The following is a 288358-nucleotide window of genomic DNA, read 5'->3' on the forward strand; positions in this document are numbered from 1 at the left end:
ACATTCATGTATATCATCGTATCATAGAATCACAGAATAACTTGGGGTGGAAGGAACCTCAAGGATCACCAAGTTCCAGCACTTCCAGGGACAGGGCATCCACAGCCTCTCTGGGCAGCCTGTTCCACATCCTGACAACTCTGTAAAATGCTATTCCCTGACATCTAATCTAAATCTCCCTTCCTTTAGTTTATATTTTGAGCTCAGCAAGTATGCTCCAAAAGTAATGTCTCCTATTTTCGATGTCCTAAAGCTTTTTACAGAACGCAGTACCTTAATTTTGACATTCATGAACTGAAGAGGATACTAAACAATCTTCAGTCATGTGCTGTGGGACAGTCAGAGTGGATGGGCCTTAGAGAGACCATCCAAGGAGAGAACACAAACCTGTTGTACACTCTAGCTCAGTCTTGACAGGTCTATGGCTAGAATGGAGGCAAGATCAAGGACAGGTAAAGCTTATAGGGGTGCTACAGACCCAGCTTCTTTGCCTGAGTATAACCCATGCCCTGGGTGCAGGTTTGTATCTGCTAAATGTGGGGCCCAAGGATTGACTCCCATCGTAAGGCAATCCCAGATATTAGCTTGGCTCCTGGCTCTGATTTGAACTGTCCTGACTAACAGTCCCTCAGGAGCAGATTTGTAACTGCTTGCCCAGCCAAAATCAACAGTCAAATAAAAGAGATCATTTGCTTCAAATTTTGAAGGGTTATTAACACACATCTTCATTTCTGACCCACTTCTGCACTCACTTTCATAGAGTGCTCACACTTGTGACAGGCTGAGAAGACTCCTCATGAGTGTTTCCTGCTCTCACTTTCTGAAATTAGATCTGTTTGCTACCAGTTGATAAAGGAAAAGGAAGAAAACTTATCAATTCCTGAAAATATTATTCTGGAACATCAGCTTCATGTGCTCTCTGGAGATCATACTGCAAATATAGCCCCAGGTGTTTACAGACATTGATGAGATCACAAGCTGAACAGGCCCAGCTCCCTCAGCTTCTGCTCACAGGAGAGGTGCTTCAGTCCCTGAAATGATCTGAAGATCCTTCTCTGCATGCTAAATGATGCCTGAGTTACATACTCTGAGTCTTTCAAGTGAGTTAGGTACTAATTTAGCACATTTCCAAGATGTTTGCCCATGGCTGGTAGATAGGACCCACAGGAGATTTGTGGCCTTCTGAGAGGCAGATGGAGTGAGTGGACAACTTGATGGATAGGAAACTGGTTGAAAGGCCACAGACAGAGGGTGGTTATCAATGGCTCTATGTCCAGGTGGAGCCAGTAACGAATGGCATCCCCCAGGGGTCTGTCTTGGGACCAGTGCTCTTTAACATCTTTATCAATGACATCAATGACGGAATCGAGTGCACTCTCAGCAAGTTTGCTGACAACACCAAGCTGAGTGGTGCAGTTGACACGGTAGAAGGAAGGGATGCCATTCAGAGGGACCTCAGGAGGCTAGAAAGGAGGGCCTGGGTGAACCTGATGAGGTTCAACATGGCAAAGTGCAGAGTTTTGCACTTGGGCTGGAGGAATCCCAGGCATCCATACGGACTGGAAGGAGCAGCTCTTGAGAGCAGCCCTGGGGAGAAGGACCTGGGGGTCTTGATGGATAAAAAGCTTAACATGAGCCAGCAGTGTGCTCTTGCAGCTCGGAAAGCAAATGGTATCCTGGGCTCCATCAGAAGAGGGGTGGCCAGCAGGGACAGGGAGGTGATTGTCCCCCTCTACTCTGCTCTTGTGAGGCCCCATCTGGAGTATTGTGTCCAAGTCTGGAGCCCCCAGTACAAGAAGGACAGGGAGCTGTTGGAGAGGATCCAGAGGAGAGCCAGGAAGATGATCAGATGAAGACAGGCTGAGGGAGCTGGGCTTGTTCAGCCTGGAGAAAAGAAGGCTGCAGAGTGACCTCATCGCAGCCTTTCAATACCTAAAGGGAGCCTATAAACAGGAGGGGAATCAACTCTTTGAATGGGTTGATAACTGCAGGACAAGGGGAAATGGTTTTAAGTTGAGGAAGGGGAGATTTAGGTTGGATGTCAGGGGGAAGTACATTACTGAGTGTGGTGAGAGTACTGGAACAGGCTGCCCAGAAAGGCTGTGGATGCCCCATCCCTGGAAGTATTCAAGGCCAGACTGGATGGGGCCCTGGGCAACCTGGTCTAGTATTAAATGTGGAGGTTGGTGGCCCTGCATGTGGCAGGGAGGTTGGAGATTCATGATCCTTGAGGTCCCTTCCAACACTGGCCATTCTGTGATTCTGTGATTCTGTGAGGTCAGATCACAGTGTCCAAAGTGATCAGATTTCTATGCTTCGCCTTTATGCTATGCTGACATCATGTTAGGCCATCCTTGCACCCAAGAAACAGCTGGGTGCTGTAGAACCCCTCTACAGCTTTCTCAGCACCACAGAATAACCTGAAGTCAGCAGAAGGTGCCAGCTTTGAATGTGCCTATGGGCACTAGTGAGTGATAGGAAATCCATGTAAACTACTCCCAGAATGTTCTGGTTCATTACTAGGCTTAAAGGATTAAGAGAGCACAAAAGCACTGCTGAAAAGCTGTGCAGGTGATTACAAAGAAGATGAGGAAGAAACTGCAGTTGCACAGAGATGTGACTTTGTGGTTTAAAAATATGAATACTTTGTAAGAGAAAGGCAAGTTCACTGATCATGTTTAGTAGATTATTTGCAATGAAAGCTTAATTAAAACTCTCAATTAGGCTATGCATGAAAGGAAAGAATCAACAACTTCTTTAGAAAGAGAAAAAAAAAAAAAGTAGAGAAAGATTTGTCCTCAAACTTTCAGCTCCAAAACAACGAGTGCTTACACAAAGATTTTACTACGATCATATGCTGACATTACAAAAATCAGTGAAATCAAGTATCATGGGATTTCAGAAAGTATTGAATCAGCCACTTATGTAATTTTCCTGCTGAATCCTAGACAAAACTTTCATTGCCATCTCAACTATCTTTCCCCATAATAGTTGGAGATCACATGGTGCAGTTTTTAACAGTGATTAGTATTGTTGAACAACCTTCTCAAATCAACTATCTGGACTCAGAGAAACTTCTAAGCTGCATGATAACAGAAGCCACCAAACTTCTGATGAAATAAATCATAGTTGAGTGTGTTGGCAAACTCTAGGTCTAGTTTTTGGAGTAGAGCAGTATTATCTGTACTGCTTAGGTTAGCATTTTTAAATGGCTTATGTGAGCCAAGAGATTGTGTTTTCCTTCAATTACCTTAGAAAATCTATGGGAAAGGTTCAAAAGACAGTAATGTAAAATCTGGAAATGAGCACAGATACATGCAAATAGTAAGAAGGCTCTATCACTATTTTAATTTGCCAGCTTTTAACTAACATTTAGTAATATTAATTTTAAATCTGAAGAAAATCACCTTTAGAGAGTGACTGTTAAGCCACCAAAGGATTGGTCTTGGCTTGTTGGTTAAAAGTAATGCCATTTAAATGCATTTCAAGAAAGCTTAAAGACATTCATTCTTGCATACAAAACTCTGTGGCTGAGGAAAAAGTGCTGTCAAGTAGGTCACCCATCAGATAAATGTTCAGAATCTGGAGATGTGGGTAGAAACTCAAATCTCAGAGCTCCACTATCACATTATAAAAGTGATTGGTATTCCACAAGTTGCACTGTGAACATCATATGCAAAGATAGCTTCAAGAACTCAAAGCTTAGACAAGAGTTTTCTTGTGTTGATTGATGGCCCTGTGTCACTCAGGTTTATGGGTTACAACCACTGGAGACTTCAAAATGAACTAAGCCAAACATAGCATCATCCTTTGCTCAGTGAAGCAAGAATGCAGGTCTGAGAAACCTAACTGGACTGTCAAAAACAAAATACTTAACTCAGAAAAATGTCAGAATTTCCACACATTTGACAGCTTCCACATTCAATGCATGCAAAAATGAGTCTGATGAATGCAGGCAATGCATTCAAAATATTTCTTTGACATTAAAAATTTCTAATCTAGTATATTATCCCTAAATAATTCACACATCTGTTCAGGTAGGTCTTGCTATCTTTTGGGTGTTTGGAGGAAACATCTTCATTAAAGCAAACAAAAATAGACCTCAACATTAGAAGCTGTCTTCACACATGGTGCAAGAATACAGTAATAATTTAATGATACCACTGAATAGCACATATGAATTGAAGTACTACAAATAGGAGGTGTGTTCATCTGTATCAGGGCTGCTGTTTATCACGAGAGGAGAAATTTTCTCTTTGTGTAAAAGGAAATGTGTTCTACTGATGGTCATAATTACACAATCCTTAAAATTCAGCCAGTTCTTATAAGGAAGTCACTTTTTAAAATGTTTGATTCCAATCTCTTTACAATTTCTCATCAAGAGGACTCTCCTCTAGCAAACATGCTGTTAAGCACTGCCCAACAGTATCTATTCAGTGTAGAGTTTTCAGATATTTATAAGATCTTTTAAAGCCTAGCACATGACAATGCTTTGGAAAACTCTACCAATACAGCCTAGCTCTTCTCCCATTAAATTAATGGATACATTGCTCTATATGACCATAGAAGCAGTTCTAGCCACACTCTTCAGAAATGAGACTATTTAAGCAGTTTTTCTTTTTTATCTGCTACTCAACATTCAGTTAGACTACAAATATCAGAATACTATTTCTACATATTCTTTGTACATATATCATATACAGAATTGTGAGAGAGAGCATTTAAAATACACAGTTCTGAATCTATTTTATTGGAAGACCTATTGCAGTCTGGACCTAGTTTGCCTAACTCCAGAAACTTGAAAGGGTGCCTGCATTAGGAATCTATTTGTTTTAGCTGCCCCAGTTGTCAATGAAGAGAGGCAGAAGTCCACCAAGGCTGTCCAGCTGCATGTAAGACTGCTGATGTCATGCGCATGTAGTTTTACAAGCACAAAGAGAGAAATCATCTGGCAAACAGTTGCTACTAAAATCTGGAGGAAGTCCTGCCCAACATGTCTGAATCATTTAATAAAATCTATATGATACTCTGTCACAGTAGGCCCTAGGAGATGTCTCACTGCAATATCTAACATCACATAAGTTGTATCTTATTTTCCTAGGTGTGTCAGTTCTTTTAATGTGAATATTCACACAAATTAGAATCTGAAGGAGGAGAATGATTTGTTAGATGAAATTTTATCACTTATCTTAAAGCACTTTTCAGCCAGTGTAAAGAATAACTGCATATTTAGCACTTCACTGCAGTATTTCAATGTAAGAAGACAACCTGTCAATCTTGACAGGTACAAACCAGATGTTTAGAAAAGGTTCTTTTAACAGCCTTTCCACTACCCAGGAGTAACACTAGAACAGAAGAAATGCACCCACACGCTGGTGATGTGAGCACTCTGAAGGCCCTTCTGGCTGCCAGCTTATAAATAGAGCCTTCAACACCTCAAGATTTTGTTATTCCTGCTTTTATACTCAAAGTGAAAAACTAATACACGTTCTAAGCCTCAAAGTTTCATCTTAAAGCATAAGTCTGCTGTGTAAGACTGAAGTATCACTCATTTCAGAATGGTGTCAATTGTTCACAGAATGTGAACACTGCTGTCTGTTTTTTTTTTAATCAGCTGCCTGATGGAAACTGGTTAACTGATCTGTCAGCTTATGGGAAGAAACGTATATGGTAATATCAATGGATTCTGTGAATCCTAGACCAGCTCCTGTCCTCCTAGTTATATGTTATATTCATGTTATATGTTATACCAGTTATACCAGTGTAATTCTGTTGATGTGAACATCGTGGTCTCTAAAGGAGTGCGCAAATGAGAGGAGGAACACATCCATTACACTGAGTAGATTTCATCAATAAGATAAGATAGCCTAAAGAAATATTTTAATAGGGAGGATACATATTTTCTTACTTAAATATTCTCACCTCCATCAGTCTCACCAACGTCACAACAGACAAGCTGTGGAGGATGTGAAGGTGCTTGGACAAAGACTTCCCACATCAGAAAACACTGGCAAGTAAAATTAATGCTTCTTTGCTTATGGGGAGTATACGATTTTTACTGTTAATGAATGTTTCTGATAAAGTATTGGTGGCAATAATTTAATTTTTATATTCATAAGAAAACCTGCTAAAATTTTTTACAGCTTTGCTTTCCAACACTGCACTGTGTTTATCTAAGTAAGATCTCTTCACAACCGTACATAAAAACAGCCACTGCCAAGAGAGTAGTTTTTAGTACACTATTAGAAACATTTCCTTATTGTTCAGGTATTCCACACAATATTCTTTCTGCTGCCTAACAAGATTTGTAACACATAGACCTATTGTACTGAAGAAATAACACTAAGTGTGTTCGAATTTTTCTTTTTTGTAGTAACCTGATTCCTTTCTTCCATTTATGAAATAGTCATATAGGGATTTCTCAGAAACAAGTAACACTAGAGTAAGTAATGTCATTGGGCTTGCAGAATTTCAGATAAAAAATTGTCTACTGCATGAAAATGTCTGAAGCAGCTTTCTGATGCCTCACATCCAGGGAGACTTCACTGTCTCCAAACAGATGTTTGTAAAAAGGAAACTGGAGTTATAACTTGGTTGGATAAGCAAATGTCTTCTGAACTGGGAATGGCAGTCCTCATGCAACCAAGTCCCAGCTTGATTAGCAGATGTGCCTCTTATGCAGAACTCCATTTAATTGTTCCAGATGGAAGGTCAAGAGGTTTTAGCGCCTAAAGTAGCACAGGGTAGCACTCAAGCATCCTGCTAGACCACAAGCAGAGCCAACAATTATATTTTCAATCTCCAGTCTTCAGCTGCAATGAAGAAGTTCTTCTCAGGAAATAATTGCAAAAATGACCACCTTGCATGAGTGTGGTTTTGTTTTTCTCTGACCAAGTTTCACGCAGCCTCAGGGGAAGCTGTAATTGCCATTAGCACCAAGGGACTAATGTAGTCTATGTAGTGAACCCAAAGTAGTGAACCTATATTGTCTCAATCACATCCTGTGTAAGAGAGCACAGAAGATACAGGGGTATTTCAAGAGATTTAAGAGTGACTCCACTTCTCTTGGTTCACAGGCTCTTTGTTCTGATGCTCTGGTACAAACACTCAAGCAAACAAATTGAGACCTTAGAAAGAAATGCCAGTTGAAAGTCCTCCTAAAAAAAGTTTTCTTGAATCCGAAAAGATGGCTTAAGTATTCACTCAAATAATCTTTTCAAAAACTTCATGTAATGCAAGTAGAGATGTTTGCAAGTAGCTATGCCACAAAGCAAGTATTTGACTTGAATGCAAACGTTTTCCCATCAGTTCTTCAAGACATTTGCTAAAAGAATCCCCAGCTACTAGCGTGGCATGAAGCTTACATTTAGATTCATAGATGCAGCATGTGACACCTTATTTTGTTTGGAAGGATTAGAATCCCAGAACCAGCTTTAAAACTGAGATTCATCTGTTGATAAAAATGAATCAACAGGGTGGACAATTTACATTTTTGAGAGTGAATACTTTAAAAGGTATTTCTCCTACTGTAATTTGGCAGTTGCAGGACAGATTGACAGGAAAGGCTGGAGAAAATAAATGACTTTTCCTCTTAGCACTGCTCTGAGGAAAATAACATAACTACTCAGTTAGCACTAGCTCATCAAGCCACGTATGCCTGCAGCCTGGAAACTTGGACACACACCCTTCACTTGAGATCTGTAAGCTCTTTGTATAAATTTGTTCTTGGGCTCCATCTGTCTTCACTTCTGGTTGCTCATCACAGCAGAAGTGGGAGTCTTGGCACACTAGACTTCCACAACATCTGGCACAAATTCTGGGGTTTCCTCTGGGAAGAAACAAAGGTACAGCTGTGTCAGGCACCTAAAGCTGAGCAGTGCACCCATGTTCTATAATGTGGATTTTTGCTTGAAGAAACAACAGCGTTGATGTTCCAGCCTGAGACATGCGAATACGTTTCTATCCATTTCTATCAAGCAATGCTGCCTGCATTAATATTGTTCATACTGAGCTTGTTAGCAGAGTGGAGCCTGCAGACAACTGGGAATCAGATATTAACATGCTATGTTTGAAAGTAAGCAAGTTCCATCATTTCATACATAAAAAGGGCACCAAAGCCTGGAACTATTTATTACAAGTTTATGTTTTCTCCCTGTGGCTCTAGAGCAAATCTCATTTACAACTGGGAATGTGTTATCTTGCATGGTGAATACCTGACCTTCTATTTCTACAAAGTAATTTCCAGAAACAATGCCGAAAGCAAGTACTGCCTCTGACAAGGTGACAGTGCAGCATCTCATATGCATATTTTCTTGGTAAAAGTATTTGAAAAAGCCAGAGGAGTCCAATTCAAATTTATCATCCAGTTATGCATGCTCATGACAATAAGGTTGTTTATTAATTGGACTGTGACCCAATACAGTGAAGGTCTTGGCCAGAGTTATATAAACCATGGGCTTCAACACCTTCTCTAACAGGAAACTGCTGAAAGGAGGATACTTAAAGAAATTTCTTCAGAGTGATGGTAATGGTGCATAAGTGCCTTATTGATGCAGACTGCACTTATGCACTCAGATTAAATGCTTTGCTCAATCAAAAACCTTCCATTTCATGTTTACAATTAAGATTTCCCTTAGTATTTGTTTAGCTATTACATAAACACGATGATTATCTCACACACAAACAGCTTATTTCCATTAAATAACCATCACAAGATGGGTGGTACTGTTTCAAGTTTTACAAATATCTACGATATTGTTCTTGTTAACGTATGGATCTAATGTATGTCTATGGCAGGACACAGAGCATAAAACCACAGGATGGCTAAGGAAGAAAGGTACCTCTGGGTCCCCCCTGGCCCACCTCTTTTTCAGCAAGGCCACACAGAGCAGGGGGCCCAGGGCAATGGCCAGGCAGCAGCTGGAGATCCCCAATGAGGAGACTCCACAGCCTCTGTGCAGCCTGTGCCAGTGCTCCATCACCCACATAGTGCAGAAGTGCTCCTGGTGTTTAGAGAGAGCCTCCTGTGTGCCAGTTTATGCCCAAGGTCACTTGTACTGGCACTGGGCACCACTGAAAAGAGCCTGGCTGTGTCTTCCGTGCACCCTTCATCCACATATTTGTACTTGACTGAGAACCCCCTGAACCTCCTCTTCTCCAGGCTAAACTGAGCATTCTCAGCCTCTCTTCACAGGAGTAGTGCTCTAGTCCCAAACCATCTTAGTGACACTTCATTGGATTCTCTCCAGTATGTCCAGGTCTGTATTGGTGGGCCCAGAACTAGACCTAGCACTTCAGGTGTGGCTTCACCAGTGCTGAGCAGAGAGGATCACCCTCTGGCAGACTTTGCCTAATGCAGCCAAGAATACCATTGATCTTCTTTGTGGCAACAGCACAAAACTGGCTCATGTCCCAGTTAGTGTCCATCAGGAACCCTCAGGTCCTTCCCTATAGAGCTGCTTTCCAGCTGGGTGGCCCCCAGTGTGTGATAGTGCTTGGAGTTTTTCATGCCCATGTGCAAGATCCTGCACTTCTTGTTTAACTTCATCATAGGATTATATGGCCCACCTCTCCAGCCTGCCAAAGTCCTTATGCACAGCAGCACAGTTCACTCTAGAGAATCAGCCACTCCCCCCTCAGTTTCATTTAATCTCTTCATATTTGTTTTTATCTCTATCTGAGTTCCACAACATCAAAGCTTTAATTGCCTGAAGTTGCTCACCAATTTCAGTCGGGTCTATTTTATTCAGTCAATGAGATGTGAGTAGGAGCAATCAGCTTTAAAATTCCAGAAGACTGAAACTGAAAATTGGCTTGTGCAGCATGTTCTTTTGGTTTGTTTTTTTTTCAGAGAATGAATGTTTCTGGGTGACTAAGAGAGCTGCACATCTAAAGATTTCAGTATGTAACACTGTTAAAATGATTTTAACATCTTTTGGAATGAAATCTGTGTTTTGTCCAGCAGAGGGAGACCAGGGTTTTATGTAAATATATTATTTTCCTTTTGTGTTTTTAACTCAAATGTATCAAATATAGACTTGTAAATGATTTTATTTTTTAAGACATATTTTTCTAGATCATATAGGCAGATAGATTTAGGGGAAAAAAACCTGATGAACATCATATTTAAAACCTCCTTATAGCGCTGGATACTAATGCAGAATTTGCAGACTTCATTCCACTTCAAGTGTAGCACTCTATAAATAACAGAAAACAACTTTTTTCTTTTTTTCTAACATGATTTCAAAGTCCTATTGTGATCCTCGGTTACATTTAAAATGCAAAGGATTCAAATCCTACATTAAAAAATAGAACAAAAGCAGCCCTCTTTGTCATTAAAATGCTTGAGAATTATTCATGCCCATAGCCTGAAATGGATCTTATCCAAGACACATTTTTCTGTCAGATGTTTCTAAAATCTGACGTAGTGCACTCAATGAGTTGTTGAGTTACCTGCACTCCTTCGTATGCTCTTTCTTTACATTCATTGCAAGGACAGAAAAGAGCTACTACAGAAATAATAGGATGTTCATTTAATGAAAGAAATGAAGTCACTGAGCTGTCTACAATAAGATCTGCTTGTTCTACTTCAATAAGATCATTAGTTCTACGAATTATTATTAAAATAGAAGCTTCAGATAGAAACTGAAAACATATTTCACTTTATAGATGACCCCTTTTCCATTTTTTTTTTTCTGTCTACAAAACCATAACTGCTATTTTTAATTGGAGAAAAAGAAGAGATTTTAATGGAGATTTCACTGGAAAAACAGCAAAAAATATCATGGACTCAACCTCTGGAGAGTTAACAAAAAACTAATGATATTTTTTAATCATCTACTTTCACTTCTTTCAGATGTTCTAGTCATTAACATATGAATGTCTCTGCTCATATTAAGTGATGCTAATGTCAAGAGCAGCACAGTGCAGGTGTGGAATGCCATGAAGCATAGCAGCAGCATGTACCAGTGGGGTCACAAGTCAGTCAAATAGATACTAGCCTCCAGGCAACGCGTTTCTGCTTTTCAGTTCACATTCAGGTAAAATTAGAAGAAATGGTGTTAATTCTATGCTACTGGATATAAGAATGTAAGAAAACAGTGTAAATGTCCCATTATCCCTGAAACAACTCCAGTGGCAGTGTGCCAAAAGGAAGGTGAATCCTCAGACCAAGGAAAAGTGGAGGCAGTCCAGCTCTGTGAGCAACCATTGAAGGAAGTTGGCTGTGCTGTGCAATTGTATTCCTGAATCTGTCTGTGGCTGTTCCACATGCTGAAAAGAGAATTTTACCTAGAACCAAGTGAAAGATTGATATACATTTAACCCATGATAATAAATGAGAACTTGTTGACTTACCATATGTAGATAAAATAAGGGAAATGAAGACAAAACTAAGATAAATGTGTCTCTCTTCTTCTTCTGTGCTCCCTTTAAAGGCTATTAGGTACAGATTTCTGGGCTTTCTGAAAGCCCAGTGACTACAAAAACTAAGGTGAACTGCCCCAACCTCATTCACAATGCCACTATGGCAAGAATCGTTCCAAAGACAGCCTAACATATCCCTCATTCACGGTTACTTGTGAGCCACCCTGCTGCCTCCTCCCATTACCATTTCTGATGAACAGCCTGCAGCTTTCCATTCCTAGGTAAAGATCTAAGCACTTTTAGCCAGGCTAAAATAAAATAAAATAAATCCAGTGTGTTTAACAGGGGTAACATCTGCCAGCCGTTTGCATTCTGGATGAGGCCAATGAAAACCTGGAAGAAGCTCTTCACAGACAGAGCCTGGTATCTTTTTGGAATGGCCCAGTAAAGCCATGATCCTAATATAAAACACTATCCCTGGTCTCTCTTCTCTTCCCTCCCAGCTCCCTACTCCACCGCAGGATTAATCTATCACCCATTGCTTACTTTGAAAACAGTTTTAAAGCTGCAGGTAAAGATTTTTGACCTAATTTGAGCTTATCTGGCACAGTGCGCTGTTCATAGGCTTCAGATTCACAGCTGCAACAAAGGAGAACCACATGATAAGGAGCTCTTGGGCTTTTCTTTGTTCAGGCAGCAAATTCAGCAGATTTACTTTGGAGATTACTTCATGATCGAGATAGCTGCATAACTAAAAAAGGTACAAACGCCATTTCAAACTAACAAATGAGTGCTCAGATACAGGTGTGAGAAAGGCAAGCAAAATTGGCCTGGGCTTCCACAGAGAGAAAAAAAGCAGGATTACAAAACTTGAGAATGATAGCCATAAAAGAATAGTGTGAGAAACAGAAAAAGAAGCATTAGACCTTAACTGTATATTCTGTGTTTGTTCTGTCTTGCTTGTTAGTTCTGGTTCAGTCAACCTTCAGAATGAAACCATTGTGTCAGAGACAGAAAATAATAAAGTAGTTGTCTGAAAGCCAATCAGGAAGTTTTTTTTGTTTCTTTGTTTTTTTCCTGATACTTTGGAAATATTTCCTGAAATTCTACAGAGAATGCTGCCAATTCATTACCTCCTCCAGATCTTCAGTGGGAACTCACTAACTTTCTACTATGATTTGCACTGGAAAACTCATCACCTTCTTCCCCTCTTTCCCTTACTCTCTCACATTTGCACATCTGCCCTACTTGCCTCATTCTGTTTGCACAGCCCTGCACTCATCTTTCCCCCCCACCCTTTTATTTTTAAATCTTCACCCGCATGGCTTTGCCACATACTCTCCTGTACTGGGAGCCTATGTAAAACCTTACATAGGTTCACCAGCAAACAGCTAAGCACCACACAGCCTTTCACCTCACTCCCCACTGCCAGAAGGTTGGGGAGAAAACTGGCTGAGATAAAAACTATTTACTAAGAGAGAAATAATGGCAACAATAATTACATATACATATATTTGCAAAACAATGATACACAAAGCAATTCCTCACCACCTGCCACACGGTGTGTTCTCAGTATTGTTTCTCTCTAAGCAAAAACACAGCATCATACAAGACACTATGAAGAAAATCAACTCTGTCCCAGCTGAAACCAGGACAGTTTTTATGATAAATTCTTTCTCCAAGTGATTAAGAAGCCAAGAATGAGATGTGTTTTGCTGGTCCTTATTCTCACGAACAAGAGGCTGTTAAGGAACATGAAGCTCAAGAGCAGCTTTTGCTGCAGTGACTATGAAACAGTGGAATTCAAGATCCTTAGGGTTGTGAGGAGGCCACACAGCAAATCTTCTATCTTGGACCTCAGGAGAGTAGATTTTCGCCTCTTCTGGGTTGTGCTTTCTAGAGTACAATAGGATAAAGCCCTGGAAGAGAAAAGGGGCCCCATTTTTTAAATGGGAAAATAGGAAGACCTGGGAAACTACAGACCAGTCAGTCTCATCTCTGTGACTGGGAAGATCATGGGGCAGTCTCCTGGAAACTACACTAAGGCATATGGAAAACAAAGAAGTGATAGGTGACAACCAACATGGCATCACTAATGGCAAATCATACTTGACAAATGTGATGGTCTTCTGCAATGCAGTTACAGCACTGGTAGATAAGGAAAGAGCAATTGACATCATCTACCTGGCTAGAAGACTGTAGAGGAAATAGATCTGAGGGTATTGGTTGACACTTGGATGAACATGAACCTGCAGTGTGCCCAGATGGTCAAGAAGGCCAAAGGCATCCTGGTTTGTATCAGAAATAGTGTTGCCAGCAGGAGCAGGGAAGTGATCATCCCTCTATACTACGCCCTGATGAGGCACTCAGGTACTGTGTTCAGTTTTGGGCCCCTCACTACAAGAAAGACAGTGAGGCCCTGGAGCGTGTCCAGAGAAGGGCAATGAAAGTGGTGAGGGGTCTGGAGCACAAATCTTATGAGGAGTGGCTGAGGAATCTGAGTTTGTTTAGTCTGGAGAAAAGGAGGCTTAGAGATGACCTTATCACTCTCTACAACATCCTGAAAGGAAGTTGTAGTGAGATGGGTGTCAGGGCCTATTCTTCCATGTAACCAGAAATAGGACTAGAGTGAATGGCCTCAAGTTGCATGAGAAGAGATTCAGGTAGGACATTAGGAAATACTTGTTCTCCAAGAGAGTGGTCTGGAACTGGCACAGGCTACTCAGAGAGGTGGTGGAGTCATCATCCCTGGAGGTGTTCGAGAAATGTTTAGATGCTGTATTGAGAGACATGGCTTAGTGGGAAATATTGGTGATATGTAGATGGTTGGACTGGATTATCTTAGAGGTCTTTTCCAACCTTGGTGATACTACCTGGACGTGTACAAAGCATTTTACACTATACTGCATGACATCCTCATCTCTAAACTTCAGAGATATGGATCTGGTCGGTGGACCACTCCATAGATGAGGAATTGGCTGGATTGTTGCACTAACAATCGATGGCTTGACGTCCATGTGGAAACCACTGACAAATGGTATTTGTCAGGGGGTGGCATTATGGCCGGTGCTACTTAACATATTTGTGGACAGTCAGATTGAATGTACTCTCAGCCAGTTTGCATATGACATCAAGCTGTGTGGTGCAGTCAACATATTAGAGGGAAGGGATGTCATTCAGAGACCTTGAAGGTTTGAGAGGTGGGCCCACACAAATCTCATGCAGTTCAACAGTGCCAAGCGCAGGGTCTTGCAACTGGATGAGGGCAATCCCAAACACAAACACAGTCTGAGTGGGAAATGGATGAAGAACAGTCTTATTTGGGAGTAGTAGTAGATGAAAAGCTGAACATGAGCCACCAATTTGTGCTTGCAGCCCAGAAGACAGGCTGAGGGAGCTGAGATTTTTAAGTCTGAAGAAGGATTTCGGGAGACCTCATTGCAGCCCTTAAAACCTTAAAAGGGGCCTACAAGAAAAATGGGGAGGGACTCTTTATCAGGAAGTAGAATGACAGAACAAGACATAGTGGCTTTAAAATTAAAAAGGGTAGACTTTGATTACATACAAGAAATTCTTAATGATGAGAGCAGTGAGGCATTGCCACAGACTGCCCAGAGAAGGTGTGGATGACCCATCCCTAGAAGTGTTCAAGGCCAGGTTGGATGGGCCTTTGAGCAAACTGGTCTACTAGAAGGTTTCTCTGCCCATGGAAAGGGGTTGAAACTAGATGGTCTTTAATGTCCCTTCCAACCCACACCATTCTATGACTATGAATCTATGTATCAGTGATCTTGAACAGCTCATGTCAGCTCTCTTGGGCTTTGTACAAAAGCTCACATTACTAACATAACATATAACCTGTAAAATTTCTGGGAAATGTAAACTGTATGTAGATCAAGGGGTAGAATGCTGATTAGCCCTCCATAAAAGGGTTGGATTGTGCAAGGGTGGCCACATCCTCATTTGATTTGGATGCATGAAATATCTTTTAAAATGGAAACAGAAAGAAAACTATTTCAGATACAAATCTTGCCAGGCCATCCAAAGGATAACCAAACAGGAATTTTGAGGACGCAGAGTGACTGCATACCTTCAATGGAAAACAGAAGCAGGACCTGGTTGCACTGCTGTGTATTCATAATTTTGCTTATGAATACAATCCATCCAAACTTTCTTGAGTTCAGCTGAAGTAACCTACATTTTGCCTCAGGAAAAGAATAACTTCTGATGCGTTCAAGCATCTAACTGCAATATTTGAGAATTGGATATAAAAGTGTCATTATCCCACTTTTGTCAGCCAGTGTTACTATGCTCTTTGTGACTCATGTAGGGCACATCATTATCTCTCCCAGCACCTCATACAAAGTTAGGCAGAAACTTAGATTTTAGAAAGAAACATTACCTCACGTGCAGGGATCCCAAACCCTGCAATGCCATACTAGTTGAGAAGTGAGCCTATTAGAAAGTAGTCTATAGCAGAAATGGCTAGCCCCATCAATAAAACATATCCTTGGACTTCCATTAAATGAGCATTGTGCCAAATATCATGAAAATGAAACCAATTTATTCGGTCCCATGGATCTTAAGTGTTAACAGCAAATAAACTGTTCTGGCAACTTAGATTAATATTAGAAAGAAAATGTATCATTTCACGACTATTGACAACAATACAGACAAGTTAAAATAATCTTTCTGGAGGTAGTAGCCAACATCCAAGGTTGTTTTCAGCAAAGAATCATACTTCAGATGAGAATTCAAAGTAGTTTTCCATGACAGGATTAAAAAGGAGTTAAGTAACCAATAAAACTCTTCAGCTATTGGCTGCTGCTGTATTTCCTCCCTTGCTCTCATCACACTCATAGGAGGAATAGAAACTCCACCCAAGCTTTCATTCTACATCTGTCTGAAGATCTGAGCAGTTACACTGTCACTGATATGACCTATGGCTGAAGACATTCAAGCATGAAAACTTCTCTTGTAAGTTTCTTACTTTTTTTTTTTTTTTTAATTTCTTGGCTCAGAGCTCAGTCACCAACCAACTTCTTGCTCTGTTCAACAGAATCTGTGTGAAAACAGATGTGAGTAAACATGTAAACAAAAGGAAATATTTTGACAATGTTTGCTGTTGAAATTGAAATCTGTCTTTTATCCTTTCTAACTCGTATTTGTAATTGAGGTTATTTCCGTAGCCTCCCCTAAAGCAGAAATTTCCACCCATCAGATTCTGGAACTCTGAATTTTATGGCTAAAATATTCCTCAAGAGGAATACATAAATCTGTAACTACTTTTTGCAAAGCTGTAGGATGGGCAGCGGATTCAACTGGGTTGATTTAAATAATTAATGTGTAACAGCCTTTAGTTAATCATCTATCTGTTTCAGGTTATTTATCGGCAAAAAAATCCAGTATTCAGCAAAAAACCCTAAAAGTGGAAAGCTGCACGAACGAAACACAGACCAGACAAGTTCTGCGCTTATTTATCGTGAGTATCAGGTCCAAGGGGTGTTATCAGGAGAGTCTGTTTATTTTCTTTCAGAACAAAGGGTTGGGTCCTATGTGCCGTGGGAGCTTTTAGGTTCTATTCTCTTTTGTATCACATCCCTGATTAGTTTTTCTTGCCTTTCAAAGGTTGCAATTACAGTCAGTGTTTTACATAAATATGTTTTCTAAAATATCTGAAGATGGAAATAATGTTTGGGGTTTTTATAATCTCTTCTTGTATCTGAGTAAATGAAGTGGTTTTTAAAGATGCTGAGAGTTACCAACAGCAATATGCCAAGCATTTCTTCAAATTACATTCAGGAGCATAAATATGGACTAAGATGGGTTGAAATACAGGCAACAAAATCAGAGGATATGGAAAGGGACCTTGAGGTTGGGCGAGTCAATTTGGCAAACACGTCAATTTCCAAGCCTTTCATTCCTCATGCAGGACAAAATGGCCCTGGATAAAATGAAAAATTTGAGTCTGGATGATGATATGCTCCGATCTGAAATGGGTGAAGTGCAAGGTATTCCTGTCACGAAACCAATATGCGCCATATGGGATCAAGTGTGGAACTTCAAAGCCAGACCTGATGATCTGCTCATTGCAACATATGCAAAAGCAGGTTTGTGTGCACAGGAAATAGAACAGAAAAGTTTGGGATAGTGCTCACTACTGGAATGGAGAATTCCATTTTTCTGTTGTGACTGATTTTTGTTCAATCCCAAAACTGACTTATATTTTAAAGACATGAAGCTCTGTTAGCTGTGGTGAGCAACTTTTGACTCCTTTGGCAGAAATTACAGACTATTAGTATTGAAGTTCAAATGGTCAAAGTCTAATTGCTCACACATTTCCTTCGATTTAGGCTATACACATAGATACTAATGTTCTGTAGAACTTTTCCATCAGCAGATGGTTATTTAACAAAGCCTAGTAAAAATGACAGTTTATTGAGAAATAACAGAAACTACAAGTATGAATTGTATTCATACTTGAATTCACCATATCCAAATGAGTACAGGAAACCTAACTAGAGATAGGCTACTTTTCTTAAATAAATAACCAAATTCATTGACTGGACATTCAATTAATTACTATTTCTCCTCTTGATTAGATCCTTTATACTTATTATATGGGAAAGCAACAAGTAACAGGTTTTCAATACTTACACTGGATGAACAAAAACACATATAGTTCAGGAGATTTGGGAACAGACTCAGAAGCATTTGATGATCATAAAAAACTAGCACGAATTTTTAAGTGTTGTTTCCGGCAGAAAATAAGAATGGATATTATTACCAAAAATTATTTATTTATTTTTGAAGGTAGAAAAAAGATTTTGCTGAAAGCTTTTAGCTTACTTCTAGTCAACTTTAACTAAAAGGATGTTATTTTAGTCTGCCTAGATTAAAATACCTCAACCACAGAACTGAAAATAAGTAAAATCAGGAGTACATTTGACATTATATTGTATTTGCCAGTCCACACAATTCAAGCATCCTATTAGTGGCTGAATTTCCTACCCATATAACTTTCCAGGTTATTCCTTAACTGGTTCTCTAGCCAAAGTACCTGGGAAGAGATGTGATTAACCTCATGACCACAGCTACAAAGGAGAAGAGGCACATGAAAGACACAATTCTGTATCTCTCACAAGGTGTTTCATTAGCTCCGGCAGATGAAATAAAATGTACTGAGCTTCATTAAAGCATTTCAAATGGGAACATTGAAAATACCGCAGCTTTTTATATTGTCAAACTATATACTCACTCAAAGGTTACGTATTTCATTTTTTTTTTTTCATTCAAATTCAGGATGAAATCAAAAATTGAAATTGTTGAATTGTTGTGAAAAGGTAGAAGTTGGGATATGGGAGTTTCATTCTTCTTTTCAAATAATGCAGTCTCCAAACTAGTATGTCTGTTTATCTCAGAGTGGCAGTGGAGGGTGTTTCTATTAGAAAGAAAAAACCTTTCAAAAACAGAATCCCTGAAACTGTGCTTTGGAAATCACCTTTTTATACCTAATTATGCATTTTTCCTCCATTATCCTCTCTTTCTGTTTTTTCAATCACGCTCTGTGCTATTCCTTCCTCTTTTGACACGGATTCCATCCTTCCAGCTTTCAGTCCCCCAGCAGAAGAGACTCTCAGCTCTCCCCAGGGGAAACATCTAAGCACTGACATTTTCAGGTACTACATGGACACAGGAGATAGTGGATATGATTGAACAGAATGGAGACGTTGAGAAGTGTAGACGTGCCAGTACTTACAAACGCCATCCTTTCCTTGAGTGGTATATCCCAGATTCTTCACCTCTTGGATACTCAGGTGAATATCACATAAATCGATTTGTATTTAAATGAAGTGAAATAAAACAAGCATCCAGAACTTATGCCACGGGCTTTCTTTGCCACTGCACTATGTGCCACAACAAGAATCAGGGTGCAGTTCAGTTGCTTTACCACAAGCATCAAGTGCTACACAAGCCGATACAAGGCTGGCAGATATGGCACAGGCCCTACTGAAGGTGTGCCTCTGAAAGCTGTATGTCATACTCTACAGTACCTCAGTCAGCTGCAGATGTCCTCAAAACATAAGTAAAATTACATGAGTAAAAATTCCTTCAGAAGCACAAAAGTTGTTTATGCAATGTTGTCGATGTTCTGTTTAGTTGCTTTGGAGATTAATGATCATTATAAGGTGACCTTCTAAAAAATCACCATCAAAATCTCAATAGCAAAGAAGCACTAGCAGAACTTAAAGAGCAAGTCAGTTCTCATAAAAAGTCATTCTGCAGGCCTGAAGTTAGCTGAAGCAATGCCTTCTCCACGAACAATGAAAACTCATCTCCCTGTGCAGCTGGTGCCTCCCTCCTTCTGGGAACAAAACTGCAAGGTAAGGCTGAAGAGGTAGGAACCTCTCTACTTCACATGGAAGGAAAGTAATAAAAGCAGACTGAATGTGGTTTCCAGAATCTTTGTAAAGGTCTCCCCACCTATCTCCCCTTTATTGCTCAAAGTCTGTGAAACTAAAGAAGTGATGACTGAGTTTTCTGTGTTGGAGGACAGAGAATGGCAGTTTCCAAGCAAAATCTCTTCAGCCTTTGTTACTCAGGCTCCAAGAGAAAACACGAGGAGAAGCTCAATATCCATAGAATCATGTTTAATCTTGTATTTTCTCTCTCTCTCTCTCATTTTCACATCCAACAAAGATCATCTATGTGGCAAGAAATGCAAAAGACAACCTGGTGTCATACTACCATTTCCACAGAATGAATAAAGTATTGCCTGACCCAGGAACCATTGAGAAGTTCACAGAGAAATTCATGAGTGGAGAAGGTGATGAGCTGCAATTAGTTGTTTAAGAAATTTTGTTCATTTAAAACTACCCAATAGCTAAATATCTGTTTTGAAATTCAGTGCTGACAGTCTGTGGAGGAATATCCACTAAAAGTGTTTCAATAGTAATTTCTCTTCATTCAAAGGTTTTTACCTTTGAATACCTATAAGATGAACCACATCTTTACATGCACACTTTGAGAGAAAAAAAACAATGCTACTCTTTACTCCATTATCTTTCAAAACCATATGTGATGATTTTTAGGTTTTTCTCTGTGAGGTTAAAAGAAACCTGCTTAGAAGCCATCAGGGAAGATACAGTAGCTCAATGGCTATATTCTAGCATTACACACAAGAGAGCCAAGTTTAATTATGCATAGATTGAGCAGCGTGAATTTGAGCTAGTGGAGTCCTTTTACCTAAATTCAACAGTCTAAAAATCAGGCATCTGAAAAAAGACAATTATGTAGCTAAGGACAGGCAACCCCAGAAACTGATTCTTCCTCCTCTAAAAGAAGCACTCGTATCCAAAAAATAAAACCTGTTCATTTGGATGACTGTTCAATTTTGGTCAGTAAAAGTTTCCATAGGTCCTTTTTGGAAATATGCAGGCCTAGAAACATCACTGTCTGGACCAGTGTGAAAGTCTCATGCCTAATTGAACATCACCACTTGCATGCCTTCTTTCCCAGTGCAGTTGTTTAGAATATAGCAACCTCTGTCCAAGCCAGTCACCTTGGTACTTACCAGAGAGAAACAGGCCCTTCTGATAGCATACCAAATAATTCAACCAGTTAGAATAATACAGGTTGAAAGGGACCTTTCTTGTCCGTATACTCCAACACTCTGCAGGGCAAATTGAACGTGAATCAAAACTAGCTTAAAGAACAGGGAAATAATAGACACTGATTATGGAGGATCTGTCAGAGACACAGACACTTCAAGGTAAGACTGGGTTTTTATAGTTGCTGCTGCTTTTACTCCTTTTTCAGTGCTCTGGGGTTCCTGGTACGACCATGTAAAAGGATGGTGGAAGGCAAAAGACAAGCACCGTATTCTCTACCTCTTCTATGAAGATATGAAGGAGGTAAAGCCTGAATGTGTGTTTATAGAGATCTGTTTGAAATCTGTAGTTCAGTAGATATTATCTACAATCAACAGATGCCCATTATGTCATTTGTACCTGTAAATCTTCAGACAACCCGACTTTTCACCTTGATAACAACTGCAATTTCCTTGCTTTTTTTGGCTCTGTTTCTTGCCCTACTGTCTTCTCTCTGCAGAATCCAAAGAGAGAAATTCAGAAGATTATGAAGTTTCTGGAGAAGGACTTAGATGAGGAGGTTCTCAACAAGATAATATATAATACCTCATTTGAGATAATGAAAGACAATCCCATGGCAAACTACACTAGGGATTTTGTGGGAGTAATGGATCACTCAGTTTCCCCATTCATGAGAAAAGGTACTGAGTTTTATTACTGGCATTAAGTCTCTTTCTGCTTGTCATTCTGCCTTGAAATAATCGTTCTTTTCAAGTATAGATCTTTAGTAAGTCGCTTCAAGAGATAATGGTAAATTAAAATATTTTCTTTTTCATAGGAGCTGTCGGAGACTGGAAGAATTTTTTCACTGTGGCACTGAATAAGAAATTTGATGAGCATTATAAGAAGAAAATGGCTGATACCTCTCTAGTTTTTCGCACGGAACAGTGATTATTAGCAATGGAAGTTATTCTTTACAATCTATCTGCATTTTTCTTTTTCCATATTTTGCTTTTCCTTCACAAAATGCCTTTCAAAATCTTTCACTATTGATTTTTCATTACGATGAAATTGTACAAACTATGTGGAAATGTAGATTTGCCTCCCTGAAGAAAATACTCCCTCCCTGAATATTTGCCATTCAACAGTAACTTTTAGCATTAACTAAATTATTTTAGATATTTTGGGTTTTTGTCTTTGTTAAACTGCAGTTGATATCACTGACATTTTCAAATCAGAAATTAGGAAACAGGAAAAAAAAAGGTGTTAAAAGATTGCACAAGCTGTGGGCATTATTATATGTTATTCCCACACTGTATAAATATTAATTAATAAATAACAGCAATAAAGAATTTTAAATGTTGGTCAAGAATAAACAAAGCAAGAGAAGTGTGCAAAGTAGAACCATTTTATTTTTTCCTTGTTTTAAGCTAGCCATCATAAATGCCACTGAGATTAAAGCAGCATTTTCAAAAATATCAAACACCCATTACCTGATGAAATTTGTTACAGGGCTATAGAGAAGTAGTCATCTTCAATCCAGCTGTGAAGGTTGTAGACACTACTGCATCAAGACAAGGAGCTTTTGCCATTGTTGCCTTTTTGAAATGAATAGTACCAACTTCTGCAAACATCTGCAGAAAATCCTGAAAGTTTGTATGAAGCAGGTCAAGAGTCAGTGATGACAATATTTGCCCCTTTTCCACCTTTATAAATGTGTCCATCAAACTTATCACATTATCACCTACTCCTTTTCTCTGTTCTTCCCTTGTTGACTAAATATAAAAACAGCTCAATTGGAACCTTTAGTTGCAATAAAGCTCAATATTATCAAATAATGCTTTAGCATTAGCACCAGAACTATAGCCATTTCTTCAGTTGATATTAGTTAAAATAATCCATAGCCCTTCTAATCACGGACAACTATTACCAATCAAACCGCTTCTATATTTAAAGTACCGCTATTGAATTCAACACACAAAAAGCCCCTGAAGAGTTCCTGTTTAACTGGATTTGCAGCCTGAATGTCAGAGGGAAAACAATGTACACTACAGCAGCTACAGGAAAAATACTGTCTCGGACTCTGTAGCTCAACACAAAATGTTTACTGTGGGAATTTTCTCTTTGGCCCAAGGAGGTTCCAGGGATCTAATAACAGCAGCAAAAGCCAGTGTGCACAGATCATTTCAGGCTAGCGATTTATCCAAATATCTAAATTGAACATAGCTCCTTAAAGAGCACCAATATCAAGTTTGGAAAAAACAAAAGGATTCCCATCAAATGGGGAAGTTATATTGTCAGCTCTCAACCCAACAAGTTTCCTTTAAAAATGCAGGAAATACTGGAACTAGAAGTATGCATTTGTTAAACAGATGCAAACACAGGCACTGGGAGGGCTTTAGGTCAGTGGGGATTCCTGCCCGCATATAAAGGATGTATCTGAAAACTGGCTATCTGAGAAAAAAAATCATCTGGCAGAGGTGCTGCTGCTCCTTGCAGCAAAATTAAATATGAGCCTGGGGAGGTTTCTGTGACTTCTCTAGCTTTTGTTCATGATTAACTTAGCTTGTTATTTCACTGTCACAAGTACAAGGAAAAGGTGTTGCCTGCTCTCTGACTTTTTCTATTCTCTTGGGTCACTCCAAGAAATGAAGTGAGTCAGCTCTTTGTCAATCTAATCCTCATTCACGGTCATAAGAGCTATCAGTAAATAGAAAATGTGCTTAACTCAGTAGCTAAGTAACATATTATGAGGATGCACAGGTGACCTATTTGCTCCTCTTTTGAAATCTCTCTGTTTATTAGAAGGACAAAATGCTGAAGGCATCTGCTACAGGGTGAGGGTGACAGAGGTTTGTGTCATACTGGTTTATCTTCCTTAGCTAAATCTTCACCCATCTGGAATTCAGCTGCTCTGAAAAGCAGATAAAAAATAATGCAGCTCAGAGAAAGCAATCTTGGGAGAAAAAAAAAAAAAAAAAAGAGGGTAAATAAGCACCGGATACATGGGTATGTAAAAATCGTCTTTCCTTATCTCATTTATACTACATATATGTCTATATATATAATATATTCAAAGATGGAAACACAAACCTTCATGAGAAAATATAGCTGGCAGGGGAATAGCAAAATGGGATGTTTTTTCCTTTTAAGCCATCTTAACTTAGCATAGTTGAGACAGAACAACCCATTTGTAATATGTTATGAATTGAAATTAATTCCTTGTAAAACTACAGGCAACAATTAGTTGTTTTCAGTAAGACTGCATTTGTAGTTACAGGAAAAGTTTGAGAAAAGGGTTATAAGGTATATGCACCCCCAGTGGTCCTGGAAATGATTGCATTTTGGTGCCTATTATGAGAGTATCACAACAGGTATGTGCTTGTGCTTGTGTAGATGACTGGAGAGTTCCAACATTTAGAGTGTCTTTAACTTGCATATTTTTATCAGTTGCTATGTATAGAATAGCTTTAAATGATGTGTTCTACAGAGATGGTTTACAAGAAATGATATACATTGGTAAGACGTTTAATATATTATGACATAAGACAGTATAAATCACACAGTATCAGCAGAAGGAGATTGTACATATTTAACTACATTATTTCACATCGGTCTAAACCATTGTAGAGTTCCTGCTTCTCATACAAATGAGTGATTCTCTGTTTACTGCAGTGACAGAGCTATGATCAGAGCTCAGGTCAGACATATGCTCTGAACATACACTGATGCTTTATTTTTGTCCAACTACCTAGAAGCACCATTTTACTGACTTTCTTACACGAGTGCAACTTCTTCTATGTAAGCTCAAACAGGACCTGTCTCAGTTTAGCTGATGCAACCCCACAGCAAGCTCTTCAGTGCTGCTTCTCTTCTACAAAAGCATATCTGCGGAGTTCTGATAGCTGACAAATGTTTGAAAACCAGCGTTCATTAATACATGCTAATTGTCAGGTGTGCCCACATTGTAGCTCTGTGCTAACAGCTACCAAATCAAGTCCTCCCACTGGAATGAATGAAGATTCCTGCCTTGACACCACAAGCAGTTTACTAGAAACCGCTGTATGAGTTTCAGGGTAGTCATGATCTCCCTGTAGCTTGACTGTCTTTACAAAACAGCAGAGCCATTTTATTTCCACATGTGGAAGGTGGCCATTTAAAAACCAGAATGGAAGAAGTGCCAAGATTAAAAAATAATTAAGGCAAGAGGGAGAGAAAGAGCTATTCTACCTTCTTAGCTACCTTCTTAGCTACATTCAGAGGTAGAGAAGCACTGCTTTCCTTTCTATTAATTGTACTGCAGATTATCTGCTTTGTGCTTGGATCGAAACTTACTGCTTATCTGGTTGGGAAACAGACCACTGACAGAGGGTAGCTTTTATTCTACTTGTTCTACCTATATAGGATATGGATATCTTAGCCTATCATCTATATAGTATAAATTTTTTATAAAGATTTATGTCAACATGCTCAGAAGAAGCCTTATCTTTACAACAAGGTTAATGATTAATTCTGGAATTTTCCAGAGGTGCAATAACATTGTTTTTTAAGCCTGGACTTCCACTCACATCTCTTGATTAGTCACGCGAGCCCTGGCTCAGTGTAGGCTACAGGTGAGACTAGAGGCTCTCTGAGGAAATTCATTCCACTCATAGGATGAAACCAAGCCATGCTGCCAGGCCTGAAGTCCTGGGCTTAGGCTGGATAACCAGGCTCTGCCTGCTCTCCAGACCAAGCACAGACTTAGGCACTGTGTAGGTGGACTGGGAATGCTGTAGTGCAGCAGTGTCCCATGCTTAATGTTGAAGAAGCAAATCGATCACGTATCATTTTCCAGAAGGGCTTCAGCATAACCTGCTGCAGGGGCAGCTGGTATTTTTAAGCAGTGTGAGCTCAGAGTGTGTGAAGGCTCACAGCTGAATTATAGGCATCTAATCTGATTGTGGAGATACTGGGAGAATGTCAAAAGCAAGATACCTAGGGTATCTGCTCTGATAGTGGTAATACAGCTGCAGATGTGGTCTTAGGCTGGACATCTGAAAAATAAGGTAACTGAATTATTTAAAAATTCTTACAATGAGGCCTGCTGGTTCTTAATAACCTGTTATTGTGCCAGTAACCCACATTGATCTTTATTTGCTTCTATTTCTATATGCAGTTAGAAGAGTTTTCACGATCAGTCAACAATGGAACAGTCTTCTACAGCCAGACCCAACCCTAAGTGCTCAAACACAATTTTAGCTTCCTTGTTTAACTATAATCTCTGAATAGGCTCGGTGGGCTTTGCAGACCAGTAACACAACACTGAACTCTTTACCTTTCATTTCCTGTTGCAATTTCAGAACAGAATTAAGGGTTAGATAAACAATTTCTTTTTTTTTTTTTAATTGCTAACAAAGTCCTTCACACACAAAGCAGTATAAATATAGGACAGTAATGCCCCTGCATCTCATTTACTCTTACAGACATTGAGAATAGCCTCCCCTTTCACATTAATTTGTCACTATACCTGTAGTCTGTACAATTCCACAACCTACTAACCCCAAACCTACGTAAATGTGGCTATGGTCAGCCAAAGATTTTACAGTTCAATTGCACAGTGTGGAGAGTATACTTGAAGCTTTCAAATAGGAATGAATAGTTAACATACTGTAAATTCATACCCTGCCTTTCTTTATACTTATTTTGTATGTAGAGAAGCCATAAAATCAACTTAAGGCAAGGATACTGGCTGGTACAAAGTGGTTCATAAAGGAAAGTTTGTGATCTACAGAACCGGCTGGAAAGGCAGATTCAGATTCCACAGAGCCAAATATTTAAAGCATCAGCTTTGCAAGTTAGAAACACATTCCTCAGGTGCAAAATTATAGTAATTTCCTCATTCTGTACTCTTCAGAACATTCCTGTAGGTCTAATAATTCCAGTGCTAGTAAACAAGTGTTTATACACAGCCTTTGTGCAATGGCTAAACACGGTCCTGTGGAACTTGGCCTTCCAATGAAAGCAGAATCTAAAGTTCATTATGCTCTGCCCCAACATGTCTCATAAGGCTTCCAGCAATCTTGTTTTACATAAACAATGTTATTTTAAAAGAAGAACTAATTATCTTTACAAAGATAATAAAATTATACAATACATAGGGCATATAAATTATTCTTGTTTTTCTCACTTATCTTGTCCCAAATTAGCTGCATGCATAATCCTAGTGACTTCTTTGAGATAGATAAAATACTATTCATAATCTGTTTAAGAAAATAATGTGAGACTATTACGGGTATAAATCAGCATTTCTTCCAAGAAATATGGAGCAACTTTAGCATAAGAAATATTTGGTTGTAACAAATTGAAATGGTCACCCGTCAAAATCCTCAATGTTTTTTCTTCTGTTCTTTCAAGAACGACTATTTTATTCTGTTTCTATACTCTAAACAGGATGTTTTGCAGCTCCTGTTGCAATTTAAGACCCGAAACAAGGACTGTCAAAACCTTTTTATTTGTTTAGAGAAATCTGTTTTGTACAAGTTCTCTTGCACAAAATGAAGGGGAGCAGGGTGAGATCTGGCCCATCTGTCAAACACACATCCCTGGGAGCTCTGTCAGGGCCCAGTTCAGAGCCTTCCAGGGTGGGTGAGGAAAGACAGCCCCTATGTTGGTTATTCTGTGGAATGTAAGGAGAGGGGTAGTGGAAAGGCAGCTCTTAAGGGCTTGTTACAAAGATCCACACCGGCCATCAGCCTGTGAGAGCAAGGAACCATCTGCTGCTTCAGCAAATGTTTAACTGCATCTGTTACAGTATGCGATAAACATACGTATAGTGAGTGCGCTGGGGTGCAGAGCACAAGACAAGGGAATGCTTTTTGAGGTATATATGAACAACCTTTCAGCCTTCTGTCACTATTTATAATTTGATTTTTAAAAGGAGGAGGACAACAGGAATACTCAGTGAAATGCAAGTTGCTCAACCAAGAGTAGCATCTTGACAAACGCAGCTGCCTAATTTACTAAGACAGTAGGTGTTCTCTCATGACACTCCAATTAATTCAGTGATATTCAATATTTATCTGGGGAATTGTAAAGAGAACAATATGCCTAAATTGTTTTTTGCCAAGCAACTTCTCATTAAAAATCAATTACATACCATGCAACATCAAAAATACTGCAAGCATTATCAACGTGCGTGCATGCATGCTTACAGAAGAAAAAAAAAAGAAAAAAAGTGCATACTTAAAAAATGATGGTAGGTATAATTCCTCTCAAACTCCAACCTAGAAAAAGGTCTTTTCATTCTGAAACTGAACTGTAAACCGCAACACCAGGCTTCTGCTATTTGATGTGGTACATATATATGCACGTGACTGTGTCTGTATGCCTGGATGGATTTCAGTCACACGGGGGAGGGGGGTCTCAGACTGGATGTCAAGGAAGACTTCTTCTCAGAATGAGTGGTGAGGCACTGGCACAGGCTGCCCAGGGGGGTGGTGAAGTCACTGTATCTGGAGGTGCTTGGGAGGTGTGGAGGTGTGGCACTGAGAGATGTGGTTAGTGGGCATGGTGGGGATGGGCTGATGGTTGGATTCTGGATCACAGAATCACAGAATGGCCAGGGTTGGAAGAGATCTCAAGGATCATAAATCTCCAACCCCCTGCCACATGCAGGGCCACCAACTTCCCCATTTAATACTAGACAAGGGCCCAACCAATCTGGCCTTAAACACCTCCAGGGACGGGGCATCCACAACCTCTCTGGGCAGCCTGTTCCAGCACCTCACCACTCTCTCTGTAAAGAATTTCCCCTGACATCCAACCTAAATCTTCCCTCCCTCAACTTAAAACCATTTCCCCTTGTCCTGCAGTTATCTATCCTTTCAAAGAGTTGATTCCCCTCCTGTTTGTAGGCTCCCTTCAGGTACTGAAATGAGGTCACCCTGCAGCCTTCTTTCCTCCAGGCTGAACAAGCCCAGCTCCCTCAGCCTGTCTTCATAGGGGAGGTGCTCCAGTCCCCTGATCATCTTCGTGGCTCTCCTCCGGAGCCTCTCCAACAGCTCTAGGTCTTTCCTGTACTGGGGGCCGCGCTCAGGAGGCACGGCCATACCCAGGGGCGGGGCTCCGTTGCCGGTCGCTCTGCAGCTGTCGGCCGTAGGGGGCGCGCCGCGTTAGCGGCGTGCGGGGATGACGAAGGCGGAAGTGGGGGCGCTGGGGTAGCGGTGCCGTCAGGGGCGCCGCGGTCGCTCCGCGCTAGCAGCGAGCCGGTTCCGCCATGGAGGTAACGGGCGGGCGGCCGGCCGTCGCCGGGGGGCCGTTACCTCACCCTCGCGCAGGCGCGTGACTTCGGGTCGCGTTTGCGGGCGCGCAGCCCTCAGCTCCCGCGGGGTCGGGGCGGGAGTACGGTTCCCTCGTGAGGGGGCGGGAAGGGGCTGCCGGGATGGGCGGGAGTCTGGGGGTGCCGTGCTGCGTGCGGGGCTCGGGGAAGCCGGTCGGGGCTGGCTGGCGGGAAGCGCGTTCGGCTGACGAGCGGGGGTGTTGTGGGTGAGCAAACGTCGGTCTGTAAAAGTTCCCCCGGGTGGACAGGGGTTACTGAGGTGACCCCGTGTGTTAGCTGTGCGTCAGCTGCGAGCGAGGTGTATAGAATCAGAATATCCCGATTGTACGTGTATCTCGTGTGGCTTCTGTAACCACCGAGGTGAACGCAAAGGCAGCGTCAAAAGAGTTCGGGCACCGTGCGTGAAATGAACCCTGCCAGTGGTTGCTGGGCTGTGTTCGGGCCGTGCCGCCGCTGAGGTGGTCGCTAGTCGGGATGTGTTTTGGAGTAATTTCCTGTGGCTGTGGTGCCAGATCTCGGCTCAGGGCGGTTGTCACTGCTGCAGGTTACAGCACAGCTCAGCAGAAGGCCTGGCCAGCTGTAGAAGAGTATGCTTAGTTATTGCAGAAGTAAGAATCACAGACTCATAGAATGGGCTGGGTTGAAAAGGACCACAATGATCATCTAGTTTCAACCCTCTGCTGTGTCACCAACCACCAAACCAGGCTGCCCAGAGCCACATCCAGCCTGGCCTTGAATGCCTCCAGGGATGGGGCATCCACAGCCTCCGTGGGCAACCTGTTCCAGTGTGTCACCACCCTCTGAGTGAAAAACTTCCTCCTAACATCTAACCTAAACCTTTCCTGTCTCAGTTTAAAACTATAAGGGGGTAGATAGCAATTAAAATACAGAGAGCATGCTAAACTGTGTTGGAGACACCTTAATGCAGATGAGGAAGACCTTAAATATACGTGTACATGACCAGCCAAGTGTAGAAGCATAGCCTGGTTTCAGAATGACAGAGCAGGAACTTGAGAATTCTTACAGGATTCAGTGTTGTCCTTGGAAGTGTGCTGTGTGTTGGCTCATGGCTTGGGCACACCCAATCTGTCAAAAGTAGGGTTTTTGAGTAAACATCTTCCTCATTTTTCCTACAGTTCAAACAAATGAAGCTCTGTACATGAGTTGCTTGTAGTATCTGTTCGCAGAACAGCAAAACTGTATGCTAACCACGTGATACATTGCTGCCTCTGCATGCTACCTTCAAGTAGCATAAAAGTAACATAGATCCTGACCTTACTGCAGTATAGAGAGATGTGCTACCATTTTTCTTAAGTGGTACACCCAATGTGTTATACCTAATCTTACTGTGTAAGTAAACTGCTTGTAGTGGCGGCATTGAGCTAAGGACAGTGCTGAAATGTTAAGAATGTAAATGTTTACAAAGGTTGTGTGCCAAGAAAATTTGAACTACAAACTTATTTATAGCTTTCTTTCATAAATGTTGCAGTTGTGTTGGACAGGCATGTTATTTTCTAACAAGTTTCCTTTTATCTTCTCAAAAAACACCAGCTCGCATGTTCCAGAGAGTTAACTGTAATTGCTTTTGTCCTTGGTCTGTACTTGAACTGGTATTTCTAGATAGTGTCTTTCCTGTTACCTCTCTGAGCTTGTCTCTGAAAATTGTTAGTCAGCAATTATCCATTAAAATAACATTTAAATCTTGTTTGTTTGCCTAAGTTTGTATTATGAGTTTTTTTTTCTTGGAATAAAGAGCGCAGCAAAATAGAAGTGAGGGAGTGTGTGAATATATAGACCTCTACTCACTCCCTAGAATGAGAGAAAACACTGGATAAAGCTTAAAGCCTGAAATGCTACCCTTCATGTGTTGGAAGTATCTGTTCAATTTCCCTTTTCTCTATCTTATTTATGAATGTTTTTTTACATTCCCAAGTATTGATAAGCATATCTTGTAAACCTACTCTAAAATAACTCAGAGTATCACAGATTGAATCTGTGGAAGTTTATGGTAAAAAGTGTCGTACGTGTAAATGTTAGGAATAGAGAGTCCAGAATGTTGACCCTTTTAAAATATGTTTTCAGGCCTAAACTTTTAGTGATCACCACTATGTTAAAAAAACAGTAACATAATTGTGGGATGTGTTTTGTTAGGAAGTTCCCAACGTTTGTTTTAACTGCTGATACACTACAAGCTTTATTTGTTTGTGCATTTTTAAATGGTTTTTAAGTAACAGTGATGAGACACACTATTGTAACTGTTTGTAAATAAAATGACTTTTCAGTAATGCAACAGAATCATAACACTGATTTACAAATCAGGAGTGTTCAATTCTGCTGTTTTATTGGATTAATCACAATTGACCTCTGTCTGACTTTTCTCCATTTTTCTGTCTGACTGATCCACAAATACTGTAGTTTTCTTGAATTCCCACTATATTAGTTGTTTTCCATGTTTGCAGACTTCAGTTAGTTCCTTTAGTAGTCTGTGTAAAAAAAAAAAAAAAAAGTTCAGTTCTCACATAATATCTATTTTGTTGTAGGTACAAGATGGAGGACAAGAAATGGTGGCATCCCCGGCCACACCAGGATCAGGCAAATCAAAGGTGATCAAATCTTGCAAATTTATTTGAATAGCAGTGGTAGAGAGGGTTACAGCTTATCATGCTGTACATAGCACATCAGCTAGCTGTGATTAACAGAAAGGCATAAGGGTATTTTTAAGCAATTTCCAGGCTTCTAGACTTCTTCAAAAAGTGATAGATAAACACTAGGCTAAGACATTTTGGAAAACAAATAACAGTTCTGTTACTGATATGCTTACTTGATGTCATAATAACTGACAAATTATTTAGTAGCATCTAGCTCTGATAGTAGTGTATTTCATAATGTACGCAGACTTCTTTCCATGTTCTGGATGTAAACTGTTTAATGCTGACATTAGGTCAGTGTACTATATGTAAAACACTGTTAAAATTATATTACTCCCAACACCTTAGCCTGAGTTCTGAAGTGTAGCCCTTCCCAAGTGAGTTCTTTTTTTTTCTCATTGATGCTTTCCAGTTGTGTGCTCTAGAAAGATTTCAGAAAAACACAGAATTAAGAGTAGTTCTTCTTGTTGCACTTGAAATGGTAGAACTGGATAACTGCAATACCTTGGCCTGTTGCTGTCCTAGAGCATGCTAGAACATGTTCCCATCCTAAGATTTCACTTATTGGAAGTCAGATATTAAAATGACTTGTTTTTTGTTTACCTCTAGGTTAGAGAATTTGGTTTCTGTATTATGTTGTTTTGTTGTTTTTTTTTTTTTTTACAGCTGGACACATTGCCCAAAGAAGATCTCATCAAGTTTGCAAAAAAGCAAATGATGCTAATACAGAAAGTGAAGTCAAGATGTACAGGTACCTCATTGAAATGGGAGTAATTTCCATCTTAATGCTTGGTACTATCTCACCTTTCCTTATTGTACTGCACATTTTTGCTAGGTAGATTTAAATTCTACATAAATACTCTATTTTTCTTTTCTATGATTTCTATATTTTTGTAGGAGGATAAGGTCTAAAATCCCTAGAGTGAGGTAGGGAAGAAAAAGAAACGCTGCTTTTGTCAATTATTAATTTAATTCAGTGTGACACTGTGCTGTTATGAAAAGGTGTAGATTGTGTTGAAGTGGGGCTTGCTGTTGTCTGTTCCCCTGTTGCAGGGATAACCTAGTAGATGGGAGGACAGTGCATTTCTATTAGGTTTTGTACACTCCTGTTGAGGAGCACTGTGGCCTCTTTGAAAATGCTAGCTTTTCTTGGTATCTGATCATTTGCTTCTTGGGACAAAAAATCCTAAAATGAATAAAATGAAATTTTGCGTTAATAACTAAAAGCATCCTATATGTAACGGTGCTCGCATATGCTATTCCCCACCTCTCTGCTCTCTCTTTTCATTTAGTGCACTAGAGTTGCATCCCCTTGTTTGGAGTTACAGTCATGCTGACTGCTGGTAGTTGCCCAACAAAACAATAAGGATAGGGATGGGCTATACTAGGCTTTTCTTCACTGAGGTTATTCATAAGATCTTGTTATTCTATCTGTTGCCTATTTTCAGAGAACTTGGGAAGAGATAAATGTATCTTTTCTTTGGCTTAAATTGGTCTTGAAATAGAAGATAAGACAATTGTCCAATATCTTTCTATTTGTTGTCTCTCCATCCAAACAAGGAAGCTTTGCTTCTTTCTAAAGTCAGGCTGAATATCAGCACCAGAGAAGCAGTACTGAATGCTTACTCTATCTCCTTTAGCCCTTTGCATTCCTCAACAACAAATGAGAATTGGTGAAATAAGACAACTCTAATTTGAATAGAAATCGTGTTAAGTTTTGGCTTTACTAGTATGTTGATACTATGAAGCATCAATTAATGCTTGCTGTGAAATTTCTTTACAACTTTTTTTAAAGAACTGGAGAGAGAAATTGAAGAACTCAGGTCTAAACCAGCTACTGGAGGAGCTGATGATATTATTCAGGTAAAAATACATGATGGGTTTCTAATGTATTGCTTAACATTAGCTGAAATAAACATACAAAAATAATTTGTGATATGTAATGAACAGTTGTAAAACTTATTCAAATCCAATGTAATCTGTTTGTGGGAATTCAAGACACTACTTAAAATCTCTTTTTTTCCTATACTCTCATTTTTTTCCTTTATGGCCTACATCCCTACTTCACTTTTTTGGATAAGAGTTCTTTGACAAATTGCACATAATAATACAATTTCTTCTGCATGACTTTGTTCATCTATAATAGGGTAGGCAGGTTTATGTTCCTCTCAGAATGATTGTTGTGGAAAGATTTTACAATTTAGAAAACTTTAGAGATAGTAATTTGATAAGATCAAAATCATAGAATTAAAGGTCATGTGTGTCACAAATACTTCTAGGAAAATAACTGAAAATTTGTTTAGTGGCAAGGGCAAATATATCAAAGTAGGGGTTATAGACAACACATCAAAGTGAAAATTGGCAGTGAGGAAGACTTTATCTACTAGAAAATTGTTCTTCTGATAATTTGGATGGAGATTTCTCCAGAAGGCAGTAAAACTAGATGAGCTGATCAGAACCAAGATTTTGAACAAAACATACTACTCAACATCCTTTTACTAGTATAGCTCTTCTGTATCTGTTGCATTTGGGCTGAAAGTAAGATCAGTCTAGTCTACATCGTAAAAAAAAAACAAACAGATGTGACCAGTATGCATGTTTCTATTGCTTTGCAAGAATCATCCAAGTTTCTATTGTTAAGAGAACACTTTTTTTCCAATAATATTTCTCTCTTAAAATTAGGCTCTCACAGAAAGACTGGATGTTGTACTTCTGGAAAAAGCTGAAAGTCAGCAACAGTGTGTAGCTCTGAAAAAAGAAAATCTTCAAAGAAAACAAGAAGCGGAGGTACTGAAACAAATAGAACATTACTAAAGTATTTCAGAATGTTTATTTTGTAGTTCTGTTTATATATTTCACTTTTATTTTTTCTTCACTCACATGTATTCTATTATACGTTAAAAGATCAGAAGGCTTCATATGTAAGCAGATTTTCTCTCTGGCCTCTAAGTTATTGCTTTCATTGGACTGACAGTAAATGAAAAATTTCTATATATTTTGTTTAGATCGACAACTATTCAAAAAGAATTCAGTTTGTGTATTAGTAGCCTAGATATGAGATGCCTCCAGTTAATCAACTCTGTCTTTTTGTGGAAAATCTGAGATTTTACATTCACACATGCTTTGAAAGCAGCTTGTGAGCTAAGTCATGTAAATCACATCACAGAATCACAGAATGGCAAGGGTTGGAAGGGACCTCAAGGATCATGAATCTCCAACCCCCCTGCCACATGCAGGGCCACCAACCTCCCCATTTAACACTAGACCAGGCTGCCCAGGGCCTCATCCAACCTGGCCTTGAACACCTCCAGGGATGGGGCATCCACAACCTCTCTGGGCAGCTTGTTCCAGCACCTCACCACTCTCTCTGTATAAAGAACTGAACATCAGTAAAAAAGTGAAGTTCAGTCACATAGAATTGATGACTAGCTTTATATACTAGCTACTTGAGTTTGATGTGATAAAAGTGTTTTTGTCTTTAATACATGATCACAGTCGTTGCTAAAGCTGAAATTTATCATGACTATTTCATGAGTTTTTTTTTTTTTTTATCGGCAGGCTACTGTGTACTCTCTGCAGTCTTGTGAATTGAGTTGCTGTAAAATAGCTGACTATTTAAAAACTATAGCAATTTTTAAAACTAAGGATTCCTAAATCTTCTAGTTTATTACTATAAAACAGTTTATTTGGAAGTTATATCTTCTAAGTTATCAGTATTTAATAACTTGTATGTTTGTTTAGGCTGCAGTGGCTAAGACAGAAGAATTGCAGAAGCAACTGGAGCAATCAAATACTGACTCGCTGGAAGAAATAAAAGCTCTGAAGAACGAATTAATAAATGCACAATCCAAATACAATGAGGACTTAACAAAGCTGAAAACAGAATTAGAAGAGCAAGAGAAGAAACAAATGGAACTGGTGGAACAGATTGAATGTTGTAGTGATAATCAAGAAGAAGTTAAAAGATTACAAGATTATGTCCAAAAAATTAAATCTACTTACGAGGAACAAATTTTGTGCTTGAGCAAGCAGTTGGAAGCTGTGAATGATGACAAAAACAAAGAAATTGCAACTCTGCAAGAAACTATTAAAAGCAACTCTCAGTGTTACCACAGTGAAATCAATAGTCTGAGTGAAGAGCTTAAACAATTAAAAGTTGCCCATCAGGAAGAGGTGTCAGAACTGATGCATCACATTGAAATATCTTGTAAAGAAAATGAAGAAAAGCAAAATCAGATAAATCAGTTACAGCACAGTCTGGCAGAGGCAGATTTAATGAAAGAGAAAAATGTGAAAGATGAAACAGATGGTCATACTGAGCAGCATGAGCATGACTTTGAGCAGCTAAAACGAGTCTTAAACAAAAATATAGAAAACAAGGTAGATGTTTTAGGTATGCAAGAAGAGCCTTGTGTAGAAGCAAAAATGGAAGAAAAAATTAGACACCTGGAGTGTAGCTTAGGTGATCTCCAGTCTCAACATAGTATTTTAAAGGATGAGCTAACTTATATGAGTAATGTTAAACTAAAACTGGAGGAGGAAATTCATCGCATAAAAGATGAGCATTTTCATGAAAGGGAAGACTTGGATTTTAAGATAAATGAATTGCAGCTTATTAAAGAAGACTATTGTTGTGTGATTGAAAAACTGAAATTGGAGCTTCAAGCAGCAAGACACCACTGGGAAACCATGGCAGAAGAACATAAACTAGAAACTCAGAATTTGAGGGAGCAACATGAAAGAGAAATCTCTGAGCTAAATAAAACGTTATTATCTAGTTCTGAAAAAGAAAAAATGGCATTACTGTTTGAAATGCAGGACCTTAAAGACCAACTTGAAAAGCTGACTCAGGAGAAGGAAGATGCAGTACTCAGTTATGATAGCCTGAGAGAAACTCTAGAAACAATACAGACTGAGTTAGGAGAATCTGCTGGAAAGATCAGCCAGCAGTTTGAATCAATGAAACAACAGCAAGCTTCTGATGTCAGTGAACTGCAACAGAAACTCCGGGCTGCTTTCAATGAGAAGGATGTTCTCCTTGAAACTGTGAATCGCCTCCAGGCAGAAACACAGAAATTGTCTTCTTATCAGCTAGAGATAGAAGAACTTAAACATAAAATTGTTGGTCTTCAGGAGGAAAATGACACAATAACAAGCTGCATTCACCAAAAAGAGGCTTCTATAAAGGAACTGGAAGAGAAGATAATTGCTCTTGCCAATCAAAACAAGGATATTTTAAATGAAGTGAAATGCTCAGGTGAAGAGAGAGAAGCCCTTCAGGAAAGGTGCAAGCAAGAGCAAGGAAAAGTTCGGGAACTTCAGCAAGAGGTAGATGTTGCTAACCAGTGTAATAGTGACCTGAAGAAAAAGCTGGAGGAATTAACAGGGAGACTGAATGATGCTTTAACTGGTAAGAATGAAAACACTAAAATTCTGGAGCAATTGGAAAATCAGGTTGACACTCTAGTGCGTGAAAGAGAGAACCTTTCATCTGAAGTGTCTGCTCTTCGTGAGGAAAATAAGAAAATTGTTCAGGAAAAAGAGGAATTAAGTAAAGAGCTGGAAAAAATAATGTATGAAAAAGATGGTTGGCTAGTATTGAAAGAGAAGTCTGAAAACTTAGAGAAGAAATTACAAATAATGACTGCGGAAAAAGACCGTATATCATCATTGCTTGAAAGTGAACAAGCTCACAAATCCCTTGTAAGAACTCAACTGTACCACATGCTTGAGCAAGTGGGGTACAGCATTTCCGACTCTAATGAGGAATGTGATTTTCTCAACTTACTACAGATTGCAAATGAACACTTGATAAAAATGAAAGAAAAGCAGTGCTTTGCTCTACAGAATGAGGAAAAAGTTATTCATTTGCAGAGGGAAATTGAGAGACTAGAGGAAGAAAACACAACTCAATATACAGAACATAGATCCCTGCTTCAGGATCTTGGAAGAGAAAAAGATCTTTTGAAAGAAGAGTTGGAAGAAGTGTTGTCTGAAAAAGAAGCCCTTCAACATGATATCCAGGAGCTGAAGAGTGCTGGTGAAAAAGCGACGATTGAAAATCAAGATCTGTTAGCTAAGATTGAAGGGATGTCTGAAAAACTTGCTTTTTATGAAAGCCAAATACAGGAACAGCAAAAAGGATCCAAAGCTCAAGAAGACTTAAATTTCATTCTGGAACAAAAGGAAACTGAACTTAGAAATGTGAAAGACGAACTGAGTTCTCTAAAGGTTATATTTTGTTATTGAAGTATACAGACTAAACCTCTAAAGTCTTCAGAATTAAGGTTCAAAAAATACTTTCATTCTCTCTTTGTTTATTTTTTTTTCCTTGGCCTCAAAGTGAGTTTCCTTTTTCAGAAAGCACGTTTCTGAGATGTCAGACACCTCAGATTCCCCTCCCTCCCTACAGTAGAAGTTCTAAAAAAAAACCAACCAACCAAACAAATAGACAGAAAAAAAATCTTACAATTTCTTTTAGTTACGTCTAAAGTCACTTGCACTTGAACCTTTTTCCCCTATTGGTGCCACTCAAAGTGATCATTTAACTGGATGGATTAACTGAGCTAATAATCTTTTGCCTCTAACTTCCTATGACTCCATCTCAAAACTGCTTGATCTACCTAGCTAAATATAGCTGCTCCTAATTTCAGGTCCTGGAATATTCATGGATTTGTAAAACTGACAGCTGGTCAGAATTAATGGTCTTCCATTTTTTTGTTTTTGTCCTCTGTTAGGATGGAAATCAGCTGATGAAAGATTGGAGTGTTTTCCCTTTAAAATAAGTACACTTTTCAGTGACCAAGCTTATGTGCAGTTTTGCATTATGACTTTCTTGGTAGTAGGAACGTAGACATAGTCCAGCTCGTAGCTGGAACTGCTAGTGACTTGTTGAAAACATATCACAATTTTTTTATAATATTACTTGTATCTTTTTTTATAATACAGACTGTAATGGAGACACTGACTGAGAAAAATGATGAACAATCTTCAGTAGCAGAGCTTCAGGAAAAAATTGGTATCTATCTTACTATTGTCTTCTCTGTAAACAAAAGTTATTTGGATTGTTTAGCTCAAAGATTTTTTTTTTTTTCTCTGCATAGTGATAGTATATTTCCTATAAACCCAGGAAGGTGGGGAAGTAGGATAACAATGACGTTTCATTCAGTATTCATCCTATTAGAGGTTCAAAATGATAGCAGACTTAAAATTTCTAACATTAGTATCTTATATTTTTTCATCCTGAGTACATTTAGGTATAAACAGTGTATTAGATGTCACCTTTTTAAACCAGGGAAAAAATAATTGTCAATAAAAATCCCTAAGGCAGCCAAGAGAGAGAATGCATTTTGCTAAGTATGCTGTTGTCTAATTGCAGTCATCCCAACACATGAGAAAGAAAATTATTCTAGTAGTTATCACTATGTCATGAAATCACAGAATGGCATAGGTTGGAAGGGACCTCACAGCCCACCCAGCCCCAACCTTTGCTGTGGGCAGGGCTGCCCCCCACCAGCTCAGGCTGCCCAGGGCCCCATCCAACCTGGCCTTGAGCACCTCCAGGGATGGGGCATCACAACTTCTCTGAGCAGCTGTGCCAGCGCCTCACCGCCCTCTGAGTAAATAATTTCCTTCTAACCTCTAATCCAAATTTCCCCTCTTTTAAACTAAAGCCATTCCCCTTTGTTCTATCACCACCTCTGTAAAAAGTCACTCTCCATCTTTTTTTATAAGACCCATTTAAATACTAAATGGCTGCTATAAAGTCTCTCTTGAGCCTTCTCCAGGCTGAACTCAAGCCCCTCTCCCTCAGCTTTTCTTTGTAGAAGAGGTGTTCCAGCCCTTTGACCGGCCCTCCTCTGGACCTCCTTCAGCAGCAATATGTCTTTCTTGTGCAGGGAACCCCAGGCTTTGATGTCATACTGCAGATGCAGTCTCACCAGAGTAAAGTAGAGAGGGAAAATCACTTCCTTCACCTGCTGGTCACGCCATTTTTGATGCAGGCCAGGATTTTGGGCTGCATCTGTCTGTAGAAGTACACAGAAATGTGCCTTTACTGTAAACTGTAGCTGAAGTTTTCGGAACAGGGAAAGAGTTTCCCTGAATTATCTGTGAGACTGGATGTTCTAGCTTCAAAGTGAATTGAAAGGCTTAACTTAATGGAACCTTTTAATATCTCTTTTATATTTTGTCTTATTTCAAACTTGCATTTCAAATTCAATTTCAATTGAATTTCATTTCCTCAGGAGGTGTATTTATTCACTTTCTTATTTACCTATTTTAGGAAGACTAGAAAAAGAATCTGCAGAAAAAGGAGAGAAGCTAAATAAAATGAAAGCTGTTGCTGTGAGAGCAAAGAAAGAATTAGATACCAGCCGGAAAGAGGTACCTTAACTGCTTCTTAACATGAAAAACATCCTGCATGTATGATTCTGTTCTAATGGCATGTGTTTTCCTTGTAATAAGATGCAGACTCTGAGGGAAGAATTGGAGGTGGTTCGATCAGAAAAAGATCAACTGTCTGCTTCAATGAAAGATGTCATTCAAGGAGCTGAAAGTTATAAGGTAGGAACAGTGCTAGCTATAAAAGGCAGTTAACTGTCAGAAAAAAAAAACGTTTTTGAATCCCACCCTGGATATTTATTACTGTTTACCTGCACAAGTGAGCTTGGTAAAAGAAACTGTGCCTGTGCAGTTCAAGTATCCAAATCAGGAATATAAGTTCTTGTAACAGAACCATGTGGATGCTGTCAGAAGAAAACAAGACATTTCCTTTCTCCTAGGTGATATTTTTAAACCTTCTTTTAAACTTGGCATCATATGTGTCAGACAATGTTGCTGAAGCAAATCTATTGTTACAAATTCTTAAATCTGTATAAACTGAGAATTAGTTACAAAAAAATCTTTGAGTGATAAAGAGAAAAGCGAACAATTCCATGGGAACAGGTCCTCTCAGAGTACCTCTCTGGGCACATGACTGAGAAGCAGTTAGCTGGGGACAGTCGGCAAAGATTTACCAAGAGTAAATGCAAAATGATTTCTTTCAGAACTTGTAATGGAACTATAGCTTTAGTTTCATTTTGAGATTTCTTATATTGCATTAGAATATCTCGTGTGCTTAATTATTAGAAAGATAATAAGTGTCTGGGGTTTTGAATGTGCTTAAGACAAGCAATGTGGATCATAAAAATGAAAGTTCGTCTGTATGTGCTTGTGTTAAGAATCTTCTGATGGAATATGATAAACAAGGAGAAGAGCTGGATTCTGAAAGAGGCAGAGCAAATAGTCTTGAACGTCAGATAGATGACCTCACAAGACAGCTACAGCTGTCATCCCAGCAGGTCAGTTCTGTGTGTGTGTAAGAGATACTGATAATTAAAGTAACAGTTATTTTAATGTAAGATTTTTTCATGTGATTTGTAACATATTTAGTCTCGTAACTCAAGTGCATTCTGAATAGTTACTTGAAATTCAGTTTTTCTTAACATCTGATGCCTATATGGGCTATGAGATAGTTAAAGATCTCTAGAATGACTTGTCTTTTAGATAGGGTTTAATTTAGCCCAGATCAGCTCACAGAAAAGAGCAGGTGATCAACTCTGCTGCATGTATCAGATAAACAAAAATCAGAAAGTATTGAAATTGCACTGTTTATCTGATTCCACACCCACACTTGCCATGAAGTACAGTGAACTTGGTGTTAATTTTTTCCTTCAGTTTCTTAAACAGAATATGCCTCTGTTATTTCACCAACAGAATGCTTAAAGAAACAAAAGTAACTGTGGTGATTTTGTTGTGGTTTTTTTTTTTTTGCATCTTTCACAAGAATTAGACTTGAAGATGTGTTGTGGAATACCGTAGTGGCATTCAGAAGTCTAAGATGGTAATTAAACAGCTGTGAGATGCACTCTGCAAAAACTAGCTGAAATAGACTGCGGATTTAGGGTTTAAACTCTCAGGCCCCATATGTAATTACAATGCAGATGAACCTTGGCCACCTTTTTCTTAAAAGAGAAACTAATAGTGAATAGCAGAAGAAGAAATGATAAATAGTAAAATACACTCTGCTGATTGTGCAGGGGTTGATTTTATTTATTTTTTTCAAGTTGTTATGAAATATTATATAAATTGTCAAGGTAATTGCTAGCTTCTTTCACTTTAATCTGCATAATAGATAAAAATATTGAAGATATTAGATTTGTTAAAATATTCCAACAATAGCCTGGGCACAGGAGGAGTTCTTACTATATATACTGATATGATATCCTTGAAGGCTCCATGTTGCTGTAGTTGAAGGATTTTTTTTAGGGGTTAATAGGTTGAGGCTTTCTTTGTAAATATAACTGTACTTGAAATAGGGCAACTGAGTACTTAAATACCTCGTGTTATTGTGGGAGACAAATCATTCTTGCAGAGAGCAATAAAGGGTTGGGTTTTGTTCTTTTGGTTTTCTCGTTTTTTTTTTTCCTATTTCTTATGCTTATTCTAGCCATCTTACAGTAAGCTGTGCTCATGAACTCTGAACAAAATAAACATACTCACACAGTTTGATTCTTTCAACCCGGTTCTTAATCTGATTTAAAACAAGATGAACAACAGTTTATAATGTTATCAGTAGGAGTAGTGTTTATAAGAGAATCTGATGAAAATCAGTGTTTGTTTTTTGAAATATGGATGGTATCTTATTTATCAAAGTCAAATGCAAATTCAGCTTATGTTGTTATCTTCCCACTATGATCATTTTAGCATGATCAGCTACATTCTGCTAATGAAGACCTACTGGCTCGTGTCGAAACACTGCAGTGTAATTCTAAGCTGCTAGAAGCTCAGATACTGGAGCTACAAAAGGTGAAGGCGAAGGCTGAAAAAGAACTGGAAGCTGAAAAGCTTCTAAAAGAACAGAAAATAAAGGTAATAATACTATGTAGAGCTGATAAGTTGGTTGAAGCATTACTGTCACTCAATGATGTGACTTCTGGAAGAGTTTTTATAAACTGTGTTTATTATAGATAAGTTCCATGCTTTTTCTTCTTCTTACTTCACTTGGTCTTTTTTTGAAGGCTGTCTGTTCGTTAAAAGAACTTTTCAAGGCCATCACTTACAGTAGATTGGAGATTCTGACAGAACGTGCATACCAGTTCATAATCTTGTGAGGTTTTCTTTGACTCCCGATGTCTTAGTGAAGAATTTTATCATTGTACAATCTAAGTGAGTGGGTGCCTGTGTATGTTTACACTGCTGACATCTATTTTGAAATTGCTCCACATAACTGAAAAGTATTTAAATTTCAGGAACATAATGGTACTCTCCGAGAAGTGGAAGAGCTTCAAATGCAACTTCAGAAGGAAAAGAAGTATCTGCAAAAAATTATGCAAGAGCTAGAGCTGGCCAAAAAGGTAGAGTAATTGTTGTGCGTGAGTTTAAGAGACTACCAAAAATTTTGTCCCTTCTGATTGTATCTAAGGTCTCCCTTTCTGTTCTGAGGACCTTAAGACCTAAGGTATGCAAAAGCAAAAACACGAGTTTTTACTCATTTTACTTCAGAGAGATGATGTATACTTCTTGAGGGGGTACGTGATGAGGAGGAATATGGTAGTTGGTTGTTTTGGGGTGATGGTGGTTTTGTTTTTAGCTTGGGTTATGCAGCCTGTCATGACTAGAAATAGGAATACATGCAGATGTCTGGAATATTTGTATGGTGCACTATTCAGAAGCTGCCTTTGTGAGGAGCAGATATGGTAAAAACAAATACCTGCAAGATAACCGCTGATAATTGTTAAAATTGGCAACAGAGTTCTTAAGCTTTTGATCCTCATTTGAAAATAAATTATGTGCTGAGGATTATGGAAACTCGATGGGTGGATGTTGCTTGTTGATATACATGGTTATAAACTTTTTGTTAGATTAGATATATATTTCTTTAATTCTTTATTTTGTGATGGAGGAGAAAGGAATTCTTAGCAACCAAGGCAGGTTTTAAGCTGTAACTTCTTTGTGTGTAACTTGCAGGATGCTCAAAAGAGTACACTGATGGATATGGAAATAGCAGATTACGAAAAGCTGGTAAAAGAACTTAATCAGAAGATTACTGATAAAGATAGTAGAATAGAAGATCTTGAGCAAGAGACGGGGATTCAGAAACAAAAACAAGAGACCCTACAGGAAGAAATAAGTGAGTAAACTATAACCAACAAGTATAGTATAGTTAGTAGTAATTGTAAAAAATAAATAAAAAATGTTTTTCAATTCATTTTTATTCAAGCTGATGAGTGAGAGTGAGGTTTTTTAGGGAATACTAAATAAAAGGTTCACTATATAGTCAGCAGTCATTTGATGTAATATTCAACAAATAAGAGCCAAACAGCTTGCCTGATAAACTGCTTCTTACCTTGTTAACTTAGTCATGTGTTCTGAAAGTAAGTGATTGCAAGGCATTTTCAGTCTGACGTACCACATTTACAACACATTACCAGCCAGCATGTGGTTAAGTTTCATTTCTACCTATCCTGAAGTATAAATCTCAAAACAATTTCATTTATTAGAACGTATTTATGACATGGATGTCATATACTAAAGTTAGTGTAAGCTACGTGTTTGCAGCTTCTAAGAGATCTGTCAAAACTTGTTTAAACATTTTCCATTATGTTTAAGAAAAGATAGGCAAAGGAAGCCTTCCCTCCTATAATTGCTGTTTTCTGCATTAGAGTCTCTTCAGTCAACAATGCAGCAGGACGAGGAAAGAAATGCCAAGATAAAACAACTCCTGGTGAAAACCAAAAAAGAATTGGCTGATTCAAAACAAGCTGTAAGTCCACTAACCGATGACCGTATATTTCAGTTTTTAAACTAACTTTTAAAACTGGGCTGGTATGTGAATTACTAAGTTGCAATTAACCAGATACTTCTATCATGCAGGAAAATGACCATCTGATGTTGCAGGCATCATTAAAAGGAGAACTGGAAGCCAGTCAGCAACAAGTGGAAGCCTTGAAGGCAAGAATCTTCACTTTGTTAGTATATTGAAGTTACAGAATTGTAGAATCACTCAGGTTGGAAAAGACCTTAAAGATCCTCGAGTCCAACCACAACCTAACCATACTACCCTAACAATCTTCTGCTAAATCATGTCCCTGAGCACCACATCCAAATGGTTTTTAAGCACATCCAGGGATGGTGACTCACCTACCTCCCTGGGGACCCTATTCAAGCTTAACAACCCTTTCTGTAAAGACGTGTTTCCTGATATCCAACCTAAACTTACCCTGGCGCAACTTGAGGCCATTTCCCCTTGTCCTGTCACCTGTCACCAGTGAGAAGAGTCCAACTCCGCTCTTGCTGTAAGTACCTTCCAGATATTGGAAGAGAGCAATAAGGTCTCCCCTCAGCTTCCTTTTCCCCAGACTGAACATCCCCTGTTCCTTCAGTCTCTCCTCATAGGCCATATTCTCCAAGCCCCTCACCAGCCTTGTTGCCCTTCTTTGGACCTGCTCCAGCACCTCTATGTCCTTTCTGTACTGAGGTGCCCAAAACTGAACACAGTACTTGAGGTGAGGCCTCACCAGTACCAAGTCCAGGGGCAGGATGACTTCCCTAGTCCTGCTCACTGCACCATTCCTGATACCTCTTGGCCACCTGGGCACACTGCTGGCTCATATTCAGCTGACTGTCCATCAGTACACCAAGGTCCCTTTCCATCAGGCAGCTTTCCAGCCACTCCTCCTCAAGCCTGTAGGGTTGCCTGGGGTTGTTGTGACCAAAATGCAGGACCCAACACTTGGCCCTATTGCAACTCATACAGTTAACCTTGGCCCATCGATTCAGTTAGTATTTCTTATTTAAGTATTAAGGGTTAAGTTTGTTGCAACTCTTTCTTTTGTTTTTATTAGATTTAAATTTATATTCACTTATTTTGTGCAGGAATTACTGTAATACAATCCAGTGGGGTCTGTGGCACGTTCCCCTGGCAGGGAAGGAAAAAGTTTGTCATATTAGCAACCACATTTTCATCTGATTTTTTTTCTTCAGATTCAAGTAGCTGCACTGACATCAGAAAAGCATAAAGTCCAGGAACATCTACGCACTTCTTCTGAGCAACACCAGCGTACACTGAGTGCTTACCAGCAAAAAATTGCAACTTTGCAAGAAGAATGTAGAGCAGCACAGGTATTCTGATGAAAGTGATGTCTTCAGCTTTAGAAAGCAGATTTACTACACTCTAGATTCTGTCTGCATCTCTAAAACTGTTTTGCAGATCTTTTGCTGTTGTCATCTTGTCTGTCAGGAATTGGGAATTCCGCAGTACTTAGTGTATTTGTGTGGTGGTATAGAGGACAAGCTCGTCTGCCCTGGTTGTCACGAAGCATTTGTGGTAGAATGTCTGGACTGCAGACATTATATTACTTTATATTACTAATGGTAAAAATTTTGTTAGGAGTGGAAAGCTACAGTCCACTTAAGACAATCGATATGCTGGGGAGAAAAGAGAAGTCATCGCTTCTGTCTGAAGAAAAAGGGGAAAAAAATCATTTACTCCTCATAAAAGCATAGTTACCACTTTTTTTTTTTAAGCTGAGAAACATTTGCAGTCATCTTTTAATATGCTGGTATATGAGCAGCTTCTTAATTGTCAGCTGAGCTACAGCTGGAGCTGACACTTGCTGAGGTTTTTATTATTGCTATTTTTTGGCAATGTCATGCTGTGTTAGATATGGCTGGAATCTAGTAACCTGGTATTTGCAGTAGAGACAGGTTCAGAATATAGGAGTGTTCTGTTCCAGTTGTTTCTATGTAGGTTAGTGCACCCTCTTACCTCCTGTGTGGTATGATAGGTGTCAGTCCTGCAGAAAAGTAACATGAATGTATCCTGCTAAAAAACTTCTGAATTTTAAAAAGGTGAAATGGACTGCAACAGTGGGTTTGCCTGAGTGATACTGGTAAGTGTATGTCACCATGGAGATTAGAGCATTTCAGTCATCAAGAATGACTTGTGAGCTTCTTTAAGAATCAAGAATGAAAACCTGCACCTGTATTTTCCTAGAAAAATATACAGCATGGGCATTTGAAAGGTGTTATTTCTCAGGTGGGAGTAATTCTTGCCTATGTAGTGTACACTAAAGGACTTTAAATTGTGAGGTAATCTGTCCATAGAAAACAAACTTATGTATCAGCTGAGTTCAGAAGAGAAGGCAGAGACCAAATACTCTTACAGGAAGCTATGATATACCTTGCTTTGTATCCTCACAGGGCTGACTTAAAATGATACATAATTTTCAGGTTTTCTGAGGAGGAGTGTGGGTTTATTTTGTTTTGTTTTTCCCCCTTCATTACCCTTTGAATTACTTACTTTGAATTTACCCATGGATATCTGTTGAATTTATTATGTTGTTATTGTATTAGTAAACATTCTTTTTTTCTTGAAGGCTGGGATGTTGAACGTCAGTGACTTATTGTTTTCCAGTTTCTGTATTGATAATTGATTTGATTACGGTCTAAAAAAGCATGGTCTGTCATGATGCCATTTAAATTGTTCATTCAAAAGAGGAAAATGGAAATGATAACTATTTGACTTTTTTTCAGTACAAGATGCATTTTGTCTTAGAGCAAATAGGTGAGCAACTGTCAATAGTATAACTTACTAAGAGTTTTTTTTTTCTGTGTCATAGGCTGAGCAGGCATCTGTTACATCTGAATTTGAAAGCTACAAAGTTCGTGTTCATAATGTTTTAAAACAACAAAAAAATAAATCTGCTTCTCAGACAGAAACTGAGGGAGCCAAACAAGAAAGGTAAAGCCAGAATTTTTATATCCGTACAGAAAAATACTGATGCTTGGGTTATGCTGTTAATGTTAGTGAGTTCCACTATTTAACTTTTTCTTAAGTATGGAAAATATTAGAAAGGAGGCAGTTTGCCTCTGATAATTTGATCTGAGGGGGAAAAAAATGTGTGTATAAAATTAGAGCTGTCTGATCTTTAACATTACTTTCTAACCATGGCTGGACCCATCTGAATAGAAGATCATTCATTTGTACCACATCTCAGCTGTCAGTGGTACTGTGCTAGTTTGTAATTCTTTGCTTTGTCTCTAACAGATTTATTTCTGTGCAGATTACCTGTTGGTTCAGTCAGAGGGACAAGTAAGGTATTAGGATGTCTCTCCTGTTTCTCAGGAGCAGAAATTAGCATAACTGAGTAAACCTGACATGTTCTTTGACAATAAAGCACTGAAGCAAAGCACTATTTCCAGCTAAGAGAAGTAAACAGCAGTTAGTACTTTTCAGCTGAACTCACTTGGATTTTTATCAGGAAGGAGTGGTGTCATGCGAGTAAAGCTCTGGCTGCCAATTCAGTCATCAATTCTAGCAGCCTTCTAACAGTTTTCTTATCAGCTACTTTAGAAGGAAAGTCTTGAAAAAAAGGATTACTCTGTGAAAAAATCCCTGAAAATAATTGAAGTACAATTAGAAGCCACGTAAATTCAATTTCACATCAGTGGTTGAATCTCATTTCAAAGAGATCAGTTTCTGTAAGGTGTTTTTATAAGTGGTTGGTAGCTGATCATGGTGACAAACTGGATGTTCATGCATAAGATGTCAAAAGTCATTTCTGACATAGATCTTAGTACATAAGGATGCTGCTGAAAATCCACCAGGGGGAGACTTGGGTATTAGAGGGCTTGGGGTTTTTTTCTGTTGTTTGTTTGGTTTGTTTAATACATCTCCTCTGAAGCAAGTAAATTGCAAGAGTTGCATTTCTTGTCTCCTATTTGCAGAATTTTAAGAAGCTCAGTTATTAGTTTTTTGTGAAAGAAGGCTACTGTACTTCCAAAGTGAACAAGTAAAAAATAATTTTTACAAGTAATAAATAATTTTCAAAGGAATGATTTTTATCAACTCTGTTGGTCAGAACTGTATCTTATTTGGGTTGATGCTGCTTTCTACACCTTTGCCAGTCTTATTGCCAGTCTCTTCCACCCACTTCCTGTCTACTGCTTTCAGTCTCATTGAACTGATGTGCATTTACTAAACGAACAAAACCCTCTACCACTTTCTTCCACTTAATTCTTCCGAATGGCTGCATACGAGGGTGAACAGTGACAGGACAAGGGGGAATGATTTTAAACGGAGACAGGGGAGGTTTAGGTTAGATGTTAGGAGGAAGTTTTTCACCCAGAGGGTGGTGATGCACTGGAACAGGTTGCCCAAGCAGGTTGTGGATGCCCCATCCCTGGAGGCATTCAAGGCCAGGCTGGATGTGGCTCTGGGCAGCCTGGTCTGGTGGTTGGCGACCCTGCACATAGCAGGGGAGTTGAAACTAGATGATCAGTGTGGTCCTTTTCAGCCCAGGCCATTCTACAATTCTGATTCAATTATGATTCAAACTGAATTGAAGCAGAAAGTAGGAGTGGTCACACCTACCCCAGTTGGTACATTTCCATCAGTTCACGCAGGATGTGATTAAACTCATCTGCAACGATATTGAAATGCAATCAGGTCTTTCCTAATTGTTTCTGCTGTGGTCACATTCTGAGCTTATTTTGATCACAGTGCCGTAGGTAATTTAAATACAGAAATAAATTTTAAAAAAACTCAGATTGGCTACATAAAACATTGTGGGTATAATAATAAGATAACTCTAAATGTTTTTTTTTTTTTTTTCCTTGTAGAGAACAGTTGGAAATGGTGATAGAACAACTAAAAGTTAAGCTACAAGAAACTCAGCATAATTTACAGATGAATGCAGCTGAATTCCAGGCGTTGCAGTCTGAACATGACACCCTGCTGGAAAGACACAATAAGATGCTGCAAGAGACTGTTGCAAAAGAGGCAGAACTCCGTGAAAAGTATGCTCTGCTGATGAAAGATGGTTTATTTTGTTTGAATCTAAAGTGCTGGTTGTGCAGCTGGCTTCAAATAGTGCTTTCCAAAGGAATGGTGTAATTTTAGAGAAAGTTAAAGGAACTTTGGAAAGTATTATTTGCTACTTTTTGTCAGCCTTCGGAGGTTTCAGCAGTGAAAACAAAGTAGTAGCTGATCAGGGAATATGAGATTTCTGATAGCTTTCTACTTGTTAAATATCAAATTTTTAAAGCTAATTTTTTTTAAGCTTGCTGAATTTACTGACTATTTTTATGTCTTGAACTCAGTACTACATTTGTGTTGGACTGCTCAACAATATTTTATGCACGCGTTTCATTTTAGTAAAATACTGTTTAACAACAAAATATCCACCAAGTACCTTCTTTACAGAAGGTATTTTTTTTCAAGTGTATGCTTGCCACAATCATAATTTCCTACTTCTTCCAAACCAAAAGGGATCTATTTACTCTGTGTGACTTCCTGACAAATGACATGAATAGGTATTTACTTGAGCTCTTAGAAAAGCTTTTCCATGTCTTCTTTTAGGGTACAAAAATTCATGAGAAGTTCATTAGAAATTACAGTTTAGTCTTAGAAACTGTTGATTCCTTTGTCTTAATCTGTTGTACTGTTTCCTGATATCCACATGATGATTCATTGGAATCATCTAAATCATGTCCTTTTGCATTTCTCTGGAAACCACATATACCACAGTAGGTTCCTTTCATAGCCAGAAATGCTAGCTCTTTGCTGCACTGGCTAAATTTAAATTTATACACTTATAAGGGCAAGTTCTATGCTTAGTGTTTCCATACATGCACTTGTTTAATTGCTTCTGACAATTTTGTCTTATTTCTGGAGTGCCTCCAAATTCACTACAATTGATGTGGTATACTGACATTTTTCTTGCCAAGAAAGATGAATGATATCCTACCCTCCTTTGCGCTGAGTTTTGAAGTTTAAAGTTAATCAATTAATTAAACCTATTTTCTTAGAAATTAATATTTTCAGAAGTCCTGCATGGATCTTCGGTAAATAAATGGTAAAGGAAAAGAAATACGTGCATGTAATGAGGATAAATTGTTATGTTGCAATTTTTCAGTTAAAGAATGTTCAGATCACAGCAAAAAATTCAGACCATAGCTTGTCTGTACTTTCTTTTTTTTTTTTTCCCCAAAGTCTGAATTTTATCTTCTGACATAGAAGTCAAAAGCTTATATAATGCAGTACATTCCTAGGATTGGTGATAAACATCACTTTTTTACTCTTAGATTTGCCCTGGCAAAAGATAAAGTTGGGGGAAGAAAGTGAAACAGACATTCTAAGATATGAAGACTGAAAATTAATTTAAACCGTAGGCAAATTTGTGTTGTCAAGAATAAGTTTGTTGTATGTTTCTTGTATTTTGTGTTTACACTGTTTGCAGGTTCTGCACAATACAGTCTGAGAATATGGTCATGAAAACAGAGCATGCTCAGGCTTTGAGTCAGCTGACAGCCCAGAATGAAGCTCTCCGGAACAATTTCAGAGATCAAGTCAGGAACCTGCAAGAAGAACACAGGAAGACAGTAGAGACACTTCAGCAGCAACTGTCCAGGGTGGAAGCTCAGCTTTTCCAACTCAAGAGTGAACCAAGCACTAGAGGTAACTTTTGGTCATGAAACCAGGTTTTCTTGGGTTATGTACTCTTGGGGGGTTATTAATTTGTGTACTTGACACTGTACTTTAGACTGTACTGGAAACTAGTATGTGGTTCTGTAATACAACAGAAAGTTCCTGTAGAAAATTGATTGAGTAAGTCATATCAGTCCTCTGATTCCAAGTAAAGAATGAGGTTTTATTATTACTGTACCTCCACAATCAGTATCACAGTTAAGTTTTCTGCAGTGTCTGCACTGGGAGACAGATAGAGGGAAATCACTTTTGTAAATAGTTGGTGTTCAGTTTGTCTCACATTTTGGAGAGCTTAACAGATCTCTGCCCTCCAGTATGATGAGTAAAGCTACACAAGAGTATACTGAAAGATTTTTAACAATATTTACTACTGGTATACTTGCTATTTGCCCCCATATCTAATATAAAATTTTACTCTGCTCAACTTAAGTGCTACTTTTTAAAATCTGTGTAGTTACTCGTTAGGATGCAGTCAGATAATTGCCAAGAAACAGTAACAGTTTAAGTTAAGTTGCTCCTTCCATATGTTGTTTAGCTGTATTGCAGTAACTGATAGTGTACTGAAGCAGCAGGATAGCACACAAAGCATTACAACAGACTAATTTACACCACCCACAGGACTGTTTGAAAGAAAAGCCAATTCTGTTTTGCATCAAAAACACTTGGCACTCTTATCAAAGCTACAGAATCTGCAGGGTATGATGCATTAAGGTTTCATAGTCCCTGAAATGAAGATTGCTGATTAAGATCAGATTTGGAAACTGGCTTTGACTGAAATGATAGTCTGGAGGTAAAAGGCTCTATTACTTGCTTGTATCTAGCTTTCAAGTCTGTAGATTACATACTGCTTTCCAATTTGAGATAGCTTGAGTTATTTCATAGGTGTACATCTATTTTATTTCAATGACAAACATTAGTAAGTATCTTTCAGGTCCAGCTGTTTCAAATCCTGTACCAAAGAACTTAAGAGAACGGCGAAACACGGACCTTCCCGTTCTAGATGTGCACGCTGTAGCAAGGGAGGAAGGAGAAGGTATGGAAACAACGGACACTGAGTCCGTCTCTTCAGCCAGCACCTACATACCATCCTTGGAACAGCTTCTAAACTCTCCAGAAACAAAACCAGGTAGGTAGAACACGTGGCTTTTATAAGCATTGGAGGTTGTGCCCTCAGAATATATGAGAATGTTGTGTTCTTCATGCTTTTAGTTGCAGCACAGACATTTAATTAGTGCCCTGAGTATACACTGTCTGGAATTTCTGTATGAGTCTTCTCCTTGAATACAGATTAGTGAGATCTCATATTTTTAACTTTCTAAAGGGAAGAGGATGCATGACTATGTCAGTGAATGGTTACAGAACTTTTGGTGCAAAGTGACTAGTCTCTACTTGAGACTCTTGTTAATGAAAGGGTAAATTGTTCAACTTAATGTGGTTTATTAGAACAGGAACTTACTCATACTTTTTTCAGGAAAATGAAAGAACAGCATCCCAAAAAGTAGAAAAATAAGTGGTAGCATCTAACCATATTTTTTAAACTCTACTGAATACCGTGTGGAGAAATGTTGAAAAATCTTCATCTATGAGTGGAAAGCAAGGGGTAAATTAAAACCATGTATCTTGATGTACTTGTGAGGAGACTGGCAAATCAATTCTAAAAAATGTGTGTATACAAAAATAAATCACAAAACAAGCATACAGCAGCAGAAATGATGACTGTTAGTTGGCAGTCTTAATTTGCATGGATTTCATTTCCTGTGTACATCTTAGAAACTGCATTAATTAATCAAGTCATAATGTTAACTTAGTATTAAGTAGATGTAAGTCCTTTTTCCTCCTCCTTCACTTTTCTTTTTCAATTCATTGCAGAAACATCCCAGTGGCAAACAGAGCTCACCAAGGATGAACTGATTGAGAAACTAAGCACAACAACAAAGAGTGCTGATCACCTGAATGAATTACTTCGTGAATCAGAAGCGACCAATGCAATCCTAATGGAGCAAATAAAGGTCAGCAGGCATGCAGTAAATGTGGGGACAGCTGTAATTTGTATGGTGCATTTCCTAGATGAAATGTTTAACACTGAATATGTTTCAGAAAATGGCAGTCTATAGAAATTTGGGAATGCAAAACTTTAATTTGAGGGGTTTTTTTATTCACAAGAGTAATTATTACTTCTAAAATTGACTTGAGGATTTTTTTCCCCAGTTTCTCATGTCTAGGGGAAGAGGGGAAGTAAAAGCTGCTACTACTTCTACAAAAAAAGCAGAGTTTGGAAGTTTAATATCTGCTATAAAGAGATTTTTTTGTTGTTTTTACTGTTTGCATTTAGCTAAAAACAGTAAATTCCAAGGGAAACATTGGTCTCTCTCCCTGTAATCCCTTTTACCTGTCTTAAAACAAAAGAAGATGCATGTTTAGAGGTATATGTACTAACAAAATTTGGTTATATTTGATAACAACTCCAGGATTTCTCTTGAAACATTTTTAAAGATAATGTATTCTCAAAACAGGCTAACATTTTTTTTATGATTTCTTAATGCATGATAATGTTGTTAAACCTCTGATCCAAGTTGCTTTTTTAACTTCTGAACTCTTTATCATTGAAAGTGAATTTTAGCACTGTATCTCACTATAATTACTGTACAGATTTTATCCAAATAAATTATTTTTGATCTATCTATCTATCTATATTTCTTTTTGGATATTATCAGCTGTTCAGTTTTCAGTGGGTTTTTGTCCAGAACCATAGAAGGGACCTTTAAGTTCACCTAGTTCCAACCTCTGTGCTGTAGGCAAGGTCACCTACCACTAGACCAGATTGCTCAAAGCCTCATCCAGTCTGGCTTTGAATACTTCATTACACATACACTATACTTTTTGAAGCAAGCTGCATAATTTTCCCTTTGGTTCTTCTTAATACCTTTCTTCAAGTGTTCATCTCATGATGCAAAAAAACATTGCATGGTCTTTTATAAATTTATATTTTCCTTGTCATCTGCAGCTTCTTAAAAGTGAAATAAGAAGATTGGAACGAAACCAGGAGAGAGAAAAATCTGTGGCTAATCTAGAATATTTGAAGAACGTTCTATTGCAGTTCATATTCCTCAAATCAGGAAGTGAAAGAGAGAGGCTGCTGCCAGTAATAGACACCATGTTGCAACTTAGCCCTGAAGAGAAAGGGAAGCTGGTTGCAATTGCCCAAGGTAGGTGGGGTTCTGGCACATTTTAGAAAACGATGTTTTGTGAGTTGTAATGTAATGTGTTCATATGTTTTAGTAAAGATTTCTGTCAAAGTGATCTTAAAATAGAGGTTCCCATATAAATGAATGATTTTCTTGGCAGACGTTTTAAAAAGTTAATTAAAATGGTCCTCTCAAGGCATTACTGCAGACCTAATATTAGTTTCAATAAATTAGCTTTAAAAAAGCCTCTTCAGCAAAATATGCTTTCTGATTAAGAACCTTTGGAACTAAGGAAGGAGGGGAGGAATAGTTGAGCCTTTAAAAGAAATTAACTGAAGAACTGTAATAAAATACTCTATCTTGTTTGTCCCCTTATCGTTCCTTTTTAAGATATGGTTTTTTTAAGTTATATAAATAACGAGCTAGTTTCTAGTACTTCATTAGCATACTTGATTTAAAAATTACTTAAAGAATAAAGAGTAAGTACAGTGCGTGTGTATATAAGCATTTTAAACTACTGAAGAAAAGCACATGAGTAAGTGACAATGTAATCCATTCCATGATAAGCTTTGCGTTTGGAAAAATTATATGTAAACTAAGCCTGTAGCATCTCAACGTTTTTTGGCATTCTAATGAACACTGGCTGGATTTTTCTGAAAGAAGATGATAAAATGGTTTCTTTAAAGTGTACTGGGTGATTAAAGTCCACATCTTTTGCAGAGTGTAAGTACTGAATATTACTTCTTCATCAAATTGACAAGAACAGCGTTTGAAAACTTGATAGAGGAGGGAAAAATGAAGATCAAGTTTTCAAATTGTAATGTCTAGCCTCATAAACTTACAGAATGTATTTCTCCTCCTCCAGGTGAGGAAGAGAGTTCCTCACGGCCCTCTGGGTGGGCTTCATACCTTCACAGCTGGTCAGGACTGCGATGAGACAGTGGAAGCGCTGCATCTTTAAATACATTCCACCATTACAAAAAGAGAAATCCTAAAGTAGAAGAACAATCCACTGGTGTTTCAACATTGAACTATGGGGTTTTGTTTCTGTGTATTATTTTCAGCTTTTAAGTTTCTTCTTATGGAAGAACACCTCATCAGCTCTGAAAGACTATACTGTATCGCATTCTGACAGCAGAGAACTTCTTGTCAAAACTGATGAGCAGACATGGTGAAAAGCAACAAACTAATTGTAAATTGCTTAAAACAGAATTTGACAAACTTGCGACAGGTCTTTTAATGCTGATTTGAAGAAAAAGTTGATTTAATATAGCTACTGGAATACCTAGACTTAAAATATTTTGAAGTGTTTACAGTTTCTCACAAATTTTTGTCAGCTCGCTAGCCTATATGGTTCGTGCACATTGAAGGATTTAAGAGTTATTTCCTCTCTGGTGATGCTTACAAAATGTAAGGTCAGTTGTGAGCAGAAGAGGGATTTTCTGTTTTGAATAAATTTTTAGTCTTAGTTATGTTTTTCTTTTGGAATTGCTGGACCGAAAATATGAAGGCAGCGATCCACAAAACTTAAAGGGGCCTAAAATTATATAAAATACAATGTTTGGCACATCTATGGCATGGTACTGTAGAGGTGGTTAATGGCATCTCTGGAAGTCTTGGGATAGTACCCCAAGAACCAGTGCTTATGAATGAGCTGAAGTTTTAGGAGAAAGGACTTAAGATACAGCTTTTTAATGTGAGGTTGGATGTGTGTGTTCAAGACCAGGAAGTAATGTTACACTACTGTAGTGATGCCTGTACTTGAATGAAAAGGCTCTATCTGTACTTAGTCATATAGAAGATACTAAAGAAAGAATCATGAGTTTGTACATCAGACCCTTTGTGGTAACATTTGAAAGAAAAGGACAGAACTTCCATCAGTAGGTGTACATTTTAAATGTCCTGAAGATTGAAGATGTTATATTCTTCCGTCACTTCTGTTTGCACACTACATTTGCACAAATCTTTTGTACAGATGATTTAATATCTGTTCCAGGCTCTTTGGGTTTTGTTGGTTTTTTTGTTGTTGTTGTTGTTCTCCAGAAAATAAATCTGCAACTGAGCTATTTCTTCTGTTATCAACCCAACACCTTTTTGTTTTTTTTCCCCTTTTATGCCATGCTGCCTTTCACTATCTTAATTTATTTGTAAATTGCTGAAGTGCTTACATGTCATTTCTTCACCCTGCTTATCTTTCAACTACAGAATGTTTTGGAGTTTCTTTTTCTTCTCTAGTTGCCCTCTCCCACACTTTTACAGTGAATCATTTCTTGGTGTACATATCAATTCTAAATAATATTCTTTCTTTCCTGCCCATCTTAGTTGAGGCCCTGCAGATTGATGCTCATTCCTTTAATATTACCTCGCTTGGGGCTGAGATTTATCTGGATTCAAGAACAGAAAGTCAGAATGCACAGTTAGTAAAAGCAGTTACTGAACAGTTTATTATGATTGTTTTTTGCTGTTGGTGTATATTTCCAACTGACAAACAACTGACAAATTCAACAGACTTTAGCTATTCCACAGTCTTGAGCATAATTTATTTTTCTTCCATTATATGCTCTAACTGGAATCTTCATGATTTGTGCTACCAGTGAAAATGCCCTGTGTGGACTTTCAGATCACAGAACTGGTAACCAATAGCATAGGGCATCTATAGTTTGGAGATGCAGATAGCAAGCATGAGGCTACATGTGTTTCTGAAATGATAGCTGTATCTTCAACATTTGTGATTTGCTCCAGATCTCTGCTTAATACTAATTCTTGTTTGCAGCTGGATTTTGTTAGTGTCACTCTAAAGAATGCTAGAGCAGAGCTAGGGGAGAGAGTTCAGATACACATAAAAATGTGTGTAAGTCATTCTCCTGCTGTGATTTTAACAATAGAAGCACATGAGTGTCTTTTTTTTTCTAAGCTCAGTTCAAACTTAGTTTGCAGCTGACCTGAATTAGTCCCTTCTGCACAATGTCTGCTCAACTGCCTCTGGAGATCTGTGACAAGTTCCTTTTTTAAATGCACATATTTCAGAACTATAGATTATTTAACATTGTGAACTGTGAATAAATGCATGCAAACAACATATCTTTGGCTGTACTAAGTACCACATGCTTAGTGACTTCTTTTTCCAGGTCCAAGTTGCACACTTACTGATCTTAGTAAAACTCAAGCATTGTCTTTATGAATGTAGTGGACACCTCTTGCATCACTATATATATTTTATTAATGAAAGATTAAGGTCTTAATGTTAAAAATATTTTAATAACTGCTACTAAGTCGTGTTTTGATGCAACGATTGCCAGAACTTAACCTCAGTGGCAAAAAATTGATGTGAGTAAATATATCAAGGTTTAATATGCACTTGCAGTCAATGGCATTAGAAGAGTATGGACTGGACACAGAATTATTTTGCATAGTAGTTTTTATATGTCATGTATTTGCATTTGTAACATTACAGCATTGTGGCTGTGATTTGCTTTCAAAAAGCAGTTTAAAATGGTAACTAGTACTGCTGCTTCTTGACATACTCGTGCTCTTTTTTTGGAGGAGCATTGTGCTGACTTTGCTTTCTGGTTCTATTTCTTTCCTTGTTTCCCCCTTGCTTCCCCCTTCTGCCGTATTTGCTGGAATACTTCCCAGAAATTGTAGCCCCTGCCCAAAGATTTCATGAGCTTAGGACCAAATTTTATTCTTCTATCTGCCTGCCTTCAGCCCTAGCTTCAGGATGGAAAGGAATAATATAAAAATGAGACTATATTGTCACTATGCAGAGTATATATAGGGACTTAATTAAAAAGAAAAAGGAGTAATTCTCAGTTTCTAGAACTTTATGTGCACTATAGCTGCATTTTTAACTACCTACATGGGCTTAAAAACGGGTTATGGATGTGCCTTCTGCATTCTTTTTTTGACAGAACAGAGCCCTGTCTGCAAGCCAAATGTGCTCTGTCTGGAACATAGGAAGACCAGAGGTGTAAGGTATAGGTGTGCCCATTTGGATTAAGGGTTCAGGAATGGCCAGAGGGAGCCAGTGTTAGTGTGGTACATGGGAGAACTGAGTTGTTTTTCTTTCCTGACTGGACTCCTCTTTCCCAAAGTATAACAGAAGAATACATGGTTAGAATATTTTTCTGAAGTTAGATCTTCCTTTCTCTGTTTCCCTCTGTCCTTGTGCTTTGATACTAGAAATCCTGAAGTTGTTGGGGAAGATACCTAACAGATCTTATTAGTTTCTAATAACTGGCTTGAAAGGCAGCTTAACCACCTCTCCTTCAGCTTTTGCCTTGGCTTCACCTAGAGCACCATACTTCCTTAACTGTGTGATAGATCCTCTATTACTAGTTCTGTGAAAATATCTCCCAGCAGAGCCTTGCAAATAGCAGTTAACACCCACAAGCTGAAAAACCAAATGCATGAAGAGGTAAAAGTGTGTGTTTGTAGTAATTTCAGAATTACTAGTTTGAATAGATAAGTGTTTTGGTTGGAAACATGTCTGTGCTGCCTTTTTCATATGTCCATTTGTTCAATAAATTTCATCCTTATGCAACAGTGTGCCTTTCTTTTTCTCGGAATGTCTGTTCTTACCTGAGAAAATGCTACTTGGGTGCAAGGTAGAAAAAACATGGGGATGCTTACTGTAGTATTCAAGAGAAGATCTGGTACAGTAGCTGCGTGGTCTTTACTTTGTAACTCAGTAATAGGGATGGATACTTCTGGATCGACAAAAGGGGAAAATGAAAATGGTAATTTTTATTATTTTGTATAAATAAATAAAAATCAAGGTGTGAAAAGAAGTTAACCTAAGAACAAATGGATATGAGTCAAAAAAGAAAGCCTGAAATTTAAGATCAATCTGTAATCTAAACAACTTTCAGATGCTGCATATGTGCTTAAGGGAAGGGAAAGAAAGGCTACTTTTCAAGCAGAACTGAATAGAATACTGTCTTGCATGGATGAGAAGGCACATCTTAGGGTCAAGAAATTCATAGAGTCACTGAAGGCTTGGGTTGGAAGGGACCTTTAAGATCATCTAGTTCCAACATTCCTGCTTGTGGATCAGATTCCCAATGCCCCATAGAGTTGCCCATGATGGCTCTTTTATGTATCAAACACATCTCTCTCTAACATTTACTTTAGTCATGAAAAGAACCTTATTTTGTTTCTTTCAGGGCTGGAACACACAAGGAGTACCCTTTCTATGCAGGATGCTGAAGCTGTTAGTACCATGGCCTTCACAATATCCCTGGTGTTTCTCTAACTCTGAGCTATGTATCCAGCTTTCTTACTGCATTTGCCCTGTTGCTGCCAGTGAAGTCAAAAGACACCTCTTCCATTGATTTTGTTCAAGTTCCTTCTCTGGAAGATGGAAAGATATTGTTTAATGGAACAAAATGTAGGATGCAATAATTTTCTGAAGAGGGGACGATTACTGAAGTACCTGGGCAGAACTGCTAAGTGGAAAATGAGGACAGCTTGAACCACCATTCAGTAAATGCCTTCAGTCTTGCATCAGCACAAACCAAAGGCTGAGAAACCACAAGAATCAACAACGCATCCACCATTTCATGAGAAGTGTTCCATATTCCATATTTTAAAAGCTGGAAGCAATACTGGCTGAAATACTGGTGGGGGGGAGGGGGAGGAACCTTTCTTTTGCAATCAAATAAACCTATGAATTTTTTCCCTCAATTCCTTATTTGCTGAGCGTTGGCACAGGAGAAGGGACAGATGGCGAGGCAGCACCGAGCGAGGTAGAGATCAGTATTGTACAGCTTTGAGCTCACTTGTGGCTATGGGTTTATACAGAGGCACTACCAAATTGGTAATGGTGCCTTGCTGATGCCAAAGTGGAGGAGATGAGCCTCGCAGTGGCTGGTGTCTGTGGAGCAACTCAGTGCTTTTTCCAGCAGTGAGGCTCACAGTTCTCTGCTACATGAAGAAGACAAAGTTCCCAGCACCCTGGGTCAATACCATCTGTTCTGCACACATCCCAAAGAAGGTGTGGTCATAGGCTTGCTTTCTCTTGCTTATGAAGTAAAATGGGAAACTGCCAGAAGACTTGTGCCGGACTGAAACTAGCTTACCTGGATCCCTACCTCATGCACTGTACTGGCCTTTTTGGTTTGAGGAACAGTAGTAACAACGCACTTTGCTTTTTCGTGACCACTGCTTTTGAAGACTTATATAGCTTTATAGCCCAATAACTGCTACCAAAGAGAAAGATAATCCTGTCTTTTCCAGGTACTAGCATTGCTCTGGTGCTGAGGCATGCTCTGGCTGTGCTGAGCCACACTTTGTCTCCAACTGTGAAGATGCTGCCTGCATACCTCTTTCATCTTAGGACATGACAGATGTAAAACTAGAGGCAGATCTCCCAGTTGCAGGCATAAAATATGCTCTTCTCCCTCTTTTTTACAAATCCAGAGAATACTTCTCTAAAAACTGTTTTGTTGAAAGCAGGCTATGCCTTGACGCCTACAAGATTCTTTCCTCTGCATGTTACAGAATCAAAAGAATGTTTCTGCTTTCAATTTCTGCCTTTAATCTCTGAGTCCTCACTGCAGTTTAGATTGAGTTGACCTATGCTGTAGGAGCCTTACTGTTGTTCCACAAGCCTTTCATTTCAGAAGGTGAGACTTCCGGGTGGCTAAAGTCTACCAGATTAGCAAAGGAGTGGATGTCTCAGTTGGACTATTTCTAATCTCATGTTCTCTTTGCTGCAGTGTAAATAGTCTCCATTCTACCTGTTGCTTTTGAATTGCTCAACTTCATGTTCTGTTTTAGCTTTGCTAACAAAGCCGTGGAAATGAAACTGTCTCACGACAGCAAAAGCAAACTCAGTTGTTAAACACAGTTCGGTCTTGATGTCTTGACATCTTTACACCAACTGCACTCAAAAGCTCTTCTAATTTTCCTGGCATGATAACAGCATTCCTAAGCTTTTTCATGGAAGAATGGCCACAGTACATAGTACCTCTTTTCAACAGATTTGGTTTACATGTCTCCATAGATCAAAAACTAGGTCCCCTGATGCCTTTTTCTGGGGGAAAAAAAGAACAAAAAACAAATCCATCCTTCCTAAATGAGTGAAAATGAACAAAACATGAAGTGACATGGGCTGGATTGTACAGTGAAGATAGAAAGCAGTAAAGCAAAGTGAAAAAATAGACATCAGTTAGTTACTGCTTCAACAATCAAATCCTCTTTGATATCAGCAAATCATTTATTCTTTCTGCTGTCAGTTGAATGCCTGTAGGCTTCTTAAGAATCTAAGGTAATCGGTGTAAAAACCAGCGTGCTATTTTGGGTACAGGCACAGCCCCACACTCCTCCTGTAATGGCATCTGAAAGTGTTATAAATTGATAGTTATTGGATAGCAGCTGCAGCTGAGTATAGGATTTAAGTTTTTTTTTTTTTTTACTGTCTCATCTGAAAGCTTAATTGCTTGAAAATCGAAGATTGTTCTGAGAACACTCAGACCTTTTTGTAAGTGGATGTACATATTAGTTCTTGGATCTCTTGCAATTTGTAGCTTGCAAAACATCTCCAAAATAAAATCCATGGAAAATGTTACACAACTCCAGGAAAAGGCTTTTACCTTAAGTGCTGCTTTACTCTCCTTATTTCCTCTTCAGGAGTTAAGCTGCTGACGCTCAGCATTACTTCTGGCAAAGGAGAAGGCCCATCATATCATTCTGACTTTTAGCAGCTAAATATTTTTATAGACTAGTTAATGTTTAAGAGATCCCCATGAATTACTTAAACCTGCGGCCATCGCACTCTTGCAGGGGCACGAAGGGGTGACCGTGCAGCACCTCAGAGGGCTGTGGACTCCTGCAAACTGGGGATGAAAGCAAGTGGAAGCAACCGAGACTTCAGCAGCTCCTATTGTTGGTTCTCATCAACCTTCTCCACCAGCCTTGCTCTTGGAAACTGCTCAAACCAATTATTTGCAGACAGCTGGGGAACAGTGAACTTTTCTTGCAGGAGAATTTTGAGAAAATGGAGGAAACCTATTGAGAGATATTGAGAGATTCTGTGGAGAACAGAAATTGCATGGACAAAAAGTTTAAAAAACGAAAAATGACATTCTTCACTTACATTGGGTTGTAACTTGTTTCCTCTCTAGTTATTCTGAGCCGACTTGTTTGACTTCAGTGCTTCTTGAATCTTGAGCCACGTCCTTTCTTTAAAGCACCTCAGAATAATGCCATTAGCAAAAACATCCAAGCAGCCATACAAAGCAACAGATGTTCTAAATGCACCAATAGAAAGATGTGCGACTCGTGACTCCCACTGCAAGACATTTATCATGGAGCAGATGTCAGACTGCTGATAGGTGTCTGTATTTCTAACTGGTAGCATCAAATAGATGTTATCAGCAGTTATCAGATGTTATCAGTCCTTGTTCCTGCACAACCTCTTTCCATCTTCCATATTTGGCTCCATATTTGGAAGATGGAGCCAAATATGCCAGGCACAGCTAAAATGCAAGAAGCAGTAATTTGCCTTTGCTTTCACAAGGAGCTCAGGGTGATCACTAAAACAAAGCTGTCAGTATTCCAAGCAAATTATATACTAAGTACAAAAGTAGCAAAGATTGTTATGAAGCTCCAAGAGTGGTCAAAATTTCTTTCTTTCTGTATCTGAGATGAAAAAAAAAAAAAATTAATGCTGAGTTAGAGTTTGAAACCTAAATAATTTGTAACTTGTGAATTCATTAAAGGTTTTTCTATGAATATTTACTTGGAAACTGCGTATTGAAAAATTATTCAGAAGACACTTAAGGATGTCTCTACTCTGAAAGCCTCAAAGCTTTGAAAGTATGATATATAGACTGTTGACATTGTTGATGGCTGAAATCCATTGATTAGGATAAACAAACGTGGGTCTGCTCTGGCCCTCAGGGTCAATAACAATGTGAGGAAGGATACAGCACCTGCAGTTTCACAAAGCTCTGAGAGAAAGCAAAAGTTCGGACAAATATTCACTGTTTGAAGTAGGAACGCTCAAATGGAAAGAACTCTGGGCAGCAAGCCTTCAACTAGAGCCTCTTTGTCATCTTCTGTCTCTCTAGGCAGATGCACTTATGAGGAGTATCTACAAAAAAAACTTATAACTGAAGCTATGAAGATCACAGAACCATGGAATGAGTTGGAAAGGAACACAGGGATCACAGAGTCCAACTCCTGGCCCCACACAGCACCACACAAAAGTCAAACTGCATGTCTGACAGCATTGTCCAAACGGTCCTTGAACTCTGGCAGCTGGGGGCCATGCCCACTGTCCTGGGGAGCCTGTCCAGATGGTGAAGAAGACACAGTGATTAGATAATTTTTAAGTGCCCGGGCTCATATTTACTCAAGTTTCTTCATATCATAACAAAATTGTAAAACTTTTTTGGAAATGAGAAGAAACTTGATGTAAAAATGCCATCCCAGGCAGGCAGGCAGACCCTTCAGCCTTTCTCTTGTCTGTTTCTCCACAACCTTTTCTTTCTTACTCCTTCCCCAAGCTCACAGTATTGGCCTTGTATTGTTGGTGGTACCAACACTGATAAATTGTACAGTTCTAAATGGTTGGAAGTCTTGCACTGTCATTTGTCCCCCTGCCAGCCTTACCACCACACACTAGTATTTCAGCAGTGATGGAAGGCTTAAAGCACTCTGGAAACAGAACACCAAAAACATGTGTTCAAATAAACTGATTTAGCATGGCGAGATTTTTTAAAAAAGATAATCACAGGATTATGGTGCTTGGTCTGGAGATACGGAGTCCTACATCCCTGCTCTGCCACATGCTTCCTCAGCAAGCTTCATTTCAGCATTGCTGTCTCCATTTCCTCACTTACCTCCTGGGGATGCTGGCACTCCTGACACCAGACACGCCAGCATCTACCTTAATGATGGCTCTGTGAGCAGCAATAAACAGGCAGCTCTTGTTTTTTAAAAACTGCGTAGGAGGAAAGCAGTCATAGCCTTTCATTACACAGGACTGGAGGGAATGATATTTTTCTTTTGAGTGTGTTTGTGAATCCTATTGAATTATTTACTTGAGTACTCTGGGCTGAATTTTACAAGTTAATTAGGATACCAGAATGCTTTAATGCCATGTAATGAAGGTCATTACGAATTGTTATTTCTGATGAACAGGAAGTCAAAACCAAAATTTGAGTCAGCTTCCAAAGCCAGGGCACAAACTTGCAGTAAAGTGCCTCTGAAACACAACACCTGGACTTTCTTGGTGCAGCACTTCCAAGGGCTGCCAGTACTTAGCATTTGGCATAGAGCTTGGTGAAGGCTCTTCCGTTCTTTATGAGTGTCATTGTGAGATCAGACTGCCAGCAGGCCACGCTCCGGGGCTGCTGTCTCTTGAAGGCACTGGAGAGCTGCATAGGGTGCGATTACCATGCTATTACACCTTCTAATGCTCTTGCTAAAGGAAAGACCCTACCAGCTGTGCTCACTGATGTGCCCGGGCTGTTAATTATTTCCAGGGCTCACCACTGTGCAGTTTGCTGCCCCGTGCTCAGGTATGCTGGGGCACAGGTCCCTGTTCAAGCTGCTTTCAGCTGAGCTCTGCAGCAGAAACCAGGCAACATGACAGCTCCCGGTCCCTCAAAGGCGCACTGGGGTTAATTACAGCCATTCGTGAAGCTGCCTGCAGGTAACATGGCAGACTGCCCGAACTCGATTAGGAAGAAAAACAAAGGGGTAGTGTTACTTTAGCAGGCACAGAATGAGAACTTGCCTAGTTAGATGATGTAAGGCAATCCCGCCGCCAGATGGGAGGTGAATGAGTTTAGCCGGTGGGGTTTTTCGGCGGCAGGACCCTCTGTGTCCCTCAGGCCCACCCCGTCTCCAGCAGGGCACCCAGAGCAGGGTGCCCTTGGAGATCCCCAAGGAGGAGACCTACAGCCTCTGGGCAGCCTGTGCCAGTACCTCACTGGCTTCTCAGTGAAAAAGTCCTCCAAACAGCTAATCCAAATCTCCCCTCTTTTAGATTAAAACCATCGTCCCTCGCCCTGTCGTTATCTGCGCAAGAAGTCGCTCTCCATCACTTATCCTCCGTGCGCACGCAGTGGCCCATACCTGCCTGCGCCGACGCCCGCTGCCCTCACGCGCCCCAAGCACGCTGTCCTCTGGGGGCTGCGGAGTTCGCACCCTGCTGTGAAACCACACGTAAGACATAGCAAAAATAGCTGACGTGGTTTCGACAGCAATCTTCTGTCCTGAAAAGCGGCGCCGAGGGCTCCGCGACGCCAACCGCCCTCACCGAGCGGCGGCGGGCAGAGGACCACCCCCAGCCCGGCGCGGCGCTTCCCACCGGGCAGCGGGATGAGGCGGGGCGGGCCGGGCGGCGGCGCGGGAGGAGTGCGCCCCCAGGCGGCAGCGCGGGGGGGACAGGGGGCGGGCGCGCAGCGCCATTACCGGCGCCCGGCGCGGCTCCTCCCGTTGCGGCGGAGCTCGGCGCGATGTTGGGGGTGGCGGCGGCGGGGCTGCCCGGCAGGTAGGGCAGCGGAGTTCGCGCGTTGGGCGGGAGCCTGGCTTTGCTGCCCGGCGTTCGGAACGGGGAGCGGGGCGGTGGAACGGGCGGGCGTTCCTTCGTTCCTGTGCTATCCCCGTGCTCTGCTGAGCTCCCTCCCGGGTGGAGCGTGGGTTTGGAGCCCTTCTGCCTTACAGCCTTCTCTCCCGAGGGAGGTTACCGAGTTAAACGCTGCTGGTAAATAGCCCCGGGTGAGCTCCGCGGAGTTTCTCGCGTGTTGCCTTAAGGGAAAGAGAGGTTCATGGGGACGGCTTATAGAAAGCAAAGTCTGCTCTAATTACCCGGAGCCTCACCCGCTGTAAATGCTTGTCGAGGTGAGCCGTCCCAAATTAAGGCGCTGACACGTGGACGCGCGGGGCAGAGCGCGGGCAGCGCCTCGTGCCGAGCCGGCCTGGGCTCCGGCTGCGGTGCGCTCACAGCGCGGCTGGGCGGCGCTCCCGGGGAGCTGCTCTGCACGGCCCGGGGCGAGGAGGCAGAAGAGAGAAGGGCTGACTTGATGCCTCTCTCCAGACCCGCGCGGAGGTGCAGCAGACATCTGGCCGGCAGGAACGTGCGTGCGGTTCCTTACTATTCTTTCTTTGATCTTGTTTCTTTTGACGGATGCTTTTAGCTCTCCGTGCGCTGCCTCTGCGTTTGCTTTTGCACTGTACAGGACCTGCTGCTGCAACCTGAGCGTCCTTAGAGCAGGGGTGCTGCAGCGGGTGCTCGGCATTGGGTGGCTGCGAGGGGTGTGCGGCTTTATAGCTGTCCCCGTGTTGTAGATCGAATCAAAAGCAGCCAGCGTTCGACGTCTGAACGTGAGTTGTGGCTGTGCGGTGCCTGGGCTGGAGAGTGCCTGAGTTGTGGGCTGCATTCTATGGGCAGCGTTTCCAGCTGGTTGAGCTGAATTCATCTTGGTGTGCTATTGCCGGAATATTATTGCGGGGGAATGCTTTTAAGTTGAGGGAGGGGAGATTTAGGTTGGACGTCAGGGGAAATTCTTTACAGAGAGAGTGGTGAGGTGCTGGAACAGGCTGCCCAGAGAGGTTGTGGATGCCCCGTCCCTGGAGGTGTTCAAGACCAGGTTGGATGGGGCCCTGGGCAGCCTGGTCTAGTATTAAATGGGGAGGTTGGTGGCCCTGCATGTGGGAGGGGGTTGAAGATTTATGATCCTTGAGGTCCTTTCCAACCCTGGCCATTCTGTGATTCTGTGAATACGTTCCTCATGGGATTCAGAACAAAACATTAGCTTGCAGTTTAGAGTCTTTTATTATCTTATGCGTTTTTAGTTTCCTCGTGGAAACTAAGTTTTTCTTTGTAGTAATAAATGTTCAGTATTTTACTGCCTGCTTGCCTACAAAGCAAGCTCCTCTTTATTCACAGAATAATTGTATTTGACAAACTGGTGTAGGCTCTTTGGATATCCAGCTCTTGTTCGTGTGAAGCTCACACCTGTGAGTGCTCTGTAGTGCTGCTGGCTTTGACAGGCGTTAGTAAGGGAAATGAGAAGCTGTAGGTGATACTGGAGTTGAACCTCATTTGTAACCCAGCGGCTTTGTTCTTAGAACGGGCTCCAGACAGGGGAACCGTTAATGGCCCATAATGCACGGAGCATCACTTGCATAGTTAACAAATTCTTTTTCAAGAGACAATAAAATATTTACTATCAAAGCACTTAAGGCAAGCTTTTCAGCTCTTGCAATTGTGGTTTCACGCTAAGTGTGTTAGGCTCGGCATCCGCATTCATCTGTGTTCTGTTTGCCCCAAGTCCTTGCTTAAAGGCTTCTCGCTCCGTACTTTGGTGCAGCCTTTTACTTCTTCCAGTTGTGGGGACGCAGTTGCAGTGATCTGTGCTAAAAGCAGCTTGCCAGTTGGTGGGAAAGGTACTTGCATAGAGTTTTTCTGTGACAGCAGGTGCTGATGACAAGGAAAATGAGAACGACAGTTGTGTTTTGACAGCTGAAGTCACGCATTGTCTGAGCCCTTCGTAGCATGTATGTAGGCAGTGTGTTGTCTTTGTCATTGCAGCGATGAGCTGCAGAGCTCATTGCCGATATGGCTGCTGCACAAGCTCTGGTGTTGAGGCGGAAGGGCGCTTTGAAAGAATGAAAGGAGGCTGGGAACGTCCTAATTCAACTTGACAATTGGAGAAAGCAGAGCAGGAGACTGTGCCCCCGGGGAAATACTTTTCTGCAAATTAGGACACTCCTTTGCAATTACTTCAGCGCTTCCCCTTCCTGAAGTGTCAAAATCTTTCTGGAAATACCTACTTAGTCCTTTTAAACAGATAGAAAGAAAAAAGAAAGTCAAGGTACTGTTACTTGGTTTTGTGTACCTCAACAACCCTTCACGTGGGACAGCTAAACAGATTTCTGGGCGTGAAGACCATCAGCAGGTCCCCAAACCTGGCGGTCTGTCCAGGTAGGAGCTCTCTGTGAGCCATGTGGACCTCCTTTCCACATCTGAAACTGCCTTCCTGCTGCACAGGGAAGTATGTAAGATCTGGAGCGCCTCTCCTGCGATGCATGAGTGTTGTTACCCAGGATGAGGCCTTATGCTCTGCATTTTTCATGTTAATTGCTTTTCCTTACATTGTTGTTGATTTTTAGCTCTTAGCATTTTTTTTCCATCGTTTCCTAGTTCGTTTTAAAAAAAAAAAAAAAAGCATTCTATCCAGTTCTAAAAAAATCTAATAAGGAAGTGAATCCTACATCAACCCCAGTACATTTAGAGTTGTTTCAACCCTTGCTTGTATTAAATAGTTTGTGGAAGTGAGCAGCACACACTTGTAGGTGGACTTCTGATTGACCGAAACCTAAACTGGTGGGAACAGTTTAGTTAAAGCCTTGGGATTTATTACTCATGTCATGGATGGGGAGTTGTTGTGGCTAATTGGGAAAACTAAGACCGTGTAATGACTTTATGAAGGTTTTCTGGGTGGTCTGAGCAGTCAGGGGAAGCAGTTGTGCTTAGAATTAGAAGGATTTTCTGTACTAATGCATTGTTTTACTGTGGTTAGGGGCACTGGGAAAGGCTGCAGCAAAGCAGCGGAGTAACATCAGAAAATAATTGGGAGGCAACAGCGTGGCTGAGTGGCTCCAGTCCAGGCCCCATGCAGGCATCAGCAGCTGAGGGGTTTGCGTGGGGGAAGAAGTCTGCATCCTGCACATAGCGGGGGGGTTGAAACTAGATGATCATTGTGGTCCTTTTCAACCCAGGCCATTCTATGATCCAGAGATGGCCTCAGATGTGCTCTGAGGAGCAGGGGGTGTGGAGAGGCAGGGCTGTAGGCCCTCCCATCCCTGGCATACTTGTCCACTGGCTCAGGAAGGCATGGCAAGGCCTGCATGCAGCCCAGCAGGCTCAGGACTGAATCAGCAGAGCAGGATCTGCTGCGAGAAGCAATCTAGCATGAGGAAATGCTTCCAAACAGGAGCGTATTTCTGCTCACAGATGGAAACCACCCGCTTCTGAACTTCTGTGTCGGTAGCAGAGGAGGCTTGCGTTTTGTGGCTGGGAGACAGACACATGTGCTAGATTAAGTCCCTTGTTTTTGCCAGGTCCTGCTGGTAAGTGGGGTGAGGCTCTTCTGTGGTAACTGCTTCCCAGGCCTGCCAGGATCCGAGAAGCCGGACACGTCGTCCTGAGGTTGGCCAGGGCCTTGCTCCCATGGAGGCACAGTTACAGGGGAGCTGGTGCAGCTGGAAACTGATGGCTAGACAGAGGAGTAGATAGCATGTATTCATAGAAACAAAGAATGGCTTGGATGGGACCTTAAAGATCATATAATTCCATCCCCCTGCCATAAGCAGGGCTGCCCCCCACCAGCTCAGGCTGCCCAGGGCCCCATCCAACCTGGCCTTGAGCACCTCCAGGTATGGGGTACTGCATCTTCTCTGGGCAGCTGTGCCAGCACCTCACCACCCTCTGAGTAAAGAATTTCTGCCTAACATCTAACCAAAATCTCCCATCTTTTACTTTGAAACCATTCCCTCTTGTCCTATCACTGTCTGCCAATGTAGTAAGTTGATCTCTATATGCTCCCTTTAGAAACTGGAAGGCTGCAGTGAGATTTCCCTGGAACCTTCTCTTCTCCAAGCTAAGCAAGCCCAACTCCTCCAACTTTTCTGTATATGAGAGATGTTCCGGCTCTCTGATCACCCTCCAGCTCTCCTCTGGATCCACTCCAACAAGTCCACATCTTTCTTGTATTGAGGGCTCCAGAGCTGTATGTAGTACTCCGAGTGGAGTAGATTGAAATCCAGTTGGTTTGATCTGGATTGATTCCTTGATTTTTGTGACTAATGGTGATGCTGAGGTGGATAGGAGATACTTGGAAAAGAGGAATGTGGTTGTCTCTCAAGTGGGGCATATCTGCAGCACTTTTACAAACACACAAAGAAAACAACAGTGTTTTCTTCTGTCCTTCCTTTTGTGAGTGTATGCAGTTGCAAGAGAGAGGCAATACTCTGGTTATATTAAAAAGAAATCAAAGGCTATAATTTTAAAGCTGCTGAGAAAAAGCTGATTTCCGAAATCTTAGTTCCTTCATTCACATTTTTTCTTTTTTGTTAGCCAGCCTCAGGAAATGAGAACATTCTTTTGGTTTTCCATGGCTGAGTCATATAATATATATATATCTATATATAAAAAATATGTTAAAACATCTGGAGATGTTCACTTCAGAGGTATTTGTTTTGTGTTATGTTCTCTAAGCTTTAAATGTTCATACATAGTTGGATGTTTCCAGAGTTTCCAGTATTTCTTTGGCTACAAGAATATGGATGCTGCTGTCAGAAAAGCCCAGGAAAATACGCTGATAACTTAGGGAACATACAAACAAGTGGAAGTAAAGCCTTTAAAGACTTTTTTTTTCCTCAAAAATGTAACTATCGAAGTGGATGTTTATTGTCAGCTGCATCCAAATTTGTAGCTTTTTGATGTCTGCCAAGTATATTTAAAAAAAAAAAAAAAAAAAAAAGGTGTAAGAAAGTACCAGTAGCTACTTTCCAGCTTTTAAAAATAAATCAATAAATGGTTTTAAAAGGAAGGAAGTAATTAAAAGCCCATTATACCCATCTGTGCTGTGCTGTGGTGTGAGCTGACCCTCACTTGGCCTCTGCTGCACTGCGAGTGGGCGGTGGGCTCTCAGCTCTGGCCTCTTACTGGGGTCAGGCAGGGATCGTGAGATTGGATTTCTTTTATTATTCTTTTTTGAAGCCATTTAATTTAACCCAAGGCCAAATGTTTAAATTTGGAGAGAGTGAATAAGGAGAATAAAGAACGTTTCCACCCTTAGTGGTTGAGTGTAGCTGTGAGGGAGGATGCTGCTGGTGGTCCATTCAGCAAGCACTGGTGGAGGGGTAAGAAAGCAGAAGGAGAAGCCATTGCATGCTCAAGTTTATGGTTCCAATAAGGAACCTCTTGCTGATTAAGTGTTTTGATTAAACCCTGGTTTCCTGTAGGTTTCTTTCATCTTTTATTGTCAGTGGATTATAGTGGACTTAAAAAAAAAAAAAAAAAAAGGCTTGATTGTTGAAATGGTTGCATATAAATGATCCTTGGGGTATGTGTTATTTAGAAAAGTACTTATCTTCCTGGAAAAAAAAACACAGCCCTACCTGCTTTTGCCCCTTCAACGTGCTTGTTTGCCATTACATATCAAAGAAGTGCGATTTCTATAATTATATCAAAGAATAGTGGCTTATTGTTAATTGTTTAAAATAATCTGAGGGCCTGTGGAGCTTGTTCTTTTGGCTGATTTCCTGGTCATTGGGATACTAAGGAACTCTTTCAGGTTTTTCAGGAAAAAAATAACTCCTGGAGCCAAGACAGTCCCTGTGGTAACTTACAGACTTGTAGCCCTGGAATGAATTCTCTGTTGTCATCTCTACCAGCTATGATTTTTCTTTTTCAGAGAAAAGCCTCCCATTTCCCACCTGGCATCCACATCCTCTGACATCATTCACCATTAAATTATGTTCCTTAGCCCCAACTGATGCCATGCTGTGTTAGGTATTAGGAGGAAGTTTTTTCACACAGAGGGTGGTGACACACTGGTTCCAAGTTGCCCAAGGAGGCTGTGGATGCCCCATCCCTGGAGGCATTCAAGGCCAGGCTGGATGTGGCTCTGAGCAGCCTGGTCTGCTGGTTGGTGACCCTGCACATAGCAGGAGGGTTGAAATTAGATGATCATTGTGGTCCTTTTCAACCCAGGTCATTCTATGATTCTATGAATTTGGTATTCTGAGGCAGCAGCACCAAGCTGCTGGTTTGCCAGGCTGAGATAAGGGTCTGGAGCGTAGATGTGATTGTGGGCTCTCCTTTCTGGGACAGCTTTGTGATGAGGGGAACCAACAGAGGAGCAACAGTGGCTCCTTTTTCCCATCAGGAAGCTTAGCCTGCATTAAATTTGTTGACATTCAGGAGGTTTAGTGCTGCTCATGATGCCTCGTGTATAAGTTTCAGCATGAGCAGATTCTTGATATAGGCATAACTGTGAAATGAGGGCTTTTTTTTTTTTTTTGTCATCTGATCTAAAATTATGTAGCTATTATGGATTTTTATAACATAGCTTTGCAGTGATTTGATTTGTACAGTGTGCTTCTGGACTTCACACAGACTCCACAGGTAAAAATACACATCAGTATGACTGCCACACTTGTACAAAAATGAATTCCAGACTCAGCAGAAGGAAAATAATGGGAAAGATGCTAGGTTGTAAGTGATAGTGTGCCCAGCAGAGCTTGCTGCTGCCATTGTAGTAATCATTTGGGTGATGGCAGTGTCATGATGAGAAAATACAGACTCATCTAGATTGGTGATCTTGAAGGTCTTTGCCAAATCCAACCATCAGCCTGACCTGCTGAGTCCCATCACTAAACCATGACCCTTAATGCCATGTCCACATGTCTCTTACATATCTCCAGGAATGGGGACTCTGCCACTTCCCTGGGCAGCCGTTCCAATACTTGACCACTCTCTCCATTAAGAAATCCTTTCTGATATCCAATCTAGACCTCCCCTTGTGCAATTTGAAGGCGTTTCCTCCTGTCCTATCACTTTTCATATGAGGTAAGAGACAGACACCCAAAATGTGCTCTATCCTCCAAAAAGAGAATCTGTGCCAGTGAATGCTGCTTCTGGCATCACACCTGGATAGACGTGAAGAATGATAGACTGATGGTACTCTTGTCAAGTGAATGATTTTTCTCTTGTACATTGAGTCATATACCTTGGTTGGTTCAAGTTACAGATATTTACCAGTTCTACCCACCGTGGGAAGAGAGTAAAATGAAAAATGCCTGAGTCCAAATTTTCCAACACATCTTGAATCTCTTTTAGCACAAACGTTTGCAGAATGAGCTGGATTGTAGTTCCAGATCACAAGATATTCCAGCAGACTTTGAAAAAAATATATTTTCTGCTCTGTGCATGTGGCTTAAATAATGATGCTCTTGTCCCTGGTCATGTGGGTGTGGAGGAGATGAGGTTTACCTGAACTAGAAGGGGATTCATAATTTGACACACTAAAAACACATTATTCTGCATACCATGGAAATATCCAAAGTTCATTTAAAGTTCATGCTGAATCTAAATTGGAACATGCAGAAAATACTTGTGCTATCAGTATCTAATAGTTCAGACTGTAACACTGAGTGCTTCTTTAGTGCTTGAGTGGAAATGTTGCAAAAACATTAACATAATCACATTGACTTAAAACTTTGTTTCGTTTAATTTTTTCCTTATGATATTCCTAGAGATCAGGGAGGGCAAGTAGTTCATAATATTGGCCTCAAGTGTACTTGAGACCAATATCTTAAAGCAATTTTTTAAAAAAGTTACAGAAATGACTTATTTTGGGCCTGTAATTTGTAAACAGTGGAATAAAACGAAGTAAAAAATGACTGGATCTATTTATTTAGTCTGAGCACTGTAGAGTCGTGATCACGCAGAGCACTTGAGTTAAATCCTCCAGCTCAGTCAAGTCATGAGCTTAAGTTTTCATTTCCTTGGAGCCCAGGGTTGAAGTGCCTGGAGCTGGCACACTGTGTTGCTTGAGTGACAGCGTCTAGAGCTGCTCTTGGTGTCTGTGACTTGCACAAGCATTAAGCTGCATCTACATTACTGTTTTGTCTTTGTAAGGTTTCCTACACATTATATACGTCTCAGTATAGGAAGCATTAAATCAAACAGATAAAAAGTTGCAGGAGAAAAAAATAGACTTTGAAGTGATTCTGCTGTAAGTTATTTCATAACTTTGTTTGTGTACAAGCAGCTATTGCAGTAGGATGTTGTCTCCAAAATATTTCTTGCAATTTTCTGCCTAGGTATATAAATAAAGTATCATATATAAATATGTCAGTATGTAAAGCATCACCACTGGCATTTTTCTCCTAATGTTGGAGACTTGGTGGGGTTGCTGGGACTATAGCAGAAGCCCATGGCATTGCAGCCCTGAGCTGGAGTTCCTTGGGAAGTAACAGCAGTTCCAGCCCTGATCTCCAGAACATCCCAGTAGGAATATCCCAATGGGATCAGCACTGTTTGTTCTGTATGAATGACAGAAGAGAGGTGAAGAACACTAACAGCATTTGGGGATACCTATGTGTCAGGCAGTGGTCAGGAGGTACAGATACAGGCGCTGTCCTGAGGACCTTGCTGTGTTGTGATACTATGGTTGCTGTCTTTTCTCAAAAGCTCCATTCAGTTTTTTTTCTTTTCTTATATGCCTCATTCTCTTAAATTACTTTATCATGTCAGTGCTAGGACTAGGATATTTAATTTTCTAATGTCTCAAGTATATCCTGTTGTTTTGCTTCTGTAAATACGCATCTTCAGTGCTTACAAATGCGTGCTTTTACAGGGGGCATCTTCAATGCTTCGTCAGTCTGAACCTCAGCTCTGGCTTGTTCTTCCTCTTTTGTTTACAGCCCCACTACTAACTGATCACACCAAAAGCAAGCATATAGGGAGCAGAGGAAACTGACACTAAAGGCAGAAATTTGTTAGCTTATTCATTAGCTTTAAAAAGCCAAGCTGAGGTCATCTCCAGCTAACTGGCCAACATGCTGCAGCTTGCTTCCTGAGCTCTTTCTTTACTGAGTCTCATTCTACATCACCCCCCTGGCTGCATCTTAGGAAGGTTAGACCAAGAATCCAGGGAGAGTAAAGACTAAGTGGCCCCACATTTTTCCAGGAATACCAGAGTTTTCTAAGAACACAGAAGTGATTTCTGTAAGGAAGGAAATGAGTCCACTTCTCAAAATTAAGATCAATGCAGACAGAGCAGTGCTGTTCAAAAGAGTTTGCATTTCTTTGTCAATGGAGCTAAACCACCAAAAGATGCATTTAGCATCTTTTTAAATAAAGCAGGTTTTTGTAGAGGGATTTTAAAACATGGGGGTTACTTCTTTTCTCCTGTTTCAGAACACTTGAGGAACAAGTACCTCCAAACCCCCCTTTTCCAGCCATTTTCTTGCTCTAAGGATGTCAGTTTTGTCTTCTTTTCCTCTTGTATCTGAAATATTTGGGCCATGCTTGTTGGGAATGGATCTAGATCTGTCCTGGTACAAAGCCATCTAGGAACACACCCTAAGGTTTTACTGTGTCATTCCTTTTGCTGTTGCCATGTTCGTAGCGATTAAGTAAGACAAGAGTTGGTAGCCCAGACAGGATCTGCATTTCCAACGGTGAAAATAAACCCCAGCAAAAAAGAAAGTTTTGCTGAAAATAGTTGTTTAAATTTATCTTTGTGCCAGCTTCTATTAAAAAAAAAAAAAAAAAAAAAAAAAAAAAGTTATTTCCCATCAGAAATGTGCTTTTTTTTTTTCCCCCCTTATTCAGAATCAAGTTCACCTGAAACCCTTGAAAACAAGGTGTACTGTTAATTTGTGTGTACATAGATTAGGGGGACTTTATGGCAATTCCTCAGAACTGCATGCACACAAATAGAGAAGCCTGCACCAATTTAAGATAATATTTGATTATCTTCTGAGTGTCTTAGGAACATGTGTTTGATCACTTGTTGCTTAACGTTTCTGATAAGGCACAAGTGCAGGAGGTGGTTAACTGATTCCCTGCTGGTGCATTGCAGTGAGGTGCTTCCAACTCTTACTGAAGCCAACTGAAAATTTCCTCTGTTAACTGATATTTTCCTTAGATATAAGGACATAAGGGTCCATAAATGACCAAATGAGACAAAACACTTGCTAATATGTAGAAAATAATTGTTTTGGCTTTGAAACCATGCTTCTGTGTGTTAGGTATAGTGATGAAACTACCCCTGTTTTGAGTTGGCTTTGTCAGGATGGTGCATTAAGATTGGTCTTGTAACAGTTACAGCTCAGGAAAGTAATTTCCTAATCTGTTCTTTATTGTATTTAAAGAAGAGCAGCTGCTTATAGGATAAGTGGGTGCAGCATGTTTGTCTATTGCAGTGCCCATTGATAAATGCCTTTAGTTCAAGATGTGTAGGTTAGAGTATATACCTGGTAAAGTCTATCCACTATTATTTTTGTCTCCATAACTAGTAGGGTCATTTTAGCTTTTTCATGTAAAAGATCTAAATTTCATTAAAATGTGGTTGTTATATGACCCCATAGCTTCCCTTATGCCATTTTTAAACAGATGGGCATCGCCCTGTTGCTACCATCATTGAGCTCACATAGCTTAGCAAGCTGTCATGCCGATTTACATGCGAGGAAGAAAACAAAAGTCCAGACCCGCAGGCTGTAAGGAGCGAGCCTGTGCAGGTCTGCTTGTGCTGGAGCTCAGCTCCTGGCTGGTGGGCTGGTTCAAGCCTCACCCAATGGGTATGAAGTAGCTGGGGGGAATCAAGCCAGCATAGGGCTGTCAGTATGCCCAGCCAAGGGCATCATTCTACTTACATCAACATGCATAAGAGCATAGGCTTGGCCAAGGTGATTTTAATCTCCTTGTGTCCTCATAACAGCAGGGCTTTGCAGTATCTGCAGCAGAGCAGGTAGAGAAAGAAGGAAGGTAAAGTTAATAACAGTTAAGTCTGTCACCATGGTTTCAAGGTGTCTGGTTTATTTGAACTGCTTGCTCAACATTTCTTCTGCTATTTCTCATTATAACAGTACTTCTTCGGTGAGAGTAGGAGCAGCATGTTAGGACTGATATGGTAAAAATATGATTCATTGTCTTCCCCCTGTCTCTCATGGACCTGATTTTATTCTGTAATGGTTTGTCCATTCCGTTGCTGATATCTTAGTCTGCGTGTGTTGTGTTGCATTTGTGATCCTAATTCATTTATGTAAGGTTGCTGATTTCTGCTGCATCCAGGCTACTCTGAGCCACTTGTTGCTTTCTTCTTTTTAAATACACCTGTGGCAGCCAGCTGCTGGGGATGCTTGCAAGGCAGTGTGAGGACAGAATTGGCTTGGTCCATCTTGGTCTCTGCCCTCAGCTGAGTCCTGCTGTCAGTCCATGAAACAGTAGCTGTCAAGTGGCAGGAGGAGAGGGACTTCCAAAAAGCGTCTTGAGCAGTTTCAAGTCCACACGTTGCTCCTGGTTTCACCAGCATGGCTGGTCAGAGGTTGAGTTGGTGACTCTTTTAAAGAGGGATGCAAGCTGGGTCTCACTTGGCTTCCCCCTAAGTGCTCCAGAAGATAGCAGGACAGCTGATCACAGAAGACTGGTGCCTACTAAAGAGCATTAAAAGCTTGTTTTTGATCCAGGAGTTGGATAAGAATGCCCAGAAAATGCTTAGCTTCATTTGTATTACAAGTTAGCCATTCTCTAAATTGTTTTCTGAGAGATGGTTATAATGGTAATGAACTCCAATGGATCATCCAGCGGGGGATCCATTCTACATTTCTAGAGTATGTTGGGTATAGTCTTGAGATTTCAAATGTTTCCGTAAGAGTACAGGCTAGCATTTTTAGATATGTTTTGTTGGGCATGCAAATATCAGCAGATTGCATTTGTGCTATAAGCAGCTGTAATTCTTATCCTACTCACTTTCTGAGAGAAAAAATTCTGGAAATGCTCAGGGACACACCTCATGGGTAAGGTAAGTGTAGCTTGGAGCTGGGTTTATGCCTGTGTGTGATGCTGCTCCGTGGGATGAATACAACCAGGCGCAAGGTTGGTAACATCTCTGTAGAACTGGGCAGTTTCTGGAGTTTATGCCAGCTGTGGCAAGTTCACTAATAACTAAATATTAGTAGATTCCATACCAGGACAGGTATTGGCAGGAGCCAGCATTTAAATATGCATATGATGGATGGATGGATAGATAGACAGACCTGTCTGGTTATCTATATTTATCTATCTGTATAAATCTTGGTAGGTGGGTTTATACTAGGTTGTTTCTCAGCATCACACTGGTCCAGCTGGAGAAGCTGTGAAATGTGCTGTGCATAAACTGTTCTTCTGAACCACGGTTTCAAGGACAGTAACTTGCTGAAGGTCAGAGAGCAGAGCTGGGAATGGTATACAGACTTTATTTTGTATTTATTTTTTGCCGTTTGGGAAAGAGAGCTTAAAAGCAAACAAATGCAAGCAGCAAACAAAGGAAGCCTTGCTTTGCCAAATACCTTGCTTATAAGAACATCATCAATGAGATTGTCTTGAACTGGCATCAGTCTCCTGCTTTAGGGGGAAAAGAAGAGCATTTGTTGTTCTTTAATGGTGTCTCTTTTTCAAATCCTTTGTGTTTTTGTTTTTGTTTTTTTTTTTTACAACCCTCAGTTATAATTTGCTTGGACTGATTGTTCTGTATTTGTGAAGGTGCCTTTGAGCTCACTGAGCATATATTAATGTTGGCCTGATCATAAAGCATCCTTAAGTAGAGGATGTTTCTCTGAATCAAGAAGTACAGCATGTTCCTCTGGCCTTCCGTTCGTAGAGTGAAGGCAGTCTCACGCAATCCAGGTGGTGATATTTATGCCTCCCTTTGGGTAGGTACGTGCTATTTGGCATGGCTGACCTATACACATTCCTTAGGATTTTATTAAAAATATGCATTTCTATTGTACTTTATCCAAGTACAAATAATGTACTAATGAAGGTCTCTATAGCTGAAAGGAATTCAGCTGGAAATCCTGTGGTTGATCTGACCACAAGGAAAGTTTTATTTTCATTTCTCTTTCTTCCCTTTTGTATCTTGCTTCCAGTATCTAATTGTTGCTCCATTGTTCCTGGCACTGATGGTTAAAGCTGAGGGCTCGTTTACAGTGGTGGTGGTGTTATTATTAACATCTTTTTTTCATCAATAAGCTAAAAGTTGAGACCAGAATTTAAAGAAACTTCGGGCCACTTGGAGTGTGTTCTTTATGGAAATTAGATGCAATGTCAAGTTTTAGGAACAGGCTAGTTGGAAATCTCCAAGCTTTTCTTAGTAGCAATTCCAAGGAACAGAAAGCACAGATTCCCATTTCTGAACTGCTGTGCACATGAAGCTGTTTTCCTTCATCCTAGCAGCAGTACAGATGCTTTCCCCCAACTGACATTCTGAAGGAACTACCATGAGTTTTGCTTCCATCTCTTTTTTTTCACATTATGTTAGAGTTTATCATTTTGTCTGGCTGTATCACTGTCTGGAATCCACTTACTGTTATTTCTATACTTTCTTTTCAAGCATTCACTGCAAACTACTAATAACTCTGGAACACACTACGACTTGGTGGAGTGTTGTGTTTTCCAATATGAAATTTCTCTGTTCTCCTTTATGGGCTGTGGCTGGCTATTGCTTTTTAACTTCCTTCCACTCTCAACTGCCTCAATTCTTTTCCTTCTACATGGGCTTTTTCTACCCAGACTGTGCCTGTTCATTGCCATCTTTGTCTCCCCTCAGCAAATCCTGCTTGAACCATTTTGTCTGCAATGACAGCAAGAAGTTTAAGTAACTCAAAATTGCTCAGAGGAGCAGCCATAGGCTCAACATGAAGCATTAAGATATGAAATAAATCAGAGTAGATGCCAGACAGCACATCTTTTGTTTCATTCTTTTTTTCATCATTCTATTCATTTTGAGCATTTAGGATGGAAAGTGTCGTCTTGCATTTGTCACTGCCCAATGTCTGTTGAAGCTCTTATCTAAAGTAAAACCATTTAGAAATGTCTCTGATGCCTGGTTGCAGTAAAAGCTGACATGGCTTTCATTGCTGCAGGCTAACCTTCCCTAGCACCTCAGGCTGACGGGGGACATTTTCCCTTCCCCTTTTTTTAGGTTCTTAATCAGGTGAGAGCTGTTTGAGATTACCCAGCAAAGCTGTTTGTCCCATCTCTGGAGGTGTTCAAGACCAGATTGGAGGCCTTGGGCAACCTGGTCTAGTGGGAATGTCCCTGCCCATGCCAGGGGTGTTGGAACTTGGATGTGCCATAGGTTTCCTTCCAGCCAAGCCATTTTGTGATTCCTCCACCTTCCTCTTGGTCACCACTGCCCATGCATCATGAACTGCAGCACTGGGAGCAGAGCCACCAAGCCAGGCGTTGCCAACACTGAGACATGCATGGGGCAAGACTGGGGGCTGTAACTGCTGCGTGGGGGGTCCCACAGCTAAGCTCCCTCCATCCAGCACTGTGTTGAGATTTTTGTGTTTGTGTATTTTTAATTAAAAACTTCCTCCCCTTTTTTTTTTTTTTCCCTCTAACGTTGAGGGAAGCCAAATTGTTTTTCCATGTGTGGTTTCAGATGAAAATGCTTTTCTTCCTCTTTTTCTTTCTGTCAGAAGAACTAGTGGAAAAATTGTTGAGTATTATTCAAAAAATGTTTTTTTTTTTCCCCTAGGCTTTGCTCTTTACTTTGGACTGATGCCTCCTTTTTCAGTAGCAGATCAGAGCTACCGAAAAATGGGAGGGAGCCTACAAACAGGAGGGGAATCAACTCTTTGAAAGGGTGGATAACAGCAGGACAAGGGGAAATGGTTTTAAGTTGAGGGAGGGAAGATTTAGGTTGGATGTCAGGGGAAAGTTCTTTACAGAGAGAGTGGTGAGGTGCTGGAACAGGCTGCCCAGAGAGGTTGTGGATGCCCCGTCCCTGGAGGTGTTCAAGGCCTGGGCAGCCTGGTTTAGTATTAAATGTGGAGGTTGGTGGCCCTGCATGTGGCAGGGGGTTGGAGCTTGATGATCCTTGAGGTCCCTTCCAACCCTGGTCATTCTGTGATTCTGTGAAAAAGGCATCTGCTAGACAGGCAATGTTCATTTTTAGAAATTAACGTAGTACTCTTTTCATACTTTACTGAAAGGGAAGCACCTTATGCATAAACACAGGATCAGTGGTTGCACATTCTGCCATGATCTAGAAATGGTAATAAAATAGAGGCACATTTAGCTGGCACTTATTTGCTGTCCTGAAAGAATTTTGTTATGCCATCTATTCAAAACAACTTGGCATCCTTGCAGCTCTTTATTACTTAGCCTTTCATTTGAATACCTCATACATAAAACTAACATTCACTTTTTATTGTGTGTGACATCTGTGGAGTTTGGTGTCTTCTGCAAACTCTTATGTTCAAATAAGAGTGAAAGAAGTACATCAGGGATTTTCTGGAGTCTGAATAGTTACAGTATTTTCAGATAATTTGTAAATGTTGAGTATTTATGGGAGTCTCAGTTAAAGCAGTTGTCTTCCTAGGGCTTATGTATTCTTGATTTGTTCCTATCCTTATAATAAAGTATGTAATACACTACGAGGGAATCAATTAAAGAAAAAAAAAAAAGTAATTCTAGGATGAGTTCTAGTACAGCCCTTCCACGTTTGCTCTATTTTTCACACACACATAAATTGAGCAAATGACCTCACACCTTACCTCATATTGCAGGAAAAGTTAATGTTTACGTGCTGTTCAGAGTACCTGACACGCAACTGAACTTCATGACTGGCTATTTTATGGCAATAAAAGTAAATGGAAGAAAAAGCTGTAATGTCTGTCATCAGAGGAAGTACAAATGATGTAGTTAAAAACCACTGTGGATTAGCCCTGAATTTAGATGTTAGTTTCTAACCACGTGTTAGCAGTACACCATTACAGTAATTCTTTATCTGAACAGGATCGTTTATGTGCATCAGACACGTTTAAGATCCCTGTGAATGCTCCTTTTTCATCTTCTTTCCTGAAGGGTATGTGCCTGGATAGTCATTTAAAACTGCTTTTAAAAGGAAAAAAAAAAAAAGTGAGAAATACCACACCCTGTTATTCTAAAGAAGTCTTGTGCTGTTTTTCTTTTGGTTATGTTTCTCTTTCTTTTCCTGATTCCTTTTCCTGGAATATTTTATGGTGGTACTGGCATAGAAATCTGTGTTGCGGGCTGGTCCCAGGAACAGGTGACAATTGATGTATCCACGTGCATATTTAATGAAAGGTGAGTGGTACCGAAGTGGTGGAATTGCAGGTTGGTGAAACTTGAGGTGATCCTCACTTTAGTTTCTGCCAAGAAAAGCAGGCTGCTGGGAGCAGCTGTTCTTGGGGGTGGATTTTGGGGGAAGTCTGTGAGAAATACAGCAGAATGGGGAGCATGTAGAGACATGATCTTCCATTACCCGGCTCTGTTTTTCCTCTCCTGTCTCTTTCATAATTTGTCTGTAAATCTTTTCAGCTGGCCTCAGGTGGAAGCTACTGGGTCTCAACAGTTGTCTGCTTATTGTCAGTAGGCTCTTGTCACATAGCAGCCGTTCACAGATTCATAGAATGGCTTGGGTTGGAAGTCACCTCAAGGATCATCAAGCTCCAAGCCCCACTGTCCTCGTGTTGTTGAGCACAGATGTCTCCATGTGGAGTGCAGAACAATGTGTTGAGGTGTGTGAAGAGAGTACCAGAACTTCAGTAGTACGTGTGAATTATTTATAACTAAATAGTCATGTATTGGGGGCAGGGGGTGTGCTCAGTATGTTTTGTTATAGGGGTATGTGATGAAAATAGTTTCATCATAGACCACTGCTGCAAAACTTACTTGTGCAAAAGCACAAGTAAGCTTTTTTCCTCCTTATTTGCTACCTGATGATGGCTCTGCTAAAAATCAATCCTCTGCAAACGCAGCCTTGCCCCAGCTTGTAGATGCTGGTAACGTAATTAATCCCACAGGTAATTCGGCTGAATCCCACCCCTTCTCCAGCAGAAGACGTGTCCTAAGAGCACGGGTTCTGACTAAAGGAAAAATAAGCCTTTATTAAAAATAAATGTTTCCAGCCTGTCCATTCATTGCAATTATTTTCAGTGCGTTCACGTGACTTTTTTTTTTCTTTTTCCCCTCCCTTTGAATGGAGGCTGGTGGTTTCCCAGCTTAGACAAAAGCCCGTGTCGACCTCTTTCCTTCCCTAAACAAGCGCAGCATGCGGGGTGCGGCGCCCGGCCCAGGAGCCTTGGTGGAGGAAGCGCCGTAGGCGGGAGGGGCTGCAGCCCAAAGAAAGGCGGGAAGGCGGGTAGCTGGAGCGCGGGCTCCCGGAGCTCAGGCCCGGCGGGGCTGTGCAGGGCGGGAGCAGTTGTCCCCGCCCGGCCGCGCCTCGGAGTTCGAATTCCAATGCCCGCTCCTTCGCCGTTTGAAAAACGCTTCCCCGCCCGCTCAGAGGAAAAAAATAATTAAAAAAAAAAAAAAATTCTTACGGTGGTTTAAGAAATGAATATGCCGGATGTCCCCTGCCCAGCTGTGTCCCCGCCCCAGTGCTTTGAGAGCCGCGCTGTGAATACCAGCCCTGCTGGCAGCCAGGCTGCGAACTCAGCGGAGGTCGGACCTTACCGCTAAATGAATGCTTTGCTCCCATGTCCAAGCCTTGCAGCCCATCCCCCTCGCTCGAGTTCAGCTGGTGTGAATTTTTCCTTTCTTTAACTCGTGCTGGAGTTTTGACCTAGACTTGGTGCTGCCCCTGCTGTAAGTTCCCAGGCTGCAAGCTGAGCCCCACAGCGTTTCCCAAGCTTACAGGAGTGCTTGGGGGAAATTAGTTTAAGGACCGTGAAATGCTCAAACATGAGAGTCAGGACTGCGCTTATTAGAGACAAACGGACAGTGGAAGATGTGATGCGTAGAGTCATAGAATCGTTAAGGTTAAAAAAGACTTCTAAGATCATCTAGTCCAGCCATCAGCCCACCCTCATTGTGCCCATCTACCACATCCCTCAGTGCCACACCTGTGCGTTTATGAGCACCTCCGGGGACGGTGACTGCACCACCTCCCTGGGCAGCCTGTGCCACTGCATCACCACTCTTTCTGAGAAAACATTTTTCCTAATATCCAACCTGAACATCCCCTGGCACAACTTAAGGCCTTTCCCTCTCGTTGTATTGCTAGTTACCTCAGAGAAGAGGCCAACCTCCCACCTTGCCACAGCCTCCTTTCAGGGATTTGTAGATGTAACAGGTCCAACATTTCCAGATGCTGGTTTTCAAAAAGTAAATGCCTTTTCTATCATGAGACAGTGAGCAGAAATCATTAAAGTCAAGGACAAATCTCCAACAATGCTGCCAGTGTCTAAACTGACCCTGAAACCTCACCTCTGTCAGATACAAGCAGATCCTCAAGAGGAATGTTCTTACTACCAGACACTGGCACTGAAATAGAACAGGTTCACCAGCACCTCCAGCACTGGCTGTATGGCTGGAGCACCTGGAGACAGGCACCCAGACCCTGTGGGCAGTGCCTGGAGGAAGTCAGGCAGCACAGGAGGTGACTTACAGTGCACAATAACACACATAAAGTCAGCAGTCATCTGGAGAATGTGCCTCTGCCTTGAAATCCCTCTTCTTCCTAGCTAAAATAATAAAAAACAAACAAAGAAGCTGGCAGAAGAATACAATTCTGAGGTTGCAGTGCATTTAAAATTCCACAGGTGGAAAAAAAAAAAAAAGTTTTTGTTAAAGAATGGAGTAATAGCCTAGTTTGTCCTCTCTCTTCCCTGCTTTGCTGTAATGAGTCCAAATTTTTTCAGGAGAAGAAAATCAAATGGTAGTGGCAGCTTAGAAAGTTTTCATATAGCTACTGGCACGTTAAACAGACTCAGTTGTCAGAGCTTTAAAATGTGTGGACTGTGTGGACTGTATTTTTGCAAGCTGGCACTCTTAGTGTTTCCCAATAGCAAATGAACCAAAGCTTTGCACTTGTGAAGCCCAGCACAAGACTTTAATGGTAAACAATTGCTGACAAGTTTTTTGGTTTTGTCTTCTGAGGAATATCCTTTTGCTTCCATGCAGTCATGCCTCTCTTTTGGCATGTAATCGTGCACCTTCCACCTGCACTGCTGTAAAAGCACTGGTCCGGAAAATAAGTTCCTGGATAAGCCACTCACTGAGGGAAGGAGGGTGATGGGCAAGGTCTGGAAATTTGCTTGGGCGATGGAGCTGGACAGGATGTTGGTATGATTGCTGCAGGTGTATGACTTCAGGCTGTTGGCCTGGAGGGGTTCCTGAGAGTTAATGCACTGAAATGCAAGACAGACCCACAGGTTAGATCGGGCTGGCCCGTGGAGGGAAAGTGTTCAGGCTGCCATGACCTTCAGAAAGCACGTTGCTTGTATTTCCACTTGGTTAGAAAGCCCCTCTGCTTGCAGAACACAAATCCTTATATGTCTTTGCACTCTTCATTTTCTCATCTTCCTAAATAGGGTGGGGAAAGGCCAGGAGTGGAAGGCAGCTCAGTGGGTGAGGTGGAAGAGTAAGCACAGAAAAATTCTCTGTTACACACATGGAAGCAATTTCTGTTCTTTGTATACAAATATCCCAAACCGTATGTAGCAAAAAAGTTCTAGGCAGTTTTACATTGACGCAGATTTTTATTCAAAAGTTGAGACTCAGCAAAGTACTTTACAGTCTAGGGAGAGGTTGTATGGGGGAACGCTTGAAATTCTAAAGAGTGACTCACTGTATTTCCCCTCTGAAAAAATAAGCCATTTCACTGAGCTCATCTTTGCTGTTCTGATACGCAATAACTTGTTTTTCTCACTGCTGCTGCCCAAATCTATCCCTCTAGACTTTTTGTTAAATGTAAACTTGTAAATGATTTTTTTATAATGCTGCAGTCAGAAAGTAACCCAGAAGATTTTAGCTGTAAGGATTCCCACAGACAGCTGAATTACAGCATCATCTGTACAGTTCCTTAATCTAGGCGTGGAGCCTTGAAAGGAACCCAGGCTTTGCAGTCAGCAGGTGTTCTGGCTTGTCATCTTTTCCCCACGCACGTATTCATGTCCCAGCTCTCTCTGCTGTTCTGTAGTGAGGAACAACACTGTAGATGCTTCCAAGTGCTGGGGCCAGAGAGTTCAGGAGTAAAGTGTTTATAGGTAATGTTAGGCAGGCTGTGACTCTTGGATGCTCTGTAAGAGCCATGTCTTCAGTGTTATCTCATTGCCCCTTCCAAGGCATGCTGGAGACAGGGCAGCCCGTTGACAGTGTTGTAGGATTCAGTTTTGCAGCATGAGGATCGCTCTGCAGCCTGGTTCTGTGCTTCCAGCTTCACACAGCTGGCAGTGAATGCAGCCTGCATCGGGATAAAATGTGTAAATTAGTCCTAAAAGGAGATTTATATTCTGCTCTTTCCTTGCCATTGCACAGACTTAACTTTCCATTTTGCGTTAGATTTTGTTTACTTTCCCCTGGCTGCCATTGTTACTGCTTAATCCTTAATAGCAATGCGCAACAATAATGTTGAGAAAAAATGCTTTACTCAACGTTAGCATTCAACAGGGTGATACAGTTTCTGTAGTATTTTGGCTTAACAATATGGCTATGTGCCAGCAGCAGCACAGACACCGCGATAGTGCTCATTAATGATGCTTTCTTAGAGGCTGTGTAAGAGGTCCCAGAGAGTGAGCAGAAGAGTGAATGTATGAATGTGGTATTTATATTTGAAAAAGATGGCAAAACTAGACTACCTGAGAATTAAAGTCCACTCTGCCTAACTTTGCAATCAAAGTATGGCTATAGTTAATACTTAGTGTATAACTACTAAGAGAATAGTGAAGTATTTAAAAAGAAGCGTGTATTTCTAAGAAGAGATGTTTTCAAAGCAGTCAGTATTCCAGCTCTGGCAGGTGAGCCTGGATAACAAGGAATTGGAAGGAATGAATAGGGTGTATCTACTGCTGCTGGCTTGGACAAAATTCCACAAACAAACAGGAGAGAGGTGTTCTAGAGCCACTGTGGTTAACTGTTGGACCATGAGCCCTGCGCCTTCTCCTGCCCCTTTGCATCCACCCACCCTCTCCTGCCACTGTTTTTTTGCTTCTATTTGCAGAAGCACTGCTGCAACCAACTCACCTTCCTCATCTCCTCCTTGAAAGATACATCAGTTTTGTACTCTGTGCTGGGTCTCACTGGTGCCGGCTGTATTTCACAGGAAAGCGCTTTTCAGGTTGGAAATGCTTGCTTGGATAAAACTGCTAGAGTTATGTGGCTGTTAGGGGAAAAAAAAAAAAATAAAGCATTGGGGCAGGAATTCTTGTTATGGTACAGAGTCACAGAAGAGGACCTTCCTGACATCACCTTGCAGGAATTCCTCCTTTCCCATGTGCAGACAATAATTTGATCAGTGATCTGGGTGCAGGCGATGGAAGTGAGCTTGTGAAGCTCGCAGGTGTTCTTGCCTTGGAAGGGGTAGCAGCAGCCTTAGAGTGTGCAGGAGAAGGACTGGAATGGTCTTGGCAAGCTGGAGAGGGAATCCATAATGAAGAGGCTGAAATTTCGAAAAGAGAAGTGCTGAGTGAAACACTCAAGAAGGAGAATTCAAATGGCTGCAGCATATCAAAAAGAGATCTGGAGTATGTGTTGAATGCTTAGCATTATGATGTGCTTGCACAGAAAATCAGTCTTATTTTGGAAATGTTGTATGTAAAATACAAAGGAGAGTTGACCTAGATTTTTTTTTTTTTTTTGAAAGGGCTGTGTATTCATCACTGGGACAGCCTGAGAGCAGTTCTGCCAGAGAGGGTAACAGAGCGGCCTTGTTAAAGCCCAAAGGCAATTGAAAAGGACTAGAGAAAGCGCAGCTAGCTGGTGCACACTGCTGTGCTGAAATCTAGCGACAGTGATGCTTCCACAAGTGGCTTATCTGTTATGGTTATGGTTTAATGCGTCTGCAGGCCCTGAGAGTGAATTAGGAGGAACATGATAGCCCTGCCCAGGAATCAGAATTGCACTCCTCACTGAACGGCATGTTCTCCTATGGCTCATCCCCCAGAAGTGAGATGGTGCCGTCAGCAGGGGCAAAATGGGGACCCTGATGTATCTCTGATACACGTGTCCTTAAGAAGGATCTCTTTTCCTTTCTGGCCATGAAGATGCTGGCTTTAGGGGCTGGTTGATGCAGCCCTTGGCTTTGTAAGTAAAGTTTTAACAGTAAGCAGGAGCAGGGAAGGATTAAAAGCTGGCAGCTAGGTGAGCATAAATGACTTCAGGGATTCAGAAAGTATCTGTTGTGTTGCATTTGTTGGTTCTGGGATAAAATCTGTTCTTTCACTCTCCTGCTCAACAAACAAAGTGCTGCTTCCACTTCTTCCAGGAGCACATTGGTGGAAGGGTCAAGCCCCTCTGCTGTTACTGCTGTGCTTGTTAGAGAAGAGGAAGTTTTTGACAGCTCCCCGCACCGAATACTTCCTCTGATCAGCTGTTTCTGGTGCAGCAACAGCATTTTTTCAGAAGCTGCGTTAAATATTGCAGTGCTCAGCAGGAGAGAAACGGATGTCTGTCCTCTCATCATTTGAGAGCAAGCAGTGTTTAACTGGCGCTATTTGAACAGCTGCAGTTTTGGCTTCTTGCCCACATCCAGGTGAGGCTGGTCCTGAGTCCCAGCTTTGATTTGAAGGAATTCACCTTCTTGAAGGAATTCTGGTTGCAAGCAGACTTGAGACACGAAGTTAGTCCTTGAACGGCAGCTTTGACTGCACTGACAGATCGGAGTGCGAGGGAAACCGCGGGGGGGCCCCATTTCTAGCTGTTAGTCCAGCTGTGCTTTCTGGACGTGTCACGATATAACGGAGGAGGGCAGCCCACAGCACTGCGTGGCTCTCCGGCTCCACCTGCGGGGCCGCGCCGGCATCGCCCGCAGACCCCCAGCGGCTGCTGCGCGGGGTGCAGGGCAGGGCTCGGGGAAGTGCTTGAAAGGTGCCTTAAATGGGAATCGGTTCGGACAAAGCAAAAGCAGGCCGGAAGCGGTGGGAGGGTTCGGTGAGAAGCAAGGGAGGCAGGCGTCAAGTAGTTGTCAGGTTCCGTTGTGGTTCTCGGCACCGCAGCGGGGTGTGGGAACAGCTCTGAGAGTTGTCTTGGCTCACGGGTTCTAATTACCTCGTGTTTGGCTGCAGCTCACATTCAGGTGACTGCTGAGATCTATGAAAGCTGTTCTCCACTGGCAAAGGGAAGCACATCATGTGTTCTGATTAACAGGGAAAGATGATTGCAGGCCACGAGAGTACCAGGAATCCAAAGGACCTGAAAAGGTGCACAATACTGTTTTACAAAGTTGTGCTCAATTCTGGCATGCCCACAGCTGCTGTGGCTTACAGCTGCCCTCTGCCTTCCACAGCTGCTGGAGTTACCTCCCACCACCACCTTGGCAGGAGGGAAGAAACATGCCAGGATGCTCTGGGAACCCCCCACTTCTGTTGAAATCATAGACTGGTTTGGGTCGGAAGGGACCTCACAGCCCACCCAGCCCCACCCCCTACTGTGGGCAGGGCTGCCCTCCACCAGCTCAGGCTGCCCAAGGCCCCATCCAACCTGGCTTTGAGCACCTCCAGGGATGGGGCACTGCATCTTCTCTGGGCAGCTGTGCCAGCACCTCACCGCCCTCTGAGTAAAGAATTTCCTCCTAGCATCTAACCTAAACCTGCCCTCTTTTAGTTTAAAGTCATTCTCTCTTGTCCTGTCTCCATCAGGCCTTATAAAAAGTCTGTCTCCCTTCTGTTAATAAGCTCCCCTCAAGTACTGAAAGGCTGCAATGAGGTCTTCCCAGAGATTTTTTTTCTGTAGGCTGAACGAGCCCAACTCCCTCAACATTTCTTCATAGGATAGATGCTCTAGAAATGGAGATGCTTCCTGCGCACTCCTCCTTCCCTCCCTTGTGCTGAGTGGCATGTATCCCACACTACGTCAGCTGAATTTGCTAACCCATCCACCCCAAAACCTGTCCTGTTCTGCTGAGCTGCATCAGCAGGAGGTGGTTACAGGAGGGTGCTGCTCCTTGAGGCTGGAGCTGGAGGTGAGGGGAGGAAGGAGTGCAATAATGGGGAAGGAAGAACAGGAGAACCTAAGAAGAGGAACAGTGCTCCACCAGTGGTATAGAACGGCTAGATCAGCTCAGTCATCTCATGTCTACACCCTCACCAAACTGGGACAGCTGAGACATTGAGACATGCTTCCTTCTGCTTGTTTTGCCCAGGGAGTGGTGATCTGAGGGTGACAGGGCAGGCAGCTGCAGGGTGTGACTGTCTGGCTTCTCTGCCAGCCCCAGCACTGCAGGCACCTCCAAGACATCCTCACGGGGAGATGCCCAAACTGCAGGCAGGGAGAAGGACACAGACCTGTCCCACAGCAGCTGTGGGGACCTGTCCCCATCTGTGTGCTGCTGTTAGAGTCATGTTAACCCCAGTTGTGTAGGGTCAGTCATGCAGCATTGGCTACGACTGTTCTTGTGGCCCCTTTGCTTCAGAGAGAAGAAAACTGAAAAACAGACTTTACTCAGTCCAAATTCCTTAATAAGTGATTCAAACTTGCTTTAAAAAGTGTTTATTTAAAAGTTAACACACATTTTCCTAGTTCCTTTTTAATGATGCTTTGCATCTTCCTCTTAAGTCATGCGGCTTTTGCAGTCATCATGAATCAACTCACTCTCTTCAGCTTCCTATGAAAGTGCATGTGAGCAATGTATGAAATAATATGTGTTGCAATAGTGAGGCCTCTCTTTCATTCTGTAATGCAGCCGTTTCATGGTGATTTTCTTCACCCTCGATAACAACCTTGACATTCGCCATGCTTCTTTTGAGAGACAAAGCTGTAGCTTGTCCTTTCCTCTAGATTAGCAGCTGTCTGCTGATAAATTTAATACAACTCTGCTGTTTTTGTGATTGAAGGGCCTTCATCGGAAGAGATAAGGAGTTTATATGAGGAAGCACTATGTGGTGGTATAGGAAACAGCAGCTTGGAAAGATAACTTACATTGTTAATTTGCCCAGAGAAAAGGGTTAGTGATAAAGTGAAGTGGCCTAAAGACAGAAATAGAAAGAAAAAAAGGCAGGGTGTAGGGAGACATGGTGAAGGGAAAGCAAATGTTGTGCTGGTGTGGAATAGCATTATTTGATGCATGCGTTCAAAACATTTAAGAAAAGATTAATGAGATGAACGCATTTTCTGACAAAAATCTTGCAAGAAGAAATTAAACACTGTGCAACAGACTTCACAGATGCATTGAATATTGCAGATAAATATACTAAAGTGTTCTAAGTAGATCTCTGAAGGTGATCAAGGCCAGAAACCATCAAGTGATGGGTTCTTGGGCAGTCTGATCTAGTGGTTGGCAACCCTGCCCCCGGTGAGGGAACTGGAACTACGTGGTATTTGGAGCCCTTCCAACCCATGCCATTTTGTGATTTTATGATTCTGTGATAAGTACAGTTTTAAATATCCAAATGGAAATTATTTCTGCATTACCTTCAGTGCCACTGTCAAATGCTTGCAGAAAAGCTGGGTCTCAAAGCAGCACATCACTTTCTCCATTGAATTCTGCTGTAAAAATAAGGCTGTCCTGCTCAGTTTCACTGCTTTGGAGCACCGAGGGCAAGCAGTCATGTTTTCCCATGATCTATTTTCTTTTAAGTTCAGTTTTCTAAAACAAACTAAAGAGGACAGAAATGTTTGTGGTTCTGTCCATAAGCACACAAACTGATAAATACTTTTCTGAATGATCAGGGAGAGAACAGCAATTTTCTTGAATTCCTTTATGAACTTTATCAGAATGTCTTGTAACCTCTATTGTTAATGAGTGGTTAAATAGCGTTAGGATAATTAGATATTTGTGGATAGAAAATATGAAGCCTTTAAAATAGTTCTGCTTACTCTGTCCAGTGTAAATGGAAGAAAGCTACCTTTGGGCAGGTTGTACAATATGTGAGAACTGCATCTTCATAATTTGCTCTCTGTAACCAGTTCCAGGCCACAACCCACTTAATGAAGAGCATGTGGCGAGAATACTGGCAGGTAGATCTGCTCTTGCATGTTTCCTAGAGCCGTGCTGCTGTGTGAACCGAGCTTGGAAGTTCTGCCCACTGTGACCTCTTTGGTGGCTATGGCCTCGTGAGCCTTCTCTTCACACAACTCTGTCCGTTCTGCTTCTCTGCTTTAGCAGGAGGTTGGACTGTATGATCCCAGAGGCCCCTTCAACCACTGTGATTCTGTGTGGTGTTGCTGCTTTAGCCTGTAAAGGATTGCACGGGGCCTTTGAAATGGTGTCAACAGATTCAGATTTCTTTAGGGAAACTGAATAGGGCCTATAGCCACACTCCAGCAGTGCAGCTCGGCTCCTGTTCAGCCATGCAGGTTGATCTCACTAATCTGCTCTAGGAGGTGCTGATTGTTTTCTTTTCCCAGTTAGGCTGGGAAAAGTGCCAACACTGGCAGAGAAGGGCAGTGGTCTTCCAAGAGGTGGAGAATGAAGCTGGCTCAGAAAAGAAGAAAATCAAAGGGTTTTCATTATTTCTAAGCAGATTTGAGAGTGAGGAGAGAGGGGTTTCTCCTTCTATTTGACATCAGTAGAGGTTTTGCTGTCAGGTAGGTTGATTGTGCTGCTGCTTACCTGTGAAGCCAGGGGTTGCTCTTCCTAGCTGAGACGCTCGTGTTCTTTGAGATTTCAGGGTTTATGCACAGTGTTGTTGCCTCTTCCTTTGCCTTTTGACCCCTGAACGAGGACACCCTTTGAGACAACCACACACTGGACACATAGGCCCCTTCCAAACCCCTGTGCTGGAATCATCCACAGTTCAGCTTGTAAGCATGAGGTAGTCCACCTGAGATCTGCTGGTGTCAGCATAAAATAACCAAAAGCAAAGTTATACCTCAGGAGATGACTTCAGACCTTGGGATAGTAGGATGTGTGTAAGATGAATGATCCCAAGAAATGGATCTACAGCTGCTGGCTCTTCGCTCCACAGGTTTTGGTAGTTTTGAACTTCTGTCATTTTAAAAATACAGCTGATATAATTAAAGCTATATTCCTCCTTCTGGGGAGAGGATTTGCATCTTTCTCTCTTGTGGTGGTTTTGGAATGGACAATTTGTGTGATGAATTTTGTGCAGCTGAAACCGGGAATTTTGTTTGGTGTATTTATTTTCTACTTCACTGTGTGAATTTTTTACAGGGTGAAAGAAGGAAGTGGTTGGCTAAGTCACTTTTTTTTTTTTTTTTTTTTTCCCTTTATCACAACTACCAGTAATAACCACGGGGAAAACATGCAAACACTGAGTATACAGTGTAAAGCTATATATGGGAGAAGGCTGCTTATTGTAAGCCTGCTGTCAGCGAGGCTACACCCTGTCTGTAAGTGTTCACCCGCTTGTGTTTCTGTCTGTCTCTGCTTGCTGCTTGAATGCAGGCTAAAAGTTTGGCGACGTGTTCTATGGTCTTTTAGTTGCTTGCAGGGAAGATCTTATGAGCAGGGGCCACGCACAGAACAGTGATAAATGCAGTTAGGAAGAGGATGAGTGATAATTTATCCTGCTGGGTTGTATCACTGCTAAAAGCAAACAGCACCGATACAGAGCTCTGATGGAACCCTTCATCGCTCTTGAAATGTGTGGAGGTGTCCCGGTGTTCTCGGTACTCTTTCAGCTGCTGCTCATCCAGAGGGTTTTTAGGAAAAGCATTTTGTACTCACCCAGGCTCACAGAAGAGAAGATTCAGGGTTGGTTTGCAGATGCACCCCACTGCTCACAGCTTTGGGCAACCGCATTGTTGTTGGTCATTGGGCTGGGGAAGAGGATGTGTGTTGGAAAGACCACCACAGAGTAACTGAACCTCAAAGTGTGATTTCAATGGGAAGAAGGGATTAGTCCCAGCTGGTGCAGAAGTTGTCTCCTCTGGTGCGATTTGAGACAGTTCTTTATGTTCAAATTCAGTTGTTCTGCCAGAGAAGCAAACCTCAGCTGGGGCATGGGTGCTTTTTTGGTATATTTGTCTAATATAGGAGTCCTAGGTATGTTTGTCATATGCTTTAAAATGTTCTGAAAAATCTGTATGAGGTTCTATTTTTTCTTTTCTCTGCTGAATCCAAAAATAATGTTTTCAGCATTAAAGAGTGAGTGTTTCCATTTTACATTATTCATAATTTTCAGGATGAGTTAGTTCTGTTTATTTTGTACTGTGAACTTCTTTTCCCGTATGGAGTTTTTTTGCAGGGATGCAGAGTATAGATACTAATAACTATGAAACCAGGAAGTGTCTGTGTGTGTGTGTGTATATATGTATATATACACTAAGATTTTTTGAGTGACTGAAAATTGCACCTTACCTATATTTCTTATGTCTTCATGTGCATTCAATTATGTTTTTTCTAGACACAAGCTATGTCTTATATTCCTATATTGCATAGGAATATCTTATATTCTTATATTGTAAAAGAGTATATTAGTTTCCACTTTTGAAATCATTAACCTCTGACCTCTTAAATGTGACAAGTTCGGTACATTACTGAAGTAATAACCTCTAAGAACCACTGCTTTCTAACTTTCTTGGAAATGCTGGTCAGAGCAGAAGACCTCTTTTTAAGTGTTATTTTGACAGGCTGAGGGAGCTGGGCTTGTTCAGCCTGGAGAAGAGAAGGCTGTGGGGTGACCTCATTGCAGCATGTCAGTACCTAAAGAGAGACTGTAAACAGGAGGGGAGTCAACTCTTTGAAAGGATAGATAACGGCAGGAAATTTCAAGGGGAAATGGTTTTAAGTTGAGGGAGGGAAGATTTAGGTTGGATGTCAGGGGGAAATTCTTTACAGAGAGAGTGGTGAGGTGCTGGAACAGGCTGCCCAGAGAGGTTGTGGATGCCCCATCCCTGGGGGTGCTCAAGATTGGATGGGGCCCTGGGCAGCCTGGTCTAGTATTAAATGGGGTGGTTGGTGGCCCTGCCTGCAGCAGGGGCGTTGGAGCTTGGTGATCCTTGAGGTCCCTTCCAACCCAAGCCATTCTATGATTCTATGATCATTTCTAGTACTACTCAGAGCTTTTTCCATGCTCCCTTTACCCCTCTTCCTTTGTAATGCAGAAAAAAGAAAGTTTCAGAGCTTCGTGGGAGCCTAAACTTGCAAGTTGATTCAAGGAGTTGCTCTCCAGGCTGCATTCTTCACTTTCCACCCACTTTATGGTTCTGCTTTCCTTTTTCCACTTTCCTCTTTTCTTCTTCCCTCTTCTTGAGGCTCCCCTCAGCCTTTCATAGCATGTACCTGGGTTTGGTACCTTACCTTTGGTAAGCCAGCTGCCTTCCAGGGGCTTTAACTTCATTTTCTGGGATGTTTTATCCCATTACAGTGTGTAAGATATTCTATAGTATCTATACTATAAAGTATATATCTACAGTAGTAAGATGCATATGGAAGATAACTTCCTTAAAAATAATACTCCTCAGGTTATCCTCATGCATCATGAAGAAACAAAACAGCTAAATCTAAGAAGTGTATTTCTTATTGGATTTGAAAATCTCCTTTGGGAAGAGGCTTTTAATGCCAAGAGAGTAAAATCTCTCAAGAAATGCAGATTGGAAATTGCTTGTGAGCCTTACCTGTGTTTTCCCATGTGTCCCAGGCTTTCAAAAGCAATTAAAATTCTGAACGTGCTGGCATTATACCCTCATCTCATTTGTTTGGGGTTTTTTTGAACATGTTTATCCCGTGGAGTTCAGTGACGATGTTAGTAATCCTGTCTGTCTTAACAGTTCAACTGCTTTCCACCTTGATTATTACTCTTCATAAGAGGCTCATTTACAAACAGCAAGGAGATGTGGTTCGTGCTGTGTCAGATTTTCTTCTTTGCATGCCTACTCATGCAGTGGTCACCAACTGATACAACTCTAGTAATAACACTAACCCGCATTTTCGGCTGCTGGTTTGTCAGTCCTTTCACTTCTCAGCTTGGCTGCCGACTGAAGCACATTTTGATCCCTACGCAGCTCTTTCTGAGTGCAGAGAGGAATGATGGAATCGAGCAGCAAGGCAGCATTTTCCCAGCAGAGGGAGGTGTTGTAAAGCTCAGCCTCAAGCTGGTTTCTGCTTGCTGGAGACAGATGTGTGCTTTACAGCTGAATTTTATGCATTCGTTGGGCAGAAGGTCATGGGGTGCAGAGTTCGGGGGAGGCAGCCAAAAGAACTTGGTTTGTGTCCAGATCAACAGAAGATTTTTTCCCACGCTCGCTCTTATATTTTTATATTATTATTCTTGAAATAACATTTGCTGAAAGCTCAGTGGTGAGGTGCTGTCAGTATGGCCAGAGTAGGGGCAAGGAGGGCTGCCCATCCTCACCACAGCACCTACTGGTAGCCATTTCACCAGTCCACTGTCCCCTCAAATCCCAAAGTGCTTTGTTGGATTGAGTGAGCCCCTGCCTGGGTGAGTGTTGAGTGCATCACCGTGCAGCTTTTTGCTTTACTTTTTTATGGCAGGGAGGTGCAGCCATAGAAGTAGTTTAAAAAGACAGCAGCTACTGGCAAATTGCAGCACTTGCACTTTTTGACTGAGTATGGATGTAAATCCAAGCAGGGCTTTGCAGTGAATGAAGTGCCCCACACTTAGTGCAATCCACACATTAAATATGCATACTTCAGGCTTGATTGATTGCTAAGTGGAGCAGGGTAAGAAACATCTGAGCAGATGTTGGAGTCCCATTAGACACAAGGAAGGAAGCATGTAATTAGGCAATTATTTAGCTCCTTGAATCAACAGTTTAGGCTCCCACAAAGCTTTGAAATTTTCTTTTCAAGGTTCAAGCGCTTAGATCTGTGGCTTGATTTCCCTCTGCTCGTTTCCTTTTATCTTTATCTTCTCCAGCACTGGCCCAAGGCATGGGGCAGGATTCCTTGGCACCCAGAGCCGTATGCTATATGGACAGCAAACCAGGAGCACAGCTGCTTCTTGTGTCAGTGGGAAGGCTCTCCAAGGAAAAGCATGGAAAAGAGAGTAGTTATTGTTTGTTTTTTTTTTAATTTTTTTTTTTTTAATCTTGACTTTCAAGAGTGTTTTCCTAACAGACCTTGTGAGAAACAGCCGAAAACCAACACTTTGGATTCATCCCTCTTGAGAAACTCATCCCAGTGATAAGTTGGGTCAGCAATGGGGGATGGAGAAACAATGTGGGTGGAGAAATGTGCACTCCCTTCCGCCCCCACTGCTGCCACATTTTAACTGTGTGTGCTTTGGAGGCATTTGCAATGCTCTCTTTGCAATGCTCTTTGGATTTTTTTTTTTTTTTTTGACCTTTTGTGCTGCCCTGTAAACAGCTTTTCGTATCACTTTGAAAATCTTCAGACTAAATTTGATTGAAATTGGGTGGTCTGTTCAAAGTTAAAAATACAAGGATGTGCCACTGGAGTGGAAAATAAAGATCGGTAACATTGATAAAGGCTTCCTTGTGTGGAATGAGAATGCTGAAACCTTCTCTTCCCTATTTTCTGTAGTTAATGTGCATTCTCTACACATAAGAACTCATCAAGTAATGTGCTGAATTAGAAGTACTTGGTGTTTTGGGGTTTTGTTATTATTATTACTAAATTACATCATGGGCTTTAGTGTCATGAATTATCCTTCTCAACACAGTGAAATATAACCAGTCTTAACTTGTCTTAAATGATTTTAAAATTGCAGAGTTCTTCTGAATACCCACAAAACAGTAGCATTTCCCCAGTATTTTGAGCACCTTTTTTAAACACGTGCAAGAAAAAGCAGTTGCAAAACGCTTTTCAGGTGCGAGGTATCAGTGACATTCAGATGTGATATATCAAGATAAATGCTTTGTAGGGATTAAGTGAAAACTCGAGCATGACCCTTTTACCACATAATATGGGATGGATGAAGGACTGCATCATTTCTGTTTAGGTTTTGTCTTTTGCTGCTTAGACACAGGTGAGTATTTCCCTCTAACAAAACACTGACAGTATGGTTTTTATCACGATCTCATTGTGGCCTTCCAATACTTGAAGGGAGCATATAAACAGGAGGACGAATGGCTGTTTACGAGGGTGGATAGTGATAGGACAAGGGGAAATGGTGTTAAACTGAGACAGGGGAGGTTTAGGTTAGATATTAGAAGGAAGTTTTTCACACAGAGGGTGGTGACACACTGGAACAGGTTGCCCAAGGAGGTTGTGGATGCCCCATCCCTGGAGGCATTCAAGGCCAGGCTGGATGTGGCTCTGGGCAGCCTGGTCTGGTGGTTGGTGACCCTGCACATAGCAGGGGGTTGAAACCACATGATCATTGTGGTCCTTTTCAACCCAGGCCATTCTACGATTCTATGATTATATGATGATTGCAAACCAGACTGTAAGCAGAAATTTTTCTTTGGAGGAAGAGGAGGGCTGGTTGCATGAGCGAAGAGGCATGCACTGATGTTTGAAGGATGAATCTTCAAAGTACAGAACATAAAAGGAGGCGATGTACTGTCGGTAACAAGAGGAGCGGTGGTAACTTGGCTTGTCCTCAAAAATTCCCCTGGAATGTGAAAGATCCAAGTAGCCCCATCATATGCAGGAGGAATGTAAGAATGTAATCTCTTAGAATAGAATTATAAACAGAAGGTAGAGGCTGGAAAGCTGGAGAAGGAAGGGAGGCAGTAGGCATTTGCCTGGGGAATTCTTCCTGTGGAGCCGTCTCCAGCTGTGTTGCTTTCGGGAAACGTTTCAGCAAGTTAGTGGGCAAAAGGCATTTGCATTCTCCAACACCTCACTGGAAACCATCTTTACAATGTGTGTTTGAAATGGAACTTTGCATTTGAGCAACTCCAGACTTGAAGCCTCCTTTCCCATGAGGATTGCTGCAGGATCCCACAGGGCAGAAAAGGAGTCCCACTGGGATTTCTTCCTAATAGATAGATAGCTTGTCTGTGATCTTCTCCTCTTGTCTCCAGGAAGAAAGTCTTTTCTAAAGCAGCTTACACCCCCACTGAGGTGTGCTGAAGAAGCCAGCGAAAAATGCATGCTGCAGAGTTAGTTGACAGCCAGCTCTGTTTTAAAAAACAGCCATCTTGCCTTGCTTTAGATTGGAGTGGATTGGATCCCCAGTGGCTTTGTAAAGAGCAATTCTGTTAATTTTTGGTGGGCTTATCTCATAATACAAAAGCGTACATTTTAGATTGTTATTCTTTAAAATTAATTGTTTGTTTGCTCAAAGAGGTATCGTTGCTACTCTGGTACTTAAAGCACAGTGAAACCTGTTGATAATGATTAAAGGTTGCTGTGCCGTGGGCGTCTGCCACCTCTGTCCTGAGCCCATCACAGCATTCACATTGCATCAACTCACTGACTGACTGCAGGGAGCAGTTATTTAGCTGAGCTCATCCCATTGTGCACTGAGAAATGATTTGGAGCACTTTGTTTGAATCTGGAATGCAGCGTGTTTAGGCAGATATTGCGACCGGTCTCTCTCATTTTTCTGAGGACTGGAGTATGGCTGTGGAGCTCTTGTTGACATTTCAATGTGTGTAGCCTTTAAACATCATATAAATCACTCTGAATCTCTCCAACCATCATCTGTTTGGCATGTTATGGGATTCCACAGTAATTTCTATTTTTCCATCTTGCAGTGTTTTAGATTATGTTTTGATGACACTTTGGGCTGAAGCATGTTCATAATATTATACAAAATTACTGTACTTGTGTTCTGTCTGGAAATCTTGACATAACTGATAAGGAGGGACTTACTCATTAGTACATATTTTGCACTTCCCTCTGCGACAAGGATTACAATAATGCTCTCTCCTATGTGTTCCACTACAAAGTAAACACTTGAACAATAATCTTTGAAATTCACACCAAATAGGTCGTTTCCTTTCCTAGACAAAGTGTTAGGTTTCTCTGCTTTTATTAAATATGAATTCTTTAAAACAAACAAACAAACAAACAAACAAAAAAAACCCTTTGCATCACAGAAGTGAGAACTGTGAATTCAGGGTTTGTTTGTTTGTGCCATGAGTAAAATCAGAGCAGTGTGAATGTTTTGTCAGTAGCAATGAGGTTTTTTTTTCAAAAGCTTCTTTTCAGTTCAAATGAAGACTTCCATTACTAATTGAGAGGAGACACACAGCTTGCAAATCTCTGCTGGCCACCTTCCTGTCCCACAGGAAACCTTCAGCGGTTTCATTCCTGCTTTGCAACCAACACAGGGACGCTCCATCACTGCAGAATGTGACAAAAGACAGGGGGTTGTGTTCTGGTAGCTGAGTGCAGGGGGGGAGAAAGGTCAGTTTCTGACCAGCACGGTGTTACTGTGCTTCCAGAAGAGTATTTCAGTGCTGATTTCTGAAGTTACCTTGCTGCAATTTGCTGGACGAATCTCCACGTGAGAGTTTGCTTATATGCTTGAGTAGTTCTGCATTTTTATAGGGCTTATAAGTTTCTTTGTGTCATGAATTACAGCGGGGAAGAGTTCCTAGCTCCTTGGGGCCCCGTGGATTTTCTTTTTTTGCCCCTTTTTTGCTCGATGCTGGCTGGGCTGTGCCATTGGCACCGCGCACACCGGAGCTCTCCTGTCGCAATGTGAGCAAAGCAGCGGGGCACCGGGCAGCCTGTGGCGGCCATCCCCGAGGTGTGATCGAGCGATAAAGGAAACGTGGTGCCCTGCAGGAGGGTGTGTACCTATGAGGAACAGGAAGCCAGAGGCGGCTGCCTGCCTGCAGAGGTTCGCGGCTCCGGCAGCGCAGGTGTGCAGACGCCGAGCCTCTTCTCTCCGGGCGTCTTGGCAAGCAGGCTCATCTGGAGGGGAGGAAGACAACCCAAAGCCAAAACATCCCCCCACCAACAACACAAAAGCTCTAGGTAGAGAAATATGACAGCCCTGCAGCTGAAGGAGCTGTCACAGTCAGGTCTGTACAGGAGGAGACGGGATCGCCCGGATAGCGTGGGGCTGCCTGTGTCGCAGGAGGAGAAGCTGAGGTGAGTGCGGAACCAGGGGCAGGGCCAGGGCTGCCAGCAGGCACAATGCCGGCACGACTACACTGCACGTGTGCAGTCCTGAAGCACAGGAGAACGTAGCAAGAGGGATATAGTAAGCATGCAGAGACCTTGTGGCAGTGTGACTGCCTTCTGCGTGTGGGATGGGTAGCTGCCAGCTGATGGTGGCACCTCTGCCTCCCCTTTGCCAGCCAGCGCTTACAAGCCGGCAGCTTGCCACAGCCTTGCAGCTTTGTTGATTTAGGATTGTGGGTTTTTTTTGCCATCCAAAGCAAGGGGAGCTTGGGCCCCCCAGGTCAGGGATGGCAGTACCAGGGAAAGTCAGGCTGTCCCCCAAGTCACAGAGGTGTTCTTCAGGGATGGGGCTGAAGGTGCAGAATGCAATTGAGCCGCTGGGCCCAGCCATAGGGAGGGAGGGCAAGCAGCAGTTGGTGGCTGTGGCCATCTTCTTGATGCCATGGCCTCCTGAGCCTGCATGGGGTTTTCTAAGAGCCTCTGCTCACAGCAGAAGGAGAAGGGGGTTGTGCGTAACGTGAGCAAGCGCAGATAGATGTGCGAAAGGTAAAAATGCTGAGTTTATTTTTTCTCAGTATGCTTAGCATAAAAGTAACCTGTTTCCACGTCAAGCTCCCCGGAAAAGATTCTTGTGTAAATGCTAACAGAAGCATCGTTGGAGAGGAAGCACTTCCTACGCCTCAGTGCCTTTTCTTCGGTTTTATTTTTAGAGTATTTTTCATTGTGGATATTTGTGCATCGGATTGGAGGAATGCGTAACTTACGTGGGTTTTGTTACTGCACTTTCGTTACCAATTCTAGAGGGACAGGCATTCAGATTTGGGAGATCTGTCCTTTTTCCTGATATCTGTGCTTAACATCTATTTTGAGTATTAATTCTAAATGAATTTCTTAGATGGGCTTTTAATAGCACTGATTGATAGTATACTCATATGATTATAGAATAATCACACTTAGTAGATAAAGATGCGCACAGACTCTTGGCTATATTTTGTTTAGTTTCTTCTATGCAACACTAGCTGTGAGGAAGAATATATCTTATTAGGGAAGTGAAAACTGCTTTTTACAGCTTATATATGAAAATAAGCCATGGTTTTTCTCTTGCTTACAGCAGCCTGCTCTATGCACGCAAAGGTGGGAACCGTTTGTGGGCGGGGATGTGTTGCCTGCACCAGTATGAATCTGAGTGGTTTGATCCTTTCCTGAGCCTCTTCCGGTTCAAGACAAGCAATATGAGACAAGGATTGATCTTGCAAAATAAAATGCAAGCAGAGGAAATGGCAAATCGGGGTACTGGTGAATCAGGTCAGGGCAGAGCACTTGCAGAGGACCGGACTCCTATTGTGCTTCTCTCTATCTTGAGCAGTGAGTGCTCAGTCACAGTAGACCTTGCTCCCTCCTAACCTGTTTCATTCTATTTCAGCCTGTGTTGCCAGGTAGCCTTCTGCTGCATTCTCCTCGACAGAAGGCTGTGATATTGTAACTACAAATAATGCCATAACAACAGGGCCAGAGCAATTGGAGTGAAGAGAAATAGTCCTTTGATTTTCTAATACTGAAAACCTCTGGCTTTTATCATGTGCTCCTCCCTCCCCAGTGACACTGAGATGCCTGTCCTTAGCACATGTTTTGGGAGTATCTAGAGTCCACAAGAAAGACAAGAGGTTTCTTTCATGTCTGCTAAATATAGCTTGCCATCCTCCATGGCTTTGTCATGCCCTCCTGTATTTTCTCCCTGCAGCTCTTTGTTCTGGCTCCTTTGAATACTGTGTGAACATGAATCCAGACGTGCTACATAATATCAGCCCTCAGGAGCAGAGTACTGTAAACTTCTTTCTCAGTTAAACTACTGTATTTTTCTAATCCTGGGCCAAAAGGTACTACTTGACTTGGTCATTTCCTTAGGGTTTCCCATACTTCGGGCACTGTGCTCTTGCACTGGGCTGGAAAGAAACGTGCTCAGTCTCCTAAACATGTACAGTGCTTATGTACTACATTTCCAAGAACCTAAGTTTCTTGAAACAGTTTTCTTTACAGCATAAAAATAGATTTCCATGTCGACATAACTTCATAATAGGTTGTGTGCTGTGAGATTCTGAACTCCATAACAGGAAGCTGATCCTCAGCATCTGTGTCCATTTGTATTGCTTCAGCCAAAGGTTTGACCCCATCATTGTCTCTCAGATCTGCTATTTAGTTTATGATGAGTCAGTCTCTGAGCACATTTCCCTCAGCCTTTTCCAGGAAGGACTATGGCAGTATAGCTGGGCTCTTACCATTAAGTTCTATAGTTTACATTAAAAGCTGAAAAATAATTTTTTACATTTCACAGAGTCTTTCCAACCATGTGCTGAACGTAGGTGCCAGATCATCTTGAGGGGCATTCTTGCAGTTGAATATTTGTAGGCTCTGAGGGAGTTGGGGAGCTCCAGTCAACTCAGTGGAGGAGAGCGAGGCCATTTCGAGGAAAGCCACTGACAGCCATAAATAGCAAGCTCCCAGCTCAGTGAGGTAGGGCAGGGCAGACCTCTGAGAGATGGAACAGGCGCAGCACTTATTGAACTGTGTGCAAGCTGGGAAATCAGCTGCTTTTTAAATTATTATTGATACATCTTCTGAATTGAGGGAAAGGCTTATTCTATTCCAGCTATATTAATTTGGTGGATTAAAATAAAAGACATCACTTGTCTCTTGTCTCGCTCTGTCTTAAGAAATGGTGTTCAAAACATTCCCTAGCTGTGCTGAGCTACTCTTTCTTTTCTCAGCAAACAGGATGCAAAGGAAATTGTAAGCATACGTTTATGATTAATCATTAGAAGTCACTTAACAGTAGCAGCATGCTCACTATTTTTGCATGTCCCCCTTCTATTCTCATGCTCTCCGCAAGATACATAGTGATTCCTCTGAAAAAAATGATACAGTATTCCAAAGTAGAATTCAAGGCATTGGGAAAAGCAGGGGCAGTTCTCTTTTTAATACTTACACTTAAAATAAGTTTAATCAAATTCAAATACAATTAAAAGTGTAAATGACTTTTGAAGAGCTTGGTCTCGTGTTTTTACCAGTGAATTTCAGCATTAGCTGCAAGTAATCTCTGGCAAGCTTCACTCAGTAATTGCTAGTTAACCAAGCAGTTTACTGCTCTGCTCTCCTATGCAGAAAGCTCAGAAGATATTCTCTGCATTAGCAGCTTTAAAGTTTCTGCCCCTTTGTGCTCTACTGCTGAAACTGATGGGTACATCTGTGCGAGTGAGTTACTGTTTCTAAATTGGCAACTCTGACTTCCTGCTGGGACCATTCAGCCTCCTGCCCTCCTGCGCACACTGGCTCCAGGCATGTGGATGTGCCCCAGAATTTCATGCACAGAGACTCCCTCACAGATGAAATGGGAGACATAAGCACATTCTTATACCCCACTCAGCCTTGGGGGATAGACTCTGTGCTGCAAAGCTCATAGGTGAGAATAAAAAGAAATACCCTCCCCAGCTCCCAGACAATGGCAGTGTGGTAGTGTCTCTCTTGCCTTTTGAGATTCTGGGAGTTGTGCAAGGTCAGTGGTCTTCTCAGCCTGCCATCAAGAGCCTACATGTAATAGACAGCAAATTGGTGCAGGTGTTTCAGCCACATGTCCTGCCCAATGACCTCCTGTCCCTGAAGTCAGAAAGAACAGATCTGTAACTGGAAACCTGTTTAATTTAATTTGCACTGACAACATTTCTTAGTAGCATCACAAATGTTAACATTTACTTAACCTCTTTCTGCAGGTAGATGTTGCTGGGTAAAGAACTGGCTTGGAGGGTTGAGCCCAGAGGGTGGTGATGAATGGAGTTAAATGCAGATGGTGATTGGTCACAAGTGATGTCCCTCTGGGGTTGATATTGGGGCTGGTCCAGTTATATTTTTATTGGTGATTTTATTGGACAAGGAGATTGAGTGTGATTTCAGTGAGTTTGCAGAAGTTAGATGGAAACAGTGATCTGCCTGGAGCTAGGAAGGCCCTTCAGAGGAAACTGGACAGATTGGATCCGTGGACTGAGACCAATTGGATGAAGTTCAACAAGACCCAGTGCTGCATCTTGCATTTTGGTCCCAATGACCCTAGGCATCGCTACAGGCTTGGGGCAGAGTGGCTAGAATGCTGTGCGAAGGAGAAGGGTGTGGGGTGTTAGTTGACAGCTGGCTGAACATGAGCCAGCAGTGTGCCCAGGTGACCAAGAAGACCAGTGGCATCCTGGCTTGTATCAGAATTAGTGCTGTCAGCTGGCGTAGGGAGGTGATTGTCCTCAGCTCTGGTGAAGCCGTACCTCGGGTATTGTGTTCAGTTCTCGGCCTCTCACTGCAAGAAAGACAGTGAGGCCCTGAAGCACGTCCATAGAAGGGCAGTAGTGCTGTGAAGGGTTTGGAGCACAAGTCTTACAGGGAGCAGCTGGGGGAACTGAAATTGTTTAGTCTGGAGAAGAGGAGGCTCAGGGGAGATCTCATTGGTCTCTACAGTGACCTGAAAGGAAATTGTGGCACAGTGGTGTCAGCCTCTTCTCCTGGGTAACAGTGATATATGAGAAGTGTTGGGCTCAGGTGCATTTCTTCTCAGAAGGAGTGGTGATGCAGTGGCACAGGCTGCCCAGGGAGGTGGTGCAATCACCTTCTCTGGAGGTGTTCAGGAACCGTGTGGATGTGCCACTGAGGGACGTGGTCAGAGAGCATGGTAGAGGTGGGCTGGTGGTTGGACTGGATGATCCAAGAGGTCCTTTCCAACCTTAATGATTCTATCATTCAGTTCAGCTTCCTCGTAGTGCCAGTATTAGTGAGTAAAGCAGTAATAATTCAGTATGTTGTTAAAAAAAGGAAAGGGAAGGAAAGGGAAGGGAAGGAGAGGAGAGGAGAGGAGAGGAGAGGAGAGGAGAGGAGAGGAGAGGAGAGGAGAGGAGAGGAGAGGAGAGGAGAGGAGAGGAGAGGAGAGGAGAGGAGAGGAGAGGAGAGGAGAGGAGAGGAGAGGAGAGGAGAGGAGAGGAGAGGAAAAAAAATCCAGTTTGTTAAATCATCAAAAGCTTGAAAATAAACGTTCAGTCACAAAAAAAAAAAAATGCAGTTAATCACTGTGGTAGTTAGAAACTGCCAGAGTAATACAATTGGGACCTCAAAATATCAAACTGAATCAGATGTTTTGAAACTCCTGTTTTGGAACTCCTGATTAAAAAAACGCTTTGGCTCATCTGCTAGATGCTCTAATTGAAGAGAGTACTTGTCCATGTAAATGTAGCATTGAGTTTTTATTGCTGTAAATTAAAGTAACTTCCAGCCAGCAAAAGTGTGCTTCGTGGTTCCATTTTAATACTGCCATACTTAGAGCTTGTGAGATATCCAAATGACTAGAGGCCGTGCTTTTCATTTGTGCTTTTCATTTCATTACTTCAGGGGTTAAAATAACTCACACCAAACACACCCTATTTCTCTTGCCTTCTTGCTCACCCCTTGTCTTTCAGATTGCATAATAACTCCAACGCAGTTTTACTTCACTTGCTCACCCTGACTATAACCTCCTGTGACTCCAAATGACCGGAGGTAAATGCCTGCGTGACAGAAACTACTGCTGCTCCTACATTTGCCTCATTGTAACAGTCAGCGATTTCTGCAAATTTGTTGAGCTTCAGTGATGATAGCAATTAGGATCTTCGTTGCTCTGAGAGCATTATCTGGGGAAGTATAAATTGTAGATCTTTGTATTATTATTATTTTGTCTGTTTTGATAGCATCTTATCAAACATTCTTTACAGAAAACATAATGTGATTGCTCGTTGTTCTTCATTATAATTTAGTTCTCCTTTGAATGCAGTCCGTCACACTGGACTGAATTTACGCATGGAAATATTCTGCAGAGGAGAGGCTAAATTGTGAAAGCTAATATGTGAACGTCACAACTTATTAAATTACCAGCATGCAGGCACTGGGGAGAACAGGCTTGAAAAGGGTGCAGTACTGGGTTCCTCTCCTGTTTTTCTCTTCCGGTGTCTCTCAGCTGTTTCACATGCCAGGCTGACGGGTGTCCTCGAGGGACCCATGTGCTGTTCCATGATGCTCTCCAGATGCAGGAGCAGCTCTGGCAGTGCTCAAGTGCAGGAGACAGATGAAGAGAGAGGGGCTTTTATGGGGCTTCCCTGGGTGGTAATCCCAGCTTGCAGCCAGCAGTGGCCCCAGGGCTCCCCAGGCACTCTGTGACATTCTCTGATGTTTTTCCCATCTCCTAGCTCCTCCACTCTCACCTCGCACCTGGGAATCTCAGGGTGCTTCCCAAATGGAAGCGATGCCTCTGAATTTTGGTGTGCATTATCCAGAGCCATAGTGCATGTCATTCATTTTTTCTTTGCTCATTTTGTCATAGGAGGTGCAGGCACTGGTCATTTTTTCATCTTTATCTGCTATCTTTGTAGAAGGTTCTGGGTTTAGGTAGCTCTTGACAGCGTTCTGAAGTAATGATTTCATACATATTGTCCTGTGAGCAGTGGTTTTGGATGATGCTACTCAGCTGTGCCATGAGACTGTATGTTGCTTTAGGATTCATCCTTCTATGTGAACAAGATGAGGCATCATAACATTGACAGGAGCTTTTTTCCCAACAAAAGGGACTTGTTTCATGATTTTTGTGATATTTCCTTTTCTTCTGCTTTTTCTGCGTGCTCTGGTCATGATAGAGCTAGAAGAAAATTAATTAAAAGTTTTTAGCTATTAGCCTCATAAAAATAAAAAGACAGAAACAAATTGGCAGAAAGCTAGTGATACCTGGCAGCATTTCTCAGCTGTGCCTTTCTAAATAAAAGATCCAAGAGATTCAGCTCTTCCAGCAAGGAATGTATGGATGAAAGTGAAGCTGTGAAGCTGTTGTCTTTTCTAGCCCTTAAAGTCCATGCACACTGTGCTCTTAAACTCTGTTCCTATGCAGCTACTAGAAAAATGTTGCCCACTTGTAGTACTGAGTCAAAACTGCCCTTGCTCATTCTGCTCTTCTTCCGTATGGAAAGTTTGCATTTCAAGCTTTTTGTTTCACGTGATGTTCAGCTATTGGTATGTTGTTTTGTACATTCTTCCTTGATGGCTTCAAAGACTGAAGCATGCATTATGTTTCTAATATCTTTAATAAGCTGTTCCTTACATGTCATTTTCTTCTCATAAGGTGCATGCCAGCACTGCAGCCTTGGTGTAGCTCCAGTAGCGACCTGGCTGCGAGTTAGGAATTTTGCCTGAAGTGTACAAGCAGTTGCTTACTTCTAAATAGCATTCCCTTCTTAAGCTAATCCTCACACTATCCCCACACCTTCAATGTTATGTAGCAAAGGGGAAGGAAGTTTGGTAGGGCTTGAGGCCCTCTCATTCAAAGCAAAAAGCCCTGCCTGCACTCTCCATTCCCTTTTATTCTGCTGAGCAGATTGCCTAGTGAACCCCTGCTCCACTCCCTCAGATAAGCCTGGCAAATGTGAACTTCTTCCATTTTTTCTCACAAACTTGCTTCTGGTATCACAGGTGTATGTTGGATTCATTCATTCCCGCTTCACCCACTTAGGATCTGTCAACTGTTGGGGTGAAAATATAATAATAAAAAAAAAATTAAAAATCTTGCAATACTTAACGAAGCCTTTGGATTGGAAAATGCTTGGCAAGTGTTGCTTTTCGGTAACTGTTACTGGAATTCCTTTGTGCTTACTTGAAATGTCAGAGACCCATACCAAATAGCTAATAAAGTACAAAATGAAGACCCTTGCTTTGTGTTACACAAAATTCTGTGACTGTCGTAATGGAGTATAAGGGTACTGCTATTTTGGATTAGCTTTATTTCTCAATATATGACTCATGCATGACTATTAGGAACACAAATTGCTTCTGATTATTCTCTTTCATCTGTTGAATATTAGTGCCAGTGCTTAATTTTGCTGTAAGAACTGAAGATGACTTAGCTGCCTTCCCTCCTGGTTTTAAAGCTGGGTGATACTGCAGTGAGCATATGAAGAAAAAAATGGGAAACCAAACCCCAGAATGACTCACAATTGCAATTTAATTTGTGAGTGAAGAGAATTAAAAGAGGAACAGCTGAAAAGACGTTTCCTTTACCACATGCTGCCTTCTGCCCCAAACAAATTGTTTAATTCAGGAAGTGAAAAACTTCATTGTTATAAGCCTAGAAAAGCAGACTTAGTGAAGGTGAAAAAATTCTGCTGAAGGTGCAGATTAGTGGTAGTATTGAGGATTTGGGAGACAAGCAAGTGCTGTCCCTCAGCACATAGGTTGAAGGTCAGTTCTTAGCATGTTGTCTGCAGTGCAGACATTGCTATAATAAGAGCATCATTTACAGCCAAAAAGTCTGCTGCTGGCTGTCATTTCAGCCCTATAAGGAACTTTGCGGACATCATGGAAGTCTTTCCTGGCAGGCTGGATGTTACGTTTAGTCAAGGAATTAATTATAGCTCCTGGGTGAGCTGTTCAGGTCAGAGGGCTCGGTTTGTAAAAGCATTGGTACCAGCCGGTGCAGATGGACAGTGAGGGCAGGAGCAAAGGCTGATATCTCCCTTTACTTGAAGGATTCAGGGATGTGTTTGTAGTGAATTTCAGTAGCGGGTGACATGAACCGAATATTAGTTCTAGGAAAATGTTATTTTTGAGAAATTTCCTAAGGTTTGAAATGTCAGGACATGCAAAGATCAACCTTGTACATTTTTATGTATTTGGACTTTAAATTTGTTCCTTAAGCAAGGGACGAGGAGCACACGAACACTTAATTGTAATTTGGTTGCAATTGTCTGACTGCTCTCAATTCTCTTTCACTTTGCTTTCTACTGCTTTGATTTCCAAAGGTTTAAGTGTTATTCTGCCCAAATGCTTTCAAATGTTAGAAGTAAATGAACTTGGTGTTCTGGTGTTTACATCCAAATAGAAATATTCTTTCAAGCTTAGTGGGCCTGATATTGTCTCCTTGTTGTTGAAAATTCGTTTTAGAGTGGGTGTCTTTTTTATTATTCTTTTGTTAGGCAAGAGGATAGAAATTATGTTATATGAAATGCATTGGTGTAAATGCATCTTTAAAATTTATTGAGTTGGAAGAGTACATTTAGCCCAGAGAAGTACCCGTGCAGTTAACTATCCAGGAGGCATATGGTAAGAATGACTGTGATAGGATGCCATGTCTCTTGTAGCACAGATTTTCTAGTGCACCTGTGTAACACTTGGCCTTTTTGTTTTTCATCTCTGTATAAGATGTAAAAATAGTAGCGAGGGAAGAAATGGCCCTTTCAAAGAGGATCAAATATCTGTGCTCATAAGAAATCATTTTACACAGATCATGGCTTCATTTGGTAATGTTTGCAATTAGCAGGAAGACAATACTGTAGGGAGTTTTGTTTTGTTTTTCTTTTAATATATTTCATGCAACAGAAAATTACTACAATTAAATATTGTTCTCCTTTTCTATGAACCCTGTTAGAGGCTGATTTCTCACTGTGCTTCTATGGCTGATGAAAAGAGCTGTGTGGGAAGGTGCTGCATACCTGATTACTCCAGTTGTGTTCATTTCCTTATGAAGAGATGGAATGTGAACCTTCTCCACTAGCAGAGACCAAAGCATATTTTGGACATGTTTATACTGGAATACGTTTATACCGAACTATTCGCAACAGCTAGAGTTGTCTTTTTGTTTGCCCTGCTTAAACTCCCACCACAGAAGCTTAATCATGCTTTCTGTGGCTAATGCCAAATGATGAAACTTTCAGGACCGCTTGGAATTCATCTGGTTTTTATTGCAGTGGTTTCAAGGTGGTTTTCCATCCTTTTCAACAGAAGCAGAGCAGTGCTGGGCACATAAAAAGCCTACATATTGTGTACATCTTCATTATGGAAAAGATTTACTCCTTATTTCCAATTGCTTGTAGAGATGAACAATTACAACAAGCAGAGCCCAGGAGTGTTTTCAGTTTCAGTAAAGAAGATGTAAAAGACCAATTAGCACTTAAAAGGTCAGTGCAGAAATCAGCACGTGGCACTCCAGATTCATGCTGGTTTAATGGCAAAGCTTCTCCTCTAGTAGTTCTGCACTTTAACTTTTACAGTTAAAGTGAAATCACCCCTACCTCTGTGGGAAGGGGAGGGCTGCGTTCTGTTTGCTTATCCATCCCGACGGGGTGCTCGGCTTCCTGAAAGCAGTGGTGATGCAGCAGGTTTGCTCTCAGCCGGCAGCGTTATTTCGGGGCACTGGGCAGACTGCCAAGCAGCAGCTGCCTTTGCCAAGCACCTTGTTTGGAGCAGTGACTGCTGAGCACTTCTATTTGGGGAATAGAGCGAGGCACTCGGCAGGGCTCGCAGCCTCCCAGCCTTCTCTGTAAGAGTCCCTTTTCGCTGGCACCAGCGGGCAGCCAGGAGAGTTTTCCTGAGAAAGCAGTTTTTCCTGGTGGGAGCGGAGAAACCACAAAGCGATACATTTGATTTTCCTACTGTCTTTCACAGCAGCAGTGGTATGCTTCCCCTCCTCTCTCTGCCTCTTTCTCTCATTGCCTCCTCAGCCATCAGCTTTGGCATCTGCAGAGACCCCCATGTGCCAATGGGAGCCACTCTGTCACCTTCCTCCCTACTTACCTCCTCCAATTCAACTCTGACCTCCTTGCTCTCCCTACCAAGGCAGGTAGGTCTTGATGCAACCTCGGGGAATGCCAGCAGCCCTTCCTGGCCTGGTGACTCCTCACTCCCTGGTCCATGGCACCTTGGGGTTACCCTGAGCTACTGGTGAAGATACAAAGGGTCTTAGTCAGCCTGGTGTAGATCATAGCAGCAAAGTGACAAAAAAAAAAAAAAGAGAAGGATGATCAGCTACTCTGCATTTGTGGATTACCAGACCATCCCAGTAGAAACTGTGTTTTGTTTTGGTAGCCGGAAGGCCCTTTTTAAACTCCTGGCAAGCTCCTTTCTTCCCTCACGGGGAAGGAGTCAGGAGTAACTGTTGGCAGCAGTGCCAGAGGTCTGCAGAACAAGTCTGCTTGTGCCAGCAGGCACCTCAGTGAGCACAGAAGACATGGGTGCTACAGCAAAAGGAGAAGCCTTTCTCTCCATCACTGCTTCCCTCAGCGGTGCTCCGGGAAGGTCATCATGGCCTATAGCTATGACCCAAGCACTGCTTCGTCTAGAGCTTGCCCCACAGCAGATAAATATAGGACTTGAGCTCCAGCCTCCTTGGCCTGTTAAAACCTGCAGCTCTCGGTGATTCTAAGATGGATAATCAGACCTGCGGGTACATAAACACACAGGTCATGCTTCCTTGGCCCCACCTGCTACGATGTCTTCTGACACACAGGAGCAGCTTGCTTGGAAGCCACCAAGGGGATTTAAAGGAAAACCTCTGACCAAACCCATTTCTGAAATCTGACTTGCTTGCTTTTGCTTTCCAGAAGAAAATCTGTAGCACTGCATTGGCCAGGCCATGAGAAGACAGCAATTTGTGAGCCCAGGTTTGTACTGAGAACAGCATGTCGTCTGCTGGGCACTCATTCAGTTACCCCAGCCAGTGCTGAGGCATATGGTCCAGAGCTCACTCAAGGCTCAAGAGTGAATTTCTTAGGTTTTTTAGGTGCTGGAAGCATATGAACAAGTAGTAGCCTTGACTGGGATTTCTGACACATCCTTCGATGTCCTCTATTTCTGATTTCTCTGCTTGTTCCCTCTACCCTTCTTCCTGTCCTTCTCCACTTTCTTTTGCTCCCTGAAATTTCTCTGGATACCAACATGCTGTGTGTCACGAGCACAAAATGCACGTGCCTTTGCTGCCTGATTGATTGCTAACAAAGTTGTGTCCATTTCATGCAAAAGCTAGTTACCCAGGACTGTTTTCTAGAAGCCCTTTTTGGTTTTGTTTGGTGTTACACGTTCCTGGAAGCTGCCTGTCCCAAGCAAGGTGGAGTTTGCAGGAGGGCAAACCTGCAGCTGGTGATACCATTCCCAGTAAGGAATGCACGACAGGTTTTTGAAGAGAATATAACTATAAAATAATTGCAACACTGGGAGGGCTTTCTGTGGTGAAAGAATGATTAATTTTTACTCTTGCTTCTTTCTTCCTCGTCTTGATTTCTTACTACAGCATTCAAATCTATGGAGCACCCTTGTGTTAGGTGATTGTTCTAAACACAGCACAGTGCTGAAAATCAAGCTCCATTTCATTTCCTTCATCTGCTGCCTATAATAGCATACTTGGCACTTCAGTTAACAGTCTGTGAGGCAAAACAGAAAACAAACTGTCCCTCTGTATCTACGCTTTCTGTGAAGTGCTGACAAGAAGGAAGATGTCTATAGATAAATGCAGCATATGACTTAGAAGATATAAGTGGAGCATTAAAGACCATTTTTACAGTGTAATTATATCCAAGCATGAAACAATATTTACCTAATGATAGAAACCTCCTCTTCGTGCTGTTTAGGCCATGACAAAGCACTGTTGGAATCCACCTCCATCCCCTCAGCTAACAGGAGCTGCAGACAAGTTTGCTGAGGAACATGTTGGCTCACATAGGTTGCTCACAAAACAGCTCTCCAGGCCCAAGAGGATTTCTCCATCAGCAGCCAGCAGCAAAGCCCCTTTCCAGCATCTGGGTGTGCATGACAGCCTGGTGCTGGAATGTGCTCCTCCGCAGCCCAGCTTTTAACTTGAAGCTCTGGCAGGGTGCTGGGTAGCTCTGGCTCAATGACACAGAGCTGCTGAAAGTCAGTCACTTCGTTTGGGAACAAGGAGAAGCCCGGCACATTGTTCTGCTGCCTTTGCCTCCAGCTCCCTCGCGATATAAGCACAGAATATATATACCCGTGATAGCAGCTAGAGAAACATGGACTTCCAGCACAGAGGTCACCCCTACGCGATACCAGAGGATGAAGAGATTGCTCACAGGGTCTCTCACAATGCCTACAACTCAGCGGGAAATGAAGGCGAGAAACCAGTGTCGAAACTGCAGCGTAGGCACAGTGACATTAAACTCTACAAAGAGTTTTGTGACTTCTACGCAAAATTGTAAGTCCATGCTGTTCAGCTCTGGGCTGTAACTGCAGTGACATTATTGGCATACCGTCGCCGTGTTTTTTACCATCTGGGCTCTGTAAGCCATTCTCTAAGGCAGCCTTTACCACAGTTCTGTGTTTGATACGTTGCCAGTTGTAATCATCAACTAAAATTTGAGCTGGTGCTGTGAACTTAGCCAGTAATTGCATCAGAAGTTTTTATCGGGGGTTGAAGCAGGGTTGGCATTTGCCAAGTAGTCTCTGACTTCAGATTGTTTGCTTGTTTTGGGCAAACGTGCAGACTGTTTCACTAATGCAGGACTGTTGCATGCATCACTGTTTTTACATACGTGTTTTTACTTGGATTACATTTTTTCTCTGACAGCACTTAGCATTAAATAACTTATAAGTTATACCTCAGGAACTGGTGAGGTGATGGTGAGGCTCATGGTTTATGTTGTGATTACTGCTCATTCTGATTAACTCAGAGGATGGGTGAAGTGTCTGGCTTTTTTCCCCCTACAGAAAACGTGTGTAATCCGTGTAGACCATTGGCTCACTGTATGCTTAACTACACTTCATACATATAATCACTGCCGTTTTTCAGTATGTTGATCTCTTAAGTATGAAATGGACCATTTCTCAGTCTGACCTCCTTTGTGAAATTTGGCCGCTCACTGTTTTGCTGTAAGGACAGTGAGTATTTTGATGGCAGAGTTGTCTTCTGCAGAGTGCTCCTGAGAGAGAAATAAGAGACAGCTAATAATAACTGGTCGGATGTGACCTTGTGTATGGCTCTTCTGTGGTACAGTGTAAGAAACAGATAAAGCTCATTCCTTTTGGAGCTATGTGGTAGGTGTATACTTGCTAACTCAAATGTTGTGCAAGGTCTGAATTCACTTCCTGTCGAGCCTGAAGGGAGCCAAGAGGTGTTATCCCCTCAATAGTCTCAATAGTCCCCTGCAAGTCTTGGCATCTTACACAGGACCCTGCACTCCACACTGGCGAATGCAGCAGGAGATTTCTTTACTATATCCAAATCTGTGCCCGTGTATAAAATAATGTCCCAGTAAGCATCCAGACAAATATTTGCAGCAGTGCTTTTGTCAGTTGTGGTCAGATTGTATGAAACTAGACCACTGCCCTGTATTTGCTTTCTGCTATCAAGTGATGTTAGGGCAGAGAAGTGACCCTGAAAGGCATAGCCTTGAGAACCCAAGTATTAGTAAGAAAGCACTTGCAAAGGACAAATAAGTGACTTTTTTTTGGTACTAGAGCCTTAATTAAGTGTAAGACAGCTGTACTGACATGTGAACACAATCCTAGGGAAGTTGCAATCCCCCTGATATTTTGCAGCTATCACACTCATTCTATTGTCACATGCCTTTGAGAAGCAACCAAGATTGCTATTTGAGCTTTTCTTTTTTTTGCATCACCAGTTTGTGTTGCCCTATGCCTGGGTCATGGTGGAGCACCCCAGCACTGCAGCCAGAGCATTCCTACCTTCTCCTTGCCCTTGGTCTGGTGCTGGGGTGCTGTGATCTGCTTTTATGGAGATGAACCCTAACAAACCAGCTGAAAATCCTATGACTTTAAACTGTTATTTCTACAAGTTGTATATGGCTTGAAGTGATTTTACAGATTTGATTGTTTACCTGCTGTGGTTTTTAGTAATCTGCCAGACAAAATATCTTAAGCTCTTCCACATTGCTTGTTTAGAGCTTTTGAATTAATGTTGTTATACTCTCATATTCTAGAATTCTCGTATTCTAGAATTATGAATTATTTTAGAATTAACACTTATATTTTCTAGTGTGAAGTCCTCAATTACTGCTAACATTTGCCCTTATTTTCTGTAATTCTAATGTGTTCCATGACTTTTTATATTACTTCTTCGAATTACCTGTCTTTTCTCATCATAAAGAGGCAGCAAATGCATCTGTAACAGTAATCAATAATTATTAGAGCAGATCGTGGGGTTTTTATTTCCAAAGCATTTGGAGCCAGAGGGAAACAACAGTTTTATTTCTAAGGGAGCACCACAAGTCATTGAGTTCATGGAAAAGTTTTCAGTGGGCAGCCTAGCGTTAGGCTGATGCCATTGGCTTTGGGAAAAAATAGAGAACCAGAATCAGTTGTGCTGCCTTTGAGGCTCATTTTCTTTCTGTTTCTTGTTTTTATAACAGCAACATGGCAAACGCACTCGCAAATGCCATCTGTGAGCGCTGTAGAGGGGGCTTTGCACCAGCAGAGAAAATTGTCAACAGCAATGGTGAGCTGTACCACGAGCAGTGCTTCGTGTGTGCCCAGTGCTTCCAGCAGTTTCCTGAAGGGCTCTTCTATGAGGTAAGCTGGGAGAAGTAACTACAGACTGATCGATACCTTAGCAAGTGTTGTTGAAGAAATGGAGTTCCAAAAGATTATACGTGGTAGAGGGGAGAAAAAAGAAGAAATGTTTCTGTGCTTGTTCGGAGAATATTAGTGTGTATAACCTTATTTAAGTGTGTAACTTAGTCTTGCTAGGGCTGAGAAAAGAACTATTGGAGATTTCTCTCCCTGTGCGTATTTTTTTTCCTTAAAATCTGTAGACTATATATATCATCAGAAATACAGGGAAAGCATTCTTCTTAGAAGAGAGTCATCAAAGGGAAATCCCTGCATCCTGCAGTCTTTAGGAGATTTATTGCTGAGTGAGTGAGTGAGGCCTGCACAGTTTCTGAAATATTGTTTGTAGAGATGAGCTGTAAGCCAGCATGCTGAGTTCAAGATGTGTTGACAACCAAAATCAGGTGAGGCCTGAGTCAGGTAAACCCAGAGTTTAATATACCCCACTCACCTTTCTTTAACCATGGGTGTAAGGAAGGGTAGATCATGGGATACAGGGTTTTATCATTATTATTTACCTGATTATTATCATTATTATTACCTGAAGCTAGCTGAGGCTCAAACAGATCAAAGGTAGAGTTCTCAAAATTATCAAATGTTTAGTTGCTTCTGAAAATCCTGTTCTAACCCACTTCACATGCAGTGCCATCGTTGTGTCAAGAGCACATTTCATTTTCCACAGTTGTGTTTTTAATTATACAGAGTCATGCTATATAGTTTGGAGAAGGAGACTGGGTGAGGAGTGTTCCTTGGAAAAAGAGGCTGGCAAAGGGGATTCCTGGTCTTGCTTTCTCTCACCTTGCTTGAGGATCAAAAGGTTTTTCAATGCAGTAGAGATAATGTTGCACAATTTGAGGCAAATGAGCCAGCAGTGGTCCATGACACATCAAAAGGTGGGCTGCAGAACAGTAGCAATTAAGAAAAGACAAAACAAAACACCCCTTAGATACTTACACCTTGCATTATTATTGTTAGTATTATATGAGTTGCTCCCTGCTTGCAGGCATGGTAAAGAGTCTGCCCTGACATGCTAAGATTGGAGTCAAATATGAAGTGATACACACATTTTAAAAGTAAAACATTTGTTGATAAAACTGTCTTAAAAGAATAAAATGTATTTTCTCTGAATAGTGAGCACTTTATTCATCATTTTTCTGACTCTCAAATAACAGTGGGACAATCCATGGACTTCTTTCAGAAAGTAGAATGGTCTTTTGAGACAGTCTGTATCTCCTAGAGGACAGATAGAGGAGGGCTGCAATGAAGAAAAAGTCTTATGTTTGCACCTGGTCAAGGAATGTTACAACCTTTCTGTTGCTCATCAGTGACCATAGCTGTGTGACCTATTTGGCAGGGGCAAGAGATCTAATAGTATTTAGTTACACTGTTAACGTTTGTATTCATTAAGTCAGAAGTGAATGCTCAATGATTGTTTTGGGAATAAAAGAAGGCTAGTGTACTTATTAGATATGTTTTTGTTTGAAGTTGCTAATTGTTTTTTTTCAGGATAAGTTGAGGCTTGCAGTGACTTTGTTCTTGAGAAATGTTACACAGAAAGTGGAAAGTTTCAGTTAAAAAAAAGTGATTATCAAGGATAAGAGAATATCCAAAGACTTGTGTGAGGCTTGAACTTGAGGCCGTTTTTCTTCCTCAAGTCCTTCTAATGGCTACCACAAGGTCTTGCAGTTTCTCTCTACATCAGCAAGTCTGTCTGCTGCTGTTGAAGAGAGGTACTTTCCAGTCTCTGTAAGTGCTCTGACAAGCATCAGAAGATGGTTCATAAATATCACCCAGCCTTCCACCCACATTTATATTGGCTTGTGCTTGACATCTTCTACATAGTGAATGTCCATACTGTGCTAGCCCGTGTGCCTTTTGGGCGGGTTGGAAATGTTTGACAGAGTCCTCTGCACTCTCCAGATATTCCATGCTGCCTACACAGCTTTCATTTAGCACTGAAGTGGTCACTGAGATTGCAGTGGAATCTGGCCTTGGAACCTTGGCACAGTTTCTGTGTTGCTCATGGAGAAGTGGAGGCAAGCTTGCTCTTCTTTCATGCAGTGTGGTTTAGCACCTCAGCATGTGAGTTGGGAATATAGCAGCTGAGAGCATTTAGGGGAGAGAGAAGAACAGGAACAGCCCTAAGCAGATAAAGGGTAAGCTTAGGTTGGCCAATGCTCAGGAGATGGCTGGTAATGAGTAACTGGGGTGATCTGTTATCTCTGTGAGGAAACAGTGACTGGAGAGGGCAGTTGCTCACTCTACTTAGTGCTAGTGTGGTCTCACTTTGATTACTGTGTGCAGTTTTGGGCACACAACATAAAATGGACGTAAAACTATTAGAGAGCATCCAAAAAAAGGCTAAAAAAATGGGGAAGGGTTTGTAGGGCAAGATGTGTGAGAAGCAGCTGAGACCCCTTGGTTTGTTAAGCCCAGAGCAGAGAGACTGATGGGGGTGGGCGTGGAACAGGCTGCCCAGGGCAGTGGTTACGTCCCCGAGCTGCCAGAGTTGAAGGAAACATTTGGACAGCATTCTCAAACACAGGGTCTGATTTTTGGGTGGTCCTGTGTGGAGCCAGGAGATGGACTGAGTGATCCTTGTGGGCCCCTCTCAATTCAGGACATTCAATCGTTCTTAGGCAGAAAGGATATCTTTCTTGGACTGGCTTAATGAACCCTTTAAAAAGATGCTTGTGGAGATGTGGACAGGTAGTGTGTTTTTCTGAGCAGGTTCCCCATGGGTAAACACATGCATTGTTATTAGCCCTGCATTAGATGATGTTTATTCTGTGCCCAGTTCAGGTAAGCTAGCGTTTCTTGGAAAAGACTTGGGGAGGTTAAATATTCTTCCTGTGCATATCGCAAGCACTGCAGAGTTTCCCCAGTTAGTCATTAAGCCGCTTATCACATTTGCACTCAAGTGCTGCCATAAGTTTTCATGCTCTGCTCCACCATGGTGAGGCAGAACCGGTCAGGCTACTCAGGAAGAAAAGCTGGTATCTCTGCAGAATGTGACAGAAAGCTGCTTTCCCTGCAGTTGCCTTCAGAGAGTTTGATAACAGACAGCAGTGCACAGTGCAGTACTGACAGTGGAATAACAGCCCATTTGCACGGGCAGCTTTGGTGGCTGGTTTGCCCCATTGCAATTACTCAGTGGGCTTTTTCTCAAGACCTTGTGACTCTGGACTTCAGAAATGGACCTCCCTAGAAGTCTCTCCCAATAGGAACTGTGAGCACCTCACTTTCAAACATAGGTGAATACTACTTGTAGCACAGCTGTTTGTTAAAAGAACTTTTAGGATCCTTATGAGCCTCCCAGGAGCCCTTGGGCATCTCTCTGCTCTGTTTCAGAAAAAGGCCAGCCTCCTCTGCGCTGTGCTGGGGGAGGGAAGATGGAAGGGTTTAGAGACGTGCATCCCACAGTAGAAGAAATGCAACAAAATCCTTATGAAGCTACTTTTTTTTTTTTTTTTTTTTTTTTTAAAGATGTTTCTAATAACCTGTAACAAAATAAAAGGAAAGTGCAACTGCAGTGAACTTCTCAAATTTATTTCTATTCCATTTCAACCTGGAGTGTTTTCTTTCATTGAGCTTTACCAGAAACTACCCTAAAGGAAGCATCTGTAAAGAATCGGGATTTGTGCAAGTCTTTCCAAATCATAGGTTAGTAAAGATGTGGAGATCAGCTGGAGATAATGTTGTGGTGAAATGTGCTACACAGAACCATAGAATTAACGGACCTCCACCATACAACAGTCCAGTGACCTTGCTTTTAAAATCCGTGGTGTGTCATTTGTCATAAAAACTTAAGACTTTCTCTGATGGAGGAGCTGCTGGACCATCCACAAATGCTGCACAAACAAGCCAAGAATGTTGAAAATATAAATAAAAGCAAATAGTAACCAACTTGCCTGACAGAAACCTGTTCGGTCTGCCCAGATCAATTTGTGGCTCTGAAATCCAAGCAAACATATGCATCTCCCAATGTACCAGCTGTTTACACAAGGCTGGAAGCTTTCTGGTGGTGGGTTTTTTTGTTCAGTTTAAAAAGAATTACATTTGGCAGGAAGTAAGCACATTCTCAATGAACTAATAGTTACCATTACTCTTTGAGACACTAATAGACCTCTGTCTCTTCATTAAAAAAAAACAAAAAACAACACAAACACTACTTCCAATTAAAAAGTCATCTGTTTTAGAGTATTAAAAGCCCTTGATGAATTGCTGGAATAGGCTTCTGGAAAGAGACAGTGGAGCACGCATCTTTCTGATCCTTGTGTAGGTGAGATTCAGGCTGGGCACAGAAATTAAGTTTCTGATCTCATGTTTTCAGTGATTTCTAAATGGTCGCATGAAATCCTGCCAGTGGTTCTGTATATTGCACTGTATTACTGTACTTATGTTTTATTTGATCCTTGAAATTTCAGAGTGCAAAAGGATACATACGGCTGTATTTTCAATCTGTGCATCAAAACTTAATTTGTGGGTAATATGTTACGCTATTTACTTTGTTTTGTGTTAGATTCAGTACAAAGAAAGGAGTGGGGTTTTCCTGCTGTGCTTCTTTCCAGGTTTTTAAACTTAAGACATTCAAATCCAAACATACCTAATATTATCTGTCTGGTTTTAACATGCTAGCTGGCATTTGTGTCTACCAGTGGTGTGCCTGAAGGTATCTAAACATTTCCCATGGCTTTAGGACATACTTGTCTACATGTTCTTACATATTCCTCAGTTAGACTGCTAATGTAGTGCCATACCATTTTTTTCCAGATTTTTTTTTTTTTCTGTATGAGCATGACCTACAACTGAACTTCTCTAAGCTTTGAGAAAATTCAACTCTGACTCACTTCAGATCAGCTCCTTATTCCATCTAGCCAGTTTAGAGAATTTTGTTCTTTAAAATTTCCTCAAACAAACGTTGTGAAGGAAAAGCATGATTTCTTTTCATGTTTTGCCTGCAGTGCTCCATGAATTGCGAAGGTTTCTTTTGCTGGGTGTTCTTCCTTCCCCCAGACTTACTTCCTCCAGCGTGCTGGGCCATTCTTACAGGAAACACAGAGTGAGGAAGGGATCAAATAGGTTCAGGGAAAATGCTTCCCCCCAGGAAGAGTTTTTAAAAGCTAATTTCCTGCATAGAATTCTGTCTGCATCAGATTTTCATTAGTCTCTCAAAATTCAGGCATCTGTTGTGATATAAAAGAAGATGGGTTACACTTTCAGCAGTATTAAAGGAATGATGTTGTATTAATAACAGTACCTGAATTACGGTGGGTGAATTTCTTGCCTGTTTTTCTAGCATGTGGTCTGGTTTGCTTATTATGCAGCTCCTTATCCTCTGCTACTCAGTTGCTTGTGAAAACTACCTGCTGTGTTACAGTAAATACTGTCAAGGGCATGCTCCTAACCTCTCCTGCCTTGTTTTCCATTTGCAGTTTGAAGGGAGGAAGTACTGCGAACATGATTTTCAAATGCTTTTTGCCCCTTGCTGCCATCAGTGTGGTAAGTTTTACATTCCTGTGAAATATTTCACACTGAACACAAATGGGAAGTCAACATATGTTGCTGGGGGAAGATGTGCAGCCCTGTTGTATCTCCTCTGGGAGGTGGCCCCACACAGCTGAGGAACTTTCAGAATGAACTTCAGTGAATTTAGGGAGCTGCTTTTCCTAAAGGTCATCAAACAGTAGGTTTTGAAAAAAAAGGTTTCATTATTTGCATGAGTAGTTTAACTGTTCATCCAGTGACTCAATGAACAGCCCATTCATGAACTCCTGATTTTCTGCATCCACATGCATGTACTCACATGTTCCTTCTCATGCAGCTGAAACCCTCCCACAAGTCTTAATCTGTTTTGACCATTGTAACCTGTCCATGTTGTTCTCCTCTGTAGAAGGAGTCTTTATCATCTAGTGATATCACCAGCTTTCTATTTTTGACACAAAATTTAAGGCTTCAGCATCTGTTGTCTACCCTGTGTAACACTGAGGGCTGCATTTTATTTGCTGCTATTGAGTAAATGCTTGCATGTCTGCTACACTGTAATCAACAGCGAGTTTTCTTTTACACCACGTTTTCTGTGTGTGACACATTTTGCTTGGTTGGGGTTGAGAAGTCATTGCCGTACCCTTGCTTGACCAGGTCTGGAAGCTCTTATTTTTCTGAGGCACCTGGGCAAGCTGTTACAACTTTCACTTATCTTAGTAAGGCCTTTCCCTTGTGCAGAGGGAGGGCTCGGATGCTGGAAGGAGGGGAAGCAGATTTACAGCTGCAGATTTGAACAAGCAGGGGAAGAGGAAGAGCTCACTGGTGATATCTGAGTGAACTTGAAGTGTGTGACAAACCATAAGGGAACTGCTTTGTTCCTTCTACAGTCCAGTCACTTCCCAAGTGTGAGGGACCTTTGTGTTCCTCCAGTTACTCTGCAGTCTCTCTCCTTTGTTTTCTTCCTGCTCTTGTGTGCCACAGCTTCCCCTTTTCCTTTACTGCTCTTGGCCTGGAAAGGACTTCTGTGAATCCTCCTTTCTAACCCCTTGAAACACAAAGCACAGCTCTTCCTGCATACCAGCATTGTCCATACATGGCAGAGCTCTGCTCCTCTCCTGTTGCTGATCTGCTCCTAGCTTCCCTTTGGTGAGTTTGGCAGAGGGAACTTCACCTCTGCAGCATTCAGAGACCAGAAACTGTTCTGGCCTCTAGCAGGTTAATGCAGGAGCTACACCATGTATCTTCAGGACTTTTCCTACCGAGCTGCCACAGCCCGTTAGTTTCTGCTGCTTCTACTCTGACTCCTCGTAGCACCAACTCTATTAAAATCTCATCAGTTTTATGTACTGACTTGTTCCTACAGACGACTTGAAGTGAATTTGCTGGAGGGTGTGACGGGCTGGCTGGACTGCCTCCCAGGTCACTCTGCTCACTTACCTGCAGCACTCCATGGATCCTGCCTGGAACCTTTCCAGTTTTTTAATTTAGTGAGAGTAGCCAAAATCAACAGGGCTGTTGTCAGCACTGATGCCTCAAGCTTTCCCTACACTTCTAGAGACCATGTAATTTTATTCTTGAAAAGCTATGACTTCATGGGAATGCCACAGACTTGCATGCTAGACTTCATTTCATTCATATCTGTTATCTGCCTGATCGCTTCTCTTTGACAGCTGTTTGATTTGTAGGTTCTTTAGAGCCAGGATTCAGCCTTTCACAGCACCAGGAAGCTGAGCTCTTGACATATTTTAGGCAGTGTTTGCACTGCGCAGGGGCCATGGCTGCAATGTGTATGCAGAGAACAATGTGCATGCTTGGCATGGCTGTGCAGTAGAGAACATGGAATGGTAGTTTTCTCATTTTTTCAGTGCCTCACAGGACAGGACTCTGTGGTAGATCAGAAATCAGTATGTGTTGGATTTACTATTTAGTAAGTGCATTCTCCTATTGTGTCTTTGTACTTTGACTCCAGTTTTCTTGCAGTAGGGTCAAGGCCACCCAAACTCAGTTCTGTTGTCCTTTGAATTTGGAGCCCTTTCAAGGCTTGATTATAGACCTAGCGGAGTAGAAGCCAACACTGTGTCAATGACAATTCCAAAATGTCCTTTTTTAGAAGAAAAGAGAAGCAAAAATGATGATGTAATTCTAGTGATTCGGTTGCAGGCTTCTTCTAATTTTGTGTAGCATGGTATTTTACATCCCGTTACTGTGTTTCCTACAGGTGAGTTCATTATTGGTCGTGTTATTAAAGCTATGAACAACAGTTGGCATCCAGAATGCTTCTGCTGTGATATCTGCCAACAAGTATTGGCAGATATTGGATTTGTCAAGAATGCTGGCAGGTGGGTCTTCACCCTTCCTTCTATCACTGCTCATGATGAAAGTGAAATGAAAGTTGGGGGAGATGTAGAGGTTATGGTTCCTAAAGCTTTCCTGCTGAGATGGAGTAACTGAAGTGTCTTTTATGAGAAAAGGGTCTAAGAATGCATCACAAAACTAAGAGTGGACATCTTAAATTATGCACATAAAATATTAACTACTTATCTACTTCAACACCAGATTTTTTGTCAAATGTGTATTTTATACCTGGTGATGTTTCAGGATCAGTAGGGTACTGTGATAGACACTTAGAAACGAATCAAATGCAGAAGTATTGTCATTTTTAAATAGATTTTTCAACATGGGTTCCCAATTTGAGTCCAGTTTATCACCCTATTCATTAATAAATGCTCTCACTTCAGTGGGATCCTTCATGGATTTTTTTAAGTAGACTATGTAGCCATTGATTTCATATTTTTAATGTGATATACCTAGTTATTTACAGAATTAGGGCCTGTTTTGTCATCCAGCTTCCAATCTAAATTTCTAAGAGTTTGAGGGTAAAGCATGAAATTGAAAGGAATTGAACCAACGATACTTCTGTGGTGATAGAAAATAAAATAATACGCCTTCTTCTGAACTTGGCTTGCCTACCAAAGAAATTGTTTTAAAGCCTTTATTCTCCTCCAAAAAAGAACTGATAGAAACTAGTTTCTATTAGATGCTTGATTTCTATTTTTTACCGTAGTAACAGATGCTTGTACTTACCTGTCTTCTTTTATGTTGTTTCAGACATCTTTGCCGTCCCTGCCATAACAGGGAAAAAGCCAGAGGCCTAGGAAAGTACATCTGCCAGAAGTGCCATGCCATTATTGACGAACAGCCTCTCATTTTCAAAAATGATCCTTATCACCCTGATCATTTCAACTGTGCAAATTGCGGGTAACTTGAGTTCCACAAAACAGGAGAATGCTGGTTTTATTTGCTTCATCCATTTCCATTTTAAAGTGGAAAACAGTTCTGTAAGGCAAAAGGGATGAGTTCTGAGTGCCTTGCTACTAGAGACGTGTCTGGTTATGTCTCTTGCGGTGGTAGAATTGGACCTTCCATTCAGACAACAGGTGATCTGTTGGGAAGTGAGGAAAGACTAATTTGCACCTCAGAAAATAGGAAATCTGGGCACAAGCTTGCTCATGGCAGCAAAATCATTGACATTATTTTTCTGCTATAAAGGGTAGAAAGGTGGTCTTCTTTGGCTGCTTCAGTCATTATCTTGCCTATGTTCTTTCTGTTTAGTTGAGTTGCCCAAAGTATGTTTTTCTTTTGAGCTTTCTCTGACCTCATTTTGTCAGCTTCTGCAGCTGCAGAATACGTAGCTGCATGTTTCTACATCCCCCACTGATGCATGGATCAGGGGGCATTGTAGGATATAGCATACTTTATTAGTTGTTTATTTTTTAGTACAAAGGAAGCTGTCATTTCAGGATCATAGCAGAGGCTGATTTGAAAAACAGAAGTGGTATTGTGCCACTGCTATTGTCAGCTTATATTTTTCTTTCTCTGATGTTTGATATCATGGAGAAAACACAGAGGAGTACATTTTCCTTTCAGTTACAATAATGTATATCTAAAAGATACTGGTGCTAAGAGAGCCAGAATGTAAGCCAGGCATGACTACAGCTTTCTAACCTGTGTGAAAAAAGCTCAGTAGCTATTTTCAGAGAGATTTGATGCATCCTACTTAGCAGGCTTTTCTCAGTTTTCTGTGGAATCAATCAGTCTTGTTTAAAAAATAATCATATTGAACTGTCACATTTGATGCTGCTAAATACATTATTGTAGTATAAATATAGTTACTAAAACAAGTGCTAAAAATTAAATTATCTCTAAAGAAGCTCTTGAGTTGAAATTGTTCAGTTCCTTTATTCATGCTCTCAATTAATGAATTTCTGAACAGGAAGGAACTTACTGCTGATGCTCGTGAGCTGAAGGGAGAATTATACTGTTTACCCTGCCATGACAAAATGGGTGTCCCCATCTGTGGAGCATGTAGAAGACCAATTGAAGGACGTGTGGTGAATGCCATGGGCAAACAGTGGCACGTGGAGGTAAACATCAGCTGACATATTGTCTTTCACAAATGTAAACGTTAACATACTTAACTGGAATATCGCCTATCAGTTTCCACGAAAGGATTAGAAAAGCATGCAGCAGTGGTCAGCAAATGGATCTCCTAATCTCATTTTCAACCTTCATGTGTCTTATCTCCCACTGAGAAAAGATTTCTGCTTGCGGAGCTAAAATCAGTAGTCCAAGGAAGCATTGCAAGGTCCTTGTAGAAGAAAATGCCACCAAGTGAAAAGCAGGATATATAGAAAGGCAGTGAAGTTCTGTGACAAACATAATACTAATGGGCATTGTAATATTCCTGTGGTTTCCAGTTACTTGCCATGTAAATATCTCCAAAGCAGTTTAGTTCATATTTCAAGTCCATGTGCAAGATTTAGTTCTTTATCTTCCATTTAAGTTACAAAGAGAAGCAGTCTTTGTTGTGAAATTCTCCTCCAGCAAGTGCTTTCTTCACAAACTGTAATCGTGGTGAAAATTATTTGATCTCACTTTATTCTGTCATTAATAACATATCAGAATCACTTCAGTGCATTTTTTTTTCTTTTTTGTAAGTTTTGGGTTGAAATGTTAAAGACAGTAAAAGGAACATTATTTTAGTGATCTAAAAGCATAAAACAATAGTTGTAATTCTTATTTTCAAGATGGCACAGCAAACTCAGTAGGCTTTGGTCATGTTCAATAGGGATTGTTTGTTTGCTTTTTCAAAAAAAAATCCACCATTATTTACAAGAAATCCAAAATAAATCCATAATTTTCTTCATAGCATTTTGTTTGTGCAAAATGTGAAAAGCCATTCCTGGGTCATCGTCATTATGAGAGAAAAGGCTTGGCATATTGTGAAACCCACTACAATCAGGTAAGGTTGCATGTTTTTGAAAATCGTAATTTTTAAACTCATAAACAGATTTTATTAATGGGAAATGGAAAATTAGAGAGATTCTGTTTTCTTATGATCACCTATGAGTATAAAACTAACTAGTAGGTGTTCCACTGCAGTCAGTTTATATGGGTTTCTCTAGAGGTAAGTTTTGCATTGAAAAAAGAAAACTGCAGGTAATTCATAAAGGATAGCTGGGCTAATTGGAATCTAGTTGTTCTTCTAGCTTAGTGTTGCTTATGTTGAGCTGTTTCAAGCTTTTACACATCTCTAAGATCAGAGCAGCTAATGACACTCAGGTTTTCCCAAGAACATAAAGACGATTTGCCACTCGGGAGCTGTGGTTTAACACAAAGCCTTTGGGTAGTGTGGTCTTCCTTACAGCTGCAATTCTAAGATGACTGTGTGTTAAGATACACTGCATCAAACAGCCCTTTCATCCACTTGCTGAAGACTAACAAAGACAAAATTTGTCAGAGGACACCACCTAGTGACCATTTGCATTTAAAGAAAAGGTACATGTAGTTGTACCATTTCCCTCCAGACTCCCTTGATTGTGCAGTCCAGCACCATAATGGATAGACCTTTCTTCTTTGGAAGCCAAATGCTAGGTGTCACGTACACATCTTTGCTTGGATAAACAAAAAGGAGGATTACATTTGGGAGTTGTAAGGCATCTGCTAATTACAGATAGATCCTAAGTCTGTCAGCGATTAAGGGCAGGTGATTGAAATACTGCTGGCATCCCTGCAGACAATAAATGCCATGACATTATTAGCAATAGTACATGATAGAGCAAGAACTGTGTGTTGAATGGATGTACAAATGTTCAGCTGGATGGTTACTTAAAATGTGTATGTGACTCTTCATTGCTAAATTTCAAATGTTCCAATGTTCAGAATTAGGGAAACAGCAAAACAAAACCATATTTGTAGAGGGTCAAGCAGATGTAAGGAAATGTTTTCATCTTTAATATTATAAAGACTTTTTATGATAAGATGATGCAAGATTGAATTGGAAACCCAAATCAGACTTGCCATCATTCTCCTTTATTTAAACTGAAATAAACAGGAAAGCGATGAAATGCAGTTGAGAAATTACTGTCAATAAAATCATTACATTAAAAATTCATTGCTTCTCCTTCCTCTTCAGCTGTTTGGTGATGTATGTTTCCATTGCAATCGTGTGATTGAAGGAGATGGTAAGCAGTTCTCTAGCTGTTTTCTTAATGTTATGTTCTGATGAAAGTTCTTTCTAAAAGTGGAAGGAAGGTCCTTTGTTGAATCCTTCACTGCTCCCATTAAACCACAAAGAAGCATTCTCTCTATCAGAAACTAAAATAGATGTGATTGGTCAAAGGCCAAAGGGGAAGAAGACTTTACAGCAGATGTTTTGTGATGATGGAAGGTCAAACAGGAGCTAAAGAGAACTGTGGTCAGCTGGAAACCTTTTAGTAATAACCAAAGCCCAAGGATGCTGAGATGCAGAGGAGGCTTCCTGCCCCCACCAGCTTTCAAAAGGGACACGTACAACCGTGAGAATGACCACATAGGCATCTCCTCAAATGAATTTAGGGATCATGACAGATTTGGAAAAATATTTAGATACTGAACAATTTCAGTAGGCTTTGTGAGGGATTTTTTTTTTTAAGTGCCTAGCTTCCATTGTTTCAGTTTGGTTCCTGGAGATATTCACCTATCAGTCACAGGCACCTGTCTTTTGAAAATAGAGGCTGATGATAATTTCACAAAACGGGGAAGGAATTGTACCTGAAAAGATCTGTCCTGTGAAGGCATAACTGGAAGCGTCTTAATTTTGAGGAGGAGAGATTGCTTTGTAGGCTGTTTTGGACTATCATCAGTGATAAAATGCCATAAGGCAAATCATTCCAAGTGCAGTCATGCCACATTATTTTGTTCCTAGCTACACCTACCTGCCTGAAGTAAACACTGTAACACACAATAAATCTTAGCCTCACCTAAGCTAAAGCCATTCTCAAAGTGGGAGGAAGCCTCTGGTATATAAAAGGAGCCATAAAGTAGTTCGCAGTCATGTAAATATAGGGTGAGACCTACATTCCACTTTGGGACTGGACTCTACCTGCAAAACAACAATCCAGAAGCACTGTCCTCTGCACTGAGATCCTGAATGAAGAGAACTGGGTCTTGGAGTGAATGAGTAAATGCAGCCTTGTCTGATTATCACATCTCTGTCGGTTGTGAATGTCATGCCATAAAATCTGACTCTCGATATTGTACATTTCAGTCACTGAACTGAACAGATTATAAAGTAGTAATTACTTTCATTGTGCATCCTCAATTATTCTAAATTTCTTCTTTCATTTCTACACACAAATTTGACGCTGCTATCACAAATGATGAGTATCCAATTTTGTTTTTCCTCTCTATCTGGTGAAACAAATACTTGTGGCAGCAGTTTTTTAAGAGACTGCGTTACAGAGATCTCTTGTAAGCAGACTTTCCTTTGACTAGTATTATTTTGGCAAGCAGAGGAAGAAATGTAAGCATATGTGGATGTGCTTGCCCCATATGTGGGAAAAGAAGTTTGGCTTTACAAAGTTCTGGTTTTCAGGCTCCCAGAGCCTTCTCTTCTCTAGCTGAACAAGCCCAGTTCCCTCAACCTTTCTTCATGGGAGAGGTGCTTCAGCCCTCTGATCATCTTAGTGGCCCTCCTCTGGACCAGTTCCAAGAGCTCCACGTGGAACCTTAAAACCTTAGTTAGAATCCTTGATCTGAGGCTGGAAACAGAAGCAACTTTTGGCAGGGAAAGGTGGGAAGGTATACTGAAAGAGGGGAGTAACTGAAAATTGAGGTACAGAACAAAAAGAAGACAACCAAAGCAGAGTTGCATGCCCTCTGCGAGACAGCTTTATTGTTGCTTCACAGTCCCACTGTGCAACAACCAGGTGTACCTTCCTAGTCTTGCCTCATTATTGTTGCAGACCTTAATGCTTGCTACAAGATTCAAATGATTGTTTTTCACATCTCACAAATATTTGAGCTTAACTGTTAATTTTTTTGGTAATGCTAATGATTTACTCTTTTTTTTTTCCTTGCTCTAGTTGTGTCTGCTCTGAATAAGGCATGGTGTGTGAACTGTTTTGCTTGTTCAACTTGCAACACTAAGTTAACGCTCAAGTAAGTCAATCGATAGGTGTGATGCCTTTAAAAAATATCAATGGTTATCTTTAAAATATTAGATGTTGCTATAGGTTTAACTGTTACACTATAAAAGCCATATGAACAACACTGAGAAAATATGCCTTTACCTTCTTCTTGCTCCATTTACTAATTTACATCTCTTTCAGCTGCCTGTTCCGTTCTTCCTTCAGATCAGTCTTCTTAACTCTTCTCCTTTTTCGTCCTTTATTTTTTCTGCCTTTAACTCTGAAGGGATAAGTTTGTTGAAATTGATCTAAAACCTGTCTGCAAACACTGCTATGAGAAAATGCCAGATGAATTTAAGCGACGCCTTGCCAAACGGGAACGTGAAGCGAAGGAGAAAGAGAAGCAGAAAAAGAAAAAGCCCATCTGTTTGTAAACTTTTTTTCTTCTCACCACCACCTGTGCTCCTTTCTTCTTTGGTCAGTGCTACAGATGCTTTTACATAAAGTTTTTTGCATGCGTTCATGGCTGTCACAGCCAAATATTTTTCACAAAACTGCAACTTGAAATATTGTTATTATCTTAAGCTTGGTTTGCTTAGCAATACAGCTGAGTTTGAAAGATTTTTTAAGAGACACAGTTATAAATAGGGGCATAACTCACTCAGAGTATTTCAGTCACGGTCCGCAATGTATATAAGCTTCTGAAAGTAATTTCATACATATGTATAAAGTGCAGTTGCAGTTTTTTGTCTGTGCGCATTTAATAGGACCTTTATTTTCTCCAGGATCCCTTCCACTAAAACTTTGTTTTCTTGCTTTGTCATTTTAGAAATAAATTTGTTGAGTTTGATATGAAGCCTGTCTGCAAAAAGTGCTATGAGAAGTTTCCTCTAGAGCTGAAGAAAAGACTGAAGAAATTAGCTGAAACTGTGGGAAGGAAGTGAAGACTTCTTCTGCTCTCCCCTTTCCTTATGAAAATGTTATATCTGTTACTTGGGAGGGACTGTGAGGCTGTAATCAGACGAGATTACAATGCATGCCTTTTATCTTGAAATTCTCCATTCTATGAGTACATGTACAAATACGGATCTGTTGAAAAACAGACCACGCTTCTGTCGACTCACCTGAAAGGTTTCTGACCCTGATAATGCACCGATACAAGTGGGCCATTGCGCGCAGTAATCTCTGAGGAATTTGAGATTGAGAAAATATGCTTGTAAGTACCTGCAAAAACACACTGTACAAACATGCCCAACATTATGGGTATGTAGTGTCATTTATATTAATGAAAATATCAGTGTGCAAATTAAGCATGCATACAGAATTTCCCGTGGCCTGGGCAAGAAACCAAACATACCTCATTTCCCGGAAAAAATAATGCTTAGATTTCAGGTCATATAGTCCCATTGAGGAGCCTTGTTTAAAGTGGTTTGAAAAGTACCATATTTCTAAATACAGTCACTATACAAATGACCTACTTCCAATAGTTTGTACTTACACGCTGAATCTTTGTACATCAGACTTAGCATGAAATATCTATATGAAGTCTAATTCCCACTGCAAGAAACGAGTATACTCAGACCTACTTGAATTTTGCTGTATTCCATTCAGAATAACACATTAACTTTTATATAAGCTTTTGCATTTTATTTACTTTTTGTGCCTTATTCTGCTGGACCATATGTAACAGTGTTCCATGAAATATATATATATAGTTTTATTTTTATTTCTTATTTTTGTGCAGAAACTATGTACGAGGTATTTTCAAGAGATAACAAAATTTGCCTTAATTATGCAGGATGTAAGAGGAATTTTGTTTCAGGTGTGAACGCCTGAGGTTGAAGTTTAGCTTCTAGGCTTCCCTGACTTCTGGAACAGCAATGAAAATGCGTATTTGAGTTAACTGGCAATATTACTTTTACACTGTGAGTGTAAATATGTGAGGTTTGATCCTACTAGGATCTGTTTCTTCAGCCATCTTCAAGAACTGTGCTCACAAATCGTCAGAATTCACTGTAGTATGCTTGTGATTGCTTTATACTATTGACTTCTGTCCATGAAAGTTTGCTTTTCCCTTTTCTGTCAAAAATACCATTACTTAGGAATTCTTCATGGTACTGTTATCAAGTATGCAAACCTTTTTTTTTCATATTAGAAACACAATTTTTATATAATTACATCATAGCAAGAAAAATGTCCTTTCCTGTTTATGGAAAACCAAATGCTTTAAAACATCTTTCCAGTGTCATTAATAAAGGCTAATGTTATTACAACCTGTATCACCTCTCTTATGTCAGTACTTGAGATGGGTGGAAAAGCATCTAGGCAGCCTTCCTTTGCTATGCTTCTACCTGTGACTGTGCATGTAAAACTCTTTTACTGTCCTGACTTAGAGGAGACATATGCCTGTCCAAAATACACACTTTAGTTTTTAGCTTTAAAAAAGAAATTATCATTTGTTTCATAACCAACAGCTTGATTCTTCTGGATATTTTCTGATTGGCACTGTCACCAGGTTTTCTGAAAGAAAATAAGTTCAAAAGCACATCTTCCTCCCAGAAGAGGAGGAAGCCTCACAAGGTTACATCCTCACCTCACTCATGCTGTGTAGCCATCAGTTTCCCCTGGGCTCTGTGGCAGTCCTGGAGCCCTAACACAGTGTTTTCTGCTGTTTTTTCAAGCTCTTGATGGTGAACACCATGCAATAGTGCAGTAGCAGCAAGGCAGTGGTTTCTGTGGCATTAACACAGGTGTGTGTTTCAGACCCCACAAATAGCACCGAGGGTGTCTTGGGGCTTCAAAGCCTGTTGCATCCCATAAAGATTTCAGAAGGAAAGGACTGTCAGGTCAGGTAGTCCAAACATCTGTTCCAGGCAAGTGTGACTTTCAAAGCTTCATCAATACTAGAAGTCTTACCTAGCCAAGTTTTGAGCATCTCCAAGGAAGAGGTGATTTCACAGGCCTCTGTGGGCAATAGTTCCAGTGTTTAATGACCTTCATGGTGAAGTTTTTTTTCTGTATTCTTCTTGTTTCCCCAGTGGAATGTTGCTCAAATTCACACTGCTCACTCAGCAGCCATCTTCGGAGTAAACTATCATTGAAGTAATAACCATGAATATTGTCATCAAGAGCATTAATTAAAAGAAGTGCAAAACAGAGCCAGGGAGTGAGCTAGCAATTAGGCAGCCTGGACAATTACAGGTATGGCGTTGAAGCTCACTTCCTGGCCTGTCAGTACTGTAAGTATTTCAAATAGATGTACATGCTTTGAGGCTGATTTTATTACAAGAAGGACATTGAGACCCTGGAGTGTGTCCAGAGAAAGACAACAAAGCTGTGAGGGGTTTGGAGCACAGGTTTTATGGGGAGCAGCTGAGGGAACTGGGGTTGTTCAGTCTGGATAAGAGGAGGCTCAGGGGAGACCTTATCGCTCTCCTCAATGAACCGAAAGGAAGTTGGGCGAAGTGAGGGTTGGCCTCTTCTCCCAGAGATAGGATGAGAGGGAATGGCCTCAAATTGCACCACGGGAGGTTCAGGTTGGATATTATTAAAAATTCATCCTCAGAAAGAGTGGTGAAGCGGTGGCACAGGCTGCCCAGGGAGGAGATGCAGTCACTCTTCCTGGACTGTTCAACAACTGCATTGATGTGGCACTGTCACTCCCGCCCGTAAGAGGAGGGAAGAGGTGACCAGATTCATGAATACCCCCAGTTAGATTAAGGCAGAACAACACACAGATTTCGTAACACATCCGTTTTAATGAAAATCTATGTACTAGAATTATCCCGTAATACTGGCACTCTAACGGAGCACTTTAGAAAGCCCAGTGGAGGTACCTGCAGGGGGAAGGATCTGTGCCTAAAGATTTTCTGCCTCTGGCAGCTGCAAGCCCTGTGCTCAGTTCCTACCAAGGTAGTCAGTGTTTCCTGGGTACAGCAGCAGCCTCGGGGCTTAGCGATGGTGGGCGGGGTGCATTTGTGATTCATTCCTAATGAATGAGACTTCGCGTAACTTGGAGCTTGGTGTCCCCACTTTGCTTAGAACCGGCAGAAGAGATCAGCCCCTCCAGTAAGCAGCAGCCAGAATTCCCTGGAAGGAATTAAAGCACCGGGCAGCGCTAGTGCTTAGAATCACAAAACTCAGAACATAGCTTTTTAAGCCCCGTCTTTTGGGTTTGCGCATCTCGCCATCTTATACGCCGCTTCTGAGAGTAACCAATTATTTCTGTACTCGCGGTGCCTGGAACACACAGCTCGAAACTCGTCGTCTACGAGTTCAAGCAATAAAGCCTGACGGCTGGCGGATGACGCGGACAAGTCGCGGTGACACAGATGAGAAAAACGCCTCAGCACGGCCTCACGCAGCGCTGAGTTTCCTAAGACCGCTCAAGGGCGGACAGGCTGAGGACGGCGCGGCAGCACCGCGGAATCCCGCGCTGAGCGGCGTAACGTTCCGCCGCTCAAATTCCCGCCGCCACGACAACCAGCCGCGCACCAGCCGCGCGCACCGCGCATGCGCACGTTCGGCGCGTGCGCCGCGCCGCCCCACCCCGGGGCTGTGACGTCCCGCGTCGCCGCGATCGGCAGCGGAGGGCGTTCCGCCGTGTGCGGAGCGGGAACTTGCGTAACGTGCGAGTGCCGGCCTTCCGCCGCTTCCTCTTTCTCCTGGCGAGACTCGGCGCGGTCACTGACGACGAGTACCGGCCGGACGGCCGGACTCGGCGCCATGATCCGGCGCACGAAGCCCGAGGTGGAGAGATACGTCGCCTCCGTGCAGGCCGCCGCCTCCTCTCCTAGAGAGGTGAGTGCTTCGGGCCCGGCCGGCGCCGCCAGCGGCGCTCCCGCGGCCTCCCAGGGGCCGCGGTGCGGTTCGCTCCCCGCCCGCCCCGTCCTCCCGCGGGTTCCGGGCCTGAGGGGCGGCCGCGGGCTTTGCCGGCGCCCGGGATGGCCGGCGGGCCTGGTGCGCGGGAAAGGCGCGAGGCTGTCCGGCCGGGCGGCGCTTTGCGGCCTTATCCCTCGCCTACGGGGCGGGGGGGTCGTGGCGTTCCCGCTGCCGGGAGCGCTGGTGAGTCAGAGCTCGCTGAGGGGCTCGTGGAGTCGTGTGGGTGGGGAGTCGAAGCCGAGGGAGGCTGCTGGGAGGGAGGGCGCGGAGATACTTCCTTGGAAACGTGGTTTGCTACGGCTGCGCGCTTCTTAAAATTAGTGAGCCCTCGGTAAGTTCTGAAGGAGCCCAGCGGCGTGGCGAAGTACGGATCCCTCCTGTTCCGTGAGAATAGAATCATGGAATGGACTGGGTTGAGAAGGACCACAGTGATATCTAGTTTCAACCCCCCTGCTATGTGTGCAGGGCCACCAACCACCAGACCAGGCTGCCCAGAGCCACATCCAGCCTGGCCTTGAATGCCTCCAGGGATGGGGCATCCGCAACCTCCTTGGGCAACCTGTTCCAGTGTGTCATCACATTCTGTGTGGAAAAACTTCCTCCTAATATCTAACCTAAACCTCCCCTGTCTCATTTTAAGATTATTCCCCCTTGTCTTATCACTATCCACCCTCGTAAACAGCCGTTCTCCCACCTGTTTATATGCTTCCTTCAAGTACTGGAAGGCCACAATGAGGTCTCACCAGAGTTCCTGAGTTTCCAGCCTTCCCTCTCTGGAGGAACCAAAATAGGGAATGCGTGTTGTTAAGCTTTTGGATTTCTTTGGTGTGTTGTGTTGCTGTTATTCTCGTCTGTGTGACGACGTTGTGAAACGTCAGTAATAAGAGAGGGAGTGGTGGGGGGGAAGTAGCTTTGCTGCTGTGCGTTAGTAACTGGGCAACGAGATGATTCCCTGATATCTGGAAAATGGCGTGCAGGTCACGGTGAGCTGACTGATGCGGTTCATAGGAGCAGTTTCATCCGGAAAGGTCCTACTCCGCTGCTCTGAATTGGTTTTATTGCAGACATGGAATATTCAGCAGTGTGTTGTATAATGTGAATGCACACCGTGATGCAGCAGGGCCTTGATGCGAGTGTAAGACCTGTGTGCATCCTTATTTTGACCTTCTTCAACAGCAGTGGAGTTTTCCCGTCACTTTGTTGAATTGATTTTTGATGCTGTCTAGGCTGCACAGTGTTGAATGTATTGCTGCCAAATTCAGAGATAGTCTTCAACAGTGTTGGTATTCCTGTGGGACTCAATGAAAAAATATTACCTCTCTTCTTGTAATGCTGAAGACCAACTGCTGCGGGTTTGGTTTCATCTTTTCAATGATGCTTGTAACTGGCTGTGTAGCACAGTCAATGATGGAAGTGGTTACTGGTTTTCCTGCTGTGTTGATTTTGGAGAGGAGGGTTGTATGAGGCTGTAAGCATTTATTTTGTAGTTTCTTTCCAACCCTGTTTGCAAGGAGATGTCAAGTGTGATTCCACTCTGGTGCGTGTCGGTGTATCCGTGTTTTACTTCAACATATGGACTGAAAAGTGGAGACTGGTGTTCCTTTTAATTCACTTGTGAAATTTTTTCAAGAGTAACTTGGGGGTAGGAAGGGGATAGGGGACTAAATTAAAGTCTATTAAATTGGAGAAACTTGTTTTGCGTTTGGAGTCATAGGTGTAACTATTCCTGATTCTCAAACAGAGGCTACTTTGGAAGTGATATGTGGAGCCCAGGTTTTAGATTTGTCTCCTAGTTCATGTCTACCATGAAGTTTTTTGCTCGTGACTTCCTAGTTCTCGAGCTCATTCACACAGATTAAAAAAAAAAAAAAATGTTTCTTCAGTGCAGTAATTTAGTGCTGGTGTTATCAGTCCAAGTTAACTTGAACTTGAGCACTCTGTGAGTGAAAGGTGAAACATACTTCTCCACAGGTATTGACTGAAGGGTAGGACAAGGAAATAAAAGTGAAGATTTAAAAAAAAAAAAAAAAAAAAAAAAAAAAAAGGAAAACAGGGTGGGGCAGGCAAGAGATGAAGGTGACAGAAGCATGAAAAGGAGGAGCTGGACGCTTAATTTCTGGCATTTGTTTTCTTCTGCAACGTAGATACATTGCAAGAAAAAAAGCTTATATGTTGCTGACCCCATTCTTCTTCTCTCTTTAGTCAGAAGTGTTTATGAAATGTAACAAGTGTAAAGACTTGCTTGCTTTGCCATAACCCTAGTTTTACTTTGGAAGTAGCCTTTGCCAGTTATTGGGAAAAAAACATTATTTTCTTAATCCTGTATCTTTCAAAAACAAAGCCCTGAATACAGGGAGTGAACTGGAGCTGATAACTATGAAAAAACACTTTTTTCAAGGATGCATAATATTTCTAAGAAGGGTCTCCCTATTCAATTACTTCAGAAGTACTGTATATCTAAAATGTACCTGTTGTGTTTTCTTTCCTTCAGAGATCGTTGAAAGGATTCCTTTTTGCTAAGCTGTATTTTGAGATAAAAGAATATGAACTTGCTAAAAGGTAATAAATTTTGCGTTTGTTGTTCTGTTCTTTAACACGTGACAGAAAAGCTAAGTGAAGTAGAGCGGAGAAATCAAGACTATTGTCATGCTGTTTTAAGGTAGCAGTAAATGAGAGAATTTAATGCCATTTAAATCTGCCTAAAACAGCAGCCTAAAAGATGGGTAGTCATAGTGTGCTGTAAGAACTCATCTGGTTGGAATGTCTTTTATTCCATCGTATTATGTCCTTTATACAGTTTCTGTGAACTACTGCTTTATTTAATACAATACTTGCAAGCAAATATGTACAGATTCTACATGTAGAAATAATGTTGTTCCTTACTTGAAGGTCTAGGTCAAGCACCTAGAACTAAATATGGCTAGATATCCTGTATGACAGATTATATTTCCACGTTAGCTGCAGGTTGTGGGGGGACTTGTATTACTGAGGAATACTGATCCTTCTGGTTTTTTTTTTTTTCCTTTTCTATTTACTCTGTAGATATATTTCTACTTATCTCAGTGTCCAAGAGAGAGATCCCAAAGCTCACAGGTTTCTGGGACAGATTTATGAAGCTCAGGATAACATAGAAAAAGCTTTTGGGTGTTACAAGGTAAGCACTTCACTCATCTCCTTGATGTCCTGCTTTATTCCTTCGTAAATAGACTTGATCTTTGTGCTGCCTGCTTTGATATTCTTCCCGCTGGATGAAGAATCTGTGATCCCTGTAGAATTCTGCAGTGGGGATTATGGTGTAGTAAGTAGTATGTGTATAGTATGGTGTAGTAAGTAGTATATGTGTAGTATGGTGTAGCAGTAATCCATCTGCTACTGAAAGACTGGACTGAGAGTGTTTCTCAGTTGCACAGTTTGTTTTTTGTTAGCGGTGAGCTTTTTGTTTGTTTCCTCAGAGGTAGAGGGAGCAGGACAAATACAATTCTGATTAGGCAAGTGTATAAATGTGAAATTCACAGTCAATGTTTCGTTATTCGGGCTTTGGGGAGGGAGAGGATATGCACGAAAGTCTTGTTGCCAGCACAGTGGAGTACTGTTGGTCTTTGTGACTTAATTCTGATTTTCAGAAGCCTCCATGTTAGGTTAGACTAGAGATACTCCTAGTCCAGCTCTCTGAGTAGAGCAGTAGCTGGTGGTAGAGGCAGAGGAGCTGGTTTTGGCATTATTTCTCTTGTGGTGTTCTGAATTCCAGCAGTTGTCTGGGTGTTACAAACTAATGGTGGCCTTTCAAAAAGGAGGCTTTTCTGAAAGTAGTGAGAAAGTATTTATTGATAGTTCTAATTTGACTTGCTGGGTCTGTTTAGTGAGGGACATATTTTCTTTCTTGTTCTATATGGACTGCAAGATCAAGTTACCAGTAACCTCTTTTCTTGTTTTTGTGCATGGGGAAAACTAGCGTTCTGTGGAACTGAATCCAATGCAGAAAGATCTTGTACTGAAGATTGCAGAGTTACTATGCAATAATGACATCACTGATGGAAGAGCCAATTACTGGGTTGAGAAAGCTGCCAGGCTCTTCCCTGGGAATCCTGCTGCTTACAGACTGAAGGTAAATTCCAACTTCTAATTTCTGTTCTGTGCCTAGAAAAAACTTCAGTTTCTTTAACTGATGGGAAAACCATGTTAGTAATAGTATCCAAGAAGTCAAGATTAGATTAAGTATTGCCTCTATTATGTGACTACACTGCTTTCTAGGTTTTTTTAATTTGAATTAAAAACTGTAGAACATAGGAGATGCTGTTATTCCCAAATACTGTGTAAATGCTTTCAGTCATACGATCTCATTTCTGTGCAGGCGTTAGTTTTCTGTAGCACAACAGCAATGAAATTGAAGTCTTAAGAAGCTTGTGCTGTGGGACTTTTTGTGTGGTGTTTGGTGGGGCTTTTTTTGTGGTTATTATATTTTTTTTTTAGACAAGCTGTTCTGTATTAAGCTGTGCCATCTTTGAACTAAATGATTTGACAATCTTAACTTAGCGTCTAACTTAGCATCTACATGGTGCAAACTCTAAAGTTTTGGATTTTTTTCTTACTTCTAAAATTCTTGTAAAACTCTCTGTAGCACCCAACAGCTTTTCAGAGTAGTGAAATGTAATGTAGCTGCTGAAAAGGCTCTCAGGGAGAATGAAATCTTAACATGTTGCCTTCGTATTTAATAGGAGCAGTTACTGGAACATAAAGGTGAAGATGGATGGAATCAGCTCTTTGATATGATTCAAACTGAACTCTATGCGAGACCAGACGATATCTACCTTAACATCAGACTGGTGGCTCTCTACCGTTCAAATAATAGATTAAGAGATGCTGTGCTTCATTGTCAGGAGGCAGAGAAGAAAATACCTGTAGACTCAAGCTTGGAATGGTGTTCGTGCGTCATAAAGACATTTGAGGTATTTAATCGTATTTTGATCCTGTCATGGTCTCCCATATCCTTGAAACTGGTGTTATTCTCTTAGTAACATTATAATGGCAGCTAATTCTCAACTAACTTAACTCCTTCAAATGTGATGTCTGCCAAAACCAATGATTTACTTGGGATTTTCTTAAACCTTATAGAGTTGTTTAGTTTCTAGCTGAAATACTAAGTTAGATACAGCAGCTCCATCAGGGAGGGAATTGCTCAGGCAAATCGTTTCTGGAATTTTGCTGCTGAAGGGTATGTTACTGTCTCACCTGGGAAACTGGATTATGTAGCAACGTGTTCTGGAGAAGGTCTTGCCTTCATAGGGGGAGGGTGGTTCCTTATTCTCTGATGAACTTTATTCTTTAGGAATACCTTGAATCAGTACGAGACTTGGAGTCTGATAAAAATAATTGGAGAGCTATCAAGAAAGATCATCTGCTGGCCTATTCTAGCTTTGTTAAAATGACACTTGCTTCTAGAGATGTTCGAGAAAGCAGAGAGGCACTTGAAAGGTATGGTTTTAACTTTTCTGTTTTTAAAAAAAAAAGAAAAGAAATTGAATATTTTTTTCTGAGTCACAGAACATCTAGCAGACATAATTTTCACTGAGTAGCTATTTTGTGAATAGGAAAGGAGTTCCTCTGTACTAACCACAAAGAAAAAATCTTACTAGGCTTGATCCCCAAGCTGTATGTTTGTCAGAACTACAAGCCTCAGAGACGACTCAGTGATACTCTGTGCCAGTTATCTTTTTTCACTTCAGTGTGAGAATGTTGTTCTTGACTTCAGATAGTTTACATTTCATAGACACTTGTGGGTCAGCTTTGTCCTGGTCAAGTTAATACAACACGTACTGAAATAACAAAAAATTTTACGTATCTAGTATAAATGGGAGATAGGAAGACACCTGCATTCTCCTTGAGGGAAAACTGATAGGACCAGCTAATCCAGCTGACTTCAGGCTGTGTCATGTGTGCCACAGCTGGAATAGTACAGAACAATGTTTGTAGCAAATTAATTTGAGATTTGCGTTCCTTTATTTCCATTACTTTTGTACAGACTTGTATTGATTTCACTTCAATAAACAGTGTTCAGAGCTCTAGGAGCTTGAGGCTGTTGTCTTGCTCTCTTGTGTAACTCAAGTTTAAGCTACAGAGATGGCAGTAGCAGTTGAATGATCAAGTTACTTCATTCATGGCTAAATAACAGTGACCTGAAGCACATGATAACTTTTACCGGGACTTTGTTTAAAATGAATATTGTCTACGTTCTAGTTTTGATCGTGTGCTTCACTCTGTGAAACCATATGTGAATGGACCCGATGAGCTGTCTCGTACTTTCCTTGAAATGAAGGGACACTTCTACATGCATGCAGGAACTTTCCTGCTGAAAATGGCCCAGAACAATGAGGCACAATGGAGAGATGCATGTGAACTCGCAGCATTGTGTTATTTGAAAAGTTTCTATGTAAGTAACTGTTCAGTTTGTGCTTGTAGTTGTTGCAGTTCTTGAACACTCTTGCTGTACGTACATTGAACACCTGTATTCCAAAAATTAACTACTGGTTTTTTTCAAGGCTGTCTCCTCACCAAATCTTACTCTTCCACAATTCTTTAAAAGATTTCAACTGATGTGAAGAAAATATTTCTTCAACAGTTTCACTTATCAGAAGTAAAATGACTCTTAAAGGCTAATGAGTGTATTTCCTGTAGGGTATTCTCTTTTCTGTAAACAGCTAAAATAACTAATATGAGGATTATTGGTGTGGGAGAGAGGGGAATGACCTGAGTAGCTCTCATGTTTACTGCATAGACAGCAGAGCTTGATCAAGCTTGTGTGCTCTTAAGCTATTTGCAGTTGTTCAATTACTCACCTTGTGACTCTTTCAGGAAAGAAAGAACCTTGTTTTCTAACCTTTAAGACTAAATTAAGTGATTTCCTTTTTGTTGCGAAGAAGCTGTAACAATTCTTTCTTCCGCAGATACCTAAACCAAAGTCAAAACTAATAAAAGGAGATCCTACTGGGCAAGATATGCTGGAAATGTTGGCCTGTGACCGAAAAAGCCAGTCTGGTAATAAAAATTAATAATTATAAATGTTCCATAGTTCCATTTTAATTTTATGAATAGTTAATTTCAGAGTTAATGGCTTGTTAAAGAACACTTTTTGGTGTCTTGGAATATGCTATAAAACTTTGTATACTTTGGCTATGTATGAAATGCAAAACAGCAGCTTGATCCTGACATGTAATGGACTTTTTATCTCCAGGACATTAAGATAGAATTTAACTTTTAATGTCCTTTAGTCTGCTGGTTTCTGCCTACTAATATACTATTTGAAAGCATTGCTAGTCCCAAGTGTAAAAGAAAATATTGCTCTTTCCCTGTCACTTTTGTTCCCTTCTTTGTTGCAACAGGTTTGCTGCTGTTTGTTATTTTTGTAAAGCTTAGGCAGTCTTTTTCAGTCTTCACTATCCTGTGGGCTCTAGATGAAAACAAAGAAAACACCAGGCATCAGGCTGAATTCTTCCTGAATAAATGAGACTGACAGCTACTTACTTTGAAGACAGTTGCAGTGCCCTTGTAATAAGAATACACAGTTATTCTGGAAAACTGAATTTTAAAATGGTTTGGGGCTGCTTTCAGCTCATATGCTAAAACACTGACTTAATTACAGGGAGTGTGTAACTGAGGAATTTGTAAATATCTTAAGGAGAAATCTTGATTCCCAGCCTCAAGTAGCAAGAACAACCCACTGTATCAAATATTGTTGAGTGTTCTTACGTGACATCATGTTTTTCTAGGTCATATGTTGCTGAACTTAAGCCATGGCAAGGAAGACTTTTTGAAGGAGATTGTGGAATCTTTTGCAAACAAAAGTGGCTTATTTACATTGTTTGAAAGCCTCTTCGGGAGTGGAGCTTCTAGAGAGAGATCTTTCCTTGGCACAGATGATATGGGAAATGTCAGTACACAAGCTCCAGTGCAAGGAGAATTGAGTAAATACGATATTGGTAAGAGTTGTTACTTAGTCACATTTTTGTTGAGTTTATGATAGAGGTTCTTCTACAAATGCATCATTTGCAACAAGTATCTGTAATAGCTTCTCATTGTTGCCCTAATCAGAGAGTGATTTGCAAGGTTTCACTTTCAGCTGTAGCTGAAAGGCAGTATCATCATGCTGGGTTCTGAAGAATTTCTCACATACTTCCTGCTTCCACACTGTTGTCTTCTGGTCCATTCTGATTCGTTTCTAGTTGAAGCTTTTCGTGTTTGTACACTTGTATGTGCCTTCCTATTAGCGCTTACTTATTCATGTGCAATCTATGAATACAGGTTACAATAAAGGTTAATAAAAACGAAATAATTTCAGGATGAGTTTTGAGCTAATGAGATCTTTCCATTTTTAAGCTTACCCTGATGATGAAGGCTGGCTTTGAATTTGAGTGTAACAAGAGTAGAATGCTAGTAATCTTCTACTTAGCTGTAAGTGGTCAAAAACATGGAGAATATTCAATCTGAAACTACCAATCAGGGTGCAAAGCAATAAGGCTTATGGCCTTTCTCTTTTTGAATATATATGTATTTAATATATAAAATAAAAGTTTATGCTACTATGGTCTCTCTGAAGAAGTTTTTTCATAATGTTTTTAAATACAAAATTTAAAAAAAAATCACAATGGTTTGTGCTTATTGCACATAACATAATACTTCTCTAACAGGGAAAATCTTTAGCTTATCTCCATTTTTTTGTTTTGACAAAAAAGGTAAAGTATTAATATACTTTGGTTGTGCACTTTTATGAAATAGATATTGTTTTTCTGAAGTTATTTATATAATATAAAGGTGCAGAAATTACTTGAAGAATGCTACATCTTACTTGAAGATTCTTAGTTCCAGCTTGTTAGACAGAGGCAAACAGGTGGAAGGAGGTTGCTGGGGAAGTCTTTCAATGGGAGAAATATTCGGAGCTCCTTACTTCTCTTGTAATGAAACCTAGCTTTCAGATACCAGTCTTCCTAACTAGGACAGAGATTCTAGCATCTTACAACCTTTGTTTTTGCATAGGTGCCGTTCGATTGCACAGTGGTAGTCTCCAGCACCTTGTGTGGCTTGGCTTGCAGTGGAATTCTATGTCAGTATTATTCCCACTGCGCAAATTGTTAAAACAGCTTTTTCACTTGCCACAAGAAACATCAAGACTTGAAACAGATGCTCCTGAATCCATTTGCCTGCTGGACCTTGAAGTAAGTAAACTTTCTAAGTTCTTAAATGCATTTAAATGCAAGTTTTTTGGTACCTAATACTTTCTGTTTGTTTATTCTTACAAAAACAGGTTTTTTTACTCGGGATGGTGTTTACTAGCAACTTACAATTGCAAGAGAAGTTTAATACTCACTACGGCACACATCAACCTCCTTTCTTACCTTTGCTGCTGTGCAAACAGTACTATACTGACAAGCAAAGATCCTGGTGGGATGCTGTTCGTACTCTTATGCAGAAAAAAACAACGTAAGGCTTCTTCAGTTTGGAAATACTTGAGCCCAACTTCTAGACTGCTTCTGAATTGATTCCCATAGGTTGTGTAAACCTAGTTCCTTTTGTTAGACGTAGTTTGAGCATTAAAGGTTTGCTGCTGTAGGGGTGAGATGCTTAAGAACTTCCTAAAAACGGGCTTTACATTTCTAATATTGTATTTGTAAAGAAGAGCCAGTTTAGAACTAAAACTGCTTGTTACAATCGTCAAACAAATGATGTGTGAACAGATGAAAAAGAGGGACTAATCATTGAGGAATATTTCTTCTGATATTCAGGCCAGACTCAGCAACAAAACTGAAGCTTCTTGTACAGCATGGATTAAGTACTCTGCGAGCCCTGGAGAAACACGGCCTTCAGCCTGCCTTAATTATACACTGGGCAAGAAGCCTGCAAAAAACAGTAAGTTAAGATTATTTGTGAATAAGTACCATCTGTTTTTTCTCTAATTTTGCAAACTTAACCAACTAAATAAAATCAGATGAGAATGTAGTATTGAGACCTGCTGCTAATTTTGATAGGATGACTAGAGCAACTAACTTACCTAACAAATTCCCTCTCCCTCACTACTCTCTTAACAATACAGGTAAAAATAATGTTATTTTCTACTTGTGTGTTACTTTCTGTGACTCTATAGTGAGGCTTCCTGAAATACATCACAAGCATCAGAGAGAAATTCTTGAAACTTCTCAAGAAAACAACTGCATCAGAGAAGAAAAAGTATGAATAACATTTTATTTGAATTTTCTGCAATAGTTTCAATTTCTCTTCTTCAACAGGGCACTAGCCTTAGCTCCTTCTATGACCAGAAAGAATATATCGGAAGAAGTGTCTACTACTGGAAGAAAACTTTGCTTGTTTTGAAAACTATCAAAAAGTACAAAAGTATTCCTGAGCCTACTGATCCTCTCTTCAGACATTTCCATAGTGTGGACATTCAGGTACAGATCGATTATTCAAAGATGAGAGTAAGAGGGGTTTTATGTCACAAGCTTTGCATGTAGATTTGTAGATTGTGGGTTTTTTTATAGTGTGTGGTTTTTTTGTTGTTGTTTTTTTTTCTTTTTTTGGTTCCGTTGGCTTTGTGTGTTGTTGGAGTTTGTTTTTTTGTCATTGTACTGCTAATGCTGAGATTTGGTAGTATCTTTCTGTTGAACTATTCATCTTTAAAACTATCAGAAGACATTGAACTCCCTTAGTACCAGCTTTATTGTAACACAGGAGAACTAGTAATATTATTAACTTCCTCCTATCTGATTACTTACTAGGTGTTTACAGTCACTGACTGTTCAAAGTATTCACATATATGTTATATGTGACTTGTCTTTTGCTTTGGCTGTAGGTCTTTCAGGTTGCAGCCTATGAAGAAGAGGCACATATAGCATTTGCAATGTTGGATGCGGTTGAAGGCAAAACTGATGATGCTTTATTAGCATTCGAAGCTATTAAGAATGTGGTTTCATACTGGAATCTTGCTATAGTAAGTTTGTAAATTGCACTACCTCAAAATGCTTTTCTTTTGCTTGCATTCTGACTGATTCTTATTAATCAATATACTGTTGCTTAGCTTTACCAAAGAAAGGCAGAGGAGATTGAGGGTGATAATATGTTGCCAGAAGAACAAGAAGAACACAAAACCTACCTTCTTAAAAGAAAGCATTATCTGATGAAGATCATTGATGAAAGCTCCTCTGATCCGTCAGTAGCTGACAAAGTAAGTAATTCCTGCTTAACAGCTTGTTTTGAGAGATGGAGTGGTTTAGCTTACTGTTGCAAAATGAAACAATTTGCTTTCAAGTCAAACTTCTTAAAACAGACTTTGCTTCATGACAAGTTAAGCTTATTGTGTTCCATCAAGACAAATAACTTACTTTACTCCAGTATGTGATATATACTGGTAAGATTCTGTGAAGGTATCAGATAATGAAATGTTTTTGATTCTCTGTGGATGACAGCTTCTGTGTAAACAAATAGCTTTTGCTCGCTGTCAACTTTGTGAAATTGTAGTTTCCAAATAGGATTAATGTTTGTGTGAATTGTCCTCTTACATTAATCTTAACAGATGTAGGGTTTTCCTGGGAGAAAAAGAATAACAAAAAAAACACCTAGAATTTCTGTAGTGAAAGCTTTGTGTATTGTTCAGCCATAGATCAGAACACAGTCTTTGCTCTGAAGAAGAATTCCAATCATGACTTGTTTCAAATTTTTAGCTGCCAGTATCTATTGAAACTGTAACGGAAATGCTGAATGCAGTGATCCAGGAGCTTGGAGAGAATGATGAAGAAGAAAGTTTTGCCTCCGGAAATATCTCACAAGCTGCACATCTGGAAGTAAAACATGCAATTCCATCACCTAAGAAGTTATCTTTCTCACCAACTAATACCTACAAGGTATATTAGCTGGTTACTCTTTTAGGGACATGTTACGTTTGTTTAAAAAATTGAAGTTCAATAAGCTTTGTTTTTTTCCAGTTTTCTCCTAAAACTCTCCCTCAGTGGGCAGAAGATCACAAGTCCTTACTTCAAATGCTGTGTCAGCAAGTGGAAGCTTTAAAGGTAAACAACTTTGGAGGAGGTAATGCTTCTGAGGACTGTTTGTTCAGATAGTTCTGCTTTCTTCGGCTTAGCTGTTGTCCTTCTGGTTCTGGGCTTTTTATTTCTAGCTTCAGGGAACAGTCTCAGCTGTGTACAGCATAGGCAGATTGTGGATTATTGCAGCGGTTAACTTTTTTTTGTCTCAGACCTTGAACATGCTTTTGAATAACAGAGGAGTAGGGATTGTTCCTTAAGTTTTCTTCAAATATCTGTGTAATACGTTTACATTCTCTTAATTGAAACACTGTCTTTAATAGAACGAAATGCAAGAAATGAAACTTAACAGTTCCAATGTAAGTGTATCATCTCATCGGTGGCCTGCTGAAAGCTATGGAACTGATACTATGTCAGATGGTTATCAGAGAGCACAAAATCTTCATGAAGCTCCTTTAACAGGTAAGTTGATGCTGAATTTTTAATTAGACACTTAGCTATACGAGTAAGACTTCTTAAAACCTTTCTGCAATGTTCTTTGATGAATGAGCAGAACTGATCCTTGGGGATGTTAATTGAAATCAGTAACAAAAATTGGATATAAATTCTTTTCTTGGTGTTCCTTTTCAGTTGCTACCACTGGCCCATCTGTTTACTATAGCCAGTCACCTGCTTATAACTCACAGTATCTTCTAAGAACTGCTGCAGCCAATGTAACACCAACAAAGGTGAGGACAAATATATCCGCTCAAGCCATTTCTACTGATTTATTGAAAATGAATGGTTTGATTCTGTGTGTAGTTGGATAGAACTGCGGTTTCCTAGATAGCATTTAGTAAACTAGAGGTCAGCTGGAGACAGGCAGAAAGATCCATTATCAGCTAATCTTTGGGATGTGGGGTTTGGGAGAAACAGCCAGCAAAGCATGTTTTTAACGTGCCTAATATGTTCTTTGTTTTGTCTGTGATGTTCTTTTCCCCAAAATAGCATGGGAACTTGGTGGTTTTGACTCTGTTTTTTGTTTTGGTTTTTTTTAATAATAATGAGTTCATTCAGCTTAAGCTTCTCTTCAGTCCGTGTTTTCAAATACCATTCAAGTTTTGAACATATGATTTTAGTTTAAACGGATTAGAGTTGAAATCTAATTTCAAAGTACACCTTGTTACTAAGAGTACTAGTTACATGGGCTTTAGCACCCTAAGATATTTTTCTCCTTTTCCACAATGAAGTGATTGTGTTTTTTCTTTAGGCACCTGTCTACGGCATGAACAGACTTGCACCTCAGCAACATATATATGCTTATCAACAACCGATCCACACACCACCTCTGCAAAACACTTGTGCTGGTGTGTTTCCTCAAGACATCTATGCTACACCTTTGCGTTTTGATGCTCCTGCTGCTGGAATCATTTCACCTCGTGGAGGTGATGATTACTACAACTACGGTGTTCCACAGGCGAGCACAAATCCACCGCTACCTGAACCAGGCTATTTCACAAAACCTTCGGTTGCACCCACAACTTTAAAACCTGCAGAATCCAAAGTGGTAGAATTTTCAAAAGCTAAATTTGGGCAGCCGGGAGCAGCTGAAGGGTCAAAGCCACCTCAGCCAACAACCTTTAAGTTCAACACTAACTTCAAATCTAATGATGGGGACTTTACCTTTTCTTCTCCTTTAGCTGCCACACAGCCTGCTAATGGAGCTTTTAATAGCAGTGAACGTCTTTTGAAGCTTTTAACATCAGACAAACCTTTACAAGATGAGAGGTGCATTGAACAAAAAGGAGTTAACAGTCATGCAAATGGCCAAAGAAATGTCTTCAATTTCAGTAATAAACATACTTCAGGTGTCTCTTTTACGGAAAGCATGGGACAAAATGCGCATAAAAACCTGGCTTTTGAAAAGAGTGATATGTTTAACTTCCAAGAACCAAGCAAGCAGTTATTTATGACTTCAAATTCTGACTTGGCCAATAGAAGTCATGAAACAGAAGGAGGAAGCACCCATGGTGGAGATGAGGATGATGATGGGCCTCATTTTGACCCTGTGGTGCCACTCCCTGACAAGATTGAAGTAAAGACAGGTGAGGAAGATGAAGAAGAGTTCTTCTGCAACAGAGCTAAGCTTTTCCGGTTTGATGCAGAATCCAAAGAATGGAAAGAAAGAGGTATTGGAAATGTGAAAATACTGAAACACAAAGTATCTGGCAAATTCCGTCTCTTAATGAGAAGGGACCAAGTACTAAAAATCTGTGCAAATCACTACATAAATACTGATATGAAATTAACTCCAAATGCTGGATCAGATAGATCGTTTGTATGGCATGCTTTAGATTATGCAGATGAGCTGCCAAAGCCAGAACAGCTTGCAATTCGATTTAAAACACCAGAGGAAGCATTACTATTCAAAAGTAAGTTTGAGGAGTGTCAAAATATGTTAAAAACCTCAGGATCAAGTGCTGATGCATCCTTAACTCAGAGCACTGGAACTGCTAAAGAGGCAACAAATCAAGATACCAAGGAGTCTTGCGGGTCAACGTTAGGGATCCTGAACTCCGTATTTCGGTTCTCAAAAGATAGTGTGACCAGTGAATCTGATAGCAAAGGCAGTTTTACATCAACGTCAACTGCTCCTACCACTTTTTCATTTGGAAAGGAAGCCATACAAACCTATTCCTCTGGTGGGTTTGGGCAGTCTCCCTTGAAGAAGAATCAGTGGGAATGTAAAGTATGTTTAGTTCTGAACGAAGCGACTGCGAAGAACTGTGTCTCATGTCAAAGCCCAAATCCAGATGCGTGGGACACACATGGCATCCCAGTAAGTGAATCTGCTGTAAGCTTCAAAGCCAGTGGTAGTGCCACACAGGACAAATTAGGATCCGCCTTTGCTAAAAAGGAAGGTCAGTGGGACTGTAACATCTGTTCAGTAAGAAATGAACCCACTGCCACAAAATGTGTTGCCTGCCAGAATCCAAGCAAAACTAATTCAGAAGTATCTCCTCAACAATTTTCCTTTAAACTTGAACGACTAGATGCTCCAAAGACTACTCAGAATGACTTGGGGACTGCTTTTTCAGCGAAAGGTCAGTGGAACTGCTCCGTATGCCTCACCCAGAATGAAGCAAATGATGAAAACTGTCGTTCCTGTCAGAGTCGTAACTCTCAAGGTCAACCACATGTGCCAGTATCTGCTGTTCAGGCGCTTCCTGCTCCCAGCTTTGGTTCTGCTACTGACGCAAGTAAACCACAGAAAAATACATTTGCAGAGCTTTTTGCTAAAAAGGAAGGACAGTGGGATTGTAATACTTGTTTTGTAAGGAACGAAGGTTCCTCACCAGCTTGTGTAGCTTGCCAAACACCAAATCCATCCAGTAAGCCTACCAGTGATGTTTCATTATTGACTTCTGATTTGAAAAGTAAATCATCTGAACCTGTTGGAGGACAACTGGGAACAGGTTTTAAGTGTGAATTCTTAGGAAAAAGCTTTAAGTTTGGTCATGCTGATCAAGGGAAAACACCAGCATTTACATTTCAGAATCTTGGAGATGCTGAAGCAAAGCCTGCAAAGGAAGGATTTAACTTTTCAATCTTGATGCCTCCAGGTGGGTTTAAATTTGGCATACAGGAGTCCAATAAAAATACTGGTAAGAAAGATGATCCACCCAAAGAGTGTACAGACTTGAAAAACATTGATGAAAAAGACAAAAATGAACTGCCTTCAAGTAGTGGAGTTACACTCCAATCTGAAGAAACAGCAGACAAGGACAAGAGTGAGTTTACTTTTGGCCAAAACAGTAGTAGTACTTTTACTTTTGCTGATCTTGCAAAAAGTACCCCCAGTGAAGGCTTTCAGTTTGGCAAAAAAGATCCTAACTTTGAAGGCTTCTCAGGTGCAGGTGAACAGCTGTTTTCTTCAAAGGTTTCTCAGACGGGTCACAAAGCAAGCACCTCTGCTGATCTTGGTGAGAAGGATGACGATGTGTACAAGACTGAGGACAGTGATGATATCCATTTTGAACCGATAGTTCAGATGCCTGAAAAAGTAGAACCGTTTACAGGAGAGGAGGATGAGAAAGTGCTGTACTCCCAAAGAGTAAAGCTATTCAGGTTTGATCCAGAAACAAGCCAGTGGAAAGAACGTGGGGTGGGCAACCTGAAGATTCTTAAAAATGAAGTTAATGGCAAAGTAAGAATACTAATGCGACGTGAGCAGGTACTGAAGGTGTGTGCAAATCACTGGATAACAACAACAATGAACTTGAAACAGCTATCAGGCTCAGACAAAGCATGGATGTGGATGGCCAGTGACTTCTCTGATGGCGACGCAAAGCTGGAACAGCTAGCAGCAAAGTTCAAAACACCAGAGCAGGCTGAGGAGTTCAAACAGAAGTTTGAAGAATGTCAGAAGCTACTACTAGATATACCATTGCAGACACCCCATAAACTTGTTGATACAGGCAGGACAGCTCAGCTTATACAGAAAGCAGAAGAAATGAAGACCGGCTTAAAAGATCTCAAAACGTTTCTGACGGATGACAAAACTAAACTAGCAGAAGAAGAAAACGTAAACTCTGCTTGTGCTGGTGGTACTTCTGATTCTGTTACAGAGCCACATGCTGAAGGTACTGGGCCTGCTGTGGAGTGGAGTAACTGTGAGTTGCGTGAAGAAGCATTGGATGACAGTTTAAGTAGCTCTGTATATGCATCGCCTCTTGCAAGTAGTCCTGTGAGGAAAAATCTGTTTAGATTTGGAGAGTCTACAGCAGGCTTTAATTTCAGCTTTAAATCTGCCTTGAGTCCATCCAAATCTCCTGCCAAGCAGAACCAGAGTGGAACATCTGTGGGCACGGATGAAGATTCTGATCTTACTCAAGAAGAGGAGAGAGATGGGCAGTACTTTGAACCCGTAGTACCTCTGCCTGACCTTGTGGAAGTGACTAGTGGCGAGGAAAATGAGCAAGTTGTCTTCAGTCATAGAGCTAAACTCTATAGATACGATAAAGACACAAATCAGTGGAAGGAGAGAGGTATTGGGGACATCAAGATACTGCAGAACTATGACAGCAAACAGGCACGTATTGTAATGAGAAGGGATCAGGTACTAAAGCTCTGTGCCAATCACAGAATAACACCAGATATGAATATGCAACAAATGAAAGGATCTGACAGAGTATGGGTGTGGACCGCATGCGATTTTGCAGATGGGGAAAGGAAAGTAGAGCTGCTAGCAGTGCGGTTCAAACTGCAGGATGTTGCAGACTCATTTAAGCAAACTTTTGATGAAGCAAAGCAAGCCCAAGAGAAAGGCACATTGATAACACCTCATGTTTCTCGTACAAATACAGCAAAAGAATCTCCTTGTGGTAAGAATGCTGTGGCTGTATTGGAAGAAACTACCAGGGAAAGAACTGACCTCAGCCATGGTGATGATACTTCTGATGCTGCTGTAGAAGCTTTAGAGGTATCAAGAGGTACCTCTGAAACGCCAACGAAAACAGTAGTTTCTCCTCCAAAGTTTGTATTTGGATCTGAATCAGTCAAGAGCATTTTCAGTAACGAAAAGTCAAAGACATTCACATTTGGAAATACTTCAGCCACTGGTTCCCTCTTTGGATTCAGCTTTAATCCTCCAAGAAAAAGCACAGATGATATTTCAGCATCTCAGAAAGAAGAGCAGAAGAAAGTGGGAGTAGCTGAACCACCCAAAAGCTGCAGTGCACCTCAGAAACCTTCAGACAGCAAGGCATCCAACCTGGCTCCTTCAGCACAAGATGGGCCCTCCAACTTCTCATTTAAAATTCTGGAAAAAGGTGAGTGTTAATTGAGCTAGTAATTTAGTCAAGTGTGCAACTCATTAGTCAGTCACTTATTAATGCCAGTCATTGTATTACTTTTTCTGTCTTAATATGTAGTTTCTTTCAGTTCTAATGCACATACGAATCTTCAAATTCTAGACTTTCAACTTGAGTGAATATTAGATTGTAGTTATTTGCACATAAAAATACAGACGTGCCTTATACAGGATTCATTGTTACTCTGTAGTGAAAAAGAGAATTGCTGGTAGGATTTTGGAATCTTTATGACGTGTTGAAAATGTCAGGGTTAAGTGCTGAAAGTGCACTGTTTTCAGTTGAACTGGTAATGTATGTGCACAGGCCTTGCTCTGACTGGTAAACTATGAGAACAGCACTTGTGCTTAAACTTAAACTTGATTATCCCTGTGACTGTGTGGATGGGTATTCTGAAACTACACTTGGTACGTTTGCTTGAAGTCTTCCATGAGTGGTCTGTGCAATTTCTGATGAAAGGCCTAAGTTATACTACTTGTCTTTTTCTTAGCTTGAAAAGAGATCCTGTGTTTACATTAGTTACACAGGCTCTGATACTAGCAGAAAGCTGAGTTGCAGAAGCAGTGGCTGCAGTGTGTTCACTGTAATGTGCTCAGGTATCTTTGTACAAAGACAGGGATTTGCTGGCGTTGTACTGATAGAGGGCTTCATGCACTGCTTCCTACCACTGCAGGACTGTTTCACTAGATGGTGCGTTTTAATATCTATATCAGTTTCAGTTGTATGAAGACAAACTGTTTCTTAACTATAATATACTAAGTGAGATGCTAGAGATGTTGACTGCAGTTTATTCATAGGGGTTGAATAAGCTTGTATAGCATTAAATGTGAATTTTCCTACTGTGATGTGTAAATGTGGAATGCTTCCAGAACATGGATAGGAACAAGATTTGTTTTACCCCCTTGAAAATTTCAGTTAAACATTTCTATCCACGCAATTTATTTTCTAGGATTTAATTTTAGCCTTTTTAAATCTAATCCAATGGCCTTTTGGACAAGCACATCTTCCTTGCAACCTGCTAGTAAAGGTATTTACACACTGCACTGAATGTGTGATTAAAAACACTTGAGCAGGCACAGCCAGCAGCCCGACTGTGGCAGAGTAGTTTGCTCCTAATCCTGACAGTTAACATGCATGCTGGAGGAGAGTACTTAAAATTGTCTGAGTACTGTATTTGTGCTGCAAGAGTATGTCTGTAGCCTTTGATGTGTGAGCACAATGGATGGCTCTGTTTACGCTTTAGCTTTGGTTTGCCTTATTTTCTCAGGATATTCAGAAATCTGCCTTGCGCTTCTCCTTCACAGTTTTACTGATCACGCATGTGGGATCCGTAAAATTCCTCCTTACTAAGGAATTGTAGTCTGCTTTTGTTACTCTTGAAGTGTGCGTCTCTTCCTCCCCGAGGTCTTCCATTTACTGATGTATAGTTGAAGATATCAGGGCATGTTGACTAGTAAAACTTGGATGTATTTAGCTCTGTTGGAAATATTTAATTCAATTTCCTGATTATTGGCGTTAACATCTACTCTTATGCAGAGGAATAGGGAGAAATGAGAGCCAAATTTAACTAGCTCATACATATATGCTTCATATATAATATGGAATCCACCTTTGCTACTCATAAAGCTTTTGCTGATGTAACTGACTTGTTTACATCCAGAATCCCTAACCATGCTATTACACCTTTAGTTTGTGTCTATGTAAGATGTTTTAAACTGTGCTTCTTGCAAGTCGTCTTGCTAATCAGAGCTCCTCATGGGGAATATCTTTCAGTCAGTGGTTTCTGAGTTTTGCTGGGGCAGCATTCAAAAGAAATTGAACCTCAAGTTATTTGCCACGGAGATGCAAAACAACAGAACTTTTCTTAGTTTTTTCTTAAGCTCTTTTCACAAACTTTTCCCAAGTGCTCAGCATTGAAGTTCACAGTTATATCAGTCGTGTGTTAGCCTGTCACTTACATGCGGAAGGATTTAAGTCTTAGTGCTTTTCACTTCAAGTGAAACAACTATGTACTGACATCAAGGGGGAGTAAAAACAGACTAGTTAGATATTAAGTCTATCTGGTCTTCATGTCAAAGCTGAAATAAAAGTGTGCATGATTGTTGTGCATGATATTGCTCTTTTTGTTCCTTTTATCTACTAGGAATTTTTTTGTTGTTTTTTTTTCCCCTTGACTGGAAAGTTCTGTTATGACAAAAGCAACAGTCTTTTAATATACTCTCTACACCCATGGCACTGCTGCTTTCAGCTTATATAAGTAAGAAAAATTAATTTTCTTGTGGGGAGGCTGATGTAAGTGATGTAGCAAATGTCATGCTCAGCCTTAATATTCTGAGGGTAAACACAGGTTTTAATCCTTACTCTTGCTGCTTTTTGTCACTTCTTTGAGTAGATTTTGGGGACCACTGTGATCTTAATCAGCTTTTGGTCAATCTGTGGAGAGCTTTACCTGTGGGTTGATATCTGAACTGGCCTAGTGTGTTTCTAATGTGTTTCTTCTGTTCAGCTACTTTGCACTATGGTTATTTGAACTTCTGTGATGAACTGGATGTGAACTTGCTTGACTGCCTACTTTTGTAGCATGGTACTGGATGCCACCAATTCTTACTTAAATCAGCTGGAGTTATTTTATTTGTGTGTGTGTAAGGTTCTGAGAAAATATATTAAATCATCTCTAGCTTTTCCATCTGAGGAATTCAGACTTGTTGTTCAGGAACCTTATTGTACATCTACTTCGGATGTAGGCTCAGAAGAGCTATTGAGATCTGAAATCATCAAAAAGGATTACTTCATAGGACTGCTGTAGAAGGAAACTGAAGTAATTAACTTCTAAAGAAAGGAAGTTAATCAATTGGGACAGAAAGGCTGGGAAAGGAATACTTAAAAGCATTGTTAGAATTGAAATGGTACTTAGAACTTTGGGTACTACTTTTTCTCTAGTACTACTCACATTGCTTTTACACTGCTGGAGGGAAGTAGTGGGAGCAGGAAAAATCAGTGTTCCTAGGGAAGCGAGTAGTACTCTGGTTCCTATCTGAAGCTTCAGGTTCCACTTTGACTGTGTTGTGCCATCAAGTAGGCAAACAAGTTGTCATAAAAAGGAAATTGAGCTTCAAATTCTGCTGCATAGCTTAATACGTACCTAAACTGGAGCATGTTATCAAGTGGGCTGACTTTCTAAAGCAATCAATCTATTCTTAGAAACAGCCAGTATATGGATATTAATGTGCTTATGGACTACTTCTTATTAATAGTTAACCTGTGTGTTTCTCTTCAGCTTTGACTTCTAAATTACCGATCTAAACAAACGAAAAAACCCACTATTCATACAGGTGACCCTTAAACTGATACATCCTTCTCTGCATCCATTCTTTTACAATAACTTTACATCTTTAGATTTAACCTTTGATTGTCATGGTTATTCTGCTTGTACTGAATAAGCTACTTTATGTTCTAAGGAGGAGAAGTAGTTACATAATAAAATCAGTAAGGAATTTCTTCTTGCTGGAAAAACTAGTTAAATTTCAGAAGGCTGAGAGCAGTATTTTAGTTGCTTCTGTAGCACAGAACTACAAGATTACTACTATAAAAAGTTTCACTAATAGCAATTATGGTAAAAAGTTGAGGTGAGTTAGAAGCACAGATTTCCCGGAAGTGATTTGAGTTAAGTTCTATTTAGTTGCTGTTTAGTATTGTCTGGAATTTCAAATGCTCAAAGTTCAGCAGTAGTACATGTTGCTCCAGACAGCTTTACATTTATTACTCTATTTTTCAGTCCTAGGTTTTGCTTCTCCTCTATAGATGATACCCACATGGCTCTTCCCTGTAGTTGTATTGTTTGGCGTAAAGCCATAAATAATTTTTGTAACAATATAAAAATGCTGACCTGTTCCTGATCTAAGACTTAAATTTCAAAGGTCATAGGATATAGTTGGGCATGCAGATTAGAACTACTTACGTCATACCACGATCTGTAACTTTGTCCTAGTGTTCTGTAATTTTGGTAGTCATCCAGAGGAAGAAACAAGAGAAACGTAGGTTTCAAATCTGTTTCTATCTGTCAGAGTATTAATTCAACTCTGTAACGTGGGCAGTGGGGAGCTAATTTTGCTGCTGTTACGAAATAATTTAATTTTCATTTTTTTCTATTTATATACAAAGCTGAGAAGACAGCTGAGCCTTCAGACACTCCACCATCTGATGATGTTATGATAGTGTACGAGCTCACACCTACCCCAGAGCAGAGAGCTCTCGCAGGCTTTCTCAAGCTACCTTCAACCTTCTTCTGTTACAAGAATAAGCCTGGATATGTGAGTGAAGAGGATGATGGTAAGGAATGTCAAGGTTAATCTTAGTGTTCCTTTTTTTGTAGGGAATATGTACTGTACTTCTAGAATCAACAGACACTAATATTGTTGAAATTGATGACAACTGCCATCTTCCTTTTGGCCAATGACCCTCTGTCTCCCTTCCCAAATCTGTTTTGTGATACTCCTAATAAAACTAACACGATGCTTGTTTTCTGAAAACATGAAACCTGTGCCATAAATCTAGGCAGAGAAAGTGTCAGTGATGTAATAAAGCACAGGTACGTAAATAAGAATTGGAAGCTTGCTGCTGATGTTTCAGGTTCTTAAAATAAGTGCAGAAGTCTTGTGTGCTTGATCAGGCTTGTGAGTCTGAAGAACTTAACAAATTTAGACTTCTCTGTAATTGGAAGATTCCTAAGAACTCATACTTGTTTCCTGTGTTTAAGATGAAGACTATGAAACAGCAGTTAAGAAACTTAATGGAAGACTGTATCCCAGCAATGAAAAAGAAAAAAGGAAATGGCAAGGTATGTCTGAAAACAGAATGGTTAGTTTCTTAGATGTTGAACCTGAATCTTTAAATCTGGAGGACATTTAGGCTCTGAGGTTAACTTGCTATTTCCTGAGGTGGGTACTGTTAGAAACACCAATCTACATTTTAGAGACCCTCCAAACAAGAACATCAAAACTGTTATCCTACCCTCGGGCTTCTGCCTCTCTTTTGACTGTGTGGAGCTGAGCTTTGCAAGATGCCTTGAAAGACTGGGGCATGGAGAAACTGTTTACTGCTGTGAATGTTTGCTACTTTTGCAGATAGTTGACTTGAATTATAAGAGTTAGTACATGCTTTTTTTTTTTTTTAAAGTACACTGTTCTAAAAATACAGCTGTAGGGTTTTTATAGCTAAACATACAAGTGTGGAAGAATGAATATGCTTGCTTATGTGTTCGTGGTTATTTTGGCTGTGCCTCGAATAGCAGTGTTTGATAAATGAATTTGAATAGGTCTGTAAATGAGGCTTGCTTTCTGAGGCTGACTTTCTGTGTACTAAAAAAAGGTGGCATATATTGAGCTACTAAAATATAAGTATGAAAAGAAGCTAGTAGTAGTGGCAGTTGCAAAATTGAAGTCTTCATTATTGCATGGAGGTTCTTTGATAGCAACAGAAAACCACAGTATGACAAATGTACAGTTCCTTAGTTACCTCAAGTGAGTGACTTTTAAAATAATGATGCTATTACAAAAGTTTTAAATTTAAGATGTTCTGAGTATCATTAGGTTAGTTTATAATGTATATGTCAAAAATGATCACAGTATTAAGCTGTTTTATCAGCTGTTTTCCACTAATTTTTGTTCTTTGCAGTAGGCACACCAGTCAGACATGAATTGGAGAGGGAATGTGTTACTGCTTCCGAAACTAAACCTCCAGAGGAGAAGACTGAAGAAGAAACTCCACAGGTCGCTTCCACATCTGTCTGTGGCATTAGTAGTAATGCAGAGGATGCCAGTCCAGAAGGCTCTCAGAAAGAAGCTAACACTCAGGAAAAGAAAGTATGAGTCGAGTCTTCATGAAAAGTTTTGGCAATAAATTTGCAGTATTATTCTTAGACTATTTTCACTTAGTAAGAAATAAAATATCCAGCAGATTAAAAACTACTTGACTTGTTTGACTGTGTCTCAAGTCTGTTCTGGCACTGGAACTAAGGTACAGATCTTAAATTTTCAGGGAGAGAAAGGAAACAGCTTTACCTCCTAAAGTAGAAAGAACTTTGGCTAGTAGAATTCCTCCTAGCAGGTATGTAAGAGTTAAGTGATTTCAGAGAAATTCCCAAGAGAAATGGTGCTTGTTTTGGAATCATACTGCTTCAGAGGTACTTCAGTCTCTTGTCAAGTTGAACTCGAGTGCGTGTTAAGAGTAATGGAGAATGTCTGAAACCTTCCAACAACAGTTCTTAGGGTTTTTTTCCCATTTATTCACTTCTCTTATTCCCTGTTAGTTACCTGTTTTGAAACATTAGTAAAGCTATAGGAAAGTTGGAGTCTGAGAACTTAGTATCGTGATTTTTTTCCACTGCTATTGTAATTAAATGAAGAAATTGATAACATGGGAGGGAGGGAGAGCAGAGGGGGAATGTGGCTTTTTTTGAAGGAAGTGGTTATTCTTAGTGTCCAGACTTAATGTGGTTTGAATATTAGGCTCTCCTGGCTTATATGCTTACTGTTTTATTAATCTCAGGAGAGTGAAGTTACAAGCTCAACTGACATAGTCTCTACAAGTGAGGAAGAATTACATACTCCATCAACTAGTGAAGCAACGACGGTATTTGTGCAGTCAGCTGCTAGCAGTGAAGAAGCAGATTCCAGAGAAACTGCTCATGTATCACAGAATTTACCAGGAGGTGATGATAAACCTGTGGACCTGTCAACTAAAAAAGAAAGTGATTCTGAATGTTCCGAGTCAACACAAGGTAAAGTTTGGGAGTATGTAATGGTTTGTTTCGGTGTGTGTGTGTGTGTGTGTGTGTTGTGTGTGTGTACAAGCTTAATTAAATTGACCTTTAAAAAAGCAAACTTTAGCCATTGCATTGAACATTGATTGCATTGATACAGCACTGAATTTGAAGCGCAGGTATTAGTCTAGTGAAAATATGAAGGGAAATGAAAATACTTGTGCCTATCAAAAAGTATGTTCAGATGACTCTACTACAGAGCACTACTACTCTCTGTTGTATGATTTATACTTTTATTAGTGTACTGTTGAATACCGTGTGAATACTCATTCAAGCTGTGTGGATCTGCAGAGTCTCAGAAATAGCATGCTGAAACTCAGTCTTGAGCAGTTTTTTGGACTATAATAAAAAGTGTCATTATGAGAAGTCACGTGCACATGTTAAGGCTTCTTCAGTTTTTGATGTCATACAGTTGTAAGAAAAAATTTTTTCCTTAGAGAGGGAGAAAAACACTTAACTTTTCCATCTTTGACAGAAAACAAACCTATCTCATTTGGCTTTGGTAATGCTTCAGGCTTGTCGTTTGCGGATCTGGCTTCCAAGAACTCTGGAGACTTTGCTTTTGGCTCTAAAGGTGAGTTAAGCTTAAGCCTCTGGTACAGATAAGCATCTTGATTTGTGTTTCCTATGATAAACCTCTGTGCACCAGATTTCTACATATTGTTAAACAATGTAAATTTGTGTAATCTTTGTTCTTGATGACAAGTTTAAAATGCAAATCTCTTAATTGTAGATAAAAACTTCAAATGGGCAAACACAGGAGCAGCTGTTTTTGGAGTACAGTCAGCCAGTAAGGCAGAAGAAGATGAAGGTGGTAGTGATGATGAGGTGGTACACAGTGATGATATCCACTTTGAGCCAATTGTCTCCTTACCAGAGGTGAGGGAACTTTCAGGACTTAAAAAGTATTAAGATAAATGTATCTGCTAACAGCAGGTTTAAGAAGAAAAGATAAAAGATTTAACCTTCCTTTCTGTCTTTTGTGCTTTGTTGTCTATTTCCTTATGTTCTGTATTTTTTTACTCTGCCTGTGTGGACGCACCTTGCTGTTCTGAATCTTAGTACAACTTTGCACTGGGGAAGTGCAAATCAATTAATGATGCGAACTTTAATATTTTATTCTTTGAGATAGTGTTGGTCATACAGATCTGTACAAGTAACTTTGAAAAGTTAAAAACTAATTCATTATAATGTATTTGAAAAATTATGTGGAGGGGGAGCTTGAATAATGGAAATACAGCTCTGTGATTTTTCTATTGATGACCTGTAGCTTGAGTTCTGTGAAAGCCTTCCAAATGGGTGAGTTTTGTTGCTCTAAGCTAGATGTGAGAGTTCTGGAATGGCCAAGCAATAAGGATGGAACACAATGTAAGAGGCTAAGAAAATTCACATTTGTAGTTGGAAAATAAATAGCTTTTTAGGAAGTAAAAGAATTTTAAGCTTAAGTAAAGATTAGTTTAATTTGAAGTAGCCTTATGTAACTTTGTAAGGCTTAACACAGTTGTTCGTGTCTGGATTTCTTATTTAACCTTAGTGCATCCAGTAAGTTGAGTAGCTTGCAATGACTATGATCTTCTAGTTTGGCTTCGTGTAAAGAATATAACTTAATTGCACATTAGTATAATGAAACAAGATGAATAATAAATATATAAATATATATAAATATATAATAAATAAGATGAAACAAGACTAATACAGCACAAATAAACAGTATGTAGTGGCCTTTAATTGGAACAGCTGATCTGATGAAGTCTGCAAAATGTCTTCCTCTTCAATATCTTGTCTGCCTTTCCTTGTCTGTTAATTACGTTATGACTTCTGTAGTTTTTTTTCTTGCCTTACCTGCTTTTTTTCTCCTTCAGTGTCACTTCTCCCACCAGAAATGCTTGTCTGTCATGTATTTCTCCAGTTCTTTCAAGTTTTCTTTAGCTTTGGAAGATGTGTTAACTCAAGGATGTTAAAAATGAGTAATATGTGCATATAAAGTGAGGAAGATATGCAGCTGTGAGGCCTCCCTTTATTTTCAGTTGATACTTATTCTGACAAATGCCAGTATTAAATTATTTAACTGTCTTTAAAAGGGTAACACCTGAAATGCTAACAGTGCTGTGTTATCACTTAGTACATCATTCAGCAGACCTGAAATTTTATTGGGAAATAAGCCAGAACACTTGATAGCTTAAAAAAAAAAAAACACCCACAAACAACTTCCTATGTAGCATGGGGATGTTGTGTTGTATTGCTAAAATGAATTTCAAACACTGGAATTTGTTTGGCCTTCTTATATTTTGAGAAGGCAGGGCTTTTCGTTCACTTCAGTGCATGATGAGTGTCTATAGAGCTGTAAGTACAAACCACTTGAGAAAGGAAAACGTTGGATAATTTTGTATTACCTGATGTCAGAATTGTAAGTGTTATTGGTGATGACATCTGGAGAAGTCACACAGTACTGTGCTGTGTTTTAGGTGGAGGTAAAATCTGGAGAAGAAGATGAAGAAATTCTCTTTAAAGAGAGGGCGAAACTGTACAGGTGGGACAGAGATGCTACTCAGTGGAAGGAGCGTGGTGTTGGAGAGCTTAAGATCCTTTTCCATACACAGAAGAAATATTACAGGATCCTTATGAGAAGGGACCAAGTTCTTAAAGTGTGTGCAAACCATGTCATCACCAAAGAAATGAACTTAGTGCCCTCTGATACATCAAACAATGTTTTAATTTGGACAGCTACGGATTACGCTGGTGAGTTGATTGAGTGGTTTTTACAGTTCTTCTCAGTATGTTCTGCAGTTTGTTTGGCTTTTTTTTTTATGCTGGAAATTAGACAGAACAAAAGCTACTAATCTCTGGCTACAGTGAATAGAGCTAAGGAAATTTCTTCTTGGATTTATTTTCAGATGGTGAAGTGAAAGTAGAACAATTTGCAGTCAGATTTAAAGTTCAAGAACTGGCTAATTCTTTCAAGAGGAGATTTGAAGAATGCCAGCAAAACTTGTCAGAGCTACAGAAGGGCCACCTCTCTCTGGCAGCAGAGCTGTCAAAGGACACCAACCCTGTTGTGTATTTTAACGTTTCTGCCAACGATGAACCTTTAGGACGCATAACCATGGAGCTGTTTTCAAATATTGTCCCTCGAACAGCTGAAAACTTCAGGGCCCTGTGCACCGGGGAGAAAGGCTTTGGATTCAAGAATACCACATTTCACAGAATCGTTAGTGACTTCATATGTCAGGTAAGCTTAATGTGAAGACTTCTCACTGAGAGATTGAAACCCATCTTGGCTAACAATGATGCTGCAAAGTAGGAGATAAGGAATGGCACAAGCAGCTTGTGCTGCCCTAAGCCAAATGCTTTAGAGTTATTTAGTGCTGCTATGTTAGTACAGAAAAAAAAATAAGGAAGAATCTTCTTAGCATGGACAAGGGACAGAATTTGCAAGGAAATTGAGGCTTTCCAAAACTAATATTCAGCCTTCTTTTCTACAAAAGAGAAACTTTCGTATGCTCACGTGCTAAGAGCACCTACTTGTCAGGCTTCTATTGACTGTTTGAAGTGTGCTTTGTATTTCACATAACCTCCACTGTGAAATTCAATTATTTTAGACTCTCACATCTCAGCCATAGAAGTCCTCTAGGTCTCATATCATGCTGTGACTTTGTCCTTAAATTACTCAGATTTCCCACTTAGAGTATCAGCTTGCATTGTGTGTGAAACCTATGCAGACAGCACTGGTTTTGCGTGTTAGTAGTACCAGCAAGTCTTTCATAAATTCTGAAGGCATGGGAGATTGATCTCTGTTCATATATACCTTCCCTTCTTTCCCAGAATTCTCACAACTAATTTGATGTGACTTGTAATGACTTGAAACAGATAAAATAAAGCAACCTCTTACATGCTATACTAATGCTTTTGCATATCATTACATCTCTGAAGACAGAGCTTTGTAACTCAGGATTATAGTATTATACAAATAGCTTGTCACCAGAACTAAAAAACTGTCCAGTCTTGATTAGATATTACCTGAATCTGAAGCATGCCTGTTACTGCTCTTTTTTTTACTTTATTTTTGCCTTTTTGATGAGCAAAGGAGCTTTGCTTGTTCATTTAGGATGTAATCTTGTTTCAGGTTATTCTACATGCTGTAAGTAACTTTCTTGAAAGTGTGCTGTAGCATGTTTATCCTGACAAAATGTGAGCTATTATCCATGTTTGCTCTGCCCAGACTTCTCCTCAGACTTCTTGTCTTTCAGAATTTTCTTCAAATATATGGTATAGTACATGATCACCTTCGTGCATGTAGTCAAATAATCAGAAGCCAAAAACCTGCTACCATGTGGAAAGGCAAAAACACTGCTCACTAGCAGTAGTCACTGTCCTGAACAGGCAGTGATCAGGAGTTTCTGTGCCTCAGTGAGATAATGCAGGTGCCAGCTGGAAAGGCAAAATGATGTAGAAAGCAGACAGTGTGAAATAGTGGTCTAGGGATATGGACCAGGAAGATAAAATGCTGCACTCAGTAAAAATGAGAAACTTCATGCTAATGTTTTGTTACCAAGATCAAAGCTGATGAAGCTGAGATGCCTTGTAGCCAAGTAAATATGGTACCTGTGAAAAGTAATGTTGAGGTTTACTTATGTTCTTCCAAATGGAATTCTTTCTTACTGAAAGAGAATATTATTAGTTAATGTTTTGGGACTTGTAAGTTAATTCTGTCCACTTTTTTTTTTTTTTAAAGGGAGGTGATATAACAAACCATGATGGAACAGGTGGACGATCAATTTATGGAGAAGCATTTGAAGATGAGAATTTTGAAGTGAAACATACTGGTCCTGGCTTGCTGTCAATGGCAAATAGGGGCCGAGATACGAATAACTCTCAGTTCTTCATAACACTCAAAAAAGCAGAACACTTGGACTTTAAACATGTGGTATTTGGATTTGTGAAAGATGGAATGGATGTCGTGAAAAAGATTGAATCCTTTGGTTCTCCTAAAGGGCTAGTAAATGGAAGAGTTGTCATTACAGACTGTGGGCAAACATAGAATTATGGCTTTGAGTATACAGATGTTCTAGTGGTATGAATTGGTATTTAGATGTTATTAACTAATTATTTCAACTTCTTAAAAATGGACACTTCTGATGTATAAATGTAAAATTACAGCTCATAGTTGTTTTTTATGTGTTCAAATTGATTTTTTTTTGCATGTTAAATAAAGTTCAGACACTGGCATATTTCAGGTGTATTTGTGTTATCCTGACATTTGTATTGAATGTCAAATTTTAAAAATTAAATCTTAGTCTTGTTAAAATAATTGTCCTATCCTCACTTTGGCTTGTTTAGAAACAGAACAAAGTCTTGCGTGGTCTGGCTTCCTGCTCCTGTACATCTTTCCTTTGAATACACAAATTGAAGATGCTATAACTGCTGGCCAGTAAACCAAAGGCCTTGGAAATGTAATTCTTATTCTCAACAGAAAACAAGTCAAGGTAGCTAGCCAGGTGAATGCTGTTTCGTACTGTTCACAGTCTCTAACACTTCAATAATCAAAGGATAAGAGTAGTTCCTACATACATTCTTGGATACAGAATTTCACTGTTACTTGCTAGAGAAAATTACCTTTCAGACCTCAGTTTCTTTTGTATATAAGACTTTGAAGTGACTTACACAGTTTAGTGACAACTCTCTAATGAACTTTGAATGTTATTTCAAAAGCTATAGTATAACTTGCTGCTGTAACTATGACAGAGGGCACTTGTGGCTGTCTTCTCGATTTGTTTATCAGCTCTGTCTCCTGTGGCAGACTTGGACATTGCACAACTGACTGTGTTTTGTCTTTAAAAATTCCATGTCTTAATGGTGAAATTGCATGAATAATTTATATATATATTTTTTTTACTTTACAACTCAATGCCAGGACTATTGGCCCAGCCAAGGTTTACTGTGTGAGTTTCAATAGGGCCAAGTGTTGGGTCCTGCATTTTGGTCACAACAACCTCAGGCAACCCTACAGGCTTGGGGAGGAGTGGCTGGAAAGCTGCCTGGCAGAAATGGATCTTGGTGTACTGATGGGCATTCAGCTGAATATGAGCCAGCAGTGTGCCCGGGTGGCCAAGAGGGCCAATATGGCATCCTGGCTTGTATCAGGAATGGTGCAGTGAGCAGGACTAGGGAAGTCATCCTGCCCCTGGACTTGGTACTGGTGAGGCCTCACCTTGAGTACTGTGTTCAGTTTTGGGCACCTCAGTACGGAAAGGACATAGAGGTGCTGGAGCAGATTCAGAGAAGGGCAACAAAACGAGTGAAGGGCTTGGAGAATATGCCCTATGAGGAGAGGCAGAAGGAACTGGGGCTGTTCAGTCTGGGGAAAAGGAGGCTGAGGGGGAGCCTTATTGCTCTCTTCCAGTATCTGAAAGGTGCTTACAGCAGGGCTGGTCTCTTTGCTGGTGAGAGGACAAGGGGAAAAGGCCTTAAGTTGCGCTTAGGTTGGATATCAGGAAACACTTCTTTACAGAAAGGGTTGTTAAGCACTGGAATAGGCTCCCCAGGGAGGTGGTTGAGTCACCATCCCTGGATGTGTTTAAAAACCATTTGGATGTGGTGCTCAGGGACATGCTTTAGCAGAAGATTGTTAGGGTAGTATGGTTAGGTTGTGGTTGGACTCGAGGATCTTTAAGGTCTTTTCCAACCTGAGCAATTCTATGATTCTATGACTTACCAATATTCTTTTCAAAATAATCAATTTACCGTTGCTATGTAAGTTAAGAATATAGAAGTTCAACGTATGTAGCTTTTCTTAAGGATAGAAAGAGTGCCTTTTTCCTCAGTTGCCTGAAGGAGCACTGCTTGCGTAGGCATTAAACTGTAAAATGGTATCTTAAAAAAGAAAAGTTGTATTTTGATTATATTGAGCTGCAACCTGTGAACTGCTGCCACAATCTTTGTGTTTTAGTGACACACAGAAAGTGAGCAGTCTGCATTGCTTCTCATTATCTATGCCAGACTGGGAGTACCCGAGGGAACGGTAAGTAAACCTTTAGCTGAGCTCCAGGAGGCATTTCTTAGCACAGAATAAACCCCAGCTGGTGTTCACCAGAAGAAAGGGATGTTGCCTGGAGAAACGAGGTTAGGATTCTGGTTGTTTGAATGGGCACATAACAGCTTGCCTCTTGTCTACCAGTTTCATTTTGCATCTTTGCAGCCCATAATGTACTTAATGGATACGCTTCTGCTGCAGCCTGACTGTTTAAATGAAGCCTCCAGCCTGCCCGTTTCTCCCTCAGTTGTTTCTCCACGCCCAGCCCCTGTGATGCAATGTACTGTGTAAAAGAATTGCAGAAATCAAAACGTAAAAAGAAGAAAAGGAGAGAATTGTAGGATTGGAATGTTGTTTCTGCATTAGATATTAAAAAGGGGGAATTGGTCTAAACAAATAGAGCACAATATATTTGTATTTTGTAACTTGTCCTTAGAAATAGCTGATGAGAAATAGTAGAAATACTGTATATGTTAGTAACATAATTTAGAAATATAGTTGCTGAATTGTGTGATTAATTCTTGCTTGCAAAACTGCAGTAGTTTTTAAATGTTCTGAATAGTGTAAGTATAGTACTATGGACTAGAAAGCATATCATAGGGCTGTTCTGTTTGGATAAGAGACCCTCAACAAAAGAAAAACAGACTTAACAAACATCGATGAAGCCAGGGCCTCCACAAGGCTAGATTGCCTTGGGTAGGCAACCTTGGTAGGTTGGGATGCAACAGGCAGGCATCAAGATACTCCCCCCTATCCTCCTTCCAAGCTTATCTCTATGCAAGGACGAGCATGTCTAGAAACAATGACCAAGTGTTGAATGAGCAAGTGTGAGAAGTTAACTCATTAGCGATATATGCTTAGCTAGCAAAAATTTATGTTTAGCCAGTATCTGTACATTTAGCTGAGCGTCGGGAAGATTGTGAACCTGAAGTACTCAGCCAATGAGGAACAAGGGGAGAAAGAGATAAGCGTCAAGTAATAGGACATAAGAATGTAACGCTGCTTTCTGCGTGCACTCCTGCTTGCAGGAGGCCTGCCATTGCAATTGCAAATAAAATCTGCTTTATCAGAGATACCGTCCTGATAAATTATTTGGATATTTCCAACAATTTGGGGGCTCATCCGGGATCATTATCGCCTCTTGGGGAGTCCCCTTCGCTGCCCTGGACAGGATAGGTGCACCCCACTGATTTTAGCAGTCCTGTCTGGGTGGTGAGGTGATTCCTTGGGATGGTCGATAGGAAACCGAGATTGTTACATAAAGGACGGACTCTGAGAAAGCCAAGGGGCAGGTAGGCACGCCATTGCAACCCGGTAACTTCGTACATGGACGAAGATAAGGGAATTTAATTCTTGCTTTGGGGGTCAGTTGAGACTCTTGAGTGTGCGTGGTGGGACGCACGTTCAGTGCAAAGCAAGTGCAGAGTCCCGATCTGTGGTTCTGTTGTCCCACGTGGGGCACGGCCAGGGACAGACGAAGCAGCTTTGTTGGTGAAAGGAAGAGTCTCGGGAGGGGGCTGTTGGTGTGCAGTACAGTGTGCACTTGAAGAAGTGCCAGCACTACACCCCTATTAATCCAGGAATCGGAGCGAGGTGCTCTGAAGGGATTGGGCCCAAAATCCAAGAATCAGAGTGTGGTAATCTATGAGCTGCAGGGTTCACAGCAGCGTTCCGGAGGGATGGGTAATAGGAGCTTCTGAGAATAGGGGAAAAGGGTCCCTGGAATCGTGCCTAGAGATAGCCCCTTAGGAAAAAAAGCTTCAGAATTGAAAAAAGAATCCCAAAGCTAGGGACAAGAACAGAAAAAAGATGTTTAAATATTGTGTACAGACATAGCCTAGAGAGCCACTACAAGGAAAAACATTTTGACCAAAACGTGAGTCTGACAGAGATTGGGTTTGTCAGACTTTGAATTTGTATGTAAACAGTAAGACTCCTTTCTCTGAAACAGAATTAGCTTATGATGCTTAATGGCAGCAAAAAGTAAACCAGTTCCTCGCAAGAAAGAGTCAAAGTTCAAAAGAGAAGAGAGAGAAGCAGAAAGATCATAAATGGGATCCCTTAGATAACTTTCACCCCCCTTGAAGTTCTAAAGTAATGCAAGCAGCAGCGGTCTCTGCAGAGGCAGGGAGTGGCCATGCTGCTGATCCTGTGCAAGGTCCTATGGAGAGTGCACTTTCTTAATTACTGAGGGAATTAGAACAATGTAGATGGGACCTGGAGAATTTTCCTTTCTCTAACACTAACCTTATTAATACTTCAATATATACCCTCTTAGGGAAGTCCTGTTAGGTCTAGGGGAAATAGGGTATGCTGATGCCTTCCCCTTGTTACTTGCAGAAAGGTTAGGAATTTCAAGAAGGAAATGAATTCCTTAACTGAGGATCCCAAAGAGTAGCAGAACAATTCGATCAATTTATAGAGCCTGATTTCTACTCATGGATGGAAATGATGTTATCATGGATATGTTGTCTACTGGAGGAGAAAGAGGCGTGATTAACCAGTCAGCTATGCAAGTGTGGGAAAGGAATGCAGAAGAAAGATCAGGTCCTATGGGGAACTGGAGAGAGGAAGGATCCTGAGGATAAATTGTGCTGATTATTGTCACTGTCTTTGTGATTGTTACGTTTATGGTGTGAAAGTGTTATCTAAGAAGCTGTTATGGACACGGGGTGTCTAGAAAGATACCAAAAATGATCTCTGGATTGTATTTGGGCTCACAGGAGAGATGTTGCAGCTGAGACAGAATATCAAATAAGAAACCAGGAACATATATGAAGTAGCAGGACCAGTTTTTATAACTGAGTATTCTAATCTTGAAACTAAGTGCTGGGTGTTTGTGGAAAGTGAAGAACTGTATTGTTTGATTTGTAGGTTCTGAAAGGGAGTAGGACAAACTGTTTTGATGGTACGTGAAGGTGTAGTTGTTGGTAGATGGAAGCGTAGTTGTTGATGGTGCGTGGAAGTGTAATTGAGGGTATGAATAGTGGAAATGTGGAAGACAAAGCAGAAAAAGGGTAAAGGAAAAGCAGTGAGTTAGGGATATTAAAGTCTGTGATCTGCTCTAGCCAAAGTAGATAAGCACTGGCACAAGAACGCATCCCCTGCACTGCCCTGCCACACAGCTTGTAAGCAGAACTCTGAGAGAGAGAGCGAGCTGGGGGCCAGACTCCTGCTGAAAACAAAGTGTTACTTGCGAATGGGAAAAGGACAGAACATTGGAAGTGAGAAAAAGCCTTTATCTGCAGACCTAGGAAACCCGATATCCCAGTGTTAGCCCTGGAAACCTCTGGAGGGGGGAGGCGGAACTATGTTAGTAGTTTTTAGTAAAGTTATGGAAATGAAAAGGTTTGGGAAAGACACAGGTTAAGGAAGGCAATAAGAACAAGGTTTACCTGTGGCAATTAGACACAGACTCCGTTGTTGCAGAACAAAAACATTTATGGTGTGTGATGAACTTGAACAATATGCACTTGGTCAAGTGCGTTATTAAGAGTGACCCTCTTGCAGCACTTGTCAGTACTGGGTCTTCCATCCTGCCATGAAAGAGAGGGTGCTGGAGCTGGGCTTGTCCCTCTTGTGCCATCCCGCGGCACCCAGTCTACGTTGCTGTGAGTATTGGACCGAGACAGTGGCTCTGTCAGCTTCATCTCAAGTCCTCAGCGGCACATTGGGAAATGAAAAGGTTTGGGAAAGTCACAAATTAAGGAAGGTAAAAGGAAGGCAAAAAGGAACCTCAGTGGCACATCCTGGTAGTGGGTGATGAGATCGTAGAGGCCGCCAAATACTTGCTTGTCAGTCAAAAAGAAACCGTGGATGCTGGAGTCCTGCCACCAGTGGATGCGGCAATGCTGCACATTCTCGTTGTGCCAGAAGGACAGAACGTAGTCCCCAACAAATGTCTTGCTCTCCTTGATGAGAAAGAAGCCATCAGGGGCCCCCATCTCTGCACAGTACTCTGTCAGCAGCCGCTCAGTGATTTACCACCCACCGCGCCCTGCTCCCAGCTTGCCATGGAATCATTCCTGTGTGAGATGCAGCTCAATGTTGGCGCTCACCTTCTTCTGTGCAGGTTTCCCCGTCTGTTCCCGGCCAGGGCAACGTAAAGTGAGTTCCATGTATAAGTGATGGATTCCTCCATTTGGCAATCCACCATCTGCTCCTTTGTCGCCCACGAACCCAGGTTTGGCAGGGCTTGACAATGGTCTTTATAGCATCTGCTCACACCCATGCCAGGTGTACAAGCTAGACAATTCATGATTATGTTGATAGGATCTGTCTGGCATGAATAGTTACAATCTTTCATTTTTCTCCCTCCATGTCTGCTGAACTTGGTTACATCTCCCAAAATCTTTTGCTAATCAGAGCGAGAATGTCTTTATTTTCTCATTTTCCAATGAAACACAGATTAAAGGAAGCGGAACTAAGGGACCTGGATAAATTAGTTTGGAGAAGTCTCCTAGAGCCTTCCAGGTCCTACTAGGGTGCAGCAGCTGCTATTCTTCCCAATTTTTTTTTGTTACCATTCCTGTTTCTATATATTCTCTCGAGGAGAGTTCTGCCCCCAGTGGGCAAAAAGCAGTGTGCAAACTGCAGGGAAACGAGACATTGGCAGAAAATGTGTACCAGGCTGAGCAGGGGGGAACCGTCTCTGACTGCAAAAGCTGAATGATGGGAATTCTGGGAAGTTTACCCTATCAAATTGACTGGTTAAATTGCAGCTAGGGAAGCAGGATAAAGAGGTTTATTTTCTGGTGGATACGGGTGCCTCTAGATGATTTTGCAACGGTAGTAGGAGCTACTGCCCAACAAGAGAAAGCTTACCTTTTGAGATCAATTAAATATAGGCTGAGAAAACAAGTAGGAATACATAAATCCTTGTACATGCCAGGTTCTCCAAAACTGTTACTCTGGCAAGACTTATTAGAACAAATGGATGCAGAGATTAAATTCAATAAAACTGGAGCTAAGGGTCAAACAATATTAACTGATTGAAAATTGTAATTCTGGCTTTAACACAAACTTTATCAGTTACCATCCTGATAAATTATTTGGATATTTCCAACATACCACACAAGATAAAAATAATTGTGTCTCTTTTCCTTCACAACTTTCTCAGGGATGCTTCCCACTAACTGAAGAAGCAGTATAGTAGTTTGGTGTTCAGAGCATCAGACTATTTTTTTTCTTCCAGGTAATAGCATTAACCAAAAGGTTTGGAAGCAAAAGCCTACTTTCAATTGTCTTAGGTTTCTATGTGAGTAACCATGTAGAGTTGCATTTTGCAATCCTGCCACAAATCAAAGTTGTTTGTGTTAGCGTGAGAGGAAGCTGATCACAGATGGCCATTAGGATGCTTTTAATTAGTCAGCTATTATGTAACACCATAATCAAAAACAAAACCTAATCGTATCTGAAGGGGAAATTCAGTATGAAGTTAAAAATTTGAAGCCATTTCAACATTTTTCCCTTGATACAGAGGAAGTTCAACACAGGTTCCAGCTCCAGAAACGAGAACAAGCTCTAAAGGAGTAAGAAACATCTTGGAGTAAAATAAAAGAGATTCAGTAATTTAATGATGCTAACTGCTCTACTTGCCATTTAACTTGTTGGTAGTTATCTTAAGCCATCAGGTATTTGCCAGCTCTGATGCTCGTTGCTTTAAAGTACTTGAAATCCTGAAATGTAAGTTTGTCATATTATTTTAACTCTAAAATATATTAAGAGATTGGAGGGAAATAAAGTGTTTTATAGTCTAATAGAATTCACCTTGTGCTGAATTGCTCTGCTGATTCTATTAAGTAAAGAGTAGAATGTTTATGTCTTCTTTCATGACTATCCAATATTTTCAGATCTTTTTCCAGGTGTTAATTAAAGCAGTAGTTTCTCTGTCCTTAAAGGCAAGCTGAGACGACGGTTCGCAGTAATACAGAGTCAAAGCTTTCTCCTCACATGGCTGATAAATCTGACCTAAATGGTGACAAGCAAATTGCCATCTAAACAATTTTGACCATTGCTCGTACAGTAAATTACAGTTCTGATGCTCCTAAGTATGGTAAAAATTGACTGCTTCCTAACCTCTATGAAATATTTTTTTTTCTTTTGTGCAAACTGAAGTTGTCATAGAGGGCTTCCATGATAATCAGGATATTCCTTGTTCTACCTGTAAAGAATGTTTCTTTTACAATTTGCCTCATCTTCTTTTCTCACACACACACAAAAATTGCTTTGGTAGCATGATTGCTTACTGCATCATTCTACAAAGAACAACACTTTTTCTCATTTCCAAGGCTTCAGAAAGTTCTTGCAATTTACTCTCCATTTTTATGTCACGTTTATGAAAAGCAGCCAAATATGTAGTTTTTCTCTGTATCTCACAGTTCTTATTCTTCCCCTGAAAACTGAACAGTTGAGTTACAGATCAAAGAGCTCACAATATTTTAATTATTCTGGCACATGTTGCCCAAGGGCTGTGGATTCTCCTCTTCAGATATGTCCAGAGGCCACCTGGGCATGGTCACAGGCACACTGCTCAGGGTGGCCACACTGGATTTGGGGTTGGAGTAGATGGACCCAGAGGGCCCTGCCAGCCTCAGCCATTCTGTGAGGCTGTGATTTGATGAGGAAGTGGATGATCTTGTTTCTATCACCATCCATACTGAGAAGAAAAAGACCGAACTTTTAATCACGTTGCTGCTCAGCAACAGCATCAAATGATTTCAGGGTGATGTTTAAAAAAAAAAAAAAAAAAAAATTGACTCTACAAATATTTGGATACTTTTTTATTCTTTCAGTTACATGATGGGATGACACTCTGTGGAAGAAGAGCTTGGACAAATCACTAAGGACAATAGAAGCTTGTTTCAGCTATCTAGAAATGTTTTTTTTTTCTTACCTGTACTTCCTTTGTAGTTAACAAGTTAACTATAATTCACTGTTCCATTTTGTTGTAGTGGAAATATCAGTTTGTAATGGCAGAGATGTGTAAGGACACTTGTAAAGTTGCACAACAGAATACATCTTCCAAGAGGAAAAAGTGATGGTAGTATAAAAAATGGATAAAGTTAGAATTGGGCAAGGTGAAAAAATCAAGACATTAAACAGTGCTATATATCTGCTAAAAATTAGAAAATGTAGCTTCTATTTTTATTCATGAGTTAATTGGTTACAGTAAGATTATATTGGGGAAACACAGGCTGTTTACTGAGAGAATAAAGTTAGCTGCTAAAAATGTTGAGTTTTATATTTTGTATGTGCTTTTTAATTCATTTGCTGTGCTTTCTTCTTCCTCAAACCTTCTCTCTCATCTATCTGATATATTCCACCTACAATATACCTGTTTTCTTCTCCTGTCAGAGCAAAACCATTTGTCTAAGTATAAAATAAAGCATAAGCATATTTTTTCCGCACCCAGAAATTGTTTCAAATGGTAACCATTCTTCATTGGGAAGGGGGCTGATGTAAGAGATGGAGAAATTTTATAGGGTTCTTCCTGGATCTCAGTAAGGACAACCTGACAATAAATGACCCAATAAAATAGTTGTTTTAATAAGCTAGAATAAGAAGAAGACCACAGAGAGTGAGCAAATCTCAAGTCTCTTCAGATGCTGGGAGCCTTGCATTTGTGAAGCATCATGTCAAACCTAGATGTATTTTCCCTGGGGCATGCAGTGCAGGTCCTGTCCTTGAAGAGAAGCTCCTCCTTTTTGGTAATTCAAGGTGTTATATAATTTGCTTATAAGAAAAGAACTCTATTAATTAAGCATGTTCTCACAAGAACTTGCTGCCTTTTTATATAAAGACAAGACCATGTAGGTGGTGTGAACCCCTACCAAGTAGGAGTTGCCAGCAGACTTCACAATGAGTTGCCCGTGTTTATTCTATGGCCAAAGGGTATGTTGGGCACTCTGCTGGCCTGAAAAAATATACTGTATGTGCAGCACAGCACAGACTTGGGCATACTCAGGCCCAGCAAGCATGGGTTCATGAAAGGCAGGTTGTGCTTGACCAACCTCATCTCCTTCTACGACTGGGTGACCAGACTGGTAGATGAGGGAAAGGCTGTCGATGTAGTCTACCTAGACTTCAGCAAAGCCTTTGACATGGTCTCTCACAGTATCCTTCTGCAGAAACTGGCTGCCCGTGGCTTGGACAGTTTTACCCTCTGTTGGATAAGGAACTGGCTGGAGGGCCGTGCTCAACAGGTGGTGGTCAGTGGAGTTAAGTCCAGCTGGCAACCTGTTTCAAGTGGTGTCTGCCAGCGGTCGGTGCTGGGGCCCATCCTGTTTAATATCTTTATTGACGACTTAGATGAAGGGATTGAGTGTACCCTGAGTAAGTTTGCAGATGACACCAAGTTGGGAGGTGGTGTCGATCTGCCTGAGGGTAGGGAGGCCCTGCAGAGGGATCTGGATAAGCTGGATCACTGGGCTGAGGTGAATGGGATGAGGTTCAACAAGGCCAAGTGTTGGGTCCTGTACTTTGGCCACAACAACCCCATGCAGCGCTACAGGCTTGGGGATGAGTGTTGGATGACTGTGAAGAGGAAAGGGACCTGGGGGTGTTGGTTGATGCTTGGCTGAATGTGAGCCGGCAGTGTGCCCAGGTGGACAAGAGGGCAACAGCATCCTGGCCTGCATTAGGAATAGTGTGGCCAGCAGGAGCAGGGAGGTAATCGTCCCCCTGTACTCAGCACTGGTGAGGCTGCACCTCAAGTACTGTGTTCAGTTTTGGGCCCCTCACTACAAGAAAGACACTGAGGCCCTGGAACAAGTCCAGAGAAGGGCAACAAAACTGGTGAGGGGTCTGGAGCACAAGTCCTATGAGGAGCAGCTGAGGGAGCTGGGATTTTTTAGTCTGGAGAAGAGGAGGCTCAGAGGAGACCTCACTGCACTCTACAACTTCCTGAAGGGAGGTTGTGATGAAAAAGGATCTGGTCTCTTCTCCCAGGCAAATAGTAGGACCCAAGGAAATGGCCAGAAGTTGTACCAGAGGAAGAACGTTTTCTCTCAGAGAGTGGTCAGGCACTGGAATGGCTGCCCAGGGAGGTGGTGGAGTCGCCGTCCCTGGCAGTGTTCAAGAGGCACCTGGATGAGGAGCTGCGAGATCTGGTTTAGTAGCTTGTGGTACTAATAGGAATGGGAAGGCGGTTGGACTAGATGATTTTGCAGGTCATTTCCAACCTTGTGATTCTATGATTCTATGATACTCAGGTTAGCTGTTGTGTTGACCATTGACTCCTGGATGTAAAGTGGTCTCCTGGTCAGGATCACTACATTTCACTTATTAATTTACATGCAATTTATCTTTCCCAGATATATAAATATATGGGCTTCTCAAGCCCTGGATATAAGGCCTAGCAGAGCAGATATGGCCTGTTCAGGATTATTATTTTCTCAAATATAATGTGTTCCATAGGTTCCCAGTTACTTATGTCCTGGATTTTATCTCATTATCCATAAAATTATGAGTAATGTTTCAGAACTAATGTGCTTTGATGTATTTGTCTGTATTTGTCTGTTACTATTTTGGTTTAGAAGATCATAAGCTCGAAAGCTGAAAAAGCTGTTATGGATGTATTGAATTCAGAAGCTTATGGGATCTTAACTGTTCTTATGGACTGGGTCTCCAGCAAGCATCTTAGCAAACTCAAAATACAAGAAGAAGGAAAGGACAGTCAGAAACCTCAGTTGACTGGAAGAACATACCTCCAGGAAAAGTGTTTGAAAGCAAAGGGATTTCAATTTGCTCTGGTTAACATGTTTTCACATTTATTTGGTTAATTTTGAGAATATAAAAAGTCAGGCTGTTTTGTACAAGCTTTGGTAATTAAAGGTACAATCATGAAAACAAAATGACAGTAAGTCAGTCTTTATCGCAGCAGTAAGATATAATAGATAATTTGTCATTTTTAAAACAGATCATTTTTAAGGAGAAGTGTAGTGTTCAGTCTCAACTTGAGACTTTCAGCCTGTCTTTTATTTCAAGTCACTTTTGCTAACTATTTACATGTAATACTGTATATAATTCCTTTTTTTTTTTTTCCACAGAGAGGCACACACCTAATTTAAAATATTTTAATGCCTATATTAGATATTAAAATATCAGTTTATGACTTACAGCAGGTAATACTATGCTTAAATCACCTACTGCCATCTTTCTGAACATAGCAAGGCTTGGAATCAGTGTGGTGTTCAGGAATCCTACTATTATATTTTTCTTTGTTATATTAAAGATTTATAGGCACTAGTATTGGATCTGATAGTTGAGCTCAGTTGATGCATCTCCACTATTCACATAAGCCAGCGTAAAATTTAAACTCTGTGTAAGTATGTCATTATCCTACCTCTACAGGATCTAACCATTGAGCATTTGCACATGTAATCTGATAAACTTCAGGAGTATTTTGGGATTTTTGTTTGGTTTGTTTGTTTGTTTGTTTCTGCTCGTTTTCACCTGTAGTCCACTTATACAGCAAGTTGACATAACTGCACATAACTTTGTGTGTTTTACAGCTTCTGCCTATGGCCTCGGTGCAGCTCCTGTGGATGCCATCTATGAATCCTGAACTACACATGCCCATGATTAGATTTATTTACTGGTCTGTTAGACAGCTATATAATAACATTTCTAGCTTCAGGCATCCTCACAGGATAGAGTAGGTAGCACTGGCTGAAACTGAGTTTGTTCTGGAATCAGAGGCAACTCCAATAATGTCTATCAGAGACTTTCTTGTAATTGCTTTGTCCCTCAAAGTTCAACATACAACTCAATATTCCGCCTCTTGCCTGTTTGCTGTCTCCCTTTTTCTCCTACCAAGTCTTTTACTGCAAATGGCTACCCAGAAAGATCATCAACAGAGAAAAATGCTACTGTATAAGTCTGGCAGTTCTTGAACTGATTGTCCATTCACATTTCACTATTAGGCTCAATTAATGTAAAAATATTTTGGAGTTGAGTGCCAACTGTCTAGCTTGAAAAATGGCCTTTTTGTCCAAAGTCTTCCAAAATTCACATGTTGATGTAGTACAGTAATGTATTTTGTTAACTGGCAAAAGCAAACAAGGTCATACTTGTGTAGAGATAACATAGTTCTGAAAATACTGACTTTTGCTTCAGATCATGACAATTATTCTACTTGTACTATCTCTAGGACACCATTGCATCTCTTCTCAATGGAACCTTCTTTGAAAACAGATGTAGCCTGAAAAGATGAAAAGCATTTTCTTTGAAGTGATGACAAAAATGGGCTATTTCTCACGAGCTCTGAGTGGGGAGCATTCTATGAGAAGTGATAAAAACTCAGATTTGTAATGTGTTCCTTCAGTATCTTTTTGACATAGGGACTGCTGTTCACTTTTCTCTTAGAATCCAGAGAAAAAACACTCAGCCCATCTTCTATACAAAGATATTTAAAATTAATTTTCAGATTAATTCTTCATAATTTTAACAAATTCTTATATGTTTCTAATTTCAGTGTGACTGCTATTAAAATGTATGAGTAACACTTGATCTGAATGATACTTCAAAGTTCTTACCTTGTAAATCAAAAGGTCTTATGTTAATTTCTATAATTAGCTTTTTCTTTTAACTTGTTTTAATTAAATAATAATTGCTATAAAGCAATTCTGTTTATTTGTGCAAAAAGAGTACCTCAGTATAAAAGCAGCCTATGTAGTTTTGAGTTAGCAAAGAAATAGGGGAAGTTGGGTCAGTTACCATCATGGGCAAAACAAAATCAGCATAGGGAGAATAATGTAATCTATGGCCTCTTGAGAACAGACTGGGGCAGTGAGGACTAAATTCAGTTTTCCATTCCTTATATCTGCTCTCCCAGAGCACACCCAGTGTTGCCCATGGCTCAGCTCTGGCCAGCAGTGGGTCTGGCCAGCTGGCTCTGATCTGACATGGGGCCACTGCTGCAGCCCCCCTGCTACCTGAACACTACCATCAAAGCACAGTTTGTTAGCACTTATTTTTATGTTTTCAAAGATATTTTAAAAACACTTTGCATGTTCGGCATGATTATGACTATAAGCAATGTAACAGCCTCAGACATGACCCTGTGCTGAGGAAGAGGGCTGGACATGGTTATAACCTAAACCATTCCACGATTTTATCTTTCATATCTTTTATTCTCAGAATAAAATTTTGAGAATTTTTCAAAGACATTCACAATTCACAATTTTAAATGTCTTTGAAAATGGAAGAATTGCTATTCCTTATTCTAGTAACATATTGATGGAGAGGGAGCACAGAGATCACAAAATCACAGAATCACAGAATGGCCAGGGTTGGAAAGGACCTCAAGGATCATGAATCTCCAACCCCCCACCACATGCAGGGCCACCAACCTCCACATTTAATACTAGACCAGGCTGCCCAGGGCCCCATCCAATCTGGCCTTGAACACCTCCAGGGACGGGGCAACAGGGATGGGAGATGTTTGTTTTCAGGATAATCTTGCAAAACCTTGCCAGAATTACTGTTCCTACTTTGGCATCTGATTGCTGCATGTTTTGGGTCCCTTCTTCAAAAGCAAAGATCCACATTACAAGATTGCTGCATTCTTTGGCACTCTGACACTAATCAGGGATGCCAAAGATATAAAATCCATAGATAATGAGCAACAATCTTTTTCATGAAAGTGATCCTTCTGGATTGGATGGATAAATACAGCAGTGTATTTTCATGCTTAACTGGCTTGTGAGGTGTTTTTATATTGATACTACTTGGAATAAGCACAGGATTTAAATATTATGGAGGACTACCCTGACACCATTAATGAATAAATATTATATTTTAGCTGTTGGAGGGAAGTATTTCAGTCAATATACTTTGGTGAAGCACGATGGTCACTTATAAATAGGGACGAATTGTGTGACAAAAATGATGTAAATTGATTGCAGTACAAAAAGTAGTTACTGAAGAGACTTACCATAAGCTGATGAATGCTGTTGATCAGAATGAATCAGTTTAGCTTCTTCTGACTGCTTTTTACTGCAAGCTTATAGAACATGGAAAATATATCTGTTGTTAAATGTATGTTAAAGCTTATGAGTGTATGAGTTTTGATCACTATGACCACATGGCAATAGTGATCTATTGATAAAGTTGCACGTTTGGCTTAAACATCTCCAGTTTCCCTCAAGATGTCAGTATCCAGCAGGTGGCACTGTAATTAAACTTTTGTACCCGATAATCTTTTTTCTCTGTACTTTAAATTTCTGCATTCCAGATGATCGATGCTATTCCAAGATACTGAGAAAGATTTGACATCAGTAAATTAAGAAAATTAGACTGATTCACTTGCTATAAATTATTTGAATAATTTACTGCACTCCAGAATGGATGACTATATAGAATTTATGCATGGAAAGTTAAACTAGATTTTTTTATGGAAAGGAATTGGAGCGGTTGGTGTCATGAAAGTCATTGCTCTTACTCAGATGGATTAACTCTTTGCTCCTTCATTAGAGGATTCCCAGCTGTTGAAACTGACACAGTCTCAAACCATCCAGCTTGTAAATTCTTTTCTTTCTTAAGGAAGATATTGGAAAGCTTTGATGTTTTCTTCAGTGCATGAATTGTCCACTCACAACGGTTTTTTTAGGGAAGAAAACTAGGCAGAGGATGTCTTTAAGTAAAACTGAAAAAAAAAAATAACATTAGTTTCAGCCATTTCACTTTTTATTTTTAGTAGTATATATCTGCAAAAGTAATTCTGAGGATAAATGTTCACATATTGTTTAATGAAACCATAATTGTAGAAATTGTATTGCTTGTTTTCTTTCCGTGCATTATCAGACATTTCATTCTCTTCACACAGACCTGAAGACTGATGAAGGGAAGGTCTTACTTTTGGAAAAGCAATGCGTGCCTGTCATATTAAGTCACTTAAATTCACTCAATAAAAGTCTGCTTTCCAGTGCTTTTGATGGACCATGGAATCTGGTACATTTGAATACATTTTTCTTTTAAATGAGGATATAAGCTTATGAAGAAAAGAAGTGAGATAAGCATAAATATGAAACAAAAATAGCTTGATTCTTTTCTATAATTAACCTAATCTATCATTAGCATTCATCTGTGTCATGTAATTCATTAGAGATGTAAAGTGCATTTCTGAGCTGTCCTTCTCACTGTCAGCAACCCTGCTTTGTGTCCTGTTTGCTTTCTTATTTACTAGTGTGAATTTTTGGTTGTTACTTCTGGATTGGCTTTCCTTTATTTTATTGTTTTACTTTGCTGATGTCTTGCCAGTGAATATTTTCCTTCTGAAGTAAGACTATATCAAGGCAACCATTTTGTGAAAACTTATTAGCAGGTAGAGATTAAAAAAAAGAAAAAGCTCATATTTTCTAATACGAATGAACAGCTGACTCCTAGATGTTTTTCATGTAGTAATTCACTTTTCCAAGTGATACAGGCAAAGAATCAGTCCATAACCAACTGAAAGAGCACAAAAGTAGTGACGCATTCCAGTGCTGTGTTGAATAAACCTTGCGACTTTTCTTCTGTTAAATTTGTTCTGTCTTTATGAACAGAACAGGAGAGGATGTTATTTGGGGATATTTTGTTACCATGTACTGTAGTGATAAAAATAGAAAGTGTATTTGACTAGAGATCTTTAAGGTCCTCTCCAACCTAAGCCATTTTATGAATTGACATATGATTGGGAAATTATTTCTTAGCTCCTTGATATTAAGCTTTATGCAGTGCTTTTCTCTTTGATAGAATGAATTGCCCATAGATAAGTTATAGCCTTGTTCTGTATCATTTATTTGACTATTCTCACAAAACATGTATAATTGGTACTGTAAACCTACGGTATACTTTCAATCTCTTTGATTAGTCTCTAGATCCTGAAAATATCTTTGGAATCTCACTGAAGAGCATGAATGTATTCAGATTGGCTTTTTGTGCATACCCTGCATTCATAGATTGGGTTGACTGTTCCCTCTTCACACAGTGCCACTTCTGTGCTAAAGGTTTTTGCTCTTCATCGTTTTTTTTTTATCTGACATTCTAGACTAGCAATTGCCCACAGATATTGTTGATTTCAATGTTAGTATAATGCTTGATAAGATGTACTCAGCATCAGGAGGGTGGCACTGGGCTGTCTATTGGTGTAGCCAAAGGACAAGATGATATTTTGCTAAAAATATAGGTTTTAAAAGATCTTCTGAACATTAAGGTCCAGGAATTACTGGATCCTCATTGAATATTCAGTATAAACACCATACTCTAAAAAAGTCAGTCTCAAGCTGACTTTGTCAATGCCAACTTGATTTTTCTTAAGCCCTATTCCCAGCAGTGTTGTGTAGCATTTTTTTCTGGTTGTAAATCAGGGAAACTCCTGAGATAAATTAAAACCTTGAATTCAGTCCAAGGTTACTTTTTATAGATATTACGTTGTATGTCCTTGGAGAAGGAAAGAGGAAAATTTGACCAAAAGATTCATCAAGCTCTTTGAACTCAAAACGCCACTCAACATGTGCAAATAATTTTTAATATGTTTATTATTTTAGGCTGTAAGTCACATATTGTAGTTTCTTATTAATTGTATGTTAAATATTTTAAAATTCTGTAAACATTAAATTATTTTCCTTACATCTGTGTTATTCTAAAGCATATATCCTATGCTTCATGAAAGAACACTTAAAAAAAAAAAGGAAGTGAGTTATGATTTATTTTCTTTACAGTGTTGCTATAAGTCAATCTGTAATTGTAATCTGTAGAATCAAAAAGTAAAATATCAAGGGAACAGATTCTACTTTATTCTAAAGCGATTAAGTCCTGGGGAGGAGGATAAAGGGGAAAAGATTATACCATATGTCCATGTTAAAAATTCATGCAGTATGGTAAGGGAATTCTCTTGATATTCAGCTGTTCTTACCCAGCTCTTACTTTACCTTTCAATTATTATTCCACCTTTCCTGAAACAGTATAGTGACACTGTTTTGATAATGAAAGGCTGTCTAGTATCACATTAATGTCTAGATGTACCATTTCTGTCCATGTTAATTTGCAACAGCTTTAAACATTTCTTTGTGAGTCTTTTTTGCACAGCTTAGCGTTTCCCTCACATGACCACAAGGAAAGAACCACAATAAATGAACACTGAACATACATGCTCAAGATGAGATTTTATTTGAGCTTAAAGTGTTCTGTTTCCTGTTTTTCCTTGTTCTTGGGGGAATGGGCCTTGTTTTAATGCTACAATGTCAGTAATGTCAGAACTCAGAAGTTTCCATTTTTCAGTTCCAGTTTTACATGAGTTTTGCATCTTGTGCCCAGAATAAACCCCATTATTTCATTGTTCTTGAGGCTGCATATGGAAAAAAAAAAGCTGTCTGTTATTGGTTTACTTTCTTCTGCACTAAGTTCTGTGATGTGATTTTTAAAATATTTTCTTTTACAGGCCTCTTACAGCCTTACCTGGAAGCTTGATATAACAAATCATAGAATCACAGAATCACAATGTTGGAGAGGACCTACAAGATCCCCTAGGCCAAACATACTCCTCTCACCATTCCTATCACTAAGCTACTAAACCATATCTCATAGCTCTTCATCCAGACACCTCTTGAACACTGCCAGGGACTCACCTTTTCTTTCCTCCAACCTTCAGTTTTACTGAGGAACTTTGTAAAGAATCTCTGAAAATTCTCCCTTGCATGTGACAATGAAAATTGACAAAAAAATTTTCCACCAAAGCCAGTTTATAGTCTTGAGACATTTCAGACTTTTGGGGTATGTTAAACTTTATAAAATAGGTTTCTGTTGATTATTAGTTGATGGTAACAAAGGTCTTCATTGTGTCTGTGGCAGACTATTGCTGGGTTTCATGAGTGTGTTATTAATGGCACTGTGTCATTTATAAAAGCAGGCACATAATCTCAGCCATGGTTTACATAGAGTTTGTTGTTTACAAAACTCCAGGATTTGTTTGATTTTCTTAGGAACAAATTGAACTCTGGTAGAAAAAGAAGTATTTTCCTATGAAATGCTGTGGTTTAAAACATAACTTTCATTGGAAATAATCTAAAAGTAAAGTTAGCTCAGAAATCCAGATTGTTTTAAATTACTTTTTTAATTGAAAGACAACCTCACAGCTAGTGCTATGAATCTTTGTAAGTGGATTTTAAAATACTCTTGAAAGTAAATTCTTTATTGCTGCTGTTGTAGTGTTTTATTATTATATTTGCCTTGATAGCATTCTGGATTTTCTGTGTGTCCCATTTCTGAAATCTTGCTTCTTGTTGGGGAAATCCCGTTACAGTCTTTCTGTAAGCTGTAATTATATGATGTCTAAATACTACTTAGTAACACTTAATGATTTTTGCCAAGATTTTTTTCTATACATTGATAACTTTCTGCTTAGAGACAGAATTAAATGAGCTCTCAGTATAATGCATGTCTTTCTTCATAAAATAAGTCATTTTCTGCAAAGTCTTCACTGTTCTGTTGAAACTTGTCAATTTTCAATTATCAAATGTCATTTATTTTATGTAAAATCTTTTGCAGAAGCAATAGGGTGATGTTTGAACTATTTAAACTTCATGAATTGAACAAAGAACTACAGACAACAACCGACCCAATTCATTCTTGTATCTGTACAAACCTAAATTCTATTCTGTATAATTTGGGAGCGGAGCAGAGTGGCACTGATGCTGCTGCTCCAAACACGGGTCACTAGCACTATCTTTCAATGCAATTATATATAACTTAGTTATAGTCTGAATAACTTACACAAATTTCCCGTGTTGCTTGTGGAAATTACTGCCATCAATAAATTATTCAGAACCTCAGTACGCTGTAAGTTACTTTCTTTCATGTAGAACCTCATTGATATTTCCATCGTTCGTGAGTGGGAAAATGAAAAACATAATTAGAGTTTTAATGATTAAAGCCAAGTATTGATGAAATAAACTTTATATGTCAAATGAGAATATTTCCATTGTTTTGTTTCCCAGTTTCCTAGCATTTGGTCTTCTCTGTTTATAAAACATCTAGCATTTTGTCCTCCTGTTTATGAACTCATGTAACTCTGGGTTGTAATATCCTTGACAATGTAAATACAAATTTTAATTTAATGTTATATTGCTGTATTTTTTATTAATTTCCAAATCAATCCTCATTGGTCTCTTAGTTACCCGCATTTCTTTTCTGAGTGCGCTGAATATATATTTTTGTCTGTCACAATTCAGTGTTCACTACTTCCACATAGGAAATGGGGTACTTTCTAAAAATTTGATTTAATTTTCCATTTCTAATCTCTGATTCATCATTTGTACTTTAACTATGGAAACCTTAATTGTGAAATTGAAACCAGAATAAAATTATAAATATCTGTTGCATGCTACTCTTTGACTAAGACTGGCTAGAAGGCTATGAAGAAATGGTACTATAACGATTGGAAATAATAAGCTGAAGCAGAGATTTCTGGTTCTATTTCTAATCGATGATCTGCAGTAGTTGAGCTAACTAATAACGATGTGTAGGTTAGTAGTGTTGGTAACCTACTTTACATTTGTCATTACCAGGCAGGAGTAAGTACCAGATAAATACTGTACCAAAATCACGGTATTTCTCCATTTGTGTTTCTAAATATTTGCTAGACAGATTTTTCATATCTCTTTGCTGCATTGTATTAAACACCAGACCTGTGGGCCAGCCCAGAGTGGCTCTCAGCATGGGCCCCTGTTGTGGCCTTGTTCAAACGTCCCCATGTTCTGCCATTCCCCTGAACAATCTTGGCAGCCTCTGTTCCAGCAACAAGCAGGATGATGTGGGGAAGGAGAACACTGTGAAGCTGTTTACATTCCCTGCTGCCTGTTGTGGTGTTGTGCTATTGCTGGTGGGCTTTTTTTTTGTTTGCTTTTTCTTGGGAGGGTAGGGAAGGAGCTTTAGATTAGAGGCATGTCACATGCCAGAGCATCCCAATTGCATGCGTGGGATCAGGAGGTCTGTGAGAGAAGGGAGATGAAGTTGCACACTGAGCCTCAGGAAGAAGAAGAGAAGGTCTCAATGCAGCTTGGCAACACTGGACAGTTCGTTCCTGGTTTACCCAGCAAGATCACAAGTGGAGCAGGTGAGAAGGAAATCTAAGAATGGGATGGCAGTATCAAAGACTTGTGTATTTTGCTTTTCCTGAAGCTCCATAAGTGAAACCAAAGCAAAATGTTAAAATCTGAACTGTAAATTAAATGTTGTACAGGAACTGTTAGGTCAAGGCTTGAACTGGTGAATTCAAGGCTTGAACCTGGTGAAGGGATATGGCTGGTCCAGGGAGCATAGGCAAATTGTTTGCATCTGTGATACCCACATGACCAGATGGGGTGGACCCAGGATGTAGCCATCCTGGGCTCATATAAGGGCCTGCCATGGAAAGGTGAGTATCTCTTGGATCTAGGCTGTTTCCTGAGAAGGTGTGCTGTACAGAGACCCCTTCACAGCTGGGTGAGTTCTGCTCTTCTTTCTCTGTATGACTATTGGTCCACATGTGAATACTTTGCCTGGTATCACCAAGGATTCTGAAGGAGCTGGCTGAGGTGGTTGCTGAGCCACTCTCCATCATATTTGAAAAGTCGTGGCTGTCAGGTAAGGTCCAGGATGACTGGAGGAAGGGTCACATCACTCCCATTTACAAGAAAGGGAGCCAGGAGGACCCAGGGAATCACAGGCCGGTGAGTCTCACCTCTGTGCCTGGGAAGATCGTGGAACAGATCATCCTGAATGATATGCTTGATCACATGAGGAATGAGTATGTAATCCAAGACAGCCAGCACAGCTTCACCAGGGGAAGGTCATGCTTGACCAATCTGGTGGCCTTCTATGATGGAGTGATGGCATCGGTGGACAAGGGAAAGGCAACCGATGTCGTTTACCTGGACTTGAGCAAGGCCTTTGACATGGTCCCCCACCACATCCTTATCTCCAAATTGGAGGGATGTGGATTTGACGGGTGGACCACTTGATGGATAAGAAACTGGTTGAAAGGCCACAGACAGAGGGTGATCATCATTGGCTCTGTGTCCAGGAGGAGGCCGGTAACGAGCGGCATCCCCCAGGGGTCTGTCTTGGGACCGGTGCTCTTTAACATCTTTATCAATGACATCGATGACGGAATCGAGTGCACCCTCAGCAAGTTTGCTGACGACATCAAGCTGAGTGGTGCAGTTGACACAGTAGAAAGAAGGGATGCCATTCAGAGGGAGCTCAACAGGCTTGAAAGGTGGGCCCGGGTGAATCTGATGAGGTTCAACACAGCAAAGTGCAGAGTTTTGCACTTGGGCCAGAGGAATCCCAGGCATCCATACGGACTGGAAGGAGTGGTCCTTGAGAGCAGCCCTGTGGAGAAGGACCTGGGAGTCTTGATAGATGAAAAACTTAACATGAGCCAGCAGTGTGCCCTTGCGGCTCGGAAGACAAATGGGATCCTGGGCTCCATCAGAAGAGGGGTGGCCAGCAGGGACAGAGAGGTGATTGTTCCCCTCTACTCTGCTCTTGTGAGGCCCCATCTGGAATACTGTGTCCAAGTGTGGAGCCTCCAGTACAAAAAAGACAGGGAGCTGTTGGAGAGGGTCCAGAGGAGAGCCACAAAGATGATCAGGGGACTGGAGCACCTCCCCTATGAGGACAGGCTGAGGGAGCTGGGCTTGTTCAGCCTGGAGAAAAGAAGGCTGCAGGGTGACCTCGTTGCAGCCTTTCTGTACCTAAAGGGAGCCTACAGAGGGGAGGGGATTCAACTCTTTGAAAGAGTAGATAACTGCAGGATGAGGAAAAATGGTTTTAAGTTGAGGGAAGGAAGATTTAGGTTGGATGTCGGGGAAATTCTTTACAGAGAGAGTGGTGAGGTGCTGGAACAGCTTGCCAGAAAGGTTGTGGATGCCCCGTCCCTGGAGGTGTTCAAGGCCAGACTGGATGGGGCCTGGGCAGCCTGGTCTAGCATTTAATGGGGAGGTTGGTGGCCCTGCATGTGGAAGGGGGTTGGGATCCTTAAGGTCCCTTCCAACCCTGGCCATTCTGTTATTCTGTGAAGGATGTGTCAGAAACAATTTTGCTTCTTGTTAAGCAGAACAAATGCATAATTCTATTCCCAGTGTTCTGATGTGCCTCTCAGTGGATCTTTCATCCTTTTTGTTAGACTTCAACCTGAAAAATGCCATAGCCAGATGAAGCATAATTTTCTGCTCGATAGCTCACGGTTTAGACTTATATGAATAGTCTTATCTTCCCAGATGGAACCTAGAGCTTCTTGTTTTGTTTTTTTTTTTCTTTCTTTTTACTTGTAGTGTTTGCTTACTGCAATATGAGCATAAGGTTCTACTACTTTATTCTTCTGGAAGATGATCTTCAACAAGGGATGTTTACAAAAGGTAATAGCAACTAGCTATTTCCAGTGGTTTTTGATTTCCTAAAGAAATATGGTTTATGTGACCGTGGTCTGTCTGCATTCCCCAAAAGGGGTATCCTATTTTGAATATGCCAGCTGCTTCCAGCCAGACTTGGTGGCAGAATATCAGTTTGCACTGATTTTTGAGAGAGAGCAAAAGATGAGGACTCTTGTGTTTTCCAGTAGTAGACAGCAGATCAGCCAGAACACACAGCTTCAGACCAGCTCCAGCCTGCTGTGTCTTGCTTGTACATAGGTCTTCAGAAGCAATTAATTTCATGCTGGTGATGGTAGAAAGCTTCTGGTAGCCACAACTTGTTATTTCAAAGGAAGGTAAAGAATTGACTCCACATTTATGGCCTGCATCAATGTCTTACACTTTACCAGATTTAAAAGGACCTGCAAGCAGAGCCCATAATTCAGAGGTGTTTCACCTAAAAGCGAAATGGCTTTGGAATTGATAGTCTGATGGAAAAGCATTTATCTCCACGGTAGCATACTTAAATTTAGTCCAGAGAATGTGCAAATTTGGTTTATGAAATACTATGGCAAATCTCCAATTTGCCAATGTTAGAGGAACTGCAATGGCAAAGCACTGACCCAATTACAGTACTCACTGTGTTAGGACTTGCAGAAGGCATTGTAACAGGAATAGTGCTGTGCTCCTCCCTTTGTTGTCCCCTGGAGAAATGCTGTTATGGACAAAGCAACTTTGTGTTGTGCTGACTCTTGTAATGTGTTGCACCCCAACCACCACTGTCCTCTATCTGAAATAGAGATGTTTGTGTTAGATTGAAGTGTGCTGTGGTTCTTCTCAATGTGGGCTGAATAATAGGGCTGCTTTTTTTGCATGGATATACTTGAATCAAAATTCAGTAGAACCGTGACATAACAAGACAAAATCACAGCTAGAGAATTAAATTAAAATCATAAAATGATTTGGGTTGGAAGAGATTTTTAAGATCTTAGTTTCAACCCCCCTGACCAGGCTGCTCACAGCCCCATGCAGCCTTGCCTTGAATGCTTTCAGGGAGAAGGCATTAGAGACAGGCTGTTCTATAAACCAGAAATCATTTTTACTTATTTAATTCAGAAGCTATACTTTCTGTGCCCTCCCCATTACACAAGGATAGTTACCTGGATCCCAAGGAATGCCTCCCTCAGCACACCACATCTCTGCTTGCTGCAGCTTAGCAGAGAAGCTCTGGTAGGTGCACAGCATTGGGACAATGAGTTTGGTGCCTGGTGTACCGTAGTGTGGAAGCACAGCAAAGCCAGAATTCCTGCTAATGAGGTAAAACTCTAACATCATCTTCAGCTCCATGAAATGGCAGCTTTAGTGAGTTCAGCTATTGGGAAAGAAACAAAAAGCTGCGATTCTGCTTACAAGGAAATAAATAAATAAATAAATAAATAAAGCAGAAAAAAAAGGTCTAAGATTTTTAGAGAGGAACATAATATTCCACCCACACAAAGCTTGGGAGAAATAATATGCCTTTGAAGAAGGTCAGAGAGGATTAATGCTGCCAAACTGGTTTTGTTCTGCAGAAGGAGCAGTATTCTAGTATGTGGAAAGTAAAGAATGCAGATCATTGGAACTCCTTTGTTGTATGATCCTTCCCAAGAAGTCACAGTTGGATGTCCTCCTGGTTTCTGTTGAAGCAGGACTGATCCATTTTTGCAGCAGCCTTAACAGCAGGGTTGAATTTAAGAATTAGAAGTCTTGCTCTCCTTCCTTCCTGTTTCAGTTTCAGCCCTTCTGTTAATCTGCCCTTAGGGTGCCTTATTCCTGATTTACCTCTGTGTGGCAGGTTAAGCCAGGAAGTTGTTGTGTATTCCTGGGCTGTGCCTTGCAGTACAGACCTGAACCCTACCATGGACTTGTGTTTAGAGCAGCCTCTTCCATCAGCTACGAAAAAAGAATTCTTCCCTTTTTTTTTTCCCTCCCTTTCATTTCCCTCCCCCCATCCCCTTTTAAAAGTGACAAACAAGTGAGATGCCTGTGCAGGACCTGTGTAACAACTCCTTGCTGATATCTTTTGCAGCAGGACACATGAAGGCTCCTTATTTGTCCACAACATAAGCATTCAGACGCTCTAGTTTCACAGAACGCTGGCAGAAAGGAATCAACATCTTTCTGTCCTTGAAGAGTGGTTGATAATGATAAATTAGTGCCTGCGGTACTCAGCACTGTGCATCATAAATTGTATCACTACAAATAATCAGGAGGACTTATTTGGATGCGGGGGAGGCAGAATATATATGCAATAATATGTGTCTGGAACTGGATATAGGCTGAGATGGTGCATTCTCACCTTGTTTATATTAATATATTTACTGCACAATTCAATGGGAAGCCTATCCGGTACATCATACGGGCACAAGCTCTCTCAGCTTTCTGCTCTCACTGAAGAGCATACAGGTTGCTAGCACAGAAGGGACTTCTGCATATGCAAGTATCTTGATTTACCTCTGGATCACAAGTATCACATGGAACAGCAAGAGTTTTTCCCCACCTCTTAAATATGCCTCCCTAGTCATGGAGTGGGGCTTCTAAATCTGGCATTCACTGAGGACAAATGAGTGAACAGATGGAGAGCTTCTCCTGCTAAAAGCAGAATGCCTTCTCTGCATAGCATAGGTGATCCTTCGATGCTGGGCTTTTACCATTTTGGTCTTGGAGAATGGATTTGTGACCTCATACTACTGAATATGGAGGCAGTCTGCCACGGTTGCTTTATGCTCCAAAACAGAGACCTGGGCTTCTTTCTGTTGTTTCTGTCATTGCACCAGGACCACTGTGTGCTACATGCTATGCAGAGCAGTTCTTGAACACAACAAAGATTAGAGAGAGCCTGCAATGCCAGGCATGTTTCTCTAAGCAAAGCATGAGATTATGCCATTCAGATTGGGATTGGTGGGATAGGTCTTGCTGGGTGACAGTTGTTCTTGTCTCACTTTCCACCTTCACCAGAAAGGTTAGCGGTGGAGTATGGAATAGAAGCTGGGCATATAAACATGAAGATAATTCTCTTTGTTATAGGTCCTGCTGACTGACGTGGGGAAAAAAAATATTTTTGTGTTGTTCATCATTTGCAGGAGCTGTAGAAGTACTTGTTGCAAAACCTTGAGCTGACCAGGATGCCATAGGAATCCATGAAGTCTTTGTAAATAAGGCCTTCCAAGAACTTAAAGAGTCTCTACAACTTAAAAGCTGGTTGTTTTTTTTTGTTGTTTGTTTGTTTGTTTGAGGTATAAAGAACAATTAACAATATCAGAAGGGAAATAAAATGACATTAATAATTTTCTGCCTCTCGTTTCCCTGAAAGTGTGGATTTTGCATTGTGTTCCAAATCTAACCACTAGAAATCTAAGAATCACTTCACATTCCTGTTTGCTTTCTGGGACTGACACCATGCAGGTAAGCCCATGAAGCCATGAAAAGCTTCATTTTTGTTATTTTACAGTTTTAAAATACACATGTTGCATTTGCCATGATGAATAAAATAGCATACTTCCAGGCATGATCAAATTTGATCTGTATTGGTGTAAAAATATGTTATGAGTTAGCCAAGCCAATATCACTCTACATGATATTGTAATGTAAGTCACCAACCCTTTCCCTTAAGTCTGATCTTTGAATATTACATTAAAATCTCAGACTAAAATATAAAGTTGTCCAGAAAGAAGTGCTGTTGGCGCTGGGGTTTTTCAAGAGATATTTTATTGTCTTAACCTCACACCAAAATCAGGATTGTAATTTTGGATTGAATTCTTGTTCTGTGCTTCTTGAGATGATAAAGAAGTTGATACTTCACTAGGGTAGTGATGTCAGTCATAGCTTTGCTCTGACTTTCTATTAGCCAAATTGTAAATAACAAGAACATTATTACACAATGCTGGAGAAATTAACCTTAAGTACACCTTAAGCTTACAGCTGATCCAATAATTTCCCGAAACAACACTAATTAACATAATTAACAAACCCAACAATAGGTTCAGGTTTGTCTGTATTTAGTGCTAGCTTCAGCCAGCAGTTTCAGAAACATTCCTGAGCTGAAATAGTCAGATCTGAAATATACCAATCACCTGTGGGGGGAGAGGGTTGGGGTGGAACTCATCTAACCTTTGGCATCTATGAATAAATGTTTACAATGAAGCTTACCATGCTAAGTTCTCTTTAGTAGAAGATGAATCCCACTGTGGACACCTGCACTTGCACAGGTATATCCCAGTGTGCTGGAAGCACTATGCAAGAAGGAAAAATTGAAGCAAAATGGAAAAAAACTGACACAAAGATGACATCCCAGAGTAGCTCTCATCTTTTAACTATTACATTTTCTTGTTCTCATAAAATCACAGAATAATTTCGGTTGGAAGGGACCTCATAGCTCACCCGGACCCAACCCCTGCTGTGGGCAGGGCTGCCCCCTACCAGCTCAGGCTGCCCAGGGCCCATCCAACCTGGCCTTGAGCGCCTCCAGGGATGGGGCACCACAGCTTCTCTGGGCAGCTGTGCCAGCGCCTCACTGCCCACTCACTAAAGAATTTCTTTCTGACATCTAACTTATTTTTTCTCTTCCAGTTTAAAACCATTTCCCTCTTCTTCTACCACTATCAGACTGTGTAAGAAGTCAATCTCACTGGAATGCTGCCATGAGCTCTCCCCAGAGCCTCCTCCAGGGTAAACAAGCTAGCTCCTTCAATCTTTCTTTGTACCAGAAGTGCTGCAGCCAAAGAGCATCTTTATGGCTGTCTCAAGACCCGCTCCAACAGCTCCACATTCCTCCTGTGCTGGGGGCCCCAGGCCTGGGTGCAGTACTCCAGATGGAGCCTCATGAGGACAGAATAGAGGGAGACAATAACCTCCCCCTGTCTGCTGGCCACCCCTTTGTTGATGCAGCCCAGCATATCCTTGGCCTTCTGGGCTGGAAGAGCACGCTGTGGGTTCATGTTCAGCTTTCTGTCCATCAGAACACTCAAGATCTTCTCTGCAGGGCTGCTCTCAATGAGTTTTTCTCCCAGTCTGTGACTGCCTTGACCCGAGGGCAATGCCTTGCACTTGGCCTTGTTAAACCTCATTAGTTTCTCATGTTCCCACTTTTCAAGCACATCCAGATCCCTCTTGATGGCATCTCTTTCTTTCTATTGTGTCAACTGCACCACTCAGCTTGGGTGTCATCAGCAAACTTGCTGAGGATACACTCAATCTCCTTGTCTATGTCATTGATGAAGATGTTGGAGAGGGCCCCTGGAGGATGCTGCTTATGACTACCTTCTACATGTACATAGAGCCATTGACAACAACCCTCTGGCTACAACCATACAACCAGTTCTTTATCAATCAAGTAGTCCAGTCTTCAAATCCATCTCTCTCCAATTTACAGATAAGGATGTGGTGTGGGACCATGTAAAAAGCCTTGCGGAAATCCAGGTAGACAACATCAGCTGCCTTCCCTTTGTCTATTGATGCTCTCACTCTACTATTGAAGATCACCTTTTTATTTAATTACACAGTAAAAGAACATGGGTATTTTATCCAGATCCAAGTCTGTGCTTTGTCAAGTTAAAGTACAGAAGCTGAAGCTTCTCTTTTTAGTTAGTGTCTGTAAGTATGTTGAAGCCAGGAATGGTCAGGCCCTTCAGACATCTGCATCCTCAGCAGGAGCAGCACATGCTGATCTAACTCCTACATGTGCAGTGCAGGGAGTGAAAAAACAGCTAGGTGAAACTCCAAACATCATCTTCTCCTGACTGTCTGGCAAACTCCAAGCTTTTGTTGCAGTTTCTGGAGTCTTTCTCTCCTTTAATGGTTGGCAGAACAAGAATGTATTCATCATGCTGAAACCAGAAAGGAACCTGAATAAACAAAGCACCAAACTGTTTTTTAAGCAGAACTGAGTTGATTCCTTTTAGAAAAATGTTTAATTTGTTTGAGATATTTTGACAGTCTCAGCTTAATCATCAGTGCCAGGGGGAGATGTAGCTCAGTGCTGGTTTCTGTAGATGCTGCCGTTCTCTTAGCAGTCTGCACAATGCAAGCATAGGACTGGATGAATACAGTTGTTCTGCCATGCAGTAAAAGCTTCCAGGTAAAGTCTCTGATAATGCTGCGTAGAACTGCTAATTTAGGAACACACAGTGAAAATGTTAATTAGAGAGTATTGCTGTTGTGAGATTACTCATTAGTCTCCCAGTCTGTACCACCTCTTATATATATATAATAACAACTTACATTCTGATCTTCTAAGGAACCTGGACTTAGCTTTGTACCTTGGAGGTGAAATATTGAACCAAAACTACTGAGAAAGGAAGAGTGATCTTTGCTTCAAAACTTCTCAAAGTGCAGTGCAGACAAGCAGTATGATGTGGGAGTGCAAAGATTCCTTCATGCATGTTACCTCGGTGCTCCCATACCACAGGAATGTGCTGTTAGCCCCTGGCTAATTTATTTAATTGCACATTTATAAGGCAATATATGAATTAAAAATAGAATAATATAAAAAATATGATACTACTGTGTTTGACCTCTTTATTAACATATTTTATGTTCATATTTTACAATATAATAAGTTATATGTACAGCATTAAACAAAATTATTAGAAAGTAAGATTTGGCAAGATATACGGGTTTTTTTTTTTTTGTTCCTGTACATCTTTTGTGTAACAATAAAAATACTGTATACTAAATAAAATAATGTTAAATAGTCTGTGTTCACATTGGCACCATTGATTTCAAGACCCTCACTTTTTAAGGCCAGACAAATGTACAAAAGAGGATTCCTTTGGCTTTTTTTAAACAAATGAGTGGTGCGTACTATTAAATGAAACATGAAATATAGGGGATAGTCCACTGAAGAACACTGCAGTTACACACTGGCACAAGAGAAGTAGAATCCTCCCATTCTGTTTTTTTTCCTTTTTTTATTTTAGTAGCAATAGACTGAATTGCCAATGTAGGGTTTTGGAAATCTTGTTGAAGATTGCAGAGCTGTCAGCAAACCGTGAAATCTTACTGAAGCCTGTTGAAGTCTGTACTAATTTGTCATTGATTTCAAGATAGCAAGAATCCCATCCATAAATTAAACATCAGTTAGCCAGTTAAATATTCAAATAAATGCAGTTTGCATCTTCCTTTATAAGAAAAGTCAAAATTCTCCTCAGATTTAGCACATGCAAATTAATAAAGAGTGAGTTACGATACTGAAGAAATGGTGGAAGAACAGCGAGGAAAGGTTTTATGTATGTACTTCCTCTGCAGTACAGATGAAGTGCTGAAAAGACCAGTAATTACAGACGCTGAAGGGTGATACTAAGTGTTCGGCACAATTATGATACGATCATAGATAAGATCTGGTTATTAAGCGATGGAATGCTGGTTACTAACGGCAGGGTTAGAGTTAATATTTTTCTCACAACATTTTTTTTGGTCGAGCAATTTGGAATTGAAAAAGTGTAGGTTGGTAAATGATGGTTCTCTCCGTTTAGTGGTTAAACTTACTGAAATCAGTCATTGCTCATTTTAGCTACAAATTAAGCACAGAGATTTGGCATCACCTTCTGAATTGGGATCTAAACAAGTTTACAGACATTTTGACAAAGAAAATCAGAGTAGCTAACAGGAACAAATAATGTGATTTTTGTTGTGTTTTTGATTCTTTACTTTTCAGAAGAGCTGATTTCCATCTGGGGGGATCTGTGCTCACGTTTCAGGTTCGATATTAGGAAAGATTTCTTCTCTGAAAGAGTGGTGAGACACTGGAATATGCTGCCCAGGGAGATGGTTTAGTAGGGAAGTATTGATGGCAGGTGAATGGTTGGACTAGATGATCTGAGAAGTCTTCTCCAACCTTGATGATTCTATGATTCTATGTTTTACATGCACTGGAGCACATCATTTCAAAGCCACTTGTTCCTGTACTTTTCAACTACCTAAAGAAATCTACTTTTTTTCCTCTCAGTGTCACACATGCCCAACTGTTGTCTGAATATTCCTCTGCTTGAAATATTATTTGACATACAGACGTCAGAACTGGAAAGTCAGAGTTGTGTGTGCACAGTTTGCATTGCTTTTTTTTTAATGGTAGGAGTAAGGAAAGGAAAACTTGTTCTCCTCTGCACTTTGAGGGATCACTGCCAACACACACTGCCCTCTCACCAACCGGTTTGTCTACAGAGTCTGCAGTTTGAATTTACTATTTCTGAAATGAGGGTATGGACCACGAGTGCATTTACATGCATTATGTGCAGTGTTTAGAAGCGCTTCCATCTGTAAATTATCTTGGAGCTTTTTTTCATATACTATAATTAGTTGATCTGAGGACTGTGTATACACACCTATGCACATACTTTTAGATTTAATAAATCCATAGGGAATATAGAAAATGAAACTGGTTAAATATTAAATGTGTTAGAGCTGATAGAAATGCAGGTGCCTAATGTGTATTAATGGATACTGTGGCTGTGGTGCCGTTGTTGACTGTAACTGTTAGACCAATGGTTGACTAAAGCCCCAAGAAATAGAGCCATCTCCAGCGAGCAACTCAACAGCTTGCAAACCAGGCAGGAAGGGCAGCAGCAGGCATATCTGCACATATACTCATAAACAGGCTGCAGAATTCATGCTTTTGTGTCTGCTTATTGTCAGTAACTGTTTAACACAATTTTTTTTTGTTTCATACCAAGCTTCTTGGGAGAATTCTGTTCTTGTTTTGGTAGATGTATAACTTCATTTTCTTAGAAGTAAAAGAGAAAAGCTTCCCGTTGGTTACCAGGAGTGATTACGTAGAAGAAATGTCTCTTGTCCAAAGTCTCCAACGTGCTGCTGGCTGGGATCATTGTTCTCACAGGTGTTGTGGGAGCACAGGCCCCAGCCAGGCCCATCAGGATGTCACTGCTGGTTCAGGAGCAGGCATTGCTTGTGCCCACTCCAGGATATCTGCACACAGAGACTCAACAGCATCCAACCGCTCAATTTGTACCAGTTTGGTGAGCAGTTCCGGGATGCTGTAGCCTGCTGTGCTGATGCGGTCAAACAGCTGCATGCCATCTGTCATGCCACCAATTTCATCCCTCTTCAACCCGAAGCTCTCAGCAAGGTGACGCCATGTTTTCACTATGGCCTTCTCGGTGTTGTACGTCGAACTGAGCATTCGGCTGGTCTTCTCCAGGCAGTCAAACGGCAGCTCCGTAGGGCTCAGGCCTGCAACATGAAGGGTTCTGGTCAGACAGCTCTGTGCACAAGTCCTGGCTGTTCAAGGAATTTCTTAAAATACTATTAGCAATAGGCACAGCTAAAATCTTTAAGTGTGAGTTCATGATAGGTATGTTTAGCTCCATATCTCACCTGGTAACAGTAGGGTACAACATTCACAGAATAAGTAGAGTAAAAAGTTTGCTGGGAAAGAAGTACTAGATGGGCTGTGTGCATTCCTATGGTACTGCCACCTCCTGCAACAATTCACTTGCTATGAGAAGTATATTGAAAACATATCCCTCATGAGTGGCTTCATGAATACACCTCTGCACATCCAGCACAGCATTTGAGCTCGAGAGCTCTGACCCTTCCCTGACTCCAGCAGCAGCAGCTGCTGTAACATCACTGAAAGTTGCCCTTGTAGGTGCAGCAAAGATGCCAGATGCTTGCAAGCATAAAAGTCCCTGCAAATGCTCGCTTGTCACTGCTAACACTGAATCTCTAGAGATTATAAATCAGTCATTCAGTGAGGAAAAAGTTATCCTTTCTTATACAGTTTTTGTTTGCACTGCTGATCACTGTAGTTTTGTACACTGTTTCTGAAAACAGTTCTTTTGCTTCTGTAGTTTTCCTGCTTCACACACAACAGCAGTAATTTGATGGGAGATGGTGCTCCCTGAATCACAGAAAACTTGTTCACATGTATGCACATGAAGTATGTGAGACAAAGAAAAGGTAAATGCAGTCACGTCCTCTGTACTGCATGAACATTAGTTTGTGTATCTTCTGCTGAAACACTCCAGCTAGCCAAGTGATAAAGAGGGTTAACATGGATAATACTGGCCTACTTGGAAACTCTGCTTGTTGTCATGAGAAGTGGGACAGCACTTAGAGAAGCAGAGTAGGTCAAGACTTTTGTCTGAAACACAATCCTGACCCCCCACAAATCACACTTTTGTATTTGGACCCAATTTATACCTGTTATCCATGCAACTAAACAGATAAACACATTTCCTCTAGGTGAAAAGGAAAGTTCTCTGTGGACATCCGTGTGGATGTTCACATTACTCTTGCATCTCTCCAGAGGCAGAAAGCCCATGTACACATGTGGAGAGCACCTGTGGTACACAAACCCAACCTGAACAGCTTTGGAATCGGGGCAACGTAGTGCTTCCCGCCAGACAGCAATAAATCTGCCCCTAAGAGCTTTTTCCAGATTTGCACTTTCTTTCCACTTTCTTTTCCATAGGAAAATAGAGGGATTTACATTTTACAGCAAACAATTGTGATTTAATGTTGTGCTTTTACAAGATGTGCAAGTTCTGTACACTCACCTTCTGCAACGTCACATACGTTAGCGTACACATCAAGTATCTTTTTCCTTCGACTTTGAATCTAAAAGAGAAGAGATTTGTTGCATTATTTTTTTGGTCATGAGAGTAAACAAATGGCACACGGTAGTACAAAACCTCTGGGAGACCCTCTTTTCATGGCTAAAGGGATTATCACGTGATGTCCTCAAGAGTCATTTTTGAAGACCAATGGAAGAGGATGCAACAATTCAGCAAAAAATAAACATGTTTCTGCTTTGGCTTACCACTGCTAGAGAACTTTCTTTCAATCTGTTCTTCTGTTAGATAGTGTCTTTTCTATCCTAAGTTCTTCTGTGTTTTGTTTCTCTTTCAGACTGAAGGAAACTCCAGATAATGAGGACAAATTCAATGTCACATGTGCAGGAAAAAATGCAAGGGATTTCCAGGTAAATTGGAAATCAGACTGAAATTGCCTTCATCCAGCAATGTAAGAGAACTTTAGAGGGGATCACCTTTTCTGTCTCTGGCATAAAACTGCTTACTGCGTTGCTGATTAATTAGATATTTGCTTTCACAATATATTACTTGTGTGAATCTGAAAGATTTTATGGAGAGATAAAAAAAATCAGTAGCACTTTAGACAGGGAAAATTCAAGGTCGAGGGTGCTGTTATCATTTTTGACAAGAAAGAGTCTCAAACTAAAAACTTGACATCTTCTAAGCTGAAAATGGACATTTTGATGTAGTTTCATTTAGCCAAAATATTCTCAAGGTTTGGCCTTGGATTCAGCATGGATTGAAAATAAATGTCAAAATGTCAGGAGTTCTTGGGGGCTGGAATTGTCATCTCTCTGCCGGCTTTCATTAGGACTGAGTTCTCTGAAAAGCTGTCATTTTGATAGGACTCCAGCATTATCTCCACAAATTCACCACTTTTCACTGCAAACCAGGATGAAAAAAAGCTCTACTTTTTTCACTATTGGGTCTTTTTTTTTTTTTTTTTTTTTTTTTTTTTTTTTGGTAGGAAGATTTTTCCCATTTTATTTGGACTGTAAGTGGCAGGACACATCAATTACTTGGATTAATAGACTTGCAGCTGGAGACAACAAACTGGCTGCTCCACCCAATGCCTGTTTCACAGTAGGCCACATTACAGGGAAATGCAATACAGACACTGACATATTCTGGGTACAATTTACATATGCTAATCTTTGGGATTCTGATGTACATTTGATAAGCTGTTTCAGACGCTTATAAACAGACAAATTTCTTTTAAAGGATTTTGTTAAAATTCATATAAGACAATGATTAGATGCCTATTTTCACTCTCTCTTCATTTTTAGGACAAGGAATGAGGGTAAAGAATTTCAAGCAGAAGAAAAATTACGCAGGATGATCTTTTTGCTTGAGCCAGAAGATGGGAAATTTGTAAAGCTTTTGCTGGAAGCAAGCAGGTGGATTTGGGTTTGGCGATCCTCCATGTGGTAGCACCTTGCATAATGGTTTTTGGTTTAACCAGAGCAGCGTTGGATAAGAGCAGGCCTTCAACTTTCATTACCCCTCCCAAAAAGCTATTTAATACTCTTTCTAGTACTAGAAATGCTATTCAGTCTCTAGTCTCAAGCAAATTACTGCTTTTCTAACTTCTGGCAACTGGCTTAGATGTGGAATCTTAGGTATGGGCTGGGGAATCTTGATGTAATCTGCACTTTCATTGACAACTTTGTCTTCATCCTTGTTAGCAGGCCTCAGCTCATTAGCAATATGTAATGACAGCAGGTCTGAGAGAAAAGCTCATGTTTCAGATGTACTTATGAGATACATAAATTACCCAGGAGAATGTATCTACTATGTATAGTCTTTAGAAGGCAAGCTGTTTCTTATTAAATGTTCTCAGTTCCTACCTGCCCAACTTATATAATGTAATTTTAAGTGTGATAATGTTGGATTTTTACAGAGACCTCATAAAACTGAATTTTAAAATAGGAACATTAGAGTAGTAAGTTATTTTCAGATAGTCTAGCTAACTAACTACACACAGAAAAAGCATCTTTCTTAGGCTGAGACTTCGTGTGTCTGGCTTCAGCTGAATAATGAGCTTTTTTAGAAAATCTGAGAACCATCCCAGTGAAGTAAAACATGCAAACAAGATGCAATTTCAAACCTTTTTTATTCTTCACAAAACAGCATCTCCCTCATGAGGAAAGGCTGAGAGACCTGAGACTCTTCAGCCTGGAGAAGACTGAGGGGAAATCTGATCGGTGCTTATAAATATCTAATGGATGGGTGTCAAGTGGATGGGGCCAAGCTGTATTTGGTGGTGCCCAGTGTGACAGAACAAGGGGCAACAGGCACTAACTGGAACGCAGGAAGTTCCATATGAACATGAGAAAGAGCTTTTTTCCTTTGGGGGTGACAGAGCACTGCCTGGACGCTTTCCTGTGTGACTTGCTGTAGGAAATCTGCTTTAGCAAGATTCAACAGTCTCGAGTTCCCTTCCAACCCCTGCAGTTCTTAGATTAATGACACAATTTTGTCCTAGATAATGCTATTTTTTTAATTATTTCTGAAGTTCTAAAAACATACAAAATGTCAGAGCAAACACTTTCTTTTTAAGAGCAGATTCATCTTAATATAAACTAAACACTGTGTGGGTGAGGGAGTGCCCTAACCCTGCCTTGAGTAGCCTAAGTGAGATAAACTGCCCTGAACAATACAGATTCAGCAGGAAGAAATGAAGGCCTTCCACAGCAAAACGAACAGTGCATTTACATTGTCCTTAGGAGCACAGGAGTGATCTTAAGCACATATGTGTTTTTGGAAGTTACACACACACACACACACACACACATACACATACAAAAAACAAAACAAAACAAAACACCGAGCACAACTCCAGATACTGCTGAAAATTCCAAGGCATAGAAATAGCCATGCCTCTGAGTCAAGACAGGCAGATGCTATGCTATTGTATGACTTCAGCCCCACTGTCCAATTATTTTTCTGTCTGATTTTCTGTTGTCAAAGTTGCCTTGGTGTTAGTTATGCTAGCATTAACTATACTGGGGGTTTGCTGTTTTCTTTTTCTTTCTTTAGACTGTGAAACATACAGTGCAGAAAAACAGAGTTACTTCTCTTATAGCAAATGTGCTTTTCAACCCTGAACAGTATTAATACACCTACACAGACACTCTCTTCAATACTGAAGGAATTTCATATGCTATTATGCAAATAAGAGTCAGCAATAAAACTGTCAAAAGAAACTCTCTTGTATTTTGTGGATTAGTCCTATCTGTGTTATAGTGCATTTTTTTATAGTTTGCATCTTGTTTTCTTTAAAAAAAAAAAAAAAAAAAAAAAAGGCAAAAAAACCCATCACCACCACCAATAAAAACACAGAAAGCAAGTTTCAAATTTGAAATCTCAAAATTGCCTTACCCCTGTTGATTTATTGCTTGTAGAAGATTTATCTCTGGCCAAATGCACTAAAGATAACAAGCATCTCTCTGGTGTCCCTTGCTTGTCAACTGCAGCTTCTTCATCACTATCCATGCTACGACTTAGAAGTCGTTCATTCTCAGAAGATGCATCATTTTCACTGTAAAATGAAGGATAAGGTTGTCTTAGTGAAGTCTCTCATGGTTTGACTCCAATCATTTCCTTTCTGCTATCCCAGAGTAATGGAATAAAAATGTTTTCCATTTTTTATTCCCCTGAAATCCTGTGAATGTAATTGCATTCATCTTCTGAGGATATATGTGCAATGCTCACCAAGTTGCACAATCATGCTTATCTTGCAAGAATCCTTCCATAGAAGGACTTCCCACTGAGGACAGTGTTTGCCTCAGTGGAGTTGTGTTATTCAGCACAGAATCTCTGTGGGCTACAACCCAGAGCACATGGTGCTCAAGGTAATGTTTCAATGTATGGTGGCCTTGGTCACTTCTTCCAGAAACTAACCCCTGGAGCTCTTTCACTGACACATTTTTCCTTGATCTACCAGACTAGAAAACTACTTCTACTTTGTTCTTCATGAATTTCTCTGTACCAGGATAAATGGTGACTCTGCCCCTTTCCTACTTCAGTCAAAATGAAAGCATCTTTATTTTTTTTTTAACCTACCTTTTAGCAGCCTTAGCTGGAGTTGCTGTAAGTTTTTCAAACTCTTCTTTCTCAGAGAATATCACAACATTATCTGTAGATAAACAATTAGAGAAATTTACATTGGCAATGAATATTCCAACTGGTGTTTTGTCTGAGGAGCTACTTTAGCTGGCAACCTTGCTGCAAATGGAAATCTCTGCTACCTTTTGAATTGCTATTGGAGGATTAAGTGACATTCTGGAAGTACAAATACTATTACAAGAGGGCTGCTCCAAAAATAATGCCTCCTATTTTATGATGTTGGCCCACTGTAAGAAGCGGATGTTGGTGGTATGGCAAAAGAGGCTGAACCTTCCTGCCAATATCCCATTACATGTTGTTGCTGTGACAGATGGCAGAAGAGGGGTTCTGAGACAACAGCATCTGACATAGAAGTGCACATGAAACAAAGGGGTGTCAATGAATTCCTCCATGCAGAAAAAATGGCACCCACTGTCATTCATCAACACTTGCTGAACATTTATAGAGACCACACGGTGGATATGAGCACAGTGAGGTGACGGGTGGTGCATTTCAGCAATGGTGACAGTGATGTAAAAAGCAAGCCATGTTCTGGATGGTCATGCACCGCTATCACACCTCAAAATGAAGAGCATCTCAATCAGCTCATCAGCATGAATTGATGGATTATGACCAGGGAACTATGTACGGAGCTAAGTATCAATTTGAAGGTTTTGGAAACAATGATGGCAACACTGGAATATTGCAAAGTTTGCACCAGGTGGGTCTCACTGATGCTTACACAGTAACAGAAGGAACACCCTATGCAAGTTTGTCAGAACCTAATGAACAAATACTGGGCTGAAAGTGACTGTTTCCTGTACTGCATCATTACCAGTGACAAGACATGCAGTCACCATTATGAGCCAGAGTCAAAATGATAGTGCATGGCGTGGGAACATGTGAATCCCCCACTGAAGAAAAAATTCAAGACGCAGCCCTCAGCAGGTAAAGAGACATGCAGTGTCTTTTGCGATAGGAAAGGAGTGGTCTTTCTGGATTTTCTATACCTGGACAAACCATCAACTCTGACTGCTACATCATGACACTGATTCTAGCTTCCAGAGTCAGGCCAGAGAAGAAAACATTTCTCTTGAAACACAATAGCACCGGGCCACACATCAGTTTGAAGACCATGGAGCACATTATCAATTCTGGCTGGACTGTCCCACCACACCCACCATATAGTCCAGATTTGGTGCCTTCTGGCTTCTATCTGTATGGGCTGATGAAAGATGAACTGCATGAGTAACAATTTTCTAGCAACAATGCCACTGTAGCAACTGTGAAACAGTGGGTCATTTCCACTGGTGAAGATTTTTACAAGCACAATATGCAGGCTCTTGCTCATTGCTGGTGAAAATGCATAGCTAATGGTGGTGACTATGTTGAAAAAGAGTATTCTGTAGTCGAGAATTTGCTCTATCAAGTAGTGTTTTTGTGCTCTTTGTATCTGCTGCAGTTTCCATGGAAATAAATGGGACGTCAGGGGGAAATTCTTTACGGAGAGAGTGGTGAGGTGCTGGAACAGGCTGCCCAGGGAGGTTGTGGATGCCCCGTCCCTGGAGGTGTTCAAGGCCAGATTGGATGGGGCCCTGGGCAGCCTGGTCTAGCATTAGGTGGGATGGTTGGTGGCCCTGCGTGTGGCAGGGGGGTTGGAGATTCATGATCCTTGAGGTCCCTTCCAACCCTGGCAATTCTGTGAATTCTGTGATTCTGAGGCATTACTTTCAGATCAACCGATGTACATAATTATTTTGTAAATAGACATTGAATGGGGGAATTGTAATTAAGAGAAATGCAATATGGATACTTAAGCCCAATGGCACCTTGGATAGAAAATGCAAAACTAAAGCAACTTATACCTTGTACTTCTTTCTTCTCTTCTTGAGTATTAGCCTGAGCTTCGACATTTTTTACTGAGTGGCTCTTGCAACAGGCTAGAATGTAAAAATAACAATAATTATTCTCAGAAGCTATCTAAAATAGCATTTGCAGCAAAAGACTTGTTGTGCTGAACAATTACCTTGAGCAGAAGGTTTGGTTTTCACAATGTAAAACATTATGATGAGGACAATGGCAATTGCCATTATGAATATGGTAGACATTGCAATTATCAGAGCTGTAGCCAGATGTCCTTGTCCTGAAAGATCTGCTGGAAAAACAAATAGGTATTTTTGTAAATAATCATCTCTTCAGATCAAAGAATAGTTAACAGTTCACAGTCCACACTACCGTTAGAATTTGCACTCTCATTTTGTTGATCTGTCTTGTTTAAGCATTGCAGAACTAAATGCTACTTCTCAAAGGGGAACTTTCTAACAATTTTCAAAATTGTGAATTAGGCTACAAGAACTACTTAATAGTATTCATTAAAAATATTTAATCAGATGATTATACAAAGATATAGAAGATGGTATTATCTGCTAATAATACAAGAAACTTTATTTACGCAGGAGTAGCAGCCTTCCTAACAGTGAACTAGTGAAACAGTACTTAAATAAAAACAAACAAAAAATACTAAATCAAAAAATCTCCACAAAATGGGCTGAGAGATAACAGGTCCACTGATATCTCTGACTGCCTCAAAATCTTTGCAGTAAGGAGAACACAATGTATTTGTGGAATAAGTAATTTTTTTTTTAATAGACTTAAAACACAGCATGGCTGCAGGGTGAATTTAAAGTAAGATATGCAGAAAGATTGAAGCAGAATCTGGATGGACAGGTCAGAATCAAAAATTCATAAAAGAATGCAGAAAATGTCAGGTATACTAAAATACAGGAAAATAATTTTTCTGAAAACATGATCTTCAGGACCTTGACAAAACAACCAGGAAGATCAATATGGTCAGTACCTCGTTATCTTTCCTGTTATGTGTACTCATGTTCAAACATTTTAAAAACCTAATAATCATAGAGGAGAACAGTTTAGAACAGTTCAGTAAGAGACTAGCTTTACATGTCCATTTTTTTGTCACCATTCTAAATGAGGCTTTGCTGAGGCACAGTGCCCTATCTGTACCACCACAAATAATGTGCTAATTAATTGCTGGCACTGCCCACTAATGTCCAAGTGCATTTTAAGTCAGTCCTCCTAGAGCAGCAGTGTTGATTAACCAAGAAATAAAAATTAATTCTGAATTATTTTTAATAGCCATCTTAGAAATCCAGAAAGATTGGCAATGAAATTCACAACAGATATCATCAGTTCAGTTGCACTTTTGTTGATACTATTTTTGAGACCAACAGCTGCCGCATTAAATCCAGGAATGTCTTCTTACCTTTGTGAGCATGCTGGTAAGGTGAGAAGGTACTTGTGCCAGAGGTGCTTGGGAAAATGGCTGAAATGCCAGAGCTAGCCCCTGCACCTGCAAAAGAAAAACAGAAATGCCATAAACTTCCACACTTAGATAGTCAAAGCAGTATCTTAGCCCAGGTAAAGAGAGCCTTGGCTTTGCTTGATTGCATTTCCTGTTCGTTAGCAAAGAGCCACAAATTCACTGTGGCTTTTTGAAATGTTACTAACCCCAGTATGCATTGCTGGCATGTTGAAAATTGTATGTAGAAGATAATTTTGCACAGCGTCTAGAGGGAGGAGAAGAAGTCAAAGCTCATGAGCTGTTATGAGCATAGACAAAACTCATCACGTGAATGTTCTCATGGTTATCCTTCACTAGCAGGATCACCATGAAACTCTGATAGTAAGCAAACCCTTACGACAGTAAAACCTAGCAAAAGCAACAAGCAAGACTGTTGAATGTCCTTCTGTTTCATGAAGCTGCACTGTCTTAGAAGTAAATATGAGAATTTCTGCCATCGAGCTGGATAATTTGTTTCTTATGATCCCTTCTGTCAGTCTAAATCTGTATCCGAGGGGGAAAAAAACCTTCAAAAACAGTGAGATGAAGTACCTCAAGGACTGTTTCTTGCTGGCAGAGTGAGGTTACCCAGTGGAGATTTTCCTTGGGTAACTTCTACAGTTCGGTTTAAAAGTTAGGTAATATTTTTATTAATCTTTCACATGGTGCCATACATCACAATTTCAAAGCAGTAAACCAAGTCGTAAACTAACATCTTTTCACAATACTAGACAATAGTGAACATTACTGGGAATAAGGTTGTTGATGAGAACGTCGTATAAAAATACAGGGTGGTATTGGCATAGAATTTGAAGAAAGGCATGAAAACACTGGGTTTGGAAGAAGACATTCTCTTGATTCTCAAATAATTTTTCAAATAAGTGGTGAGGAGGTTATGCAAACAGCCACTATGAACAGCCAAGGAAAACCATCCTCTGGCTGGCAGCAGGGATAAGAAATCCCTTCTGCTTTATATTAGCTGTGCACAGAAAAAGTCCAGTGATGACATTTAAATTCAGCAGACCCAAAGCCAGAAGACTGCTCCAATCACACAGCACATGGCTCAGCAAGCTGGTGTGGCAGCTAGAGTGGCTGAGAACTCACCGAGTCATTCTTTTGACCCAGTAAATATCACAAGAAATTCGACCCACTAGGTAAAGTTGACAGGAAATTAAGTGGCCTGGAATGGTCTGAGAAATGTTCCATGGTTAAGTACAAAGAAATGTACATGCTCTTCAAATTAAGAATAATGTTTCCCAAAAAAAGGAAGAAAAAAGATATTACCTAACATAAAACGTAGCTGCATGTAGTAAATGCAAAGTGTACATTCTTAGTGTCCACAAAGTACAAGATGCAGATGTCTTCAAAAGATATTTCCTTTAATAATGGTAAAATTTCTTTCAAACATCATTTCTTGAAAGGAAATGAACTCATATTCGCACTGAAGGAATTTTTGAAACTGACAGAGTGTTTTCATAAAGCTTTAAATGCACTAATTTGTTAATTCAGATGCCTTTAGCATTATGTAAATGACAGGCTGATTGCCTATATCTTGTTTCTGGTCCCTTCCCTGTAACAGGGTTCATTCTTGGAAGAATTATTTATAAGTTCCAGAACCTGCAGCACAGCAGTGGAGCATCTACACGTCAGTAGATGAAGATGCCATCCGTCTGTAATGGAGGTTAAAGACAGGTACTCTGTAAGATTGCCAGTAATTCTTCACAAACTGAAGTGAATCACACTTAGTTTCAACCTTGTGCTTACTCATTTCAGCTGAGCACTGGAAGCAGTCTGGTCAATGGCCAATGCTGCAGCCAGAGACAAGTCTGTTCTTTCATGCCCACAGCTACTAGGCTTATGCCTTTCTTGCCACCTCCTGGCAAACCCAATTACAGACAATTGCAATTCTGTGCAGTTCTTACAGGCTGCAACAAGTCAACAGCAGCTTTCTTTCCACTGCCTTTCAATTAATATGGCAAACTGCTCTGCTCTGTCTGCCTGCAGTTTATCTAATAAGCTTGAGTTCATCTCATTATAAGCAGGGTTTATCATGCTCTCTGCTCCTTCGTTTGAAATGTGGAGTAATTGAAGGATTTCTGCCTAATCCTTCAATCATTCAATCACTTGGTATTGGTAACGTAAGGTTTTTCATCTGTAGAAGGAAGGAGAGCCTTGGTGGGATGTCAGGAAGCAGCACCTCACAGGAATGGTAATGGGGAAGGCTGTCTGTCCTTCAACATCACTGCCACCCTTCATCCAGCTCTACCCACATGAAGATATTGCATGTTGCCCACTCTACACACACTGTAGCCTCTCCAACACACAAGGGTGGTCATTTTCATCCTTGGAAGAGCCTGCATAAAGGATTTTCCTTTGGTTAAATGGGAATGGGGCTATGGTGCTTCTGTGCTGTCTAGCTGTGGCAAGAGCTAGCCTGATGCTGAAACTCAATGGCCTTTCATATATGCCTGTGTGGGAGTTAGATATTATGCATATTTTAAGTCTATTATCAAATTTAATAATTTGGTATATTCATTATGAGCCAAGACTTTTCTTTAGATGTGGCTTAGGAACATGTGCCAACTCACACACCTGCACTACAGGGGGAACCAAAAATGCCAGCTTCTGCAGAATTTCAGTTCATGCCTTTTTTTGTTTGAGCAAAAAGAAGCAAAGTAACAAATAGAAGCAAAGCAAAGCAGTCTTGCAGTACACCATGACTCCAGTGTCAGCTGTTCCTGTGCACATCCAGTTTTGTGTTCAGATACATTATTAACTTTGGTTCCAATACAGATGACACTTATATTCTATGAAGACTTAGAGCTCAGGCAGAGACATCCTAACGTGCCACAGCACAGCATATGGAAATAACTCTGTTTTAAGCTCCCCAAAAGACTGATGGCTGTAATATAGCTGTGCAAAGGAGTGGTTTATATTCCTAGACACCTGTAAGTAATATTATAGGAATGTGATAAAGACATTAGGAAGAAGGTTTATCAGTGAAGCTTTGTCATTTTTTGCATTATGTTTTTATTAAAAAAAAAAAAAAGAAGATATCAGCAGAGTCTAAATACTGTTTCATTAAAGAACAGCATACACTGATTAGGAGAACAATTTGACCTGTATTCAGATTTGAACATTTGTTGTTCGTTTTTGTTTGTTTGTTTTTTTAACTTGAAAGATAGCTTTAACTTAAATAGCCATGCAGACAGCCATTCGTCCCCATAGTGAACAAATGAAGGATAGTAACATAACATTTTTGTTTTAAGGAACCATTCTGCTTTGTGTAACAGGACTATTGCTGTTGTTTATGTATCTCAAGACAGATTTATAGCAAGAACAAATGTGATGATGTGCCAGATCTGTGGGACGAGGAGGGCACAGGGAGAGGAGGGTTGCCCAACATTCCCTCTCACAAGTGTTTGTGCCTGGAGGAAATCTGGTGCAGCAGGGACCATATGTGCTTCTGACATATGTTGCTGTAAGTGGCAGCTTACTGGTCCATGCAAAGGACTGCTGCTCCTCGCTAGCAACAGCTTTTCACAAAGTTTATTTAATACTTAATAACACACTATAAAAATACACAAAGTGTGTATGCAACAGACTACCAAAGTAATCCTGAAATACAAAGTGTTTAAAAAACTGCCTTTATGCCTCTATGTGTCAGCTCCTTGCTATTGGGAGCAGTTTCCTGTCTCTCCTTTCGCACCCCACTTCCTACAGCCATGGCCCATTTATGAATGGCAATCCATACTTGTTACTGCCAGCTGAGCTGTGCCTGAAGGCACTGTGGCCATTTTAAAGGAGTGAAGTAAGATAAAGCACCCATGCAAATTAATAACCAGCAGCCTGAAATACGAGATGGAAAAATATATTACATTGAGTTGAAGTTCAATAAAGGTAGAAAGTTTATGGCTGACAACGTAATCGGAAACTAGATTATAACTAAATCTAGTCATAAATAAAGACCTTGCTATTTAGAAAGCCCACGTCAGAATTTACAAATTAATGTCAATCTGTATTCAGATACTTACAAAAAAGGTTTTCAAACTTAAGGGAACAACTTCCTATGGAAACCCTGTCCATTTGGACAGTCATGGAACTGAAGCTGCCATCAAAATCCAGCTGCTCTTCAAGGCATCTACATATGAACTTAGTAAATAAACATCATCCAACTCTAATAATATTACATATAGCAGAAATTAGCTCAGGCACTGGAGAACTACTTGTGTGCTTTGGATTTTTCTGTTATTACCAGGAGACATAAAGAATAAAGGCAGTTCAGTCCAATATTTACTGTAGCCTCAGGCAGATTCTTCAGTTAGTTTAGACAGTTCTTAAATTGGGAAGATCGAGAAGCAAATAAATTGCCTTATAAAATTTGTGATACCCTAACCCTAATCCCTACAGACTTTAGTTTCAGATCTGGTCGTTCTCACTGTAAGGAGCCACTACTGCTCAGACACTTAAAAAGATATACTTTATACTCTCATGCTTCGTAATGTTTTTGTTTTTCTCTCCCATTATTTTGCTGGGGCAGGGAAAAGTGCTGAGGACAGTAGGCTGTATGGCCTTAGTCTGACAATTTATTTCCTGTTTTGTTTAAAATTTACTGGGAGCTTTAATTGTACGGTACTATTATGTTGCAGGTAGATGTGCAGGGACACAGCAGGCTTGTGAGAAGGGATGGCCCAAAGTCCTCAGAGTTTTCAGGTGAGCTGGAATGGGACCAGAAGTGATACCAAGTGATACCTGGGTTCAGCTTTCCTGGCAGCTCAAGAGAGCAAAGACCATACTTGATCCTCAGATCTTTTCCCTGGAAGGTTTATGGCTGAGGCTGGCCAATTTTGTCCCAATATTAGGTATAGACAGGCCCTGAGGAAATGAGTACGAGGCCACACCACCAGTGAACAATAAAGCACTGCCTTCAGTGTTTCTCCTATTCCACATGTAAAGAGGAATGGGGTGTTCAGAGATCAAACAACTCAGAAATAAATAAATAAATAAATAAAGGAAAGTTTGTTAGCTCCAGCTAACAAGCCTATTCATTTGTAAGCTTAATTTGAAACAGAAGGAAAACGTCCCGATGTTGATCATATTACAAAAGGACAAAACTGGCAAGAAAAGGAAATTAGTGATGCTTTAAAGAATGGCGAGTTAAAACAAAAACCTATGAAATAATGATTTTTCACTAAGGCAAATGTTTTTGACGTTAGGCTTGCTTGTGTTATACATTTCAATTAAGGAGGCTGTCTCAACCTTAAGATGGGGATATGGAAGCAACCTCTGCAGAGGACTTGCTGCACCGAGCCCTCAGCCTGTTAGTAACTTGTTCTGTCTCATCTGCTCAGCTGGTTTTGAAGTCCTAATGATACAACAATAGATATCATCTTTTATGTTTCCAGATGCTATTCACTCTCTGATAGTTCAAAAATAACTTGACTACATTTGTTTTTCTTTGTTCTCTTCCTTTTTTTTTTTTCCTCCCTTTTTTGTTTTGCTAAGCCATCACTGACAAGCGTCAGACTTACTTAAAGATTTACACAGGTTGATTATTGCAACTGTATTCATGTTTACAGCCAGGAAAAATAAATGAGAAGAGTTAACAGTATGCTTTGTCCACGCATACACAAGAACACACAGAAAAAGAAAACCCCCAATCACTTGCTGAAATTCTCTACATCAATAATTTGAGTGGATAAGTGTTTACATATTTGTCTTAATTGGGTAATAATGACTTCAAAATATAATGTTCAAGATTTTCTAGCAGAGTTTGGTTTTGTTTTTTCTCCATCAATTTTGAACTTAAATGGCAAATATCAAAGTTCAAACAGAAGAGCAGTTAACACACATAAACTGGCTGAGAAGTGCAGCTGCTCAAAGATAACATCTCTTCCAGCAGCAGATGCACCTCTGCCAGAGAAAACTCCATGTAGTAGGTTAAATTCTTCTGTCTTTTGCATATCCTTTTACATTGGATGAAAGCAAAATAATAACCAACAACTCCGCATATTCAGAGGCCTCAAGTGACTTCAATTCCAAAACTGCTGACAGCAAATCCAGCACCATTAACTGTGGGAAGCCACATCTTAAAGTGTTTTGGTTCTCGCTACCTGCAATACATCATCCTCCAATTTGCAAAAGAAATCTGCATCCAGTAGCTGCTTCCCTTACTCTCTGCGAAGCTGATAGTTGTCACAGAGGTAACAGATCCCAGTTCTATGTCAGCATGCGTCACGGATGGCTCACAATGTTCTTCACGCACTGCTGAGGCCTCACATTCAATGTTTTAGCACTATGCTCCTCTGTGCCTAGCACAGCTGGATTGAGGCTCATATACAGTAGATGTGAGGGCCCAAAAGTCTTACAGAGGCATTTCACAGTGCACGAGACATGAAAAATTGAAATCTTTATGGAGATGTTGACTCATTTCAGAAGACAAACTCTTTTCTACCTAAGAAAAAGCCTTCCTGCTTACATAGTGGACATCTTTGTACTCACATAAGCACACCCTTTTCCCCTACCAGCACTTTTCCCACAAGCTGTCACCAAAACCTGACATTCCTCACAGGGCATAGAGAATTATTGCTTTTATCTTTCAGTCCAGAGCGAGATTTTCAGCACTGCATTCTGGCGATATGGTTATCTTGATTAAATATCTGACCTCTACATGTCTCCCTCTCCTCCCACTCTGATCCATGCTACTTGTGTTTTTTCCAGCTCAAGGTCCCATGAGAAGAAAAAAATAAAAGCAATCATGGAGTTTCTTTCTCACTTCCCATACCCTTTACACTAGTGTTTCCAGATGTTGGGACATGGGGTGTTCATCTTGTTTCCTCAGCCATTTCAAGGTTTATTGACTGTTTAGGAGATGAAAGTTGCACAGCAGGCTCTTGGAGTTGAAAGCTGTTTGTTTATCCTTTGATCAAAACCAAATATTTTTCTACCAGGTAGAATGTATGGTGAGGTGAGGTCTTTGAGGTTTCCCTGCAGCAGCTCAGTTCTTGCTCTGGTCCTATGTAACAGGAAGATCAAGCAGCTCCCAGCCAGGTATTTTCTAGCTAAGGAGAACACCACTGTCCTTCAAGTCAGTCTCAAACCTGAAATGGGATTTCTCTGCCCTAATTTTTGTGTCTAGAAATAAAGTATTAAAGCCAGAGCTTGTCACACCTGGCTTCCTACTCTCAAGTAATTTACCACCCTTGTTTCCTTGCAATACTTTGGGCCACCTCTCTCCAGTTACATGAGAACTTTTGGAGAAAAGGCAGTTTTGGGGAGCAGCACTCTGGATAATTTTAAAAGGTTGAAGCTCCTGAAGGCTGTTCAGTGCTACTCTGAAGTCTCAGTAAAGGAACTAAAGAGGCCTGGGACAATATGGACTTCCTGGGTCCTCCATCATCACAGTCAGAGGGAGAAGCAATCAATGACCACCAATAGGCAGAAGTTCTTCTGAGTATAGGAACTTTTCATACCAAAGAGCTGATATTATCCTTCATGTGACAGAAATCACGTTTGCTTTAGGGCTACATGCTCAGAGTGCAGAAGTTAGATTAGTTTGGAATTTGCAAACTTCAAAAAATTATGGACCCGTGCAACACTGACATGATAACTTCTCTTTGACTGGTATAATTTGATGGTAATGAAGCATGTGATAAATAAGGTTTTATATTTACTTATATTTATATTTAAAGTCTTTTGCTAACACCAGATTTGATGCTGCCTGCACAACAACAGTGAGAAATTCCTGTAGCAAGGCTGATTTTCCATTTATTTATTAGTGCCAGTTATTGTCTGTGAGCCAGGAAGGCACCATTACAAACAATATCCAGAAGTTTAGACATTATAAACCAAATAATCTGATCTCAGTGATTTGAGTGATTTGGATTTTTAAAACCTTTCTGGTCTATTCAACAATTGTAATCAAATGGCTAGTTTCATGGATCTGACTAAAGTGGTAACAATACTATTGCCAGGACTAATGTTTTCTACATTAGTATTCAGACAGTTTGTAAGCTGTCTAAATTACTCCCGAAGATAATATATTTATTCTTGTGTTGGTCAAGTTAAAAATGCAAGTGATTAATCAGTTGTATAATTCACATTTCCCTTGGAAATATAAGCACATTATATATAGTATCTGCCAAATACTCCCGGAGAGGCAAAGATTTGTGTTTTGAATTGAGCAATAAGACCTTCAGGTAGCTCTATGCCAGATAAGTAAGCTACAATATGTTTACGCTACTAAAGATCCATTTCAGCATGTGCTTAAGACAGAGTATTGGAGCTTAAGAAGTGATTCATCTCAAATTAATCCTACTATCTCATGCCATCTTCTGTTTTGGAAACAAAGCAATTCTGGTGTAAAATGTGCATCGCTGTACTGGCTGGTGGCATCTCAAGGAACTGCTGAGGTGAATACCCCACATCTTGAAGCAAGACTTGGCATGCTGGAAGGGCAATTTCATTGAATCATAGAATGGTTTGGGTTGGAAGAGACTTTTAAGATCATCTAGTTCCAACCCTCTTGCTATAGGAAAGGACACCTCCCTCTAGACCAGGTTGCTCAAAGCCCTATCCAGCCTGGCCTTGAATGCTTCCACAGAGGGGGCCATCCACAACCTCACTGGACAACCTGTTCCGGTGTGTCACCACCCTCACAGTAAAGAATTTCTTCCTAATATCTAGTCTATATCTACCCTGTTTCAGTTTAAAGCCATTTCTCCTTGTCCTGTCACTACCTGCCCTTATAAAAAGTCCCTCCCCAGCTTTCCTGTAGTACCTCTTCAGGTACTGGAAAGTTGCTATAAGGTCCCCTGGAGCCTTCTCTTCTCTAGGCTGAAGAGCCCCAGCTCTCTCAGTCTGTTTGTTTGCCAAGTATCACTGATCACCTGTTAATCAAGTCAGTCTGCAGAGCTCAAATGGCTTGGGTACCATCAGCAGTGATGTACTGCGATGTACTGTGATAGCACTGTTAGGCTCTTGGCTGGCAGTGGGTGTGACTATATACTCATTATCAGAGCAGCCAGCCTGCATAGGCATGCAGAAGATGTGTCTGCATCCTTTCCTCTTATCGCATGCCCTCATCTCCTCATCTCTTAGCCTTGTGTTTCTACTTACCTCTCCATCTTCCTCCCACTTCTCACACCAGGGTCCTCCCCAACACACTTGCCTTGCCTCCTAGGACAGACCTTATCTCAACAGAACCACACTCCCCTTGTCCTTGCCACTCCTGCTCTCTGGGGCAGAAGCACATGTTTTGGGACCAAGTGGGGTCCTGCAGCCAAGCAGGGAGAGGTGACAGACAGCTGAGCAGTCACATGGCATACACATGGGTTGGAGAATGCCTCCTCCTGGACTACCACCCTAGGATTCTCTGCAAGATATTTATAATCCAAGCTCCTGCACTTTAGGAAAAATAGTAGATCTTAATAACCCATCCTCCTCCTTTAAAGTGGCATGCAGGCTACCAACCATACACAGTTCAGCAGCATCTGAACTAACTAATTGCTATTTCTGTACATAAATAAATGTTCAGGGAGTTTGTGTCAACTACTGCTTTCAAATCAAGTAGGCAAAGTGTTGCAATTCCTTTTCATGGCAAAGACTTTTAATGGGCTTTTCTTTTTACATGTAGCAGGTTTCTCTGGAGGACAGCTTGTTTTTGTCTTTTATTTTAAATATATATATATATATATTTATTATTATTATTATTCTCCTAATCTACTCCAGTTTCTCTGAGGGAGCGTCCAATTCATTTGCTCAGAGGGAACTTCATTTTTCCTTTTCTTTTTCTCAGTTTCATAATGCTTCAGAGGAGAAAACAGTCTTCTTGGGGAGCTACATCTGCATTAGAGTGCTACTGCAGGCTGTCTTTCCTCTTCCTGGCCTGAGGATGTCAGCTATTGCACACATGAATAGGAACTGCCAGGATGTCATACACACTTACATACATCTTTTTTCAATCACCAAACTACAGGCTCTTTTGTCAATGAAATCCACAGATTTAGCTCTCTTATCAGCGCTGACTGTCACACTCTAACACCAGTCCCTGTGTCACCCTGAAACCAAAGGATGTAAAAATGTGTGATGCATTTTTGTTGACATCTATGAATTTTTCCATGTTTTCTTCATAGTTGAGCTAAAGCTGAATTTAAAAAATTGCAATTTTGTGATGTTCTACTTGGTTAAATAACCATAATAAGTCCTGCATGGGATGTCTTAATAGATGAAAGCTGAACATAACTGAACAATAGCAGGTCCTAAAATCAAAGGTTCTGATCTCTCCCCAAATGTTCGGCATTTGCTTCCTTAGTTGGCAAGGCTAGTTGGAAGCAGAAATTGCTTTACTGGAGACTGAGTTATTGTTTGAACATAAAAATCATTGCTGAAAGACTTCATATTGAGCTTCCAGATGATCCAAGTCAAAACCAGATGAAATGCAGAGAAATTGATGAGCACTTACATTCTTTGGTGTTAGGAGGTGCCAACAAGCATGAGTAGCAAACCATTCCGTATATGTTTCGAGGTCTGTTTTCCAGCATGTAGTAACTGAAATGAAGGGCAAGATGAGGCAAAACAGTGTAAGTTAATATACTGCATCCAAGCATGGTTCATCAGCAGCCAATTATGCTGAGATACAATCATTAAAAAAAACACTTTTATAAGCAATTTGATGCAAAGATAATTATTTTTTTTAAACTCCCTGAATAGAGACAGTGTTTCTCTTCTTCCTTTTACCCCTAAGAGGCAATTAATCAACCATCAAGCCTACATGACAAGAAGGTATCATTGCCTAAAACAACATTATTCTCCTTGCTGTGTTCAAGCTGCAGCGTACAGCATACCCTGAAATAAGACTTTTCAGAATAAGAGAACATCATTTTTGAAGCAGAGGTCTTTCAGGCAAGACCGTCAGTTAAATACAGTTGTCTGATTTTCTTCTCAAGCATCATAAGAATAATCTCAGCAACAGAGCCAAATCTAAATAGCAAATGCAGGAAAACACTACCCTTACAGGGACAGATGAGGATTTACAAACATTTGTGTTTTTTTGAAGTTCCCTTGATCGTGGAGTTATAGCATGACGAAAAACTATTCATGATTTGAACTGGGCTGCCACTAAAGTTAGTCTTGGCAACTGGTTCTACAAGAATTGGATCCACATACAACTTAATGAGTAAAATACATCCAAATCATACATAGTGGATATGCTTCTACAGATCACTTGCTAAATTTTAGTGAAGAAGTGAATAGTCATAATCTGTTCTATATAGATAAGAACTCAACATCATGAACACTAAGTAATGATCTTCTGCTCTTATGCTGTCTACGTATGTACAGAATGTTTCTTTTTTTCCTGGAAAATTTATACATTAGAAAATTATTGCTGAAACTGTCCATCAAAATCAGTTGGTCATTAATGAATGACCCAGCCTATAAATAGTATAGACAGGTACAGGAAATTAAGTACATTGAGTCATAGGATGGAGGAGGATGGTGCTTGGAGATAACTAAAAGAACACATACACTGAACACATTTCCTCTTTTTGTTGTTGTAATTTTTATTTTGCTGGCATTAAAAGATTCACTCTTACTCTTCCATTTGGTTTATGTGCTCCATCTGCCACTCTGCCCTTCTCTCAAGAGAAGAACATTATCTTTTGTCTTTTGCAAGGGTCTGCATAATATTAGGCTGCAAAGCAGTTAATAAATAAGCAGTAAATGGTTGCCAAACCACCAAAATAAAATAAAATAAAATAAAGTAAAATAAAATAAAAGGAGCAGGCCAAAGATATGTATAAATCTATAAAGAAAAATACAGGACAGTCAGAATCCACAACCTAATAGCCACAGTGGTTTAGGGAAGATAAACAGCCCTTCTGACAGTTAATTAAAACAAGCTGGGGGAATATTTCTTGGTTTTCACCACAATGCAGAGTGCTGGAGGACAGGCAAAGAAAACTGAAGTAGATGTTCAAGGGCAAGCAACTGTTCTCATATATGAGTTGGAAGTTCTACAATTGCAAATATTAATGGTTCACCTTTGAAGTACTGGCAACAGACAAGTTTCTGGCTTTGCACTAATATTTAAAGCAATGCTGGAAGTGTCTGATTGCTTTATATCACTAACTGTGGAAAACAAATGGACCAATAACAAAATCACTAATTTTCATGGTGCTATTCTTGCACTACAGAACCCATTATTTCTCTTTCCTTTGCACTTTTCAGGCTATTTTGAAGTGTTAGAGGGAAGATGCAAAAGTGAAGGCTGGAATGAAAAATGGATGTGTTCTCCTGCTTAACACCACAAGTATTTTAACTTGGACTGATGGTGGTACCAAGTCACACTTGGTGATTTGATCCCAAAAGAAGAATCTACATTTAGGTCTTCCTCCTGCAAAAACCAGGGCACCTGGGAACAAGACAGCAGGACAGTGTGCAGAAAGTAAAAGGGAGGTGGCAAGCACATAGATAGAAGCATCAGCTGCCTTACCCAGAACTCCAAGGAGGGCTTTTATTTCATTAGAAATTCACTTGCTAGAAATTCACTGGCTAAAGACCTAACAGTCTTTAGCTAACACTGAGACTTAACACTGAGGAAGGGGAATCCAAGCTGTAACTAATTCTCTCACTATTTACACTATTTGTCATGCTTGAAGTGCTTTGGGATAGGAGTATAAAGCTGAAGCCTGCAGCATCCCAGGAGGTTGGGTCTAAATACCTCCAGAGATCTGAACTTTGGTTTTGAAGACTATGGCTTTGGAACTAAGCCTTTACATTCTCCCTGCGTGCTCATCTTTTCCTTAGGCTGCTTTACTGATGACAAATAGCAAAGGGATGAGATGCCCACAGACAGAGACTGCAGTATGAGGGATGTTACATGAGGAAAGCCTGCAGCATGTTACAGAAGCACAGTCCTCTTAAAATGCAGACCTTAATTTTTCACTGCCTGTGTCTTAGAGGCTCTTTGAGGACCAGAGCCCAGGTGAGGGTGCACTCTGCTCACTGCCACTCATCCAGATGGTGCTTGGCTTTCCCTATGCCACTGGGGCAATGGCAAAGAATGGCCAGTCAGTACTGCCTACCAGCTCTTATGCTCTGTTTCCTCACTGTGATGCAGATGGAATTTCTGGGCTCTCCAAGTTGGTCAAGGCTCCAGGCCACGTTTCAGCCCATATTTAATTTATCTTCAGAATTTCACACATTTGAACTCAGAGTGAATCCTTATTTCTTCTTAACTGCTGGCCATACTATACCATCCCAGGAGCTGCACACAGCCAGACTCCAGCCCAATTTCTGCTACAGGTTACACCTGTGCAAACACAGTGTTTTCAGATTACTCCCCAAGTACCAGCTGTGCAAGCTGATTATTTTCAGCCAGCACCCCACTCCCACCTGGGTGACCTCATTAGTTCTGACAAAACTGCAAAACAGCAACTGTGGCCACTATTTAACTTTCTTGTTCTTTATGATGTATGAGGGGAAGTCAAGAGGGAGTTCTTTTAAAATCACATCATCAGTTTGCTTGGCTGGCAGTTAGACAAGTCCTTCTTTTTATTTGTAAACTGTGAAAATTTCACACAGACTTGCTGATATAATAAACCTGGAGTCTTGCAGGGCCTCTTTAGCAGTTTCCTTTGCCATAGGCTATGCTGTGTCTGCAAACTGCACAAAAGCAAACGCTGGGAGGAGGTACACCTCGAAGCTAAAGTTGCATTCAGGCAGAAATTCAAAAGAAAGGTGAGTTTGTATTATAGGGTATTAACTTATAAAAAAATGTTGCAAAAGTAAATTCATCTTTGGGTTTGCAGACTTTAAAAGGAAATATAATCAATAATACATTAGTAGCGCATCTGATGTAACAAATTGTTTCCTCACAATTACTATCAAAATTATACTGAGCTTAATGGGCCACTGAAAAGACAGACTTAATAAAACAGCATCTATTTTAGTTCCTTCAGTGAGCCTTGGAACTTGTTTTCACTCTGTATAACAGCACACAGACCACATTAACAGCTCCTTAGACCCCTTTCTCTCTGCTGATTATCCATGATCCTGAGAGACTAACATTGTCTTGGTGAACCTCCTCCTAACAGCTATGTGAGCTAATGCTGTCAGCTGCTGACAAATTGGCCAGCTGGTCATGTTTGGAGAGGAGGTATTTTATGTTTCGGAGCACAGACTTCCAGTGCCAGCATGGAGCCTACAGGGAATGCAGGGCATCTTCATGGAGCTCATTTGTAGGATGCAGAATTTATAATGTGGCTTCTGATGTTGCTGTTGGAGGCTAAGCTGGACTTCTTGGAGAGTCTGCAATGTCACTGCACACCTATACTACACAAGCTACTCCCTTTCTGTTTCTAGTAAGAGAAGTTTCAGTTTTTCCTAGTTTTTTTTCCCCCAACATTTGTTTCTTTAATCAGTCAGATTACAGTAAGAATGGTACATGTCCTGATTTACTAGATTCAAAAATACTTTTGAAGTATTTAAACTTATTGTTTTAGCAGGTATTATTCACCAATGTTGTATACCTACAGTCAGCTAGGACATGAAGAGAAGCTATCAGAGATTTTGACATTAAAGGAATATTTTGCAGCTCTTTCAGCAGAGCAAAGGTCTGTGGTTGAATCCTTACCCTGGGAGACAAGGCCCGCACTCTGCATCGTTCTCTTGATCTCCTGGTGTCAGGACAGTGGCTCGAAAAAATCCCTCGCAGTCTTTGTGCCTTCTGCATATCTGGTAACCTCCTCTAGAAAACTTCTCTGACGGGCAGGGAATGCAGCCATAGTCCTCATCTTTGGTGCCGTACCCACATGTCTGCAACAATACAAAGTCATTAGAAAAAAAGGCTTGTGCTGTACAATGGCTCATAGGAAAAGGGAATGTAATATCTGGTATGACATGGTGTCAAGTCCTTTAATATCTGTCCTAAGAAGGTTAGGGAAGTATATAAGGATGTAATACACTGTGTCTTGGAGAGGGAAGAAGAAAGCTGGAGCATCGTACTCCTGAAAAGTGACCCCTGAGGGCTATTTAAATCATGTTGTAGTCTTGGAAGTGAATTTCAGCTGCTGTTCACATAAAAAGCAAACTGTAATTGGAGAGCAGATGAAAAAACTACAGGGGATGCAGTTTCAGCAGGGATATTGGTGATCTTGCTTTCATGACAGGTAAGGCCACAAGGACCACTAGAAAAAGCAAGGTTTGCATGAGGTTTGGTAACCTCTGAGCTCACGTCCTGGAACATCGTGTTTAGATTAAATAAAACTGGTATGAAGTGGTTATTATTCAAACATCCTTGATCAGGACTACCAACTGTGTGAAATTCTTGCAATGGGATGTTTATCCCATTAAAACCAAACAGGATTTCAGTAATTTATTTTTTAATATGCAACAATTATCCGCTATAAATCAAATGGTTACTTAGGAACCATAATTTAAAATGTGGCAGAAGCTTCCAAGTTCCTCTAGTGCCAAAATATCTTAGCGGGAGAGCAAAATTAAATTCTCTGTGTGGGGGCCAGCGAGCATGCCAGAGTAACCTATTTATCACACAATGCTAGAACGACACTGTCAGATTTTAAATAGCTGTTGAGATGAGAATGTACTGGCAGAAAATGTGTGTGAAGCTTTTATGTTACAACACTTTAAAATCTATGAGTTTTAACAGGCAGAGCCTGGGATGTGGCTTATGGATGTACATGGGTGTATGGGGCTGTGCTCGCACAGCAACCTTGTATAAGAGTGCTCCCACATTAGGAAGGTGTGGCCTCAGTGGCACATTGCTCAAGAATCTGCTTCTTTCTTCATTTTCTTTCATATCAAAGCATCACCACCACGTAAAGAACATTTGTTTTTAGGCAGGACTAATTGTATTTTTCATCTTAAAACTTCCCACCAGCTTGGTAAATATGGGATCTTATGTTGCAGACCAAGGGCATCCTTGAGTCCTCTTGGCCACCCCAAAAAAGTCACATCTGGAGCTCAACATGTGTCCCCCAACCAGCAGAGTGGATTGAGATGCTAAAGTTACCATGTACGGCTCTTCACCCGGCTCGCATTTGGGGCAGTCGTGGCACATGCCAGTGGTTTGGTTGTAGTATTCGTTCTCACCGCAGTTGGAGTATTCAGCGCTGGCAGAGTACACCAAGGAAACCTGCACCAGAGACACTGGGGTGTTACTGTCAGCGCCACCACCTCCCTTCCACACCCCTTGTCCCCACCCCTTATCCAGCCACTATGGTGGGGGCTGCCATTGTACCACAAAACATCCCTAAAGCTATCTGGGATGGAGGAGGTCACGGATTTGAGGTAAATGACCTTTGTGCCTGTTATCATAGCTGCTCCTCAAAATATTGAAAGCTGTGGTTCCCAATCTGCTAATTCTCCTGTTACTTAGCACAGCAAATGCGTGAGTTTACACCCTTACCCTTCACAGTATTAATGAGCATTCAAAAATGTAACTGCAAAGGACAACTATAACAACCTGAGATCATGAGCTGCCTCAATCACAGCACGGCTGTGTTTCACATGACACATCAGCCTGGTGGGTCAGAGCAGATGTCCTTTCTACTTCTGCTCCATTTTAGGTCCTTCTCCTCCACCCTCCTCCTCAGTGACCTCTCCCACACTGGGAAATAGACATCCAGATAGATGTTCCAGTCTAAGCAGCACTGAAGGAGATGCTTGAGTGCTGCTTAGACTGGAAACCAATCATTGCTTCAAAGTCCAGTGCTCAGACACTTGTAGATGTGACTTGGCAATTCATAGATGTTTGCAAAGACTCAAATGGCCCCTGTTATCTCCATGCATTGGAAATACCTATAAGCACGTAGATACCTACCACCAGAAAAGGGAACACGTGAGTCCATTTACATTCACCCAGATGAGCCATGTTCTCTTGATATTTTACCTAAAAAGATAGAATTGGTGATTGTTTATGAACAGTAGTAAATATGTGCGTGTTGCCAAAATAAAAACAGTAGGGCTCATCATCAGAACATAGGTTATATGGGAGCAATGCCCAGAGTTATACACAGATCTAAAGAAAAAAGGGAGAGATGCGCACGTGCACTCCCACACGCACTGCCTTTCTGAGAAAGCATGAAGCAGCCAGGCCTTGCAACCTGCATAAAAATCGGTCAAAGATGAAGAGTGAGCTATGAACCCTGGCACTTCTTGGGCTTAATGAGAAATTCTCCTGTGGAGGAACTGAGAGCTGCATACTGACCACAAAATAAAAGAGGGCCAGAGGGCAATAGATGACCCTGGCCTATGTCCTTGAGCCTACTAGATCAGGTTTGTCTAGGAAAGGTCCAGATGAAGCATCAAAAAGGAGAGCCAAGGAGTGAAATGAGGGCCATCAGTGCAGGTAGACACCACTCTATGAAGGGCTATGCCTTCATTGCTGGCACCCATGGACCTGCTGGGAAAGCCTAGAGCTGCCTTCAGCAGCAAGCCTTCTCTATGTTTCATTCCTGATAGGGAGGCTGTTGATATAAGAGGTTAAATGCAAGGAGGAAGCTGAACTCTATTTTAAGTGCTATTACAATGGCTGGAGAAAAATAAAGGCTATGATCTCTTGTAAACACACGTGCTAATTTATTTCGTTTCTTCAAGTTCAGTTCTATGAATAACTTTGAATAAGAGCTAATGTTGCATATTCATGTACTGGATTTCTTTCTAAGGAATAAAATGAGACAGGAAAAAGAGGCACAAATTGTTTTGTATGATACAACATATTAAATGGTATTGTTAGAGTACATATTATGCCTCAGGGATTTTATGGCTTCAAATTGCAAATGTTTGCAGCACTTTGGTCCTCGTAGATATGAGCTGCTCTTTAAATTCTGCCGGTCTCAGATGCTGCAAGGTTTTAAGCCCTCACAAGAAGAATACAATTACTGCTTTGTGTCACACTTAAGCATACGATCTATGTTAGAGCAGCACTTCAGTGTTCAAGATAGCCACTAACATTTACATTTTTAAACACTAAATGGATTAAGTAAAGTTGCATCACACCAGCATCAAGCTATGAACTTGCTTTATATGCTCCTTCTAGCAATTGGGCTAGCTGAGACAGGTAACTGGGTGGGTGGGTGGACAAAGTGAGTTATGAGTGTATTTCTTTCTGCAGGAAATTGCACTTTGAAACCTAGAAACAAAAGAGAATCGGAGATAATAAATTGTCCTAAATCTGGAGGTGAGAGATAGAAAACAGTCATGCCACTGCATGAACTGTCAAACACTTAAGTTGGACAAAGGCTTTGGCTATGACAGTATAGTTACTTGGAAAAGTTCCAGGGACATAATCTTCACACATATGTCTGTTAAACTGAATCCTAATTATAAAACAGCTTGTTCAACTTCAGCTATGAATGTTATCAAGGCTGTTTCCACAGTGGTATTGCAAAGTCATCACATTTACTATAAATTGGGTATGGACCCAAATTTTCACTAGTGAAGTCTGAATATTTAACTTTACACTAGAAACATGTTTTACAGCAAAAACATGCTTCATTGGCTTTCAAGGCACCCAGATGTTTACTGTTTGAGGTACTTATATGCAATCATAACCAGATTTGAAAAATGGAAATGAAGAAGTCTTGCCTATTAATGTATAATACAATCTTCTCCATCCATTTGGTATTTATTTACACAAAATGTTGGAAGTGTCAAGTTATACATACATACATACAATATTTTTCTCTTTCAATATAAATATACATGTGGGGGTACGTTTTGTGTGTAAACATACATTTTTTCCTCGCATTCTATTATACACAGCAATACGTCAAGCATATGGCAAATAGCTTTTAACTGTAAAAAATGCAACAATTCAAAGTGCTGAATATGGCCAGATAAGAACGCAAGGGGAGATTTCTTTTCCCCATATTGGAGAAAAAAAATGTTAAATTTAATTATTCACCCCCGTTTTCAAGTATGCTACCATAAACTGGCAATGTTACTTTCTAATTTGTGAGTATGTGTGCGTTTATTTATTTATTTATTTATATTCCTTTTAAAGGTAAAAATCAAAATACTTTATTTTCATAGTGCAGAGAAGTAGGAGGATGTAGTGCAGATGTAGGAGGTTTCTGGCAGTTGGGATGTCAGTAGCTCCTCAGTTGGATTGATACCTGCTGGTATCTACCAAGACATGATGGGCTGCACCTAGGCTCACTTTCAATTTTCAAACATTTTAATTTACACCCATGCTATATAATCTATCACACATTAATCTTGTCTGCACAACGAGGGATTTTCTAAGGCTAAAAGCACTTTTGTTTCTAGCTGACATATGTGGAAACATGCAGAGCTTGGACAATCAGCCTGTGTCTGCCAAGAAGCAGGGAAAAAGTGTCCAGTTATTATGGGCCCTAACCATTAAGGGCAATTAGCTCTGAGGAATGCTTGAGCAAATTTACAGGTGGTTCCCCTTCCCCTCATATTCCCAGGTACTCACTGCTCCTGGGAAGCCTCCAAGGGCCAAATGAGGAGCCCAGGGCCTCAAGGGAGAGGGTGGAGGGAAACACTTGGTTACACAAAGTTGGCTTCCAAGACAGATTTTCAAATGAACAAAACAGAAATGAGGCATTCAGGATTTGCCTGCTATCTCACACTGAGAGCCACTAGCCTTGGACACTGCTCCAGAACAAACCAAAGGCTGTCCCTGTCACACAGGGCACACTAAGGCACTTCTTAGTTCAGGAGATGAGGAGTAGATCATGCATCTGTGTAGAGCTATGCTACTCTATAAAAGTCTTTATCCATGAACATTTGGTAGGCAAAGCTGAAGTCTGGGTCCACTACTGATCTTCATTGTAGGTACTGAAGCATGTGTAGGAAATCCAGATTACAACATGTACTGGTGTACAGAAATAATTTTGCAAATCCTTTTTGCCCCTTCGCCACCCATGATTTTGGGAAAGCTTTATGCTGGTACTGTCCTACAAATTCAGTCCTTCTTCAAGTGCATGTACATATCAGCTGCAGCAATGCATCAGCTGAAGAATTATCATCAGCTGAAGAACACTTCATTATAAAAATGAAGAATTAACCAGTGTGGAGCAATGTCAGTCTGCCTGTTTCGACTAATACGCATGAGGGTCCCATAGGATGGCAGGCAGTAATCAGCAGGAAGGAGCTGGAAGTGTATATTTGGAGGGATCACACAATGGCTGCTATGCAACATGGGATTTCCAGCAGCTCATCCAGCAAGCCCTCCGCACATCCTGACTCATGCCTCGGCTGAGGATAGGCGGGTGTCTGGAGAGGAGGTGTAAAATACAGGCTCAGGTCTTTGCAGATCAGGTGTGCAACACAGCAAGTCTCAGCCTGACTAGAGGTGGTTGCTAATTACAGCCATATTTGCCTTTTGGGGCAAATTCGTTAATAGCTGTTAGGAATACGCACAGAGGCTGACAGGAAAAGGAAGACTATTTTGCCAGTGGCAACCACAGCAAGAGGTGCTAGAGACTTGCTGTCTCAGCTTCTCTCCAGGAGACTGTGAGGCACAGGTTTGGCCTGGGGGAATAGGAAAAGAGACGCCTGGGTCCCTGTCACTCAAGTATTTGTGTTCCCAGATGAAAGGTCCTTCTGTACAGTCTTTGCGGCATCTTACCATGGACTGGCAGGTACACATAAATAGATAAATATATACATATGTCCCCAGGCAGAAAATGCTTGGTTCATGCTGTCTGAAGGAGAAAAAGCAGCATTTGCTGTACTCAGCCTTTGAATTTAATTTACTTAGATAATTAGGTAGTGCTGCCACTCTGTTTACAGTATCCGTGAGTAAATGGAGTAAAGAAGTAGAATACGCAAACAGTGAGGTTACAGTAGTTGGTGGTCTAAGCTAAACAGCTTTCAATAAATGGCCTTAACTGTTATTTTAGTTCTGTGGCTTCTGTATTAACACAGCGTAAAAACTAATTTCCTGTCATCAAGACTTTTTTTGTTTGTTTAAATAGAAATTGATGGAAAAAGGAGAAGAAGAACATGGATCAAGGTACAGAAATCTGTGCTTAACGCTGCAGAGAAGGGTTTTTTTGGTGTTTCTGCATTTCTTTAATTTCATTACTAATGTAGATACACTTCAAGGATGCAAAACTTGACTTCACAAGAAGAAAGGCACAACAGCTGTCTCAGAGAGCTTCACCATTTTGATATTTCTGTACGCGTATAGATCCATTCTGGGCAGGAGAACGAGAGACAAAAAGCTCTGTATAAATAAAAGGAGGGTAGATCATTATGAACTTCATAAGTGTCACCAACAAATTCAGAGCCTGTTTGAGTTCCCAAGGAACTCAAACCTCGCGAACCACCTTCTTGCAGATTATCACAGTTTCTTGCACGTGCGTGGTAGATAATCTTTGTCTGCTCCAATGCTGCTAAATCCTTCTTAACTGAGATAAGCATATAATCCTCACTGCAGGGCCTCATCCATTTCAGAGTTCAGCAGTGGAGTTCAGTTTGGCTCCAGCCTCGCAAAAACAAAGATGTGGTTTGAATTTTCCTTTCAGGAAGAAAGAGGCGTCTCGGAACACATCATTGAATGACAATGATGGCAGTGCAAGCTTGGAGAGAGAATAAACTTAGAAAACTATAAGCAAATGAAAACACAGAGATTATGAAGAAAACTATTGTGTAGCCTTGGTTACAGTTTGTATTATTGTGAGCACCAGAAAAAAAAAAAAAAAAAAAAAAAACAGTGCACAGAACAATAACGCATTTGCAGGATAAGATGTACTATGCAGTATCTACTTTATATCACTTTGACCTTACAAATGCACCTTAAGAATTACCTCAGAAGAAGATACAACTCTGTCCTTCCTTTTACCTGAAACATCAAAAAGAAGCTACAACAGCTCAAGCTACACATACCTCTTTAATTGCCTCTGTGATCTGGTACCTCCATCAGAAAAATAATTAACTGCTTGGGCATAGCAACAAGATTTTTTCCTGTGGGAGTTATGTTGACTAGAAGGACATCAGAGATTCCTTAATTTGCCAATGGGGACAATGCATGCTGAAGATGTGGGGGCTATTAAGACTAATAAAGAGCTATCTGTCTCCTCACAGACTGGCTTATCTGGAAGCTATATCGGGAAGTCTGTACGAAAGCTGTTTTCTCATCTTACACAAAGACACACGTTGGTTCTCGTGTAGGCAGGCCATCAGCTTTCTGAAAATGTTTTCAGGAAGAAAAATAAAAGAATAAGGGATATGATGCAGGAAGAAGACACAAAAGAGAGAAAGAAGGAAAGGCTTCTCCTTACATGTTTTTTATATGCAGCTAGTCTGCTTGTGGAAATGGGGGCATGCATTAGGTGCATCCCCAGCCCACTTCAGAGGTGTTACCTCTAAGAAGTCCGGTGTCTTGGTGGGGAAGTGACAGAGCAAGGATAAGGTCCTTAAGACCTCTGGATGCATAAGCAGCTGCTGCTATTTTATGTACAAAAATGCTCATGAGGGCAAAAATGTGAGCAGAGACTTGCACTTTCCCCAAGTCAAAAGGCTGCCTTGACCCTTAGGCTAAGTCATGTGATCTCTTTTGTTTTCTATAATTAAAAAAATAATAATAATCTGGGATTTGTTCTGACACACAATTACAAAAAAAAAAAAAAAAAAAAAAAAAATCAGCACCCTCATGTCTGTAATGGAGAAAAAAAATCTTGACTTCTTTTGGCCAGCCCCCATGAGGATTTTCCCCAGCAGGAGGGGCTTCCTTTCAACCTTCCCAAAACCAAAATTTTTTGAAGGAGGCTTTCATGAAGACTTCCCTTTTATTTTGAGACCCTCCTAATGCCTGCCAGGAAGTGCTACAACACATTCTTCCCAGCTTGCTCACTTCCTTCCTCAGTTGGATTTGGTGGGCCATCTCATACAAAAGACCAGCAGTGGGCAGGGGGAGAGTTGCCTCAGGGACTGAAACTAGCTCACAGCTGCCAGAGGGCATTGGAGTTTCCATAGAAAGAGGCACAGGACAGACCTGATGAACTGTAAATGAGCATATCAGGCTTCTTGATCAAACAACCTCCGTGCAAGAAATAATAAGGAACTGAACTCATATGTACTCTGTCTGCTTCATAACACCAGAGCCACATCAGGCTGTGCTTCTCTCAGGGCTTGGCCCTGCCTGAGGAACAGAACATTCACTTTTGGTACTGCACTTTCAGGGGTGAGCTGAAATTGCTGTGATGGAAGCATCTCACTTTAGATTCAGAAGCTCTCCTTAATTCGTGAGACATGTGTTACCTCCCTTTTGGAGCAGAAAATCAGCAGCCTATTAGGAAAATACAAACCACTCAAGCAATTATGATGTTTTTCTAACATCTTTTCCCTTTTATAGGGCTCTATGCTTTCTAGATGACAGATAACATAATGAGAGCAGTCTGAGTTTTGGCTTGCATTATAAAGATCAACAAAGATTTGAGCTCACACTTTGCTTCTGTTCCTCAGGGTCCAATCCTGTGAGCTGCTGAGCACCTTCAAGCCTGATGGTATTTAGGAAGCAGATAAGTTTTAGAGTTTTAGAAGAAACAGATATCCTTTATAGACTACAATTGTTGATTGACAGTATAGAGGTGGAGAAATTTAGAAATACTTTACTGGAAGAAATTGAGTTGAAATCCTACAGTGACTATCAACAGAATTCACAGAAAATGTAAATAGAATAAACCCTACAGTGACCATTAATAAATAATGTCTGATCCTAGCTCTGCAGCACATTTGCATTTCTTAGCTAAAAGCCAGAGAAACTGTTAAGAGCGCTCAAACCACAGTTGTTTTTATTTTCCATGGTTTGCATGAAAACATCTGAACTGCTGTGTCCCAGATGGACACAAAATAGCAGCAGTGGGCTCTTCAAAGGGTGAGCCTCCCAGAAACAGGTTAACACACGCGAGAGAATGGTCCTAGTCACCAACTTCTTGCCCTTGCAAGTGCGTTAAGCAACACTGAAGCCTCTTGTTTTCAGCAGGCCTCTGTCTTGCAGACAAAGGGATATATTTGCTGCCAACAAGCATTACTTTTTGTATTATTCTCCTTTTTACATAACTGTGTTTGAAGGGGATTTATTGCTCTTGCAAACTGAAGGCTGGCCACATATAAATTCAGAGTTACATCCCAAGCTGCCCAGGCCACCATTGTCATTGGTAAATGCAGAGAGAGGGAGCCTGGGGGAGCTCTTAGATGAGAAAAGGGCCCACACAGGCAGCAAGGCTACAAGGGTACCTGAAGGGCAAGGTGGCTGGGGGCATTGCTCTGGATGGTGCTGGAAGAGCTGTCCCTGTGATCCCCATCTGTTCACTCAACCCACGGGTGTGGGTCCCACCTGCAGGGACAGAGACGGGATGTGGCCTTAAGGCCAAAACACGGCTCCCAGTGCAAGGCAGGAGGGAAGAACGTTCTGAAGCAGCCAAAGCCCAGTGTCTGTGGATAGTTATGAGCTAAGGCCTGCTGAGGCTGCTGACTGCACCCACCACTGGGCTTACCCAAGGAGAGACCACAACCATGTCTTAAGTGCAGCCCGAGTCATAGCCCACTCCACTCTCATGCCCACATAAACAACTGCGTGCTTACAGACGTGTATGTGTACACAGAGACTTCTATTTTACACCCACACACTCTCCAAATGCTGGCTTCCCCTCAGATCATTTGATGGCCTGGTGGAGGCAAACCTCTCTGCTTCACAGAGGCACAGTTAGAAAGTGAAGAAGATCAGAAAATGGCTTTCTTTGCTGCAATACTTTCTCTATTGACTCGATAATCATAAAATCTCCCCACAAGTTCTCTGAGGCCCTCATTTTTTTTTTAATGAAGGTGTTTACATTCCTAATTAAGGAGCACGTTAAGCCTAGTGGTACCTTATCTGATAAACCCATTACTAGGCTATGTCAAGCTGAGCCTTTCAAGGGAGCAAGCTGTTTTTAAAAACTGGTTGTCCTCTGGGCTGGAAATGTGCATCCAAGAGCCTGCAATTAACTTGGGTTAATTACAAAATACCAGAAATGTAATAGTGTATTTAAAAATACATCACAGGTGCTAATGACCTTTTCTTTTTTTTTTTCCCCCCCTTTTTCTCCCCCTGCTCTGCAGGAGCTTACAGGCTGTCACTGCCTTCCCAGTTAACATACCCCCAACTCCACAGGTGTTAACCACTGTTTTCTCTCATGCGGTGGAACTGATTAGCATAATAAGATTGATCTGAGAGTCCCTGCTTCCATGTTGCAGTTAGCCTGGCTTACAGTGCTGCTTTTGGACCTACTGAAGGAGTTAGGTCTGAGATCTGTTTGATGTACCTAGATACATCAGTCAGTCTAACAAAAGGGATTGCTTCTCTCTACATACCTGTTCCCCCTCAATCTACCAAAGCCAGTGCACACACACACACTGCAAACTTCTTGACACCACTAGCAGCTGTGCTATGGAAAATACAAGCTCATGAGAGTAAATACATGACCTCCTTCCCAAGGAAAAGCAACCCTGCAATTGTACCCTAGGTATTTCAACAGGAATACTTCCTGCCAGCTTGGCACATTCAGCAAACTTTGATTGCAGTTTGCAACTTTTTATACTCTTACATATTTTGGAAAACAGGCAGGAGCCTTCGTTTCAGCATATCCTTCCAACATGACCTATAGTTCTGTGCCTGCTCATTTTTGACACGGTGAACAATGTCACAGTGCTTTATTGAAGTCCAGATTGCCTATGGCACCTGCCTCCATTTAGAACTTAAAGCTTCCTGTCAAGGATGACTTAGAAGCCTGGTTTTACCTAGCAAGATCATACTGTATTGTGCATCTAGAGGAAGTCTCTAATTCTTTTATGATTTAACAAAAGATGCAGGTGTATTTATTTTGCAAAAAGCACTAACGAAACTATTGAGCTATTGACCCCAAAAGTAGCTGGGAAGGGAAGGACACCCTCCACATTAAGTGCTATCATCCAAAAGTTTTATATAAAAAACCTCTCCTTGCAAGCCTCACTGCTGAGACTATGAGAGGCAAACCATGAGGCAGCAGGGCATGAGAAGGATGAATGACTGCGGGTCTCACCGGCCTACATATGCAATGGCTGTGAGAGGAGTTGTGCTGGAGGAGAGGAGCTGAAAGGTGAAAATGTATGCTGGCAAAGACTGAGTGGGAAGTTATGCGGCGGTACAACTCCTCTGTGCTCCAAGGAGAAAAAGAGATTTTTATCACTCATATGTACATTTATTTCCTCATCTCATTCCAGTGACATGATCTCAAGAAAACATGAAGATGTGGTTTTAGAAGTATTACTCTATCCTGATGCAGAGATGATATGAAGGAAACATGGCAGAACACTATGGGAAAAATGAAGAAGATAATATTCAAAGAGAATTCAAGCAATGGTGAACATCATGGCCTTGCAATCTTGAGTTCTATAATCTAGATTTATAGTTGTGTTTTTTTAAATTTAGATTTATCTGAAGCTGCTGTTTGATGTAAGAGCCTTTGTGTAAGCCAAGAGTGTGAATGTAACTTTGAACCAGATTGTAGATTTTACAATATCTAGGAAAAATGAAACAAGGACAGGAAAAGGAAACCTGGGAAGCAATGTCAGTCCTACAAAGAAAAAAAATCCAATGAGAGAAGAGAAAAAAAAGGGAAAAAAAATGATTTAAAGTTATTCCCAGAAATACTGAATATGCTCAAATAAACATAATCTTTCCTGGTACAAACCAGAAGCTGACACATTTTCCTACCAGATGATGAGGGATGTTGTAGTGAATAAAAACAGGTCCTTCCAGCTGCTTCAATATTACATGTAACATCTGGTCAGTCTTGAGACATTTTGGATTTGACTGTTCTTTAAAAATGAGAACTGCCTACAGTTTCCCTCAGAAACTCTTAAATGCAAAATGTCATCCATAAGCAGCTGAAGACCTTCTGCTTGCTCTGACTGCAGTTCTTGCAAAGAAGAGGGGACTTCTGGGACTGCACTATTTTATACTTCAAAATTTAAGTTGGAGGCAAACTATCCTCCCCATAAAACACGTTTGAACAGATTTAACACTGTCCCTCAGTGGTTAAGTTAATGTTGTGATTTCATATTTCCCATATGAGTGTTTTCTTTATGCATGCTACAAGTGAAGGTTCACAGAGCTCGATTTCCCAGACCAGATCCTGACTCCACTGGGGGGCAGCACATTAGCACATATATTAACGCTGCGCTCATGTTTGCTTCTCTGAAAACAAATTTTCCTAGAGATATGTTCAGCTATGATGTGAAGTTTTGCTTAATGGAACAGATACACACACAAAAAAAAGATATATACACCGAATATCTCTTCTTATACGTGCTATACAATCAACACTAAACCTGAGAATGAAACCAAGTCTGAAAGTACAGAGCGAGTTTAAAGATAAACTATTGGCACCAGGATCAACAGATTCTAAATTAACTACAAAGCTGCAGGGAATAATGACATGTGAAGTCAGTTTTTTTTCTTTTTTCTTTTTTTTTCTTTTTTTCTTTTTAATTCTTAGCCCCTCAGGAGATTTGGGATGGTTTGATGTTCATCTGGAGACTTGACAAAACTCTACAGAAACTTAATAGCCTGCCAACATGGGTGGTTGTTGCTCGAAGGCATTTTAACATGGCAAAGGTCCTGTCTATGCGCTGCAGACCTGCATCACTTAAAGGCAGCTTGGAATGACATGAAAACAGGAGCCGCACAGTGTCAGGACCCCGCACGCAGCATTGCGAGGGTAACGTGCGCATATCCCCGCTTTCCCGGGGCAGCCAAGGTGTGGGAGGAATCCATTTGGCCTTTAATTATTCTGAGCACCGCCTAAATGTTAAACCCCACAAGCTGCTACCACGCCTATATACCAGGGTTTGGGTGGGACAGAGCTCCTGCCTCCTGGTTAGAACAGAAATGAAGACCGGAGGGCGAGTTGATGCTGGATGAAAGCAGGAACCAGGGCAAAAGTCTAGGCACAGAGCTGGAGGGAAGCATGATGGGCACGTGTCCAGAGTGAGAGGCTTGAGCCAGAGCAGGGCACAAGGCTGCAAACAGGAGAGGGGCATCTGGTGTAACTGGAAGGCAGCAATGCCAAGGCTGTGGTTCCCCTTTGCCACCTGCTGATCAGCTCTCAGTCACCTGAGAGATGGCTGCTGTGTGGAACCTGGGTTATGTGACTCCTGAAAATGGCACAGGGCCTCTAGGACTGGAGACAATGCCAGTCTCCTGTGAGCAAACCACAAAGGCTTTGGGAAGCAGAAGTGAAGCCATGCTGTGCAGAGAGGCAAGATAGGGAAGAGGATGAGTCTTAAACCATCCTTGATGTTCATGTCTCTACTTGAAGGCACGTGAGAAGATTGCTCCACAGAGAGCAGTGATGTCTGCCCTGTGGCAGCTCCTGCTTCTCCTGGTAAAGCTCTGCAATACTGTGCCAACCTCTTTGGGATGGTGACAAGAATTAAAGTAAAGTTGAACAGAACTCTGGTTACATGCCATCCCGAAGGAAGGAACACAAATATTCCAGCCTGAAGTCAGGAGTTGAGTAGTTGAGAGATACATGGACACAGAGCAGGCGTTGTAGGGGAAACACCAGTGAAGGAAAAGCCTCGGCAGTTTTAAGCTGGTGTGCCTTTCTGAAAGAAGCTCTGAGCTATACTTGTAAGAAAACTGTTCAGCTGAGAGAAGCCTGATCTGACATACTGACTGGGATTGCCCACAGCTCATGCTTCACAGATTTTTGCAGTGGCACAATTGTACTTTCTGTACCTTTTGTGTTTCAGGTTGTGGAAAAATGTGATGTACACATTGGGTACATTTGCCGGCATTTCAACCCTTCCTGATGGTTTGAGCTACTTCTTATCCCTGTCTGGGTACATTCAAACAGGTTTTGGAGAAGAGCTGAGCAGAAATGGCAGAGCCATTTAGAATCTCTCCAGGCTAGGAAGAGGCAGAACTTGCTGGAAATTTGTGCTTACTCATCAGTCCTTGGATTTTCAAGCTAGTGGACGAGGAGGTTCTCACTGTGCTTTGTGGGTTTTTGTTTTGTTTTGGTTTCTTATTTTTTCAGGGCTGGACATGCAACAGATGGTTTTCTCTATGAGGCTTGCAGCCAAGAACAGGGCTTTACTTTGCCACAGGTTGGATGAACACATCTGGGCTTTATAAGGAAAAGACTTCCGAAGCAGGAGAAGGAAGATGAAAGAGCCCTTAAAGAAATGGCCCAGCCAGGTCTCACACAACTAATAAACTCCCGTATGGCCACCAGAGGACAAGAGGCAGAGTTGGATGCATCAGTCTATAGACAGGGGAGATGGGCTGCTGGAAAGCAGTGCAGTAGGTCACAGAAATAAGAGAAACACTGTCTGGATGGAGGTAGGTCACTTCACTACATTTGCTGGCAGAAGAGAAGTGAAAAGCAGAAAGCAAAGGTGGTGAAAACTAACTGAGATAATTCTAGGAGGAATAAAAATATATTTTGTTGTTGAAATGGTTATCAGGATGATAAGAAAGAAGAAAACTTTACATCTGAAAATTCAAGTATTTACTTTTTTGGCATTTAAGAACTTAGTATAATTGCAGTGACAAAAGGCTGATTGTTCTCCTCGGGTTAAACTTGCCTAAATTCAGATAACACTGCAAACACTTCTTCAGTTCATATGGACCTTTACTGGAAAATTTGGATCATAGATACTTACTATTTTGGGTTGTTGCATCTCCATGTTATGCCTTCATACATTTTATTACTAAACATGGAAAAAGCTCATTCTCTCTAATTTCTTTCACATCTGACAGCTTCCTAGTTTGTGGCCAAGTAGTTGAAAAGAAAAATTCCTTTTGCTAGGCCAGCATGGATGTTTTTCTTCTGCTTCATCCCCTTATTTTTGAAGAGGTAATTTTGATGGTGAAGTAACATTATGATGATAAGATACATTAAACTAGTCTAGTTAAACAAGATTTTTGCCTCTTCTCAGCTGTATTTTTATTAAAAAATAAATCTCTAAGACATACATTGTATCAAAAGCAGCACACTATAAACACATTAGATTTCACAAAAAATCAGATAAACAATTCTGTACATATCAGTACAGTAAAATACATCTTGTCAGAAGAAAAAAAAAAGGGGGATTGTGAGATCTGTGTTTATCTGTATTTATTGTATATTTGTTATCAAATACTTCAATCATCAAAAGAAAAAGGACCAGACGGGACCTCAGAAAGTTCTCTCATCTACTCTTCTGTTTCACGCTAAGACAAAGTCAGTCTCCACCACCCCAACAAATACATATCTAACCAGGTCTTAGGATCCTCCAGCAACAGAGATTCCACACTTTTTCCTTGGCCACTTATTCCAGTTCTTTGTCATTCTTGATTTAAGGCAGCTCCTCTTAATGTCTAATCTTCACCTCTCTTCATTCACTTGAAGATGCTGCAATTCACCTTGCCCACCACATACATACATGAAGAACAGATTATTTTATTCTGCTCTGCAATGGTCTTCATATTTGAATCTGGTATCATGTCTCAGATTGGTTCTACCTTTATACAAAACAATCCAAATTCATCCAATCTCACATCATTAGGCTGAGATTTACAGAGTGCTGATTGTTGCTGCTTCTACCTGGATTTTGTCCAACTTGTCCCAATCTGTCTTGAGGTGAATGTCTAAAACTGAACACAGTATTTTAATGAAGACCTCGATCATCCTGAATAGAGTATTTCATTGGAGATTTTATAAAGTCTCTTTTACACATCCCAGGATTAGGTTGCGATGAGAATAAAGAGTTGGCAGACAAGTAGGGATGAGATGAGAGAACTCTCATTTATTAAGCCACTGCATGTTTGAGGCTGGTGTTTTGACTTGTTCTTCTGCCTCCTTCCCCAAAATCTATGTTGGCATTTCTATCAAGATGTGAGAAAAGATCTTGCATGTGTATGAGACGTAACAGTTTTAAAATGCTACTACTTATGCATCAGCAAATACATTCCTTTTGTATTGCCCAAATCCGTGCCTAAACTCTACTCTGGGTTTTTCATTCTACTGGTGCAAACTCTACCAAATTTGTTTGCCAGTGATGCCATAGCGCCATGTTCCCATTCTCCATGCTCCCTGCTTTGCCAGGTTGGCGAAGGGGATGTTGAGACTGACATGGTAAGAGTGTTTTCATCTGGAGAACAAAAGCAATCTGTATGCTCAGAAAGCTGTCATCCTATCTCCCGCAGACTGCTGAGCCATGCCAGCTTCAAGCTTTTCACTGTGGTGCTGGATGAAAGCAAAGACTACAACATCATGAGCTGCTATTTTGAGTTGGATGCTCAAGTTGCTAAAAAAGATTTTTCTGGCAGAACATCTTTGCAATATTTCCACTACAGAAATCTGCTTTCATCCTCAAATCCTAATGCCTCTTTTTGAGGGCTGCATATATTATGGGCAGACACACTTGAGTGGCCAAGAAAGAATCCAGTTGTGAGGGCTGGTAAAAACAGTTCTGGTTTAAATATAGCAAAAAAATCTCACTCATCTATCCATTGATCTATGTATTGTGTATGTCACCTGATGGCCAACATTGAGCTCAAACTACTGCACAAGGCCTTCATAAACAATCTTTATTTTAGAACAGAATAGAACAGAACAGTTTGATTGGAAGGGACCTTCAAATGTCATAGAATCATAGAATATTCCAAGTTAGAAGGGACTCACAAGGATCAACGAGTCCAACTCCTGGTTCCACTCAGGTCGATCTAAAATTCAAACCCTATGTCTGAGAACAGTGTCCAAACCTTGAATTCTGGCAGTGTCAGGCCATGACCACTGCTCTGGGCAGCCTGTTCCATGCTCACCACGCTCTGGTGAAGAACCTTTTCCTAACCCCCAGCCCGACTCTCCCCTGACACTGTTCCATGCTGTTCCCTCGGGCCCTGTCACTGTCATCAGAGAGCAGAGATCAGTGCCACCTCTTTGCTCCCCTTGTGAGGAGACATAGACCTCCATGAGGCCTCCCCTCATCAAGTCCAGCTGCTTGACCACTTCACAGCTAACCAGCTGAGGCATGCTTTATGGAGGTCATAACCAAAATGCCTCTTGAACACTGGTGGGCACAGGGCATCAACCACCTCTCTAGGAAGGCTGTCTCAGTGTTTGACCACCCTCATGGTAAATACATGTTTCCCAATGCCCAGTATGACCTGGTGCAGCTTTGTGCCATTCCATTGCATCCTGCCATCAATTCCCAGGAGCAGAGCCTGGCACCTCCCTCTGCTACCTCTTCTCAGTGAACAGAAGAAAGCAATAAGGTTGCCTCAGCCTCCTCTTCTCCAGCTTGGACAGCCCAGTGTCCTCAGCCTCTCTTCATTGGTCATGCCTTCCCTTTTACCAAATTTGTTGTGGCTGCTCTGGCTGCTTTCAAGTACTGCAACATCCTTTATTATATTGTGGAACCCACAGCATAATTTATTTATAATAAACCAAAACAAATCTATTGACTTCAGCAAGAATACATTGGAGATACTCACTGGTCTTTCATCAAATATTACAGTTGGGTTATTAACTCCTTAAGTGGCTTGCAGAAAGAGCTACTAGCAATGGGACTCGCTACTTGTGTTTTTGGCTGCCATCCTGAAGCAGAAAAGGAAATCAGAGTAATATGTAGTACACAGAACGTGAAAGATGCTACAGTAAAGCTTGGGTCTTGCCTCTTTGGAGTATGACTGCGATGTCTTAGTGCTGCATTTTTTTCTGCATGGAAGACTGAAAGAAGGCTTTCATTGTGGAGATTTAGTAAAAAGCTATGATTGCTTCTGCAGATATAGTTTCTCTGTACTTTGAAGACCAATAACATAGAAGAAACTATGCAAAGCTTTAATATGATACAAGCCTTAAAACTGTCCTGTTATTAACACTATGTGATCCCTACTAAGTGCAAAAGCAGGGCATCCAGAGAATGAAATTTCTAAGTTTCTGCAGATGGTGAATCTCTAAAGTACCCTATTTTGTAAGTTCCAAGGCCATCAAGCCCTGAAAAGAGGTTGAATGTGAAAATACCTGTTTTTAGCTTTTTTATGTTTTTTTTTTTTTTTTTAGCTTCTTCAGAAGATAATGCATTAAAAATAGATTGGAGTGTCTTTCAAGTGTTTTACTGCTTGCTTGAGTTCACTCCCAGAGAAAGCAATCTGCTTTGAAAGGAGTCTAACAAACAGATCAGAGATCCACTAACATCATCACATGAGAAAGCCAGTGCTAACTGAATGCTCTGGGAGAAATGCAGGCAAAAAACAGACTGCCTGCCTGATCTGTAAGCAATTTGCAGTCCTAGGTGTTGAGATGGGATAGCATTAGTTTGAGTTTATCCTAGAAAGCAAGCTAGTCCATACAGCAAAGCCAGAGCCAGCTTCATTGTTCTGGATTCATCTGAAATGGAAGAAGCCTGTTTTTTGTCTGGAACAGCTCATATGAAACTACCTTTATACTAGTAGCACCTGCTTCAATATCTTCTGGAGGACTTTGAGGTGCTGCTTAGAGTCAGTTAATAGGGTGATCTCCTCTCCTGAATGAGACAGATCGAATCCCAAATCAGTTTGATATATTTTACTTAGTTACAGTTTATGTTAAAAACATATGTGTGATTTATTTGCAGAGCACACTGGAAAAAACTTATGTCCAGAAAATAACACCTCCGCATCTGGTGGGTCACCTTTGAAAAGGCAAACATTTATAGCAGCGTGCAGGCAGAAGGGGGGCACAGATAGGTTACAGCAAGATCAGAGCCTAAATGAGACACCAAGGCTAGGAGCACTGCTAGGCTATGAGGCTCAGGAGGAGCTGGCATTGCTGAGGGAACCGCTCAGCATCCAGGCACTGGGACAAAGCTAGAGGCAGGGCAGTGTGGCATGCAGTAAGCCCACAGCCCTGGAGCTGGGAAAGGTAAACCAAATGGCTGTTTAAAGCACCAAGGAAAAAAAAAAAAAAAAAAAAAAAGGAAAGGAAAGAAAGAAACAACAGTCACATACTGTTCACTTCTTAAGTCCTAAAAGGTTATACAAATTGGAAACAGAATAGAAAAGACTGTAGAATTACAAAATTCACTCCCCCCCCCTTTTTTTTTCTTTCCTAAACAGCTTTGTTTCCTCCCTGGTGGCTGGCAGAACAGCCAGCCAGTAGCCTGCTCTAGTCATTTCTTCAGCTATCTGTATAGGTAGGAGGTTTGTCAGCAGTGATCTCACCTTAAATTCTTCTTAATATAAATAAACATGTTTCTAGGATTCAGGATTCGGCTCCCTTTTTAACCACCCTGAAATGCTGGTTGATGCTGCTGTATTACCATGTCTCCCCACTTCTTCCAATCTTGTACAACTGAAAGTGGTAAAAGCTGAAACATCCAATGGAGAGATCTGTGTGATTTGAAAACCAGTGATGGTTATCTGGAGGCCAGAGGCATACAGTGTAAAGTACTGACACTAGTGATCTTCTTAACTAAAAGTTTGTGGAAAGTATTCCTGGTTGGTCACAAATAAAATTTAAAATAGTCTACTCTACCCATCCTCCAGGTTAAAATGTCTGCAGGTATCAATACATCAATACGGAAATAACCCAGACACAGGTGGTACTGGATCACACAGGTGACTGCGGTGTTCAGAGGATCAAAATAACAAGGGACTATCCCTCTTGGAGAAACTGTTTTGGTAAATTCAAGTCTAAGCTTGAAGCAAGCAAAACATAAATTTTTGGTCTTTCCTGTCAAACACGATGTCTCGTTCCACTGGTTTGGAAAAGATCTTAGCTGTTGTTTCCCTTAGAACAATATGAAAGCTTTGAGGAAAATTAAACTGGGGAAAGAGTCGGTATATAAAAATGTGCAACACAAAACGCTGGAGAAGCCTCAGTTTGGACATGAAGAAACACCCTTGTCACCAGTTGGCAGAATGTATACCTCCCATTTACACAAAACTGAATTTTAGACGTTGTTTAGTATGTCTGGGATTCCTGGCTGAGCCTTTAACTGGCTGTGTGCTTCTGTGCAGAAGTGCAGGTTCCCAAATCCAGGTGTGATTGCGTGGGGAAAAGCTCCTGCAGGAAGATGTGTGACTCTGAAAGAAGATGTTGTCAATTAGTCTGTTGCTGGAGTACATAATTTGAAGAATTTTTGGAAGAGGAAATGCCAAGTTCCTAGTTAAACTTGTTGAGTATCTCTGGCAAATTTGAATGAGAAACTTTCTCCAGAGAGACTATAAAAATAACTGGTTGAGCCAAGTAAACAATGTATTCAATGTGACAACTTTTGTCATCATGTCAACTCTGATTTTCACAGATTATGATGAATGCAAGAGGGAGAAGCTAAAATAACACTAAAGGCTTGTAAACGTGGGGGTAGTCTGCAAGAGGAGTTGGAGTGGGGCAATGAACTAAACCCATGCGGTTAAGGCACATTAAACCTGTAAGGCTTCTGCTAACGTGTCTGCTAGAACACTTTTAGTCAGCACACTTAAACACCCAGTGCTAAAAAAAACTGAAATGGCTTAAGATTTGCATCCTTGTGCAGTTAAGAACACAGGCTGAGAGGGGAAATGTAATTATTATGTCTTGCTTCACATATCAATTGTTTACATCTTGTGTTGAAGTCCTCTGTGTTGGCAGTGCTTGCGCCTGGAGCTATACTTAGGTGTGGGAATATGAAACCCACTGAATGTTTACTGCAGCTGGAAAAATGGGAGTCTTCTCTTGACTGAGAAAGACAACACCGGACATTGCTCCACAGCACTGGAAAGGAATAATACTGCATTTCTAACCTACATAAGGCATAAGGAGACATCAGCCATGTAATTTTACACAGTTCCAGTGCATCACGCCAGCTCTGCAGGGCAATATCATTCCTGTCCCTGCTTTTGGCCACACTTTACCAAAGGTTATCGATGAAGCCATCTTGCACAGAAGGGAGGTTATATAGTCTGCTGCCAAAATGGGAGCTGGAGCTTGGCCTGCACAGATTAGTATTCCAGCAGATTTTGTTTGTCGTGTTGCATTGTAGAAGAATGATCTAATGCTATGAGCTGAAATGCATAAGAGTTCCCATGACAGACTGATGGTTCTAGTGCATTTTGGAAGCAGCAAATAGGGAAAACATTTGCTCTGTTATGTAAACATGCTCATTTTTGTAAAGCCCTGGACCTGTCTCAGAAGGATGAGTTCATGTGCAGCTAAGGAGACTTTAGTTATCTCACTGTGGATCAGTCTGACAAGTTGCCCTAGATGTTTCAAACAGCTTATAAAACCTGTAACCATCCCTGTACACTGCCTGTGCACCCCAGCAGTCCTCTGGAGCCATTATAGTTGGATACAAGCTAAAGCAGCCCTCAGGCTGCTGAATATACATTGGGGCCACGCCAGGGCAGGCAAAGCACAAGGCATATTTCAGCTACTGTGCTGAGGCCAACATTGCCACTCAAATGTGTTTCTTCTGCCGTGATCAATTCACAGCATGCAGGCAATAACTTCTATCACACCTTGCACGGTGCTTGGCTGTTTTAAGTAAAACAGCCTCTGTCAGCTCTCTCTCATTTCCTGCTTAGCTCTTTTCCCCTTCCATTCAGAAATTTTGTGTTGTGTCACTGACCTAAAACCTCTGCTATGACCACAAGAGTTCTTTGGGAGGAGTGGTGCAGCTGTCTCTCTGCATGCAGCCCCAGATGACCATATCCTCCTGCACCCAGTGGCTCAGTGGTCATCCAAGATCTCAGCCCTCTGGACTGGGGCCCTGTTACCCTCTATGGCTCAGAACCTACACTAGGAGGGGCTGAGGGGCTCGGGAGTCCTGGTTCAAAGAAAGAAGAGGGAATTCAATAAGAAGAGGGTGTCTCTTTCCCTGAGGTGCTGTATCAGGCACAGCTGTGCAGGTGAAAACCCACTGAAGTCAGCGTCAACGTTGAAATTCTCAGTGATGCTGACGGCATCTGGATTTGAGCCACGATACACAAAGAACACACTCAAGATGGTAGTTGTCAGAATTAATAAAAGAGCATCAGGTAGATATAAACGCTTAAAGGAAGAAGACATATAATTTGCCTATCAAAATAATACCACTACAAGCACCAAAGACCTACCCTAACATAAACCTTTACTTAACAGCCTGATCAGAAACCTTAAAATTCTCTTTAAAATAGCCAAATCCTAGCTTTGAGCCTGAAATGCAGCACTCGATATATTCCACGGAATGGAACACTCACCAGCATATTAACAACTGAATAATAGTTCACAATTGGTGAAAAGATGAAAATTGCTGTAGCAAGCATCACTGTACAAAAGGACTTATTTGTAGTCTGCTGCATGCATCCAAATGACATATTACAGAAAGATGAACGGAGTCTGTTACAGACCATTTGAAAAGCCACTTCTAGACAAGGCTGTTTGCTCTCATTCCTCTTCACGTATTCAGCTGCACTGCTGGCAAACAGTATTCAGGGAATTTTGGAGGGAAAGAGTAGAGCATGATATTTCCTTGTCACCACGATAGATTTGACAGACCGTCTGAGCAATACACTTAGCATCCTGCCACACAAACTGAAATCTTTGGAAAGTTTTGGGAATGGTGCTCTGCTGTCTGAGGTATTAGATTATGACTAGATACATCTCTTGCTCATGAATCACTCATTTTCATCCCTTAAATGTGTTTGGAGAACTGGGAACGGTTCTGTAACAGCCCACCTGGCTTGGCAATTAAAGAAATTCATTTCTCTTTGTTCCCATAGACTTGTATCTCAGGTTTTCTCCACTAAAGATGGAGCTGCTCCCCAAGTTGCCATTCATCTTGAAGGCAATTAATACAAAAACTACTATACGTGTAGTGTGTGATCAGCAGTCATGGCTCTGGGAAAGGTCCCGAGCCACACTGAGGGGGCAGGCAGGTTTGGTGCTGCTGTCTGGGGGCGAGATGCCAAGCAGTGTGGGCACCCTACCTCAGGGGGCTGGAACCCAACCAGCACATTAGCAAGGCCTTTGAAGTATCAAGCTGCTGACAGTGCTGTTTAAGATCAGTAAACAGGCATCCTGTTTCAGCTATGGTTATGGAAGGATTCTTGGTGCCCAGGAAAGGGGGGTTATGAGACTAGATTTTAAGGACCATAGGACTGCTGCAGATCAACCATATGAAGTCTCACTGATCCCTCTAACATTACTGTAGTAAAAAGACTGAAAATACAGTCCTATCTATCGTCTTCCCTCTGTTTTAATGATCTTCCACCACTTGACCACATGCTGTTTCTCAGTAGTACAGCATGGCATGTTGGTCACATACAAAGTTTGGCATTCTGCACTCAATGGGTAAACTCAAAGGACTTTTCAAGGACCCATCACTTTAACAAAATCTAGGCAGATGCTTCAGTAAATAAGTAAAGGCACAGTTGTAAGGTCTTATGGCCTAATTCTTGTCCTCTTCCAGACTGTATTTCCTCCTAACCCCGACATATTCTGCTCATTTTTATTTTTAGGTGAGAGAAGTATGCACTCCCCACAGAGGACTATCTTTATGCCAGCTTTAAGCTTTCAAACATCATCCATCATTCTGTCACTTTGCCAGACAGGGCAAAATGGTTCCCCATCTGCTCAGAAATCTGAGGGCTAGTTTTTCCTAATCCTTTTCTCTTGTGGTTTATTTTTTGAGGAGACTTCAGTCATGGAAAACTTTTGGAAAGCTATCCCTTAGCCATTATTAGGAAGCATACAAACAATTGTACAGTAGTATCTTACCTTCAAGTAGCTAGGTACAGCTAACTTTGTAAGTTTAGGTGCTGTTTAGGAACAAAGGAGACCTCTGAAGTGTTTCAAGAACTTGTTCTACAGACAGAAGGAACAGTATTATTTTCTCTTGGCTGTTTTGGAGAAGCACTGGATAACAAAGGACTTGCTTGTTGTTTGTTTCTGTATAGGATCAGGCTCTCTGCTGTTTTCAAAGATGCTATCCAAGCTCCCACCATCAAGCTTGCCAGACTGTACCTGCTCAGATCCTCTACCATGTGTGATGTAAAGATTCAAACCAAAGACTCTACCCGACATCAGTGGCTTTACAAGGAGGAAGCAGATGGTGAAGTACTGTGTTTAAGTGACTTCTTGATAAGAAGATTAATTAAAAACTATACTTTGCTCATTTCGCTTTTTTTGGTGAGCCAGTATAAAATACCACTGTAATTTATTTTGGCCTGTGGGAATAATATCCCAGAAATAACATCTCTACTTAAATTCTAAAGTAGCTTAAGATCCCTGTAGAGCTGCTGCCTTCACTGCAAGACCTATAATTAGCCATCCATTATGGCACTGAGCAGTAATATTGAGGAAGGCCATATTCCCCCTCGAGCACTGTATCCCAAATGTGCCAGGGAGCATGTAAGGGCTGACACCCCCCCCTCCCACTAGAGCCAAGCAGTGCAGGAGGTCTAATTTCTCCCCAGGGTTCCTTGCAGAGCTCTTTTGCAGAGATACCCCATATAAATCTTGCCTTTCTCAGGTGTCTCACACTGTGAACATCAGGATTGCTGCACTGTATGTCCTAAAGCTGTAGTGGAGTGATTTGGGCTGCTTTCCCCCTTTCTCGTCTGCTGCCATTGTTGGCTCTGCTGGGTTCTTCCCACTCACCCTGTTGCTGCCTTGCCCACCTGTGGGGTACAGCTTCTAATACATTTTGCCATTTTCTGTTGAGAAAATAAAGCAGCTTTACTTCTAGGAAGGATGGAAAACTGATAAACCAAGCACTACTTTCTTCAGGAAGATAGAAAAACTTGTCCAGCCTTTGGACAAAGCACAACTGTAATGAGGAGGACAAGGATGGAGATGGCTCATCAGAGCAGCTCCAGGTCTGGTAATCATGCTGGGACAGCTAACATTTTTCTGAGTGGAGGAGGGCTACATGGTTTACTGGTCCAGCTGAAGACTTAGTTCAGACGGAGTGAAAGAGCACACAGGAAGAATATCAGAGTTACAGGAGTTTCCCGTGATTTTGGAAAAGATTTTAACTTCCTTTCAAACACATAAATAAATAATAATTTTCTCAGGTAGTAAAACATAAACATATGAACTCTTTCTCTAAGAAAATCCTACATTTGAATGAGAACATATTTTCCAAAGATTCTTCCCATTTCATTGTCTGAAATTGTTTTCTTTATTAGAACTGAGTTTACAAATGCTTTCAGTTGCTTAGAAACAGCATTGGCAAGGTTTATTTGTGAACAAATCTCTGCTGAAAGGACTGCTTCTTTCTATGTGCAACCTTTACCAACATTAATGTAAACTCTCTAGTGGAAGTGGCCTATAGGATTCTGTGGTGGCAAACATGGAGGTAATGAGACTGGTACCCATCTTGACACACTGAGACTGATGTCGAGATGTTCCTTAGATGTGCCAGATCTCAGCTCTCATATAAGCTCCTCCAAACTGTCAGCCAACCTAAATTTATACTTAGAAAAGACATTGGATCCCCAACATGACAGCTCAGCTCTGAATTCTAATGGAGATTGTCAAGAATGCCAGCTCTTCAAGGTTCAATGACATCAGGAATTTGGTTTGATGACAGCTCTTGTGTTGAACCCTCTAGCTCCAAGTACAAGGTAAGTAAATAACATCTTTACCAAAGACTTCATTGCTGCAGATCAGTTCTAGCACACTGAGCTAGCACTCAAATTTACTTTTCCCAGATTCCACATAATGAGAACAAATCAATAAAGCACTGGAATTCGGGGGTCATGGGCATGAAAGCATGCAGGTGTCATTCTCTGCGAGCCTCTTAACTTTCATTATTCCTCATAAGCAGTACTGCGTGTTGATTCTAGCCAGCCTACACCTACTGTAACAGACCAATCTTTGACCTGCCTCAGATACAGATATATTTTAACTTCTCTTTGTCATGCGTCCTTTGTGAAGAAATGGCTACAGAAAGAAGAAAGTTTAGACCAAAGGAAGATATCAAGATTTTCTAAAATTCCCAACAATTTCCCTCTCCATGATGACACTGAGCTGAAGGTTTGGACAAAAGTTTAATTTAGATCTCTAATCACTACAGTTGGTCAGGCCTTAAAAAGCATTCTACATTACTGGTTTGGCATAGTTTCTTTATCTAGCAGTAGTAGTACACGTTGAAGTAAATTTCTTGTTACTTGTTCAGTAATGCCAGGGGCCTGGTCTTGTTCCAGGATTATTTGGAAATGGTTATTTGCATAGGAAATGTACAACAATAATAATAATAATAATAATAAATAAAGAGAGCTCACTTTTTGGATATTTAATGATTTTGGAACTAAAAAGCAAATCTGCCTTGATCTTGTCCCATGGTAATTGTTTGAGATTCTTCTCTCACTAGGACTTTCTTAAAAATTTGTTGAGTACTAATAACCTGTTCATATTGGAGATAGTACAGCATCCAGGTCATTCTGAAACCCTACTAGAGCTTTGTAAAGTGCTCATTTTCATATTCAAGTTAGGAATCTACTGTACACAGTAGCAAGCATAAAAGAAGTGGTTACTTGAAGAACTGGAAACAACCATGGGAAGCAAGAAAAAATAAATGTGCTATGTCCTTAAGGGATCTGATGACTGAGGAAGCTGATCAGGAGCTTTCTGGACCTGCTAGCTCACAGCTAAGCAATTCTGCTATTTAGTGAACATGGAGGGTAAATGCAGCTGTGTGCAGGTGTCTGATGCCATCTGAGATGTCCTACAACCCCCTGCCTGACCTCAAGGCAGAACTCCAAAAGAGTGAAGTCAGACCTGTGTCAGACCAGCCAGCTCCCCACAGTCTCCCCCAGCACAACTGAAAGGGCAGTGGCCATACATGTAGGCAAATTAGTACAGTTCTTCAGAAGGATCTTTTACTTATTAAAATTAAAATTATGGACAGAAAGAAAAGCAACACTAAGAGATCTCATCCTTAAGATCACATAAAAGTAAGATGTAGAGTGATTTTCTCATTTCAAGTTACTATGGATGTCAGGGAAAGAAAACAGACATAAAATTCCAGTGGTTGGTGCTCACAGCATAGTTTATTCTTATTCCTACGTGAACTGATGGCAAAAATACTTTTTTCCTGATTTAATCCATAGCTTTACAGGTTGCAAGAGAAAATAATTCTATTATGGGAAAAAGCATTGTGTGGAGTCAAACTAGCTGTGTTTTCACCTATACATTGAGTGAGAGTATGTGTAGAGGATATTGAATAAAAGGGAGGAAAGCCACTCTCACTTTGAAATAGGTCTGCATTTCGAGAGCAAGGTGAAAATCTGGGGCCTCACGCAGTGGTTCTGTGGAAACATGTGGACAGGCTGCAAAGACAGACCTGGCACAGCCTCTCCTCTCTCAGCAAATGGAGCCTGCTAAGAGCCAGCATGGTGACCAGAGCTTCCCAAACCTGCTTCAATCTTTCTGAAAACTCTTACCAAAACCGTTCTAAGACAATTCCTGCAGTGAAAGTGCGGATACCATGGGGCAGAACACTGGCTAAAGAGTAAAACTGTCATTGTACAGGCAGCCTGACCTGTGCCCTGAGAACTGGGGTATGGACTGAAATCTTCAAGCAGCTACTGTTCTACCATTTCATCATGAAGTGAAAGTACAGTGTGTTCTGTTACTAAAGTACTGTTACTCCCTTCTTAATAATTAGAAATTAATGCTCTTGACACCCTCTTAAACCATACTGTATGGAAACTACTTGCAGCATAGATAAGCATTTTAGCTCACTGCTAAATGTGCTTGGTGTTGTGCAGTACACAAATAAAGGCTGTCTCTTCCTCAAAGATCTTACAGTCTGGGAGATAAAAACATGAAAGTGCTTGGGAAGATGAGCAACCCAGGGACTGTGGGAGGAGCTCATTGAAGTTACAACCTGAAAACCTCTCATCTCCTGGAAGTCACTTAAAGAACCTGTACATTTTGTTACTAGAAGCGTGTATTTCTGGGGCTCAACAGTTTTGCAGTTAAGAAAAAAAAAGTCAGTGAAGCTGTTGGCATTTGTTTGTGCCCAGTTTTTTAGCACTCAGGCAACATGCTGCTGCTAACTCCCCCACACCACTAAGCCATCCCCTCATGCCATCCTGCTACAGACTCACTTTTCTTCCCATAACCAACTTGGAGGTTTCTGAACTCAAGAGGGGTTCAAGGCAGAGCTGCAGGGACCAGATGTCCCTTGGATGTGACAGATGCCTTTTAATTTAAATATGTGAAATCAATAGACTGACTCACTTTTGCTTTCATATACTTAGGAAAATTATGAGTCACTAATTAAACAGAATTAAGTATGATGCAATCAACATGTGAAGTTTTCCACGGTCCATCTCTCTTCAGCCCCTGAATATGGGTTACACACAGGGACCACAGCCCTAGCAGCATCAGACTACTCTCTTCCCAGGCTGGCACTGCTGGGGACAGCAGAGTGTTGCTAAGAGATGCCCTGTACCCCTTGCTCATTTTTGCCTCCAAGTTCCTGGAAGCAAAGTTTCTTGTTACTGGTGGCACAGGGATGCAGCATCAAGCAGTAGAGACATCCCCAGGTTGTAATTCCTTGTTTGCATGTCACCTCTCGGATGGTGACACATCCTACAAAAAAAGGAAGATTTCTTCTTCCTTTCTTGCCATGTTCTTGGTTATATCAGAGATAGCCCTGTTTTGGGATCTCACCAGGATATCTTTTTGACACGGCTGATTGCCAAAACAGTCCTGATATTAGCAGGAATGATACAGCTGCACCTTCTCTTGCAAAGCATTATTAATGAATTATGAAACGAGTGATCCTCAGTGTAAAGTGTGCAGTTGTTCTGTGCATCCCAGTGACACACTTGGAGACAAGCGTGTTTCGATTTCAGTCCAGTGAAAACCAGGTTTCCCTTTTGCTGGTGGAGCTGAAGAGCTGCTGGAGCAGAAGGCAGCTAATGCCAAGGTAAAACTTTGCACGTTTCTCATCCTACATCTTTGAGTGATATATTCCAGAAGTGTTCTTCGTTTAATCATATAAAGATAAATAAGCTACTACTTAATACAAACTAATTATTTTTTAAGCAGCACAGCTCAAAGATAATCTATGCTACAGAATTCCTAGTGGCAAAGACATCCAGGATTTTTTACATGTAAAATCATGAAGCTTGCTGTGATGCTTTTGAAGTTTTAATACGACATGCATTTGCCTGAAAACTTCTACGCAAGCACTAAGCACCCTTGTTTGGGTTCAGTCCTTCAAGGCGCAAGTCTTTCATTTCAGTTTCAGTCTTTCAAACCTGACCTATCTGATAACAAATTTGTGAACAACATGTACATCTCTCAATGCAATAAGAAAATTCGGTGTTTTCAGTATTGATTGTTCTCCTCACCAAAAATTATTCTCAGCTACAGCAGTAAAGAGTCCTGAGCAGTGTCTCTGAGAAGGGAAAAAAAAGTCTCAATGCTGCCTTCTTTATTTCTCTAATCACTGCAGATGTTGCACAGTCACACCTATGCAAAGCTAAATACTGTGTCTCTGTTACATTTTTGATCTTTATTAATTATAGCTCAGAATAGCGTACAAAAAGCAGCCTGCCTCTTTAATACAAATAAGATTAATTGCACGGTTGTACAGAAAATAAACCACCAGTAGTTAAACAAAAAATGTTTGTCTTAAAGCAGCCCTTGGATGAAGGTTTTTTAAACTGTTACAGGAAGTGAGAAGGCTGCCAAATCACCATGCCCGTGAGCCTCTCTCTCATTATCAGCCTAAACGAACGCACACACCCCGACACTTTCATCCTCTTCCAGGCCCAAGAAAAAGCAAAAGGAGGCAGAAAGAAAAAAAAAAGCAAAACACCACACAACCACCCCTCCACACAAAGAGGTGTCTCTGAAGTCTGGAATGCACCCTGGCTGTTTGAAGAGGAGATTTATACCTGACACCCTCCTTGAAGCTCATTGTTGAGACTCGCCTGCTTTCAAATCAACCGCAGACTGGCTGCTGCAGGTACTTCATCTTACACCGACCACATAATCTGAGAGAAATGCGTCGGGAACTGCTCACACTCTGAGCATTAAAAAAAAAATCAAGAAGAGAGCTGAACTCCTAACACGGACAGTGGGTGGAGGGAGAAGCAGATGGGCAGGGGCTGTGCACGAGGAGGCGGTAGCACCACGAGGGCTGGGTTGCCTCCATGGCATCTGTGCTTCGGCACAGCCAGGGCAGCGTGCGATGCCCAAGGGAAGCCATGGCCATCCAGACGCAGAGCTAGGCAGCAAATATATTTGGTGTCCACTTTGCAGTAATCACCCGATAAAAGATGGGGTGTTAGAATTCCATCCATGGTGCAGAACCAATTGTAGTTCATTTCCCAGGATGAAGAGGTACCGTGCCATTTGGAATAAGGCTGTATTAATTTATGGTACTGGAAGACATTTGTGAGTTTTTTTGTGAGTAGCGCCAAAAGAGACACGAAGGCCAAAAAGTGACACTATATGAAACACTGTAATGGCTTTTATAACTAATAGATGGTTAATATAAAACGTAAACTCATAAAATCTTGTCCTTCTCTATCAGTTCACAATGCCTACCTTTAATCCTGAGACCAGAAAATCGTCTGGAATTAACAATCCTTAAGGGCTATTCTAGTACTTCAGACTGACCCTGCCTTTGAGGAGGACCCATCAGTGTTTTCTGGATCTCTCCTAACAGCTCTAATTCGGTTTTCTGATTCTCTTGTTTCAAGCAGTTCAGTGCTAGGCTTCTTCCAAAATTTTCAGGCTTACAGAGATGTTTGGGATGTTGAGGTTTGGGAAAAAGAAGCTACTTCAATCCATTTCAGTTACAGAATGCTTTCTATATTTAGGATTTAAAATTATGGTTTATTAAGGATGCAAATTATGAGCATTCCTAGGACTCCAGGTACTTGCATGTCCCAGCTAGCACATAACCATCATGCCATTACAAATCTGAATAAAGCAGGTTAAATTTGCAGCAGATTTAAAATAGGGCAAAAGGGAGGGTGGGAAGAGAGATCACACAACATGTTAAACATCTAGCCACTAGGATGGGAGGAGAAACATCTACTGAACTGAACTGACACAACTGTTTGTGAAGCTACAGTATCAATCTAACCTTGGCCACAGGTATGCCCTTCTATTTTTGCAGTTGAAAATGTACATTTTTTTTCTTCCTTTTTTTTTTTTTTTTTTTTTTTCATTGGGAGATAATATCTTCTATCTAGTGCCAGCAGGAGGAAGTTCTCAAAGAAATCAGTTTCATCAACCTGTGACCAATGTATTGAAAAATAGATCATGCCTCTGTGTCAGCAATCACAGCAATCCACTGAGGACACTTAGCATGGGGCCTCAATAATTTCTCACATGGAGCATCTGAGGAAATAGCATTCAGTATTTCATTCTGACATTTCAGTTCTTGACAGGAAGCTGGAGAATGCTGCTTGAACCCAAAGTCAAATGCAATGAAAGCAGCACAGCTTTATGAAGAAAATATGTAAGCAAAGCGAGTTCAGCTTGCTGTATCTCACCGGCAGCCACAACAGAGGGAAACAGAAATACGTGGCTCTAGGCAGTCACTCCATTGCTGCACACTTGTTAAAAATAGCTTACCTGCAATTTTCAAGAAATGTTTGCAGGGCCTCCTAGTCTAATGAGGGCACAAGCAATCAATTAGGCAGCCAATGCCCTGGATTACCCAGCACATCCTACTCCAGTCCTCAAAAAGATGTCCTTTCTCCTCTTCCTCCAGGAGCTTTCTAGTTTTCTTTCCAATCGGTGCTTTGCCTGGTATTAATCCAGCTTCTCTCCAACTTGCATGCTTTATCATGCCAGTGACTCCTCTTTATTTCTGTGCCATCTCTCTTGCCACCTACCCTTGCTCTGATCCAGCTGCTGGACTTGCTGTGTGGTGAAGCGGAGAGCAGAAAGTCCCCTTTCCCCTGCCTGGACCCGATGCTTTCACAACCACTGCTCACATGCCCGCTGAGCTTCATAAAGCCAAGAGCAGGACCTCTGCATCTTTTTCTCCCTCCCTGCCATGTGCTTCAATCAACACCCTCTGCTCTGTCTGCTCCCCTGGTGCAGAGCATTTCAAGGCAGGCTTTCAGCTCCTCCACAAACTCAAAGAGGCAAAGACACACCATGCACATGTTGCTTCTGCATCAAAATAATCCCAGCTGGAGCACAGTCTCATCCAACTCACCCTCACCTGTTAAAGGCCTGATGCCACCAGGGCAATGCAGCATCATCAGCCTCTATCCACAGAGGGCCGGGTAATGCTGAGATCATCTTTTAAAGTTAAATGTAAGAACTCATGTTTCTGATTTGCGAGGGCTATGCCAACAACCACTATCTGGCAAATGGACTCTTATCCAAGAACTAAGGACATACTGCCTGATCCGGTAGGTCCCTTGGAATCATGCTGGTCAGGGCAAGCTCTTGAAAGAGGGCTCAGCCTCACTGAATGTAGTGCTCCCTGTATGTGGAGGAAAAAATAATGCATGTACCTTTAGTACTGCATGTGGTAGCAAAACCACACAACAGGAAGTGATTTAATCCAGTGACTATTTTCTTGAAGTAAATAAATGGTTATAGAAGCAGCATTTCTTGAAGATAGACCTATCAACTGCACAACAGCAACTGAGGAACTACATTTCTTTTACAGCCTGTCTAAGATGTCACACTGTGCAGAGACCTGGGGGCATGTTTTAGTGATGTGCTTTAAACGGTGAAAAGCAAAAGCTAATTCTTCTCAAAAAAGGATGCAAGTGGGAAACTAGTTTAAAAAACAAAGCTTTTGAGGGATAGCAAGTGCTCGTGTTTAATTGTGCTCAGGTCACTTTCAGATTCAGTTTCTGGACATCTTGGCTCTGCCTTCTAAGACAGCCACACAAATTCATGTATGATCCTAAGTGCCAAATGTGTGCAATGCATCTCAGCTTCGACAACAAGTGACAGTTAATTAAAACAATGCACCACACACAGCTTATCCTTTCATGATAATGATGGCACTGATAGATGCATCACTTTTATATTATGCTTAATTACATCAAAGCTAGACCCACCAGAGTGCAAAGGAAAGGGTAGCATTTTTGTTAGTTATTAATAAACTCTGTTGGCTACCTTTTTTCTACACCACTGACATATAATGGAAAGTGACCAAAACCACATACATTACATGTCAGTTAAAACCATTTCATTTTTTTATCGTGTCATGACATACTGGGTATACAAATCTTTAAAAATAAATCTGTACTATCACTTTGTCTCTTGGCAGCTCATGGTGATGTGAGTTTAAGGCTTTAAAGAAACAATGACTGAGTTACCCTGTTCTTCCATTCTACCCATATTCCTTGCTCACTGTTACACATATAAAGCTCCTCACCTGAATCCCTCAGGTCCTGTTTTTCTCCTGCACATCTATTCCTGTTGTAGAAAGAAGCATGAGCTGGATGTAGAAGTGCAAAATGGCTCTCCCTAACTTATGTGCCTAATAAAACAAAACTCTCCTAAAGGGACTAACATCAGTCTTTAAAACATGAAGACCAGATTTTGCTGTCCCCATTCAGAGGGCTGCATCAACAGCTGAAATTAGTGGGCCTGCCATGAGGAAAGTGTATTCACACAGTTAGCAAAGTCTCCCAAATAAAAACCAAACTCTACAATTAAAGTGTTTTTTTTTGAAGTCCACTTCGAGTGTTCAGAAATACTATGATTCACATAGACAGTCTTTACTTCAAAGCCCTACAAAAGCCTGGAAATGAAAACCTAAGACTACCACATTCATGTCACCTATTACTCTTTCCCTGAAATTTGCCCCTACAACATCTTGTTCCTGAATTTCTGCTGTACTCTCCATTTGCTCTTTGAGGAACTGTTCTTGAATAGATTAAAAAGCACTGTGATTTGCTAACAACTAAAGACTTGCATCGGGATATGGTTAGCACATTTCAGAGGAGTATATGGTTTCCATATATCAATTGATTATCGGAGTAGTAAGACACACTTTGAGTAAAATGGGACAACATCAAATACTCACTCTGTTTAATTTGGAACAGGGAGCTCCTGTCTCTCAAGCGAGTCCCAAAACCATGGGTTATTGGTATTTGTTAGATGGACTTCTTTTTTTATTCATCTGGATTATTTCCCCCAGCTCTAACTGGATCCCAAAGCAAACGGACAGAGCTTGTGTAGCCAAAGAGTCATTTTTCTCCTTCCTCATTCACCTGTGTCCCTCACCCCTTCTCCCTAGCATTCCTGCCCACCCAGAGGGTACAGGGAGAAACATAATCCTCGGAGGTTTCATGATGCAAGCGGCCATGCTGGGGCTCCTGGTGAGTCTGTGAGCCTCTGAGAACTGCAGGTGGCAGAAAGGTCTTTGCAAATGTCCCAGTGGGGATGGCTTCAGCCACAGCTGGCAATCAGTCATAAGACACTGATCCGTTGGAAACCAATCTTTAACCACGCTGGTGCCCCTGGAGCTGCCTGCCTTGTAACCTTCTCCAGTTTAAAATATCCTGGGATAATCTTGAATATGTTTTGCCTAAGAAATTTCTCTGCTTCACCAGAGATCAGAGCCAGGGACCAGATTTGTAACAGAAGCAGTGTGTGATGGACTTGAGTCCCCAGCCATGGAGGCCACGTTTAGTGGCAGCATCTTTGCAATTGCCAGAGCATGAGAAGAGCCTCAAAATGGAGACCTCAAAAGCCAGTACACGTGCCCTAGCCATGGCTCCAGCAAGGCTCCTGGGAATATCCTACATAGGAGGCCTCCTCTGAACACCAGCAGCACTTCTGTGTGGTGTGGGTGGCAGAGCACTGGCACAGGCTGCCCAGACGCTGTGGGGTCTCCTCCTTGGGGATCTCCAGCAGCTGCCTGGCCATGGCCCTGGGCACCCTGCTCTGAGTGGCCCTGCTGGAGACGGGGTAGGCCTGAGGGATCCAGAGGGCCTTGCCACATCAGTCATTCTCAGATTCTGAAAACTGGTTGGGCAATCAGCTCCCCCCAAAGTCTTTCCCAGTGGTTTCCCTCCTTCGGTCCACTTCTCTTCCACAAAATACAGTGCTACTGCTGCTCTATCTCTCTGCACAAAAGAGCCCCGATGTGGTAACACAAGAGTAGATGTCTCTGCCTGGAAGAGGAAAACATCCTCCTGTGTTTGAATTTCAGTTTAAGGCTCTTACCCCTTGGTAGCTGAGTCCCTTCCGGGCAGCATGGCTGCAGGCCACCCCCTGCCAGAGCTCTCCAGCTCCTCCCTGTTGAAGCCTTGCTGGTTTGCATCAGGCAGTTCTCTTTCTCTCTTAGACAGATGACTCCTAAACCCACCAACAGGGACACCACCTGGGACAAAATTTGGAAACTGGCCTCCAGTTCTTACTCTAAAGAAAATTTAAATATTTTCGATTGAGTGTTCCCCACAGCCCCATACACCCTGGCAAGTACCCTAGCCACTAGGTAACAGCACTGTTTTTTCTCTCCAAAGAGTTACAGATACCTACAGGGATGGAAAGAAAACGTAGAAAACACAAGAACCAATGCTATGGGGAGCACTCCAGGGAGCACTAGAAACAGAGAAAGTTTCTCCAGGCAGAGGAGGACATCAAGGCCCTGTCTCCTACATCCCAACTGTGCAAAGGCTAAAAATAAAAGCTCATCCACCATCAGCAGCAGGACTCATGCACAGGATGTGCAGATCCATTTCTCCAACACAGCCTCGGCCAGGTAAAGCATGTCCAGAAGCACACGTTCAGGCATGCAAGGAACTCAGTGGATGTAAGCATGGGTGTTAAGGAATGCAGCCACCTCTGGGGTGAAAGGGCAGGCGAGCAAGTTTTCTAAGGATCTAAATATTAGACTTCCGCTTGTGAAGAGACGAGTCTGAGGCACCTGATTAAGTCCATGGAGATGACCTAAAAGAAAGTTTCTGCTTCTCACCCCAGAGTGATCCTGAATCAAAGATTCCAAGTGTCTGTTTGTTACTCTACAGACTTCTCACACACCCATCTCTAATTGCTCTTCTGTGATTAAGGAAAAGCGTTTCATCTGTATATATGAAAAAGGGTGAAAACTCTACATGAAAGTTTAGTTCAGACAACTGCTTGTGAACTTTCATCTGTTCGGCAAAAATGGACATGTCTATGCAGCTAAGCAGAGGTCTGAGTGCAACACTTGTTAAATTAATCCAGCTAGCATCAGTAACGACAGGGAAAATACCACAGATAGCAGCTTTGTTTTTGTATGTATTTTTGGACTTCATTCATTCGAGTTAATTAACGTGGCTTTTGCAGCCTGTGCGACAATTTTACCTTTTCTTTAATTTTTTGTCCAGTTCAGACAAGGACTCAGGCAACAGCAAATGAAAGCACAAAACCAGCATCCTGCTAAAATAAATGGCGAAAACATCCATGGCATCAAGACTGAGAAAGCTTGTCAAGTCTTTGCATTCAAATGTTTCCACCAAAATTGTTTTGAAAGGGATGAACAGAAATTTCTGAAGGAATAAAACAACTCCAAACACTATACTTCCCATTCATTTTCTTTGCTTCTGTTTCAGAATTCGATAACAAAAAGCCATATGCATTTACAAAGAAACATGCTTACTTGATGTAGTAAGTACATACATCATTCTACCACAGAGTTTGGTGGGGTCACTTTTTTGTCCCTTTTTTAAGGAAAAAATTTGCCATTTCTCATGCACATCTCTGAAATTCTTCAGGGATTCTTGTATAATTAGGAAGATCGTAGTGAATTAATAAGCCAGAGTACTTTCTAAAGGTATTAAAATAATGTAAGTGAGAGTCACACCCAGGCTATGGTGTGGGTGAGCAATGCATGGAATTGAGCAAGGCTCTAACACATTGCTGAAAGCAAGCATTCCCTTCCAGATCAGGCAGTAGCTTTACCAGGTGTTAGCCCATAATTTCTCAGTCCCAGACTTGTACAGTGATGCTGTACAAAACCTTTTTAGCCACTACAAACCACAACAAGTTCAAGATGTGACTCGTGTCTAAGCTTTGACTGGCTCACTGTTACCAGCTTAGTCATTGCCAGCAGCCCTACATGCAACTGCTAATCCTGTGGCATCCTCAGCACAACTCCCTCCTCCTATGGGAAAGCCCTGTTTAGTCAGCCTTGCAGAAAGGTAGGGTATTGTGATATTTCTCTTACCATTGAGCTGCTTTGCTCTTCCTGCATTCCCATCTTAATCACTGTGCGAGCTGTTGGTCTTCCACGCTTTCTTTGTGTCTATGTAAATTCAGTGTTTGATGGTGCAGAGGCGGAGACGATTTCTAAGTCAAGGGGCAGGTGTGAGTGAAGGGAGCAACCCAACAGCCAAACTATTTGAAAAAGAAACCTTTAATGTCTCATCAGCTCAGCACTTGGGGAAAAAAAAAAAAAAAAAAAAAAAGCCTTCATAACTTGCCTTGAAAACTGGAAAAACAGGGTGTCTGGCTATAATTTAAGACATTAATAACAAGGCGATATTGCCATTCTCTGACATATTTTGACTTTAGCACAGCAAAATGCTATCTTAAAAACTGAGGCTGGTAATTAATACGTGAAATACTGTCAGTGACAGAGAAACTACAGAACGGCTGATTTGTTTCTCATTCACTTCAAATTCCACATCTTCATTTACAGTCAAAATTTCAACATTTTGAGTCCAGGCTAAATTGTAGAGCACATCTGAAGAAAGTTTCCTTGTGCTTTGTTGAACAGACTTACTGGCAAGTAGTTTGACCTAACTAGAAATTAGAGAATACTTACAGTACAGTACTGTTGCGACTTTACAGACTGACCATGGACTTCAGAATTATTCAGCTGCTACCATGAGCACCTCTGAAACTGCACCCTGAAGACCTGACACCCCAATTAATAACAAGTTTCAGGAAGAATTATTTTTCACCTGCAGCCTTTTCACAACAAAGCAAGAACACACTCCATCATGAGGGTGCATAGGGCAATATAAACTGTCTGAATTGCTACAATCTCATTTTCCTGTTCCAGAAAAGACTTTTAAGAATGGAGTTAAAGTTTAAGACAGATAGAGGCACACTTGCCCTCTGTGGGAGTATTTGCCTGTTTGAAGTTGTGTGTGTGCTTACAAGCTTGGCTGTATAAGTCAGGATATATAATAAGCAATCAGATAAAGCCCCTGCACGTGCATCTTTACATCATAGAGATCCCAGTAAGAAACCAGAAGTCAAAATTTATTTAAAATTTCCTATTAGACTTGTTCTTTTTGCTGAAATAATCAACTGTTAAGACTCTTGCCTCATCCAGAACTCTTTATGATACTTGTAGATAGATGGGCAAATGCAGGCATCCTGCTCCTTACGTCTTCAAAGCTATCACGTAAAGATAACTGTTTTCTTTTAATCTTTTTTTCATTACTGAATATTATGCTTACAACAATCCTGCTTTGCTACAGATGGTTTCCTGTTGTTTCTGCCAAATGTGAAATAGCAATAAAACTTGAAAAGGTTTTGATGCTGTCACTGCATGAAAAATTGCATCTACGAGAGTAAATTAAATATGAGCCATAGCCTTTAATTGCTTTAATCTTACTTGGTAAGTGAACTTTTTTACCCCCGCCTCCAACTCAAAGCTTCCGATAACATGACCTGAAGGGAAAAAAATATAGCTATGTATTTTAGTCAAGTAGAAAGCCTTCATTAACAAAAGCAAAAAAGAGGAAGGGGAAGTTGATAATTCTCATGTCCAGACCAACCAAACAGCCACCAACTCCAACTAACAAGAGCAGTGCCTTTGGCTCTGCATCATAAAATATGTAAAGTCATTTCTGTTAGAAGACAGTAGAGTTCCTGTTTTCAGAGCTATAATAAGGAGATCTATCATCTTAGCAGACAAATTACTAGAAAATGGCTTACATGCTCCCAAGGGAACAGAGCCTTTGCTCCTTGCGTGGGCAAATCTCAGTGAACTCAGTGACAGCTTTACTTGAATGCAAAAGGAGTATTAAGCAGCACTTCAAAGAAAAACTGAATTTTATACATAACTTATATAATGGGGAGAACTGTTAATGTTCCCTGTAGGCATAAATTCAGTGTTGTAGGGGAGAAGGACTGCAGCAAAGTGTTTTACCTGCAAAGGGATGAGAGGGGCACATTACTTACAACAACAAATGGGTGAGCTACATGGGCGCTCTCAAATTTCTGCCAATATTTGACCAGGACTCCATCAGGACAGTCATTTTCTAGAAAACAACAGTGAGCATTTAACCACATCCTTCACCCAACAAGGTAAGGCTGTCTTCACTGGCGTGGATCTGTCTATACAAGCACTTGAGGGCAGAGGCAAAAAGAGTAAATAGTAGGAACTGCTGTCATTTTGAGCGCATTTGTCTGTCTGTTGCTGTGCATACAAGGCCTGCTATCTCAAGGCTCTACAGCACAAGAAACAAGCCCTCTGTGTTACACTGGAGATTTGGCAAGCGCCCATTTCTGTGGGAAGAAACATGTAACCGTAGTCCCACCTGACTAAGACATCGGCCTCACAGCTGCTCAGCCATCTCCTGTTCCTTACTGGGGACTGATTTGATACCTGTTCACTGCAAGAAGCAATTTGTTCATGGTGGAAGAAGAAGCTGGCGGGACTCCTGTTTCCTTTGACTCAAGCTGCCTTTCCTTCTTCTGCAGGCTGGGATTGAAAAGCTGAGGCGGAGGTGACACTGTGGGCAGGAGCGAGTGGAAAATGTGTGCAGTCATGCAGCTGCAACCACGTGGATGTGGCTCACCCACGTGCTGTGTCCCTGGGGCATCTCTTCAGGGTGCCCCAGCATTTCCCCATGCCAAGATCCTGCACCAGAGATACTGCTCAGGGGTTTAGTTTGACTTCCACTTAAGCTAAATTAAAAGCAGCTTTGTACAAGTTTTGAGTACCCTACAGCTATGGACAAATCCCAGTACTTTGTCCCAGCTGTGGTCACTGTGAAGCTTTGGGGCAGGCAGGGTGCAGGGCTGGTTGGACCTTTGAGGCTGACATGCTGGGCCTGCTGCCTTTCCTGAGGGTTGATGTCTCTTTCTGCTGTCTGTTAAACAAGAGCCATTTTCCCTGAGTCAAGGAACTGTCCATGGACAAGAACTGCTGTCTCTTTTGCAGCACAGCCCACATACATTTGGACATTGGCTGTCCACCAGATACTGGTACGCAGGCCCCTTCTGAAGGGCTGCTGACAGTGCTGGAGAGTCTCCTGTTGGCTTCGCTGGGAAGCAGATCAAGCCCCTGCACGTTTCTTTCTTCCTTTCTTAACAATTTTGTCATTTGGTCATCAGCTGAATTATTCGCACCTTTCACATTCAGTTAAATACCACAAAATGCTAGTGCGGGACATTTCTCATAACCGGTTAGAAACCATGATAGAAAACACAACCCTGCAACATCAGAGGTTTTCTGCATATACCGCACTGGATTTGCATCTAGGTTTCCTTGTTGCTAGCCAGTGCCATCTGTTATCTGTTTTGGTCTGCTTGTGAGAACTAGTAATTTCTGAAAATTTAGAGACAGGAAAGAACAATGGCTTTTTCCTTTGTATTTTATGTCCCAAAGAAACCAACTGTATCTATATATGCACACAGAAATATACCCCTTCAATTGGCAGTACGCTAGCATATGCTTCTTCTATATGGAAAATTTAAAGAGACAATGCCCATCAAGGGGCAATATTTGAATATAATGAAATAAATCTGTGCCCCACAATGCTTGGATACTCGGTTCTGCTTTTGTCTCCCTTGGAGGGTGCTGACACTCAGACTTGGTGACGGATTAAGCAGTGACAGCTGAGATAGTTCCTGCCCTCAGCTGTGTGCTCTGCCCCTTGCTTGGAAATTACTGCCCTCCCACTGCTGGCACAACTGAACGCTTTGTGGATTTCAGACTGCCAGACTTCACGTGAACCTTGTCTCACGACAATTTGCCAGCCTGTAAACTCCTGTGGTTTGCAGGCGAAGCACTGAGCTGTGCCAACCGCACAGGTGGAAAAGGCTGAGAAAGCAAAGGGGGCCCAGGCCAGGCAGTAGCAGCAGCCCACGCAGAGCTCCCATCTATTTATGGAAATACAAAAGTTTTGAGCTCAGGGGACCCATTGTCACCGACTACCCACTGAGCAAAGAAATGGGCAAAATCTCAAGTGACAAAGAGAGAACACATCTTCAGCCTTTTCTTGGGGCTTTTGGGGTTTTTTTGGTTGATTGATTTATATTTTTTTCTTTTGCAACTGTGCTTCAGGGACTGTATGAAAATATGCTCAGCACTGACTAAACTCTGTTCCTTTGAGGTCTGTTACATATTTTTATTTTTCTAAGAAAAGAAATTGTACTTTAGCATGGTAATTTCAAACTGCTCTTGGTTATAGATGCTAAATTTCAGTCCCATGTTTGAGGATGCCGTCTGTTTCACAGTTCTCAACAATAGCAGGCTATGAACCAGCATCAGGTAATTTAGCAGAGTCTGCCATTTTAGCCTTTCACCTAGCCTGTTCCTCATATTTCTGCTGTTTTTCTCTTCCAAGATGCGTGATCTGGATGGACAGGGTCTGTCTATCTCCTTCTTTTCAATGACAGAAGCCAATTTCTGTAAAGCCAATTTATCAGCTATCAGTATGCAGATATTCTTCCCTCCTCAGTCCTCCTCCCAAGCAGCAGAGCGTGTATACATTCAGGAGAGAAAAATGGGGCATGTCATAGAAATGCATTCTGGTCTGGATAATTGTAAATATTGAATCCTGAACTATTGAAATGGTACTTGCTTAAGATTAACAGAAAAATCCTGATAGTCAATCTGCAAATAATTGTATGCTGCTTAACTGGCACTTCAGTAGTTTTCTTTTGTGATCTATCTGAAGGAAGAGATGGATGTACTGTCAGAATTAAAAGTTCCCTTGGTACTTGGCCATATGTTTTTGCTTTGGTCCCCAGACTGTTAGACTGCTGAACAAAGGGTAGAGACTGATGTAACAGAACTTAGTATACAACATAACCTCCAGGGGAGGTGAGAAAAAAAGTGAATCTTTCCATGGTTCCTTAGTACCAAAGATCTGTCTTGGACTAAGATTCAGTCAAGTTTTGCAGCACCATGTCCTGGCTGTAATGTCTAATGAACCAGAGGCTCATTAACACAATCTACAAAGGACGTACATCCATCAATATTTTCACAGCAGAGACAATGACAGTGAGAAACTGGAGCTCACATATCTTTATACACCAGGCTTCAGCAGGTAAGCACATATTTCAAAGAAGATCAGTTGGGAAAGGTTGGATGCTATAGGTTTGCAAAAAGGCTCATTGTGGCCTTCAAGATGAAAAGGATCTCAGGTCTACCAGTATTTCAGGATGCTGCAAGTGTAGTCAAGCTAAGCATTATAAACTCTTTCAATTTTCTCCCAGTATCTCCAGTGGCCATGGACCATACCCAACTAACATTCCCAAAACATAGCTTACACCACATGTGTTTATTATCAGAGCAGCTGCTGAAGCCCCTGGATGGTTGAGCTATGGAAAACCTCCTAACCCTGTGAGCACAGCAATTTGGCAAGGGCCAGCTCAGATACCACCAAATGTGGGAGAGCTGTGGAGCAAGAAACAACACCAACATCAAGCCCCTGAAAAAGCCTTTCCACCATAAAACTGACACGACTCTGGCAGGCTCTTCTGCTGTGTAAATCCTTACCAGCCTCAAGAGGAAATGAGCAATATTTAAGGCATTAAATCCAAAAAAGCTCAATTCTGCAGAACTGAGACTGAAAATGAATAAATGCCAAAAACTCTGTGAAATCCACCAAGGACTTTGCTATTTATTTTGCAGTGCAGATGGTCAGACATTAGGACAATTGGTAATGTGAAACCTGTTGGTACATTCATGGTGAATGATTCAGACCAAGCATTTTGGATTACCAGCACTCAAAAGCATCAGATCAGGAGGATGTGGCCCTGACTGTGTCTCCGCAGAGACTTGAAAATCCACCGGCAAAGCTTCAACTTCTTTAAAAGACAATAGCAGATAATGTTTAAAATAGTCTTTGTTTATCTTTTATTCTTTTGTTTCTAATGAGTTCTTTATGAATTTGAAAATAACTTCCTCTCCACTTTTGTTCTGATTTCCATGGTGGGAAGAAACAGAAAGATCTGAGATGCATCAAGTCAGAAGAAATGCATGCAGCATTAGCACAGCTCAGGAAGCAGCGTTTGATCACTGAGCATTGCCACAGAGCCAGCAGGAGCTGGGCAAACCAGCCTTGTGGGAGCTCTGCTATTGACTTCATGGGCCCAGAAACTCAAGTTTGTTTTTTTATAGAATTGGATGAGCTATAAATCAAATAAAAGAACAAGAAGTTACTTGGCCTCCAAATAATACTTGGATGTCCTAGTTTTCTGCTGTGTGAACGCAGGTTCTTAGCTTTCCGGGAAAAGTATGGCCAAGTACTTTGTTCACACAGTGACCACAAAGGCAGAACAATAATATCTACGGAGGAGGACAGTCATACATATCATATGTATTCCAAGGAGATAAATATCTGGAAAGGATTAAACAGCAAGTAAAAAAGGATTTATCACCTTGGAATACATATGATAAGATCTCTCTGATTTTCCAAACAGCTTTCTGTCCCAACAACTCACTGGCCTTTGTGTATTCGGAAGGAAGTGTTTTCCTCACCAACATCTGCTGCTCCAGGAGGTGAAAAGAAGCACCTGTTATCTTCTGAAGGCATCATAAAAAACAAAATGGCTGGGTGTCAGGAGAACTCCAGGAGGCAGAAAAGACCTGGTTTGGAGAACAACCCAGAAGAAGAAAACAGATCTCAGCTCCTCACAATGATTCACGCAGGGTGTGGCCTTGCTGGAACCTCTTGGTTCACCCTTCTATAGACAGAAGCTCACCTTGTGATTTATCTAACTTTTAGCTGAGAAGCGGCATAGATACAATCTGAAACCCAGTTCCATCCTCGTGCAGTTAAAGGAAACAACTCTGCTAAGGATATTAGAGGGGAATTCCTCTACCGATGACAACATGAGAAAAACATTATCATAATATTAATCTTATCTTCAAAAGCTTGTGCTGCTATTTTTTGAAAACTGAGACTTGGACCATTTATTAGTATGGCTAAATGGATTCGATTAGAAACTGTAGACATGTCAAAATACTCCAGTCCTCTGGGAAATGTCACCCTTACGCGCAAAGCTGCCATGTTCCTCATGAAGCCATTTCCAGAGGAATGCTAAACACCATTACAGTACAATTACATTCAGCTCAACATTTTCAGTGAGGCGATTTCCACTGCATACAATTCGGTATGATCCCTCAGAAACGACCACCTCAAAGTCTGACATGAAAAATTAAAACACACGTTTTCCATCGAGGTGCAATAGAGGGAAAAAAGCCTATTTGTGGCAGCAGTTTTCTGTAAAATCTATCTTTATTTGAAGAAAAAAAAGCATACTGTCTTTTTCTGGGCATGTTCTCATCCTCATCTGAACTCTGTGCTGAGTTCAGGCTACATTTTTGCAAACAGTAACATACCAGTGTTGGACCCTGGCAGCCAAAAGAGCCGGGCCAACCTTTGGTAAGAGTTTCAGTTGTCAGATACCTCCAGTGAAGCTGGGCTCTCGGGAGAAATTGTGAGTGGTGTGGAGCCAAACTGGCTGCTCATGAAAACAGTATATTTCCTTCATCTGACTGGTTTATTTTCTTTGCATTCCAAAATTAGTTTCTTACTGGTATTGCTCTTCAGTAGAGGATGCCTAGACTTCTTTTCATCTTAGTTACGACAGAGAAGGAAAGACTGAATAATGCTCACAGACATGGATTTTGACTTCATTTTGCACAATGAAATTAATTTCCCTTTCAAATTCATCATCATCCATGGTTGTTTGTTGTTGTTTTTTGTTGTTCTTTTTCATAGAGATGCCAGACATTTCAAACATTTGACTCAAACGCTTCAAGATCCATCATGCAAAAAAGCAGTTCGCTACATGGTCTCCTTCCTCTTCTGTAGAGGAGTGGCAGCAGTAGCCATAGGCCTCACCTGTTCCAACAAAGAGCAGCCGCAGGTGTGGGAGCTTTCCTTGTAGCTGGAGGCATACAAAGAGGTTTTGGGTGGCACCCCTAAGCTCCTGGGTACCATTGCACTAGATAAGGGAATAGATCTGAAGCGCTACCCAGTGCCCAACTGTTCAACATCTAAAATGTCACAGGTTACAGAAATGACAACATGCTTTCTCTTGGGCATACAAGCACCCTTTCTGCTAATCCACAGCACCGGTGCTGTAACTGTGGCAGCAGACAGCCAGCTCGGTACCAGCAGCAGCTACAACCACACAAGGTTCACACAGGCCCCTTGGCTCTGGTGCTGAGATGTGTGTTAGCCCAGGCTGAGCAATCTGCTCCAACAGAGGCAGCTGAGGTGGGTATGTAAAGCTGCTCAGGTACTACGGGTACAGGGCACGGTGCCCAAAGTGGGTAAGCTTTCCTCTGCAGATCTCAGTCCCTCAGCACTCACACAGCAAGGCTGAGGAAATAAAAATCGGCATGCTACAAACATGTATTCACATGCACACGCAGCCAGCCTCCACGCTGCCGCTGCTGTGCTATCTGGTCGTAATTTCCAATGTGTAGCAACAGTGTAAAATGCACAGGCAAAGCAGTTTGCAACATTAACATGAAACCCAAACCAGCAGTCCCCCAATCCTCTAGAGAAATGCGTACCCCTACTCGAGCGAAAAGGTTCAACGGGCTCACTCAGATCTATGAGCAGGTCAGAACATCGAGATTCCTTGTAATAAATGCACCTAAAGCACTCTGAATCAAAGATGCTACCAAGATCTCCAACTACTTTCTAGCATCCACAGAAAATATACAAATAAATAAATAGATAAATAGATAAATAAATAAATAAAAGCAGTTCTTTACTGCTGGGAGCAGAGAAACTCACAGAATGGTCACTCCTAAACCCACAGAGTTTCCAGTCGGAGTCCCAGCGACAGTCCTGCGGCACAGCAGGTCCCCAGGGAGCCGCACCAGCTCCGGGGACGGCTGGCACATCGCCCGACGCCAGCGTACCTCACAGACGGGGTCACCACCACCGCAGCCCGGAGGTGAGGTCCTCCCGCAGGCACAGGGCTCCGGGCGAGAGCTCGGACGGACTCTCACAGGTGCCGAGGCTCGGGCACAGCCAGCACGCGTGTTCCTTCCTCACGGAGCTCGGCATGAATGTCCTCAACGGGATCCCAGGGGTCTCCGGCCCCCCGAAGCCCTCAGCTGTCACCGGGCGCTGCCTTCGCAGGCTCGCAGGGCTTCCCAAGAACTTCTCCTCGGCTGCTTGCTCTCTGCCGGAGAAGTTTTGCGAACTGCAGGGAACGGGACAGGGCTTCGGTCTGAAAAAACTCGCCTACCCCACCTAGAGGTGCGGGGCGACCAGGCGCTCGGCATCCCCTACCGTCCGCCTGCTCCTCTCCGGCTGGATTGGGAGCAGGAAAAGAAGCGGCTTCTGCCAACTCTGTCTCGTAAAGGGGAGGCAGAGACCGAGACGTGGAGAAAGGGAACATTTCTGGGAACGTCCCTGGGATAGAAAGAACGAAGAGGAAATTTGCTGATCGAACTTCTCAGCTGCAAATGCCGGTACGTCAAACGTTTATGCACAAACGGATTAGACGACAGGGGGACGTTTATCACTGAGAGGGCGGAGAGGCACTGGCACGGGCTGCTCAGAAATGGCCCATCCCTGGGGGCATCCAAGGCCAGGCTGGATGGGACCCTGGGCAGCCTGAGCTGGTGAATGGTCTGGAAGTTGGCAACCCTGTCCATGGTAGGGTGATTGGAAATGGATGATCTTTGAAGTGCCTTCCAACCCAAGTCATTCTATGATTCTATGAACATCTTGATTTTGAGGGAATTTTGAACAACTCCCAGAGATTTCCCTCCCTCGCTTTCCTGTTGTTCAGCAAAACGTTTGGGAGCCCCAGACTTCCTGCAGGACTGCACCATGGGGCAGCTTGGGAGACCTCAAAAATCAATGGGTCCCCTGGAGCTACGGGCAGCTCAAGGCATGCACAGCTCCCTCTTGCTTTTCAAAAACTCTAAAATATTCACCTCAGTGTTTTTCAGATTGAAAATGTCACAGCTACCTTTCTAAATCACTGATTCCTTTCTTCCAACGCAAAAAAGAAAAAAAAAATAAAATTCTTACAATGTTGAAATTTTTGACAGGTTGCAAATTCTAGCTGTCAGCTAGCTGTGCTTCAGGGAATGCCAGTTATTTCTGCAGAGCCGGTGCTCCCTAAAATCAGGAAATGTGAAATAACTTACTCAGATAACATTATTTAACACTGAGTTGAAAATAAGATTAAAAAAGAAACAGCCAACCAAACAAAAACACACCTGCAAGTGGCTTGAGTGCAACTGATACAGTTAACCCAGAGGTTGTAACATGTCAGCATTGCAGCCAGATTTGTGAGCACTCAGCATCTGGTGTGGAAAGCTGACAGTGGTAGGTAGATCAGTGAAAAATACTTTCTAAGGGAGATCTTTCAGTGATGTAAGGATAGAAGATTCATAAAAGCTGCATATTATAGATATATATAAATGATAGGTAATATATATAATATTATTAAGAGATATAGTAGATATTAATAGATATTAATAGATATTATCTATTATGTATTATCTATATATAGTATAATAGTGTAATAGATATAGATTTAGATTACATATTGTGACTCAGGTCACAACAACTCCAGGCAACCCTACAGGCTTGGGGAGAGGAGTGGTTGGAAAGCTGCCTGATGGAAAGAGACCTTGGTGTACTGATGGACATTCAGCTGAATATGAGCCATCAGTGTGCTTGGATTGCCAAGAGGGCCAATGGCATCCTGGCTTGTATCAGGAATGGTGCAGTGAGCAGGACTAGGGAAGTCATCCTGCCCCTGGACTTGGTACTGGTGAGGCCTCACCTCGAGTACTGTGTTCAGTTTTGGGCACCTCAGTACAGAAAGGACATGGAGGTGCTGGAGCAGGTCCAAAGAAGGGCAAAATGAGTGAAGGGCTTGGAGAATAATGCCCTACAAGGAGAGACTGAAGGAACTGGGGCTGTTCAGTCTGGGGAAAAGGAAGCTGAGGGGAGACCTTACTGCTCTCTTCCAATATCTGAAATGTGCTTACAGAGAGAGCGGGTTTGGTCTCTTCTCACTGGTGACAGGTGACAGGACAAGGGGAAATGGCCTCAAGTTGCGCCAGGGTAAGTTTAGGTTGGATATCAGGAAACACGTCTTTACAGAAAGGGTTGTTAAGCACTGGAATAGGCTCCCCAGGGAGGTGGTTGAGTCACCATCCCTGGATGTGTTTAAAAACCATTTGGATGTGGTGCTCAGGGACATGATTTAGCAGAGGGTTGTTAGAGTTAGGGTAGTATAGTTAGGTTGTGGTTGGACTCGATGGTCTTGAAGGTCTTTTCCAACCTGAGCAATTCTATGATTCTGTGATTCTGTATGTCTTACATATTATATTTTAGATAATATTGTCTATTATCTCTCTCTACATACTATATCACCTGTTATCTATTATCTATTATATAATACTCCACAGCTGACATGAGTGTCACTATTCTGTTGGGCATTTAAAACAAGTGTATTTGTTTTGATCTAGCATGTACCAAACCTTATGTTATGAATCAGCATTATGATTGGGCACATTGTATTAAGAAGGCCATCCAATTTGATGGCACCAGTTGTTGAAGACTGACCCCAGAGCTGCATTGCATGTGGCTTCCTTCTTGCCTGTAGAGAAGAAAAGCTTACAGTTGACATTGTGACAGTGCAGAGCCTGGCAGAGCCTGCTGACCTTCCAAAGGGGCAGCTGCTGTTAGCAGCATGTGACTACTTCTTCAATTTAGTTCCTTGCTACAGTGAGCTTAGATGAGAGACAAGGATGACGGTAGGACCTGGTGAGCAGGGCTGGTTAACTGGAAATGATGCAGTAAGCAAGGAACGAGGTTGCCTCCCTACAGCCCACAGGATACAACTGTTCCCAAGAAGAAACAAAGATGGCAAGACAACAAATGGCAAAAGATTTGGAGCAGAAGGCAGATGGAGAACAGTAGGTTTTTAGCCCTTTTTCCTGGGGAAACAAGGTTCACATGTTCAATGTTTGTGTTTCCTCCTAAAATCTTTTGAATCTACTTTCCAACAAAGATACGCATGAAGAAGTCTGTAGCAATACGCAGCTAGTTAAAGATGGCTGTCCTCAATTTGTTGCCTGAATCCAAGAAAAGCACCACATGAATGCACCTTATGAGAAAGCAACAATTACATGTGGAGCAAGACCTCACACATACTCCAGCCACCCAAAAAGCATACATCTTCTCAGACCACACAAGTCAGTCAACCCACAAGACACAAATCCAGATTCATTAGTTAAGTTACAGTTCTTCTGGAGCAAGATGTTTGTCTGAGGATGGTTTATCACATCATGGATTTGAGGGGTGCCAGAAGATTTTATGTTTTACATATTTAGCCTAAATTATGCTATTTTTCATTCTGGTTTTCCCTGTCCCAGTTTCTAAGCAGAAAAAAATCAAAACCCACAACTAGAACGTGCTCTCAGAGACTTGACAGCCCTCACGTCAGAAGGAACGCATAGAAGGAGCACACCATAGAATTGTAGAATCACAGAATCATAGAATCAGAGTGTTGGAGAGGACCTACAAGATCACCTAGTCCAAACATACTCCTCTCACCATTGCTATCACTAAGCTACTAAGCCAGATCTTGTAGCTCCTCATCCAGACACCTCTTGAACACTGCCAGGGATGGTGACTCCCCCACCTCCCTGGGCAGCCATTCCAGTGCCTGGTCACTCTCTGAGAGAAAAAGTTTTTCTTATGTCTAACCTAAACCTCCTCTGGCACAACTTGTGGCTATTTCCTCATGTCCTGTTTGTTGCCTAGGAGAACCTTCTCCTCATCCCAACCTCCCTTCAGGAAGTTATAGAGAGCAATAAGGTCTCCCCTGAGCCTCCTCTTCTCCAGACTGAACAATCCCAGCTCCCTCAGCCGCTCCTCATAAGGCTTGTTCTTGTTCTCCAGGTCCCTCATAAGTTTCGTTGCCCTTCTCTGGACACATCACTGTAATATTCCTTAAGCTCATTCTAATGGCCTGTGTCTTTCCTTTAGTCAGGCAAATCCAACCCGCATCCCACAGGGTACATACACCCAGCCCAGCCCCTCCTGTAGCCACTCACTGCCACACACCATCATGGTGGTGGCTCTTCTCAGTCGTGCAGCCCATCCCAGTCCCAGGAGAGCACTCAGTGCTCAGCAGCAACCAAACATCAGAGTGTTATTAGCATTGTCTCAACTGAAACCAGGGCAGGGGAAGGCTCATTGCAGTGCTGACTCAAGTTACGGCAAATAATTTTATGCATTTTGATACACTGGCTAAACACAGTCCTGTGAACGGAGAAAAATACGCTGCCATGCTTTCTGCTGTGGTAAATGAATTTGAGAACAGGCTTTAAGACCACAAAAAATCATCAATTTACGTTTGCAACTCAATTTTCAATTGATATAAATACGTTACCTTTAAATTTTCAAATGAAATATATAGAGTTGCAGTCAGATATTCAACTAAAAATTTTTATCATGTCTCTTTACCAGACTTCTGTAAGTCCTCTGTTAGCAGAGAGAAATATCCCTCACTTCACAGTCACACTTTATTCATGTCATTGCTTTTGGCAGTGCAGACATTTGTGAAATAACTGTTTTCAAGTATGAAGCACAGGAAGAGTAAGATTTCATCAACAATCTCTGAGGAACACCTGGAGAGCTCACTGAGAACTGCAGCCACTGCCATCAAACCTGTCTGATGCGTCAGTGTCACAAAAACAGGGTCACATAACCCACCAGCGTTATGCTTTTGTTGCTTTCATTTTTTTGATGTTTTATGTTAAAAATTAAACTGTATATATTAACAATATTGTTTATTTTACAAGGGCTGCTCTAAAAGTAATGCCTCCTATGTTATGATGTTGGCCCACAATGTCAGAGACGGATGATGGTGGAATGGCAGTAGAGGCTGAACCTTTCCATCAGTATCCCATTACGTGTTGTTGCCGTGTGACAGATGGCAGCAGAAGGGCACTCTGACACGAATGCCTGGGATGTTGTATAGGGAGTGCGTATGGAGCAACGCTGTCATTTAATTCCTCTATGTGGAAAAAAGGGCACCTGTTGACATTCACTGATGCTTGCTGAACGTTTATGGAGACCAAACAGTGATGTGAGCACAGTGAGGTAGTAATAGCGACAGTGGGTCACCTCCATTGGTGCAGGTTTTGACCAGCACAGCATGCAGGCTTTTTTCATCACTGGCAAAAATCCATAGCTAATGGTGGTGACTGTTGAAAAATAACATTTTGTAGCTGAGAATTTTCTATATCAAACAGTGTTATTGTGCTCTCCTTGGCAGATGTAGTTTCCATGGAAATAAATAGGAGGCATTAGTTTTGGAGCAACCAATGTATATGCAGCCCTAGACAATCCCTCTTTACTCAGTGAGGCCATCTTTGTTTACATGTATTGTTTTGCATTGCACTTTTTTCCCTCTGCATTTGTGTTGTCCCTTTCTATGCACTGACATTTCTGTACTTATTGTTTGAAAATTATTTGCTTTGCCAGAATCTTTCCATATTGTATTATTTGGTTTTGTTATTTGATGCATGTTCTTTAGACATTTGTCAAACCATTGGTTTCTTTTACTTATCATATTCATGTTTCTAAATCTTTGTCACGTTCTGAGAGAGTATTTCAGAAGAAGAGAGGACTATGGATATTTAAGAATGCAAATTTCTGATTCTTTCAAATTTATTACTTACTGTTCCAAATTTCAGGAGTATTATGAGAAATTTCTTCCATCTTCATCTTTGACATTCTTGCCAACCGTATTAAATTTCAGATTTTCTTTGCTGAAATTGTCCAACATAGAAAATGCCAATGTCAGTTTCTTTATCATTCCATCCTTTAGGAGAATCGTTAAGATGTGTATATATTGAATTGAAGTAGTTACACACATGCTGACATTCTGTCCAAATTCAACAAGAAAATGTGACCTGATCTTGTACTTTGTCTTTTCAAAATAGTCCCATTTTATCAGTAAATCTATCTTTGATATCAAAATGTCAGAGACAATAGCAATTCTTTAGCTGCACTACAAGAAAGGGAAGTACTTTGCCTGTCCAAGTATTCAGCAAATGCTTTCATTAGTTTTGACTTATACTTTGGAGAAAGGAAAATTTCTACTTTGCCTTTTGCTATAGTCCACACCAATTTTAGTGAATTGAGTCTGAAAATTGCTGTTTACATTTACACAATGGAAAGTGAGTTTTTCAGTACTCCAAACATTCTTCCTGCTCCAACACTGTGGAAACTGGATAAACATTTTCTCTATAATTATTTATTTTTAGGCTCATGGCACTGCAGTGCCAAGGAAAGGAAAAGAAATCTTCCTATTATGCTTTTAATGGCCCATCTCTGGTGCATAGGAAGGATACAAGAGTTAGAAAGAAAAGTGAATGTGATTGAAGGGAAGAAAGAAGAGATGGAAAGGAAAAGAGCAATAATTATGTTGGAGGGAACAAAGAACAGAAGGGGACAATAGCAGGCTAAAAGGATGGAACCATTAAGATAAAAAGGGCGGAAGGTGATGAGAATTAAGAAGATAAAGGAAATTTTGCAGAGGATTATGAAGAGAGAAAATTGGAAATGACCAAAGGTCAATATAAGAGTGGGTGTTCGTTTCTTTAGTTTTCTCTTTTGATATCTGAAATTTAAACTTGAAAGGTTCTTATATCAATACATATATCCGTGGATGGACACATAGGTAGGTACCCACACATTTGTGAAGGGAATAGGGGACTCGCTAACAGATCAGAATTGAAGCTGCAAAGCCAGAGTTTTAGGAGTGCCTACAGTGCAAGTCGCCTGTGCGATCTTAATCCCTGGACATTGGCTGTGTACCTGCCTCAGTCAGTGCACACTGAACTTTTTTATCAGTCCTTTTTTTCTTCCATATGCAATGTGTAAGCACTGACATTATTAATGACAGAACAGCAAGCCTTGCTACACATGTATTAACTTTCTTATGAATGCTGCCAAGATATTATGGATGTCTCTTGTAAAAAACTCAGTATTCTAGAGCTTTGTAAGGAATATTGATTTTATTTTCACCTGCTGTCTGAAATGGTTGGTGTTAGCCTGATTCTATAGAAAAGGGAAGGAGACAGGAGAAATGATGATCAAAAATGTCCAGTAATTTCAGATGTTTGATTTAAAATGTCTGAAGACTGATTTTTCAGGCCACATCACAGTACACAGCACTTGCTATATTCCAGAAGAGCTTGCAGTGACTTCAGTGGCAGCCAGTGCAAGAGCTTAGTGCTCTGTCAGGCCTGCACTGCACATCTCATGGGATACAGGATAATAAGGCACTGAGGTCCCAGGGCAAGGTCCCATTGGAGGCAATGTGTCCAAGATAGAGTCAAGCTGCATGAAGGATTAAAATGTGCTTTCTCCCCACACAGCCCCTTGCTTCTGCCATTGACAGCTCTGGTGATTAGGAGATTCTTTCCTTCGTGTATTATGGCAGATGAGACAAAGTCTAGTAAAAAGCAGGGTACATTGCTGTATAATTAAATAGAACACTGTAGTTGGTTCTTGCAAAATAACTAATTCTACTTCATCCTGTGTAACTCCTGCCAGGCAGGAAGAGTTAGTCTCCAGCACTGACATACTTCTCTATTCTATTCTCTTGCACATACAAATAATCCATTAACAATATAAAAAACAATTTATTCAACAAAATGCTTTACTTCTTCTGATTGCCTCAGCAAAACCCACAAGTTTTCATGTCCAAATAGGAAATCAAAACCCTGAGGGACAACTGTGAATCTAGAAGCTCCTCTCAGTCTAAGCCTAAGTCAGCATTGTGCTCTTGCAGCCCAGAAAACCAACCATATCCTGGGCTGCATCAAAAGAGAGATTGCCAACAGGGAGAGGGAGGTGATTGTCCCTCCTCTGCCCTGCTCTCACGAGGCCCCATTTGGAATACTGTTTCCAGGCTTGCCCCAACACAAGATGTGGAGCTTTTGGAGCAGGTCCGGAGGAAGGCCACAAAGATGAGCAGAAGGCTGGAGCACCACTTCTACGAAGAAAGATTGAGCGCCTTGTTCAGTCTGGAGAAGAGAAGGCTCCAAGGAGACCTCACTGTGGACTTCTAGTACCTACAGTGGCCTACAGAAAAGCTGGACAGAGACTTAATCAGAAAGCATAGTGATAGGACAAGACTTAGTAGTTTTAAACTAAAAGAGGTTGGTTTAGAATAGACATTCGGAATAATTCTTTACTGTGAGAGTGGTGAAGCACTGGCACAGGCTTACCAGAGAAACTGCGGATGCCCCATCCCTGGAAATGTTCAAGGACAGGCTGGATGGGACTTGGGGGCAGCCTGATCTAGTGGAAATTGTCCTTGCCCTCAGCAGGGGGCTTGGAACTACATGGTCTTTAAGGTCCCTTTGAACCCAACCCATTCTGTGGTTCTAAAGCCATTTAGCCAATTAAAAAGTGAATTATCATGTAGATGTTTCAAGCCTGTAAACTTTGTTTTGGGGATAAACCTGAAGTAAGATTTGAATGAAATGTTGGAGTAGCCTGCTCTCAAGGAACTGATTACAGGGTATTGCTGGAGCAATATTTAAGCAATTGATATTATTTGGATGGTCAGCGTTTTTTATATATAATAAATGATTATCACTTTAATTTAATTTAATAAAGTAATACAAACAGGGCAGTGATAGCTTTGATGTAGTATGTCTTTTAAACTGAGGTTTCTAAATCAGCAGTGATTTGAGCTACTGATTCAAACCCAATGTCTAATTGAAGTTTGCATCATAAAATTACGGGTAAAACTGACCACAATGATGTGGCAATTTGTCACTTAAACAGCAGAAAAAAAGTAATAAAGAGCCTTAGGTCACAAGTCTGGACAAAAGTCTGGTAGAATATCACACTGATTCACTACCTGGCTGGTGTCAGTGCCCTTTCTTCCAAGTGACAGAGTTAAAATTCTCATCCCTGAAAATCAATTACACCTTCCTCAGTCTTAATACATGTAATACATCTTTAATCTAGGAAGGTTGTATTAAGAGGAAGTATGCACAGTGCTCTTCCAAATATCAGTATATTTTAGCTTGTAGCACATCTTTCAAAGATATTGCAATGAATTGCCATTTTGTTTATAACTTCTTCCTTGGCAGATTATTTGCCTTCATGAATGTAGATGGATTGCAGATTTGATTAATATTTTAATATGATGTCGTATCACCTGCAGTGTATGATGGTGGTTTATTACTAACTTGCGAAACACATCATAAATTCAAACTGTCAGCTGGTTAAAAAGAACAATCCCAACCTTGTAATAATACTTCTATCTGAATGCTGATGATTTAAGAGTAACAGGCAATCAGAAAGCCCAGGTGATTCCATCATCTACACGTGAGCAATGTCATTTTCTATCAGGCCCTTCTCCCAGTGCCCTCTTGTTTCCATTTTAAAGTTGAATTGTAAGGCTGCATACTGGCTCAGGCAGATCTAAGTTACCTCTCTACCTTACTTATAGTTCTTACAGTGTATCACCCAAACTGCTCAAGATTCTCTCGCAAAAGGAATTGAAAGCTTTTTCCAAGACTTTTTCAAATGCTAATTCCTGAGAAAATATCCTCAGGACAGAAGGTATATGTAGGTGTGTGAGAGTAATGTTTATTTGTTTCCCTTTCCAGCACAGCCAACAGAAGCATTCAAAAAATTGTAGGTAATAAACTGGTGGCTTACAACAAGAGCTCTTCCAAGTATTTTCCCTGCTTTCTGGTTAAAGGCTTTTATCTTCGTTTCTTTTATTTTTAAACAAAAATGTGGAGAAAGAGAAAACTGGAATGAGGCGTTGGCAGAAGCAAAAGATTTTATTTTGAACTGCTGTGTTTTTCTATCCTCCCTCTGGCTTGGGGTCTTGATCACTCTGGGCAACAGTACTCATTAACACTAGTGAGCATGTAAATCATATTCACAAACTCAACAAACTACTGCTGAAGCAACCATTGTTCAAGGACAGCTGAAAACATCTCTGGGCTGACAGACTGCACTGATGTCTTAATACCTTGTATCTAAAGAAAAAGATATGTGAGACAGTTTGGCACTTTCCCTTCTATCTTAAATTGACTTGGTGAACGCAGTTCACAAACTTGTCAAATGTGGGAAAAGAGAATGAGGGTCATGAAGCCATATCTGGTGCTGGACCCATAGATCTTACTTGTGTTAGTCACCGTAGGTAGCATCCGTTCTATCTGATTTACTTTCACAGAACTACAGGATTGGAAGGGACTTTAAGACAGTTTAATTCCAATCCCCCTGCCATGGGCAGGGACAATTTCCACCAGAACAGGCTGCACAGAGCCCCATCCAACCTCACCCTGAACATTTCCAGGGATAGAACATCCACAGCTTCTCTGGGCAACCTATTCCTGTGCTTTACCATACTCATTGTAAAGAGTTTCTTCCTAATATCTAATCTAAACATGCCTCTTCTAGTTTAAAGCCATTACCCTGTGTCCTATCACTATATTCTCCGGTAAAGAACCCTCTCTCTTTCTTGCAGGCACCCTTTAGGTACATAGAAGGCTACTATGAGATCTTCCTGGAGCCTTCTCTTCTCTAGGCTGAACAATCTCAGACCATGAGAAAGTAAATCAGTCATACTGACTTCTCATTATGCAAATATAATATTAGCTAAACTCCTTCATGGGTCTCCTTTGTACATTTTCTTCCTGCAGCTTATTCAGGGTCTGAAATTCCACTTTTGTTTTCACGTTCTTAAAAGACAGATAGCTGTTCCCACATGTAAATCTTGATCAGAAATTAAATCCTCTGGCTGCAATACACCACTTTCTTTCTTTCCTCCAACTCCCTTTGCAATGTTTTGTGTCCTTCACCTTCTTATTGCAATACTGCTTTATTCTATTAACCAAAAAGTGTAACAAGCCCAATGATCTGTTTGCTGGATAAATATGACACAGGTCTAGTCTGGAAGTTCACAAAATACTTGTAAACTTTCTATTGTGGTGGATACTGGGCAAACAAATATTAAGTTGTTTTCCCAATGGCTCTGTCATGCTGATTTGAGGCTCAAGTTTGTATTTAAACCCAAATCCCCTTTATCATAATGCTTTATATTCTGGTTTGTGGTCTGGCTCACATCTGAAGCAGGCTGATCTGTTCTTGGAAAGACGGGGAGTTTGAGGGTTATCTCAATCATCAGTGAATAATGTGGATGCAAAAGGCCTAAGCCTCAGCAAACTCACCTCAATATTTTAGTGCACCTAACCGAGACCTTACAGATACTTGAAGGGGCAAAAGGCACAGAATAGGGAGAGCAACAGGAAGGGAAACAGTGGCCAGGACATACTGCAGAGATGCTTCTCACCACACACCCACAGCAGCAGTACAGTCTGGTCTGCGAAAACATCATCTCATCTGCAAAACTATGAGTAATTGAGGACTTGGTAACCTTTTTATTCCCTCCTCCATGCTAATACCACTTTTGCTTCAACAATACATACAGTTGATCTTAACTTGTAATTTAGCAAAGACTTAATTACTGTAATTGTTAAGCAAAAGTTAATTTAAATGCCTAGCAAAGTCACTGACCCAGCATGCTCTGTGAACTACTATGGTTGGGTACTGAAGAGTGTAGACTTAATGTACTGGATTTCTTTCCTTAGGACAAAATACAGGGACAGCTGTTCTTAAATTTCACATACAACATCTGAGCAGATTTCTGCCTACATGTAAGAAATCTGGTTCACATGCTCAAATATAATATGTAATTTAAACATATCCACACATTATCTTCACACTAAGAGAGTATGCAAAATGATATCAAGTTAAACATGCAGACAGTTTTCTATGCATCTTTAATATTACTAAGAAAATTAAAGTTAGTCCTTCAGACTACCCCATGAAATCAGGTATCTGGGTTCTGCACCTCCTGCCTCTGCAGTTTGTGCTTGATTGGCTTGATGGAGCCTCTGCGAGACTTAGTTAAGGACTGGCGTATTTTGAGATTCTGGATGGAAAGCCATTTCAGGAATGTCTAATATCACTCTTCTTTTAAATACATTTAGAAATCACTCCCAGACTGTTCACTTTCTAAAAACCATAGAAATATTCATTGCTCTTGGGATTTTTAGTCTTGCTGAACATTTTTCTACATCTTCCTTTAGACTAATGTAGTCATTTCCATCCCCTCTAGGGCATCACACTTGAAATTCTCATCTCTAGGTACAAAATAAGTGTTCTAGCACTGAAGGAGCATATTTGGCAATTCCAGAAGCCTTGCGAATGCTGAGGAAACCCTGAAAAAAGATGACTTAATGGTTAAGGAGTAAGTGATGGGCGTGTAAAAGCAGATGAAGAGAAAAACTTGGTAGGAAAATACTGGAGATTGAGGAGGGAAGGAATGGGAAACTGAGACTGGGAGCTGGGCAGCAATATGGGGAATGAGAGCTGAGCTGAGATAGAAACTCGATGAGGTGTTAGTGGAGGGAACATGGAGGGCTGGAAATACTGAGCAGAATGGGAGGTGACGGATCAGTGGGGAGGAGCAGGGTCTGGGGAGCAGTTCTGCAGATGTGAGGTACATCATTGAGATAATGACTACAGCCAGTGCCAGTGTACAGAGAACTGAATTTGCCTGGGAGCCCCAGTGCCACCCCAACATGACTGAAGAACCTGAGTTAACAGCAGAATGGGTCTTGCCATCTAGGCTTTATCCATGTACTACCAGTGGCAAAAGTGGTATTCTAAGACAAAGAAAACTGGAAGTCCGAGTTCATAATCAAAATGGTTTTAACTGCCCTTAACACTTCTACTTTATTGGAGTTGTATTGTACTAAAACAAGGTAAGATGTAAAGGGGCAGGATATAACCAGCAATTATTAATTAGGCATTTTCTCAGAAATGCCTCATCCAAGCAGCACGAGCTGTACTCCAGTTAAATCCACAAATAAATGTACACTTCTTTACAAAATTTACATGTTCTAAAAGGCTTCTTGAAACCCCCTCAGTGCTCTATACATCCTCCTCTCACCTAATGCCACAAATTATCCAGCACAGCTACTCCATGCAAGTTCTTGAATTGGCAGAGGATTGTCTGTTCGGTCTCTAAATGGCAGTATCCTGCCCAGGAAGCATTTGACATCTGATGCTCCAGAGTTAGCTTAAAGAACTGAGTATTGTGGAACAAAATTTCCTAATGCACAGAATTTTGCACAGCTTTATGCACAGCTTTAGCCTTTCATTCATATCAGATAGCATCTTGTCTTCAAATAGTCATAGAGGATGGCTAGCATCATTCATATGTCTTTCCACTCACTGATGGGTTGGTCTTGCACATTCCTCCTTGCTTTCATCATTTCTTGGCCGCTACCTCTGTCAAATTTATTCAAGGTGAAATTATCAAGATTAGCAATATTAAATTTATTCATTTACCACAGGAAAGCTGTGGACTGATAAATGGATAGTCCCATCTTAAATCTCTGCCCTGTTTAAAATTATCTGGAGACCTAGCCTGGTGACCAGAATACCTGAGTCCTCTGGCAGGCAGTGAATTGAACTCTACAGACATATACTCTCTCAGGATAAAAGTAAGGTGCTAAAATATAATGACATGTAGGCCATTTTAGATCCTATCAGCCTCCTTTCCCCACCATTAGCTGCTGTTTCACAGGGAAATAGACCTCTCACAAGTCACATTCAAATGCCCTAGATATCTGAGACACGTCAGATGGCAGTCAGAACCTGTGGTTAGACAACATAGCCCCACCAGCCATGTCTTTCATTATTTTTCTTGTGAATTTAATGTGAAGTTAAATATACATAAATCTTGTAAACTCGCAATTCCACAATGAATGCTGGAGGCAAAATCTGGCCCACACATGCAATATTAAGTCAATGTGGCCCATCTGTATTTGTATAGAAGACAAAAACATCAGTGTGGATAGATTTTGTGTCTAGAGGAATAGAGTTATTTTACTGGCAAATGGTTAAAAGTCAAAGTTCTATAAAATACCCGCAAATCCACAGCATTTTAAATTGGTCTTTTCATCATATGACATTAACTTCAGCCATAAATGTGCTGGTCTGTTGGTAGGTATGTTGCCCTTTTTAGCTCAGTGTGATTTATTTATTCACTTTCCAGAGTCTAATTATATCTTCGCTATTATATAATAGGTTTGAACTCTTTCCCCGTAGACATAACCTGCAAGATCTGGGGGCATAAAATTTAATCATCTTTGATAATTGTAAGATGGCACCCCTGAAAATTAAGTTAGAGTAGCTGCAAAACATGTGAAATAATGAGACTTATCTATATTATAGTCCTGATGAAATCTTGTGGAGACCTTACAATACACTTTATTGACCTTCTCTTGGGTACTATAATAATACATCCTATGTCAGATCTACATCACTGTAATTGAATTTTAGAGAATTTCTGTGATGGCTCAAAAATTGAATCTGCTCCCTAGTGCCTTTTCCCTTCAATACAATCTAAATCCTTTTTTCATTTCTCCTTTTAATTATGAAGGTGGGAAGACTAGGGAGAAGCGTTACCAGTCTTCCTTGGCTTAGAGACCTTTGCTTATGCTAACATTTTCCCAGCATCCATCAGAGACCAGACAGTGTCTATGTCTTGTGCAAGATGGTCTTGGGAAGTCTGCTATTATTTTATGCATGGTAGACTAGAGACATGCACCACCACACCCCCAGTTTCAGCTTTCCAGCTCTAGCACTCCTCTATGATATCCCATCACTTGCTCTCAATCAGACTCCACTCCCTGTACCTCATTCCAGCAGGGAGATATTGGTGGTGGTCATCCTCTCTGTGCAATGGCCATCTGAGTGCGATCATGAGAAGATGCATCTGATTTCCACAGCTATGGCAACCCCCTCCTGGCACAGCTGAGCTCAGGGATGCCCATCACTGTGTATTAACTTTAGACATACTACACTTTAACAAATCAAAGACGTGGGGACAGTGTGAACAGCACCTGCAGTTTTGGCCTCTATCTAAAGGCAAATCTGTTCTGACTTTGAAAAACGTATTTGCGACGATTGAATCTGGTGGTGTTCTGCAAATGGCTGTTGTTTCAGCTTTCTCATCCCAGGATACATATTCATGTATTTTACTAATGAGTAGAGACAACAAAAAGTCAAGGGGAAGTAATGATACACTTTGTAGAGAGCCTCTTTCAAGAATCCACTTGACTGGTGTTAGTGTGCTGTGAGAGATGCAGCCAAACCATTTTCTCTCTCAAAACTAATAATGGCTTTCAGTAACTGACAGTGAGAGAATGCACACTAAGTACACAATGTGTCTTTCCCCTGCTGGGGAATCAACTTAGATAGCTTTCTGTAGGAAGTGCTGGCAGTTCTCATAGTTCCTCCTGTCTCCACCTATGCTGGATTTGTCCTTACAACAGTATTTAAAAGGAAGAGTTTCAGTGTATTTATAAAATGCTTTTTTCCCGATAGGAAGAAATTGTCTCAGTAGGGTATGGAGAAAATGCATGTTACTCATTATCAGTCTCCTATGCAGTGCAATCTTTCAAAGGCATCATGTCCCCCTCCTTCTCTCTGTGTGAAATTTTCCATAAAGGGTATTGCCACCTCCAGGAACGTGGAATTTCCCAGCAGAGCGCATGCTATTTGCAGGTATCTCTACAAAAATCAATTTATTTCCACTATCTAACACAACAGACCATAGCAAGTAAAGTACAAGGAGCACAGTTCCTTAATGTGGTAGGGTACTGAGCCCCGATTTACTCTGTTGTATTCTGGCATAGTTGTTCCACAGAGTTTATTTTGTACCTGCCCATGTTAAATCAGTACCTGGTGGCCGTGCATATTCCCAGATGTGCTCAGGAGTTAACAGGCTGCATGTGAATTTGCTCCCATATCTCTCCTCACTCATAAGCAGTGACAGAGCTCTTTAACAAAACCTTGAAAACTGAGTCTACTTAACATCTTCTGTAGCCATGGTTAGATGGCTATAGAGAGAGTCCTCTTGCTGCCTGTCAGAGCTTTTTTCTTTCTTCTGAAACTGTCAAGACAAACAATAACACTAAAATCTGTCACTTCATGCAAATTTTGTACTTGATATGAAACTACAATGTCAAGACTGGGGAGAAAGGGAGCTCAATATAAAAAATTCTATATTTGCAATCTTTTGGATGCTTTTGGTCTTCTGTCTTCTCCTCCTTGGTCCTTCTCTTTTATTTTTTGCTGTTAAGAGGAAAGCATAGATGCTTTTTTTACCTTTGTTTGAAGCAAAAGTTCCTATAAACTTTCTGATAACACAAGCCTTTTTTTTGTGGTGCCCTGAGCAAAGCATGGTTATGTCCAGGCCAGAAGAGGAAGCAGCATTTACCAAATAAAGTCAGAAAATGCATAGCAGGCATATAGCACATGCAGTAAATACAGGTTAAAAATGCATAGAGTATGGCATTATAATTAAATACATATATATTATAAGAAATTGTATAATCCATCCAATCTTATCCTGAACAGTCTGTGATATCTGTAAGCACACTACAGCTATTGTAACTACAGCCTTATATGTAAGCCAATCAGTATAGCTTAAATAGATTAGTGGACTTCATGAAACCAGGCTCTAAGTGGATCTGCTTGTTTTCTACACTGAGGAGCTCACATTTTAGCCTGCTCCAGAAATGAAGTAAATATCTCATTCCATAAATACTTCAGTGAGAGTGAAGTCTGACGTTTGCCCACAGAACTGGCTTTGCCTCTGGTGCTAAAATGACTGATAATAACCTTCATATGAATAAATCATCGATGAATGTTGCACGATCAATCTTCAAACTAGAAATCAAGTGAAATAGTCATCTGTAAAGCAGTTTTTTTCTCCTGTGATATCAGTAGAGCGGTAATTACAGCTCAGTAGTCTATTTTCATATTCTGGGACTTTTAACCAAAACTTAACATTTTGGATACCGATCTTCAGTAGACAGATTTTTGGTTTTGTTGTTTTGGTTTTAATTTGTTGGTTATATTTTATACAGGCTTTGGATAATACGTATTTTGTGCCCTTCAGATATGCATTTTGTTAAGATTCCTACCTGAAAACGTAGTGGATTTAGAAATGAGAAAACTAGAGAAAAATGTGCTCATATGGCACAAAACATATTAATATGATGAAATAGAACTGCCGTGCTGTGTACATGTCATGCACTGCAATACATTAACCAGTGACAATTCTGTGACACCTGCACCGGGTGATCTCTAGGAGCTCACTGCTCTTTCATGCATGTGTAGACAAGGCAGAGATGTGTGATCATAGAATCATAACAATCATTAAGGTTGGAAAAGACCACTAAGATTATCTAGTCCAATGATATGGATGGTACTAAGGCAAGTTTTTGTTTGAAGCAGACCTTCAAACCTCTGATGCAGGTTTAGAACAAATCTGGGAGGGAACATGGCAGATGTATGCTGTGGAACCTGTGCCATTCTTCTGCACCTTGTCATCTGCAAAGTTGTCTTGGACACCAGTGTTTAAGAAACTGTCTTCTCCAGGTTATATTTTTCAAGATCCCTGGATTGCATTTTTGTGAAAACTACTTCCATCAGTTTGGAGATGAGCTGAAACTGCTATGCCAAATCCAATGCCCCTAGCTGTGAGAAAGCTCAGTCTTGGTCTAGCTCAGAAATTCATCCTTCAAGCCATCATCCTTATTAGTCAAATAAAATAGAGGGGTATAGCAGGATAAGTCAGTGTTATCATATTACCTCCTTCATTAATAAAGTGAAAAGTAGCTTGACAGCCCATCTGAACATTCACCATGGCTCCAAGGTGGGAAAATCAGCTAATCAGCTGCCATTACAAGTCCTGTGGCAGCAAGATGGGATGCACGCATGGGCTACCTGGGACATAACACGTGCCTGGCCATGCTGGACTACAGACTTGTCACTATAATTCCTTCTCAGTATGTCTTCTGAGAGGGAAACAGGCTCACTGATATTTTTTTAATTTATTTATTTTTAGTACCAGAGATGGCCATGGAAATACATGTTCTTTTAATAGCAATTATGTTGCTTTTTTTTTTTGTGATGCTTGACTAAAATACTAACAACCTATCTCTGTAAATCATTTATAGATCAACTTTAGTAGATTCAGCACAGGATGAAAGAATCTGTAGGATTAAGCCCTCAAAGTACATTTTTATTCAGGCTAATTTTTTTATTTTTTTATTTTATTTATTTATTTATTTTGCTTTAACAAACAGCTATATTACATAGATTACTGCCTTTCAGCTCCTGCCTGTGTCAAACCAGTCATAATAACAATTTTGCCTTTCATAATGATTTTCTCCCAAGCATAGCATTATTAAAAGGTAACTGAAGTCCATTACAAGTCTCATTACATTTCCTGTAAAGCCAGCATTATATATGAGACACAGAGAGACAGACAGTGATATAATTTGCTAGCGGTAGCCTCAGTAAGGATTTGCTGGATCTGGTTCTCTCTCTAGGGATCCACTTTGCTTGCTCAGCAGTAGCCATGCACGAGGGACCCTTCCATTCAGAAGCAGGCTCCTTGCATGATTGGATTCTTTCAGCAGGCAATTTCTGCTCTTACAATATTAATCGGAAAGGAATTCATTATGCATAACAAGGTACAATTAGTTCTCTTAAATAAATCCGCATTGTCTCCCATAAATCCAGTAGATCCAAGTCTTCTAAAGCCATTAGTTGTTGCTTTTTTTCCAAATAATTGGTCAACGTCTTTATTAATTTGAACTACGTGAGTCTGGGAATGATAAAACAGGAAATCATATGTACAAATTCTACTTTCTTCAGATGATGCTGTGATTCTTCTGCTCTGTACAAACCCTATGGTTTTTAGAATAAAAAGTAGGCATGAAAAGGAGAGTGGCAGGTTCTCGAACAGAGATTTCTCAGTCCTTACAAAAGGTGTACCTTTCATCGAGTTATTATGTGTATTGCTAACTTTCAAGAATTAGTATTTTTTATTACCTCAACTAACCATAGAAAGATTTCTTGTTAAATTAAATAATCTCCTTGTATGGATGTTAATTTACTAAATGAAAAACCCCGCTATGGAGAAAAAGCCAGACTATAATCTGAACAGTAAAAAATGTATTAATATCACTAATTCTAGTTCAGGAGATACTGAAGTCGAAATGAGTTGAAAGAAATCAACTAACTAGAAAGAAGACTTATTCTAATTTCTAATTAGTGACATTCTTAATGTTACTAATTGTCTCTCCATTACTTTTTGTGTAATAAGTCATTATCATTAGGATCACTTCAGTCAATCGTTGTGATAAATGAATGCTGATTTTCTGATTGGATAAAGCAAGCCTTCTATGTAAAAACAGCACTAAAACCAGTACATGTTCGTTCATATTGAGTTTTGGAGTGAAGATGTCATCCTTTTTCTTTCCTAAATATTAGTTCTCTCAAAACTTGTATGTCTGGAGTCTCATGACTAACATTGGTCTTGCATGTAAACTCAACAGCTCTCCATCAGCGGCAAACTTTATGTTTGCTGTTCAAGATGCTGTGTAATTCTACTGCAGGAGATACATATCCATCTGTAAATATTGCAGGAGATGCATATATAGGAATAATCTGAGTACTAACTCCTGCTTGGAAGCATAGTATCACAGAACCATAGAATCATTAAAGTTGGAAAAGACCTCTGAGATAATCTATTCCAGCCACCAGCCCATCTCCATCATCCCCGTTAGCCATGTTCTTCAGTGCCACATTCACATGGATTTTGATCATCTCCAGGGATGGTGATTCCACCACCTCCCTGGGCAGCCTGTGCCACTGCCTCACCTCTCGTTCTGAGAAGAAGTTTTTCCTAACATCCAACCTGAACCTTCTCTGGTACAACTTAAGGCCATCTCCTCATATCCTGTTGCAGTTATCTGGGAGACCCCCAACTTGCCACGACCTCCTTTCAGGTTGTTGTAGAGAGTGATACAGTCTCCCCTGAGCCTCCTCTTCTCCAGACTTTAAGAAAATAATTGTACTTCAAAGGAGTTGACTAAGGTTCATTATTTTCTGCTGTGTTTATCATATCAAGTGTGACAAGATTTTATTTTTTTCAGAAAGGCTCAGGGTGGAGAAAGCTTCCCAGTTTCCATGCTCCAATCCCCTATGGCTGGGTGAGGGCTCACCTTGTGAGGCTGCAGTCTCAGTAAGTGACAGGCAATCTAAGCATGTCTGAAAGATGCTTAGCCTATTTCTCTTCTCTAAAAATAAATTAAGGAGACCTACACAAACTTGTTTTGCTGGAGTTTGGTGTCTGAAGGAGTCCTCTGAGTCTGGAATGAGAGGGGCTTGTCAAGGTTCAGCTCTTACAACCAGTGAGAGCTTTTTTGAACTACTATGAACTCTCAGGTTCATTCTTCATCAAAGAGCTCCACATCCCTCCTAGCCAGTTTTCACAGCAAGAGCTGCAAGCAGAAAGGGAGGTTTACTGGCAACAGAAGAGGTCTCTGATATGCTCAAATTTACAACAGAAGCTGGTGTTATTCCGCTGCTTCTGTTCACCATTCTTTTATCAAATATTATTCCCTTCTGGGTTTCCACTGATCACCTGTAAGGAACAAAC

At 40.9% G+C, this 288358-nt stretch overlaps 6 protein-coding genes and 1 long non-coding RNA gene across 19 annotated transcripts; 5 read left to right on the forward strand and 2 right to left on the reverse strand.

Moving 5' to 3' along the window:
- The first annotated feature begins 17154 nt into the window (after positions 1-17154).
- SULT1C4 (sulfotransferase family 1C member 4) lies at positions 17155-22949 on the forward strand. The gene is made up of 7 exons (XM_031605135.2): positions 17155-17474; positions 19044-19181; positions 19651-19748; positions 20065-20191; positions 21184-21278; positions 21475-21655; positions 21793-22949. Exons 1-7 carry the CDS (start codon positions 17291-17293, stop codon positions 21903-21905), a joined length of 936 nt encoding a protein of 311 aa, XP_031460995.2. The 5' UTR covers positions 17155-17290; the 3' UTR covers positions 21906-22949.
- Positions 22950-28033: 5084 nt separating this feature from the next.
- On the forward strand, positions 28034-60323 carry GCC2 (GRIP and coiled-coil domain containing 2). Of its 3 annotated transcripts, none has more exons than XM_090128125.1 (23): positions 28034-29272; positions 31815-31877; positions 32589-32673; positions 33718-33785; positions 34605-34709; positions 35664-38153; positions 38871-38940; positions 40207-40307; positions 40389-40487; positions 41144-41263; positions 42669-42833; positions 43214-43318; positions 43932-44094; positions 44627-44727; positions 44838-44915; positions 45948-46085; positions 47585-47706; positions 49587-49763; positions 51206-51423; positions 52385-52579; positions 53323-53462; positions 54458-54659; positions 55504-60323. In XM_090128125.1, the coding sequence occupies exons 2-23, from the start codon at positions 31836-31838 to the stop codon at positions 55572-55574; spliced, it is 5055 nt and encodes a 1684-aa protein (XP_089984251.1). In that variant the 5' UTR covers positions 28034-29272; positions 31815-31835; the 3' UTR covers positions 55575-60323. The 3 variants fall into 3 exon arrangements, with proteins under 3 accessions (XP_089984251.1, XP_031461027.2, XP_089984258.1); XM_031605167.2 differs by having other exon boundaries at positions 28035-29217; XM_090128132.1 differs by lacking the exon at positions 28034-29272 and adding an exon at positions 29309-29480.
- A 104-nt stretch (positions 60324-60427) lies between these two features.
- LOC116236509 (uncharacterized) lies at positions 60428-65941 on the reverse strand. Of its 2 annotated transcripts, XR_016460760.1 has the most exons (4): positions 65727-65941; positions 62737-62931; positions 62234-62648; positions 60428-61978 (listed from the first exon to the last, which is right to left on the reverse strand). It is a non-coding gene; the product is annotated as an uncharacterized LOC116236509 (long non-coding RNA). The 2 variants fall into 2 exon arrangements; XR_004168559.2 differs by having other exon boundaries at positions 60428-62648.
- An 80-nt stretch (positions 65942-66021) lies between these two features.
- On the forward strand, positions 66022-132867 carry LIMS1 (LIM zinc finger domain containing 1). Of its 7 annotated transcripts, XM_031605166.2 has the most exons (11): positions 113957-114281; positions 116455-116614; positions 122089-122155; positions 124359-124479; positions 125249-125398; positions 126414-126564; positions 127350-127442; positions 128616-128664; positions 130546-130621; positions 130877-131067; positions 131420-131507. In XM_031605166.2, exons 1-10 carry the CDS (start codon positions 114100-114102, stop codon positions 131022-131024), a joined length of 1197 nt encoding a protein of 398 aa, XP_031461026.2. In that variant the 5' UTR covers positions 113957-114099; the 3' UTR covers positions 131025-131067; positions 131420-131507. The 7 variants fall into 7 exon arrangements, with proteins under 7 accessions (XP_031461022.1, XP_089984309.1, XP_031461024.1 ...); XM_031605162.2 differs by lacking the exons at positions 113957-114281; positions 130877-131067 and adding an exon at positions 66022-66144 and having other exon boundaries at positions 131420-132867; XM_090128183.1 differs by lacking the exons at positions 113957-114281; positions 130877-131067 and adding an exon at positions 66187-66357 and having other exon boundaries at positions 131420-132867.
- A 2283-nt stretch (positions 132868-135150) lies between these two features.
- LOC116236505 (E3 SUMO-protein ligase RanBP2) lies at positions 135151-165471 on the forward strand. Of its 2 annotated transcripts, none has more exons than XM_031605159.2 (29): positions 135151-135390; positions 137963-138030; positions 138514-138625; positions 139424-139576; positions 140187-140417; positions 140798-140943; positions 141706-141898; positions 142413-142503; positions 143235-143444; positions 144499-144677; positions 144767-144942; positions 145245-145368; positions 145746-145907; positions 146309-146446; positions 146534-146680; positions 147177-147356; positions 147438-147521; positions 147818-147956; positions 148125-148222; positions 148744-153304; positions 157505-157672; positions 158100-158180; positions 159017-159204; positions 159890-160121; positions 160639-160737; positions 160897-161042; positions 162629-162902; positions 163058-163392; positions 164896-165471. In XM_031605159.2, exons 1-29 carry the CDS (start codon positions 135316-135318, stop codon positions 165199-165201), a joined length of 9096 nt encoding a protein of 3031 aa, XP_031461019.2. In that variant the 5' UTR covers positions 135151-135315; the 3' UTR covers positions 165202-165471. The 2 variants fall into 2 exon arrangements, with proteins under 2 accessions (XP_031461019.2, XP_031461020.2); XM_031605160.2 differs by having other exon boundaries at positions 159020-159204.
- An 11336-nt stretch (positions 165472-176807) lies between these two features.
- CCDC138 (coiled-coil domain containing 138) lies at positions 176808-181173 on the forward strand. The gene is made up of 3 exons (XM_090142401.1): positions 176808-176921; positions 177708-177850; positions 180963-181173. Exons 1-3 carry the CDS (start codon positions 176808-176810, stop codon positions 181171-181173), a joined length of 468 nt encoding a protein of 155 aa, XP_089998527.1.
- Positions 181174-195120: 13947 nt separating this feature from the next.
- Positions 195121-267996, reverse strand: EDAR (ectodysplasin A receptor). Of its 3 annotated transcripts, none has more exons than XM_090128237.1 (12): positions 267657-267996; positions 223471-223539; positions 222661-222783; positions 221263-221444; positions 217090-217175; positions 206550-206636; positions 205293-205418; positions 205132-205206; positions 203225-203297; positions 202541-202700; positions 199124-199184; positions 195121-197795 (listed from the first exon to the last, which is right to left on the reverse strand). In XM_090128237.1, exons 2-12 carry the CDS (start codon positions 223519-223521, stop codon positions 197476-197478), a joined length of 1344 nt encoding a protein of 447 aa, XP_089984363.1. In that variant the 5' UTR covers positions 223522-223539; positions 267657-267996; the 3' UTR covers positions 195121-197475. The 3 variants fall into 3 exon arrangements, with proteins under 3 accessions (XP_089984363.1, XP_031461018.1, XP_089984355.1); XM_031605158.2 differs by having other exon boundaries at positions 205293-205421; XM_090128229.1 differs by lacking the exon at positions 267657-267996 and adding an exon at positions 267529-267603 and having other exon boundaries at positions 205293-205421.
- Positions 267997-288358: the final 20362 nt, after the last annotated feature.

This window comes from Phasianus colchicus, chromosome 1, assembly GCF_987193195.1.
Source record: "Phasianus colchicus chromosome 1, bPhaCol1.hap1.1, whole genome shotgun sequence".
Taxonomy (NCBI): domain Eukaryota; kingdom Metazoa; phylum Chordata; class Aves; order Galliformes; family Phasianidae; genus Phasianus; species Phasianus colchicus.

Bases quoted from the DNA above. Each gene is read 5' to 3' on its own strand.
- GCC2 (XM_031605167.2), top strand. The intron at 38,154-38,870 runs GTTATATTTTGT...TTTATAATACAG, and splicing joins ACGAACTGAGTTCTCTAAAG to ACTGTAATGGAGACACTGAC. The intron at 43,319-43,931 runs GTAGAGTAATTG...TGTAACTTGCAG, and splicing joins AGCTAGAGCTGGCCAAAAAG to GATGCTCAAAAGAGTACACT.
- CCDC138 (XM_090142401.1), top strand. From the start codon at position 176,808: ATGGACTGGGTCTCCAGCAAGCATCTTAGCAAACTCAAAATACAAGAA. The intron at 176,922-177,707 runs GCAAAGGGATTT...TGTGTTTTACAG, and splicing joins TCCAGGAAAAGTGTTTGAAA to CTTCTGCCTATGGCCTCGGT. The intron at 177,851-180,962 runs GTAGGTAGCACT...CCATAATTGTAG, and splicing joins AGGCATCCTCACAGGATAGA to AAATTGTATTGCTTGTTTTC.
- LIMS1 (XM_031605166.2), top strand. From the start codon at position 114,100: ATGGACTTCCAGCACAGAGGTCACCCCTACGCGATACCAGAGGATGAA. The intron at 116,615-122,088 runs GTAAGCTGGGAG...TTCCATTTGCAG, and splicing joins CTGAAGGGCTCTTCTATGAG to TTTGAAGGGAGGAAGTACTG. The intron at 126,565-127,349 runs GTAAACATCAGC...TTTTCTTCATAG, and splicing joins GCAAACAGTGGCACGTGGAG to CATTTTGTTTGTGCAAAATG.
- EDAR (XM_031605158.2), bottom strand. From the start codon at position 223,521: ATGGCTCATCTGGGTGAATGTAAATGGACTCACGTGTTCCCTTTTCTG. The intron at 202,701-203,224 runs GTAGGTTAAAAA...TTCATTTTACAG, and splicing joins CCAGCTAAGGCTGCTAAAAG to TGAAAATGATGCATCTTCTG. The intron at 197,796-199,123 runs GTGAGTGTACAG...TTCATGTTGCAG, and splicing joins CGTATGTGACGTTGCAGAAG to GCCTGAGCCCTACGGAGCTG.
- SULT1C4 (XM_031605135.2), top strand. From the start codon at position 17,291: ATGCAGGACAAAATGGCCCTGGATAAAATGAAAAATTTGAGTCTGGAT. The intron at 19,749-20,064 runs GTAAGGCTGAAG...CATCCAACAAAG, and splicing joins TCTGGGAACAAAACTGCAAG to ATCATCTATGTGGCAAGAAA. The intron at 20,192-21,183 runs GTGATGAGCTGC...CTCCTTTTTCAG, and splicing joins GAAATTCATGAGTGGAGAAG to TGCTCTGGGGTTCCTGGTAC.
- LOC116236505 (XM_031605159.2), top strand. From the start codon at position 135,316: ATGATCCGGCGCACGAAGCCCGAGGTGGAGAGATACGTCGCCTCCGTG. The intron at 140,418-140,797 runs GTATTTAATCGT...TTTATTCTTTAG, and splicing joins GCGTCATAAAGACATTTGAG to GAATACCTTGAATCAGTACG. The intron at 157,673-158,099 runs GTAAGGAATGTC...CCTGTGTTTAAG, and splicing joins TGTGAGTGAAGAGGATGATG to ATGAAGACTATGAAACAGCA.